This window comes from Amphiprion ocellaris, chromosome 3, assembly GCF_022539595.1.
Source record: "Amphiprion ocellaris isolate individual 3 ecotype Okinawa chromosome 3, ASM2253959v1, whole genome shotgun sequence".
In the NCBI taxonomy this organism is placed as follows: Eukaryota; Metazoa; Chordata; class Actinopteri; family Pomacentridae; genus Amphiprion; species Amphiprion ocellaris.
In genome coordinates, this window is record NC_072768.1 from 21,639,436 (window position 1) to 21,893,713 (window position 254,278).

A 254,278-nucleotide genomic window follows, 5' to 3' on the forward strand; every position below is an offset into this window, starting at 1 on the left:
CTAGATGACTGAGCCAGAGCATCTCCAAAACTGTAGCTCTTGTGGGGTGTTCCCGGTCTGCAGTGGTCAGTATCTATCAAAAGTGGTCCAAGGAAGGAACAGTGGTGAACCAGGGTGATGGGTGGCCAAGGCTCACTGATGCACATGGGGAGCGAAGGCTGCTGAAGAAGTTAATGCTGGTTCTGATAGAAAGGTGTCAGAATACACAGAGCATTGCAGAATAGTCAGGATGCCCATGATGACCCCTGTGCACTGCTGAAAGCACCAACAATGGGAACATGAGCATCATAAATGGACCACGGAGCAATGGAAGAAGGTGGCCTGGTCTGATGAATCATGTTGTCTTTTATATCCACTGGATGGCTGGGTGCGTGTGGGTGACTTACCTTGCGACCACATGGCACCAGGACGTACTATGGGAAGAATGCAAGCCGGCGGAGTCAGTGTGATGCTTTGGGTAATGTCCTGCTGGGAAACCTTGGGTCCTGCCATCCATGTGGATGTTACTTTGACACGTACCACCTACCTAAGCATTGTTGGAGACCATGTACACTATTTCAAGGAAACGTACTCCCTGATGGCTGTGGCCTCTTTCAGCCGTGTCACAAAGCAAAAATGGTTCAGGAATGGTGTGCGGAGCACAACAACCAGTTTGAGGTGTTGACTTGGCCTCCAACTTCCTCAGATCCTGATCCAATCCAGCATTTGTGGGATGTGCTGGACAAACAAGTAAAATCCATTGAGGCTCCACCTCACAACTTCTAGGACTTAAAGGATCTGCTGCTGACATCTTGGTGTCAGATATGACAGTACACTTTCAGAGGTCTAGTGAAGTCCATACCTCGACAGGTCAGGGCTGTTTTGGCAACAAAAGGGGAACCAACACACAATATTAGACAGGTGGTCATAATGTTATGACTGATTGGTGTAATATGAGCTTTTTTCTACAGTGGCTTTCTCTTTGATACTCTGCCATAAAGCTTTGACTTGCGAAGAACCCAGTAAATTACAATCACTGACATATATTTACTTCAGTCAGATGTTCTGTGCTGCACTTACAGTGTGATTTTGAGCAACAGTTGGCTGCATCTGTGTTGAATTAGGTGAATCATTAATTGACATCACTTTGATCACTTTGTAGAAATCCATGTTCGCTTTGACATGAAAAGTCTTTTGTTTTTGGTTAAAGAAAATTCTTGTCCAAAAAGTGAAATCAAATTGACCATGACTCAATGTGCTGAAAAGCTATAACAAGAAAAAACTTTTATGGCTTCAATACTGTTTTATAGACATTGTAAGCTAATTAAGATCAAGTTTTGAATACTTAACTTCCGTTTCTCTATTTTCTGCCTCTTTAAACTTGAGAGCTCATAACATTTTATCGGGATATATTGGAGTTATCACTACTTTAAATGCATTTAACAGATACAGTCACTGGTTGGTTGTGAAAATCCCCGGTGAGGTGACCAATAAAGTTTATTTTATCTGTTCTTAGACTGTCTGTTAGTAGTTACATGAAAATGCCACTTACACTGTAATGTATGCAGTTGTAGCCTATATTTGCTGCATTTTTACTCATCTAAATTTTAAATGGAAGAGTTTTATTTTGGGTATTGTTACACTGTTATGGCAGTTTTGACTTCACACAAGATCTAAATGCTTTCTCTCCTCTTGTTAGCCCGTCATTTACGTTAAACTGCTGTTCTCCCTTGTAACCAGGCTGCACAAGTGTATATAGTATAAAATATGAAGAAATTATTTTTTTTTGAAAAATTAGAATTAATAATAATATTAAATATCTGTTCTAATTTGACTGCTTCTCTGTTTCCCAGCATTCTTAGATCAGGTGCATCCTTCAGTATTTTTCCAATCTGTTTCCATTAAAATACAGTTACTGTACGGCCCTATGCTGTGGTGTATAGACATATGATTAAATACGAGTAATCCAGTCTCAACTGTGAGTGATGTTGCTCTTTCTTACACTAACTCCGCCCTCGACTGGTTGACTGAACGCCACGTACAGTTTTGGCTCAACGCACCTTAAGCCACGGGCTGAGGCTGATACGCTTTGAATGACAGCTGCGCTGTCCAATCGGCTCTCAACGCGACTGTTTTGTAAAGAAAGTGTACTTTCTCTATCCAATCAGAGCGGCCGGAGGCGGGACGTTGCCATGGTGAACACAGCCTTTTTTCCGGTAGGTTGTGGCCACAGGACTAGAGGCTTGTACTGGTGGTGAGACAGATGACAGCTGTAAACAAGCCCCGGTGAAGCTCAGGACCTTTGAGGAACAGTCAGCGGTGAAAGCTCGGTGAGGAATAAGAAGAGGAGCTCAAAGTAAGCGCCACTTTACTAGTAACTGCTATTTTACACAAACTGTAATTTAATAACGCAAATAACTAAATATAAAGCGGCTTGTTTTGTCACTTATGTGGGATAATGAATTAGCTTCCATCCTTAACACAAAATCCTCACGAAACCACCTGCTGTTTAAATCACACACTTGTCATTCTGTGTGTTCGTCATTCATTGTGAGTTACAGGTTCACAACCACTAAGTTCTTAAGGTTGAAGTGCTGCCCTGTCTTTATCCTCCAAACACGTGTGCTGCACACTGTTTTACTTGTGGTTGAGATGCTTGTAGGATTAAGACTGACTTGCTTAGCTTCTTTCCCATTTTGACTCCAGGTGAAGGTGCAGCATGTACCCTTTTCGCAATGCCTGATAAACTGAGGGTGTTGTCTTTTATATAGATAAAGCACCTGCTGGAGCTGCCTTGGCTCCACACACTGGATACTGGCACCATGATGCATACATTGTTCATGGAGGCAGAAAATTGTTATGTATCCTAGTTACTTACGTTTTTTGTCATGTCTCTGTTTCATATAGACACTACCCAACCAGATGGTGAGGAGGAAAGCTTTGGCCCGTTGTGGCCTGGTTCTACTCAGTTTGTGGCTTTGTATCCAATCAGTGCCTATCAGTGTGGAAAAGGCCAAAGAAAAGCCCAAAGAGGAGGACCTGGGGCCACCCCAGAGTGCTGTGAGTTACCTCAAAGTGCTATGAGACACTAACAAACACAGAGATATCACACTCAAATGTGGATCTTATAGCGAATTACACCAAATACCTCAGAGGCTTCCAAACAAGGAAATTACTTGGTCTTCCAGTAAATCAGGCAGGGCTTTCTCTTATGGAATGTTTACCTGCTTAACGGTAAATGGCTGAAAGTAGAGCAGTCTGGACACAGAAAATGTCATTAACTATAATTTTTTTGCATTCACAGATTAAGTATGGCTATTATATTGAATATATATTAGATAAATTATCAAATATATATTAAACCCAATATATGAAAAAATAACATATTGAATAAAATGTTGCTAAAAGTTTAATTTCTTGAAAATGCATATTTTTGCCTTTGTATCCAGACTTTAGGGACACTCTGTAGGACTTAGGGGGATTTATTTGTGTAAATGAAATCTAATATTTAGAATTCTGTTAATTTGTGTGTAATCATGTTTTGCTTTTTTAGTGCCACAGCTAACTGTCACTAAATCTGACACATTGGACCTTTAAGTCCAGTGCCAGTAGTTCATATTGTTCAGGATATATTTTATATGTGATATATTTTTCAGGATACTGGACTGCATTATGATCGCTACCTCAGGGAAGTCATTGAGTACCTTGAGAAAGATCCTCACTTTAAAGAAAAGCTCAAAAATGCTGATATGGATGACATCAAGGTACAGATTCCCTAAACAGCCAGTTATTTTGTAAGCTGTTTTTTCACTTGAGCGCTTTTAATTGAACTTTTTTTCTTGTTGTTGACTCTGCTCGCAGCAAGGTAAACTTTCCAAAGAGCTGGACTTTGTCCACCACAATTTTCGGACTAAGCTGGACGAGCTGAAGAGGGAGGAGATGAACAGGCTGCGGATGCTCATCAAAGCCAAACATGACATCCAGGAAGGGAATGGTGAGTTTCTTACTGATGTGTCGCTGACAAACCTGCACCTCTTGAAGTTGCACAAGTTCTGTAATACAAGTTAGCGGTTGGGTCATCATCGAATGTGGCATGCGGCTCTGCGACAGAGGAACATGATGTAAAACAACCTATACTTCAAATAACAGTGACTTCTGCTCACAAGGGGGAACTACTTAAGGAAACTTAGATGAAACAGATTAAGAGTACATCGCTATTAACACAAGTTAGTTTACAAAAGTTCAAGTTGAAGTCACAGCTCTACCTTTTAAAAACAGAAATACATTTTCACTTTTTAAATCTTATTTAGGTCTTGTCCAGACCAACTTTGATTTTAAGTTTAAATGACTTGGTGAAGCATGACTGTGTGAAACTCAGGATAAAGAGGAACCACTGAGTTAATTTAGTGAATAACACAATCACTCACTTTAAGTTTTTAGTGAGTACTATCAAAAATAACTGAAGAACTACTACAGAACTCTTATTCTAACTACTCTCTTTCTTGCAGGCTACACAGTGGACCACCAGGCCTTGCTGAAACAGTTTGAGCACCTTAACCACATGAACCCAGACACTTTTGAGGTGGAGGACCTGGACCGCCTTATCAAATCGGTACATACATGCACATGCACGTCTGTTTACTGACCAAGCTAGTATGCATTGTTTGTAGGGACTGTATGACTGTTATTGACATGTAACTGCATCATAGTCACACCTATAATCAGTATAAAACAGCTTGGGTTAAGTCATGGGTATAATTAATGTGGATGAGCCCATAGAGAATTACAGGCGTCAAACAATAAAATTTGCTTCTCAGGACTGCTCGCATGTCTACTCATTTAGCTAGCCTGGCCTTTTTTCGATTTTAGACTGTATAAGTTGGAGACATCTGCAGCCTTATGTCCATTACTGTAGAGGTTTGGGCTTGCCAGGGGTTAATTCATCAGTTTTGAGAGAGCCACATGTGTCCTATGAAGTTAGAGGAAATAAAGGGGAAGTCAGCTCAAATGGGGTTTGCATGTCTCTCTGTTTTTACAGTGAAGTGTACAATCAAGTACACATAATTCCTGACAGTATTTTGTGTAGCTTTGTTTTATGGTCATTTAATTACTATTCATGTCTTGGGATTGCTTGGGAACTAAAGTAATAAATGACTGTTTGCTTCATCTGTGATACCTCTGCGTGACGTTTAACTATCAACTGCCATCGACACAATCAAACACAGTGTACCAGAGGAGCACCTACAGGGCTATAGGATGAAGAATTACCTGCAAGTTCCGAGTCCAAAATAATAGTTTCAGATTGGGCAGATTTAGGTTTTGTCAGAGCTTTTGCATTTTAGCACAATTAAATATACACTCAGTTTATTGTGTAACACCTGTTCAGCTTCTTGTTAAAGCAAATATGTGATCAATTAATCATGTGGCAAAAGCTGAGTGCATTCTCCGCAATTTAAGCCAAGCATCAGAATAATGAAGAAATATCATTCAGCTAACTTTGAACCTGGCATGGTTTTTGGTGGCAGCGTAGCTGATTGGAGTATTTCAGAACTGCTGATCTACTTGAATTTTTACACAAAACCTCGTCAGAGAATAGTCAGGAAAAAGAAAACCCATCGGTTCTCTGGGTGAAAATGCCTTGTTGATGTCAGAGGTCAGAAAGGAATGACCAGACTGGTTTAAGCTGATACTCAGGCAACAGTAATTCAAATATCCTCTCATTACAACAAAGATATTCAGGAAATAATCTATGAAACCTTGAGGCAGATGGGCTACAGCAACAGAAGAACACACCAGGTGTCACTCCTGTCATCTAAGAACAGGAAACTGAGGTCACAGGGCGTAAACAACATGAAAGTATCCATCCTGCCTTGTAACAACAGTTTAGCTGGTGATGCTGGAGTAATGATGCATACCAGCTGAGCATCATTTAAACATCACAGGCTGCCTGAGTATTATTGACCATGTCTGTGGCTTTATGAGCAGTGTACCCATCTTCTAATGGCTGCTTTCAGCAGGATGACCTCCGACGCCACAAACCTTATATCTCATGCTTGTTCCTTAAACCCATCAATAAGTTCACTGTGTTCTAATGGCCTCTACAGTCACCTGAACTGAGTCCCATAGAGCACCTTTGGGATGTGGTAGAAGTACATCATGAAGGTGCAGCCAACAAATATGCATCAATTGTGTGCTGCTATTGTGTCAATGTGGACCTCTGAGGAATGTTTCCAACATATAGTTGAATCTCTGCCACAAAGAATTAAGGCAGTTCTGAAGGCAAAAAGGGTGTTCAACCTAGTACCAGCAAAGTGTCTTATAATATTCAATAAAAGAAGGTCCTAATCTACCATCACTGGTCAGACTGCATTTATGCTTCAGCCCTACAAATGCAAGTAGCAGGTTTAAGATTCTGTAACCACCAATGGGACAAATTCTTTGTTGAAATCCAAGATAAACTTTGTCGTGTTTACTCCAATTTACTGCTGAAGACATTACTGTGGCTCACAGGCAACATAGGGCAGATCAGAGGTACATTAGTACCAGCTCCCCTTAGACCTTTTAAGCATATCAGTGAAGCTGTATTTTGTGTAATTTGCGCTGAATGAGCCAAACACAAGATACATTATATTAACTGATCCACGACCTGCCTGAGACATAAAATGCTCGTTGAGTTTAATCCTCTATGGGACAAGACCACATATTGGACAGAATCAATGAGTTCCAGTCTGGTGGACAAATTAGTACAATCCAGATGTGAGTCCCCGTTCTTAACTTCTGCTTCTGTTCGTAGGCGACTAATGACCTGGAGAACTATGACAAAGACCGCCATGATGAGTTCAAGAGGTACGAGATGATGAAGGAGCATGAGAGGAGGGAACGCCTGAAGAAAATGAATGAGGAGGATCGCAAGAAGGAAGAGCAGCACTATGAGGAGATGAAGAAGAAACACGCCGACCATCCCAGAGTTAACCACCCTGTAAGACACCTGCTGGAATGAAGTTCATTAGAAATTCTAATAGAGACTGCAAGTCACTTAGTACAGTAGCATTAAGAAGAATTCTCAGTTATTATTATTCTCAGTTCTAAGTTATTATGACGTGGTGTAAGGTAAATTTATGACACTATATGGGAAACATGGTAGATTTTTATGAACAACAGCCTACTGAACAGAAATCATGACTGTGTGTGTGTGCAGGGCAGTGAGGACCAGCTGAAAGAGGTGTGGCAGGAGGCAGACGGTTTGGATCCAGAAGACTTTGATCCCAAAACCTTCTTCAAAATGCACGGTAGCCTCAGACCATATGTGTCTCTCAAGATCCAGGAACGACTGTAGAATTCAGGCATTTCCTCTGTTGTGTCTCTTAAATACATGACCAGATCTGAATCAGGCATTGAGATGCGAGTCTACATCTAAGCAGAAAAAAAGTCATAAAGGGATCTTTGTTGACTGTGGTATTTAACAAGTGTTCAAATGATCTGTGCTGCACATCACTTCCATATAACTAGACACATTGTGTGCATTGATCATGTATGGCCTCTTTGCAGACAGCAATGGAGACGGCTTCTTTGATGAGAGTGAGCTTGAAGCTCTTTTCACTAAAGAGGTATGTTTATTTGTTAGATTTTTTTTCCTACTCTGGTTGTGCATGTTTTGGGATAATGTCACTGTAAGCCCTCGAGGTCAAATTTGTGTGTTTCTTCAAGCTGGAGAAGGTGTACAACCCTGAAAACGAAGAGGATGACATGATTGAGATGGAGGAAGAGAGACTGCGAATGAGAGAGCATGTCATGAACGAGGTGAGCCATCATACGATAATAGAACAGAAATGTCATGTTTATTATCAATAAATCAGGCCCCACAATTTATGGAGGCATCCTTTGCCAAAAGAAGTGTTCTTTTTAACATTACAATATACTATATAAGATGAGATGAGATAAAACTTTACTAATCCCGACGAAAATTCCTGTGCCATGTATTGCTCCGAAAAACAAACGACATAACATAAGAAATGCAATGCCTAGAAAGTAGAAAGCAATAATACATAAGTTCAATACATAATTGAAATAAAATAAGTAAGCTAAAAAAAAGAGGCTAGAACAGAACAGGAAAAAATAATGCTGGCACTGATACTGAGTAATAACTAATATGACACATAAGTAATATCACACATGATAATGAAATAATGAGATGATATGTTGCACCTGAAAAATGAAATAAATGCACATATAATCAAGATATTGCAAATGAAGATGAAATGCTACACATGAAGCTGAAATATTACACCTAAGAAATGAAAATATGAAATATTGCACATGAAATAAATACCTACAAATGATACTGAAACTGATACTGAACAAACTGTTGAGAAGTAATATTACTAATGATATTGATATTATTGTTTAGATCGAAGCGTTTCTTGTTCTAGTTGTCATTCCTGCATAATGGGGAGTCGTTATGCAGTTTGGATATGTAATCCATTGTATGTTCATATCATTGCAAAAATGCAGCAGTAGTGCCTGAAATAAAATGTCTGAGTTTAAAAAAGACCTGAAGTTATGGTGCCCACCTCTGTCAATCATTTCATAAATAAATCAGAGCAAAAATAAATAGTCCTTTCAAGCAGTGTTGTGTCAGCTATCACATGAATCATTATTAATTAACTTGATGTTTTACAATATCATGTGATAAATTGTATACAGAATTGTGCAGAGATTGCCACTTGAATAATAAATGATTGTTTCCTCATTATTCAGTATGAACATGCACAATACACATTGGAAAAAAACTTGAATTGGAAAAATCTTTTTATTTACATGCATCATGCATTCACACACGGCATGCAAGCATTTAACTATCAGATGGAGCCCCATTAGGCCGTCAGCTACCCTCACATTAACTGGTGCCAGTTTGGTAGTGACTTGTACCATGATTTAGGAAGGAGAGGGAAATGTTAAAAGATGGTATTATATAGTTTAAAAGAAAATATTTTAAAGGGAGTGGGGTAGACTACATTTCTTATCGTCAAAACGTGTTTTTTGAATTAATGTTCTGTTTAATTGGTGGGTTCTTCATGTGCAATTTGTTTAATAAAAGCATTTGAAATACCCTGTTTAATTTCTTTATTCAGTGTGAATAGGCTGTTAAATTTTTCGGAGTCTATATTGGCAGTGTAGCCTGCAAAGCAAAAAGACAGGAATATGCTGCAATGTTTATCGTAAGTCATACACTGTCATCACAATACTGAACATTGTTATCGCACATTGCTGATTTTCCTCACATCGTGCAGACCTAGTAAGAAACAGAATCCAAGTTTTGAATGAAAAGTTGAGGGTTTCATTTGGGAGTATGTGTCGAGTCGACAATCGTAAAGATGTTAATTACAACTGTTTCCATGTGGTGGTTTTTAGGTGGACACCAATAAAGACAGACTTGTGTCACTGAGCGAGTTCATGGCGGCCACTAAGAAGGAGGAGTTCTATGAAAAAGATGAGTGGGAGGTAAGAGACAGAAATACTTTTGCTTTTCTGCCAAAGATTAGGTTCACCGGGATAAGATTTGTCTAAAGTTGCTTTTTTCCATTAATTACACTCTGTAACACCCTGACCTTCACACTACCTCGCACACCTGTGTTCCCTCCAGACTTTAGATCAGAATCCATTTTACACCGAGGAAGAGTTGAGAGAGTATGAACAGCAGCTTGTCAACGAGGAGAACGACATCAACAAGAAGTCAGCTGAGCTGGCAAAACAGAGGGAGGAACTTGAAAAAAAACAGGAAGAACTTAATGCTCAGAAGTTGGGGCTGAAGCAGGTGAATCACTTTTTTTAATGTTGAAATATAATCAGAAATTTCTTTTTTTTTTTTTTTTTTTTGAATAGCCTGCAGTCACTTGACCGGCACTATACGTTTATTTTGTTTATTTATTTGACTTTATTTTACCAGGTAAAAATGTGAGCCATAAATAAATAAAGGAATCCACACCATTTTCCACATTTTAGCTGATTGTTGATCATCTTTGGTGCAACACGTCATTGTCATGTTGGCATTTACTTCCTTCTAGCGGCACTTCTGAGCTGGTTTCTAGTTTTGTGATGTTCTAACATTTTCTGTCCATCTTTCTCTGCTCAGGCAATGGAAGAAATGGAAAGGGTGAAAGCTCAAAGCCCAAAAGCTGACATAAAACGTAAGTTTAACACTTCAGTGTCTAATTTAATTTAACCAAGGAAATTAACTTTTACTGTAAGCGTCTGTTAAAGGAATGAACATTTTAGTACTGCACTTTAAAATCAATGGGGGATTAACAAAAGAAAGCGAAAAAGAATGTGATAGTTAAAGAAACACATGCTTGATTTTGAAAGCAGCAGTTTGATGTAGTATGTCTTTCATTAGCCCCTCCCTGCCTCCTGAACCTTTTTAAGTGCGCCAAAATAACTGTGATTCTATCATCAATAATCCTTCTTTAATTATGACATTCTTTCTTTTTCACTTTCTTTTGTTAATCCCCCATCTTTCTTTTTAAACTTACTATATACAAATTTATTGAGCTAATTTAAACATTAGGGTTAAGATCCTACAAAAGTATATACTGTATTGTAAAAATTTACCCAACTGGTTAATACCCTTCAACATGTGCATGTGAACTTTAAACTTTGAAAATTTGCCTCCAGCGTCAGAAAATAGATTCTAAAATAGTTTGCATAGGATCAGCTGGACAAACTATGACAAATATATTGTTTTCCTTAAAGATGGAATCTGCAATTTAAGAGAAAGATGGTTGATATTTAGCTAGATTGCTAAGTTCCAGCTCAACAGGTTTGCAGATATTAGATAGTCCCTCATCTGATGATCTGTACCGGCCATAGGGAATTGTCAGGAAATGAATGGGTAAAGGAAGAAGCTTCTTCCTGCTGATTTAAATCCTAAACTTTACTTCCTCTGGAGCAGGTTAGCTGTGCAGCATCAGTTACCATGGGGATCTAGCAGGTTAAAAGAGAGCCACTTTTGTGATACAGAAAACTCAGACTTAAGGCTCAGCATACCTCGCTAACCTCTATTAATCTTGCTCAGCAGTACACACCACAGGGCTGTGTACGAACAACTAGCACAACATGAGCAGATACTCACTGAATTTGACAATAACTGCATTACATTAAAATCATATACTCTCGTAGATATATCCAAAAACACAGCAGAACAACCTCCAAACAGAGATAAGAAAAGTGTCCAAATTAACCTTTTATCAGTCCAGTAGAGGAACCAAACCAATACACTCCTCGTGTCTTCCATCTTCTTAATGATGATACAACTCATCACCTTGCGGACATGTGACTCTGTGTTGCAGAGCCAGGAGTTCATGTAGCCGAGGGTCAACCAGCACCACTTGTACCAGGAAACAGTCAACCACTGCCCCCTGCTCACCAGCAGCAGGATGTACCAGTGCCAGGACACTCTTAGCAGCCTCACCACTCTGCGAGCTGCGGGAGTGAGTGTGCGCGTGTTTTTGTGTTTTAATGATTCAAAATTTTTGTTATTGTTAGGGATTTTGCAAACACCTTTTGACAATGATAGATCTAAACATCAAGAGCACATTAAAAAGTGATTTTAGGCTTCAGAATTAGTCCCAGTACCAATGATGCTCTTCTTCTTACTGGCCAAATTGGCTGAATGAGCCAGACTTGAAATGTGGATTTGGTCCAGTTTTCTACATAGACAATCGACCCTTTTGTTTTTGTCATTTTGATCTTTCATCACAACAAGGACTCTGTTCTCTGTGGGGAGATCCTTGGGGTGAAATGGGGAGGGCTGCTGGCCTGATAACTGAATGTTTTGTTTTGTGCACACTGTACTTTATTGTCACTGGTACTGTCTCTTACAGGAAATACTTTGAAAATGTATTTATTTTTGTGGCAAAGAGAAAAAATTATTTCTGAAAAATGAATGTGAGAAGAGTAAGTTAGGATCAGAGATTACCCTGATTACATGAAGAATTTTTATACTCACATTAAATGTTGTGTTGTGTTTCCAAAACAGAATCAACAGATGAAGTTAGATATATATATTTAAATGTATAATTTTTTTTGTACAATTGTGCTTTGTTAGAGTAATAACTATGAATTCTAAAGTTGTTGTTTGTGTACAGTATGTGTGTCAGTGTTTGAAAGTGTCTGTGAATTTGTGTCATTTTCCACAATAGAGTACTTTTACTTCATTTCATCTCTACGCCACTGTAAACAACCACCAGTAGGTTGGATGTGGACTCAACTGTGTCATTGGCGATGGGAAACCAACGTTAATCTGCATAAATAAAATCAGAGTAAAAAAAAAGACTTTTTATATAAGATTAATATAAGAAATAATAATTGGAATATGGACACAGAGTAATTTTCTATCTCTTGCAAAAACAACAACGTCTCTGGACCCTGCTGTACCTGCTTGCTAGTCCAATTTTGTCCATGCCGCTTAAAAAGAAAACGTTAAATCTGTCCAACCAACATCTAATCTTACAAATTCATGATAATATTGTACAAAGTTTGAATGTCAACAATAAAATTGAATGAGCAAATGTAACATTTCTTTTTATCATATACGCTGACTCACTGATTGCATCTTGAAAACACACTCATATTCAAATCACCATGACAAACAAAAGTAAAACCACTGAAGGATCTGTTCAGAATTTTGACAAAAGTAACTCCCATAACATGATTGAAAAAAATTTTAAAACCAATGACGAGATGACAATAGTGTAAATGAACAACCTAATCAGTGTATGATTGACTTAAGCGCTCGATGAGGTAGCCGCCTCCGGTCACTGGTGGGTATTTGTTAGATCCGTCGCAGCAGGTGATCAGAGCCTCATCATCTGGTTGGACAAAGAAAGCCAGAGACTGACGGGTGCTGGAGTCTCCAACAGGAGGCAGCAGAACCCGGTGGAGCTGAGGAACAGACAACGCTGTAAACCACAGGCCACATTTGTTTGAGAATTAAGTTGTACGTGATGCTGTATTTGGGCCCATGGCATCACAAATATTGCCCTATAAAAGCTGATTTTAAACTTCTGGGGAAATACTTGAGCTGTTTTTCTTTGCGAATGACCAAGCTTGAACATCAGAAATAACTATTTCTACAAAAATCAGCAATGAATCAAATGTGTTATCACCGTTTAACAGACGCTTCACACATTGCTTGTCTCCAAGAAGGCTGAAGCCACATTAAAATCAATGAGTGTCCAACCTCTGTCCTGAGGCCTCTGTTTCTGGGAGTCAGTGAGGGTTTAGCAGGATGAGCTGTCTTCCAGTGTCTGAAATAGCTACCTTAATTTTTACTCATTTCATATAAGCCAGAACCAGTTTCTGAACAAATTTGAGACGAGAAATAATCAGTCCAGTTGCTGGATCTTAAGTCGTACTAGCTTTTGTATATTTGGAATTACTCCGCCTAGGAATGCGTCGGAGTTGTGCGATGATCAGCATACGTTTGTCCTTCTGTTAATCTGTGAATATGTCCATTTGCAGCATTACTCAAAAATGGACTAACGGATTTGGATGAAATTTTCAGGGAAGGTCAGAAATGACACAAGGACCAACTGATTAGATTCTGGCAGTGATGCAGCTCATAGTCTGGATCCACAGATTTGTTAAAGATTTCTGTATCATTGCGAGATAGCGGCACGGCGTCACTGTAACTTTGACAACAAGTGAATGCTACGTCAGCTGCCTGCTGATGATCACATGATTGCAATCCATACTACAAATCCACCACTTATCGGGACTTCTCCATCAGAAATTATACGACTGAGCAGCCTTTGCGGAGTATTGCGCTCTCTGAATGACTTTCTTGTTTTTTAGGGTGACAATTATCACTGTACTGGAAGAAGCTTCAGCGCTCAAATTCATCATCTGTAGTCTGAAATGACTGAAGAGTCATTCATAGATATTAATATACAAAAGATAGAAAAACATGGGCATTTGTTTCTGTGCATCAATACCAATTCTAATGACAAGTAGTTTTTACAGTAAACGTCCTCTGACCACCATGGGGACAGAAAATCTGCATGAGTGGGACCATGAGCGAGCATCTATGGAAGAGAGGTCTGAGGTGCTGCACTTGGACTCTCTTGAAATCAACTTAAACTTAGTCCCTCTTATTATTGCCTAGTTACAATCTAATTTATACAGTGTTTGTTCATATTGACTTCTTCCTTTATGATTTGTAGGTGCTTTATGGGCTAAAAATAAGAGTTGAGGGGACTCCTTAGAAGAAAATAACGTGACTGTTTAACTTAATACATTTTTGTCCTTCACATTTCAGATATTTTAATAACTTTGTCACACACACACACACACACACACAAAAAACAGACAAAAACTCCTTAGCTCACCACAGAGACGAACTGATCACTGGTCCAGCGCTGCATCAGGTCAGCGATGTTGATGAGGATGGCTCCGGGGATACAGGGAGCAGAGACGAATTCACCTGAACGTGCACGGACCTGAAGGTAGACAAGATATGTTCAGCAATTGACTTGAAACTACACAATGTGTTCAATGATTCAACTGAACAAACGGCCGACTGATGATTGAACAGCTGTGTCAGAGGTTTGCTGTAGTAGTCCAAAGGCAGCAGCTCGTAGATCATTGCAATAAACTATAAAACCGTATACGACACAAAAGGTCTGACGCATTTAATTCAAGAAAACGAGGCTAATACAAAACAACAAAAACACATCCTGAAGTAGTTGATAATTACTCCTAATAAGCTTCTTTTGAGGCCTGCGCTTCACAGTCAGACAGGGAGAAATATGAGGTATTACCTGCAGACCTTCAGAGCTCTGGAACAACAGAGTGATGCTGCCGTAGTCTGAATGCTCTCCACATCGGAGCTGACCTTCCTTTGCTTTCTCGCTCTTCACTGGTGGGTAGTAGAGGGACCGCAGAGTTGTGCCGTTCTCATCAGCTGCAGGAGACACATGAGCATTGCACAATTTGATTTGTGTATTTAGCCGCAAACAGATGTTTAATCCTATGTAGGAGGATTTTTGACTATGGCTGTCAGAACAGATAGGCACTGAAAGGCTTGAAGTTTCGCCCAGGCAAAAAAAATGTGTTTCCTGTTTACAATGTTTGATGAAAATGACAGAAATCATATGTTATTGCTGTCAAAGTCACCAGATCTCAACTCAGTTGAACATCTGTGGGAGGTTTTGGGCCAACAGGTGTGACAGAACTGTCCACCACGGTCATTAAAACACCAAATGAAGATTTATTTTTTTTTGTATGAAAGGTGGACATCATTCCAGTAGAGTTCAGAGAACTGAAGAATCAGGAGCTCTGAAGCTATTCTGGCAGCTTGTGGTGGCTCAGTACTTTACTAAGACACTTCATGTCTTGTGTTGCATCAGTATTTGACCTGTAGTTTTAGTGCTGCAGCCAAAGAGGAAGCACAGACTGGGGCCCCTGCACCCAGCATACAACCTGCTGCAGACACTGCAGCATTCGGCTCTGGAAGCTTCCACAAGACAAGACCGGTTGTGTCTTTGACCAGACGGCCTGATGGAAAAGACTTACTCATGTCATTGTTCAGCAGCAGAGATGAGCTAATTGAGGTGCATTTGATTGACAGTAAATTTTTCTGAAGTCAACAATTCAGAGTCAAAACTGCTGACATAACTAGCAGCCAGCAACAAAATAAACAGCCTGTTATAGTGGGAGGAGTGATTGTGCTGTTCGTACTTCCTATTAAACGGTGTGCACTCAGGAACACATTCGGGTCCAGATCCAGACTGTGGGCCATCACCCTCAGCACCCGCAGACTCAACTCTTTACAGCGCTGAAAGAAAGACATCTGGATCTCCTGGAAACCAGCTACAGCACCTGATGACGGCCATTTCTACAACAGAAAAGAAAAATATTGGAGCCTGACTAAAGCCAATAGCGATGTTAACATGTTACAGTTAAAAAACAACAATATATCTGCCAGTATTCCTTTTTAACAGACACCTGCAGTATACAGCATCTATAAAAAGTATCCCCCACCCCTTTATTATTATCATTATTATTTTGCTTGAATCACGGTCAATTTAATTGGGCTTTTTTTGAACAAGAATTAGACTCTTTCATGCCAAAGTGAAAACAGATTTTTACAAAATATGGGAATGAATTAAAAGCATAACACGTAAAAAAAGTGACTGCATAAAAAATAACCTCGTTGAAGTCAAAAATTCTCATCAAAATGGCAAAATTATATTACATTGTATACCTGTGACCATTTAAATTTATTAATAATAATAATAATAATAATAATAATAATAATAATAATAAATTTTATTTATAAAGCGCTTTTCCAAAAACTCAAAGACGCTGTACATAAAATACAATAAGATAAAACAAAACTGTTAATTAAAATCAGTAGATAGTAAAACAAGTTCAAGATAAAATACAGAATCACTTATTTTTATTTTTAAATTTAGTTGATATAATTCAGAACAGAGCTTTTGCTGGAAAAGTAATAGCTGTTGATTAAATTGTACTTTAACCTCCAACATGGACAATGAAGTGGAATCAATCTGAACTTTGTTCTGTGACTAAACAAACATAATCCATGTTGTTAAACTTTGTCCCTGAATCATTACTATGTCAGGATGAAGTGAAGAAGTGTTGAATGCCTCCTTTAGGTCTCCAGGTCTTTGCGGATTCAACCTGAAAAACAAATATCTGCATATAAAACCAGTAAAATCATGCAGATGAGGAGGATGTGTTCATTTCCTGAGTTATACCTCTCAGTTTCCATAGACACCCAGCCGTGGTTGATATTGCTGGAGAAGTTTTTCCTGCAGAAGGGCTGTTTCAATTCATCTGGCTGCAGGAAGAACTTCTTGGATATGTCCATAACACGGTCCACCTGTAATCCAAACATGATGGTGAAATTAGTTTACAATTTGGCACAGTTAAAATCTAAGATACAATGCAAAGTGACTGGTTTTCTGCTTTTTTAATGACGTAAAACTATTTTGGGCAAACTGAATGGTGTGTGAAACAAAAAAAAAAAACATGAAAAAACAAGAGAGCAAGAGATAGATTTCACTCTTTTTGTTGCACATAGACCAAATCAGAGTGGGTCCAGATTCAAAATTACTACATACAAACGATGTATGCCAGAGAGAATACACACACTGATTTGTGAAACATTTATTTATATGTGCAAAAATTTGAGATTTTACTGCTTTAATTGCATGCAGAGCACATTAGACCAGGTCCATGTCTAAACCCACTATGTTCAGAATGGCTGTACCAGGACTGGCTTATGGAAGAGAGGTTAAAGACTCTTTAAAACACTGTTTAATCTGTGACACCTTTACGCTCTTTCTAAAAATGCAAGATGTGGATATTTTATTACTTCCTTTGTTGCATGTAGATATATATATATATATATATATATATATATATATATATATATATATATATATATATATATATATATATATATATATATATATATATATATTACGAAGCAAGTTTGACATATCCAGGCTTTTTTTTGTGTAAGCTGGCTCGACAAAACCTAAAACCTCAGTGATAACAGGTATCATGAAGATGGTTATCATCATCTTTGTAAACTCAGACTTGCAGCTTCGGACTCTGACTGTGTTCACACAAAACGGGGACACATGTGACTCTTCTTCCACGCAAAATGAACCAGTCGTGTTCAGCTATTTAAGTCAGCAGGTTGTTTTAATCAAGGGAACAATGAGAAATATATAACTGTACAACAATAAAAAGCTCCTACTGCAAATGATGCAGGACAGGAATGCTGGTAGAAAACTGTTAAATGTGAGTAATGTATTTATTTTACAGATCAATACAGCTGATTATTTCTGACAGCTGCAACAAGTTATCAAACTTGAAACTTCATATGTTTAAACATGATATTGTATTGAAGTGCATTTAATCCCGTAATACAGCAAATCATTTGAATTTGTGCCTAAATCAAAGTGAAATTGACATTATTGATTGAGTATTCTCTGTAAAAGAATAATCAATGTTCTAACCTGTGTTCTATCAGCTGTAAACAGACTTCACATCAAATTCACATTCAAATCAGGACCAACCTTAAAACATTTATACGACTTCTACATCACCAACTAAATACATGTGGGGTTCCCATGGCAATGTGATGCATACAGTGAGTGGTACTGTAACTGCAAGCTTTTATTCAGTGGTTTTAGTAATATTTAGCTCAACAGGTTTACAGATAAAACATTTTTCCTCAGCTGAGAATCTGTATTGCTCATGAATAACAGTCAGGAAACGATTTGGTTAAAGGAAGCCGCTTGTTACAGCTGATTTAAATCTGAAACTTTGAACACTTCGAAACTTTGAACGGATCCAGATCAGGGTAGCTCCACAGCATCGGTTACCATGGAGATCCTAACCAGGTAAAAAGAGAATCACCTTCATGATACTAAAAATTTTAGGCTCAACATACCTGCTAACACTATTATTATTATTATTATTATTATTATTATTATTATTATTATTATTATTATTATTATTATTATTATTTTGCACAAATACAATAAAAACGTTGTCACGATTCAGAGAATGTGCTTTAAAGACTTTTCAGCCTCTCTGGTATAACCTGGTCCATATTTGACCAGTGCTTATGTAGTGGTTTTGCATGTAGACCCGGTCTAAAATGGTCTAAATCCGAACAGAAAGCTAAAAAAAAACGTATTCCACTTTGAGCCATTGCAGCAGTCTGACAGTACGAGTATCCTCACCTCCTCCTGAGTGATCCCCGAGTTCTTCAGATACACGAATCCAACTTGTGTGAAGGCTGTTTTCAGCTGGGCGCTCAGGTCCTGCAGCTGTTCGTCACTGACATGTTCCTCACTGAGCCCGTAGGCGCTGAAGTCCACCACCGGGATGTTCATCATCAGATCTCAGAGTAATGCGGGAGTTTGAAGAACTTTCTGCCTGTGCCAAACCTGTGACTGTTATTGCTGCTGCTTCCGCCTGTCAGTCATGTGACGCCGTCCAGCCAATAGGAAAGCAGCTCCTAATGAACCGCGCTGACACCGCAGTGAGTCTTCTCACCTTTGGATGCTGAGCGCAGGTGTGTTGTGAAGGGGGCAGTTGTCAGGAGTTTACCGTTTCAGCGAGTTGAGATCCACCGAAGTTAGTTTCTGTGTGGCAGAAGATGTTTGACTTGAAGAAAGACTGGAGCATCTCCTTTGCAGGATGCGGTTTCATGGGGATTTATTATCTAGGGGCCATCAGCTGTATCCTGGAACGGTTCCCTCGTTTCATAGAAGGCGCCTCTAAAATCTATGGATGTTCTGCAGGTGCTCTGATGGCTGCTATTCTAACTCTGGGAATCCCTTTAGGTGAGTGTTTAGTCTCCTCTCTACTGCCCAAAGATGTGCCATTTAAAAACTACACTGGTAATAAGCAAATGTGTTTGGTGGATTAACAATAACAACAGGACAAAAACAGCCAAATCTGGGGAAAGTTTCCATCTGACCCTGTCAAAATCAGTTGATTTTAATGTACAGTAACTTTAGTATATTTAATGAAGCCATGCAACATTTTTCAGGAGATAGCTAAATTACATTTTCAGGGGCTGAAAAACACATTTGAGCTGGTGTCACAATCTTAAGCCAAATTCTCATTTTTGCTCAGCCCGGTTTCTTCTATCACTAGCTTGGAGCATCAGTATCATGGGATATATCATAGTTTCAACAATAAAACTGCGGCACTTTAATGTCTATGCTGTTTGTTGTTTCGTGGTTGACTCTTGACCATCCTTATCATTTATCTCTCAGCAGCAGGTGATAACTTGTGTTTTCTTCCTGATCATTGCAGTGCCACAGCTGTACCATGCACTGTATACTTTAGAAACAAGTTTTTGCACAGATGATTATGGAGTCTGTAGCTACTTTGAAATGGCTCCAAGTGACTTTCCTGACTTATTCAAGACAATGATTGACTCTTTCTGATCTTTCTCCATATCCACAGACTATCCCAATGCACTGTTTGAGTCAACAGAGAGTGCATCAAATGGGACAAATTTAAATAGGCTTAGAGGAGTGACCAACTGTAGTCAATGCTAAACAGTCAGAAAAAGTTAAGAGGCCATGGGACTAAGAAAATTGGATGAGCCCAGCTCTCTACATCACCAACACTAATAATTCAAGTTGCTGTATGTATATTTTGATCTATCAGATTTAGTCAAGACCTATAATAATTCTATGAAAAGAACCACACTGCATGACTTTTTTTGCGACAAAGATGCATCTTTCAATAATTCCTTCCTCTTTTCAAGTCTTCTGTAAACTTTTGTTCATGGCTTTATCTCATGATGCTGATGCTCAAAGTTGGTTATAGAAAGAAAAAAACATCATGAACAAAATCTAGATTTTGGCTTTGGATTGTTACACCTGCAGTAGATTGAATGGATTTGGTTGCAGTGTTTACAGGACTCAAATGTTTTTTGTTTTTTTTTGTTTGTTTGTTTGTTTATGGCTGAAATTTTCATATATCTATCTTCTTTGGGTATGAAAAGGTAGCAAGAGTTACAAAGTGCAAAATTTCAGTCCTCCCCTATCAAGGGCTTGCAACTTGGAAATTATTCATAGTATGAAGTCAAAAATTTTGCATGGCTTTTCAATAAGTATACTAAAGACACTATTGAAATCTCTATATTTCCAAAACACAATTCAGTATAGCTCTATCACAACAAGCTGCACTGACCTGTGACCAATCTCCATTGCCAATGCCATTATCAGCACCAAGATAAATATCTCGAACATAACATTTTTAGAGAGAGAGAGAGTGAGAGAGAGAGAGAAAATAAGGTTGTAAAACCAAACCCTGACATTACTCAATTGAGCAATTTATAAGAGGTTGCTTATGTTTGTTTAGTGAGGTAGGAGGTTATCTCACTTAAGTCCTTAGATGACAGAATCACTGTCATATTATTTTAGTGTCTATCTGCAATCTTTTTCAAAGGACATTTTTAGAACAGAACCAATTCTTGTAGTTTTTACCACATATGTGACCTGTCATTGTAATAATATAGTTTAATATTTTCACCATGTACATACAGCGTCTAATTACTGTGTTCCTCTGTGCAGACAAATGCTGTTCTGATTTGATGTTCATGGCCAAAGAGGCCAGGAAGCACAGACTGGGGCCCCTGCACCCAGCATACAACCTGATGCAGATAGTACAGGACTCTCTGCTGGCAAACCTTCCAGAAGACGCCCACGTTCGAGCCTCTGGGAGACTCTGTGTGTCCCTGACGAGAGTCCCTGATGGGAAGAATCTAATTGTGTCAGAGTTCAGCAGCAGAAATGACCTCATCGAGGTATATTTTACAGTGCAGGGACCGGGGTGACATTTTCATCCAATGTGAACGCTAAACTCTGAAGTCGAGAGACAATTTAGATACATAATTTCCAACATTATAAGCAGCCAAAAGATAGTAGCAGATAAGATAGAGTCATCATTGTTTTGAGTCACTGTTGAGATTATGTTGAAATATTGTGAAATCTTATTAAACATAAAATCAAGTTGTGAAAAAATTCTTAAGAAACTCAGCCTCCGCACATTGCCAGAAGTGGAGGAGTAATTCTGCTATTCTTGCAAAAATCCACAACTCTGTGATTGTCAGCAGAGATGAGTTTGTATTACTGTAGCTAAGATGCTGTAATATCCTCCTTTTCCAGGCCCTTATATGCAGCTGCTTCGTCCCTTTGTACTGTGGGGTTATTCCACCCACCTACCGTGGAGTGGTAAGTAACCGGCAGGCCTCAGACACCAACACAGCAGCGCTGAAATAGTCAAGCCACAAGGTTTATAGTGAGCTTCACTCTGTGGCTCAACATTACAACTCATAATTTAACTCTTATTGTGATCAACAATTTACCTTAAAATGGCATCAAACTAAAGAGAAACATCAGCTGTGTTTTTGAACTATTTTTGCAAATTTATTTTAATATACACTACAGTTCAAAAGTTTGGGGTCACCCAGGCAATTTCATGTTTTCAATGAAAACTCCCACTTTTATTCATGTGTTAACATAATTGCACAAGGGTTTTCTAATCATCAATTAGCCTTTCAACACCATTAGCTAACACAATGTAGCATTAGAACACAGGAGTGATGGTTGCTAGAAATGTTCCTCTGTACCCCTATGTAGATATTCCATTAAAAATAAGCCGTTTCCAGCTAGAATAGTCATTTTCCACATTAACAATGTCTAGACTGTATTTCTGATACATTTAATGTTATCTTCATTGAAAAAAATGCTTTTCTTTCAAAAATAAAGACATTTCTAAGTGACCCCAAAATGTTGAACGGTTTATTACCTACAGCCTTAGTGTTATGACCACTTGTCTTCAATATGTTTCCTACTATCACTGTACACAACCTGAAGAGTCAAAAACAAGCATGGAGGTTTAAGTATGTATGCACATGCAAGGTCTGATTTGGTGGGATATTTTTTATTTCTATAAACGTATTGTAACTTTCAATTCCACTGACCAGAAAGTATTAATGTTATATTTACATCCACAAACCCTACAATACATACTTTTATAAAAAAATAATCACAAAATATTTAGTTTTAGAGCTCAGTCAGCAGCTCTGTGACTCAGTGACATTTAAACCAGATTGCATATCCAGATTTCTCAAACCTGTGTTCTTGTCCAGGTTTGTGAAACCAGGATATGATGGCCACATGTGCAAAAGATAACTGTAAGACTGTATACCCTGAAAATTGTTAAATCTTTGGTCCAACTGCTGTTCAATCTTTTGGATAGATTTCATTAATCTGAATTTCAGAGAACATACAGTACGCAGAGTAAGGTCCCAATGTATTAACTACTGATCAGCACCTTCCCTGTCCTCAGCGCTATGTGGATGGTGCTGCCAGTGACAACCTGCCTCGCTGCAATGAGAATAACACAGTCACGTTCTCTGCTTATGCCGGCGAGAGCGACATCTGTCCCCGAGGCAGCATACTGAACTTCCATGAGGTGCGCTTCAACAATGTGAGCATCCAGGTGAACTCTGAGAACGTGTACAGGGTGACCAGCACCTTCTTCCCACCAGCACCTGAGGTGAGACAGTTTGCATCTGACTGCAGGGCAAGACACTGTAATATTGTTATATTATAACACTTTGAAGTAAGAACCAGTAGGACTACATCAGTGTTTTTGCATGTTTTAGTATAAATTATGTCGTTTCCTAATGTATGAATGTATTTATCCTGCCTTTAAACTGCCATTTTCCATTCATTTGATTTGTTTTTCATAATCAGTTTGCGCATGCATGGCTCAGATTTATTTTCAGAGTAAGTGACTACATGCACTCATCAGCCACAACATTAAAACTTCAGACAGGTGAAGTCAGTAACATTGATCTTCTCACTCCAATCCATTGTTCTGGTGGGAAGCCTTGGGTCCTGACATTCATGTGGATGTTACTTTGACACATGCTATACATCTAAAGTTGTTCCATATTTATTGTCATATAATTTTTGCTTCTTTTTTTTAACCTTTTATTTGAAAAGGTATTGAGTCTGTGCCTGTCATATAAAATGTGCCATATAAATAAACTTGACTCGAGTAGTAGATTTGTCTGGTTCCACACTTCTTAGCATTGACAAGGAGATCACGGTCTAGTTGATGTTTGTGAGAGCTGAAAGAGAGACCTAAGAGTTGTACCGAAGAAATGAATATCTCTCTTCCATCATACCACTTTAAATAAACTGAGCGTTGCTATGACAGTTTTTTTTTGATGATTGACAAATATCCACATATGCAGGACACTTTTCTGTTTTCTTCTCCTTTCTTTTTTAGGTGAAAACATGTCTCAAAGTTTGTTGTTGCAGTTCAGTTTTAATCAGAACTTGACTCATTAATTTTGCTGTCCTTGTGAAAAAAACAACATATTTTTAACCCTAAAAAAAGTATTTACTGTGGTAGCGATCTACAGTAACCTGGACGTGCACTGTTGTGTAGATTGATTAGATGTAGCTTGAATTCTCAGTCAGCGCTCTTGGATTTTACAGGCAATGGCGGAAATCTGCAACAGCGGATATATGGATGCTCTTCGCTTCCTGAAAGAAAACAGTAAGAACATTATCTGTCTGTAAAAATTCACACAAGGTGGGGAAAAAGTATATTCAACTCATCCAACAAAAGGAGATTATGGATTTGAAACCTTCTCCAGAAAAGCTGCAGAAAACATAGTGGCTACTATCATGTATATAAATAATGCAGAGGTCCTTGTTTCTTATTATCTGGAGTTTATTGACCAATCACAGATCTGATCAGCAGAGACTGCCCCCTGAGAAGTTTGGAGACACAAACATCCAGACCCGCTTGTTGCGAGCTGGAGAAGGAACCAGCTGAAGGTGAAGCTGAAGAGTCCAATAAGGACAAACAACAGAGTGGAGGGAAACCGCTTCAAGAAGATCACTGGTGGTTGGATCCAAAGCTCATAGAGAACCTCCCCATTATCATTCAGAAGGGTAAAATATTCATTGAGAGGCAGAATATTATGGTTGAGATCAGCCAGGAACTAGTCGAGACTGAGTAGGACTACAGTTCATACTTAAAGAACAATAATCTACATGTGAGTTGGTACTATAAATTGAATGCAATAAAACTAAGTAATGTGTTTTTCTGTACTGTATTTTTGTCAGTGTTGTGTGAGGCCTGTAGGGAGACGCATCCTGCTGGTGGTCTGTTGTCACACATGACTGAGTATCTTCCAAAGAAAGTAACTTCTTACCTTCAGAACCCCCGAGCTCTGCCTGTTGAGTCGGCCCGCTCTCTAGCCCAGAGGTCTGTATTCATTATGTCACCACATCTGAAATGTTCTGCTTGTGTGGAGCCTCTCATTCTCCTGCGATCATCAATAACGCAAAAAATGGAGTACAAACTAATTTCATGGGTTAGCCAACAGCTTTAAGTCCTTTCAGATTTACAAATACTAGACAAATATGCTACAGGATTTTTTTGTACTATGAATAAAACTGAAAGATAATTTTGATTTGTGACTGAGCTTCCATTCTTGTCAAAATGTTAAGGTAAAATTTGTAAGAACATAAGGAGAAAATTGTGACTAATTTCCCTTTAAGGTGATCCAGATTTTATTTCAAAAAAGATCTGAGTCCTTTTTTTTTTTTTATCAATGTGCACTCATTTTCCAAGACTTTGATTGCTCCTTTCAGACTAGTGGGCTGGATTCCAGATGTACCAAAGGGCATGAGCTGGTTCTATGGCAGGGCTGGAGATGGAAACAAGGAGGCACTGAAGGACAACATGGACCAGAGCGACAGGTATGTAGTGTCCTCTCTCCAACTCTTTATAAATACGCAAGCTGAACCATGATCTCAGACATGATATGTTATCTCTAAGTATAGATGAGGCCAGCATAAATGTCCCCATTAGTTTTACAGATATCCTGTCATCAAAAGAAGAGTCAGACTAGTGGAAGTTTTTGTCTATTATAGATGGAAAATATAATAGATTTTTCCTTGGTATCATGACAATTAGTACAAGACATTGTGACAATCCATCCACTAGTTGCCAAGATATTTCATGCCGGACCAGAGTATCTGAAACACATACTGGCACTGCCTTAAAGCCAAACAGCACTATGACTTAAATATAATCATTAAAAACTGTGCTTTTTCCAGTGAGTCACCACTGTACAGGTCTAGAAGTTTGCCATTAGGTCTGAACCTGTGGAATGAAAGCAAAGAAGACACAAACGCTTTCCCACTGAGTCCGGATGCCACTCCCACCTCCAACAATACCTTTACCTGGAAGACACGCAGCACCTTGGACTTGCCTTTGACTCCACCTCCTACACCCACCACCAGCTCCGACTCTAAGTTGGATGAAGCCACTGTAAAGTCACCACCAAGCCCTGGCAGAGGCTGGGCTTTGGGCAGAGCTGTTAGGTGGCTGCGAAATATTGCATCTGAACCAACATCAGACCAAGAAACCGGATGAGTCAGTGTCCTTTCCTGGATTTAAGTCAGTCTATTTAAGCAAGCCTGACAATGTTTTTGCAAATTTAGTTATTTTATTCATAGTGCCTGACTCTGCAGGCTCAGTCTTTGTGTGTTTGGCTGTTGGTCTTGCTCATTTTGAAAGTGAAAAAAAATAAATTGCATTTATACTTACAAAGAATCTACATTTTGTTTTAAATGGCATGTATATGTGTGTATGTATATTACAGAGCATTAGGATGAGTGATGACTGTTCTTAGCTGACAGTGATGCTAAAAGGCAGCAGATGTTTTGTTCATGCCTTTATTGTCTTAGAATATAAACAATTACAATGGTTCCTCACGTGTTTGCTTGACCAGTAGCCTTGTAGCTCTTTTGCTGGCAGGCCAGAAGCTCAATGCAAGGGCCTTCTCAGCTGCATTAGAGTTAAAGCACCCTATGCTGGCAAAAGTCAAAAACAGGGTACATTTACACCTCTGCTACAAAGTACAATGTCCCAGGAATGTTGAATTACAACTGAAGTGTGTGGAAAGATATGAAAGCCTCCTTCAAGGAATTATTGCAAAGTTCTGGTGTGTTTAGTGTTTTTCTGGATGAGTAAAGAAATACTATTACAGTTCACTAGTGAGGCTCAGGTGCAAGGAAATGAGAAACGACTCAGGAGTGTAAAATACCAAGGCTTTTATTTATAATACGGAAATCAGAGAGCAAAAACTACAAATTCAGACAATGAACTACAAACAGAAGTGATCTATGGTCACAACTGACTGTGGAAGTCAGAAGGGAGCTGAGGCCCGCTAGCGGACTGGCAGGGAATTACACTGTGACGGAAAACACAAGCTAACCCATGGAAGGTAAACCCCAGGCAGGAAAGACTAACAAATAGATACGTTAACAAAGAGAACACGAGCTATACTGGGCTAAGTGTCAACTGGTGACATAATCCAGGAAATACATGAACTATACTACCAGAACATCCACTGGTGAAATAAACCAGGAAACAAGACGAACTATACAAACTAGTGATGGGTCCGGCAACACCGATGCGTCGGCGCATGTATCGAGCTCATAAAGGGAAACCCCGTATCGGTGCGCGTATCGGTTTCAGAAAGTCACGTGACCGATACAGCTGCTGTTTGGCCTGTCTCTGAGGCGCCAAACTGTGTTTATAAGGAAGCACGTCTGTCAACGGGATGCATCTCTGCCAAAAGCATCACAGATCTTTTGAAGCACAATTCTACACTTCAAGCCATTATGGACCCGGAAAGAAAAGGAAAGGTTTCCACTGTGTGGCACCGTTTTGATCTTATATCTGCAAATAAGGTATTTGTTTCATCCTGTTCCTCTCAGTTTCCACCTGATCTATCAGAACTGAAATCCTGAATGCCAAGATGTAAGAAAAACTTATTTTTTAGATTAAAAATTTATTTTAAAAAAATCCTCTCCTTGCATCAAAGACAAGTACATAAGCATCCTCACATTCACAACACTTTTACTTTGATTTTTACGTTATGACACACATTCACATTATTTATTGACTGTTTCTAGAAATATCAACGATATTTTAAACTTAAATTAAGATATGAAATTATACAATATAAAAACAATAATTATATTATTGTATATACATTATTTTATATATATATCATTATATATATATAAAAAAATATGTTATTGCATATACATTATTTTACATACATATACATTATATATATATATATATATATATATATATATATATATATATATATATATATATATATATAAAAATAAGAGAGAAGATCTATATACTTTCTGTCAAAATTTTGATGGATCTATTGTTCTCTGTGTGAACTAAAGAAATGAGGTCAGCATAAAATTAGCATAATTAGGGGTGACATCACCCTTAACTTTTTCCCACAGTCCCCCCACCCCACCTCCTCCTCATCCTCCTCCTCCTCCTCCTCCTCCTACTACTACTACTGCATGTGTTGTGTTACATAGTAGTGTGGTGTTAGTAGTGTTTTTGGACATTACTACTTACAAAACCTGCAAGGAATAGCAACAAGGAATATAGAGGAATATACACAGCTCAACATCACCCTTTACTTGTTCCCACCATCCTGCTACTGTTGCTACTACTACTGTGTCTGTACGAGTTGTTCTACCTGCATCTGTGTTGTGTTACATAGCAGTGTAGTGTTAGTAGTGTTTTTGGACAGTACTACTTACAAAACCAGCAAGAAACAGCAACAAGGAATATAGAGGAATATACCCAACGCTGCATCGGTATTAACCACTGAGTGCAAAAAAAGTTTGTGCGTGTCAGAGTTGAGTTTCACCGTTTCACAGCAGCAGCAGCAATGAAGCTACAAGCCGCTTTGCATGAGAATGAGACAGAGGTGGACTGTGAACAACACCCACATGCACAATGCGTGTGAGATCAACAAAAGGGATGGGGGCTGTGGCAGACCGCGACATGTATGTTTTTGGTATGTTCACAGGAAGTTAACAGGAGCAAAATCCCTCCTCACATGTCACTCCACTGTTTGCTGTGATTTTCAAAGATAAAGTAATATTTCATTTTATAAAAAATATTCTGTACAAACATGTTTTTTTTAAAACAGCCAGTAAAAACTATTCTGTACAAATATTTTTTTGAAAACAACAAACAGTAAAAGCTATTCTGCCCAAAACATTTATTTATTTATTTATTTTTTTTTAGAAAATAAGTAGTAAAACATTCTATAAAAACTATTCTACACAAAAAATTGTTTTTGAAAACAAGCAGTAAAAACTATTCTGCACAAAACATTTTATTATTTATTTATTTTTAGAAAACAAGTAGTAAAACATTTTATAAAACTATTCTACACAAATATTTTTTTGGAAAACAACAAACAGAAAAAAACATTCAAACAAAACATTTTCCTTTTTTTTTGAAAATAAATAGGACAACATTTTATAAAAACTATTCCACACAAATCATTTTTGAAAAACAACAAGCAGTTAAAAGTATACCACACAAAACATTTTTTGAAAACAACAAACAGAAAAAAACATTCAAACACTTTCTTTTTTGAAAATAAATAGTACAACATTTTATAAAAACTATTCCACACAAATCATTTTTGAAAAACAACAAGCAGTTAAAAGTATCCCACACAAAACATTTTTTGAAAACAAACAGAAAAAAACATTCAAACAAAATATTTTCTTTTTTGAAAATAAATAGTACAACATTTTATAAAAACTATTCTACACAAATCATTTTTGAAAAACAACAAGCAATTAAAAGTATCCCACACAAAACATTTTTTGAAAACAACAAACAGAAATAAACATTCAAACAAAACACCCTAACACCCTTTAATTTGTTTAAATAGTTTTAGTGTCAACACTGGCACTGTAGTATGTATTTCAGTCACTTCTGTGTTTGACTGGCAAAAGAAAAGAAGTTAAAAAAATAGAAGTTTTTTGCCACTCAGTCACTTCTGGAAGTGACACTTATTCAGAATATTCAAAACACAAAAGTGATTTACTTTACAGAAAGAAATTTTATAGCAAACAAAATAAAATTTTAAAAAATGTAACTGAATTGATTGCATTTCATCAATGGATACATGAACATACAATTAACTAAATTAATAGTTACTCATGTAGTGCTCTTTAGGCTCTGTGCTCCAGCACATTTATTGTGAAAGTAAAATGACAGAAACTTGTATCATTGGTGACAGATAGATGCTGTCACCTGTCTCAAACAAAAACCTACCCCTTCTTCTGATTGGCCAAACAATGGCCCTAGTAAACCCTGTCATAAAGCCTGTGAAATACTTAAGTACCTTTCCGGGACTGACTGGCGTCAATGTAACACTTAGCTGCCTTAGCTACCAATACCAACAACATGTTGCTATTGTTATTGTTTTTGAAATGTTTTGTAAATGTACTTTTGTACTTTCCCTATTGTAGCACGTTGAGATTCTGTATGTAAAGTGCATTATAAATTAAAGGCATTATTGTTATTATTATTATTATTATTATTATTATTATTATTATTATTATTATTATTATTATTATTATTATTATTACCAAGCATTTCTCACCACATTATGACAGGCTGCATGTGAGATCACATGACTTAGGATTTACGCTACTTCCTCATCATATCATGTACAGATGTTGCATTTTCCACAACTTAATTGATTGAGTGGTTTAATGATGATTGGTGAGAAGGAAAAAATGACGTGTGTCTGCGTCAACACAATAAGAAGGGTTCCGTTTTTAGTTTTCTGTACTTCACATATGTTGGCAACTTTTAAAAGTACAGTCCCCCTTAGTTTTCTCTAAACATGATGTCATAATGTTAGAGCTGAGATATTAGAGCATTTTTGGCTCATCTAGTGAGTTTGTGGAAAATGTTAAACGGGAATATTTGTGACTTAAGCACATATGTTCCCGTTTAAGTACTTTGTTTGCTAAGTTATTTAACTTATGCGCATGAAGTAATTTCATCTTTTTGCATTTAAATGTTTATTTCAAAGAGATGAACGGTTTGGCTTCCCTACAGCTGGGCTGACAATAAAGACAAGTAATGAGAGAAGGTGAATAGCTAAATTAAGCACAATCAAGCATGGAGTACAAACAGCTTCCTTCAGGAGCTGGAAAAGCTTTCACCATATTGAGAGCAAATCATTTTATTTATTTAATTTGCTTGCTGTATATTTTGGTGATTCAATATATGCACAATAACATTCATACCGGTAGAAATAGTTTTTTTTCCAAGTTATTTACAATTTTGATTGTGCCAAACTTAGCAAAATCTAATATCAAAAATAAATAAATAAATGGTGACTGTGTCTTCCAAATATTATATAGTATTAATTTAATCCTGCTTTATCAAAATGAGCATTTCTGATATCCATAATGTTTAGGATATGTTACACCTCATCTTTTTGGATTTCTCGCCATGAAACAGGAAGTGCTGTGTTAGTAGCCTGTACATGGTCCAATCTGCCTGAAACTTTACTCTCTCAGTTGCAGCGCCGCCTGGTGGATATGCGTGGGCCAGCCGGGACGCTCGGATGCGAGGACCCGTCCAATGCTGCTTGCAGCTTTTATTAGGGTCCGAGCACCGACTGGTGCGAAGACCCTATTGGAATGCAAGGAATTATTAGGGTCCGAGCACCGAATGGTGCGAAGACCCTATTGGAATGCAAGGAATTATTTATTATTATTATTATTATTATTATTATTATTATTATTATTATTATTATTATTATTATTATTATTATTATTATTATTATTATTCTTTTCCGGACTTTTGAATTGCCTTTTTGGCGGCCTTATCATACCCCAAAACGCATCAAACGTGGCATGCTCATCAGGCCTCGCGAAAAATTTGATATTTTATGGGAGTTGCGCATGTGTGTGGCAAAATGGCTCCATAGCGCCCCCTGGAAAATTGAAAATTTGGTCATTAGGCCAACTTGCACGATGTTTCATGTACAGCTACAAAATTTTGTATGCATATTCAGCACATCAGGAAACCCAAAAAAGTCAATCATGACCACGCCCTAACACCAACAGGAAGTCGGCCATCTTGAATTAGCTGTAAATTTTTCAAAATTAATAACTCATCGGGGATAAGTCCGACAGACGTCAAATTTGGCCAATATATGCAAACACGCGACCTGATGAAAAATTATCAAAATGTTCATTTCATTTCAAAGGGCGTGGCCATGGCGACTCCCAAAAAAATGGATCCTTCGCCATGAAACAGGAAGTGGTGTCTAACTCAGCTGTACATGGTCCAATCTGCCTGAAATTTGACATGTGTGATCAATGTCCAGCCCTGACAACATCCATGTGGTTATATACATTCACAGTCATAGCGCCACCTTGTGGTAGCAGGAAATTGACATTTTTCACACTTTGATGTACTATTCTTAGCACGTTGATCAGATTCACCTCAAATGTGGTAACATAAGCCTGAACACATTGATGATGATTCCCAAAGAAAATGGTGACTCGTCGTCAAGGGGCGTGTCTGTGGCATTGCGGCGAATTTCGATTTCTCGCCATAAAAATTGAATTATTAATATCTCAGCTGGAAATGATCCAATCCGGACCAAACTTGATGTGATGGACACCAGTCCGGTTCTGAACACATCCACATTCATAAATTTAGAAATACTCATAGCGCCACCTATTGGCAACAGGAAGAAATTGTCATTACATTTGCACGTGCCATTGCCTGATACTTTGTCATATGATTCTGAAAATTGGTCAGGTGAGTGACCACACATTGACGATGGCACAGTGTGAAGATTTTGACGATTCATAAAACGCTGTTGCCGTGGCAACGTATCGTTGCCGGAATAAACAAAGTACTTTTTGACAGGTTAAAAATGCTCAAATGCTCGCCAAAATTACCACACATATCTGGACCGGCAACCCATTTCAGATTTTAGGGAAACTGCACATGTGTTTGGCAAAATGGCTCCATAGCGCCACCTGGAAAATTTCAAACATTTACTACGGCCAGTACGTGTCACCTAGAATTATGAAACTTGGTAGGCATATGTAACTCGTCAAGACACACCAAAATGTAATTGACAGCCATGCCCAAAACCCAACAGGAAGTCGGCCATTTTGAATTATATGTCATACGTTTTGACGATTTTGGGTCATTTTTGTACATTTTCAAAAGCTATAAACTCACATAGGGTAACACCGAGAGAGCTGAAATTCGGCCAGGATGTAGTCCAGGCATGGGTGATCAAAAGTTATCAAAATGCTCACCTTAAGTCTGAGGGCGTGGCCATGGCGGCCTCGTGAATTTTGATGCTTCGCCATGAAACATCAACTGCTGTGTAACTGCCCTAAACATGCTCCAATCTGCCTCAAACTTTACAGGTGTGATCAGAGTCCAGTCCTGATCACATCCATAGGCCGACATAAACTCTCGGTCGCAGCGCCACCTGGTGGTTGGAAGGAAATGCTCTATAACTAGCCTGGACATGGTCCGATCTGCCTGAAATTTTACGTGTGATCAGAGTCTGACCCTGATCACATCCATAGGCCAATATACACTCTCGGTCGCAGCGCCACCTGGTGGATGGACAGGAAAAGCTCTAGAAGTAGCCTGAATATGCTCCAATCTGCCTGAAATTTTGCACGTGTGATCAGAGTCCAGCCCTCATCGCATCCATAGGCCGACATGCACTCTCGGTCGCAGCGCCACCTGGTGGATGTGCGTGGATTCGCCGACCAGCAAGGATGCGAGGACCCGTCCAACGCTGCTTGCAGCTTTAGTTTACTTTTTGATCGCAACAACTTGTCAAGATATGGAAATGATTTTAATTTGATATTCATTTCCACGTGTAGTAATCCTGACACCACAGCATACAAACTAAACAGGAACTATTAAGGAAGAAGTTTCGGTTATCTCCCTGCCTTGTAAATGGAGAAAATTTATTTTTAAAAAATGCATAAAAGTTTTCTTGGTGCATGAACTGAGGCTGCTGACTGACCTTATATTGCACAATGTTCAATGTCTTTAAATATTTTCACAGTAAGGATTCATCTGTCGATCTATCTATACCTGAAACCTGATCCTCTGTATATAGTCTTCTACATGTTTGTTGTTTTTTTTTTTTAAGAATAAAGTCATCTGTATATAATGCTATGGGCAATTTTTGCACCGTTTTTTTCTTATTTATTCTTGCACTGCCTTTATACTCTTATACTTTCTCCTTTCCTAAGGAAGAAGTTTCGGTTATTTCCCCAGTTATGTTTGAAATGTAACATTACTTCTTCAGCTCAGTGCATCAGTGATCATATTGGTTTAGTGGTTGGAAGTCAATAAAACATTAGCGTCAGTCAAATTGAATGCGTCAGTGGATGGAAGTGGTGGTTGCCTTGTGCTGCTCTTCACTTCACTGCAGCTCCATGGCTCCATCTGCTGGACGGACAGAAGTGCAGCAGCTGATGGCAGCTTCTTTGACCTCACGCTGCTGTCAGACCCACAGATTAGGGTTTATTTCAGATATATATAATAGAAAATAGTAATTAAAAAATAAGCTGATGTTGTATTTTTGCAGCAGTGAGTTTTACAGGGTTAAGAGCAACCAGTCAAAGGTTATTACTGAGGATTTTAAACAAAAACATTCAGGCAAACAGTTAACATCATAGGGTGCCTGACATGTTTGTTTTTTTTCCGGGTCGATACAGATTTTTTTTGTAATCAAGGAGATCAATAACCAAGATTTGGAATCACTACACATTTGCAGAAAAAATAAAGTTTTTGAACAGCACATAAAGTTAAGTTAAAATTAAAATAATCACGAGTTGCAGCCTTTGCTTATTTATGTTTTACATGCTGAAGTTGTCCTTCAGTGTTTCACTGATCAGATTGTGCTGTGGGCAGGACAAAGATCAGAGGGAGGCAGCTGCAGCAGACCCAAAGTAGTTTCACATTCATTTATCTGATCAGATTTCAGGGGGCTTTTTTTTTTTTTTTTTTTTTTAAGAAATGGGACCAATAATTGAAAACATGCTAAATATCAGATGGGATCATTGGTGTCACAGGACATCTGCAGACACAGGTCAAAGATTACAAGGAGTTTATTTAACGAATGAAACTAAAACCAACACAGAAAGGATAACTAAACCAAGGTGAAAACAAAAAGGGGAAACCAGACTAATTGTAGGAGAAAGGTTCTGGTTTCAAAGTCTGTGGTCTGGCAGAGAGCGGAAGAATGAAGAACCGGGCCTTCGTGGATTAAGGTGATTGAGAACAGGTGAATCAACCCCCACACCTGTGAGAGAGATGGATGGATGGATGGATGGATGGATAGATGGATGGATGGATGGATGGATGGATGGATGGATGGATGGATGGATAGATAGGTAGGGAGGTAGATGGACCATAGATAGATGGATGGATAGGTAGATCCTGCAGTGGGGAAATTTTCAGTGTGGCAGTAGCAGATAGGAAAAAAAGTTAAAAAAAAAAAAAAAAGCAGCACTCAGTGCACAGATATAAATAGATGCTTTCTCCTTAGAGAAGAAATAGAAATGCTTGTAAAAAAAAAAAAACCCTGTGAAATTGCACATATTGACTTATTTACATTTTATTGCAGTTACTTCATGGGTGATCTGAACTACTGGGAGCAGGCTTGATTGAACACAGTCTGACTGCTGCAGGAAGGAAGGACCTCCTTCAAACATCGTGGGTGAAGCAGTCTGTCCCTGAAGGAGCTGCCGGTGATGGTCCTGTTTCCTGCAGGGGGTGGGAGATGTCCTCCATGATAGACAACAGCTTTGTCATCATCCTCCTGTCTACCACCAGCCCAGGACAGAGCTTGCTTTCTTAACCAGTTTCTTTAGTCTCTTCCTGTCTGCAGCCGTGATGCTGCTGCTCCAGCAGACCAGTCCATACAGGATGGCTGATACCACCACACAACCATAAAAGGTCCTCAGAATTGCTCCCTGCACCCCGAAGGACCTCAGTTTCCTGAGCAGGTGAAGTCTGTTCTGACCTTTCTTACACCGTGCGTTGGTGTTCTATCTCTAGACATGTTTGAATGTCTTTATCAATAAATGCTCAAACATATGTTGAGTGTCAGCTCAGCTCTTTGTTCCATACATGTAAATGTTCCTATGTGATTGGTGTCTTGCAGTCAGAGTGTAAAGAATTGAAGCTGTCAGAGGCTTTCTGTGGTGAAGAGGCTGCAGGACATCAGCTGCTCCAACAGGTGAAGCCTTTGTTCTTTGGCTCCAACCAGAAGCAGCAATAAATCAGCATGAGCTGCAGCTTATCCACCTCATAGAGTGTATAATAAAGAAACCAAGAGGTTTTAGTTGATAGCTGTCGCTAGCAGTGTGTTGTTCAGGTTGTGAGGAGAAGTAAAAAGCTTACAGCACCTGGTATTCCCAGGTAGTCTCCCATCCAAATACTAACCAGGCCCAACCCTGCTTAGCTTTGCAGATCAGATGAGATCAGGTGTATTCAGTCTCAGAAACAAACCTCACATGATTCAGATCTCCACTCACACCTTTTATTTGTCGTTTGGTTGCGCCAGTACTAATTGATAGCATCATTTAAGCAAAGTTAGAGCAACATCTTGTAGGACAGGTGGTGTAGAGGTAAGTTTTTTGCCTCCCCGGTACCTTAGTACCTTTATTATCTTCACTTCCTTAATACTTTTGTGTACCATCATTTACGAAAACTAACAGCTACACCCAGTAGGAAGGATAGTGCAGTGGTAAGTTATCTGCCTCTCATCCAGGAGGTCCTTGGTTGGAATCCAGCTCAAGGCTCTTTTTACACTTTGGCTGCATGACAACCTCTTGCAACCATCATTACAACAAACTCCACCAGGGACCTTGTGTGACAGATAGCTCACACAGAGGGTGTGTGTCTGTCATGTGGATGGTCACGGTTCGAATCCCCGCTGGGAACCTTGTGGAAAGGTTGTGGTCTGTGGTGTGGAGTGTCACTGGACTGGACTTCAAGGAGGGATCCGGGAAAAAGGAAAACAAGGAGATTTACCCATAAGCAAGGCACGAAGGCACGAAGGCACGAAGGCACGAAGGCACGAAGGCACGAAGGCACGAAGGCACGAAGGCACGAAGGCACGAAGGCACGAAGGCACGAAGGCACGAAGGCACGAAGGCACGAAGGCACGAAGGCACGAAGGCACGAAGGCACGAAGGCACGAAGGCACGAAGGCACGAAGGCACGAAGGCACGAAGGCACGAAGGCACGAAGGCACGAAGGCACGAAGGCACGAAGGCACGAAGGCACGAAGGCACGAAGGCACGAAGGCACGAAGGCACGAAGGCACGAAGGCACGAAGGCACGAAGGCACGAAGGCACGAAGGCACGAAGGCACGAAGGCACGAAGGCACGAAGGCACGAAGGCACGAAGGCACGAAGGCACGAAGGCACGAAGGCACGAAGGCACGAAGGCACGAAGGCACGAAGGCACGAAGGCACGAAGGCACGAAGGCACGAAGGCAGATTTTTGGCAAATTTTGCCCAATGAAAAAAAGCTTGAGCAGGGTGGGGGATCAAACCTGCACTCTCCAGGTTCCAAACCACCACCACTACCTCTGGACTACCAGTCCTACATACCCAAATACAGGCTTTTCTTCTATTCGTCAAGGCGGTGACATCAACACTGAAAGAAAAAAAAACAATCCACAAAATCAAAAAAAGAAGATAATCTACCTACAACTTTTAAAGAACACGCTAAAAAACACAATACTAAAAAGTCACACTCTTCTCCTCATCACTCATTTTTACATTTTAACACAATTTCAAAGCCACACAAATCACATTCTTCATGTCAAATCACTTCTCTTCACTACAAATGGGAGAGAACAGCAAACAAATAAAATACAACTTATGGCTTAAATATCTTCAAAATCTCTTTGCTATTCCTCTACATTCAAATTCCTCAACACCACTCAACAATCACCTGCAGGATCTCTTACTTCTTTCTTAGCTCTGACAAAACATCTTCAAGACTCTGAGAAGACAACTCATTTTCAACACATTTGCTGCTTCGTCTAAGTGTCCACACACATCTCCAGTCATCCACAGGCCTCACCACTGATCAGCTGCACAAACTTACATGTTAAACTTCTCCAAAGATAAAATACAGGCCCTTCTGTCTGATCACAACTTTTACTGGTGGCTCATATTTCAAGTTCATTTCCTTGCAAAGTCTTTATTTTGGATTAAAGTGGGATCTGTGACCAGGCAGATCACTTGTTTATTCTTAGCATTTGGATTTCACTGACATTCCTGTCATGTAGAAAAATAGAAATATCTTTGCATTGATTCAGCTAAACTAACTGCAGACACTGAGAGGCGTAAAGTTCAACAAATGCTGTTTTTATTTACTTCACTGGTGACATCAGTAGATGCTTGCAGTGAAACCACCACTGCAAATATTTATGCATTTAAGTATTACAACTGAAAACTCCCTACAAACGTCCACTTCTAACACCACAAACATTGTCCAGAGGAAATGATATTAGCTGAACATAAAAACATGTAAAACAGCTCTGATGCTTTCATCCTGAGCTCCACTCAAACATTTCACTGTGCAGCAGCTCAGCAGTTTGTTTAAGAAAAGCATTTAGGTTCAATCTGTGAAGCCCAAAACCCACCAGCTTTGAAAAATGACACCATTTACCAGAGTCACAAACTGTAAAAACAGAAGGAATTGTTGGATTTTCTATGTGAATGTGTCGCCTCTCTAGTTAACTCACCCGGTTACGTCTCCATCCTGACGCTGCTCTGCTGGACCGGAGCTTCTGGACCAGCCGGGTGGACCTTCCTTCACAGATCTTCCCGGTGGGAGTGATTCTGAGTCGGCCTTGGTTGACTGCAAACTCCTTAAAATGGACACATGAGAGGAAATCGTGGACAAATCGATACAACAGCTTGTTCGGTTTGTCCTGTTCTTAAATGGGTAGAAAACTGCTGAGAGCTCTCAGTTCAATTCAATTTTCAATTCAATTTTATTTATATAGCGCCAATTACAGTCAAATTGTCTCGAGACGCTTTACAGAACCCATATGCCTGACCCCCAGAGCAAGCCAAAAGGCGACAGTGGCAAGGAAAACACCCTTTTAACAGGGAAAAAAACCTCGAGCAGAACCCGGCTCTAATGTGGGGGGAACCATCTGCCTGCTGGCCGGGCGGGTTGAGAGGGACAGAAGAGGTAGAAAGGTAGAGATAGAGGGGTAGAGGTAGAGATAGAGGGGTAGAGATAGAGAGGTGGGGGGGTGGGACACAAGGACCATAAAACACAGCCACACATCTGAAGCATCCAGCATCCAGCTCTGGGACCAGGGACACTCGGAGAAAGGACACAGAAAGAAACAGAGTGAATGTAATGCAATAATGGTATATGTAGTAAATACATAGGTAGTTAGAGAAGGGCTCAGTGCATCAAGAGAGGTTCCCCAGCAGTCTAGGCCTATAGCAGCATAACTAGGGGCAGAACTAAGGGACGTCAAGAGGGGAAGTCAGTTGTGCAAATGAAAACACAAGCATACCCCGTCAGGGTCCCCCAGTCAGCCCTAACTATAAGCTTTGTCGAAAAGGAAGGTTTTAAGCCTGGTCTTAAAAATAGAGAGGGTGTCCGCCTCCCGAACCCAAACTGGGAGCTGGTTCCACAGGAGAGGCGCCTGATAACTGAAGGCTCTGCCTCCCATTCTACTTTTAGAGATTCTAGGAACAACAAGTAAGCCTGCAGTCTGAGAGCGAAGAGTTCTGCTAGGATAATATGGTACTATCAGGTCTTTAAGATATGATGGAGATTGGTTGTTAAGAGCTTTATATGTCAGAAGAAGGATTTTGAATTCTATTCTAGATTTAACAGGAAGCCAATGAAGAGAATCCAATATAGGAGAAATATGATCTCTCTTGCTAACTCCCGTCAGTACTCTGGCTGCAGCATTTTGGATCAGCTGTAGATGTTTCAGAGAGCTATTGGGACAACCTGATAATAAGGAATTACAGTAGTCAAGCCTAGAAGTAACAAATGCATGGACTAGTTTTTCTGCATCACTCTGAGACAGGATGTTCCTGATTTTCACAATATTTCTCAGGTGGAAAAAGGAAGTCCTACAGATTTGTTTTATGTGCGAGTTAAAGGACATGTCCTGGTCAAAGATAACACCGAGGTTCCTCACAGTAGTACTGGAGGCCAATGTAATGCCATCCAGAGTAGCTATATGCTTTGAAAGCAATTCTCTAAGATGTTTGGGGCCAAATACAATGACTTCAGTCTTGTCTGAATTTAGTAGTAAGAAATTATAGGTCATCCAGGTCTTTATGTCCTTAAGACAATCTTGCAGTCTAGCTAGCTGATTAGTTTCATTTGGCTTCATAGATAAATACAATTGAGTGTCGTCAGCATAACAATGGAAATTAATACAGTGCTTCCTAATAATGTTGCCTAAGGGAAGCATGTATAATGTGAACAGTATTGGTCCTAAGACAGAACCCTGAGGAACTCCATGATTAACCCTAGTATGCTCAGAAGAGTCATTGTTGACATGCACAAACTGGAACCTGTCTGATAAGTAGGATTTAAACCAGTCCAGTGCTGTCCCTTTAATGCCAATAGAATGTTCTAGTCGCTGTAATAAAAGTTTGTGGTCGATTGTATCGAATGCTGCACTAAGGTCCAATAAAATAAGTATAGAGACCAGTCCATTATCTGACGCTATGAGAAGGTCATTAGTAACTTTCACCAGAGCTGTTTCTGTGCTATGATGCACTCTGAAGCCTGACTGAAACTCTTCAAACAAGCTATTCCTTTGTAAATGTTCACATAATTGATTTGCAACTGTTCTTTCCAGAATTTTGGAGAGAAATGGGAGGTTGGAAACTGGTCTATAGTTGGCTAAAACATCTGGATCTAGAGTGGGCTTTTTAAGTAAAGGTTTGATTACAGCAACCTTAAAAGCCTGTGGTACATAACCTGTTACTAGAGAGAGATTAATCAGATCTAACATTGAGGAATCAGCTCTGACAGAGTGTTGCTCTGACTCCATGTGTGACTGAGGCTGGAGTGAACAGAGCTGCTGCTGCTCAGATGCAGCTTCTTATTAGCACAACAACAGACGCTGCGTTCACTACGTCTGTGGGTGTGGAGCTGATAAAGAGGATCTTCACCACTGACCTGAGCTGCTGCCACACGGTGAGACGTCCAACAGAGTCACTGAGCAGCTGATGATGAAGAAGATGAAGGCTTCAGGAGGAGGTGGAGGAGGAGAAGCTGCAGGGCCACATGAGACACTGAAGAGACAAACCAGAAATGATTCACACACTAGACATGAAGAAAAGAAAACATCAGAGAGTGTAAAATACAAGAATGAGTCCTGAACATCACAGGCGTAACCCGTAGAGCTACATGACCACACATGTTCTGGTCTTGAAAACGTGTATTAATCCAATAGAAAGTCTAGGGGTAGGGTTAGGGTTGGAGAGGAAGGTCCTTACAGTTGTAATGAAAAAAATAGGGTAATTAATATTACACATAAATATTTTTAATGTTAATACTAAGCAGCCGAATATTCTGAGAAATTAATCCGTGGTTTTTCCTTCAGCCGTTGTAGATCTAGATAACCTAAAGGTACAGTGCAACCACAACGGCTGAAGGAAAAACCCCAACTTTATTCTAAGAATTTTTTGGCTAGTGTGACTTAATATTAAATTATGAAAAAATGTATAATTTTATATCCATGTTTTTGGTACATTGCTACTGTCAGGACCTTCCTCTGTAACCCGAACCCTACCCCTAGACTTTCTATTGGATTGATACACCTTTGCTGACAGCCAACATGTGTGATCATATAGCTCTGCGGGTTAAGCCACTGACGCATGTAGTTGGTCCTCAATGCTGAGGCCCTGGTTCGATTCCCGCTCGCAACCCTGTGCTATATTAGTTGTTCTCATTCTTATTTCTACCCCATTGTCTGGCTGTCTCTCACTACGCCTATCCATCAATTAACTGCAAAAGACTACAACACTTATTTACAAATTTCCTGTTTATTTATTAAATACAATTCTTTAATTTCTTACATCTTTTTTCCCCCCATACTTTATAAAAGTTTAATTGTCTTAACTTTTTCCCATTTATTTAATTGCTTCTTTTTTATGTATTTTCTTTCTTTAATCTTCTTCTTCTTTCTAGAATTTAACACCAACCTTCAATTTTGGGTCATTTTTAGACATTTTGAAAAGCTATCAACTCAAACAGGGTAACACCGACAGATATGAAATTCAGCCAGGATGTACTCCAGGCATGGGTGATCAAAAGTTATCAAAATGCTCCACAAAAGTCTGAGGGCGTGGCCATGGCAGGCTCCCAAACTTTGATGCTTCGACATGACACATCAACTGCTGTGTAACTGCCCTAAACATACTCTAATCTGCCTCAAACTTTACATGTATGATCAGAGTCCCGCCCTGATGACATTCACATGCTGAAATACAGCCACAGTCATAACGCCACCTGGTGGATAGAAGGAAAAGCTCTATAACTAGCCTGGACATGGTCCGATCTGCCTGAAATGTTATATGTGTCATCAGAGTGCGGACGTGATCACATCCATAGGCCAATATACACTCTCGGTCGCAGCGCCACCTGGTGGACGTGCGTGGATTCGACGACGAGCATGGATGCGAGGACCCGTCCAACGCTGCTTGCAGCTTTAATTATTATTATTATTATTATTATTATTATTATTATTATTATTATTATTATTATTATTATTATTATTATTAAAAAGAAGAAGAAGAAGAAGAAGAAATTAAATTAAATTTTAAAATTTATTTCATTAAATTTAAACTTAAATTTTGCCTGTAATGATTGTGAAGATCCAGCAGGTGTCAATATGGAGCAACACAGTACCGACACAGTATCAATACAGTTCGGGGAATGTGCCGCAACGCTTCAGAGGCCTCATCAACCCATCACTAACAAACCTATCGGACTATCGATACAACTAACAATACACAATTTAACAGTCTGGCTCCAGAGTGGAGGAACTTAGCTGAGAGGGGGTTGGTGAGGGGTCCGGAGTAGGAGAGGGAAGGTGGAGCTGACTGCAGCCTGCTTTTATGGTTTCAGAGTGGTGATTGGATCGTCTCCACCTGCTCTCGCCTATCAGGCTAATTGGTTGATGGGGCACACCTGCCGCTTCCAGCGCCACCTGCACACACCTGGGCTGGAACAGAGGAAGGGGTAGGGGCGAGCACTGCCACTATCTTGAGCCCGAGCCCGCGGGCATGACAAATACACACATTTTGCCCAACTGTAATTTTGTTCACTGGATTTATTAAGGTACAGCTCATCATTTACAGATATAACACATTTCTTTAATTGAAAATCTGAATCACTGTCAGGCGAGAATATCAAAAGAATGGTTGAAGAGTGACACTCCTTCCAGCCGATCTAAATCCCAAACTGTGAAGCTGAGCTGAGCAGCATCCTTCACCATCAGTTCTAGAGGTAAAGAACTGTGGTTCAAACTACACTGTAGCACTAGGATGGAATGTGCCAAAAACATTTCGACGATTGGGATTGTAACCTTATGAAGTGGACAAGTCACTCTTCATTAACTTGTGATTTCTTAAGTCTCAGACCATTCACCTTTTGCCGAATACAAAAATGTAAATGGATGATCTAGTGCTTTTCAATGGAGATTCTTTGACTTTGTTCAGGGAAATGACTCTTGCCTTGTCTCAATGGTAACTCTGTTTTTGAGTTATTTTTATCAGGATATCTGTCTGTAGGGTTCTTTTGCATTAGCTGGGCATACTAGTAACTGGATTACTTGAAATTTGCCTTCTGACCTTATTTCAAGATTGTTTGGCTATAATGACATATAATGTTTCCTCTGAAAGCATTTACTTCACTTTCACAGTCAGCTCTGGGATTTGAGCTTCAGTGACTAACTGTGACAGCATTGAATGGTGGTAAATGGTGATGGTGTGTTCATACCTGTTTAGTCACCTCATAGCAACATAAAATGTGTTAGACAGAAAAAGTTGCATTTAAAACTAAAGGCTCTCTTACTATTGTCTATATCATCAGGAAAACTATGTGGCAGAGAGAGAGAGAATAAGGTAGTAAAACCAAACCCTGACATCACTCTATTGAGCAATTTAATTTACTGGAGAACTGTTAAAGTGATATGCAGAAATTTCACATTAGACTAGGTTAGACCCACAACTGTTACTGTGAATGGGGTTTAGTGGAGCTTTTGCTTTATCATCTTTCCTCTCCTCCACTTCTTGCTCAGGGTGCACTGTATTTCTGGTCAAATGATCGATTCTTTATTAAATTCCTCTGTCTAAATATTAAAATCCTCTATCTGTAATTAAGTTGATTTTCTGTTCCTCAGTGGTGAAAGCTTGATGTATTGATCTTCTGATGGTTGCAGCTGCAACTTCACAAATTCTGTCTCACTGTATTATTTTGATTTGTTTTGATTCATTCCTCATCGTTAAAGCTTTATTTCATTTAACATTTTGGCTTCTCCCCTTCTGACAATCTATCTATCTATCTATCTATCTATCTATCTATCTATCTATCTATCTATCTATCTATCTATCTATCTATCTATCTATCTATCTATCTATCTATCTATCTATCTATCTATCTATCTATCTATCTATATATATATATATATGTTTATATGCATATATGTGTGTGTGTATATATATATATATATATATATATATATATATATATATATATATATATATATATATATATATATATATATATATATATATATATATATATATATATATATATATATATATGTATGTATATACCAGGCAAGGGTTTTCTAATCATCAATTAGCCTTTCTACATGATTAGCTAACACAATGTAGCATTAAAACACAGGAATGATGGTTGCTGGAAATGTTCCTGTGTTCTCCTATGTAGATATTCCATTAAAAATCTGCCGTGTCCAGCTAGAAAAGTCATTTACCACATTAACAATGTCTAGACTGTATCTCTGAGTCATTTAATGTTATCTTCATTGAAAAAAAAGTTTTTCTTTCAAAAATAAAGACATTTCTAAGTGACCCCAAACTTTAGAACAGTAGTGTATATGTAATTGTGCTTTCATGGCATGGCCTACTTTTAAAGTACTGACCCCACCTTTACACCTGTTCTGTGCTCAAATACACTTTTCCATTGTGCACAGACACACTGGAGTATTTTGGGTGGATCAGGTCAGGCCACTTCTCCCATTTACAGAGGAAGGTAAAAATAATAATAAAAAAATTGAAAAACTCCTAAGTGCACACAAAGGACAGACAGCACTGACCACTTTCAACATGAATGAAGGACTTTGGGAATTTTCCTGATAATAATTATAGGGCTCACTTTTTAAAGTATTTTCTAGAAAGACAAATAGAATATTTGTTTGCATAGAAGTGATCAATATTAAGCTGAGATAAGAATTATAGTTATGTAATGTTATACTGTTCGAACACAGCTTTAAATGACCCTGTTTACGCTTGCTTCCGAAAATACAAAGATCACCTTTTACATAATTAAGATTTCATTTTAAATTATTAAAGTTGTCATTTTCCAATCAACCTCCACTTGGTATCCTGTACAATGAAAACTTGTTTTTAGAAATTTATGCAAAGTTATTAGATATTATTGCCCAGTTCGACTTTATTTATTTAGCACCACTAAATAAGTCACCTGAGGCCATTTCACATAGTAAGATGACAATATTACGATATTATATCATGGAGAGAAACCCAGCGAAACGAAGAGAAACCTAGCAAAATGAAGACTGGCAAAAGTGAGAAGGAAAAACTCCCTTTGAAAGGGAGAAAACCTCCTGGAGAACCAGGTTCTGGGAAGGCGGCCACCTGTGGTACTGCTCAAAGCAAATTTTTGTTTGGGGACAGTAAATTACATCTTATCATACATCATTTCACTGACATCTTTTAAACCCCTTAAAGATCCTTGTGATACTCTTTCAGTTATCCTCATCAGTCTAAAAGATTTGAGACTTTTATTCAAGTACAAACAAAGCTGGACTTCTCATCGTCATAGTCTGACTCACCAAATCCTTTTCTAAATCTTACTCACCGCATCCATAGATTAGCTTCGTCCAACACAAACGTGATTGAGATTGAGGAGGAGGGCTGCTGGTTTCTTCTGAAATTAGGAGAAAAGACGGAGGATTGTCCCCTGGCTCGCTGTTGGTCAGACATCATGAAATTCATTGCTGATAGGGCCTTCAATAATCTTTTTAACATGTTAGTAAAAGAAACAGATTCATGGAGCATTTCTCCGTGTTCTGAATTTATAATGTTTTCTGAAAACTCTCCTGTAGAACTGAATGTACCGACGCATCAAAGATGTCAATGCATTGTGCCAGATGAGTGACCATAGCCTTTACAGATTTGCTGTGTGAGAGAAAAGAAAAGTGAGCAGTTCGTCTTCACTGAAACCCCTCCTCATCCCACACACTTGTTATCAGATGCTCTCTTTCATAATCACCCAAGAACTCATCACGGTTGCTCACGTTGTTGTCCTCAGGCCCATCTCGTCCTGTCCCTCCCCTGCTGCTGCCCACAGTTGGTAAAGTAATTTATGAAAACATGTATCATATGTCACACAGTTGACCTAACTGCGGTCAGTGTAGTCAGTCCAGCTTTGCTTTCTGTTTTGAAACGTGACATTTGAGCGTGGTAAGTTGCGCAATGCTGTATCAAGTCCAACTAAAGCACTGCCCCTTGTGCCTCTGAATGTTGCAAGGCTAAGTCAGGTTAATTCTTGCACCAGCTGAACTGTACGAGATGATCGAAGCGGTGAGAAGATTAGAGATGTTGTTCTGAGTTTTCAGCAATCTCAGAGTCAGTGGAAACCTCAAGGAAGATGTTTAATTGGGTCGAAGAGTGGAACATCTCTTTTGCAGGCTGTGGATTCAGGAGTATTTATTACGTGGGAGCCCTGAGCTGTATTCTCGAGCGCGTCCCACAACTGGTTCATGGCGCCTCTAAAATCTGTGGAGCGTCATCTGGATGTCTAGTGGCTGCAGCTGTGACTGTTGGGATTCCCATTGGTGAGTCACATTCAATGTACACTGCAGAGCTTTCTTAAATCTTTAAGAACTACATTTAATGAATATCTCTACTTCATGGGTCATTCCAGAATTGGAAGACATTTTACGTCCCACCTATCAAATTTCAAATAATCCATGTACAAAATACTAAAACATGCAGTTGTTCTGTAAATTTACTTGTTGTGAGACCAAATCTAAAAAACTAGGAGAAAAGAATGTTTGAAAATATTTTTGAAATACCAAATAAGTCTGGAGTTCCCCCTAAAATGCCATTTTTCCTCTTGTTCCACCCCCCTGATGACCAAATTGAATCTCAAATAAAAGAGTTAAAATTAACTTTAAATCTCCTTTTTTGGTGTTATTTTTTTTCATTGATGTCTCTTGTAATTGTGGGAACTTTTTTTTAATCAGCATAATATTTTGAATAAAAACTATTATAAAATAAAGATAAATTATCTTCTATTTTTCCTATTTTCACAGCATTGTCAGCCCTGATTGAATGTCTCACTCTACCTCATGCAACCCTGTTATGCATATTGTCAGGATAAGACAAATTCTTTTTACTGTTTTCCATCAGTCAGTTTGTCCTCTTGGTCAGCAGTAACAGCTAGCTAAATATCTAGCTTCTACTGATGAGAAAAAGCTAACATTAGCATGGATTAGCAACCCTGTTACTGTAATTATAGGATTAGTAAACAACAAATAAAACGTGGAATAAAAATGGTACCATTGATGTGTAAGCTGAGCCAATCAAGCCTTTGATAGTTTATTACCTATTATTGATGAATATGTAGCAGAAAATTGTAAGAGGAGGTGTATTTTTCCCAAAATTTTGAAGCCCAAATGTCCTCCAATTCTGGAATGACTCTCATGTGATATTTAGATTAGCATTTGTTTTTCTGACATGATGATCATCTAATGGGGGTTTTCTATTACATTAGTCTTGTGTGCAATAAAATGTGGTGTTTGCTCTATTATGTATTTCTACAATAAGCAAAGTCTGTCTCTACATACTGCAAATCAATACATAAGTTCTAGGAATTAAATATTAGTTTTAAAATGATTGAAAATAAATCCAATAGCAATGGTTGCACTGTGGTGATAATAGGTAAATCAAACTTTATAATGATAAGAACATAATAGATTCTGTTCGATTTATTGTACGCTATGTATGTCTGACATGTTTACTTGAAGTTTTTTCTGAAGCCATTCATTAATGTCAAGGATACGTTATCTCAAAATAAGTGCTGTAAACATTGCACTTGGAAGGTTCACTGACACACACAGGGTTCATGCAATAGTGAGAGCAAATTCTAAAGGTCATGTAGTGTTCAAAGGCAAGGGAAATGAATGGAAGTACAACACCTGCCAGGTGCTGTGTCTCTGCAGTACAAGAAAATCTATGACACCATCAGATATTTTGTTTATGTGAAAAAGGCATTCAGCAGCTCCAACAGGAGGGCTACATTGAGGAAAGGACAAACAACACATAAACCAGATAATAATAGTGTTAAATTTGATTCAAATTCAATCTATAACTAATTCATTTTTCTGCACACTAAATGTAGCTATAATTTATCACTTTCCCTAAAGATGGCTTTCTCTGCATTGTGCCCCTCAGACCAGCTTTGTGCCGACCTTATGACCACCGCAAAGGAGGCAAGAAAACACACCCTGGGAGTTTTCCACCCGACCTTTAGTCTGCTGCGGACAGCACGGGACTCCCTGCTGGAGAAGCTTCCAGAAGACGCCCACCTTCGGGCCTCTGGAAAGCTGTGTGTGTCCCTCACCCGACTGTCTGATGGGAAGAACGTTCTGGTGTCAGAGTTTGCCAGCAGAGAGGAGCTGATTCAGGTCGAACAGAGCAGCGATCTCATCACATACTCTGACAGTAATTCAATAAAATACCAGAAGCTGAGAATCTTTGTGCACCTTTGCAGGTTCTTATGTGTAGCTGCTTTTTTCCTGTTTACTGTGGTTTCATCCCACCTTCATACCGAGGAGTGGTGAGTGAAGTTGTTTTTTTATACTGCAAGCTTGCTGGGGGGTTTATTGGAGTTAAGACACGTAGGTCAGTGTTATTTGAGGTAATGGATATTTTTCTGGCTTTAAACACAGTCCATCCATCCATTTTCTATACACTGCTTAATCCTCATTAGGGTCCCTGAGGGGCTAGAGTCTATCCCAGCTGACTTAGGGTGAAGGCAGGGGACATCCTGGACAGGTCACCAGTCTATCACAGGGATACACATAGAGACAAACAATCACGTTCACATTCACACCTACAGACAATTTAGTTACCAATTAACCTGAGCATGTTTTTGGACTGTGGGAGTAACCAAAGAAAACCCACGCAAACCAGGGAGAACATGCAAACTCCATATATAATGATCTTAGGAAGGCTGGGACATAAACCATGGATCTTCTAGCTGCAAGATGGAACTGCTAACCACCAAGCCGCTGTGCAGCCCACTTTAAACACAGTGCTAATTAAAACTTTTGTTGTAATTTAAAAATAAAGGTCTGTGAATTTTTACTTAAGCTGTCATCAAACAGTCATAAAGAGACAAATGCAATATCCTACAGAGGAGCAGAACTACTACCTATTTCTCTAATCATATTTGCCTTAATCTACCAGGAAGCATTTCAGACAAAAGACATGATATTTCAATTTAGAGGTACAACCCAAGCTTGTCCCCACCTCTTAAAACTGTCATTTTTTCTCAATATTTTGTTTTTATACGCTGACACTTTTTACTCCCTCTTGAAGCCCTGCAGAAAATATTCTGGGCAATGTAGGAAACCAGTACCTGGAGTACAATATACAGGTAGAGGAGAAAGCCCATTGAAAATGTTACTGAATGTGCTGAGCTCTCCGTAGACACATGATCTTTGCAGTTTTAATCCATGTCCATTGTATAAATACTACAGATGCCCGTTACATAAAGACACTACATGCATTCACTGGGGTATTCACTTTGCCTTTTCTTTATGTCAAGATTGTGACTGTTTGAAATCTGTGCAGGCCTCTGAAGCTGTCAGCTATTCATTCATTCCTCTTTCCAATCAGCGCTACATGGATGGAGCCCTGAGCAACAACATGCCCCTGTTCGAGCAGCGAAACACCATCACTATGGCTCCATTCTCAGGGGAGAGCGACATCTGCCCCAGAGAGGGTACATTCAATTTGTTCGAGGTCCACTACGGCAACGTTAGCATTCAGGTTAACACTGGCAATGTGCATCGTGTCTGCACATCCTTCCTTCCTCCCACACTTGAGGTGGGTTCGGATTTCGTGGACTTTTAAGCAGTGGACTTTAAATATTAAACATGAAAAAAATTCCACTATTCTTCAGTTTTTCGTTTACTTGTTTTGGACAGAAGCTGGCTGAAATCTGCCACAACGGCTACATGGATGCTCTTTGTTTCCTGAGAGAAAGTGGTGAGCTCCTCCACCTTCATCCTCCTCAATGCTAAGTATTTAATCTTTCTGATTACAGCAAACAGTAACAACCAAAACATGTCAGACAACTGTTTGTTTTAGATCTTCTTCAAGCACAGTATAGTCCCCGCAGTGTGGGGGTGAAAGTGGGCAGAGTCAAACCACCTTGTTGTGAGCTGATGAACGAAGTGGTTCAAGCAGAAGAGAGGAGGAAGAAGACGATGCTGCTGAATGGACAAAACCATCATCAGGAAGATCACAGGTGGCTACACCACAAAGCCCTAGAAGACCTCCCTGTGGCCATTAAGAAAGGTAAGGCCTGCTCATTATCAGCCAGGCAGAGGTTTGAAGGTTAAAGAAAGTGTCCAATTTAACATTTTTATTTATTTGGAATCAACTTTGTTCTTGCAAGAGCATTTGTTTAAACACCCAGAGACAGGACAGAAAAAGCAAAGACAAATAATTAAAACCCTGTCAGGTGCTTTGCCAACAGGTGCACCCTCACAAAGTGTGTTTTAAGTTATAGAAGATATTTAAGACATAATGAGAAACAAAAAGAAATTGCAATTTATTGTGTTAAAGTAGTTCAGTGTCTGAAGCTCTGGAAGCAGCTGAGCTGCTGCTGTCCACGGCCTCCTCAGGAAGAAGACTCTCTCTGTGTCTGACAGCACAAAGTAAAACAGTTGAGCACACTGCAGGCAATACAAACATAAATGAGTGTGTGAGGCCATCACCTCTAATTTTATATCTGAGTGATCATTTTACATGGAACCACAGTCGAATTCACAACACTGCTGTTGTTTTTAACTTGCGAGCTTTTAAATAAGAATTTTAACAGTGGAAAACAGCAGCTATAGTCACTATTTCATACTCATTCGGTTGTCTGACTCCAGAAACTGAAAAATATATAAATCAGAATCGATAAAGGGAATTCAGCTGTATTAAGATGCTCTGCATGTGAGCACAGAGACAGGAGCGAAGAAAACAAAATGGAAAAACTGGCTACATTTTGGTTCAACTTAAGCACAAGTAACATAAAAACAAATAACCCACCCAGTCTTTGTCTATCAGTTTCAAGTTGGTCTTCCACCATCTCTGAATGTCCTTCAACTTTATAGTTTCCACAGAGCTCTGATATATATGATCAAACGTAATATTAACAACATTAGCCACACAATGCTTGATTACATTAAAGGGCTTCCATTAAATCTCCTGCAAAAAAAATCATCTCACCCTAAAATAACAGAATATCAAAACATTTTGAGATCATTTATTATTTCAGTTCAGGATTATTACTTTAAGTCTGGTTTAAGTTATTTTATACTTTTTTAAATTCTATTTTTCATTGTGTCTTGTAAGTGTATTAGATAAGGATGTAATGTAGCTCCTTGTGATGAATGAACAGTGTTGAATTATGTTGTGTGTGCATGTAATAGTGCTGTGTGAGCAATGCAGAAACAGTTATGATGGCAGCAGTTGGCAGTCACAGCGAACAGACCTTCTTCCTATAAAACTGCTATATTTCCTGCTGACCGTCCTCATCCTACCCATCAAGCTGATCCTCTTCTTCACCAAAAGGTAACGAGGTTTGATTGTGCGACTAGAATGGAAGGCATGATGCAGGTTATTTCATATCCAACTGCTTACAGTGCTGGGAAGTGAACTTGAACTAACAACTCGTTATGTTTTGTGTTTAAAATTAACAGCATGATTTTATCCAGCAGTGCACTGATTTGCAGGCAGTGCATCAGAGGAGATGACCCCAACAGGTGTGTGTAACCTGGAGTTTATTAAATGTGTAGTTTTAATGTCATTTATTGATTTGCTATACTTCACCATTTTTGGCAGCTTTAATCTGTTTTGTATAATCTGTACAATATCTTCAGATTATAATAAATAGAGAATAAATGGAAATCCATCCATCCATTATCTATACACCACCTTATCCTCATTAGGGTGAAGGTAGGGGACACCCTGGACAGGTCACCAGTCTATCACAGAGCTACACAGAGAGACAAACGATCACGCTCACATTCATACCAACATACACTTCAGAATCACCAATTAACCTGAGCATGTTTTTTATTTTTGGACTGTGGGAGGAAGCCGGAGTACTCGGAGAAAACCCACGCATGCACAAGGAGAACATGCAAACTCCATGCAGAAAGATCCCAGGAAGCCCGGGACGCAAACTGGGGATCTTCTAGCTGCAAGACGAAACTGCTAACCACCAAGCCACTGTGCGGCCATATAAATGGAAATGTTCCAGATATTTATTATCCCAGTGTGTTCATAGAATGTCCAAAGAAATTTGACAAGCAGAATTTTTTTTTTCAATTTTCACAGTAATTTAAATGGAGAAATAGAAAATTGGATCTCTTTGCAATGAGATTTCAGCTCTCACCAAAGATTTACAATAATACTCAGATCAGGACACATTGCTGGCCAGTTCTCTTCAACCATTCTTGTGTTCTTTTTAGTGGGTGTGTTGGATCTTTATTGTGTTAAAGAACCCATGACCTTCTTTGACTCAAACCTTTTCTTACACTCGGTGGCACATTCTGCTCTAAAATCCTTTGGTAATCCTGTGATGACGTAATTCACTCTCTATGGTTCAGACCTCCAGCAACAGAAGTAGAAAAACAAAACGATAGATCTTCCACCGTGCTGAACTGTTGGCAAAGTGTTCTTTTACTTAGAAGTTTCATTTAATTGTCTATACACAAATTGCTGGTGTGCATTACCACAGAACAGGCACCCATAGGGATTGTAGTTTGTTCCCTTTTGTCTTTTCACCAGTGGAGACCTCCTTGGTCTTCGGATATAAAGCCGTTATTGGTTTACTGTGCAGCAAGTGGGACATGTTGAGCCCATGACTAGACTGTTCCAGGTCAGCCGCCAGCTCTTTAGAGGCATTATTTCCACAGTTTTAAAACCTTCTGTAATAGAGGATTTCTGAGGTATGGAGGCTTCAAGAAATAGGCCACAACAGGCAGTTGGCTTATCTGCCACAACTGACTGTTTATTACTAAAATTCTGAAAATGGAAGAAAAGAGAAAGTCACACCAAAGTCAGGGAGTCAACCACTTACTGACGGAACACAGAAAGTATTCTACCTTTGGGGGAATATGATATAAACCAAAAATGCAGCACTAAAAAAAAATGTGCCACCCAGAACCATATCACCATTGAAACAGGGATACCAATGTCTAAGGAGATGGCCTCGCATCCTTAAATGCTCTTGTGCTTGGTAGCAACAGGTCCAATGAAAAAAAGCAGGAAATGACAAGTAGTTCTTTTGAAGCACTGAAGTCGTCATTCATTGGCTGATTCAGGCTGTGTGGGCACCAAGAGTGTCTCACAGGTGATTCTAATTACCAGTTTGCAGTACACAACAAAAGCGAGTACGCCTCTGTGCAATATCACTCGAGCGGCAAAACTTTCACAATTGCATCACCTGTTAACGACTGCATTATTTCTAAGTTGACAAGTAGAGTATTTCCTCTGCGAACAGTCAAAAACAAATACATTAGAAAGATTATATATAAAATGCAGGGTCAAAAGTTTAAACTCACTGCAAAAATATACCTGTGACACAAAATTGAGTACATTATTTTCAATTGGTTTAACTGCATGAACATAGTTAGAAACTGTGAACACCTCAACTTCCTCAATTTTAGACCATTGGGCTGTGTCTATGACGGTTACATCAATCTATGGAAACACAACTGCAGGTATAGAATAAATCAGTAATTAAAGTCACGGTGTTTCTGTGACAGCGTTTAGTTTATTTCATTGAATAAGAGCAAATATCTACTGTCCAGTTTAGAAGTTCTGCAGTTACTATAGGGTGACAGTTTAAAATCACTTAGCTTTTTAGTCGTAGTGCTCAGGGGTGCACTCACTTCTACTGTATGTATATTGTATATCAGATGAATCAAAAGTGATTATTTTTTTCAAGCTGATTTAAAAGGCATCAGTACCAGTGTTGTGACATTCCTTTGGATTTCGCAGTTTTCTTTCCTCCTGATTTATATACACAAAGTTTTACTAGATTTGTTTTTTCAGGGAATAATCTACACATTGTACACTACCGCTCTAAAGTTTGGACACAACTTCTCATGTAATGCTTTTTATTTATTTGTAATATTTTTGTACATTGTAGATTAATACTGAAGAAAAACAGTGTTTTGTTTACAACATATTTCCATGTGTACTCTTTTATAGTTTTGATGTCTTCAGTTTTAATCTATAATGTAGAAAATAATTAAATAAAAGCCACTGAATGAGAAGGTGTGTCTAAGCTTTTGACTGGTAGTGTATGTGCCAGTAACTGTGACGAGAAATGTAATTATTAGTCTATACATGTACAATGTCTTTTGAAAATGTCTGCTGTTGTTAAACAAGAGCTGAAGAAGTGATAACACCATTGCAAACCTGATATATGTGACGGTCCTTTTTTTGTTAGCTTTGTCTTATTGTACTGTTCAGGCAATCTCCAGAGCAGCACAGCAGCAGCAGCACCTCTGACTCAGACCTCAGCCACCAGACAGGAGGAGACAGAAACATACAGACTTCAAATTCAACTATCGTCCCCACTTCTAACAAAAATCTCCACAACCTGGGAGACAACCAGGACCTTCTCTCCCTTATCTCTACCAGCACAGTTTCACCTGCACTTGTGTGTGGAAAGGTGACGTTAAACACAGTTGTAAACAGACGGATGCACAACCAGAACACTGTTTCGAGTTGCAAATGAACAACTTTTTAGGTTACATTCATCAGCTCTGGCTAAATGGGTAGTTATTTATGAGGGAAAGGACTGTATGGACTTAATGAACTCACATGGGGTCAGCAAGTCTATTTGAAAACTAAAAGAGATGTTAACTAAAGCCCCGAGACTGGCTGAAGTCTCCCATTGTGTGCTAGATTTGAAAACAGAGATGGGAACAGGTGCAGATTTCTTAACTTCCAAGTGGCTAATGGAATATCCTTGTTGAACCCTTTGAAGTCTCCACCTCAGCATCTTGATTGCTTTATTCCAAACCCATTGTGGTGGTGTACAGAGGCAAAATTGGAACAACCAAAAAAAAATAAATAAATAAAAATAAATGGTGTCCAAATACCACATTGTACCTCTGGCAACTTTAGTGCATGTTGGATTCCACTTTCTTATTTTCAGTTTTTCAAGTTGTATATCTTGATAATAAAGTGCCACTTTTAGCCACATGCTGAATACAAATAAAGGTAAACCAATAATGTAGAAAAAGCACCATCAGGATATTTTAATTGACAAATGTTTCATAAAATTCCTTGTGATTGACATTTTCATTAACACAGAGCAGAATTCTAAAATCCCTAATTCAAAAAAGTGATAAAAGATTAAAATAAACTCATTTTGAGTTGTGTAACATTGTAATGAAAGGATTCAGAGGTTCATTCTGTCAGACCTCTGACACATCATGAGGAGTCTGGTTTCAACAAGTGATCAATTTGCATCTTGTTAGTTCATAGCACCATGGAAGTAAAACATTAATGCCAGCTCAGTCCTCACTGTAAACAGAGGCTCAGACAGGCTGCACAGATGAGGCAAGCCTATAAAATAACATCTGAAGGTTTATCTACTGTCACAACAGTAGCTGTAAAAGTTTACGTTTACTGCATCACAGTGCAGTACAGTACAGTACAGTACAAAGGAAAAACAAATGTTTAAATACATGACCTTCTCCAAAGACAGCCAAGCAACATTGTCAAGTCCCTGATTTCACATATTTAAAAAGACTGCCGTGAAGATGATCATACATGTTTACAAGACCACAAACGAAATAAAATGCGCAGAAAGAATATTCTGCAAAATTTCTAAAAGGTCCATCTATGTGTTTATATTCCGCTCAGACACTAGTAAAAAGGAAAAATCTAAAACCTGACAAAAAGAGGTAAAAGACTGACTTGGCTGAAGTCTGTATGTGTCAACACACAGACACCAAAGCCTTTTTCCTCATATGCTGCTGTCCTTTGGTCCACCACTTATGTCTGGAATCTGATCTGCAAACGACTGGGTCATCCACTGTCCGTCTGGTAGCTGTCCTTCTGATGTCTGTGACGTGGTCGCTTCCTGTGCTCCTTCTGAAGACGGAAGACACACAAACATAAGCGCTGTTATTGACTTGGTGACGTAACACTAACGCGTTGTTAGTGGGTATGCCAGTTCCAGGCAAGGACTCAGTATACTGCTCAAAATACTCTTCCTAATAAACCTTTAGTTAAACAGATGACTATATTAATGTAACAAATAAATATACACAATACTCCAAACAGCAAACTGGACAAGTTTTCTAGCTTAGGTACAAATCCAAATGTCTCAAATGATAAGCAAGGCCTTGGTGTTGATTTCAAAAACCTAAAATTAATTTAATAAAATGTAGAGTTACATATGATTACGTGCAGTATAGCAATTTGGATTTATATTGGTTGTGTTTGTAACCGCAGTCACCTTCACTTCTAATACTCAAGTAGAGTGAGTCTATTGACAGAAAAATAAACAGGAACTACATTGACTAAAAAAGGCCAAGTTCTGAGAGTATTTAAATACTAAATGCAGTCATTTAAATACATGGTTACTGGTTCTCGCTTCTCAAATTTGACAACCTGATGCTTTGTCAATTGCATATTAAAGAAAACTGAATATGTTGAGGTTTTCCATTGTTTATTGGATAAAACAAGTAATGTTTTATGAGTCTGTGAGGAGGGTCAGCACTTTCGCTTTGCAGCTAGAAGATCCCCGGTTCACGTCCTGGCATGGGCCTGGGATTTTTCTGCATGGAGTTTGGAGTTTGCATGTGTGAGTTTTCTCCTTAGAGGTTTTCCTCCCAGGTGAGGGGGTTAATTGATAATTCTAAAGTGTCCATAGGTGTGAATTGTGATTGGTTGTCTGTATGTGTAGCCTTATGATAGACTGGTGACCTGTCCAGGGTGTCCTTCACCCTAAGTAAGGTGGGATAGACTCCACAGATAATAGATGGAGTCTGTGGGGCCACTCCTCCACTCCTCTTCATCCAGGACAACATCTCCTCTCTTCTTCTCTGCATGGTGTATTTGTTGTAAAAATTTCTTTCTGCTGATTTATTTTTTTTAAAATCTGAAAATTAAATTTTGGATTTTTGATGTAAGTTACCGTACAACTGAACAACTGTAAGAAAATTATTTTCTTTGAAGATTATTAAAGTTCTTCTTTTATCCCTCATTTCTCTTTATCACTGGTTAGATATTAGTAGAAACATTTCTTTCGCTATTTGCAGAAAATTTACAAACAAAATTAATCGAACAATTGAAAATAATCGTCAATGTTGACGACAAGATTGTTAGTTTTAGTCTCAATTTACACAAAACGCCTGTATTTACTTCTTCCATCAGTCTGCTGAGATCTGAAGGAGTTTACACTTGAATAGTGCTTTTGACCTCCCATCAGAGTTTAGCAAGTTAGAAGATCTTGACTGCATTTCACTATGTCATTTCTCTATATAAAAGATGCAGAATACAGCCAGCTAGAAATTAGGGAATTCTAGTGCTGAGTACAAGAGGTCCACCTCTGCTGCAGTCTCGCTTACTCTCAGGTTCAACTGTATGGTTACCTGTGTTTTCGGCAGTTGAGAATGTACAGTGACCGTTTGTCTTGCCGTCAGCCTGGCCCTCTTCAGGTCCTCGTTCTGCATAGGCTCCACCATAGGCATCTTCATACCCTGGATCATACTGCTCCTCCTTTATCGCCATCCTCTTGGCATCCTCTGTTCACGTACAATGGAAAGAATACAGAAAATGCCGAACATGATGTGATCTGAATCCACAAACCAAACTAAAGGCTGGATATTAAATATCCAGATGTACTAAACTGCACAAGTTGTCGATAGTCATTCTATACTACTTTCAGTGGCTCTTAGCATTTTTAAATTTTTTATTTTTATTTTATGTATTTTTTTTTTTTTTTTTTAAACAAAAACGCATCTTGTCAGTCGTGGCTGTGCTTACCCTTGGCCAAATTAAGGTCAAATGAGTAGTTAACCTCCTGGATCTCAGTGCTTCTTTGGACACCCTTCAGCTGATCTCTGAGCTCCCTCAGTTTGATGTAGAAGTGGACTTTGTCCTGAGCACGTGGGAACTGGGCACAACGAGCGCTGGACGAAGGCATCAGATACAGAGCCTGTATAGAGGAAATCAAAGGGTTGGATCTACAGTTGTGTTTGACAGCTCTTAGATTTGTTTAAACTGGCAGAAATTTTCTACTATGATTTAGCTTTTTCTTAATCAAACATTTTAGATCTCATCCTTGCTCACTGCTTTCTCACTTTTTCATTATTAAAGACAGTATTGACACTGACCCATTAATTATAGGTAAAATCACAGGATTCCATTTTTTTAAATCAAATACTGAAAAGTCATTCTTAGGCATGATGAATATACGGCATTATTTCATCCCTAACTCTGAAACTGAGGGTTGGAGTTCTCACCACATCACAGTCAGGAATCTTGTGGGGCTGTAAACCAAATTCAAGAGTTTTGGGTTTTTTGCCAAACAGCTCTCTGCAGAACATTTCATAGATGCCTGAGACAAAAAAACAGAAAAATATCATCTTAAGTCAATTAAATAAACAGTTTTAACTTATTCCATTTTAGTAGAGGAGGACTTACATTTTCCATTAAACACTGCAATAAGGGGCTTGTACTTTTTCAACTTCTCCACGAGAATTTTGCCTCCTTCACGCAGCTCTTTGCTGGTGAGTGAAAACAATAGAAAAAATGGTTACAATACAGCACTTCAGCAAAAATCCTATCAAACAAATAAGTTCACTATCAGCCCTTCAGTCAGCTATTATAGTTTTTCTTCAAACATCAGCGCTCGTGTTGTTTTTTTCCCCCCAACACACCTTGAAAGGTCTTTGCTTCCTGGTGTTGCCCTGGCTACCATGTTGGTGAAGCCCATTTTGTACTTAGCAGGCAGGGTGCTGTCATGCATGTGGTTGAGTTGCTCCTCAGTAAATCCAGAGAGAAACAGGCACTTCCCTAAAAACAAAAGGCTATCTGGTCATTCATTTCTGTGGCTAACAAATTCAGAAGTATTGTTGTGAAGTAAATCGAGTCACAGCATCTTGATTATTACTCTTCATTTATGACCTGGAAGGACTGGGGTAAACATTAATTCTAGAAAATATACTGTATGTCTTTATACACTCACAAAAAAGTCCACACTCTGAACACTAAAAACTTGAGCAGGTCTTTAAAATGTAGCACAGGATCACATGCCCACACTCCCCACAAACATTTTTATGAATTTGTGAAAAAGAATAATTCAAAGTGCGGTCAGCTGCCAGGTTATTGAGTATGTCTGGTTGAAACTGATGCAGTGTAATACAACAATCTTGCAATAAATCCTATATTCATGAGGTTGTAATGCTCTGTTCAGGTTGCAATTTAACACACATATTCAACACAACTTCTTCCTCCAGAGTGATCAAATAATGAAATCAGCAGCTCTCTTTAAGAGTTTCAACAAAAACTGGGGAAAAAAAAAACTTTCACAAAGATTAGATTTATGGCAAGACACATGCAACAGAGTGTATTAAGTTTTGTTATGTGTACATTAGAAATTAGCAAATGCATCTATTTGTCATCCTCCAATCACTCTTGCAGCATTGTAAACATTTTTTTACCATTACACAACTCAGAATCAATCTTGTATCATAACTTACAAAAATGATTTCCAGGACCTGGGAACCATCGTCCAATGAAAGCTGCCATCAGGCCTGGATTAATACCAATCTAAAAGCAATCAGAAGACTTTTGTCAATTTTACGAAATCAAAATAATTCCCAATAACACAATGCTCCATGGCTCTATGGTTAATCAGCTGGCAAGGGAATCTTACAATGACATAGTCCAGGTTGTAGTCCAGCAGATCTGGCAGAGTCTTCTTCATGACCTCTTCCTCCGACATTCCTTTGAAACGGTCCACTTTCCTCTTTACCTTCTTGAAGGTCTCATCAATCTTTTCCTGTTTGCCATCAGCTGGAGGTTCAGTGGCCTTCTTAGGCTTTGGACCTGGTTTTGCTTTAGGTGCATTTGGGTCCTTAGGTGGCTTTGCTGCCTTGGGGACTTTTGGCGGTTTGGGTGCCTTTGGTTCCTTGGGCTGAGCTGGTCTGCCTCTCTTTTTGGCTGGGGCTAAAAGAAAATTTAGGAAAGATGATATCATTATAAGAAGATTTTTTTTGAACCTTCATCGAGAAGGCATCCCAATGAGTTTGCATTTAATTAAACTGCTATATTGATAGACTCTTTGTATATATTATATTGCATTATTATTACTCAGTCGAATTCCATTTTTGACTATCTCATATATCAAACTTCCATGTAAATAACATTAGTATTCAAAATAATTTTTTAAAAGCCAAATATATTGGACAGCCATTATAAAGTTACACAAGGCTTGTCTCCAAAAGCTTGCCTACTTGCAAGCATGCTAAAATCATCCAGTATGCCAACATTTTGATCAAGCCTTATTATTCAGGTATAGTTGTGATGACCTACTCTTAACACACTGAGTTAACACAAAGTCCTAAACACACAATGAAGTCATCACAGTACGTTTTGTCAGGTTGGCTGGTTCCTGCTGATCCATCATGGGTTCTGGATTCGCCATGTCTGCCTCTCCAGGCTGATTCTCTGGGTAGTGGAACTGATGGTTGCGGCTGAAGTTTGAGTATTGGGCCTGGAGAGCCTGAAACTGCTGGGCAGACTGAACCCTGTAGTGGAAGAATAACCAGCGTTTCACATAAACTAAGAGCTCTTTATATTTGTTTTTTAAGACAATTTTCTGTATTTGATTAGGTGGCAAGGCATTAGTTGGTTATAAATTAATAAATGCAACTGATTTACTTTCTCTTAAGCTTGTTAAGAAGCAACTAATTCTCCTATAAAGTAGCTTCAAGTATAACAATCCAAATACAAGGTTCCAGTTGTTGGTTTAAAGCATTTTAGAGAGATGTAAATGGACTTTATGTCACTCAGAGTAAACTACATATTAAAATCATCAGTAGTATTTAGCCTAGCACCAAACAACAGCATAAAAAACTACATATTTAAAACCAGCAACTTTTAAAAACTATTTCATCTAAGATTGAGCAACGCTAGAATGAGTTTCAGGTTTGTTGTCTAAGACTGCATTAGTTGTATCTATAGGAAATACGCCTGATAAACTTGCAATTGAGTGTATATTAGCTCTGAAAGTTTTGAGTCTGTACATCTAGGATTAAAAAATGAGATTATACAGCTGAAACAACATGGAAAAGTTACACTGTAAGTTCACGGTGGACAAATGGTGAGTGACTAGTTAGTGATCAGCGTAGTTGATCATCAGTCATGGTGTACATCCCAAATGGTATTATATGACAACAATGGAGGAAAAAAGAAGTCAAAAAGGCAACCGAGTGCACATGCTTTCATTTCATTTCATTATACTTTGCCATTCACAGGTTTGCTGATATAAAGTGACTCCTGTTTGGCCACATTGTGGTGAAGAGGGACACTCACCACTGATGAAGATACTCTGGGGAGACAACCGGCAGTGATCCATTCAGCTTTTCTTCCATCTTTTGGGTGGTTTGACTTTATTAAATAAATTCATATGCATGTTGAGGACACATAGCTAGGTAATGTACATATGATTTAGCATTTAAGAGCCCGACAGTGAATGAAACTGAATGCATGTGCCAGCGAATTATAGTCAAACTGTGGAGATGCAACAAAACATAAACCATAACATAAACAATACCAACAAAGGGTAACTTATATGGTAATGACACATTAATGAAACAGAGCTAAACTGCCTCTATTCTGATCTAATTTTATGAAAGCATTATAACAATAGATATTTTAACACCATTTTTCTGCGGCTACATACATACACCTGCTATCATGTTTCTCCCCTCTTTCACGGCTATGCTAACAAACAAGCTAACTCGAAGGCAAACAGTTGACATTTTGCTATTTCAAAACAGGTTTAGCATACCCTGCTAGCAGGTGAAGGTACACGTTTGAGGCTATTTTAGTTCAGACACAGGTGTCGCGTATGAACGGTACTGTTGACAGGTATTCAGGAACAGTGCCACAAGTGCAGCTAATGTTAGCCGACAGCTAGCTGCTGAGCTAACTTAGCATGGATGAATGGTTTCGGTTCCACTGAGATTTCTCCCAAAGAAACTGTACAAAATATACCGGATATTCTAAACTTAGACATACCTGTTATGGGCAGTGTTTGATTTTTTTTTCTTCTGTGAAGATAGCGGTTATTTTTCCATTTACCCCGCACTTCTATTCACAACATTTGAGGTGCTACACAGGCAACAAAGACATGACAACCCCACCGCTCAACTTTGACATCGGAAGATCTCAAGTCTTCGAAATAGGGGTGAATAAGAAAGCTATATTTGATCAAAGTCAAGAACAGTTACTCCAAGAAGCATGTTTGCGGTCATTGTATATTTATACCGTCTTACAAAATAAAATTGTAGGAAAATTATGTTTAAAATGTAGAAATGTGACATAATCGCAAATACAAAAGCGGCATACCCCCATTTTAGCAATGGTATGAGCTGCTTGGCTTTAAAACTCCATGAGATTGCTCTCTATTGGCTGGGATGTTCAGAGTGCAAAGTTTGCAGTTTGCTGTAATTATCCTTATTTAATTTAGCTACTATCCCTGCTATTTTATCCATTATGCCTCAAACAACTATAACTATTGCTACAAAAACATGAAAGATTAAAAACAAAATAATGGCAGCTCCACTTATTAGTTTCATTCTTTAAGCACACTACTGTGGCATCTTACACAGCTTCATGGGTCCAAGGGGAGAATGTAATTGATCTGTATTTCTTCTTTGATTATTAAATACATGTTACAAACAGGAGTTTGGTCAGAGTCATTCAATACAATCCAATAAGACATGTTTGGTTTTTGTGACATTGCTTTTTTAGCAGAAAATTAAGCATTTGAAAAGCGGTTTTAAAATGTGTTGTGCACCAAAAACACATTAGCATTAATCATTTCTGAATGCTTGTGTGTGTGTGTGTGTGTGTGTGTGTGTGTGTGTGTGTGTGTGTGTGTGTGTGTGTGTGTGTGTGTGTGTGTCACTGGTTATGCTGTATATTATGACTCAAGCAATGACAGAAGAAGAATACATCAGCTTTAGAAGAGATTTATTAACTCTGTACTTACAGATTAGAAATTCAGAGTACAATCATCTATTTATACAACATACAAATCATAAAATACCATTCTATCAAAATACAAAATAAGTCACTGGAAACACGTACCATACAAAAAAAAGGAATAAATATTGATAAAAAAAAATAACACCAAAAACATGCACAGGCTGAGTGACAAAGAACAAAACTGTTTTGGGGACTTTCTCTCTTGTGCGTCAAACTGCGTTGCCTCAGGAACAGCACGGCCCCTCTTCTGCTGTGGTGTCGTTTCTTATCCTCACTGATTTATCTTGCTACTACGTCAGCTGATATTTGGTATGTGTTGAGCAAACACCACCAGCTGCAGGGGTTCTACGCCATGTTGACGGCTGACTGGCCTTGGATGTCCATTTCTGCAAAATACCACAATATGGAAGGATTATGCCACTGACAGACTTATAGAAGCATTTCTAAGTTCAAAATCAACACTGGTATGGTTCAGCAAGTTATTTATTTCCAAGAAAAAAACTAAATATTTGTAAGACAATGGCAATGTTTTGTGTAGCATTATGGCATTTGTGACAACCAATTTTCAAAGCATGCCATATTTTTTGGGCTTCAGAAATCTATTTATATGTTACTTATGGCCACAGACTCATTTTCTGTCTGCACTATATACAAAATTCAAATCAGACTTCAAATTTTCTTCAAAGCCTCTCTCCAGCTTTTTACCTTATTAACATGTAGGGACGGTGGACTTTATTTAGCGGACTGTTCTATCTTTTATGTTGTATTTCATATTGTTTATAAGTTTTCTAACCTTTATACCTCACTGTGCCTTATTGCATTGTAGTGTCATGCCCTGCTGGATACCTCAATGTCTTTCAAGATTAATAAAGTATATTTTATTTGATTTGATGTCCGTACGGTGTTTGTCAGATGCATTATGCTTCTTCCATATGACTTAATATTCTCAATATTTCAATTTGCCACTGTGTAACAGAGTAGTTTTACAGTGATGCTGTGGCGAGTGGGGAGATAATTTACATACATCAGAAACACAGAACTGTCTCACTGTATCTGGTTCCAGCTAAATTTAATTAAGAACTACACAATTACTACAATACCTGAGTGCTACAGCTGACAGGCCTCTTTTTCTCTTCTCCTTAGTCCCTTTTAGTTGGAGAAGTTGCTGCTTTGCCTCACGTCATCATGCAGCCCACTATAACTGTCGTATTCTGGATCCACCTGCTCCTCTTTGATTGCAATCCTCTTTGCATCCTCTGCAGAAAAAAACAACAATGAGTTAGAGTTTCATCTAGACAAAACAACGTTTCAAAAAATCCCAATAAGCAGTCCTATTTCTGTGTTTGATTCAGCCACAACAGGAATAGCAACCTAACATCTGATGTTTCAGGTGTGCTGTGTAGCTGACGGAAATAGTGGTCGTTACCTTTAGCCAGCTGCAGGTCGAAAGAGTACTGTGTCTCCACCACCTCATGGCCGGGTGCCATGCCTTTCATCTGGTCTCGCAGTTCCTTCAGCTTGATGTAGAAATGTACTTTATCTTGAGCACGGGGAAACTGGGCACAGCGGGGGCTTGATGATGGCATTAAGTAGCACACCTACGAGAAAGGAAATAAGTTACTAGAAGTTCTGTAGTATTGTGGGGCATAATGCAAGAGACATCAAGTTTCTGTTTCCACATACCGTTTCAGTTTCTGGGATTTTGTAGGGCTGTAGACCAAACTCGAGGTTCTTGGCCTTCACACCAAAGGTTTCTTTGCAAAAGATTTCATAAATACCTGAAAAATTTACAAAAACAATAAAAACAAAACTACACGTTAATACATTGCGAAACTTAGCCAGTGACTTTAACAATAAGTCATCTCAACAACAGAAACTGACAAAATAAAGCACTTTCAGTGTTTGAATAATTTTACCTTTTCCATTAAAAGCTGCTATTAATGGCTTGTATTTCTGCAGCTTGTCAAGTAATTGACGCCCTCCTTCACGAATCTCCTTACTGGGACATAATAGATATTTAAGAAATCAAATGACAGCAGACAAATGTTTTTTAAAGGGACAGGGATCAGTCACTTTTACTTTTACGATCTACAACAGTGGGAGAGACAGCCACGGTACACATGTGGTGTATGTCATATGTGCTGAAATGTACATAAAAAGTGACCGATGAGTATAAAACTAAGCCAACTGATCAACATTGTGCCAGCATCAATCACAATCTAATCACTGACACTATCTCATGGCAAATGTCACTGTGTGCTTTCGTTCTCTTCAACAGATGAGCTGTCACATTCAGAGTCACAGTTTATAATGTGCAGTTAAATCAGGTTGAGTACTGAGCTCCATCACTGCTGTCGGGATGTTTTATCCCAGTCTTACAGCAAGACATTTGCATTAGCAGCTACATTACTGTGTGCACAGATGTGATCCCATAACTACATGTAGAACATTAATCATTAAAGTAGCTACCAAAACCATGTCGCATGTCGAATCTGCATGCCTATCTGTTAATATAACGGCATGTAGTTCAGACTTGTATCATGCTACAAGTGAATTGAAATGGTAACAGGTGTGATCTAGTAGGACTGCTATTGTGACTTTTTTTTGTTACGAGGGCGCTTATTCAGACATGAAGCCGACAAGCTCATTTTCCTTTTTATAAACTACATACACTTTATTGTGAGTTTTTTCTTACCTGGAGAGGTCCTTGCTGCCAGGTGTGGTCCTTTCTACCATGTTGGTGAAGCCGATGCTGTACTTCTCTGGCAGGCTCTGGTCGTGCATGTAGTTTAGCTGCTCATCAGTTAGACCAGACAAAAACAGACATTTCCCTGGATAGAAGAGAAGAGTTGAAAATTAAACTGGCCAAGTGCCTCTCAAGCAAAAAAAAGGAACAAAATACATTTTAAAACTGCTGTTTAGACAGGCTGTATGTCTTCCGTGCAAATAAAGAAAATATTTCCCCTGTTAAACAATGTGCTGTGCTGATAACAGAGTTCCTGAAGTTAGGACACAACCGGTGGCAGCATCAGTATCTGTAAAAGATGTTTTGAATAAAGAAATGTGTGTCTACTGCTGAGAAATAAAGTAAAAACTAATATTCCTGAGCAACCAGTGGAAAAACTTTCAACAACCTCTAATTCTGAAAACCAAAGAAGAATTCATCATTTTTCAATTGACTCTTTAAATGTTAAGAATTCCGACTACTGAGCCCCTAAAAAACATGAAAAGGTTTAACATTGTACAACAGTGTCATGTATTCTGTGCATTCTTTTATCTGTTTGTTCCATCAAATTGCTAAAGCTCCCATGACTTGTGCACAGAGTGAAACATTCAAACCCAAGACACCATTTTTATGGTTGCACTAATAAATCACACTGAAAGTTACAACCTTTAGCTGAATTACATCATCATGTTGGCATCTCTGGAACCTTTCGGATCTCTAAGAACAAATCTCAGCTGCTGCACAACAAGCGTCTGTAATGATGGACTCAACAGGGTAGAAGCAATTAAAAGTGAACATTGTCATGTATTCCCTGTAATGAAATTGAATTTCAACCTACAGAAATGGTTTCCTGGGTTTGGGTAATGGTGTCCTTTGAAGGCTGACAATAGTCCTGGGTTAATTCCAATCTGAGGAGAAACATGAAGGGGTTACCATGGCAGCAGACCTTAAAAACTGCAGTCATTTTTTGTGACTCAAACCTAAACCATAATAGGAAGCAAAAAAAAAACAACAACAAACCACTACATATACAAAAGAAGAAATACAGAAAATTCTTATTAGATACCCATAAATAACTCACTATCAAGATGTCAAGATTGTAGGTAATAACATCTGGCAGGGTTTTGGCCATGACTTCAGCCACCGACATGCCATTGAAGCGGTTGAGAGCCCTCTTGGCTTTTTTAGCAGCCTCAATCTCATCCTCCTCCTCCTGCGTCTCACCATCCTCCGCCTGCTGTTTAGGAGGGCGGCCTCTTTTCTTCTTCACCGGTGTCACAACTAGAACAGAGAGAAACAACTTCTTAAGGTATGACAGTAAATATAAGACAAACTGCAAGAGGAAGTCTTCGAATAGTTGACAAAACAGAAAAGTATCTAGTGAGTGTTACCAAGCAGCATGTGCAAACGTAAATGTAGCACACAAAGAGGTAACATATTTAAATACAGCAGTTATAATTAAAAATGTTTTGTGGGGGAATTTCCCCAATCAATAAAGTCTTCCATTACCTTGAGGTGGAGCAGCAGGCTGAAGCTGGTGCTGAATGCTCGCTTCCTGCTGCTGTATTGTATGTTGATGCTGAGAGTGGTGCAGGGTGGCACTATAATGCTGCTGCTGCTGCTGCTGCTGCTCCCTGACATTCTGCTGGTAGGTCTGCTCCTGGTAGTGATTTGAGGCTGGAGGGTAGCTCTGGTAAAAACTTTCCTGGTAAAGAGGTGGATCCCGATGGACAGATAGCTCCGTCATGACAGGCTCCTCTATGGGACCTTCTGTGTAACGGCCCACGTTGTGATATGGCAGCACATGTTGCGCCTCAGGGTGCTGCTGGCTGGACTGGTACCTTGAAAAGAGGATAAAGTAGAAGGTTAAATGAGAGATGTGCAAAAGAAGTAAACATAACACAACCCGGGCACAGCAAAAAGGGAAAAAAAAATAAAGCAAAATTATGTCTAGTGTTCAATGGGGCATATGAGAAAGTGGGTGAGGGAAACTTACACACAAGTACACAAGACACAATACTTAAAAACATACATGCGCTAATGTACACCAGTTTGTATGTTTGTATTGAAGTCAGGCTCCCAAATCATTTCCTCCTGCTGTGTGTTAGATTTTTTATTAGTCTTGTGCATATAACCTACAACGCTTCCTCTTACACCTGCAAATTGGTCTTTCAATGGATAGCTAACGCTGACCAGGACAGAATGAAGATATACAAGCAATTAATAGGACTGTGACTGTGCAAATGCAATGACACAATGTGAACACTTTATTTTACAACAACAGCTGCAAATTTTTCTGAGTAAAAGCTAGTGTGTGTGTGTGTGTGTATTTATAAATCTTGTAGCAAATAATGGTGTAATAACTGGTGGATATGTACTGACATGTCAAAACTCCCTTTTAAATCTGTCAAACCAGCTACATGGTAAAATATAATATGCCAATTCTGATTTAGGATATTAGTTCTACATTATCACCCTATGATTCATTGTATTTTGATAGGCTATTATTCTTCACAATTACCATTATGCATGCTACAAATCTAAATATTAAGTGTACAGATGTGTATGATGTTGTGCGTCAGATGATGTTTATTTTCCTCTATCATGCATGAAAATGAGGACGTCGAGGAGATAACATGAGAAGTTCCCAAAACCTCCCTCCACCTCCGACACCAACTCACCACTGCTGAAAATAATCCGTAGGAACCGTCAATGATGTAAACTGGTTTTCCTCCATCTTAACTGTTGACTTATTTGAATATATTAACATTCATTCTGATGCCAAAAGTATTAAGACACACTGGGAACACACAGCAAGCCGTGTGAATATTAGAGCACACACAGTACAGAGCTGGCACAAAGACGGATGGACGCTGCTACAGGAAGCCTGGGCTAACAGTAAGCTAACAACATTACTGACTTCTACAACGGCTTTGAAAACGCAACAGACCTCGAAACTAACGAAACGTCAGTGTTCGTGAACAAAGTAACATACCTGTCATACATTTTTTCTTTAGTTTTGAAATAGGAAAACGGGGGGCTGGGAAACCTCCCAAAACAAAGACCATTTAAACGCTTAGCTTTTCGTTTGGATCCGGTTCACTGAAGACTTACCGCCACCGTGTGGTCATGAGGTGTAACTGCCTATATCAGACTGCCCATTATTTTGAATGCTTGGCCACAAAACAAATACAAACACAGCCGTCATGTTATGTATACAATGGATAATAACTGAAATAAACAGTGTAGCAATTCAAACGCTGAACATGACGACAGGGGATCTTTATGGATGCCTCAACATGAGTTTATACCATAGAAGAAGTAGCAGCCAAAGATGGTGTAATTTTGGAGCATTCATCACTCCACAGTAAATTCAGAACCTATTCAAAATGTACATAAATAATGAAAATCTATATCTGAGCCCTATAGTCAACGAATATTATACTTACGGTGATCTATAGGGTTAAATTATACTTCCCCAGTGTACCTGCCTGAGCCATGTAGATCAATATACATTTAAAAGGCGTATTTTAACACCCAGTATGCAAAATTGCGAAAGTTAGATGCAGCCTACGTAACCAAACAGCGTCAGTGTTGTGGGAAAGGGAGATTTTTTTCTTAATTCAATTCAATTTCGAAAATTAAAAATAAATAAATTACCAGTACACGGGTGACAAATTCAAATACAAAGAATCTTAACTTTTGTGGGATTCATAAAATACAGGCAGAGTGAGACCTCTTACTGTTATGCCTATCTGTGTTACGTGGTGTTAGCTAAACAGCATGACCTGCCCGTTTCCCAATGACAGACTCTTCGTTCTACGGTGCTTTCCTGATTTGTCAGTGAAATAAACGAGGTAAGGTTTTACAGGTTTCCCTCTGGTTAGTTTATGTCCGGTTCTGTATGAACAGTTTCTGTGTTACAGACTTGCAAGTCTGCAGCTGCTACATCACAGCTAATCGTTGGCAGCAGTCCTCCTTCAGTGTGTTGTTCCTGTGCAGGTTGTTAGCATTAATATGACGGCATGTCTGTCATACATAGTGAGGTGAAAATGGTTTACTAGCCAAAAAGTGACAGTCTGCTAAAACTGATTATGCTTCATGGTAAAGTTGTGTTGTTATTACAGCTGATTTTATCTGTATCAGACAGTAAGAAAATGCAAATACACAGAGCTTCATATCTGCAGTTGTAAAAGTGTCTTTGTGGAACTTTAACATGTCATCATGTACCAATCAGTTGAGATGAGAACATCAGCAGTTTGTAATGTAATCAGACCTGACTCTTACGGTTACAGATATTAGTATAGTGTTGTTCCGATGGTTAGGTTGTACGTGTTGATTTGTCTAATATTCTTGTTTATATTTGATTATTGGACTGCAATTGTCGTGATTACATATAAAATAATCTCGAGAGAATCGATTGTTTTACAGCTATTTCAACTAATAAAAACCATTGGATTGGCCACAATCTATGGAATGCTGTTTTATTCAATGGTGAAAACAAAAATAAATACACAAAAAATTTGATAAATTAGGTCAAAATAAATAAATATAATATTTAAATACATAAGTCAAAATTTTAAAAAGCGCTTTTTAAAATTTTTATTTTACTTTTATTTACTTATTTTATTTACCAGGATATATGTCATAGCAATGTTTTTTTTCTGGATTATTTGTTAAATATTTAATAAAACATCATTCCCTGACAATTCAATGTAGACAGCAGATAAAATAATGCAGAGATAAGAATATATGTGGACACTGCAATTATTTAATAATACTACATGATTATCATATTGTTCAGTTATATGTCTTTGAATATGAGGAATTGACGATTTTAGGAGACAAAAACATGTTTTATTTAGTAAGTAAATAAGATGGGTCATTTTAGACTTGGCACCAAAATTTAAAAAGCAGGTCAAAAGATGATATTATCATTATTTAACAATTATTATTACCAGTAGATTTAAGGCTTATATTTCACATAGAGTTTTGATTTGTATATTTATCTTCTCCTCCAGGTTGAGTCAGATCTTACCAGTCTGTGAAGATGCCAGCCGGTGTGTCTTGGACTCGGTACGCCAGGTTCTTAGGAGCCAGTGTTCTGGCTATGTTTGCTGGAGCACAGGCTGTCCACATGTACTACCTGCCTGATCTGGTGAGGAACAAAACTGAGCTTTATGGGTTAACAACTTAAAGCTGTTCTGCAGCAATGGAGGTTGATCAAGCCTTGAAAGTCGGTGCTACCAAATCCTACAGGTGTCCCAACTTTTATTGATTACTTACAACCCCCTCTGTCTGCATTAAAGTAGTGCTGGAATACACCATGGCACAATACCCTCAAGAGTATTATTTGAACAGTATTGTACAGCAGAAAGTAGTATGTTGCTATAAAAATGGTGAGGAAAAGGCAATTAACAATAAAAGAGAGACAGACCATCATGACACTGAAAAATGAAGGTCTTTCCTACAGAGAAATTGCGAAGAAAGTCAAGGTGTCAGTGAGTCCAGTTTTCTTCACCATCAAAAGGTTCTCAGAAACTGGGGGAAACTCTGACAGGAAAAGGTCTGGAAGACCCAAAGCCACAACAGAATCAGAAGACAAGTTTCTGAGTCAGAAGCTTCAAGCACAGCTTAACAGTGGTTGTAGTAAGCAAGTCTCAGTTTCAACTGTGAAGAGAAGACTTGGAGTTGCAGGTTTGACAGGTCGAGTTGCAGCAAGAAAGCCATTGCTAAGATGTCAGAATGAGAAAAAGAGGCTTGCCTGGGCCATGAAACACCACCAATACACTACTGAAGACTGGAAGAAGGTATTATGGGCTGATGAATCAAAATTTGAAATCTTTGGTTCATCATGCAGGATTTTTGTACGCCATCATGTAGGAGAAAGGATGGTTCCTCAGTGTGTGACATCAACTGTCAAACATGGAGGAGGAAGCTTGATGGTCTGGGGCTGTTTTGCTGGATTCAGGGTCAGTGGCTTGTACAGAGTGAGCGGTAACCTGAACCAAAACGGCTTCCACAGCATTCTGCAGCGCCATGAAGTACCCTATGGTATGTTCCTAGTTGGTCAGTTTATGTCCTGGCTAACAACACAGTGACTGGTGGCTCATGGCCCAAATTTCTGGTTGAGATGAGTGGCTACACTTTGGAAGACCTGATGCCATGTGTTGAAGATCTCCACAAAATGTACCTTAATGCCACTCAGCACGCACAGCAGTCTGTCCGGGAGAAGTAGAAGGGCCCCAAGTACCATGAAGTTTCCAACATCCAAGCACCTGCTATATTGCTGCTGAACCGACTTCTGTTACCCTTGTCCATGTAGTTTTGTACTCTGTCAGTCTTTTTTTTTCTTTTTAAATGATGTGTGCCACAATTATTTTTTGATAATGCTGTTCATCCTACAGCAAGATAACGACCCAAAACATAAGTCCAAGCTATGCCAGAACTACCTTCGGAAAAAAGAACAAGATGAGAAGCTTGAAAACATGCAGTGTCCAGCACAGTTTCCAGACTTAAACCCCATGGAGCTGGTTTGGGATGAACTGGACAGAAGAGTGAAAGCAAAGCAACCTACAAGTGCCACACATTTATGGGAACTTCTGCAACAGAGTTGGAAAGAACTTTCCCAAGAATTATTAGATTTCCATTGTGGAAAGAATGCCATGAGTGTGTTCAGCTGTTATATCTGCCAAAGGTGGTACTTTGATGAGTCAAAAGTTTAGAACACATTTTGGTTTCTAAATAGATTTTTTTAAAACTTCATTTGTTTATTTGTTCTATGCTTTCATTTCAGAGTACAATGAAAAATTGACATGCATAATTTCCAGTACAAACCTGGAAAAATTGGGGTGTTCTCAAGCTTTTGATCAGTAGTGTACATATGTCTGACTGTGACTCCATAGTGCTGCTGTTATGTGTGTGTTTTTGTGTAGATTAAATTTTCAACTGCCATAGTGATTTTATTCAGGAATACAGTTTTTTCTTCCATTTCCCAATACGCCACTTGACAGCAGTGATGTACAGTGAGGTTCATGACTGGCGAGGCACTGACTTCATCACAATCAGATTTACAAACATATCAACCCTACAGAGTAGCTTATTCACCATTTGATTGGTCAAATAGTGACGCCGGCATGGTGTCACTGTAACTATGACAAATGAACGCTACGTCAGCTGCCGGCTGACGATCACGATTGCAATCCTACTACAAATCGACCACTGCAGACTTATTGTGACTTATCCGTTGGAAATCATACAATGACTGAGAAGCCTTGGTGGATTACTTACTGCACTTTCTGAGTGCTTTTCTTGTCAAAAGATAGGATGATTCTCTTTTTTTACTGAATATACGTTAGGGATTAATCCGTGAGTTGTTGTTTTTTTTTTTTTTTTAACAATGCTGTGTCAAAATCTTGTCGAAAAGAAAGACTTTTAGTCAAAAATATGTTGATATAATGTCATATTATCAATAATTGTCCAATCATGTGTTTAACATTGCTTTCTGTTTTTGTGTCTTTCAGAGTATACCAGAAATCCCACCAAAGCCTGGGGAGCTCAGGACCGAACTACAAGGCTACAGACTAAGAGAAGAAGCTGCTGCAGCCTTACAGCAAATTAAAACAAAGAATAATGTGGACTAATGTTCAATTATACTTCAATTACAGTGTGATGGACTCTAAGTAGAGCAATGTCCAGTTTTTGCCAACAGCTAAAGGCTGCAGTGTATCTGGGAATAGAGTCATTTCTGGGATGTCTGCAAATGATTCTTTTCTATATTGTGTTTCCTTCTAATGGAGCTAACAGGAGCAGAATAATTTGCTACATCACAGTTGGCTGTCCGAGATAAGGATGTTTTCTGGAGCTCATATGTTGTAAATGAAACTCTTCATTCTTTTTGTGTTTGCAGTTGTTGAACGAGTGATGAAATATGTAAATGAGCAGTGACTAAAGTCATTCATGAGTAGATGGCTTCCACTGAGCAGATAAAATGTATTTTAAATAAAAATATCAAACTACAATTTTCCTAGTACTTGGTGGTAAATGCCAGTAATTTAAGCAGGCAATAACACACATGGTACACAGAAGCACCATTTTAATGTCATCTATCATGTAAATATGGACAGTTTACATCTTCAGAAATGTGAAGGATTTTATGATTTTCTCTGTACTCATGTCATTGTAAATAAAATACGTTTGGGTCTTGCACTCTAGGACAGACAACAAGAGTCAGCAGTGGTGCAAAGCAAGTACCTGCTATTTACTCTAGTATTCTATTCGAACACAACTTTGAGGTAGTTGTACTGTATTTGAATATTTGAACTTACTGCTTTACACTTCAACTCCGCTACATTTCAGAGGGAAATACTGTATTTTGTATTCTACATTTATTCAGCAGCTTTTAAATGAAGCTGAAAAATGTACACTATGGAAAATATATTTTTAATGATATACAGCACATAGTTGAAGATAAAGTCTGTGGTTTTCAACATTTTTGACATCTGACATCTTACAAAAATCATCCAACCCTCATGTTTGTGTGCTGTTAACACCTCTACCAAGCGATTTTTCCCCTAAAACTTATCATATGATTTTATTTCAATTGAAGTTCAAATGATCAAATACTTTACCAGAAAGTCAAACCCAAGAGAAAATCTAAAAAAAAGTGCATTTATTTTTCTTCTTTCTTCTCCCAGTAATCGTGAGATGTCTCCTCAGATTTATCTCATGTCCCTATACATTAAAATGTCCATAAAGTAGCTCAAACCAGCTCCACCTGCAGCAGCAACACAGTAACATTCTGCCGACACACTGATGCTTCACTATGAATAATTTCATGTCTTGTATAATAACATATCGGTTAGCAGTTAATATTTTAAGTACATTTTGCTGCCTGTTCTTATGTTTAGGCAGGACTTGTACTTGTATTGGAGTATTACATTGCAACATCACATCTTTGTTGTCATCACCTTCGGCTCTGGAAGTGGTGTATGTTTTGTCTGGCATTTTATGGGCTATTCATTTTTAATGTTGATTGTGGGGAGGATGGTGCAGATGTGCAGCAGTATATAATGCACTGCCTGTCCAAAAAAAAAGTCACCACTTGGATTTAACTAAACAAATAGGTAAGAGGCTTCCAGTGGATAATTACTGCAGTGATGAATGTGTTTCAGCTAGCAACATCTTATTTAACCCTAGCTGATGCAGTGAGAAGCTTCTCATTTCTGAAACAACCGTGTCGGAAGGCATATCCTGTGGTCATGGAAAGGATGTTAATTTGTTTCAGAAGGATAAAATTATTGGCCTGCATCAAGCAAAGAAAACAACTAAGGGGATTGCTAAAACTACTAAAATCAGATCCAAAGAAATATTAGAGTGTGCGACTTTTTTTGGACGGGCAGTGTTTAAGTGAGAGACTTGACAAGTATGAACAGACGCCACAGCAACAGTCAAAGAGAGACAAGAAACGGGACCGAGAGGTGAATGATCTGCAACAGAGAGCCTCCGGCGGGTATCGATCCTGCGCCTCATCATGTACGTCCATCATGAAGCATCCAGACCGTTAGAGGCCGGTGTATCATAGCAACGAGTGGCAACAAAAGTTAACTGGAAAAGATGGCGACGAGAGAGCAACAAGCCGCTGATTACCTGGAGAAACACAAAATCAGGGAGCTCATGGAAAACCTGATCAGCATGCTCTTCTACTACAGACCCGGTTAGAGATTATTCGACTCCGTTGCAGACACAGCACCGTCTCAGCATGTGGTAAACAAAAAGTTGTAGCCATAGCTAGCAGGCTAGTTCAGATAACGTACACACGATGCTGTAAGCTCATGAAAAAGCCATAATACGATTTTTGGTTATCTGTTCATATCACCTCGATATTTACCTGATTCCGAATTGTTTTAGAATTGCATTTGTCTGACTCTCTTCCTATGTAACAAAAAAATAAATAAATAAAAATAAAAATTGGAAGAACTAAAAACAGCTAATCCAGTGTATTATAAACGCATTGTATTACACCCAGCTAAAACCTTTGTTATGCACAGTTCCTCAAGAAAACTTACCAATATAAAGGTTATGTTCAGTTTTGTTGAAACTAAACGCTTTCAGGGAGATGTTGAATTAACCTGAATAAATTAAATCAAAGTTCAAGTTAATCTACAGAACACGTTCTAAAACAACATCAGTTGACCAACGTGCAGAAAGCAGGATAAAATTTGCCAAATCAATAAAAATAAAATACTAAAAATAAATTAATAGAAAAACAAGACAAACAGGACAACTACTCAATTTATAAAATAAATACATGATACAGAAATATTAGGATCAGTAAGGGCAACCAAAATCCTTTGAAAACATGTACATCTTGACATTTTTCTTTAAAAATATCAATGGAAGAGGCACATTTGACTGATTATGACTCCACAGCATTTTTTTCACTTCATGAAGACAGGATTTCTTGCAGGACTATGTGTTGACTATTAGTTTTTGCTAAATCTACATCAATAAATTGTCTATTGAGTACACATTTCTAACTGTCAGGCATTAAGCAGAGGTCTGTAACTTATTGTGTAATTTGAAAAAGGTTGCAACAAGACTACCACATCTTTTAACTCTGCACAAATGTCATATTACTCTTTTGTTTTTCCTCTAATATTAAACATCTGTTTAGTGTTGCTGTATTTATCAGAATCCTAATTTTACCTCCCTAAACAATTCAATAATTTATTGCCAGAAACAGAATATGTAAGCACTATAATAACTATGTATTGTTATTATTGGTTGTTTTTTCAGAGAATCCCAGAGAATTTCTTATTGAGCAGCTGAAGTTGGTGAAGCTTTCTCAACAGACTGGTGTGACAGGTCCAAATCTGTTTGACGACTCTAACCTGGATGCAGTCTTAGGGATACTGGACCCTACTAATCAAAAATACATCACTTTTGCCCAATACAAGCAGGGTGAGTGCTGGACATTTTTGGGCACAGACACCAAAACTGAACACACTCTCAGTGTAATTAAATGCAATGTTTTTTGTTGTGACCGCACAATTTCAAATGTCCCTTGAAAAAAATCTACTATATTTTCATACTTTTATTTTCAAGTGTTTATTCAGTATTTCTGTAGAACTATTAAACGCAATATTCCATATGTAGGGGAGTATTTATTCGTTTATCACCTATAGTTACTTTTAACTGACCCAATTATCATGTCATACAGCCAAATGTAGCATCATCACAGGAATACTAGTTGGGGAATAATGACACAGGGGGCTAATACAGATACTCACAGAACTCTTTATCCCCACAGCTCTGATCACACTGGGCATAAAGGACATTAATGAATGTCCTGACGGTGTAAATGAAGACAGAATATCCTATGAGACATTCAAAACTGAAGCGTAAGCAAAGCTTTTAAAATCTAACAAGCATGTCAGACAATATTAACCAGTGATGTTCTGGAATTATTTTTTGTCTCATTTTGCAATTACAGGGTGCAAGGCCTGCAGAGATACTCATCAACATACGTACAACAATGAAACCAGTGTCGACTTCCACTCAGCTCCTGTGTTATGTTGTGTTGTGTTATCTTATGTAATTCTAAAAAAAAAAAAAAAAAAAAAAAACTGGGGCTGCCAAACTTCAAGAAATAACACAAAGTCAGATATTCTGTTTGCATCTTTGCATTCTTTGTCTAAAAGCTGATTTTCTATTTGCTTTGGTCATGCTGAAATTTTAAAAAAAGAAACATTTTTATATATAAAAATAATCCATTTTGACATTGCACCTGGTCAAGTTGTCAATGGAAAGTTGTAGTGGTTTCGGTTTGTGTATGTGCACCTAATTACCAATAAATGAAATCCAAAAAAAGCACATTTCTGTTTGTAATTAATAGTGTTTGCCATGCTCTCTAAATCATCGATGTCGATGTGTAAAATGATTTTTATATGTATTATTGTTCTAGTAGAAAGACATAATGAAAACAAGCCGTGCGCTTTACCTAGATGTGAACCCTTCAGTGTGTTTCTTTCCTTTTTGCAGCGTTGCTCTGTTGAACGCGCCCCAGCGGAAGGCGTGGTCAGGAAGTGACATGGCCGCATCCTTATACGGAGCTCCCTCGTCTTTCTCCGGTTACTTGTAGGTTAAATTAGTTTGTCTTTTTTCCTCGGGAAGTTTCTACTGTATTTACCGGGACAGCGCCCTGCGGAGCTCAGCATGGGCACCGTCCACGCCAGGGTAAGCAAAACTCCGGTGAACGTGTTAGCTGTGAGTTTGACCTCTCTGTGAGTTTAGTGACTGAGCGGCTGCTGTGCTGCATGAAAAGGCCCCACATTGGAACACTCAGCAACATACTACATCCAGCTATACCACCACAGACTGAAGCTAATTCTGCTAAAAGTGCTAGTTTCTTACACTTCACTGTTTTGGAGGCTGTGCCAGCAGTGTATGTGAGCCACTGACAACAGTGACAGATGCTAGTGGTGCCTCCACTCAGTGTTGTCTCACTGCTGCCAACAAACTGAAGCAGCTTGAGCTCGCTCTCTCCAAAGTTAATCATTACACCTTTTTTATTTATCTCGTACAGTTCTCTCGACAGTGTTTTGAAAATACTGAGGTCATGTGTGGAGCCTCACTCAGATAAGTCAAATATGTAACTGTAAATGAATGTTATAATAGTGTAAGTAATTAAAATTGAATGTAAAAGGAAACAAAAAGCTTTGAACTTTTCCTTGAAAGTCACGTACCTAGGTAAGTTTTTGTTTGTCACCAGCTGCTTTTATTCTTCATGCTTTTCATTAGTGTGTTTTTCTTTCACACATTTAATCATTTATATAGTCCCTATTTCCCCATACAACATTTCCCATTTTCCTGATATATGAGATGGACATTCTTTTTAAACATATATTTACCGCTTGTCGCATAAGTTACAAAAAAGGTTTTTATTATATATACATATATGTGTGTGTGTGTGTGTGTGTGTGTGTGTGTGTGTGTGTGTGTGTGTGTGTATATATATATAGATATGGACTGTCAGAAGGGGAGAAGCCCAAATATATATATTTGCATATAAAATGCAAATATCAATTATTTTCAGGTCCTGTTTCTTCATTGTAATAATGTGTTTCCCTTCTCTTTTTCATGAGTGTAAACTGGATATTTTTGGCTGTATCAGTTAATTGGTCAGTAGATCAATAGACAAGTAATTTGAAGGTGCCATCGTAGACTTTTGAAAACTGTGAAAGACTTGTTTTTTTTACACTAAGTGTTAAATACATGTTGTGTAATTAGAACTCCCCTTATCAATACCCATCATTTCAAGAAATATTTCCAAAGATGTGACTCTGTGTGTTCAGTTGTCTCTATAAGCTTCATCTTGTAGTCCCTTTTTGAACACTTATTCTAATTCCTTCAACTTTTGCTGTCAACACTGTGGGCTATTTGTGATTCTACTTGTTTTTCTGATATTTTGTGCTGCAGAGCCTGGACCCTCTGCCCATGCACGGGCCAGAGTTGGGAGTTCAGGCAGATGACATCGATGCTCCAGAAATTGAGCAGGAGCCAAAGCAAGAAGTTCTTGAAAACAAGGATGTAAGATTTATTTAGTTCCACACAGTAATTACAGAAGACTGATTAGAAGCACTTGAATTGACACATTGTTTGCACTTTGCCAGCATAGAAGTAAGAGATGTAAGAGATTCCTGACTTAATATCCATACAGTAGTTTAATATGAAATAGCCACCTTGAAAATATATACATGTGATGGCTGTAAATAAATGTTTTGACACAATGAAAAGCCAGCAAACAACAGGTTGAATGTATGTAAAATCATTTAATAGATGTAATGAGCTGCATCCTTCTGTCTGGCTGAGTGTAACTGAATGTGCACTGTCTTGCATGTTCATAATATTTCTTGTGCTGTCCGTCTCTTCTACTTTTCAGGTTGTGGTTCAACGAGTGCACATAGATGGGCTTGGAAGAACCAAGGAGGACCTGTTGACTTATGAAATTGCAGAAGTGTTCCGGGCAAAGAACTTGATTGATGTAGGTGCATATTAATACAGATATGTAAATCAATGCAGGTTCAATTTGTGCTTGTGACTGGCATCAACACATGGTTCAATTTGTTGCACAGGTGATGCGAAGGTCCCATGAAGCCCGACAGAAACTTCTGCGTCTTGGTATCTTCCGAAAAGTCGAAGTTGTTATTGACACCTCACGAGGTACTGTCAGGCTTTGTGCAGTTTTGAAAAATAACACACCTATGATTTATACATAGGCTGTTTCCACATTCTTGTGTTTTGTTTGCTGTGTGAGTTGGGTTTGGAGTTACTATCTGTAATGGAAAAAGTAAACAAACCTTTTGGCATTATCTGCAGCTGTTTTAACTTAGAATTCACAATCATGTGCTGTTCTTGCTCATACTTAATACGTCATTCAAATATTCAGTTTAGGTTAAACGGTGAACCTGAAGGCAAATAATATCAGCAAATGCTAACTTTAGTCAGGAGTTAGCAAACCTGGAGTCCAATCAGCGAAACAGGGTTGGAGGTGTAGATTAAAGCTTCTTTGAATCGTAACAATACTTTGACTTCACTATTAACAGGAGCATTGGCTTTTTTAAATTATTATTATTATTTTTTTTTTAAAAGGAGAGTATTTAGCCCTGTTGTTATTCTCCCTAGCCGTGGATGCTGCTAAAGACTTAAAGGAAATATGGGAGCTTTGTTTATGACCCTATCACTGAAGGAGCATAGTTTCCACAGCAGAACACGACAAAGGAAACTGTTACCATCCAGAAATACTCCCTTAACCACACTTCACAATAAAGGTAAAGTATGGTTTAGGAAGCTTCATAATTTGGGACTGCTTTGCTGAATTCCACAATGAGGGAAAATTGAATTCCCATGTTTGTCAAGGTTTCTTATGGAGTGACTGTCCACCATGTAAAGCTTAGTAGAAACTGGGTGATGCAGCAGGGTAATGACCCTAAACATGTAGGTAAATGCATTGTAAAATGACTTCAAACTAAGGATATTCAGTCAGATCCCAGACTTTAGCCTGATATAAATAGTGTAGTTCCCTCACAAGTGATTCACACCAGAGGCACTCGGAGTATAGCTGAGCTGAGGCAGTTCTCTCAGGAAGAGGGATCCAAACCTCTCCAGTTTACTCCTATCAAATGAGCTCAAACCAGTTATTTAATTCAAGGGTTCAATTACTTTTTCCACCAGCACGGTGACTGTGTAATGGGTCTGATTAACAAAGACACACAAGACTTTAAGTGGTTGTGTGTTATTAGCTTGATCACATTGTGTTTGCGCATGTGACATAGATGAGATTAAGATTTACTTTTATTACTACTTAACACAGAAACCTAGGTAGTTGTGAGGGATTCACTTGCTTTTTCTTACCATAAAGTAGATCTGACTGTTTTCTTACCTCTTTAGGTGAGGATGCGCTTCCTAATGGCCTTGATGTGACCTTTGAGGTCACTGAGCTGAGACGTATGACAGGCAGCTACAACACCATGGTTGGAAACAATGAAGGAAGCATGGTAAGTGTCAGCATCAATACACTGGTTTACCAATGTTGAAATTATCTATCTGTAAAGATAATTTCCATTTTCTTTAGTGTTTTGCATTTGATGTTTTTCTTTAGTTTGTTTACTGCTAAATGCAAAATGACTGGTAAAGAAGCTCTGATCAGCTCTTTGACTTTCTGTCATCTCAGGTATTGGGCTTGAAGTTACCCAATGTATTCGGTCGGGCAGAAAAACTGACATTCCAGTTTTCCTATGGTACTAAAGAGACATCCTACGGCCTGTCCTTCTTCAAACCCCAACCAGGACACTTTGAGCGCAAGTAAGATATGAACACCTTCATATAATAAATTCTTTTTTTTTTTTTTTTTTTTTTTTTATGTTTAATGAAATTGGTAAATGTAAGCATGCTGAGCTGGAAGAGGAACAGTGCAGAAAAACAACAACAATCATACAGTGGTAATTGCACCACACTTATGGCATGTCTGGGTGGTCCACATTTGTTATAAGTCGTCCTGGTATGCATGTGTCTCAGTTCCATCGGAGGGGACCTGTCAGATGTGTGGTCTTTATTTGCTATAATGTATACAGTCATTGTCCTGCCCTCATTAGTCTTGTGGTAAAGGTGAATGTTTGTGCAGTAACTATGAATGGGTTCATTTTGTAACTACATGCAAAAATTAGTTTTTTTTTCTTTTCTTGCCACTTTCAGTATCTCAGTCAATGTGTACAAAGTAACAGGTCAGTTTCCATGGAGTTCACTGAGGGAGACAGATAGAGGCGTCTCTGCAGAACTGAGTGTAAGTACTTTCTTTCTCTTGCCTCCTGGAACATTTCTGAAGTGAAATAACAAATTTAGGGCACAGTTATGACTTACAGCTGATTGCAGTTGCTATTCTGCCTTCATCTGTTAGTTTGTTTGTGCTGTTGTTTGACTTTGGCATTTTAACCAGTTATTGTGGACCTGACATTCTAAAACATCAAAGCTACACAGAGGTTGACCTGCAGCGTATTCTGTGAGATGAAATCACTGTCAGAAAGGGCTGTATGAGAGTGAGGTACAATGGTCAAAGGTAATCTAAATATAAGGCACACTTAAACTGATGTTTTTAGTTGGGCCTTTTTTAAAAGGCCAGAATCCATTTTGGAGGTGACCCTGTCCACACCAGTAGTTTACTTACCTTCCGTACTGGTCCTACTGTCTGCTTGTCCACACTGGGAGTGTATTGCCATCTGCTGTGGGTAATACACTGACTACTGTATGGATAAGTGCCTTATACTGCCCCGCTTTAAAGAAACCAATGTATCCCTTCAAGTTCTATTTTTCCATGAATGACAAAATGAGAAAAAAAGAACCTTTGCAGAAGCCATCAAAACCTTCTGTCAGGTACCATGAAGTCCAGTTCAGAGCTTGTGTTTAGTTCATAAGAGACAAATAGTTGGGACTTTGTTTGACCAGTTGTCCTGCACTAACATTTACTAATTTGTTGTGGTGGGATAATACTTTACTACTAGGAGCCTTTCACAAAGTCATTGTTCTTCCTGTGTTGTAAGGAGACAACACCTTACAACACAGTGTATGCTGTATACATGTTTACTGCATTAGACCTGTAATGAAACAAAAGTAACAAACTGGTGTCTCATTGCCATTTTTTTACCTGCAGTTCCCTGTGTGGAAGACCAGCCAAACCCTGAAGTGGGAAGGAGTGTGGAGAGAGCTGGGGTGTCTGGCTCGCACTGCCTCTTTTGCCGTCCGAGAGGAGAGCGGCCATTCCCTCAAGTCCTCACTTTCAGTATTAATCTTCTATTTTCTATTTTTGATTTAATATTTTATCAGGAGCTTTGAGATTTCTAATAAAGGAAACTAGAGACTACACTTCAGCATAGTGGGTGGTGGTATGCACTATAGTCATAAGCTACAACCTGCTATTATACAAAACAAGAAGTGCTTTAAAATTACTGCATAATTACTGTGCTTTCATTAAGTTTTCTGTCTGACAGATTTTGCACAGCAAATTCCAGTAAAATTATATGAAAGATAGCAATTGGGATTATCACGTGGAATGCTGTCGATGGACTGACACTAGAAGTAAACCAGTATGTAGCTGTAGTTGTGTGAATAATGTGCTTTGTATTTCAGCATGCTATGGTCATCGACACCAGAAACTCCTCCATCCTTCCCAGAAGAGGAGGCCTGCTGAAGATTCATCAGGTTCGTTGTTCACCGTGAAATTGGAGCTTTTTCAAATGCTCTATAACAACAATACGACTCATCTTGTACACAAGGTTCAAGTTATGTGTTTGTGTAGGAACTTGCTGGTTACACTGGTGGAGATGCCAGCTTCCTAAAGGAGGACTTCGAGATCCAGCTCAACAAGTCGCTCTTCTGGGACTCAGTGAGATTTTGCATTTTACATTTCAGTCATTTAGTAAACTGTCTCAACTAAAGACACAAGTTAACTTTAAGTAGTTTGACCACAAATACATGTTAGATGGCATACACATATTGATTAATTCAGAAATAAAAATGTAATTGCAGCCTTTTTCTGTTATAGTTTTAGATTGGTAATGTGCAATAAGTGTTTAGCAAAAAAGTCACGTTATATGCTAAGGCTATTGTGCAAATAGCCTGTTAGCAGAAATGATAACTAAACAACCACCAGAGTGATTTGTAGTATTCTTTTCTAAAGACATTATTGTTTTTGTGATTCTGTACATGCTTCAGCTTTACTAAACCCTTTGACTTCTCTCCTCCAGGTCCTTTCTGCTTCACTGTGGGGTGGTTTGCTTCTACCTATTGGTGAGAAGCCAACAAGTATAGCAGACAGGTACAGAAATAAAGTTCACCAGCACTATTACCAGTATTAACCACACCAGGGATGTTCAAAGTCTATGCTACAGGGCATCAGGCAAAATCAAAACCAGTTGAGCCTGTTATTTTTTTCTATTAATTTTATTTAGGTCTTCATTTGTATACATACTGGCAAATCAGAAATTTTAAAGTTTGTCAAACTAGTAGTAGTGAGAAGTTCTCTTTTGTGCCAATTGATGTTTTAAGTATAATTGGATTACAGTTACACTAAACACAAAAGGGATGATTCTTGGGAAGGTTTTGGTATCACTTTTCTATGAATTCTTTGTGGATTCACGGGTATTTATTTACAGTGGACAATATAATGTCATTAGAAAGGATGTGTCAGAGAAGGAGTGTGTTTTTTTTATGCAAATTGCAGCATTTGGGCACAACTATTGCTACTGATATTGCTGACCATGTTGGTGAGCAGGCCATAGCAGCAGTCCAAATTATAGTAACTACTTTCCAGTTGTTTCTTGGATAGAAGGATTCGCCTGTTTCTTTAGCCTAAAACGGTAACCCTTCGGTGTGCCTCATAGTTTGAAAACCTCTAAAATAGACCATGTGTAGTCATAAAACTAATTTAAATGTTTAAAATTGCTGAAGCCACAGAAACTAAAATCAGCATTGTTTGTTGTCCTCCTAGGTTCTATCTCGGTGGCCCCACCAGTATCAGGGGATTCAGTATGTACAGTATGGGCCCACAGAGTGAAGGTGAGACATTACTTTGGCTAAGCTGCTTAGTCACCAGCCTAAAGTTTGATAGTTAATTGAAAGGTTGTGTTGTGACATTACTGGCATGGCAGGTGACTATCTGGGAGGAGAGGCTTACTGGGCTGGAGGCCTCCACCTCTACACCCCTCTACCCTTCAGACCAGGCAGGGGAGGCTTTGGGGACCTCTTCAGAACACACTTCTTCCTCAACGCCGGAAACCTTTGTAACCTCAACTATGGTGAGCAGCTGGAAACAGAATGAGCACCAATTTATGTTTTATGAACCAAATCATGACTAAATTCTGTTGAGTAGGACTGGATTAATTGGAATTCTTATGTTACTGATAGCATGTTTGAGAAAAGCAGAGACCAAATTATAGCTGCAGACATATGCAGATGCCTTTGTTTTCTATCTGGCAGAATTCATATATATGCTTTTACTTAGGTGAGGGGCCAAATGCACACTTGAAGAAACTGGCAGAATGCATCCGTTGGTCATATGGACTGGGTATTGTACTGCGTTTGGGAAACATTGCCAGGCTGGAGCTCAATTACTGCATTCCCATGGGAGTCCAGAGTGGAGACAGGTAGTGCAAGTTTGATTATCTAGTGTTAGTTTGGATGAATGTGATTTTGATCAAGTAATTTTCTTTAAAGACATTTGAGTCATGTTTAGAACCAATCACATTCAGACTGACTGTAACGGTGGGTTTCAGTGCAGTGTAACTCATACCTCTGTTTACATGTGTGGAATATATTCAAGAGCTTTTCCAGCCAAATGTAGTAAATTAGAGAGCAGTGTGAGAAACTGGCTCTATTAAAGTAAGAAAGCAAATTGTTTGACTTTATCTCTCTCTTTGCTTTACTTTGATGCTGATATCAAAAATACTCTCTGCTTTCCTTGCAGGATATGTGATGGAGTCCAGTTTGGAGCAGGAATCAGATTCTTGTAAAACCGCATTTCTTTAATGCCAGATGCATTTTATTGTAAGGATAACTGGCTTGTACAGAATCATTGTTGCAACAAATTAGTTCAATAAAAATGTTTACACCAACCTTCTAATGTGAGTAGACCTTTTAATGTGCGTGTCTTGTTATTTTACTGTAAAAGTCTGACCATTTCCTAAAGTCAAACTTTTTTGTCATAAGTTTATATTATGGAGGTTCCATTTCATAGCAGGACATTTGCAGTGATTACATAAATGTGTGGTATGCATTACAGGATGTGATCTTTTTAATCAAAGTTATGACCAAGATACAGGAACGGGTAGCTTTTTAACAATAAAAACACATTTCATTGTACCGTAACTGTCTCTAGTTGGATAAACTACCATCATACATGGATGTGTGGAAATCATAAAAATACTACAGCTGTTGTGTCTATAGGTGAAGTTTTTCTCCACAAATACTCTGCAGCATCCTCTCCTGGGCAATTGTGAAACATGGTCACCCAGCTATACAAAATCTCTGAACATCAAATAATTGGTAACCTTCGCTGTTAAATAAGAAACCAAGGTGTATAACTGTTGTTTCTTAATTCTGATATTGCTATAGTTTTCAAGCAGCCTCAATGCAACAACAGCATAGTGAAATTCAGTAATGGTATTTGGTCTTTCTTTGCCACACCAAGATTTTCAGTGGCCCCATCTGGCTACCCCAATGAAAATTCCTGAAGGTGCCCCTGGCTACAAGAGTAGAAGTAAAGGAAGAACGGTCTTGTCAAAGTGACTTCTCCAAAGTACTAAAATAATGTTGTAAATGAGGAATCTCAGTTTGTGATTTTCAAAAAGGGGTTTTTCATTATAGGTTTTTAAAAGGAGATTGATGGGACATAATTCTAATTTTATACAACATGATAAAAGGCACAAAAAGTTATCAGGTCTTCATGCTTTCTGTGGCATCTGTAAATCTGAAACATTTTTGGAACACTGTCTCCATTACATTGGTCATCCACCAGAGGGCACTGTCAGGTTCATGCTTAATTTGTCAAATGTTAGAATGATCATTGTTATTTCATTACCCAATATAATTAATATTGTAGAGAGATCTTTATTAATCTCAAAGGAAATTCTTAAAAAATATTATCCTCTAAACCACGAGACACCAGGGATTCTTTTCAATAATATTTGTCTTTATGTTGTAAAAATGTTAAAAAAAAAAAAAAAAAAAAAATTTAACTGAATTAGACACACTTTTATAGTGTCTCTCTAAGTGTGTTGAATAAAAATAGAAGTGGAAGCTCACAGATTACCTGTCTCCATGGAAACTTTTTAAATGTTCAGTTGGTCATTTAGATCGTTTCTCCAGAAGCAATTTCATCTACAGCTGTTCAGTCTGACAGCATACAAACAATGTGTTAATAACCAAAAAAATCTAATCTATCTGAATATTATTAGTTAGTCTTCAGTGTGTTTAACTGTTCAATAGCTCTCTCGTGCTTCATGATGTCACACGATGAACAGTCACTCAGATTATTTAGAATTGAGGCAGAATAAGAGTCTTGAAGAAACATGGTTTGTATAATCAATACCTCATTAACCCCAAACTCTGATGGATTGTAATGACTGAATAATTCATGTGGACATCTGTTTGAATCATTAGGATGTTCACACAAAGACACTTGGATGCTGTATGATGTAGGGCTGGGAACAGGAAGAGTTCATTTCAGGAAATGAAAAAATATGACCATTTAAAAAAAACTTACCTTTTTTAATACTTCTCAGCCTCACCTGAAAACTTAACAGGGGAAAGATTATTATTGCATTATCTTTCAATATAGTCTCTTTTTACATGAGTCTGTATTTACTGTAAGAACAGTATTTAACCTATAGTTGGAGGAAAGTGCTTATTCTACTTAATCACACTTAGGTCTCTGGTTTAGTGAAGGTAAACTAATTTTTGGATTTATCAACTTCAAATTACATGTTGTCCTTTTAAACTCATATTCTACTTAAGGCGAAAGTATAAAAATTAGGTTATTAACCTGAAGTCTTGTCCTCCTTCAAAATTTAAATTTGCAGCAGTTAAATGTTGTCTTTGTAAAGTATTCAGACAGGGAATGAGCCTAAACAATGGTCTTAGGTTAGTTAACGTGTCAAAGTTTAGAAACAGCAAGGTCTTACAGTGTTACTCACTTCCAGACCGATAATCATTGTTTTGAACTCCATCCAGACTTTCACCGTCATGAAAATGTGAAAACTTTTTGCCTCGCTGCGGTGGTTCCAGGCAGCGGTCAGTTTTTACAGCTGCTTCTTTAGATCAGTCGTTGGTTCACAAGTCTCAGAAGATGAGTGGTTTAAACTGCGCATCATCTTTGCGCACACTCCAGCGTCACATGTTTCTGTGTGTTCACGCGGTTCGCCAAACGTGCGCATGCGCTGTATTCGTTGTTCCGTAGCATTTTAAGCATCACGCCACAGGGAACGTCGCGGGAAGACAGTCAGTTCATTCACGGGCTTCTCGAAATTACGTACTCCCGTCCCTTTTCCGCACAAAATATCTGTCGATAGCACGGCGTTGTTTCTTCTACAGTCGTTTGAGGCGGAGTAAAAGCGGCTCTAGAGGGGTTTTCTTGTGTGTTTTTATCAGCGGTCTTATCTGTGAGCGGCAGGCACTTGTACGCACGCTGATGGCGGTCACTATCGAGGATCTCTATCGAAACTACGGGATCCTTGCTGATGCTAAGGACAACCTCAGCCAGGTAAAGAGAAGCCAGCTAGTTCATATTTGAACAGCGTGTCAAGACAATGAAATACGCATTTTGTTGCTTTAGCACATTAGCTTATTTTACGTTCATTGTGTAGAAGTTTATTGGCCTACATAACATTGTATGTGCTAAGCTAACTGTAGCTAGCTGATGTAGGGACCGAGCTAATGTTAATAGCTTCTCCAGGGCGACCCTCACGTTAGGCGGTACTGAGTTGACACAGAAGGACGTTAGTAATTGTGTATTCAAGCTGGCCATTAATTCCTACATGTGCACCCCTTTTTCTTGAAACTAGAATTAGGGAGACTCAGCTTAGCATGCTTCGTTGATTCAAATTCACCGCGATACTACTCATTCGAGATGTATTCTTGCACGTCGATGGGAATTTTTGACGTCTCAGTTCGTTCAGTCTTAAGGAAAATCATTTACTTCATCTTTAATTTGAATTTTAGTTTGTAGCACAGAGCACATAAATAATGTTTTCATGTTTTAGCTACATGTACAAGAGAAGGTAAAGCAAGTTTCTAATTTAGGTGGTACCACGCTAACTAAAATTGACCCTACTAGGGTACACACTACTGTGTTTTGGCAAATAAGTTTACAATTTCTTTGACGGGTCCATGACTTCAGTGTCAGAAACTCGATACTGTGTGTGATATGTATCAGACATGTTGATCATTGTCCTTTAACATATAGTATATTATTAAAGGATACTTCTTTCCCAGTCCTCCAGTTAAAGTGGTAATAAATGGTCAAAGACAATGAACCACATCCCGAGATACCATACTTGTACCCTGTAGTAATGATTAAGCTGCAGATAACACTTCATTGTACCTACTAGTCTATAATATGCTCTTCTGTTGCCCATTTCACACTACAAGTTTATTATGCAGATTTTGTTAAATCAACTTATCTTCTCCTTATTTAAGCCGCTGACTTTCAGAACCTTACAGGACATCATACAGCTGTTTCACTGGCTGAGGAATACTCTCCAAAATTCATTATCTGACTTGGATTTATAAAATTAGCAGCACAGATCCAGACAGTGACCATTCTGCTCTCAAAGTGGATTGTTTCAGAACTAATAACAGCAAAAAATAAAAATTCAAGTAAGCATACATACATACGGGGTAGGGCTGCCCAGTGTACTGTGGGAACAATATCCTGAAGTAAAGAAAATCATCTTAAACACATGATTTTACAACATTTTGGCAGCTTAATGCAGAAAACCTTGCATTGCTCTCATTGTCCATTGTCAATCTGCATGAAAATTCTGTCTGATAGAACTTAATTTAGTCTGATTTAAGAGTTCTTGGAGACACCAAGGTTTTATTTTGTTGGGGTTTTTTGGGTTTTTTTTTTCTTTTGCATTTGTTTACATTACACTGATGCATTCATGCTCCACATATACACTGCAAAATAAGGAAAAAACACTGAAAAGGAAGATTTAATTGCACAACAACCGAATGTCAGTGGTATGGACGTGCTTCAGCTACATCAAGGATGACGTTGACAGTGAACGTCTTCACTGTCGACAGTGTTTTTCAATTGTTGCAACTATAACAAATTGATTTAACCATTTCAGTCGGCACACAAGGCTCAGTATGATGTGTGCAAATTAAGATGCAAGCCAAAGCAAACACGATCTTGGATCTTTTTGCCAGTGTTGCACTATATTGGAACAGTTTCACATGACTTTTTTTTTTGGCGTTAAGTGTTTTTTATTTTCAATGCCGATGCACTCCCTTCCAAAATCAGCCCAAGGATGATTAATTCTCTCTAAATAGATATTAAAGTCAAGTCATTGCCTGTTTTGATGTCATGTTGTAAGGTAGCTTGTTTATGAATGTGCTTTCATTTATTCTGCAGCACAAAGATGCCTACCAAGTAATCCTGGATGGTGTGAAGGGTGGTCCCAAGGAGAAGCGCCTGGCAGCACAGTTTATACCCAAGTTCTTCAGCAGCTTTCCAGAACTGGCTGATGCAGCTATAAATGCCCAACTTGATCTTTGTGAAGATGAGGATGTGTCTGTGAGTAGTAATTGACACAAATGTACATCGGTGCCTAATCACCATCAGTGTCAGAGTTTGTCTTTTTTAATTGATCCTGTAGTGTTAAAGGTACTGGCTCTTTGGGTTCGTTCCAAGATAGATATAGGATTTCTTTCCTTGACTGAAGACATTTTCAATGCCAATTTAATCTAGCATGACATTGCCCTTTCGCTTATGTGTCCTTGTTCAGATTCGACGTCAGGCCATCAAGGAGCTCCCACGGTTTGCAACTGGTGAAAACATCCTCAGAGTTGCCGATATTCTCACCCAGCTACTTCAGACAGGTACTGGATACTGAATTACACATGTATCCTTTGTAGGATCATGATGTCCAATCAGTAGTGATGATGTGTGTGAACATTTATTGAAATCTGCAATGTTGTTTGTCTGTCTCAGATGATACAGCAGAGTTCAACCAAGTGAATGCATCACTTATTTCTATCTTCAAAATGGATGCTAAGGGTAAGTGTTCCTCTGTTAAAGACAATTTCACTGGCCATGTGAAAAACGCAAAGCAGCGAGGCATTTTTTGTTGGTTTGCTTTTGAGTCACTGCTCACAGGAGATTCCTCTTTAGAGTGAATGAATGAAATTTCCTCTTTTAATGTATTATATTCTTTGTGGCACCAGATGTGCTTGTCACAGTCCTTTTAACCTCTGTCTTTTCTCATCCAGGTACTCTTGGAGGCCTCTTCTCTCAGATCCTGCAGGGAGAAGACATTGTGCGAGAAAGGGCCATCAAGTTTCTGTCAACCAAACTGAAGAGTCTGCCAGAGGACGTCATGACAAAGGAGGTGGAGGAGTACGTCTTTGCAGAGACGAAGAAGGTTTGCAGATAGTTTAAAATTGATTAGAAATCTTTGATATATTACCTTTGTGACATTCAGACTGACAGAAACTGATCACGCATCAGTGATCAAACAACATCACAGCATATGATGGATTGGAATCAGGGTATGTAAAAAATGCTAATTGTTTTGACAGTGGCTGGTAGTTCTGCTTTTGTTTTGTACATTAGAGAAGACTTAGAGTTGAGTTGTGAATTTGTGGTTATTTGATCTCTCTACCCTGTTTAACCGATTTGGTTTAAAAGCCATGAGTTTAGTTTTGATTTTGAAAAAAAAAAGAGAAAAAAGAAGTAAGCGTCTTTCATAGTGGGCTACTTTGAAACACAGCTGGCCTAGTGCTTACAGGGGTTTGAACTTGTGATGTAGTATTTGCTGAATGTTGACTTGTCTCTGTTAAAACGGATAAGAACTTATGTTGATGAAGATTGTCTTTTTCTTGCTCCTTCTTTAGGTGTTGGAGGATGTGACAGGAGAAGAGTTTGTGCTGTTGATGCGTATCGTGTCGGGCCTAAGGGTGCTGCAGACGGTAAATGGACGACAGCAGCTGGTGGAGCTGGTGGTTGAACAGGCTTTCCTGGAGCAGGCACTCAACCCAGCTGACCCAGACACTGTGGACCGCCTGCTACAGTGCACACGCCAAGCCCTACCACTGTTCTCTGTGAGTACAACTAAACGCATTTTATAGCCGAGAGGTTCACTAATGACAAAATATAGAAGTCTGTTATTAAGTTACATTTTGTTTTTAGCTTGTATCTTTCTTGCACCACTCACTAATTACTTCAGTGCATATTGGAGTGAAAACAGTTTTTAATAATGAGAACTGCACACTTGTGCTTTAAAGGAGAATTTCTAAGAACTGTTGCAAACCTTGTCACACCTGTAAATGTACAAAAATGTTGTCAAAAATAAACACTTTAAATTTGATGAAACACCAGAAAACTAATTGGATTTCTAAACAAATTAATACTCTGCATATTCCATAAAGTGAAGTACTTTGCATACAGTGTGTATATTTCTACATGTATTATTGATTTATTTATAAGTAATCAAATTTAGGCAGATATTTATATAGATGATAGATGGATAGATAGATACTTTATTAATCCCGAGGGAAATTCAAGTTTGTATTTAAAGTGTGACTTAATTATTGTTTTCTCTTGTCATGCAGAAAAATGTCCATTCCACACGTTTTGTAACCTACTTCTGCGAACACGTCCTGCCCAACCTCAGCACCCTCACAAGTCCTGTGGCTGAGCTGGACATTCAGTTGGAGGTGAGTTCTTTTTGCTGTAAATGACTGACTTGCAAATGTCGTTGTTTCTAAATTGAGCTTAAAATGTAAAATTGTGTCAATTGCTTTGTTTATATCAGCCTCCACCTACAGTTACCCTATGAAGTAGTCAAAGATTTCGATAGAAGTATTGATATGAACTTTATTGGCTTATAAACGCATTCTAACTTGTCATAAATTGATTATTTAGTGATTGTTTAGAGGTTCTACAAACTAAATGGGTGAATTTTCAGTCAAATTTCCAGTGTATGTAATTTGTGTTGTGTTTTACCACAACCCAAATGTTGTCCGTTTCCTTATGAACTCAAGCTGCCTCTTGGGAAGGTCACATACATAAAATGTTGTTACATGTGTGTTGGTTTACCATGAAAAACTTATACTAGTGCTCGTCCTTATTTCAAATTACAAGCCAATGTTGCCATTACGGAAAAAGACACACTTCCTGACCTGGATTCATTTCGGCTGAGTCAGCACTGAGAGGCTTGATGAATATGGCCGCCGGTGTGAGGTCGATATTCCTAACGTTTGACATTTGGTGAGCGCTTGTAGTAGTAAACAAAGTCAGCATGGCAGCCACCTGTCAGAGGTGTCAGCCAACTGCATGTTGTTAATGGGTCATTAGTCTGCGCCACGCACCACTCTTTCTCATTAGCAATGCACATTACACTGTGTGTGTGTGTGTGTGTGTGTGTGTGTGTGTGTGTTTGTGACTGTGTAGGTTCTGAAGCTGTTGGCTGAGATGAGTCCATTTTGTGGCGACATGGAGAAGCTGGAGGCCAACCTCAACATGCTGTTTACCAAGCTGCTGGTAAGAACAAGTTGTCCTATTGTAGTTAGGCAAAAAAAAATAAATAAATGGAGATTCACCTAAGTATCAAAAAGCTGTACTATTATTTATTTCAAAACATTAACTAATGGGTACAAGATGTACAGGTTGATATTAAAAATGAGAAGCAGTTCTCAACTAACTTATCTGGTAAAATAAAGGTAAAATAAAATGTCTCCTACATCACTGAAAATCTGTTGTCAGTATATGTGCAGCACAGACTCAGAGTTTCCACATCACACTTAAGTTTAAGTTGCATTTTGCCCCAGACTTGATTTAAAGAGCAGTTGTGACGTCACAGATTGTGGTTACTGGGACATACGTGACACTCACATTTAAGGGGAGATTTCAGCAAAGGACTTTGAGGATATCCGTCTGTTGTTAGACAGAAGTTGTATGTCAAACATACATCTAGGGCTGCAACTAACGATTATTTTAATAATCGATTAATCGGCTGATAATTTTTTCGATTAATCGATGAATCGGATAAAAAAAACAACAACACATTTTTAATTTCCGCCGCTTTATTCAGAAAGAGAAGATTTGGACTGACAGAGCAAATAATATCACTGTAGCGAAGCCTTCGTATTTAACCATCGACAGAGGCCTCATGTCAGTGAGCATCATGTTGAGGATACTCTCAGTCAGGACAGATGCTTGCTGTGGTGGACATGATGTCTTTGTCATCATGAAGCCTGTCATTGTTTGCTGTTGATGAAATGAGAAAGATAGTATAGTTTGAGTATGTATTATAGCACAATTTACAACAACTCAGTAATTATCTTGTTTTATTTGTAGTATTAGGTTAAGGCATATAAGTAGTCCAAAGAGCAAAGCACACACGCATATATATATATACATATATATATATATAGAGGGAGAGGGAGAGAGGGGAGAGAGAGGAGAGAGAGAAGAGAGAGAGAGAGAGAGAGAGAGAGAGAGAGAGAGAGAGAGAACAAGCACCATAAAAAATACTTTATTGTAGATGTAATAAGTTATTTTAGCCCGTTTGGTTTAAATGCAGTTCATCCTGCCTCACTCAAACACAGACCAGTGTCTTCACTCAGACTTTGTCAGAAAATTTGAACTTGAGGCTTAATCTTTAAATTATTATCGCCATTGTGGGCAAGTTACGTTTATTTATAAAGCATATTCAAACCCTGCTTAAGCTGATTAAAGTGAAATAAAAAGGTTCACAAGCAGACGCGCATACACACACGCACACACGTCCTATCACTGTCATTAATCAACTAACAAACAAACACTAGCATCGGGAGAGCTACCAGAGAGACTAACGTTACGTTTCCTCACTGTAAAACGGAACAAACGTAGGATAATGTAGTGACTTACCTGCTGTTGAGCTCCTTCATCCTCGTCGGTGACGTTGCGTTTCAGGTGCTGCATCATCATCGTGATGCTCCTGTTTCATCTCATATTACTTTTGTAAAGCTTGCATGTTACGCATGTTTTTTGTTTTGTGAAGCGTGAAATGCTGCCACACTTTTCAGGACTTAGGTCAAACTGTTTTCTCCGTGTCGGTCATGTTTCGTTGAATTTACTCTGAATTTACTTTCGCTTTGCCGCCACCTCGCTCTGTTCAACTCGGTCTACAGGTGGTTATTTAAAAACAAAACAAAACTTTATTTCCATCAGCCAGCATTGACAAAGCTCTGCAGGTGGAGTAGACGGCTCTGCGACATGGCGAGTGACGCGTGAATCGCGCGACACAACAAATCGATAATGAAATTCGTTGCCAACGCTTTTAATAATCGATTATTATCGATTTTATCGATTCGTTGTTGCAGCCCTACATACATCTTCTGTCATACATGGTAAATTCAAAATGTGGGTAATTCTACTGACACATGTCCCCAGTCTTATGTATAAGACTGTAACTGACAGTTGCCCAAATTGTTGTTGCTTATAAAAAAAACACTATTATTCTTTCTTTTTTCCTGATTTCTGATGTATTTTGCTCAATGTCTGTCCTTTCTGCATCTTAAAAAAAGCTGTGCATTGCTTAGGCAGTTTCAGTGCAAGCTCCACAATATTTGAAAACATGAATACCATGACCTATCAAAACTGCTATGCATTTCTTTATTCCAGTAAGCTCTAATGGTCCAAGCTGTTTGACACAAGCAGGGGTGACTGAAAGGTTCCAGTCATGATTTTTCTGTTTGTTTAGGAGTATATGCCGCTACCACCAGAAGAGGTGGAGAACGGTGAGAACTCTGCAAGTGAGGAACCCAAACTGCAGTTCAGCTATGTCGAGTGTCTCCTCTTCAGCTTTCACCAGCTGGGTAAGAAGCTGCCAGACTTCCTCCTCGACAAAGTGGATGCTGAGCGCCTTAAAGACTTCAAGATCAGGTGAGAGAATGACTCAAAGTCTTTTGAGTTCAATTAATAAAATTAGTCGACTTATGCCAAGGTGTGACTTTATCTACCTTTTAAAAAAATTGAGCATGTTCAGGTGTGCTTGATATACATCATCCAATCGGAATCCACAGAAGAAATCACCTTGGTCATTTGTTGTGCTCTTCACAGTAAAATTAATGTGCTTTGTGTGTGAACAGGTTACAGTATTTTGCCAGAGGTCTGCAAGTTTACATCAGACAGCTGCGAGTAGCACTGCAAGGAAAGACAGGAGACGCTCTAAAGACAGAAGAGGTAACAGCAGTCGGCCAGTGTTTGATTGCTCAGCTGAAAGTCAAAACTTTGCTGTTTATAAGTAATACAATATTCCAGATGTCAAAATTTTATGCTAAACTTTTCAAAGACTGACTTCTCTTTTGTACTCATTTAGAACAAGATCAAAGTGGTGGCCCTCAAGATCACCAACAACATCAACGTCCTTATCAAGGTAAGGTGTTTTTCATCAGTGGTGGAAGAAGTATTCAGACCCTGTACTTAAGTATTAGCACCAGTATAGCAATGTTTAAAAAAAAAAAAAAAAAAAAATGATCTTACAAGTGAAAGTCCTGCATGAACAACTGGCTTAGGAAAAAGTAGATAAATATTAGCAGCAAAATGTAATTAAAATATTTAAATATAAATACTTATTTGATCCCTCTGACTGATTTTTTTTAATATAAGGCATCTGTATGTCCGCAGGCTGTTACTGTTGTAGCTGCTGCAGGTTGAGCTAGTTTGAACTACTTTATATACAGTTTTAAATACAGGGACAGCAGATGAATCTGCTTGTTATGTGATGTAATGGGAGAGGAAAGAAGAAAAGCAAAAATTCTTACACACAAATCTGTTTTTCTCTAATCTTTGGTATTTGATGAGATATTGGATAATTTAAAAACGTTTATTGAAATGAAACCATGTAAAACATTTTGGGAGAAATCACTATTTGGATGTCACATAGACATCTGAAATTTAGACCTGCTGCAATTAGTCAGCATAATTGATGACAATATGCAGACATCAGTAGTTTGAAAAGAGTCTGAGAGCCCTTGTAAAAGTTTCCAAAGTCCCAGGGCTTCAAAAGAATGGAAGTACATCAGATTACTGCAGAACAAAGATGTTGTATGGATACTGTGCAGATTTTCATGCCATACCACTGCAGCACAGTGCAATGCATGAACAATTGAAAAGAAAAGGACAGACACTTTTTGGTGTGGAGGCACGTTACATCTATTTACTTCGCTTATTTGCTCACAATAAACTCCATTTTCATTCAGCCAATTTCTCAATAAAGCTGTTGTCATTTACATATTTTTCTGTTTCTGTTGTCAGACAACTAAATAATTGTCTAAAATAAATAAAAATTGTCTCATTAAGACTACATGTTCAACAAGCTGCTTCTGCTAGTTTGACTGTATTTTCGCAGAATTTGAAACTACCACGAAAATCTGAAGAATTACACAAAAAGAAAAGGAGTTGCTTTAGCTGCTCCGTGCTTCTAAAATATCCACAGCATCCACATTCAACTTTAATACATGGACTGAAATTTTCCTGCTATGTTCAATTTTTAACACAGTGGGAAATAGTTTTATATAACTATAAGTTAATGAAAACTTACATTTTTTTTAGAGTTGCACTACTGACTTAAAAAATAGGCCTCTTTGAAAATGTGAAGTGCTGATTTTGTTTTTTGGATTAAACTTAATTGGCTAAATTAATCAGTAAAGTAGTTCGTAACTGATGGGAAAATAATTGGTGCTGACAGAACTTGGTATGTCAAATCAAATGTAGCGGAGTAATATGTCTCTCTGAAACGTAGTTTAGTAGATGTGTACAGTAGCGTAACATGGAAATACTGAAGTCAACTAAATGTACCTCAGAACTGTGTTTAAGTTCAGCACTGAGTAAATGTACTCGGTCACTGATGGTCATAAACACAAGTGGCCAGAAAATCAAGAATGAATGATGCAACTAGATTATTATTAAACACTAACTTTCTTCAAATTTCCAGTTTTATTCCAAACTATTGAAAATTTGTATTTGCCTGGCTTAGTGAATCCAAAGAATATATTATGAACTGTGCTTTGTAGCTTGCTCTTTCTGTATATAAACAGACTTAGAATCTTTGTTTTCATTTCAGGATCTCTTCCACAACCCTCCATCTTACAAGAGCACAGTCACTCTGTCCTGGAAGCCCGTCCAGAAGACAGAAGCAGTAGCGTAAGTAGGATCACACTTGCTCTAACCGATGTTGCTTGTAGTCAGAAGTGATGGAGACACCTTTCATTTACTGTCAGAAGCCAAACGCTAGGCACCTGACTGCCCTTGTTGCTCTACCAGATCCTCATCTACTATTCTTTTGTTTATAGGCCCAAGCGTCCATCAAATGAGGACATGGGATCCGGTGGCAGCACAAAAAAACAGATCTCCCCTCAGCCCCGAAGGGATGCACGGCAGATCTACAATCCCCCCAGTGGCAAATACAGCGCCTCCATTGGCAATTTTAACTACGGTGAGTAGTACTTGGTGGACATTTTTTTTGTCCTGTTGTGTAGCATGTTTACATTTAGTGTATTTTGTAGTACACATAGAGTAAATTGTACTCATCCTTTATTTGGCTAATAATATTTTGGCTACATTTTTCTAAAACAAATGTAAATGCGATTTCTTATTGATATATTCCACTTAGTAGGCTTATAGGTGGCTTTGAGAAGTACGTGGTTTGCTGAGGACAGCAGCTGTAGTTAGTTTAGATTCACAGTTAACTGTCTGAACCCTAAATCCTGACAGCAAATTTGAAAACTTCCATCCATTATCTATACACCACTTATTCCTCATTGGGGCCTCTGAGGGGCTGGAGTCTATCACAGGGCTACATATAGAGACAATCACACTCACGTTCACACCTAGAGTTACCAATTAACCTCAGCGTATTTTTGGACTGTGGGAGCAAGCTGGAAAACCCGTAGAAAACCCACACATCCACAGGGAGAACATGCAGTCTCCATGCAGAAAGATCCCAGGAAGGCAGGGACGTGAACTAGGGATCTTCTAGCTGGAAGGTTAAAAGTGCTAACCGCCAAGCTACTGTGCAGCCAAGTTTGAAAACTTTTCTCTACAAAAACAAAAATGTTACTCCATTTATCAGAGCTAGATTGTGAAACTTTAAAAACGGAGACAATCATCAGATTTTCAGCTTTCTGAAGGTCCTTAAATTTATCATGTTTGACTTTCAGTTTTGCCTGGACAATCAGTCAAATCAAAGATTAAAATAATTTTTAGATCTGTAAGACTTCACTAACTCACCTAGTTTAGTGGACGTCCTTGTACTGTGGCTTTGGGTTCAACTCTAACCCATGGCATGTTTCCGTCTCCACTCCCCACCTTTCTTGTCTTTCTTGACCTGTCATTCAGTAAAGGCTGAAAAAGTCCATATATGTGTATGTTTTTTTTTTTTTTTTTTTAAAGATATTTATCATTTTACTTTATGCATCTAATTTAAATATTTGCTGAAAATAAACACGTGTAAAAAAAATAACAAAATTCATACATAATTTGAATCTATTGGTGACTCAACTGTTGACAGTCGCGTGACAAAACTTGAAGTTTTCCAGTGCTCTGCAGGCAGTTTACACTGAGGAGACAAGTTTGGAAACAAATTAGAACTGTACGTACTAAAATATCTATATGCGGTCTGTATGCAGTCACATTTTGTTTTCTTCCAGTACAGCTGTAGGCATTTGGAAAAATGTTTTACATGTTGATCCTGGGATTTTTTCAAATAAAATCAAATTTTTTATTTTTTTTAGTGACTTCATGATTTATGATGTTACTTTGAATGTATTTTTAGCCACAGTTGTAGTGTTTCCATAGAGGTATGGGGCTTTACATTACAGTGAAAAATTAGCCCTAACAGAATAAAAATGTAAAAAACCAAGAAACCTCTTGGGGTGTGAATGGTTCAGTGGCATGAAAGTTGGAGAGTAAGATTTGTTGTCTGGGCACCATGAATATCTGCATCAAGTTTCATGGCAATCATTGAACATGTAATGAGATATTTGAGTCTGGAACTAACGGGTAAAAAAAACGTCATTGCCAATCCCAGATCCATGCTCTAGCATGTCCTTTAACAGTATGTGTAAAGATGTACACAGTATGTTGGTTACCGGCTAACAAGAAGCTGCAGTGCAGAATTGTCAAATGTATGTTTGTGATCATTTGAAGACAGTGGCATTATTATACAGTTTGTCCACTAGAGAGCACTGCTTACCTTTAATTACTTCTCACCCCCTGCACTCTTTACCTGCTCAGTAATTTCTATAGCCTAATTTAAATCCAACGTGTGTTTGTTTTCGTCACTTTGTCACTCCAGAGCAGCGTGGCGGCTTCAGAGGCGGCCGAGGACGAGGCTTCGGAGCCAGAGGCAACAGGAGCCGAGGCCGGATCTACTGAGGCACACAGTACATATTGCTCATTGAACTGCATCACTTCAGGATCTTTTCCGTACTGAGACAGACTATTTGTCACATGCAATTTTTGTTTTTTTTTAATTGATCTCCACGCAATTCACATTAACTCAGACAACAAAACAAGATTTTTTTTTTTGCCGTGTTTTTGGAGGAGGAAGGCTGAAGGTTTGGTTTCCTGACTTCAGAATATCACAGGGTGGGCTCTGACTTTTCCACTTGCCATTTCAACATTTACTCCCTGTACTCCTCTCGGCCAAGGTGATAGTAAACCTAAATGTGTTTTTGTTTTATTTTTTCCCTCAAATTTTAAACTTTACTCTGTGTATTTTTGTGGAACAAAAGACTGCCAAGTTGTACCTGATAAATATTTTTGTCGGATTGTTGTAGAAAAAGATAAAGATCCTCTTGTTTTGCAACATGTTGATGATTGCATTTGTTTCTACTGTTTTATTTAATCTTTTTTTTTTTTAGAGCTTAATTTGAATTGGCTGACTATGCTACTTTGTATGAATCAATGATGCCGTTTCATTGGATTTTTATCATAAACTTGTATGGAAGTATGAAATTTTTGTCCTTTTTAGAATTTACTGGTTGTTAAATTGCAGACTTCGCTCTGAAAACAAGACGATACAACTTAACTCCACCCTACTGCTTCGGCTTCACTTTTGTTCCCTCAAGACTCAGATGTTCAAAACCTTTTCCAAACTTGCCATTCTCCCTCCCATTGTTCCTGCTTACCCCCCATTCACTCACTGCTCACCCACTCATTCATCCAATTTCTGGTTTCCACCCTCCTGTCTGTCCTTTTCCCGCTTGTATTTGTACTCTCCTATATCTGTACCAAAGCAGACTGAAGCGAAGGTAATTTTAGCCCACGATTTCTGGCATCCACATTTAGAATACACATACAAACGTGACTCCTCGGCTGTCTCCATGATTGCATTCGTCTCCCATCTCGTCAGTCCGGTAAGGATGTGTGTGTCTGTGTGTGTTCAGATGCAGGCTGCATGTGTGCCTGTATGTGGGTGCAGGTTGTGGGTGTGTCTGCTTTGAAGTTGAAAAGTAGCATCAGGCTCTCAATAATTGAAAGGCCTATAAATAGTTGCTGCCACGTTTAGAACACACTATATTTTACACACCCATTCAGTCATGTGCACACATCCTGCACAAATACACTGATGCTACACTTGTGACGACCTTCCATCTGCTACATTCATTCTACTTGAACCTAAAGTGAAGGGAATTCGAACCTCATAATAAACGGTGCTTCTTAAATTTATCCCAACACTAGGTTTTATGACTATTATTCTTCATTAAGTCTTGCTGCAGCACAGATTTGTGCAGTTTTAAATGTGAAACTAGCTGCCTTTTTCGAAGCCTAACTTTAGGAAAACCAGATTGCTTGTATCAACCATTTAGTGACTTTCCAATAGATCTGGATCATTAGATTTACTCATTTTGTGAGTGTAAGTTATTTTTTTGCTGTTTTGCTTGCCCTCGAGTGTTTGTGAGGATAGTTTGTGGTGTTCTGGGTCTAAATCCATACACATGAGTAAACAGATGTGTAAAATGTCGAAGATGTTGCATTTTTACCCAGCCAGCATAAACTTAATCCTCGCCCCCAAATCCAAGTCTAAACTAAACTCTGAGTCTTTGATTATAATAACACAAGCGTATATCCATACTTGTTTGCAATCTTAAAGTAACATGAGCTTTTGTCTTTACCACAACCTGAAAACTGGCCACGTTTAAATGCAAGTCTTAATACTAAAATGTATGCAGAATAGAAAAACATCCACATGCGCTCCTGATTCCTCTAAAGACACACACACACACACACACACACACACGCACCTCCACACGCACTGAGCTCTCAGTGGGTGCTACAGGTCTGCATGTGCAGACACGTGCGCTGGTGTGTGTAGGTGGATGCTTTAGGGGAGGAGGGGCGCTCAAACTCTCAATTTTCTGAATCGACTGTGGCAGCCTTTTGCGGTGAGGCAACTCTGAATGGTGTGAGCTGAACCTCCAAACCATTAGAAACAGTACATATTAATGAAAGACATCACATGCACGCATAAAGCCACCATCAACGTCTGACTGTGTCTGGAAGGCGAGCTGCCATCCTGTAAAGAATGAAAAATACACCATCATCAGCATGATATAAGGTAGCATAAGCTGCTGAAGCTCCATCTTCTCTGTGTGTGAAATTGGGCATGGACATGAAGACAAGCCACCGTTTGATCGACTGATGCTGTTCTTAATTGACATAAATGCGTAACAGAAAAGAAAAATCCATAATTTGAGTATTTCCTGTCATTTTAAAAAAATCCAACATCTTCAAACTATGAAAATCTGAATTATCTTATTTGGCATCTTTGATTTGTGCGCATTGTTGCCATTTAAGACACCGATGAGCACTAAAGCGCATTTAATGCAGAAAATAAACCTCAAGACAAAAGAAGCTTGTTCACAATCTCTCTTGTCTTGACAGAGTCTCCCCTCTAGAGGGCGATCCAGACCAGGGTTTTCCTCGCAGAGCAAGCAGATCTATTTTTAGCCCACACCGAACGAGTCACTTAAAGCTTTCATGATGTCTTTTTGTCTCTCTTTGTATTTCTGCTCAGGCTAAGGCGCATGGAGGAACGCTGCGACCCGAGATGAGAAGAGCTGAAAAAAATCATCCTAATTAGCCCCTCTCCTCGTGATGGCCCACCGTGAAATATTAGGATGTGTTGTGCTGAATCCGACTGAGGCTGCAGCGCATCTCAAATTAGTAGGCTGCAATATATGTTTAGGAGTCATAAAATATCCCGTGATACAATAGCCGGATCTGAGCGAGTTTATTTAGAATGTATCAGAAATATTACTTCTCCCCTTTTTGCTAATCTATCTATTTTTATCCTCGCTGAGCTCTAGTCTGATGTATTTTTGCACGGATACAGTACAGCTTTTGGCACAGGCATCATGATGCGTTTAAGGTCTAAGTTTGAATTCTCTTTTCAGGCCAGTAGGGGGCGCTATGCGACCAAGAGAAAGCCTTCCGTCATTGATCGTGACCAGGTATTTCCCAAACCAGCCTGCCAGCCAGTCAGCCAGCCAACAAACGCCTGGCACATGCTTCTGCGAGCGCGCACACACACACAAACGGCGGAGCTGAAAATAATCAAGTGGTGGAGGAGGAGTGGGCGGCAGCAGCGGGAGAAGAAGCGAAGACGACCCTCAGAGAGAAAGAGAGAAGGAAGGAGCGACTGTACGAGCCCATGTGAGAGTAGAAGTGAAGGTAAATCAATAGTCCTGAAGCACTTGGTGGAACTCGATGGGTTTCCTCACTTTATTAACAACCTTTGGGAGGAGATGTTGGTGGTGGTGATAAAAGACCTTCATCCAACAAACCTGAGGCACACTGATCATGAATGGCTACCTGTTTCCTATAACTTTGCCACAGTCAGTGGTCTGAGATGCCAGGTTTGGGGATCTTGTTACCAGTATTGTGGGGTATATGAGGTTGCTGTTGTGTTTGCTCGCTTGTGTTGCATTCAGTGCTGCTATTTTGGACTAACAACAAAATATTAGTTTCCTGGAAAGTAAGAAGTGACTTTGACTAACATTCAAAAGTCTGTATTGTTCCTAATACTAAAGGTGTGTAGGGCTGATTGCAGTCTTTTCCATCAGATTTCCAAATTCAGTGTCCAATTAAATTCAAACATCTCAGGTATATGTAGCTTTCTCGTACACAACATTTGAGTCCAGTTTTTTTTCTTTACAGAAAGTGAGGAGTGACTGCAGTGGTAGGTTGGGGTTAATGTAAATGTAGGCTGATGGAGCTGGTACTGAAGTTATCTTGGGGATAGATAGCAAGGGAAAGCTGCTCATTTGCAAATCAAACAATTCACATGTCTTCCTTTGTATCGAGAGAGATGAAGAATTGACCTTCTATAAGCCTCGAACCAAAACGTATATCACACCTAAACCAGAGTTCTCTGTACTGAGCAGCATCTAAGTGTCATATGAACTTCACTACTAACCACCCAGAGTGTGATCCATAAGCGGTTAACAGCTGAAATAGTCCAGTAAAACCAAATGCTACAATGACGATGTCTCACAGTTTTGGCACCAAGCAGCATTACCTTAACTTTTTGAGTGTGAGGGAAATTTTAACTCAGTTTCCAGCCTCTCTTCACCGTTTCCTGACCTCCTGAGTCAGTCAGGAGCTGTCCGCGGTGCTGAGCCGCTCTGTGCGCATGAATGGGAGCTGTCCTTAGTACTGAAAATCACCTTCAAACTGCATCTGAGCCAAGGTTCGCTTATAGAAACTTTTAGGCAAATAAAATCTGTCAGTCAAAGATGGATTTGACTGAACCCAAAGGGATCTATTTGGTTTTGGAGAACACAAAGCTGTCAAAGCTACAGACTCAGGTGTGAGTTAAATGGTGTCGTGGTACACATCTTGACAATATTTGATACGGTTCTCTCACATGTCAAACCTGCAGACCAGCAGTGCTTTGCTGAAGGACAGTTCAGCAGGGTGGCCTTTTACATTCAACAACCCAAACTTAACTCCCCCCCGTCGTCACCCTTCATTCTTGGAATCGTGACAGCCTTAACTGCAGCGTCCCTGAACTAATAAGTTGTCAGTGGCAGATAGCAGGACGGAATGTACGCGCAAAAATAAATCAGTTGTGAAAAGGGAACTTTTTCTTCCCCTTTATTAAAAAAAAGAAATAAAGAAACGGGGGAGGGAAAGCCGCACCGTCCGCCCCCTCATGTACAATGCTGGGAATAGTAACAGCACTGTGAGGCTGGGCTAAATATAGCAGCCAGTGAGTGTTAACATGTCAACTTCAGCAGGAGTGCAGGGAAGCGGCTGCTGCACGTGTGAACGCCGTGGATGCACACAGTTTGGCTATAAATACTAACCAGCCATTCTCTGTGCTGCCGTGTGGTAAATGCACACCAAGCACCGGCTGGTTTGTTTCAAAGGGGAAAAACGGGTTTAATTTTGCAGGTTGAGAGAGAGACCAAATATACAAAACAGCGATGCTCCGATTTCACCTTTATCAGCGACAGAGAACAATTTTAAAAAAGCCTTTTAATGAAAAGATGTTTAAAATATTTGAAGAGAAGGCAAGATTTGGTTTCTGGAAATCAAAATCGGCGATCTAACTGATTTCTTTGTTTGCTTTTTAGTCTCACACCGCCCATAAAGCGATTAAAAAAATAAAAAAAAAACCTACACTGATGATCAACCGCATCATCCGCCGTTTTCCCCTCATATATTCTCACAATCCCGTTGATGAAGGACGGGTTTGAAATTCAGCTTTTCTGAATCTCTCAGCGAGCGGATGGAGGTGGATGATAGATTTTAGGCGGGGGGAGGAGGGGAGCAGTTTATTTTTATCACGGCCGCCTTTCAGAAATAGAAGATAGTCTAAAAAAACATAACTCATGAGTTCTTCTCAATCGAAGACGCTTGTGCAGCAAAGCGTGTATTTATTTGTGATGGAAGGAGACTTTAAACACCCCCTAACCCCCCCCCAACACACACACACACACACACACACACACACACACACACCACACACACACACACACACACACACACACACACACACACACACACACACACACACACACACACACACACACACACACACACACCCTCCTCCAACTACGTTACGTAATCTAGCATGTGAATGTCAAGAGACAGAACGACTCGTGGAGAGAGAGGGAGTATTTGGTCTATGCATACAGCTCCCAAAACTCATACCCAGGGAACATTGTGTACTCTGTTGTCCCGTGAGACTTGGCATGCGGGCCCCCCCCCCCCCCCCCAAGATACACGCACGAGCACGCACACGCGCACAAGTTTGGTGATTCGAACTGTATGACAACAAATAAATAACATTTTACGAAAAACAAGAATAACAGCAGCAAATAGTGCACCATCTGAACAGGTGGCTTCCCGCATTCAACCTTCTTTTTTTCTTTTTTTTTTTTGTCCGTCCATTCACAGGCTCTGCGGGAAGAATTGTGTGAATGAGTGAGTGGGGAAAGGGATGAATGAATGAATGACTGCACGAAATGAGTGAATGAAGAACAGAAGTGGAAGAAGAACGCAAGGGGCGCACATCGCTTCTCTCAATGGCTTCTCTTTTCTCTTCTCTTTCTTTTTTTTTTCTTCCAGCGGAGGGAAGTACGGCTGCACGGCCAATAACCAGGGATGGAGAACAAACACATACAGTACACACACGCGTGATGCTGAGGATGGTCAGCCCGCGTGTGTGTGTGTGTGTGTGTGTGTGTGTGTGTGTGTGTGTGTGTGTGTGTGTGGTGTGTGTGTGTGTGTGTGTGTGTGTGTGTGTGTGTGTGTGTGTGTGTGTTTGCGTGTGTGTGTGTGTGCGCGCGCGCGCGCGCGCGTGTTGGGGGGTAGTTCTATAAATAGCACTACAGCTCTGCTTCCATTGACATCATTTAGGCAGGAGAGATGGAAAAATAAATAGGTGGACGGGAGGGGAGGAGGAGAGGGCGCAGGGTTCCTTAATCTGGGCTTGAAATTCAAACAAAACCTGGCCAGCCATCCCTCTGTACACACTCTCAACAAAAATGGTTAGTAAACATGGCGACGGTTCTTCTAGACTTTAAGACTGTCTTTTCCAGCTTGTCTTTGATTATTCGTATAGCTTTATAGTTATTTGCATATTTTACAAAATCAAATCTACAATGCATGGAAATGCGGCAGAAATTTCCAAGATCTGTCTGATTTACCTCTACTTACATTGGGATTTCTATATTTGACTTTTCGATTTTCTTCTTTTTTCATCACACAAAGTTGTTTGTTAAGCCAGAAAGTGAGGAAACATAGGAGCACTGTTTCAAAAAGCCCACAATAACGAGACACCACTACTATTTTTCCCTTCTCTGGGATTTCTTTAGTTGTAATGGTTTGGTACGTGAAAGCATCGCCCCGGCGATAGATTCCTAGAATCCCTCTATTTTCAGTGCTTGCCCTCATTCTCTGGGGCCCAATAGTAAACATCAGACCAAAACACCCACTGTTTCCTAGAAAGATGCAGCCTTCGAGTCAGAATAGAAAGCCACAAGGCAAATGGGAGGGGACATCAAACAAATTAAAAGGACCTGTGTGTGTATACAACAGACGCACTCCCACATACACACATAAGCAGAGATCCAAGTGGAAAAGGTGGGGGCCATCATACACCCAAGGCAAATGTTTTGTAAGGTATTATTGTTGAATTGACGTGCTTACAAAAAGGAGCAAGGCGGAGGGTTGAAGCTCAATAGACTGTGGGGGGGAGCGATATTTTCATTTTGTTATCAAGACTAACATTTCCTCTCAAACAGCCTGACTCGTGTGTTTATGTTATTATGGAGGAGGAGAGGAAAGCATGCTGTTTTTCCATGGTTGGAGTGTCTTAGTCACACCCAGGATCACTCTCTGCCTCTCTAACTCTGTCGTCAGCCTTGGCACTGACCCCTGAATGCTGCGTGACTTCCACTGGTGCTGATGACGTCTTCTATGATACATTTCTCCCCATGTGGTTCCCCCACCATGTCCTGTGATCACACATCTCCAGTCCCACACCCTGTACCTGCAACAGTGCTTGGTTACTTGCTAGTGTTCTGCTTTAAAAATGATTTCCTATGACTCCTTTATTAATTAAAAACTTTCCATTCACACAGATGCCAGAGGTCAGCTGCAGGGCGTTTCTTAAGGGCATTTCAACAAGCTTAGATGGCTGCTTGAGGCCTGGAATGACACCCTCTGACCCAATGTACCACCTTTAAAAAAAACAAACAACTAAATTATACAATAACCCAAGCCAAGTATTGGCTCATTAATGTATTTGAACAGAGAGATAATCTTTGTTCTCTTCTGTTGATCACAAATTCCACTTTCTCCGCCCAGACAGCATTTACACCCTTTTTATAGTATGTTTGGTGTAAAAACCTGAAAGGTGTAGCGCTAAATGGCTACTAGACGTGAGCATCCTACAACATTTGAAATGTGTGCTTCTCAGTTCAAGAGGATGAATCATAAGACCTAATTCAGTCCTAATGGTGAATTATTTTTGCCAGTCTCTCAGCTTGCCTCTCGCCCTCCCTCTCCGTATGTTATCATTCTCTCTCCTTCACTCTTTTCTTCTTTGTCTCTTCATTTATCACACGTACAGACACATTCTCTTCCTGCAGGCCTGGAAAAATAAGGCAACCGGGTGACTAAAGTAGGCTGGGCAACTTTTCAAAGGAGCTGTGGGTCTAAAAATTCATAAACAGGTGGACAGGTTCCAAATCAGTAGCCAGCATCTGCATGTAAGTGTATGTATGTGTGTTTTGTAGCCATGCATGCGTCATCGACAATGTGTGTCTTGGAGAACGGTGCAGGCAGTTACTTTCCGAAACAATAAGTCCATAGTTGTATTTAATTAAAGATGGAAATTACTGGTGTTGTTCATGCATTATGGATATGAAGATAACAGCCTATTGTTCTACCAAAGGTTGCTTTTCACCCTTGTTGAAATAGGTGTCACCAGACGGGAGACTATTAAGTATAAAATGCACACTGGATTTTCTGATGCTGATTAAGAATCTTTTTCTGCTTTCTGAACTCCACAGGTTGGTCGACATTCAGGACAGGACAGCATTTGTTAGAGCTCCACTGAGTGGTAAGTGCTGACAAACTCACATCCAGTGTTCAGAAAATTTCCTCCCAAATCACCTTTTACAGCAATATGTGTTTGTAAAATAACACCTCCACTCAAAGTTCAGACAGGGAATTCTTCTACTGTAAAACAATAATTTGCAAGCTCCTTCACACATTAATGTTCATGTATTTAAACCTCATTTGATATATTCAACCTGTTTCTGTGCTGAAATCCCCAATCAAAAGCTTCATATATGTAGTCTATGGGTATAATGTTGCATGTGATGTGCATCATTTCTGTAACACAGCACATAACCTGTTAATACTGAGTTCATTATCAGTCATAAAATTTTCCTTTCCTGCAGATGAGTCAGAGGCCTGACAAAATAACAGTTCAATCATTTTACAAAGGCCACTCTTCAGAGCTGTTTTCAAAAAGATACTTTACAAACAAGATAGACGAGTAAAAATGTGGACTATAATTAAAAATAAAATAGTAGAGAAACCAGTCAAATTTAAAGGATTTACAACTTGAAATGACATTTCAGCACCATGAACAGCTCCTGCAGGCAAACCCCAATACACAGAGATGGGAAATCCTAACCCACTTTATCCACAGAGAATGGCCCAGCCACTATTTTCTCAAACTAAAACTTCTTTAGGTGTTCAGTCACTAAGGAGCGGCATCTAAAGATAATTGTGCTTGATTTTGTGTTTACCCCAGTAATCCCCTTGCTGGTAGTGTTGCTAATATACTCCAGTCTTCTGTGACTCACAATTAACATTAATTTTTAACCAAAATCAGCCTTTTCAAATGGCATCAAAATGTTCTAAAGCAACAGCGATAACATATTTCAATCATTTACTTGGGACCAAGGCTGGGTTCTGTTATTGTCTATGTATGTGTGAAAATCAAAGGTCAGTCACAAGTCATTACAAGTTTGTCATAACCTGGAGGATATTTTTAGATTGGAAGAGCCAAAGAGGCAGAAACAGAAAGAGATAACTCTGTTTTTGCCTGTTTGACACAATTACTAAAGCTATTATTTTCATGGTTACCTTAATAAATGTGTGCTTTATTTATGCTCTCTCTCTCTCTCTCTCTCTCTCTCTCTCTCTCTCTCTCTTATTTTTGGCAACAATGACTAATACTCACATGTGGAATTCAGTTAGAATTTATGTTATTATTGTGCTGCTCCCTCTCCAGTGGGACTCCACATGGAGCACAAAGTGTTTAGGCCTCAGATATCGATGTGTCTGGTTCAGCTCTCCGCCCCAGTCCGCTTGGAAATGGTGGTGAATGGGGGTGAAAATCTCCGAATAAAACATGCTACCACATCTCATCCACATCTACCCACAAACCCCCGTCACCCCAAACACTCATAAGCCCCACCCCTCTCTTCTTGCCAGCTGAATTAATTTGATACTATTTTTGAAAGTCAGTGTTTCTAAGGGATACCTAATGATGCAATGACGTCAATGCAGGTCAATAGCACACTGCTAGAGAAGAGGACTGGAGAGAGAGAGAGAGACGGAGAGAGAGCCAAACACACAGAGAAAAGAGAGATGATTGCAGATCTCGTCGTCGAGACACCCAGAGCCCTTTCCAGTGTTGTGACATGAATGTTTCTCTGCTCCCGGACATTTCTCTTTTCGTGTGTGAATTCCAATAATAGCGTGGACTCTCAGTCGCGCTTCTCCTGCCCCATTCATGCTTTCCGTCTCTGTCTGGAAGTCATTCACGCGCACACACACACACACACACACACACACACACACACACACACACACACACACACACACACAGACAGTGAGGGGAAAAGAGAGAGAGAGAGAGAGTCTAAGCTGTGAGGTGAATCGTGCTGCGCGCCTCCCCAAATGCGTAAAGTCCCCCTGATTTGGCGGGCTCTTTCTGTCAGCAGCCTCACATTTGTAAATCTCCCCCCTCCTCTCCAGCCACCACCGCCACCTTTCCACTCCTAAACCCTTCACCCCTCCCAACACCACCCAACCAACCCACCTTCCTTTTGAGCCGGCTCCCTGAATCCTGAATGGCAACACCAAATATTTTACTCTCCGACAGAACAGAGAGACGACGCACATCGGACTGACCTGCTTTCTCCATCCTGACGCAGGCGGAGAGACTGTAGGCTGCCCTGCTTTGCTCTGTCTCTATCTGTCTCAGCCTGCACAAATCCTTTCTTTAAAAAGAGTTTTTAAAAAAGAGAAAAAAAAATCAAAATCAAAAAGGTAAGTGCCTTCTTTTGTAGCTGGCGCGCATCGTGACCCAGAAGCAGCTGTCGGGGAAGTTTGCGGTTAGACCATGCGTAGATATTCTGGGACTCGGGGCTCCGGTGATTAGCCTACCGGTTGATCTGAGGACGAAGTGTTCATCACTGTCATGAGCCGGAGAGTAGTGGTGGGGATCACCGTCCAGCGTCTCATTACACGCTGTTTCTAGTGAAATACATCTTTTTGACACAATGTAAAGTGTCGGTCATTCAGAGCTCGTGTCTGTGCGTTTTGGCTCACAGTTTTGCTCACAATCGTGATTGCCTCCTGTAGATTCTAACTGATGCTTTTGTGCTGCACAGACACATCCAGGGAGACTTTACTCACCAGGCATGCCGGTGTTTGTGCACCTGCTAACTTAGGGAAGAGCTCAGAATAGGCTGTAAACATAGCAGTGGAACTGTATTCTGGAAAGGTTTTGGTTGTATGCATACTAACAGAGGATGGGATTTTGGAGACGCTCAAAGAGAGCGGGCTTGCGGTAATGCGTAGGAGTGTTCACGTGTTGGGGATCCTCTGCTTGAGGCTGCCTGCGCTGCTGAGATGCCTAGTAACAACCAGGAGAGTGAAGGAAAGAGGGGAACTTTTGGCAAAATCTGTTCTCTTCTGACCCTGTTTCTTGTGTGTGTAATATCTGTAGCAAGATGTGTTATTTTACTGTTTTGGCTGCGCAGTTTCCCCTGTCCTGAGAGTGAGAGAGAGAGAGTTATAGGGCCTCACTCAATTTGTCACAAACAAAGCTGAGCTTAGTGCTGAGGCGACTTTAGTTCTCCACTTGTAAACAACTTTCCGCAGCAGACTTGCGTCAGTCCACGCGTGTTGTCAGTTACCTTCTTTTCCACGGCAGCAGTACAACTGCATTTTCAATCCTGCATGTTCTCAAAGTGCCTCTGAAGCAACACAACAGTCCATATCAGCTGCCTTTAATTCTGTTGTGTGAATGACTCTGGGTATGTGTGAGGAAAGTGACTACAGAGCTGCTCAGCATTAAACACCTCCTGGTCCAGCACCATGGACAGCAGCCAGCACATGTTCTCGAGTTCAACACACCTCACAGAGCTAAATCTGCCTGATGTTTGTTTCAACATACATATTCTAAAAATCAATGTTGAAGATGTAGAGTACTGTGCAGCAGTCACTAAAGTAAAACGAGGATGCTTTAAAAGACCATCACAAATTGTTTGTCAATTATTTTATTTAAAAAAAAAACGAAAAAAAAAACACTGTAAAAAGAAAAAGAACCAGATCTATATTTGGTCTTTTTAATACCTTTGCACAGATTTTTTTTTTCCAGGCTACCAATTTGGTCCAGGTAATTTTTTAGAACTTCTTGTTGTTCTGTGGATTTAGGCTCAGTGTTTTCTGTTTATTCATATAATCCCAGAATATGTTTAGGTCGGGGGTCTGTGGGGTTCACACCATCTGCTGCAAGACTCCTTGTTCCTTTTGTTGCTGAAAATCTTCTTTATGACCCTGGGTGTATACTTGGACATCCTGCAAAATGAGTTTGGGACCACAGGCCTCCTCGATGAAATCACTAGAAAGGTAAAAATTTAATCATCTCGAGAGTTTAAAACTATTGCACAGAACTGTAGGTGCTTTGTAAGGCAACACTGTGAGTGTGTGATCCCCGTGAGGTATTTATTCTGGCTTTAGTTTATTGCAGCGACAGATTCGGGTTTTTTGGTTTGTTATTTTTAAGAAGATACCTCCAGAGTTAGTTGTGTCAGTGAGAACTGCAGCTTGTTCTGTAGCTTCTCGTTGTGAAATGAAGTCGGACAAACGTTTCACACACACACAAAAAAAAGAAAAAGCAGAAGTCTGCTGTGGTTTGCAACTTGCTGGAGTCAGGAGTGCATCGGGGTGGGGGGGTGTTCTAAGCGGGTAGAAGCTGGAGGATCTCTGGCTGAGTCTGTCGACACCATGTGGTGATGTGGAGCCACTGCACTGAGGAACCTTGGCTGCATCTTCCATTGATACTGCTCCCTGTTTGATTGAATGATTGTGGACTACTGGGAACTATGTGTGTGTCCATGCGTGTTTGTGCATGCAGTGTAGCTGGTGACGGTGGTTTTGTGTAGAGCAGATGGCAGATTTTACTGTTGTGTCATAATTCTGCTTGATTTTTGAGCGGAAAAAAAGAGCCAGGCGTTAAGAAATTTTTAAGTACCCAGGCATAAAGCAGACGGTTTTGCTCATTTTTTCCTGATTATTCTGACTACTTGTTATCTGGGTGCAGAGGACACGCTGAATCTGCTCTCTCACTGTGTCCCTATACATGCACTCGCCAGCAGTCACGGACATACAGTTGGCCTACAGGCAGGGATAAAAATAGCACAAACCGATGTGACGGGCGCAGCCCTTTTCCCTTCTCAGACTTTTCTAGACTGCCACTCAGTGGATACTCACTACCTCCATTTCCAAACCACCGGTACCATCCACCTCAGCCCACCCCGTCCCATCGCGTAAAGTCTCGTGAATGCCCACGCGGCATGAGTGCAGATGGAAGACGTGGGGTGTGTGGAGAGGGTCTTACAGTATAAGGTGTTATAGATATCGAAGGAGGGTGAAGGTGGGGTGGGAGACAGAGCAATGCTGTGGAGGGAGGTTTATTTGTGCGCTTTTACATGGACAATTGTGCGCTCCCCGTGGGTCTATTCCGTGGGTGAGCGGGGTCTGGTGCGTGGGCACGACCGGTGAATATAGAAGACGGAGGAGGCAGCGGCTCAGCTCGCTGTGTTTTCCTCTCCCTCGGCTTAGAGATAGTGTTTTACCCGCCAAATGCACTGGATGCTGGGATATAAATTATCCAAGACCAAAACAGCACCAACACTTGGTGGGGGGATATATAGAGACAGGAGAGGGAGGGGGGAGGTTGGCTGGAAACCCAGATGCTCCAGCGTTAGAGGAGGGTTGTTACCAGGAGATAACCTGCTCCAAAGCTGCTGTTTTTCACGAGTCCACACCACACTGTCCACCTTTATGTTCTCCTGTTCTGTCACTCTTTTTTTTCCTTTCCACGGCGCATTTTCGCAGCGCCGATCACAGAGCGGCCGTCTTTAATCAGACTCTCCGGGCTGTAAAGTGAGAGAATCTAAACGTGACGTCAATGCCTAGTAACTGACGCAACCCTTCAACAAAAAAATGGCTTTTTATTTATTATTTTTCCTCTTCTCGTCAGCAAAGCCTAATTACTAAATTTTACAGTGCTCCGTCGACTAAGAGAAAAAAGAAAATCCCTCAGGGAGCGCCGGGTAGTCCGTGTTCATCAGTATTTGGACCTATTTAGCCTTCCTGAGTTTCAGCTGCTGAAGTGACTCTTGGACCAGAAGCTTCTGAAGAGGGCGACAAGACATCAAATATTGTCGATGATAATGGCAGCGTCGACGAGTTCCAGGTCTTAGTTGTTGAGGGAGAAAGTAGCGTGTTTTTAAGGCTGGAGGAGGACGTGGTGGTGCTGTTGAAGCCACATTGGGTTTAAAAAAAAAATCACTGCAATGATGCAACAGAGGGGAATCGGGGCTCTTGTGCAGAGTTGGAGAGGCAAAATTAATTTACATTACATGCACTTCACGTAACGATCCTAAGCGATGCCTTTTGTGAGTGTTTTTTTTCCCTTCCTCGTACTGTGGCCTAAAAATAGCATCATAGTTTTGATCGTACGCCAGAAATAGACAGACGGGTATCACTTGTATAAAAAAGGAGGCGATCCTGAGCAAACTTGGACGTGCCACTGTAAGCCTGCATAATAACAAATGGAGGACTTAATCTGTTGCATTTCTCCCAGACTCTTGTTGCGGCATTTTCACTAAAATCTCAACCTCTCTCTGTGTTTCTCTTTCTGCAGTTTAGAACAAGGACGTGCCTGCGCTACGGTGAGTGAGACATTTGCAAATACAATAACGTTTAATTCCGTGTACTTTTGTGTAGTCTGTGTGGTAGTGCATGCCGCCGAGTGCCTGTGCTGTTTCTCTTTTCCCAATTCTGCCTCCCTCCCTCTGTCTCATGCACGCAAAAACACTCGGCTCCCGGTCGTAAGCATGGATTTTATTGGCATGATCTACGAGCCATGTTTGACTGTAGAGCCGAAGCAACCCTTCCTGCAGAGTAGGAATCACCCCGTTTAGTAAATAAGCAAGTGCAAAAACTCCCTTTGTCTGTTGGCGCTGTTGAGTCTCTATCACATATTTATTTTTTTCCCTCCCATCTCTATGCTTAACCGCGAAAGCGAGGGGAACCCTTCTCTGATGAGCGCTAAAGGACGCCTTTCCCTCCCCCCGTTTTCTTTTTTTTAAGAGGAGTCGTTCTGACAGAAAAAGCGGCGGTGGAGGAGGACGAGGAGGAGAGGAGGGAGTGAAGTGAAGGAGCTGTTGCTGCAGCAGAGACTAGGCGCACCGCATGGGGAAACCCGGGAGCTGTCCAGCAGCAATGGTGCTGAAACCACACCAAGTGGCAGTAGTGGGCTGTTGCTGGTGTGTTTGCCTGCGCGCGCGTGTGTGTATGCGTGCGTGCGCGCGGGGCTGGTTGGTGTTGTTCCTGGCAGCCAAAAGCCTTATTTACTCCTGTTTGGAACCCAGCAGCATCTACACTGAGTGAATCCTCCTTCCCGAGGCGACAATGCTGAAGCACCCCCGCCTCCTTTAACTTGCCTTCGCCCACTGATGGAAGACATTTGGCACGGAGAGAAATGTTACAACAGAGCTTTTCCCGCCTGCATAGTTTGAACGGCCTCATCGGATATCATAGGCAGACAGACAGAGAGAGGGAGAGATGGGGGAAAATAGAGAGAGGGAGAAAAGAGGCAGTAGCCGGACCGACTTGGACGAGCTCTTTTTCTGCTCACATCAGCCCCGTCATGTCCAGCTTACGAAGGAAACAGTTTGATTTCTTTACCCATCCAACGCCGCCGTGGCGTTAAAACGATCAGAAGCTGCGCAGCCGCTTGCAAGTTTGCGACGAAGAAGTGGTAAAAGTAGTTGAGATGTTCTGTGTTTGAGTGCAGCAAGACGCGCCTGGCTTCACTGCTGTTATGTGTTTTCGGTTTAAGAGCTCTCCTCACAGTAACTTTGCATCCTAGCTGGAGGAGGGCGCACACGAGCCGAAAGGAGCGTCGCTATCACGGCCTCCACTCCGTGAAAGAGTTTGAAGGCATCACCCGTTTCAATTAAGGTATCAGTGTTGAATTAGCGACGCGGAACGGGGAGATGAAGAAGATGCTACAGGCGTCTGCACACTTCTGTAGCCCGACTGGGACACAAGAAGCGCCTCTCACTCCGATCCCACTCTGACTTTGGCCACATTTGCCGTTTTTTTGCATGCAGGCTACGAGGCTACCGTGCCACAGATGGATGGAAAAAAGAAAACAGCACACCAACCACCTGTCTTTGTCATGCAAAATCCCGTTCACCTGCGATACATCGCTCCACCTCTCCGAATACACACATACACACACAACCAAAAAAAAAACAACAACCCTGTAATACTCCGTCGGTCAAAACGTGCAAATACCGACTCGAGGGACCAGATCTTGCTCAATAATTCAATACCGAGCGTGTAATTTCGGTGGAAACAACACGGATTCCAGAGTCGTGACTGCTAAAGTGAGTAATGTGCGCGTTGGCTGCGTCAGGAGAGGCAGTCACTGTGCAGTGCAGACGGTGGGGGAGAATCGTGACTGACTGGGTTGCAAATGAAAAGACCACCCAATAAAAAAAAATAAAAAAAAAATTTTAGAGAATTTAAAAATACCCACACCGAGAGGGGGGTGTAATGGGGAGGGGGAGGTGGGGCATGGTGGGATGGAAAAGGTGGGTGTGGGGGGGTAAGGGTCTGGATCTGAGGTGGGCTTTTGCACTAACACCTAACTCCTATTCTATTCTATCCGAATACCCCCCCCCCCCCCCCTCACTCCTGAGCTTGTTTTTAGTGTGAGCCCTGCTGCTGCTTGCTGGCATGCTGGCAGCCAACTTGAATGCAGACGAGTTTCATCAGTGATAGTGGGGCGGTGTGGATGGAGAGAGAGAGAGAGAGAGAGAGAGAGAGAGAGAGAGAGAGAGAGAGAGAGAGAGAGAGGAGGGGGTTGGGGGTGAGGTGGGTGTGGGGGGAAGATATGTGTTGCTTCGGGATCCAACCTGATAGACACACACACAAAAAGGAAAAAAATATTTCAAAAAATAGGGTTGGGGGGGGGGGGGGGGCAGACAGGCAGGCAGACAGACAGAGAGAGAGTTAAAGGGTCCGAGATCCAGATCGTGACCCGGCCTCCACCTCGGTACAGTAAGTTGCAGGTCCAGGGGGGAGGAGGGGGGAGGCTGAGGGTTGTTTTGGGGGGAGGGGGGCGGGTGGAGTATTGCACCTGAAAGGTTATTGGGAAAAAAAATAAAGAAAAGAAACAAGGTAAGTTCTTTTTTTCCCCCAATTTGAATTCCTCCTCTTTTTTTGCTAAATTTACCAGCAGCCAAACTCATTAAAGACTGTTTGAACTCTGTGTGGTTTACGGTCGTGACGAACTCTTGACGCGTGCCAACGTGCTGCTGTTGTTTGTGTTAACTTTGTCAAGCTGCATTGTTTTTTTTTTCTTCATGTTATAAGCTTAAACTGTTGCAAATTGCATCGTAGCGGGATTGTTATTCTCTGTTTGGTTTCAGCCTTTCTATTATTTTTTAATATATATATATATATATTTTTTTTTTTTTTTTTTTTGAAGCGCTCTGAACGCCTGAACCATCTTTGCGCCGGGCTGAATGTGCAGCTCGGAGACCCCCGTGTGGTTTAGTGCAGTGGTACCCTCCGGTGAACTCTATAGGTGACCATGAGTCGCCTCAGACGCTTCCTGCTATGTTGTGATGCGATGTGGAGGTTCTGTGCAAAGCTTTCCCACACTTCGTCGACACCCAGTTGTTATTTGTTATTATTTATTTATTTGTCTATCGTGCTTGTTTGCGTTTCCCCTCATTTTATTCCATGCAGCTTGCATCTGGCTCGTAAAGGGGGCGTTATTTGCGATGAGGCGAGCGCGGCTCATCCCTGCTGCCGTATATCTCGCTTATTTCTCACAATCATGATAATTCGGTGTCATTTGTCACGATATAAATACATTTTGAAGCGACGGTCAGTTACGCAGCCTCGCTAGACGTCCCTGTAGAAAGGCAGAAAAAAACAGAAAATGTTGAGACACAATCGCATCAAATACTGATACCCCTGTATCAGTGCATATAGCCTAAGTATACACTCTCTGGTATAGATCACAATTTGGTTAGCCGTCTTTTTTTTTTCTTTCTTTTTTTTTTCAAAAAGGGGGGTCCCTATATGAGCGAGACACCGATTGGTTGATGACGAGGTTTGGTTTGCTCCAATAAGATCCCTCCCTGCTCTCTATTTATTGCCAGCAGTTTACAGCCTTGCTCCCTCCTCACCCAGAGCACTGGAGCGGCTGCAGAGAGCCAGCGCTTCACTATAGGGAGACACACCACGGACCAGGGAATATAACAGAGAGAGAAAGAGAGAGAGAGAGAGAGAGAGCACACTGACAACAAAATGCATCGATGCACAGCTCCCAGTGATCACACGGGCTGTGCACATCCGAACGTTTGGATAAAAAAAAGAAAGGAAAAAAAGCAAGGAGAGGAAAATATGAGGGAGAGACAGGATGAGGGAGAGAGAGAGGGAGAGAGAGGGGAGTAGAATGGTTGAGGGAGGAGAGACGAGAGGGGAGATAGAGGAGAATTTAAACTGGAGAAGGAGTGGGGAATCAGAGCGAAAGGACCTTGGACAGCTCTCAGTTGCAGCAGCAGCCTTGGCATCCGGAGACCCCCCTTCTTTCTCTTTCTGTCTTTTTCTCCATCTTCCATCCATCCTCTCCTCCTCCTAGTGTGTGTGTGTGTGTGTGTTTGTGTGTGTGTGTGTGTGTGTGTGTGTGTGTGTGTGTGTGGTGTTGGAGGGACACACTCGCCTCGGGTTGCCGAAGGCTGGAGATATAATCAACCGAGCCGGGATGGAAGATAAATTCACGGAAGCGAAAAGAGAGCAGACTAACGGAGTCTCCGTCGGACGGCAACAGCAGCAGCAGCAGCAGAAGATAATGTCCTTCACGAATCTTTTTGCGGTCTGGGCTTGCTGTTCATAACTATTAATCTGGGAAGCCCTTACCCCAAAAAGCATTTGCGGAGGGCGCAATCGCCGCGCCGAGACATCGACATCAGAAGACGGCTCCACTCGTGGAATTTTACAATCTTTAATTTTTTAAAGGACTTCTTTCCTTTTTCTGCTCAAAATTTCCTTTTGCTTTATTGATGTCCTTATTTACTCTTGTTATTTCCGTCATTGCCACAGCAGTGGCGTTTTTGTCATGGTTGCTTTTCAGCCCTACGTGTGTCATTTTTTCCCCCTCCAAGTCAACAGTTTTCTTCTTTGTTAGAAATTGTGGCGAAGCTCTGCAGACACGTCGCACCCAAGTTTTGCTCAAACTCTTGCGTGCCTCGGTGTCTACAAAAACAACAACAACAACAACAACAATATTATTTTGGCCTTTTCTGTCGAACAAACATGTCAATGGACCCCAAAACTTTGGGCCATGTAACATTAAGTCATGATTTCAGCCAAACAGCCCCCCTCCTACCCCCACCCCCCCACCCCCCACCCCACTCCTCCCTCTCCTTCCTCGCCTCACACCCCCCCGTCCCACACTGATCCAGTGACAGTGGGCCCCAGCAGAGCAGAGTGTAAACACGGGGAGACCCTTGCAAGTTTCACGTGGACGGTCGTGTGTGTGTGTGTGTGTGTGTGTGTGTGTGTGTGTGTGTGTGTGTGTGTGTGTGTGTGTGTGTGTGTGTGTGTGTGTGTGTGTGTGTGTGTGTGTGTGTGTGTGTGTGTGTGTGTGTGGGGAGAGTGGGGTGCCTCTGACTGGACGTCATTGAACCTCTAACCCCTTTCATAAAACCACTGTACAAAACATGCACGCAGGCGCGCACACACACCTGTAATCAAAGTGTTCCGATGGCCTAGTCGGGGTTCCCCGACAAGGCCATCGGAACATGGGGAGAGGAGCAGATTGGCAGATGGAGAGGATAAGGAACAGCTGCAATCCCTGCCTCATACACTGACCGTGTAGTTATTCTGTCTGTGTGTGTGTGTGTGTGTGTGTGGCCTCCGTGCGAACATAGTACGCAGCCTCCCCCTTTATCAAACACACTCTGTAAACGCACACGTGTCTCCCTCCCAGTTTTGTGAATAGTAGTTAATCCACCTCAAGCATCGCCCACCACTGTTCCCTGACAACGTTCCGCACTAAGAGCACACAGAGACACCGGCCACGACCGCGTTCTTCCAGCCTCACCCGCCAGACTAGAAACAAAAACCAGAGGGAAAGATCTTCCACCCTAAATTAGCGCAGCTTATCGACTCCATCATTACGCTCCCAAGTTGTGCAGCATAACAAAACTTCTGGCTTCCCGAAGCTACACGTGAATGCTGAGTGATGTGTGCACGCAAATTAATCATTGCGATGAAGATAAAAGCCAGAGATGAGCGTCACCTCTGTTAAAAGACAGAGTAAAAAGAACAGAACGAGATCCAACTCAGTTTAGCCTCGAGAAAAAGAAGCGCATGCAACTGTGCACACAGTTTCTTCTGTGCTGTCCCGTCACGGTTAAACTAAGTAATCCTAATTTATACCACAATATATCTGCAGCACAGGTCCACAGAGGAGCCCTCACCCTAAACAAGAGCAGGTCTTCTCATAAACGACACGTATTGAGAAATCTGAGTCTCCCTTTACGATGTAAGATGCAGGTTTGACGCCTGACAAAACAGGATTGGGGAAGGGAAAGAAAGTGTAAAATGACGTATTTGAAATTACACTTAAAGACTGGTGGTCACGTGTGTCTTTTGGTCATGACGCACAGTTGGCAGAAAAGTGAGCTAAGTTCAAACAAAAATCTTGCCGAGCTGCAAGCAAGATAACTCGCCTTGTTAAAAAGAAATGCTGTAATTTTCGAGAATGACATGTGACCCAGCCTCTGATCGCACATCTGGAGAGGCCCATTCAGAACGCTGCGCAGATTAGGCATTAACAGGAACGCCGCCCCCCCTCCTCCTGCCCTAAGTTCCTCTCTGGCGACCCTCACGCAGGTTATTCAAAGAGTCTGAAACGTAGCAGGGCTCCGTCGCAGCTTTTGAACTTTAAAAAGACAACGTAGAAACGCATCTGGAAACGGCAGCACCGACAGATGTGACGTTGTGCTCTTTAAGAGGAAACGGCGTGACCTCTGACCCGTGGACTCGCCGTGAGTTTTTCTGCGCCTTTAGTGGCTGTAATGAAAAAAAGCCACGGTCGTGTACGAGGTGCAGGATGCTGGTTCTCTGTTACTCTCTGAATGGGCCATGTGACCTGAAGTTAAACTTGCCCACGCTTCTCTTGTAAGTGCCATAATTATTGCATTTTCCTGTGCCTTTTTGTGCGTATTGGCGCGTAAAGACCGTGTTCTGAAATAGTTTAACCAGCGGCTACAGGTCATAAAGTTTCCCTTCTTTCCCCCAAAATTCTTGTTTAAATCCAACCTCTCTTCTCCCATCCATGTAGGCCGCAGACTGACTGTATAGACGTTTAAATCTCACCGTGCATGTCTTGTCTTTCTGTCTTGCAGGAGAGAACGATGACAACCAAAACAACGAGGGGTAAAAAAAAAAAAAGAAAAGAAAGAGGTGACTTGTGGCCGGAGTGGACGCTGCTGACGCCGCCGGAGCCTCCACCTGTGCGCCGGAGAGAAAAAGGTGACCCACGTTTTGGATGTTTTGCACCGAGGAGCGACTGAGAGACACCGACCTTCCTGCCTCCCTCCCTCTCCCCCCGTCCTCCCATGCTCTTCTTCATCCCGAGAACAGGTAATTGCACGGGCTGAGATGTGTTTGAGGATGACGCCAAACCCAAATCACCCTTTAAATTGCATTTTGCGTTATAGGCGCGTAATGACTGCTCGGTGCATGTGAGCAGGAGTTGCGTGTTGGTGCAGGGGTCGTGTGCTGCTGGGTTGCCTTCTCCTCCTCCTTTCTTGTATCTCAACTCATTGTGGGCCTTTACATTATCTATAAATACCGCGAACTGAGGAGTCGAATCTATTTAATTACTGTCTTAATCACATGGTTTTTGCGCAGTAGTCAAACGCGTTAAAAATGGCAAGTAGCAGCATGTAAATTTGCAGTATAAATATCTATAGGAGGGCACAGACTTGTACACGCTCTGTCACATCTGTTCTAATAATCATAGTCTTAGTTTGGTTGGCCTCGTGCTTTGCTGTCCTGTATCATCAGCATATGTTTTCCATGGATCACACACGTGTTATTATACTTTCTAATAATGAGGCAGAATCCCACACACAGGCCAGCAGCTTGTCATTCAGACTGATGTTACAGCAATCATTGTCATATCTAAAAATCAGTCGTCTGGTTGCAGGTTCACTGTTGTGTGCTCACTTTCAGTGTTGGTTGTCAGACTGTGGTCTTCAGTGTTTGTAAGTGATGGTTAGTGGCGTCTGAACAGGTGTGAGCGTCTTCTGTCCGGCTGAGCCACGCACTGTACCTGGTTTATGCTTCGTTTTTGGCACCAGGAGATCTAATACTCCTCAGCGTGAGTCATCAGATCGTACACAACTCAGGCAACATTTCTGTTAGAGGGACTTGCCCTTGTAATAACGCTGTAGTTACCAGGAGGCGTAAAATGGGGAACCCGCCCATTTCCTGGTCCAGTAATTCAGCCCTCCTCGGTTCTACACGTTCTGCTCAACACTGCAGTAATTACCAGGTTCTACAGCAATTCAGAGTGACATGAAGTTGAGTTTTATGGCAAATATGATCCCGTTGTTGTGTGATGATCATGTTCATCTGCTACCTGTAGATTGTAGCAGACATTACATGGCAGCTTTATTTGCGTCCCTGTTTAAAAATCCTGTGAAGGTGCGTTCAGGTGCTCCACGCCCCTGCTGTAAATACAAGTAGACGAGATCACAGTAGCTTTGCTCTGGGCTGAGAGCAGCAACAGAATAGATCTCGACGTTTGCACGCGTTTATGTGTGTGTATGGTGTGACTAAAAACACCACTACATAAACACAACTTTCTTGTTGTCCTATAAGAAAGTACTAAAGCTCTGCTTCTCAGACAGATTTGAATTTACCTGCTCTAAGTGTAAACTTGCAAACCAGTTTATCTGGGTAGTTGCACAGTATAAGATCATGGATAATGTTAGGGCTTTTAGTGGTGATGGTGGAGGTGGGAGTGGATGGAGTTAGGTGGTCCAATATGTTTTTTTAAAGGGTCAGTTCACTCAAATGACTGAAAATGTATTTTATCTGCTGCTATGTATAGATTTCTTGGTTTTATTTGTCCAAATTGTGAGATTTCCATCTGCAGTTTTTCCCCTCCACCCAGAAACATAGAGGTGAATGGAATAATTTATTACAATCTTTGACAAAACACGCAGTTCATTCAGCAGAAAATAGTTCTAATGAAAGCCACGGACACACAAAATGTATTTGTAGGAAGAAATGCTGCTGTTAAATTTCTAAATGCAGTGTTGCACTGCTGTGAGCATGGGACAACTCCATTCACCTCGAGTTTGTATTTGGCTGCTGGCAGAAATCTCACTGACAATCTCAAAAGCTGGACAAGTACATCAAAGTGATCTGTGTGGCTAGATGACCAGAGGGCTTTATGGAAGCATACGTTTCTTTGTTATTTAGATGAACTAACTCTTTACTAAAGTGAGTCTAGGACTGTCACAATACACCAGTATCACAGCCAAAAGAATTTCCAAGAACAATATTATTGCTGTATTTCTAGAAAAAAAATGGCATCTGTCAGATCCATCTTCAACTCTGTTCACTGAGTGTTTTTTCTTTTTGTTGGCAAATGAATTACCCTCAAAATACAAGTGTAGGAAGGCGGACAGACAGTGTGTAACCGTAACTGTACTGTATGTTGTTCCTTAGTTGAAGTGTCAACCAGATAGTTAGTGGAGCTGGATTATTTTCAATGTTATCACATGTGCTACTTTTTAAATATCACAATTATCATCAACATTGTGACACTGCTGATTGAATTCTCACCAATCATATGAATGGGAGAAGTTTGTTCCGCGAAACAAAAGTGTAATTTTCTTATCCCAACCGTAAAGTCCTTTGTAGGCTATTTGGTGTTTTGTTGAAAGTATTGTCTACAAGTTCAGTGTTGTGTACTGCTGGTGTGGCTGTTGACTGTGTCACTTCATCGTACGTCTTCAAATGTGTTGCTGACGTTGCTGCTTCCCTCTTGTGTGCTGAGCTTAGAATAGTATTTCAAACACCAAATCACCCCGATTAAGGAGTGGGTGCAAAATGGTGGGAATGAAAAATGTCCATGCAATAATATGAAGTGTATTCCACTGTTCAAGTTACTGATGTTACGGTGACACGGCAGCATCATTTGGCAGTTGTCAGGTTGCCACACAATGTGCCCCTTGTCAAAAAATAATTTAAAAAAAGACTTTGATCGGCTGTTTTAACTCGTACCTTTTACATGCATATAAACCAACTACAGGTCAAAATACACCAACACTCTGATTGAATAATATACCCATAATTTAATCATCGTGTCATGTGTTTTACCTCAAAGAGTAAAGGGAACATTTCAGTCCCCACCTGTGTAAGATAAGTCACAGCATGTTCCTAAATATCCACTGACAATCGTTTGTCTCTCATACGAGCTACCAGTACGAAGCTATATTTAGGGAGATGACGTCATGGTTAAAACTGAGACCAAGGGGCTTTGAAGACGTGCGTGCTACAAAAAGAAAGGAGTTATGATAAAGTCTGGATGCTTTTACCACAACATATACAGTATATGCTTAGCTGTAACTTGTTTGTCCCATGGACAGCAGCATCCGTTTGGTTTCAGTTGAGAAACAGCATAGTGTGGCTTTGCAGTCTCTGAAAATCACATATGGATACAGCAACAAATCATGGAGTTGATTTATTCACTAGATGTACCTTTCGGGGACTTATTAGAAATTGTGTTTTTTAAGTAATCTGAACTATGTCATCAGTACGCAGTCAGAAATATAAACACAAAGGCTATGCGTGGAACACTGCTAATCGATGTGTAGTGTGATTTCTATTCATTTTGTGTTTATTTTTGCAAGGGAACAACCCTTTGCCCCCTCTTTACCCAAAAGAAAGAAACTGTCCACTTCACACTTACTGAATATGTTTTATATTTACAAGCACACGATTGACAGCATATTTCCTCAGTCCACCTGAAATCTGCAACTGAAGTTGTACAAATGTCACGCTTGAGCATGAATATGTTTTGCTTCTTGCTTTGTATGAGTGTGTAATTTAAAGGATGATGCTGGTGAAATCCTATATTTTTCTTGTTAATATTTACTTAATGCCAACAAGCATAACCTGTGGAGCTTAAGCCTTACATATCTTAATCATGTGTGCTACTGGGCTCAACTATTGTTCAGAAAATGGGGGAAAAAAGAATAAATAAGCACGACAGTGAGCAACATCTTTGGATGGTTACTGTTGTAACCAAATAATACCGAATCTAGTGAAACAGATGTGTCTTAATTCACAGAGGAGAATAGTTCCCAACTACACAATTTTTTCCTGTTTGCAAATCAGTTTCCTCTTATTATTAAGCACAAAAACTACTTGTTTCAATTGGGTTAAATTTAGTTTAGTAGCACTTTGTTGAAGTTATGGAAAATTGGTGGTTTGGGTTAAACAACTACTTTGTTAAGGTTAAAGGACCTTGTGCATTACGGTTACAACAATAAGTAAAATTATATAAATCATAGGAATTAGAGTAAAGGTAGGGGACAATTGTGGTGTGCTTAAATGAAAAAAACCCACAGCAACTGTTTGTTGGATAAAGAAAATTTACATTTTTAAAGTCTGATGATTTGTCGATCCATCCACCCTGATCTCCTCCCTACTGTCAATGTCAATCTTGCATACACAGTGCTGCTGCCACAAATAGTGAAACTGGTGAAACAGGTGTTTCTTAATCCACAACTGAATATAGTCCCCAAATACACTTTTCTCCAGTTTGCAAATTAGCCCCCTTATATTAGACATAAAAACTATTTGGTTCAGTTTTGGTGAAGTACGTGGTTGTGGTTAAATTTAATACTTTGCTGCATAAATGAAACCTTAGTAGTTTGAGTTAATGGGTTATGCTGTCACAATGTTAAGGTTAGAGGACCTCCTTAATCATGGTTGCAATAATAAATGTGAACAAGGTTAGGGGACAACAGTGATCATACTCAAAAACAATGCAAAATGTTCGTTAGACACAGACAATGAGCACTGTTAAAATTTGATGCTTTGTTGACTCATCCATGCACCCCAGCCTCCTCCCTATCGATGCTTTTTCACTCCATGAAATAGTCAACTGACTTCTTGCTTCGCTCTAACCATTATTATTGCACCTGTAAGAGGTCCTCTATGGGGAATAGTTTCGTTTGACAGAGCTCTAAGAGAAGAACGAAGCATTGCTGTTGCAGTGGTGAGGGCTCAAAATGTATAATCCAAATGAAATAGCATTTGTTCCAAGTAAAAGCTGGTTATGTTTTTCAAACCACAATGAATGCAGTGAATACACTTTACTTCACCTGTTGTTCTTAGTTATTAAAATTTGCTTCTATTGGTTAAAAAATGAAATTAGGCACTTGTCACAAAGACAGAGCGATGGGGCACTTTGTGTGTGTGTGTGTGTGTGTGTGTGTGTGTGTGTGTGTGTGTGTCTTGCTTGAACAACATACAAATGTAATTCTACCATACAAAACCGCACTGTTGTATTCCCCACTAACTGAGTAAAGTGGGACATCTGTCACTAGAAGCCCTGGTAGTAACATCTTTAAGAAACTTCAGTGAACTATCGCTACTGTCAGTGGGAGACACCAGCTCCTCCCTCACTACATAATCTATTGGCATTTTTAATATAATTATCGTTATGTATAGAATAATCCTTACAATCAGAGCTACTATATTTAGCTAATAGCATCCAAATCAGTATTACACTTTATTAAAGCCTTCCTGAATCTATATTTTACACAACCATGCAACATAGAATGTGTATGTGGATAATATAAATTATGTTGAGTGTGTGGAGTCAAGTTAGCTGTTTACAAAATATGCAGCACATGCAGCTACATTTAATGTACAGTATGTTAAAATACGCAGGTTGTGAGATTCAATCACTGCAATTACTCTTCCCAATATTCCAGTTTTACAAACTTTTCGGGAAAATACTTCATACATTCGTAAAACTTAATTCTCGATGGGAGTAAAACTAATAGTCACTCTCCAAGAAATTACATACAGTCACTTTACAAAGTATTCACATTCCTTCATTTTTTAAAAACATTTTGTTGTGCTGCAGATTTTGGTTTAGATGGGGAAAAAAATGGCATTTTCACACAGACAATCTAAAAATATGTACATTTTTCACAAATGTATTTAATATCAAAAACTGAAAAAAAACATACGTGTGTGTGTGTGTGTGTGTGTGTGTATATATATATATATATGGCACATACTCCCCTTGCTCTGTCTCAAATTTTAGTCTGTTGCTTCTTATTTGTTTCAATGTTTCTCGACGCGCAACGACAACATGACTGAAGCCCACCTGTGTCAAACTGAATGGATTGGGCAGAGTTTAAAAAAGACTCACAGCTCTGTATATACAATTCCAAAATTCACTCTGCTCATAAGGGCAAAAAAAAATCCCCTTGGTTTACAAGATTTTTAGTTTGTTCTTTCATGTACTGCCGGTTTTAAATCCTCCAGCATTTCAATGGGATTCAAATCTTTGACTCGGTCATTCTATAACCCTCCATTTCTTTTTTTGTAATCATTCCTTGATGGATTTGCTGTGGGCTTAGGATCATTATCCTCTCAAAATTTTCAATTCTGGTTCAACATCAACTTTTAGACAGATGGCCTCACATCATCTTCAAGTACTCTTTGAAATGATGCAGAATTCAGAATTCACAGTTGAAGCAGTAACTGTAAAGTAGACAAGCAACTCCATACCATAAAATTTCCAGCACCATGCTTCACAATGAAGTTCTGATCCTGAAAGGACATTACTCCAACAGGCAATTTTTTTGCCTATATGTTCACTGGCAGACTGTAGCTTTGCTCTGAGTGTGTTTCTGGTGCACATCCCATGCAGGTCAAATTTCTGCAGCACTTTGACAGCTGAGGAGTTACCTAAAATTCCTGTGATGAATTTTTGGAGTTCTTGGTTGTTTTTGCATCAAGTAGTCTGCTCTTGGGCTAAATTTAAAGGGGCATCCAGTCTTGGACAAATTCAGCATTCACCATTGATGAGCACGATAGCCTGTTTGGTGTAAAAGCATTTAAAGGACTTCTAAATGCAAGGGAAAGGATTCTCCCATCTGAGACAAAAAATAAACAATTTGGGCAAACCTCAAAGCACCATGTCTGGAGAACATCAGACAGTGATAATCCTCATCACCTGCTAACACCATGCATATGGTGAAGCATGGTGGTGGCAGCATCATGCTATATAGGAGACACAAAGGTCTTTAAAGAACCTGCTCCAGAGTGCAGAGACCCAAGACTGGCATGACAGTCACCATTATAATGAGCTATAGTATACTGTTGAAACATCAGGACAAGTCTGTGACTTTTTTTTTCTTTGAGTGGTCCAGCCAAAGACCAGACTTAAACCAAACTTAGAGACATGACAACAGCATTTCGCAGACATGTCCCATCCAATCTGATGAAGCTTGAATAAAGCTAAATAAAGTGCTCAAACAGTAAAGGGATCCAAATATGTCATAAAGCGACTGTATATACAACTAAGTTGCACAAGCAAATACAATGCCAGTCAGATAACCCTTTTTATCAACCCAATAAGGAAATGTTTTCATCAACATATATAGCAAATCTCAAAAACTGAACGTACCAATAAAATGTTAACTTTTAATGTATTCCATTTTGTTTCCACAAAAATAATCAGTCATGCAAAACAATATCCATTATTAACAATTACAGCATTGTTGAAGGCTGTATAAAAAGGTTGTGTTAGGTATGCACAATGCATAGGGAAAGATTGTAGCATTGGCTTAATGCAGAACAACTCTGTGGTGACTTGAAGCACGAGACATGGTATATTTATTAACATTCACCTGAAACAAAAATGCTGCTTGAGAACGTGTTTCAGACAGCAGTTACATTAGCCATCACAATGTACACTCACTGGCCGCTTTATTAGGTACACCTTGCTAGTACAAGGTTGGACCCCATTTTGCCTTCATAACTGCCCACTAGGTGTTGGAAGAATTCTTGAGGGATTCAGGTCCATATTGAAATGATAGTATCACACAGTTTCTGCAGATTTGTTGGCTGCACATCCATGAGGCCAATCTCCCGTTCCACCACATCCCAAAAGTTCTACTGGATTGAGATCTGGTGACTATGGAGGCCACTGGAGTACAGTGAATTTATTGTCATGTTCAAGAAGCCAGTTTGAGATGATTTGAGCTTTGCGATATGGTGCATTATCCTGCTAGAAGTAGCCATCAGTAGATTGTACACTGTGATCATAAAGGGATGCACATGGTTAGCAACAATACTCAGGTAGGCTGTGGTGTTTAAATGCTGCTCACTTGGTACTAAAGGTCCCAAAGTGTGTCAAGAAAATACCCCCAGCATCATTACACCACCAGCCGCAGCCTGAACCATTGATACAAGGCAGGATGGATCCATGCTTTGACACCAAATTCTGACCATCTGACTGTTGCAGCTGAAATCAAGACTTATCAGACCAGGCAGCATTTTTCCAATCTTCTGTTGTCGATTTTTGGTGAGCCTGTGTGAATTGTAGCCTCAGTTGCCTGTTCTTAGCTGACAGGAGTGGCACCTGGTGTGGTCTTCTGCTGCTGTAGCTTATCTTCTTCAAGGTTCAAAATGTTGTGCATTCAGAGATGGTATTCTGCATTCCTTGGTTGTAATGAGGGGTTATTTGAGTTACTGTTGCCTTTCTATCATCTCGAACCAGTCTGCCCATTCTTCTTTGACCTCTCACATCAACATGGCATTTTGGTCTACACAACTACTGTTCACTGGATAGTTTCTCTTTTTCAGATTATTGTCTGTAAACCCTAGAGATGGTAGTAAAAATCCCAGTAGATCAGCAGTTTCTGAAATACTCAGACCAGCCCATGTGGCACCAACAACCGTGCCACTTTCAAAGTCACTTAAATCCTCTTTCTTCCCCATTCTGATGCTTGGTTTGTGCTTCAGTAAGTTGTCTTGACCACGTCTACATGCCTAAATACATTGAGTTGCTGACATGTGATTAGCTTTTAACAAGCAATTGAACAGTTGTACCTAATAAAGTGGCAGGTGAGCATAATTGGGAATACATTTTTGTAAGACAGAAACGTGATTTCTCAGAGACTGGGTTGGGAATTTTGCATCTAATCTCATACATTTACACTCTATTAACTTTCTTGCTATATGGTAGATCTATGTATTTTTACACTGTAGTTAAAATGGACATAGATCTGACACACATGTGCATTGTGCATCCAATGCTATACCTCTTGAGAATGCAGTCATGAACAAAAAGTTTACATGCACTTGTGAATACCATGTATATCCATGCAGCCTTCAGTTTCCAATGACTCCTATAACGCTGTAATCACTGAAACCCATGTGTGTTGTTGTAGGTCTTCAGGAAATGTGAAAAAAATCTGCTGGGTCAAAAATATAAATACAACAACTTCAATTATTAGTGTGTAGAAAGCTGCATCAATCAAATTTTCTTAGTAGCATGGCATCTTAACTTCTCATAGCTGATTACAATTGACTACAGCTGGTGACTCCTCTGAGCTGATTTAAATAGGGCTCATTTCATACACTAATTAGTCTCAGCGATAAACACTACAGTAGGAAAGTTTGAGAAGCTCAGCCAAGATCTTAAAAAGCAAATCATTGACTTGACAAGTCAGGAAAGTCAGTGGAAGCCAATTGTTTGTGTATATAGAGTGCATGGTACAATTGTGTCACTGGTATTATGAGGAAGAATTCAATTCAGTTCATTTTTATTTATATAGCGCAAATTCACAATATAAGTCATCTCATAGCGCTTAACATAGTAAGGTACAGACCTTACGAATTTTACACAGAGAACCCAACAATTCAGAGTTAACTTTGGATTCCCTATGAGCAAGCTGTTGCCAAACATAGGTTAGGAACCAAAAACAAAAAACCCTGCTTAAATAGAGAGGCCGACAAAAAAAAATCCTCAGATGGAACCAGGCTCGGAGAAGGCCGACATCTGCCCCAACTGGTTGGGGTGAGAGTGGGGATAAGGAGGTTGGGGATAGCAGGTGGAGAAGAGATAAACGATACAAACAGAACAATGAATATTTTGTAGGTTGGTAAGGCCAGGGGCTGCAGATCAGAGATGTGTAGATCCAGATCCAGAGACGTCCACAGAGAGAACAAACACAGGACACAGTGGCAAACACAGAGTTAGTGAGATGTAATAGTGATATACACTCCCTGTCCAAAAAAACGTAACCACTTGGATTTAACTAAGCAAACAGGTAAGAGCTTTCCATTGGATAGTTACTGCAGTGATGAATACGTTTCAGCAGCAACAACTTATTTAACACTAGCTGATGCAGCGAGGAGCTTCTCATTTCTTAAACAACCTTGTCGGAAGACATATCCTGTGGTCATGGAAAGGATACTAACCTGTCTCAGAAGGGTCAAATTATTGGCCTGCATCAAGCAAAGAAAACAACTAAGGGGATTTCTGAAACTATTAAAATTGTGTTAAGAACCATCCAATGCATTATTAAAACTTGGAAGGATAGTGGTGAACCATTATCTTCGAGGAACAAATGTGGTCGGAACAAACTCTTAGATGATCGTAGGAAATCAACATTAGAACTCACGGCTATGTTTAATAGTAAAAGTAAGAGAATTTCCACACACATAATGTGAAGAGAGCTCAAAGGATTGCAACTAAACAACTGTGTAGCTCTAAGAAAGCCACTGATCAACGAGGCTAATCAGAAAAAAAGGCTTCAGTTTGCCAGGTAGCATAAAGATTGAACTCTGGAGCAATGAAAGAAGGTCATGTGGTCTGATGAGTCCAGACTTACCCTGTTCTAAAGTGATGGGTAAGAGGAAAGGCAGATGAAGTGATGCACTCATCATGGTTAGTGCCTACAAGCCTGTGGGGTTTGGGTTATGATCTGGGGTTGGTCAGGTCCAGATTCAGCAACATTATGTTCCCAAAGAATGAAGTGAGCCAACGACCTGAATATACTGAATGACCAGGTCTTTCCATCAATGGAGTTTTTTTTTCCCTGATGGCATGGGCATATTCCGAGATGACGACGCCAGGATTTATGGGGCTCATATTGTGAATGAGTGGTTCAAGGAGCAAGAGGCATCATTTTCACACATGGATTGGCCTCCACAGAGTCAAGACCTCAGCCCCTTTGAGAATCTTTGGGATATTCTAGAGAAGACTTTGCGCAGCGGTCCGACTCTCCCATCATCAATACAAGATCTTGGCAGAAAATGAATGCATCTCTGGAAATGTTGTGTCATTGAAGAAGCTTATTGAAATGATGCCACGACGAACGTGTGCCATTCTCGGAGCTAAAGGTGGTCCAATGAAATATTAGAGTGTGCAACTTTTTTTGGATGGGCAGTGTATAAAAGTATGGAGGAAAGAGAGAAAACAGTAGAGGAGAGAAGCCCAGTGCATCATGGGAATCCCCCAGCAGTCTAAATCTATAGCAGCAGACTAAAGGACGGCTCAGGTGATCCCGAGCAGCTCTAACTTTAGGGTTTATCAAATAGGAATGTTTTGAGCTTAATCTTAAAAATAGAGAAGGTCTGCCTCCCAAACCCAAACTGGAAGCTGATTACCCAACAGAGAAGCTGATAACTGAAGGCTCTGTCTCCCATTCTGCTTCTGGAAGCTCTGGGAACCACAAGTAAGCCTACAGTCTGAGAGTGAAGGGCTCTATTCAGATGGTATTGTACAATAAGGTCTTTAAGATACAATGGAGGTTGGTCATTCGGAGTTTTGCACGTTGGAAGCAGGATTTTAAATTCTATCATGGATTTTACAGGGAGCCAATGAAGAGAAGCTAATTTGGGAGAAATATCTTCTTACTGGTTCCTGTCAGAACTCTGGCTGCAGCATTTTGTTTCAGCTGAAGGTTTTTAAGAGAATTATTGGGACATCCCGATAATAAGGAATTACAGTAGTCCAGCCTAGAAGTTATAAATGCACGGAGTAGTGTACCAGCATCGCTCTAGACAAGATGTTCCTGATTTTTACAGTATTACATAGATGAAAAAAGGCTGTCCTACAAACTTACTGAAGAAAACACAATCTATCACCATGCTTCTGAGAGACAACTGGTCATGATGGTCAAGAGTCAGACAAGAATCACCAAAAAGCAGGTTTGCAATGAATTAGAAGCTGCTGGAACACAGGCGTTGGTGTCCACAGTGTTTTAGATCAACATGAGCGGAGAAGTTGCCATGCAAGAAGGAAGACTTTCCTCTAGAAGCAGCACTTTAAGGCTGACCTGGAGTTTGCTACAGATAACATGGACAAAGAAAAGGCCTTCTGGAGGAAAGTTATGTGGTCAGATGAAGCAAAAGTTAGCCTATTTGACAACAATAAATAGAAATATGTTCTGAAGAGAAAAGGAGAGATCCTTGGGCTGCTTTTCTGCCAGTGGAACTGGTGCTTGGTGGAATAATGAAGAAGGAGGATTACCTCATCATTCTTAGAGAAAAACCTAAAATCTGTAGCCAGAAGGTTTGGTCGTGGACACAGTTGGGTGCTCCAACAAGACAATGAACCAAAACACACATCAGAAGTAGAAAAGTAATAGCTAAGTCAAGCTAGAATTAAATTTTGAGACTGGCCTTCCCAAAGTCCTGACCTAAACCCAATTAAGAACCTGTGGACTGTGATAAAAAAAACTATTCTGTCAAAAAGTCAACAAATTTAGTTTAATTGCATTGATCCTGTCAAGAGGAGTGGTCAAAGATACAATCAGAAGCTTGTGGACGGCTACCAATGGTGCAGAGTTGTGTTGAAAATGGCCTATTAGCATTACTGTATGTATATTTTAGGTCCAGCAGATTTTGTCATATTTCCAGTAGACCTGTAATAAATCTGTCAGCACCATGTTAAAATATGACAGATCTTCATTTGAACCAATTGCTTGTTGGAGTTGAAAGTTTTACTGCTCTTTATTGGAAAACTGATTTAAAAATGTTTAAAACAAACAAAAAGAAGACAACAAAATAATGTTTTTTAGCATCACATCAGCTCACGCTACTGTTTGTATTCTAGTTTCTGATGTGCATGTTGACAAAAATAGATTCATATGTCCAAGAGAACAGGGACAACTAAGTAATAAATAAGTTCTTCATGCGACTGATATTTCCCCATGAAACCAGAGATTGAATGCTTTGAACATTTGAGGAGGATGAGTTCTGCAGTGGAGGCTTTTAGTCACAGAGCTTGACATTTTTTCATGGGTCTGTCATCATCCAAACCTGGGACAAATGGAGAGTTTAGTCAGTTCCAGGAAGTACTTGATGAATTATTGTTATTTTTTTTCTTCTCAATCAAGTGTAACAACATAGTATGTTTGTTCTCCCAAACTTATACTTTAAAAAACCTCTGCCACGCAATCAGTCAATCAGTCAGACTTTATTTATATCAAACTTTTTATACATGCCCATTATTGTAAATTAAGGAAATAAAGGCAATAAAGATTCCATTAACCTTTACTGTTAACCGTTTAGCATTTTTGATGATGTTTCTGCGACTACAATATTGCTAGATTCCAAACCAAACTGTACACATTTACCAGTTTTGCTTGGCTGGCCTGAACTGTGTAATTAAGATTACACTTACTAGGTGAACTTCCTGGAGCATCCTGATAGTGTTTATTGTGCAGACCTCATAAGCACAAACTCCATCAGCAGAGAGTCGTCGGCTTGAATCCCAGCTGGACCAGGCCCTTGCTGCGTGTCACTTCTTTCCTGTTTTTCCCTGTATTTCCTCTCTCATGTCACCGTCCCTATCGAAAAAGAACAAAAATGCCAAAAAACTAAATTAGTCAATTCCTTCATGCAGCCTCACTTTTGATATTGTGATGCTTGTTCCAGAAAAGAGTTACCTGCCTGTAAACACATTCACTAGCTGATATCAGCATATCAGCACAGTCTCTAATGTTCACTAGAAGTAGAGTTGAGTCTAATTAAGTGCATTGTAATTGTTAATAAGTTTTGTTGTAAATCACACTATAACATATCAATAGATGTCATCCTTCACAGGACTAATATCATCTGTATGTTCTGTTATTTCGGGGCATTTGTCAGATCAGGATCAGTAAACAGAATGTGCACAGCAATGTTGTCAGGAGTAATCCCAACAATTTGGATTGTATCTAAGTTAGTTCTTTCATGAATACAGTTCAACCATTTTTTTTAGAGTGATGTACATTTGTATAATGTATAAAAAAAAAGATGCTATGAGCATCTTTAAGTGGTGTATAGTGTTCTACTGTCATGGGGCTGTCTCACGGAAAAACAGAAATAAATGAGGGGTTTTTTTGTAAATTGAGATGTTTTATCTATTTTAGCATATTGTTTATCTTCTCGTGATTGTTGAATATTTTTGTCTCCCTCACTGCAGTGTGTGTGTTTGTGTGTGTCATTGTGTTGAGCAGAGACTTTTGGAGGTTCTTGAGGTCCTGATGTCATGGTTTTGAGAACCGGATGGCACTCTCCCTCTCAGCATTTGAATGGGGAGGAGAAGGGGTGTGTGTGTGTGTGTGTGTGTGTGTGTGTGTGTGTGTGTGTGTGTGTGTGTGTGTGTGTGTGTGTGTGTGTGTGTGTGTGTGTGTGTGTGTGTGTGTGTGTGTGTGTGTGTGTGTGTGTGTGTGTCTCCACCACCACTCCTGGTCGTGACTCACAGCGCACAATGCTTTTCGCTCCTCTCTCGAGCCCTTTATTTATTTTTAGCTGAGCAACGTTTTATACGCCCGAGCTGTAGGCCTGCACACAAGATGAAACACACACACGCGCAGACACACATGTGATGCTCAACATACATCCGTTCCTCCACGCACTCTTATTTTTTGGATTCAGTTTTGTCATAGAGGTCAAACACCAAACACACTTTTTCCCCTGTCCTGCTCACCAAGTTCACATTTTTAAGACGCCACAGCGTGTATCTGTGTGTGTCTGCAGACTGTACGTAGTTTGTCATTGCATTGATGAACTGAACCCGGTGAGCTTTGCTGTTGATCAAAAAGTAAATTATTTTTGTATGTTACCAAAAACCGGGTTTTGGTTACACTGGATATTATTTGTTGATGAACACATTTTATTTCTGCAGTATTGCTTAAAAACACTTCGAAGTTGTTACAAGTGACCTGAAGACATATAGGCATAGTTTCCCTCACATTGATTAAGCCTTGTCCCGGATTAAACATTTTTAGGGTTAGGGATTTTTTTTTTCAAGAACTTCATTGAATTATTCTTTTAGTTTAGAAGTCATTTTCATCTACACTACCGTTCAAAAGTTTGGGCTCACTTAGAAATGTCCTTATTTTTGAAATATGAATAATAAGAATTTGTGTTTCAATGAAGATAACATTGAATTAATCAGAGATACAGTCTAGACATTGTTAATGTGGTCAATGACTATTCTAGCTGGAAACAGCTGATTTTTAATGGAATATCTACATAGGAGTACAGAGGAACATTTCCAGCAACCATCACTCCTGTGTTCTAATGCTACATTGTGTTAGCTAATGGTGTTGAAAGGCTAATTGATGATTAGAAAACCCTTGTGCAGTTATGTTAGCACATGAATAAAAGTGTGAGTTTTCATGGAAAACATGAAATTGTCTGGGTGACCCCAAACTTTTGAACGGTGGTGTACGTCTGAAAAACTGTCTGACAGTGCTTAGCTCAGTTTATCTTTTTTGATAAACAAACAGCCCAGGATAAATTTACTTAAATGAACACATAGCATGAATATAGAACAAAAGGCCAAAAACACACGTTTTATCAAACTGAAATCATGATTTGCAGCTTAAAAGACAGCTTGATGTCTCGCTTAAAATCTTGGCTACATTTGGTTAACAAATTCCACAACAATCTGCTTCTCAGTGAAAAAGTGACTATTCAGTTGCTGTTGGAGCAACAATGATGTGAGACTTATATACTTTGTCAAAATATTTTGGCCATTATTTAACCTGCAAATCACTGCTTCATAGGTTGTACACTAATTTCATGCTTTTGTCATCAACCAGCTTTTGTCATCAACCAGCTTTTGTCATCGCCTTGCCTTGATTTCAGTCATTACAGTCAAACATGTTTACGTTTTTTCAATGTGCCTTGATATAACGTAATATATGAATGCTGCACCAGTTCAGACACTACAAACCAGCAGGCTTAAATGATCATAACTGCAAAGCTTTACATTACAACAAATCCCTTTGTTACAACAAAAAAGATGGGTGGAGGATCAGAAGGAAAGTTTATAATCTTTTTAGGCTGGTCACTATTGCAAATACATTTAGGGCTTCTTTAAACAAGCCTACGTTAGTGAGATTTACTTTTCACTGGATCAGAAAACCTGCTTGAAAACATTTGCTTTCTGACCAGTTTTCTTCAGAACTCCTAACTTTAGTTTAAAGTGCAAAATATTCCCCACCAATACGAGGATCAATATAGAATCCTAAAGTAGCATGAAAAGAAAATATTCGTCAAGTGGCCTAAACTTGTACTTTTACCCTACTTGAGTAAATCTGCTTAGTTGTATTTCACTGGTAAACACTGTTAAAGCAGCTACGATGTCAGAAAGGTGATCAAGTAAAGTGCATCTGTTTATAGACCAAACTAATTCATGTTGCACATGGAAACAAGTCAGTCAAAAATAAATGAAAAGGTGATATGATTTCATGCATCTCATAGCAGGAGTCATTTTCTCAACAACAGCAGCTCACAGTAAAGTTGCTGAGAAGGTGGAGGTGTGCAGTCGGTCTTCTGCAATGCTTCATGTAGCTGCTCCTTCTTGTCACATTATTTGAAGACCCTTGAAGAGCTTTTTTTTTACTTATTAACATGTCCATGAGTGTTTTTTATATGCTGGAAGACAAATACTGATCAAAATAATCAGTCCATGCCATTGCTGAGTATTTCCACCTTAGAAATTAAGTGTACTGATGACAATCTAAAAACACAGATCAGACTTCCAGGGTGTCATGTACCAAACCAATGTGTGACTGACTTCATTCAGTATTACAACTTGCCATTGTGTAGCATAAAGCACTTTAACAGTGTTTGAGCAGAGTTGTAGGTGAGCTGGTGTGCTCGAGATCTGCAGATTATAGAGGAACCGACTGTGCATAATTATGTATAAACCATTATTTTCATGAAAGGGTTTATTTTTATGGAAAAAACTTCTACATATAAGCTTTGATACACAAATATGAGTTTTTAGGGGATTATTCAATGGCCAGAGCTTGACATTAAAACAGATCTACTGATGAAAAAAATACTGCATCTTGAACACCTTTATAATGAACAGTTGCAGTTAATGCAAATACAATGGAAACCATCTCTTGTTTTATCAGCCAAATGCTGCTGATGTGAAACTGCATCAGTAGCAGGTGATTTTTCTATTTTAATGCTAGTACATTGCCAGGGCTGCATAATGGCTCGGTGGGTAGCACTGTTGCCTTGCAGCTAGGAGATCCCTGGATCTTTCTGCATGAAGTTTGCATGTTTTCCCTGTGCATGCGCGGGTTTTTTCTGGGTACTCTGGCTTCCTCCCTCAGTCCACAAACATGCTGAGGTTAATTTGTGGATCTAAATTGTCTGTGGGTGTGAATGTGAGTTTGATTGTTTGTCTCTCTGTGTAGCCCTGTGATAGGCTGGCGATCTGTCCAGGGTGTCTCCTGCCTTCACTCTAAGTCAGCTGGGATAGACTCCAGCCCCCCGTGACCCTAATGAGGATTAAGCGATGTAGAGATAATAGATGGATAATATGCTGCCAGCTGACAGAAAAAAATGCTAACCACAAATAATACCAAAAAATATAGTTTAATTTGGTCAAATGTTTACATTAGAATACAAATACATCATCTCATTTGGTAGGTGCACTAGTGCAAACTGCAGCTATCATCTGGTGCATCTGTCTTTATCACCATCCTCTCTGCCTGACTTCCTAATTTCTTGCTGTTTTCTGTCCTTTTGCTATTTTTTCACTTTTTCTTCAGTTTTCGCCCATATCCCTTGTTTGTCTTCACTCTCCTTTTGCCTCTAAGTTTGTGTCTTACTCGTGACTCCCCTCCCTCCTCTCATCTGTCTCTCCCTCTCGCTCTGTCTTTATCCTCCTCTCTCATTCACTCCATCTCTCTCAGGGACCCGAGGTGAGGATTGACAGAGGGGAAATCCTGACTGACTGAAACCCGACTCATGAGTTCTCCTCTTCTTCTTCCATCTTTAGTTTCTGCTCTTCCATCCCTCTACCTTTAACACCTGCTCTTACTTTCGTTGTCTTCCTTCTCTCATTTCTCCTTCTCCCCGTTATCCTCCTTTGGTTTCATGCTGTCGGATTAAGATACATCCACACTTTCCTGCAGAATTTCTGTCTTAGATGCATGTGTTTGACTAAATGTGACTCACTAGCCACAATTTGTTTTTAATAAAGCATCTGCTTTGACCCCACATTACTGCAAGACGACACTATGATCCAAGGGACGTATCAAAACCAAATATTTTTGTCTTGTAACTGAAAACGTGTCACAAAAATACAAAGGGAATATGAGACACAAGGACAGGTGAAGAAATACTTTGCAGAGTTAACTTTATTTGCAGAGAAGAGTTTTGAAAACATGAAACCCTCATTCACTGCTCACTTATTAGGTACAACTGTAAAGTCTAATGAATCCTGCCATAACATTTACTTTTACAAAGATCAAATTGCTCAGTTCTGTCTGCCAGAAATGTATAGATTGAATTATATGTTTATTCTTGAAGTTGAATTTAAATTGTGATTGTTTAATAATAATTATATTAAAGGGCATTTGTCTTTTTATTGTCCTTTTAGTCTACTTGAATGGAAACATCTGAACATACAGTGGTGGAAAAAACTTTTTGGACACCCTTTAAATTTTACACAATCTCAAATATTATCATGAGATATTTGTGGAAAAATCTTTTTTGTGTTTCAGTAGGTGTGGCTGCATTAGACAGACGCAAACAAATACAAATTCTATTTTTTTATTTTTTTTGGTTTATTGTTTACAGGAAAAACTAACAAAACCACGTTCTTCACAGTTTCAATATGTCAGTTCTCAACATTCTCGGTTTCAAAGTCAACAAATAACAGAGAATGTGTTCAAAACTGAACAAAAAATAAAGAAACCATCAGATCATCAAATAAATTTTTAGTAGTCCTGCCCCTATAGCACACAGTAGAGCTGTAATCCTGGCTGGCATGTTCCTCACGAGCATTTCACACTATTGAGGGGTAATCTTGTCCCATTCTTCTTGAATTACTGCTTTTAATTCTTCTAAATTCTTGCTTGACAGTAGATTCTGTACATGTTGGAGATAATTCTTCTCCTGGTCTTTTGCGTACCCTCACATTAGTGGGAGGAAGATAAAGCTGAAAACTGGACTCATCTGACCACAGAATCTTCTTCCAGTTACTGGCTGTCCAGTTGTTGTGTGTTTGGGCCCACAATGCCGGGCTAACCTCTGTCTCTCACTGATCAGGGGCTTCTTGACAGCCTTGTAGAAAACCACCACAGGTACCCAGTTGGACTTTAGTAAGAGAAATTGCTGTTTGCTTCCTGATCTATACTTTTGTGCCTAAACAAAACCAAATAGAACTGACAAAATGTGCTCTATCTTGTGCTACTGTTAGATGTGCCCTCCTATTGGTTCTGGTCAGGGGTTTGGAGAAAGCAGCAGGTTCTTCAGGTTGGAGGACTTGTTGAGTTGAATTTTAGTTCCTCGCATCTGGGAGGTATTTTTCAATTTAAGTGAATATGCTGCAAGTTGTTTGTTTTGTGTTCTATTCTTGAGTGAGTAAAAACATCCTTTATGAAGCTTGAAATTAATCATAAAAACTTGATATTATTTTTGATTTAAAAATAATAGTTTGAACAGTCTTAGTCAGTTAATCAATCAGTAAATTAACTATTTATTGATTTTAATTAAATAATCAGCTCTTATTCTGAAAATTGAATAATCAGCTTTGCCATATTTTCAAGGAAAACACCTATCTCTTAAATGCAGCTGCTCACATTTGATCATTTTCTTTGTCATATATGATAGTAAAGTGAATGTATTCAAGTTTTGACTGTTATCTGACATTTTGTAAACTAAACGATTGATTACTTGAAAGAATAACTGACAACTGATTAGATAATAAAACCAGCAATATTTTGATTTCTTTCTCTATTTTTGTGCTACTGAAGTTGAGCTCGCTTCGCAGGGCAACTCTGTGTGCATCTCAGTTTGGTCACCAGGACAGATATATTCAGATTTAGCCAGTCAAAGTGTAGAGTTGAACAACCAACTGATCTAAACTTAAGGTTCTCTGTGTCCACACACTGTAAAGGATTCATGTTTTGACTGAGAAAAGACCATAATGACACAATGTCTGAAAGAACAAAACAAGCTGAACCTTACATTAATGTAAAATATGTAGATATATGAAATGTTTCACCACTTCCAACGCCACGATTGTCACTTCTTTGGATTCATAATGGAAATTCAATATTTTTTAAAGGTGATCAGCACTGAAGCAACTCTTTAAGAATCAACCACAGGAGTAGACACAAACATGAATCAGCTCTGACTCAGTGTGTGCTTAATGCATTTTAGAGAATTTTAGAAGTGATAATATTTCACAGTGAATGGGAAAGTTTACAGAATGATCTTTACATTTTAATATTTTGTTTATTTACACAGGTGATTTCAGTCCCGCTGCCCTGAACTGACAGCAACGCTCCGTGGTCTGTGGACCAGAGTCTGTTTCTGCCACGTCAAGTATGTATACAACAAGCAGGACAACTCTCTAGAACTTCTTGATTTTTTTATACTGTTTTTGGATGGTATTCTGGTGAACCTGCTAATTTTGATCAAGCTTCTTTGATACTGTCGGCAAGACAATAACATTTCTTCTTCCCTTACTGATTGGATTTCTCCATTTTAAAATAACTACACTGAACAAATTCGAGATTCTGGGAATTTTTGCCCCTTTGTAAAAGTTCCTTTTCCATTTAATTTAAACTTTCAATGGATATCATAGTGTTACTAGAAAGATGCGACCATGGGAGTCTCCTATCAGCAGGCCATGTCATGTCATGTTATCTTATGTTACGCCCACCATTTAAACTGTGCATTTCCATCAGTTGTGGTAACTACAATTATGCCGTCCCACAGTTCTACAAAGCTCAGCCTTTAATTCATGCACCATTCCTACTAAGGTGATTTTGAACATGCTGATTGGATGCTTTCTAACAGCTCCTTTGAACGTATAGCTCTCTAGATTTGACCTAATGTTTCTTGTCTTGTACCTTTGAGTTTTTACTTAACAAATACAATAGAGTTGTCCAGGGTTTCTGCTGACAGGACAATCAGAAGAGTTTCATGTGCAACAAAAAGCTCGAATGACGACTGACAAAATATCGTCTATACAGGAATGAAGTAGTTCAGTCAGCATTAACCAGACTCAGACAATCTGAAAGTATTTATAGAACATAAATGAGAATAACTGAGGAAGTGCTTGCTCAAGCTTTTGCTGTTTTTTTACTGTTGCCATGAACTGGCTGGCCAGTAAATTCAAATTAACAAGTATCCCTCCAAAAACAGCAAACATATCACAGCGCTAGTCATTTTTAAAAGTCATAAACAACTTATGTGCATGCTTGCCTTGTGTATTTTTTCTTGTGTCTGTCAGAATTAAAGTCAGAATTAATGCTTTGTTCTTAAAGAACTGCAAAGTCTTGCAGAAAAAAGGTTAGGGTGTATGTCACTGCAGACTGTGGTTCATTTTCTGCTTCAAGCTGTTTTTCTTTTACCCATGACTATGAATTTAGCTGAGGGTGCCTTGAGTTGAAATTTTAGCTAAATACAGATACGTGAAAAATTAAAGAAAAAAAGAACCCTTGACCCCAACTGTGAAATCTGGTGATTCTGTGATGCTTCCGTAGTATTTTGCTTCATGGTTTGGGTCCACTTGTTCCTTTTAGAGGAAAGAATCACTGCAAATTCATACAAAGTTGTCCTGACTGATCACCTTTATCCGATGATGGAACATTTCTATCCTGATGGGAGTTGGTCTTTCAGGGCCACATTGAATCCATCCATAGGACACAAGAGTCAGTGAATGATTTAGTAAAAATGATAAGAATCATATTCTGTGACCCTCACAGTCACCAGATTTTACACCAGTAGAACACCTGTGAGATATTTTAGACTGACATATTAGATCGTGCTTCATCATCCACCATCATAAAACACCAACTGAGGGAATATCTTTTGGAAGAACGCTGTTCATTCCTCCAGTAGAGTTCTAGAGACTTGGAGAATCGATGGTAAGATGCTCCGAGGCTGTTCTGATGGTCGCCCAACACCGCGTTAAGACTCTTAATACAGTACAGAGAATTTTTACTTATGTGCAAGTAGTTTTACAACAGTGTAGAAATCCTCTGTTTCAAGAGGAAGCTATACACTCAAAATTTTAACTAACTGCAAAAAAAAAAATCATTGTAAAAACTGGCCTACTAGAGAATAATGTATGATGTACAACTGAATTATATTTATTGAGACAATACGGTTGCATCTGGTAAAAGTAAGGAACATTTTAACAAATCTGATCTATATTAATACTTTTTTTAGTTAGCTTTCTATTGTGTTACTAAACTGAATCACAAAATAACTTGTACTCTCCAGCTGCCAGCTGGTAACTATAGAGTGGAGTAAAATACAATTACTTGAGTGAAGTACCTCAAAATTCACTGCAGTATTTGAGTTATTTGGTTGCTTTCCACCATTATATGCAACTATGAGATACTGTTTTGTACAGATGAATTATTTCATTTAGTTTGACCAGATATTCTGAAAACAGGAAAAAATCCCTGTTTCATTTAAAGCTTCTAATGTGCCTAGAAATCTGCAAACATCTTCAACTGCTTGTTTTCATAACTGCAGTTTTTCACTTTTCCACACAAGTGATCTGAGTAAAACCACATGATGTTTAGTTTATTAAATTTGTCAATCTTACTCAGTGTTTTGGTTGTCATAACAACCATCCGGCTGCTTCAGCTGCCTTATTGTTGTCACATACAGTATTTTTGAACCACTTCTTGCATGTTTATTCCACTTTAGATGCTCAGTTTTCATCATATACTTCTAAAATGAAAAGGCCGTGCATTTTGACAATTGTAAACAATGTACCACATTGTCAGTTGTCGATCACACACAGAGTCTGTAGTAGTTGGATTCCTTCTCTCTTCATATATGAAGTCGTCGACACACATGGTATGCTTCCATGTTTTATGTCACCAACTAGGCTTTACATTTCCAGTTGCTGCAACCAGTCCTCATGCAGACTCAATTTTAAGCATGTAGAGTTCATAGTTATTCTTTGTTTGTTATTATGTCTTCAGTGTTGTTATATAATTAAACATCTTCATGTGTCAGAATAGATTCTGTCTTCTTGGCTTGTTGAGGTGAAAAAATGTTGTCCATCTGTGGTCACCCAGCTTTATTTTACGACAGGGACTATTTAAAGGTGTCATTTTTTTTTTGTTTGTTTGATGCGTAATCTGGCACAAAAGTATATGTCAAATATTGATACACACCAGCAGGATCACTCATTGAACAGACTCCACTGTAATAGAACCCATTCTGACCGCAGCAGCATCCATCCGCTATGACCTTAATGATAGACAAGAAGTAAAATCATCACCTTTTTGAGAACACAGAGAAAAGCTGAAAATGCAAACGCTTCATAAAAGTAGAATTTAGGGCAGAACTCTGCGTTAGATTTCACAGGTGTACCTAAAAAAAAAGCAGGCAGCAAGTGTATAGCAGCTTTAAATATGGATTCAGATTTTTATTTTTCATTTTGTTTTTTCAGACAATAGTCAATACTTTACAGCTAAGTGTGAGAACACATTTACCTGTTGTTTTGCCAAGCTATGCACCAAAAGATGACGTTATGTGTTGAGGCGGGGGCACATTTCCGGACGGAAGTGTGGCGCTGTGTGTGTGTGTGTGTGTGTGTGTGTGTGTGTGTGTGTGTGTCTAGGTGTGTGTGTGTGATTTTGTGTTTGTTCTACTGGAGGGCAAACTGCCACGTCAGTTTGGATCAGAGGTTTCTGTCTTCTGCCAGGATGTCCTGTAGCAGACTCCACCTTCCTGGTTATGGCAGCATCTCTCCACACTTCTACCCCAAACATACAGTAAATAAGACTTTGAAATCTGTCTCTTGCACCTGCCATTTAACTTGTCACATCATGCACAAACACGCATGCTTTTTTGGAGAATGAGTCAAAAGAAAGCATGCGGCTCATGCCATAGGTGGTGAGGGGAAATGATTCAGGAGAGTGTGAAGGAGGGAGGTGAAGGTTGGGTAAGGGGCAGTTACTGTGTGGCCCCTGACGCAGCAAACACACGCACACAAGCACACACTTAGGTAGACAGAAAAACACACGCAGCAGTGCACGTCCGGACGTCAACAGCAAGCGAGGGTTCATAGACGTATCTGAGAACAGCATCACAGCAGCCTACAGTCCATTTAATTAACACACACTCATATAAATAGACATAATTTCACCCCCTTTCTTTTCTTTCTCCGACCCTACACACACACACACACACACACACCCACACACACACACGTGTCAGAGGGTTAAATCATTCCTTGGGATGTTTCCTGGCCATCAACAGGCTGCCTCACACCAGTGAACACACTCACATTCATTCACAAGTACGGTGTCTACAGCTAATAATAGTTTCTGTCTGTTGTGCCACTGTTGCTTCAAGGGTTCAACTGTTGATGAGACAAAGCAACTTTTAATTAGGTTGATACAGTTTACTTTAATTTAGTCACAACTTTGAAGTAAAACTATTTCAGTGTCAACTTATTTCAATTCAGGCGAAATGCTTTAAATCTTTTCCCTCTTCTTGTTTTTTACTTTTTGTACTTTTCCAGCTACAAGAGCCGTTCCTAAACAAGCCGAATCACATGTGATAACAAACTGTTCCTCACTTTGTCTTCGCAGTTAATGGACAACGGTAAACACACACACACACACACACACACACACACAGTCTCACACACGCATACATATGTCAGGAATACACAATTTCACAAGTAAATTCTCACTCGTACACTGACGCACTTGTGCTGACACTTACTGACTCACTCTCACACTTTATCTTCGGCTTGATCCGCCCGTATTGTTTGTCTCACCACACACACACACACACACGCACACACACACTCACATACACAAGACGTACCCTCGTCAAATACGATCTGCCATTTTCCTCTCAGCTTCCAGTTTTAACTTTAAATGTTAATTTACATGAGCACGGATACACACGAAGAAAAATTCTGGACAAAAAATCTTATTTCTGCGTCTCTATAAGCGAAGCAGAAAGTGATCATTTATCATTCATCATAAATATCTATTTTACTTAAATTTCCAAACAGCATGAATCACTAAGTCAACATTTCATTTTGCTATTTGTAAAAAAAAAAAAAGTTTTCTAGATCCAATTAAAATTTTCAACTTGTGATGATCCTTTTTTAAGTTTCTATAGAAATAAAATCTTGTGGGGTATTTTAAAAATGCAGTTTTCTTTACCAAATAGTATTATTCCACAAGAAGAATCAGCTCAGGTTTTATTTTATTTTTTTAAAATATTTTTTAGGAGCAGCATCACACGTGTTTTAGGTAAAACACTGAAAACAGAATGACAGCATAATACAGATGTATAACTTGAAATAAATATGGTGAAATAATGGCATGAGAATATAACTTAGAAAATGAAAATGTTTTTTATAAGATAAATGTTCTCTGTGTGTGAGAGATCACTCTCTCTTTCTCTCTCTCTCTCTCACACACACACACACACACACACACACACACACACACACACACACACCCTCCGTGATCTGGTCATAATATTTATTTTAAGCAACATAAAGCATTTGTAATTACATGTCTTTGTTTTTATAAAATGAACATTTTTATTAAACTTATCTTCTCCTATAGAGAATAAATGTCTAAAAGCACATGAACATGAAAGCACACAAATAAAAGAAAACACATAACCAGAGTACAGACCACAGACCAACTAAGATTGTGAATGAAGAGCATATTTTCTGTTGTTTTATTATTTAAACATTATACACACTCTGCTCTGTGAAAGTTTATCTAACATCTTCACTGTTACCTTCATCAGCTGTTTTACATCCACTTGACCAAGACTTCTGTGTTGTGCAGTGTGTCTGATGCATATAACATTTAGAATGTAAAGGAGCAGAACTGATCGTCTTCATCCAAACACCAATTAATCATTGATGTTAAAAGGCAGAACTATCTGCAGCCACCACAATACACACATCATTACACCCTCTTAATGCCCATTTCTCTGAATATTATAGGTTCCTAATCGAGTCTTCTTCTGACTTCAGTTTAGATTGAGATTAAACTGGATTATAATAGTTTAATAAATGTCTTAAACTGGACTGTTCACTGCCTTTTTAATTTTGTTTTATGTTTTCAGAGTTTATCAGATAAAAAACATAAAAGCAAAACAGAGAAGATCCCTGGATTACCTTTTTTTTTTGTAGTTTTAAATATTTAATTGTACTGAATATTTCCTTTTTGGTGTATGATGCAGTCATGTGCATCACATATGCAAAGATTTAGCATTTGGCTGAAAAGTCACGCTTAGAAACACAAGAGAAAACACAGCTTGTACCACCAATTTAAGGAGATTCACTTAAGAAATTATATTACAGCTAAATATTTTCTAAGGCTTTCATACTGTATTACCTTTGTGTTTATCACACAGTTTGGCAGTTGTGCAAAAAATGTGTCATTAAAAGTTTTAAAAGTACAATGTCTGTGTAAACACGATCAAAATTTACAGCTCTTAAACATTACTCCTAACTTCCCAAAATTCGAAACTTCAACAAATATCCAATATGCTTTTTAAGTATTTATTGCTTTATTATGGGTGAGAGTGATCACACCACTTGTAGGAGAGTAGCTCTCTCATAAATGTTGCATTGTGGGACAGATTTTTTTGCAGGAATGGGCCTAAGTGCAGAAATCATAGAGACAGATAATATATGTTTAAGTTTTAATGGCTACTCACTTGCTGCTGGTCAGTCGATATAAATAATTTTAGTTTTTTGTTATAAGTGCAACAGGAACACGACTATGAATTTTCAGTTTATTTGCTATTTCTATTTTAGAACTAACAACATTTAAAAGTCACCAGTTTTGTCTAAATTTAGGGAGAAAAGTTCACAGCTGAGCCACACAAATTTAAAAGACAAATCCATGTGAAAACTGCACTGAAAAAGTGAACGTCCGATTTGAAATCAGACCACAATTAATTTGATTCAGGCCTGAAAATCATGTGCAGTGTGTCTGTCAGAGTAAAACAATATGGTGATGCAAGGCCTCACTGATTATTGTAATACTAAACTTGCTTTTCAGTGTCAAGCTTCTTAGTAAAAGAGCTTTAAAAGAATGTACAACTGAGACGTATAGAAAGAAAGTTACTACAAACAGAAAAGTAAATGTAGATGAACAATACTCACCTAAGCAGAGAGAAAATAGTTACTTCTGAGAGAATTTAGTTACCTTTTAACACTTTTCTATGCATTTAACAGAAATGTACAAATAGAAAAGAACAAGTCTGACCAGCTGTGAGCACCGAAAGACAGACAAGTTCAGTGAGTTTAAGAAATTCATGATTCTTTCATTTTGACTGTTTAGTGCTTTATTTACTGTGTAAACTACTAAGGCTGTAACTCTGACTTGAATGAAGATTTACCATCAAACTGAAGACATTTTCACTTATTACTACACTTACATTATTTCAGATGAGGTGATATAAAAAGGGACACTTTTAAGCATACTTTAACATTCAGTTTGCTCAGGGGCACTGAAGTTCGCTGAAATGGTGACAGGTTTTTCTTGTGTGTCGTCCAGATAACTGAGACACACTTTATACATTTTCACTAATACACAGTTGAATTTTAATTACATTCATCCCAGTAGTTATATCAGAATATTTCCGCATCTTCTGAACCCCAACCTAGTAGTTTTTTTTTCATTAGTCTGAAAATTTACAAATGACATAATGAAAGTCAGTATTTTATTTTAGGACACACACACACACACACACACACACACACACACACACACACACACACACACACACACACACACACACACACGTATACAAAAATTTGTTTCACAAAAACTCTGGTTTAGCCGAGGTAATATTCTGCAGTGCACTTTACTGTACTTTTGAAAAGCATTCAAATATTTAGTGGAGCAGCATATATTATGATGAGTCTTGCTACAAACATTTAATAGAAATCCCAATAATTATAGGATGCCTTTTTTCCAGGAAAACCTGAAAAACAAGTTGTTTTTTGCTTAGTAACTGTGCGCTTTTTTTGGGTTTACGCAATCGGTTCTGAAACTGTTTCATAAGCGAAAAGGTCGACAAGGTTTCTCAACCCAATGAGGACTATGAAAACCAGCAACTGACATTAAAACACACCACAATCTGAAACTGGTTAAACTGAGTGTGTTGCTTCCCAAAATCAGATGTATAATTATGGAGAGTAAAATACATAAAAGTGAAATCATTTTCACCACGTTGTCTTCATTACAGTCAGGAGGACGTTGTAGGTTTGTTTGCGTCATATAATTTACAGTTACAGGAATAATAGCTTACAGATAATACCGTCTGACGCATATTTTTGTGTGTGTGTGTGTGTGTGTTTGTGTGTATGGGGGTTTACATAGATTTAATTTAAAAATTTTTAGGTGAAGATGTCTGAAAAAGCAGATTGTAAGTGGTAAAGTTCAAATTGAAACATGTACAAAGGCAATGAAAGTTTGTGGACTTTTTAATGACACATTCAAGGTCGTGTGTACATATTAGTTGGAACTAACATTTCCTTTTTTTGTGGCTGTGACTGCATTTAGTCAGTCAGTCCATTTGTACAGCTGCTGTGGTGTTTGTTGAAGATGTTCAGCAGCAATTTTAAATTAAACTTTAATTTGTAGAATGGACAGGAATCAGGAGCATGCAGACAAAAATGACGAATGTACAAATATTTTTAGAAATGATTCCATAATTACAACCTGCAGCCGTACGTTAGCTTCAGTCCACTCAGACATACAATTGTTTTTTCCTTCCTGTCTTCCTTTAGAGCAATCACAAACTTCTACAATTTTCAGAAGCAGCTGCATGTTCTTTACGTATGTGTAAGTTATTTTCTGACTACAGCGGCTGCCAGACCTCTTTTTTTCTCTAATTCCTGTTTTAAAAGGCTCCAGCTACATTGGTAAATCGTTTTAATGGACTGTTAAGGCACTTACAGACTTCTGGGTGTTTGTTCATGGTTGTGTGCAGATGTGGTCAGATATTTTCCCCGCTTTTACAGAGAGGACGACTTCAATCAACTTGCAAACAAAATTATTCGAATTTTGGACACACGTCACATCGTCAGGACACTCTTTAATTCGTGCGGAGTCAAAAGTGTACAACTGTAACAGTTTCACTTAATTCTTAACTGCATGAGAACAACTGAAGTTGCCCTTGTCTCATTAAGATTATCCCAAACTTAATTTCTCACAGCTTCATATGGTTCTTCCCAGACAAATTAATGTAATGTTCATACATTAATCCTGTTTTCATGATTTTCTTCTGATTTACAAATTTTAAACTCTAGAAGAAGCTTTTGAAATACTGACATGTTAGTGAAAAGGTACTTGATACACTTTAAAACCTTACAGACCGTCTCAGATTTGTTTCTTCAAACTCACCTGATTGTGAAAAACAATTCAATAACAGTGAATTGTGTTTGACAAGTAAAAATAACTAATTTAGTTTCTAGTTTTCTTTGATTCACTTTTAGTTGAAATTGAACAAATTTTACATGAATAGAGCCTATGAATTTTTTTTTTTAGTCCTTTTAGTTGGCATTGGGTCTTCACTCCTGAGCACAGCACCAGCAGCAACCTGCTCTATAACACTGGATAGATGTTGTCCAGGACCATCTCTTGTCCAGTTTTCTCTCTTATTTCATGTAAATGATCCACTTTTTCCAGTTCTTGAAAAACAAATTTAGCAGGTTGGTCAAGATTTTTATTTAACAATTATCCCAGACACACCTGCCTGAGGAACCGATTTGACACCAGTTTTATGTCGCAGCTTTTGTGCTCTTCGTGTTCTTCCTCCTTGATTTTCCATGAGGTGGTCTATCCTATAATGTCTTATTGGATTGTCCCAAATAGTCTTTAATGTAGACCATCTCCAGAAAACACAAGTATGGTTCACCTCAAAGATCCTTTCTGATTGGTTACTTGTTTGATCTTGAGTGTTATGAAGAACATGATTACGTTTGTCCATCCAGACTCTTGTTCATGCTTGTTTTGCTGGTAGTGCACTGTGCTGTGTACATTTTATACCATTTTTGATTGAAAGTTTCAGCTCTGATTCCCACTTGTTACTTCTGTATAATGTTGAGTTTGGCTCTCCCCAGGGGCTTGGTGCTTGGTAGATGCTGAGCTGACCTGAGGCCAGCCTCTATGATTTTAAAAATATCATTCATATCCATGTTGAGGCCAGCAGCAGAGTTTTAGGCATCAAGAAAAACAAACAAAAAAAGTTTTTCTGGCTCAATAATCTCATATTCTGACAGAACATTGTGATTACCTCTGTCCATTCTTTCAACGTTAGCTCAGACTTCCCTGTTTTAATTTCAGCTCAACATCTTTCCTGAGTCCTGATTGTGTGTTTCTAAAATATCTAAAGTATGTGTTGTTACTGAATTCATCACATGCCTTACAGTTCCAGAACCAAAACCTCTGAAAACTAAAATGTAAAAGTTCTGAACTTTCATCTCCGCCTCAGTTCATTCCATAATCTGAGATGCACCAAGAAGTTAGAGGTGGTACAAAGAAGAATCTGTGAGGACATTAACATCTGCACAGCTACATACAGCTGGAGGCCATCGGCTCTTTGTTTGACATGTGAAAGTTAAACTCACAGATCATGATGATGAGCCAAGAACAAGGAACGACACACACATCCTTACACTGCATTCATCAAAAATTAGTACAAAATAAGTCAAGTATAGAAAATAATATGCAAATAATCTTAAAAATAAATCCACATCTACAATCTTACAATTAGTCGAATTGAATTGAACACAAAAGTGACTCTTTTTCTTTCTTTTATATTTTTATTATGTATCTGCATGTTCTGCTCACACTAACTTCCTCCTGGTCGGATGGTCTCACTTCTCATGGACTCTTGTGTGTTTCTGATTGAGAGAGAAAGAAGTTTAAAACCTAGATACCACTGGCTCATACACAACTCTCATTTCACAGTGACATTGTGACTAAATAGAAAACAATTTTAATGGCCTTTTATTTGAAATTATTTTTGAGTGTCACAGAGAGAGAAAGAAGGAACCTGGATGTTGATATATTTAGAAACTTTTACACTTTCTATGTATGCATGTGGTTAAGAGCACTGTGTGTGTGTGTGTGTGTGTGTGTGTGTGTGTGTGTGTGTGTGTGTGTGTGTGTGTGTGTGTGTGTGTGTGTGTGTGTGTGTGTGTGTGTGTGTGTGTGTGTGTGTGTGTGTGTGTGTGTGTGTGTGTGTGTGTGTGTGTGTGTGTGTGTGTGTGTGTGTGTGTGTGTGTGTGTTTGTCCACCGTGCTCTTTCAAGCCAGTTAATTTAACATTTCTACGGTAATGGTGCTAGGTTAAGCAACTTTTTTCTTATGTACATTTTTATATACATATATTTAAGAGTGTTTCCAGTTCAACAGGGAGTCCTAACCTACTGAATGTAACCTGCTTTAGGCTCATTTGGTTGTAAGGATCTAGAATGTTAAAAAATAGTAGATTTTCAAAAAACTTTAATTTTAAGCTCTCAGCTGAATTTAAGTCTTAATTTCCCTGTCACACAGGAAGAGAATCAGAGTAAAACTTTTCACCTGCTATTTCAGAGCTGCATTTAAATGCTGCTACTTGTCTCAGTGTTTGTGGACTAAAGCTGCTGATTGCTCAAATTCATTACCTAGAAATGTGATTATTTAGAAGCCATGTATCAGGGCGTCTCCTCTGCATTTAGTCATTATGTCATCCTAAATCTCAGTACCATGAAGAGTAGCGCCCTGCACTAGTTATGATTTTAAACAGGCAGTCTATCAGAGGGGACGTTCTATTCTTTAAGCTCTTGAATAGTTTTACTTCACTGTGGAAATTTTGAAGATTTTAAGAGTGAAAAAAAAATGTTTTTTTTCTAAAATTTTGCAACTTCAAATTTTGGAAATAAAATCCTAACTTTTTTCTTCAGGAACATGGATAAAAATAACAAAATGAGGAGTAAAACTCTTCCAGTATTTGCTATTTTACACCTAATGCAACAAACAAGCAGTTTTGCTTGATTCTGAGCCTTTTCTGAAACCCTACAAACAAGCCGTATGTGACAGCTGCGACCTGCTCCATCAAATCAGACATCTCAAACACATCTAAAAGATAAACGCTACAAATACAGGTGCAATCAGTCCCTCTGCATTCTGACTTTACCTCCCAGGTGTTTGTTTAAACCTACATGCATGCAGCAGGTATCCTTTAAGATGCTGGTCAGCCATTTTGTTGTGGCCACTCAATGGGTTGGCAGTCAGACATGTGAAGGCTTCTGCTGAGGATTAATTGACTAATATAAAACCTCCTTCAGCATCATTAGTGCTGTCGTTTATCACATCTACGCGTGTGCGTTGCTCCCTGCCTGGTTGTCGGAGTGTTTTTAGGGGAAACTGGTTATGAAAGCCTTCCATAAGCAGAGCAGCCTCAGTGAAGCTTCCTCATGTCTGACAGAAAATGGCTGACTGTACAGCTGAAGGCACAGAGCTGCAGAGAGGCAGAGCAGCACTCCTGCATCTGTGCTGCTGAGAGAAGCTCCTGCTAAAGATGTCAAACCCTCCCTAATGAAAACTAATGGTATTGTAAAACAATGCATTTTATACCAGAGGGGAATTTAAATGAGAAATCTCATGTTATCACAGATTCTATAACTTTGTATTTGGGAAATCAAAGCTGTGTAGTCTTTTTATCTTGGGATAATATACTTATATATGTATTGTTAATTATATAACAAGCAGAATTAATGTGTTTTATGTTAAAATGCACAGAACAACAAATAACGGGTTTAGACAGATAGAGTGAATTAAATATAAATACCATCCAAAAACAGTGACAAACCCTGCATCTATTCTAACAGACAAAAAACATAAAACCAGACAGAATCAAACACACACATACATTAATTTAGGATCTTATTTTAGGACTGATATAAATCTCTATGATCACTCATGTTTTACATGACAGAGGAAAAATAGGGAACCGATCTACTGTATAGCACAAATGGACTTAAACTTTTATCAAAGAATGTTACAAGTTAATGCTTAAAAAAATCTGAATCAGGCGTAATTTACATGTAAGGAATTTGTTTTAGTGCAGATGTCGGAGCAATAAAACAAATTAAGACTGAAGAAGCCAACAAGAAAACACCGTAAAACAAGTGCACACAGTTATAGAGTATCATGAAGTATACAAACACACACAAGCATTCTATAGAGTAAAGTGCTAGTAATGTTGTGAGGTGAATGCAGTGTAATGAAAGGTTTGGATGAACAAAAAGTGCAAATTCATAGCGTGCAATAAAAATCTGTGGTAGTGATCACTGGCTGTAGTCTGTAAATGAAGCACAATGTAATATAATGCATCCTTGTTGACTGTGAGTGCACTTTTATAGTGTTTGACAGTCACACAAAACAAAAAACAGCAGACTGACTGTGTATGTCTCTTGGTGTGTGTGTGTGTGTGTGTGAGAGAGAGAGAGAGAGTGTGTGTGTGTACGTGTGTTTTCCTATGACATTATGTTAAATTTCATATCTGTGTGCATGTTTACAATGTTTCTTTCACATTCTGTATAAAATCATTCACGTTAATTTACATGTCTGTGTCTATTTCACCATAATGTCAGAGCAGATGCAGAATCAGTGTTGCCAAAAAGGGGAACTGTGAGCAGTGTGTCCTGTGAGCCGGAGGGTTAGAAAAAAATAAAGTTCCCACCCCAGCAAGGAGTCCCCTCCCTGTAACCTGCACCCACACACTCTGGTCTTCTGGTAATTACAGTCCCTAATCCATCCATCTGGAAACACACAAAAGCATTACATGGAGTTTTATTTATTTTAAATGTTATATATATTTTTAAAATTGTACATTTTTATGGCACCTTGGTGTCAACCGGGTCATTTGTGCCGTGGGTTAAGTGTGTGTGCATGTCACAAAAGTTTTCTGCTCCTGAATCTTTTTATGTGTGTGTGTTTTTGTAGGAGCAAAACGATGTTCACAGAAGAAAGAAAATGGAAACCACTGCAGCCAGCGAAGCAGAAGAAGGTAGAAAGGAACAATGAGGGCCCAGAAGGGAGGGAGGAGGCAGCTGGATGGGCAGCGAGTGAACTCAAAGCGGCCGACACCTTTGTTTCCATTAGCACCACCCAAAAACCATGAAAGTCAAGCCGGTTGGAGTGGGACACATCCATCCTCCACCCGCCTGCACTCAGAAGAGAGTCGTCTAACTCCAGGCTGGGAAGGTAAAAGGGTGTGACCTCTGATTGCTTAAGTATGAATGAGTTTTGTTCTTCTTTGATATGAAGTGTACCATCTCAACAGAAAACAGCAGATATTTATATTCACAAACATTCCATGCTTCACAAATTTTTTTCATGTTGAAATCAGCAAATGAAGGATTTATTTCAAGAACTTAATGTAGGTTTGGGTGTTACATGTGGCATTGTGTGTGTGTGTGTGTGTGCTCATCTGTGTGTGTCCAAGTTTCAGACTAACGTGATTCATAGCTGTGTGTTTGTGTTGGATTTAAACATGGATCTCAGTTTCTTTTCATTTTTTGACTGTGATGGTGAAACTTTGATCAGACAAGAAGGAACGTGAAATGTGGACGCGTTTACATTTTTTGTTATTTTTTAATGTTTTTTTATTATTTGTGTCTTCGTTCAGCTCATCTGCTCTTTATTTCAAGGACTTAAAGCATGTAAAAATTTGAAGCTACCTAAAGGCAAAAGTCTAAATTAATTTACTTTAAAATGTCCAAAAATGTTGAATTAGGTCTCACGTATTATATTACATTGATCTTTAGTTTCCCTACACAAACTCTGCATCCACTGCTGGGAAATCAGAACAGGTATAATTGAAAGACAGGTAGAAAGGTGGAGCACAGAAAAGAAAAAAGACTGGTCAGGTTCCAACAAGCACAGTACGGATTATTTCACTTGTTTAAATGAATCCTAACAATGATCCGACCAGCTTGTGTGGCTGAACGCAGTCGCGTTTTGCTCCAGCTGAGCTTAAAAACACACATTTCAAGCTGCCTGTCCGCCCCTGTCAGGATATTTAACATTTTGACCATTAGCTGCAACTTTAAAGCAGCAAAACAAGGGAGGGAGTCAGAATTAAACAGTACATGTAGATTAATTCCCAGTTCAGCTCTGGAGTAGCTGGGAGGAGCATTTTACCACACCCAAGTGATGTGACATTGTTTTTGGTCAATTCTGGATCAGTTTTTGAGTTTGTTGCTGGATGAAAACGTTTTGTCAGACCGTGATGTGGCAGGTGTGTAGAGTAGCAGAGGCTGCATCTAAGGCAAATCCAACAGCTCTCAGATAATCACAGGACCTTCACTGAAACTAAGATTGTAAAGGGGTTTCTTAAATATTAAATTTGGCATCTTTCATATATGGAGTTCTCGCCTCTCTTCTGAGGGCTTGTGACATAAAAAACAACAAGCAGACGTCTGATTTTAAAGATTAGAGAGCCTAAAAAAAAAAAAAAAACAGCACTAACGCAATCATTTTGAGTTTTTTTTTCAGACATAAGGTGCATAGATAAAGCACTAACATTCCCTAACACTAAAAACAGTAGCCAGCCTTTGTGTATTAATTATTTTCTTCTAAATTTGTAAAGATATCCTGAGAAGACATGATCTGGTAGGGTTTTTGAAAGCTTGTATTTATGGATTAAAGCTCCTGATTGCTTCCACACTCAGTTTCCAGTTTATTAGGTATAACTACCGAAAACCAGCACTCTAATCCTGCCTGAAAAATCCTTCATGAATCTGGGAAACTTCAATTTTTGTCAAATAAAATACTGATTCCAAAAAAATTCTTAAGCAAGGATGACGTTTGTGGTGCAGCAGAATAGAACCTGACGGGCCTTTCTGCTGTTTAGCTTCACATTGACTGATATAAATGTGGTGGACACAATAATAGAAACACCTGTCAGTATCATGCAACAAACTGCAGTCATAAGTTGACTGCACACGTCTCTAAAGTCGCTCTTTTAAGGAAACTGGTCACCTTCACAGTGGCAGGTTTTGTTGGGGGACTGTTGTATTCAGTTGCTTTAGCTTTTGTACCACATAAGCTGATTGCTGGGTGTTTATTGAATAACTTTAAATGTAATTATTTGTAATGGAAAAGAACTTCAAATATAAATTCTTTCTTTTCAATGTCCGTTTAGTCATTCAGAGCAATCGTAAGTCACAAAAACGTGCATTTAACACCAAGTGTGATAAACTAATTTCAATAGGTTGAGCTGCAGACTTTGCAAAGTGGCACTTTTAAAAACTGGTTTATTAACTAATGTCCAAATCTCTACCATATTTCATACTGATGACAGTAACAGGCCAGTGTTCATTCCCAGGTGAATGTCAGACATAATGGGACGTTATTTAAGGTTTTGTTGTTACTTTTGTCATTCCTCATACATCCACGTGTGCGGTCTAAAGTGTGTGTTTCATGAAGTCAACGGTTTTGAGGCCTGTGTTTGCTGACTGTGAGGTGAGGTGTCGACCACGGCAGGCGCCTCAGTGTTTGCGTCAGTTTGAAAATTCCACAGTGGGAGGAGGAGACGCAGCGAAATGACGCTGTGGGTTTCTAATAATGAAATACCAAACTGCAGATTGCAGGAAGAACGTCATACAATGTGCGATTTTAAAGACAAAAATAAAACTGCTAATACAAATGTGACAAATGACCGGTGTTTAAAGTTAACTGTTCTAAACTTCTCAGGACAACAATCTTTTTATTTGGAGTAGCTTATATGATGTGGTTTTGATTTGTAGTTTAACAGCTTTGTTTTGACAAGAGTGTGTGACCATGTGTGTGTGAGAGAGTGTGTGTGAGTGGGTCTGATTGTGTTTCTGAACATCTACATACATATGTTCCAAGTTAAAATTGTGCACAGTGTGTGTAAGGCTGATGTTGGTGTTATATGTGGGGTCTTTAGCATGAATGGTGGTAAATTTCAAGGCATACAGTGTAAAAGCTGAGTGAGCGTGAGTTACTGTCAGTGTGTGTGTGTGTGTGTGTGTGTGTGTGTGTGTGTGTGTGTGTGTGTGTGTGTGTGTGTGGGTCTGATTGTGTTTCTGAGCGCCTACTGATCGTCTAAATGACCAACTGGGCCAATGTGTGTACGTGTGTATGGCTGATTTCAGGTGTCTGTGAATGCCGGTGTGTGTGTGTGTGTGTGTGTGTGTGTGTGTGTGTGTGTGTGTGTGTGTGAGAGAGAGAGATGTCCAGTGTTTTTTAAGGGTTTCTAACATGAATTTTGATACATTTAAAGATATGATGAGTGACACATGCATCAACTCACACGTGGTCAGGAGAATATAATACACACACACACACACACACACACAGCTGAAAAGTGTGTGTGTGTGTGTGTGTGTGTGTGTGTGTGTGTGTGTGTGTGTGTGTGTGTGTGTGTGTGTGTGTGTGTGTGTATTATCCACAACAGATTAAGTTGAGAGAAACAAATATTTAAATATAAATATAGCTACTGATTCAGTTAAATTTTAATACGCTCTACTAATACAAAGAACTACAGTTTTATATTTTAGGAACCAGTGACTTCAGCTGTGTGTCACACTGTGTGGTGGTAATTTTAACATGCAAAACCGTCACACACACGACGCACAAATGTACACCGTGCTTTCCTCCTCTCTTGTTCGAAATCTAAGAGAAAGCTAATTTATGAAAACATTTTCCTGCGTGCTTTTTAATGTAGATTTAAGCAGACTGATCTCACAGCTTAAAATTCTGATTGTTATATTGTTCTTTTAAATAACAATTTAACAAAGCAGACGTGTAACTCATTTTATCTGTGATCATTTCTGGCATATTTGTAGTTTTTGCTTTATGGCTTTCAGGTATGCTTTATGATTTGCTGCTTTATATTAAAGATACACTGCAGGAGGAGGGCTGAGTGTTACATGCAGTGCTGTGAGCGTGTGAGTGTATAAGTGTGTGTGTGTGTGTGTGCGTGTGTTTGTGTGTATTAATGAGTGTGTGTGCTCGTCCGCACGTCCCCAAGTCTCAGACAAACACGATTCATAGTTGTATGTCTATGTTTGAGTTAGATATCAATGTGGATCTCTATTTCTTTTCATTTTTTGACTGCGATGGTAAAACTTTCAACAGATTCAACAGACGTGAAGAAGCATTAAATGTGGAAGTGTCTGGGGTTCTTTTTGATTCATTTATTTGTATTCATTGTTAGTGCTAGTGCAGGGGTCTGTGTGTTTCTCTCTTTGTGTGCGTGGGTGTGTGTGCTGGGCCTTGTGTCTCCAAATCAGTATAAGGCAGAGTGTGTGTTCAGTGTTCAGTGTGTGTGTGAGAGCATATGTCTGTTCTAAAAGGTCGTCTGTATGGTGACACAGTTGGTTTAAATGGTTTCTAATGAGATCTCTTTCATTTTCATTTTTCTTGCAGGATAAATATGTAAACACTTGTGACAGCAGCAGACACCATGGAAGGCAGCTCTCCACATGCAGCACAATCTCCTCAGCTGGAATTAAAACACACATAACAGGTAATTATATGTTATATGTTTCATGTCATATAAAAACAAACTGCAGCAAATTACATAAATTCTGTGCATTGTGACAAGATGCATTTGAACAAAAATCCTGCTCATAATGCTATTTTTTACAATAAATTACTGACAAACAGGAAAAGCAAACTGTAAAATATCAGGTGATTATAAAGTACAGCTGATTTGATGGCTTGTTTTTTAAAGTTGGAAACCTTATGAGCGACTGATCTTTTAAATTTCAACACACACGAGACAGAAGTTCATTTCTCTGCGTCCAGTTTGTTAAAATGCATTTAGAAGTTGGCAGAGGCTGTGTGAAAAAGGGAGCTTCTAACGTTTTACATGTCTGGAGATGCAATATTTTTAAAGAAAATAAAAATAAAAACCCTTAGATGAACTTAACCTGGAACGCCTGATATTTACAGTGATGTTTGTCTTTGTCAGCCATTTCCATACGACATAAAATATATATGAGGTCCAGATGTTAAACTTCTGTGTCTTTTTTGCTGAAAATAAAACGAGATTCCTGTGTGTATCCTCAGATCGCTGCTGCTGTGAGTCTGATGTCGCCGTCGGGTGAAGCAGAACTGCAGGTATGTAGCAAATCCAAACATGGGAAGCTTAATTGTAAAAGTTGGTTGTAATACTGTTGAGAATGTGCTCTGAGTCTGTGTCGGCCGGATATTTTTAAGGCTGTGAACATGACTCCACGGGCAGATATTTGCGAAAGGAAGTGTCACTTTTTAGAGTTGAGAAAGAGAAGTTGGAGTCCTCTGTAAGTCCGGGATACGTACGACCATCAGGGCAGACTTTGAAGAATTACGCGGTACTTTGCTCGTGTTAAGATATTGCCTATTGTTACTGGGATGTTTCCTTCTGAAAAGTTAGTATTCGGGCTGAAAGCAGCACGTTGTGTTGCAGACGTTAACCGGTGGATATCGTCAGCTGCGGCGGTGAAATGGGACAAGGAGCGACCGCTGTGGGGAGGATAGCTGTGCGTCAAGGACGTGTCAGGACTGTTCTGCTCGTTGCTCTCTGTCAGCTTTGTGTCTGATGCTCGGACAGCTGTGGAATAAGGGCAAGACAGAGGCCAGTTTATTGACTTATGTGACGCTTTATTCGTGTTAAAGGGGGTTTCTGTGTGTCGCTGTCCACTTCTGCTGTCCTGAAATGCGCATTTCAGCACCACGGAGGTGGACAGCAAAACACTGAGGGCTGAGAATTTAAAAAAGAAAATGAACTGTCCTCCAGACTCTGGACAAGTGTGTGTATGAACTGTGAGAGTGGCAACAAAACCTCACCTGATATTTAAATGATGTGTGGTGAGAAGGTGGTTGAAATCAGCAGTGACAGTGGAGGTATTTTATGGTTTTGTCATCGTCCGAAATTATCGACACAAAGGCAACATTTGTCCCGAACGCTGCACTTTGTCTGTGTGTGACTCCTTTTTTTTTTTTTTTTTTTTTTACACTGTATTTAAATTCTATTCATCTTTGCGTAACTTTAAAAAAACTGTCATCACTTTTTGTAAAATGCAAGAATAAAATTGGACTCAGGAGTGTGAAGGTATGGACAGAGAAAATAGCAGGAACACGGTGGGCGGAACAACTGATTTGTGGTGTCAAAGTGGACGGTGGGATTAGAGGGTGTGTGTGTGTGTGTGTGTGTGTGTGTGTGTGTGTGTGTGTGTGTGTGTGTGTGTGTGTGTGTGTGTGTGTGTGTGTGTGTGTGTGTGTGTGTGTGTGTGTGTGTGTGTGTGTGTGTGTGTAAGGAAAATGAGGTGAACATAAAGTGAGAGAAAGAGAGAGTTTGTGTGAGAAGAGAGCAGCTTTGTGTTGCAGGATTCAGGGGAGGTGGTGTGTGAGTGTGTGTGAGTGTGTGTTCAGGACCATCTATACTGGGAGTTGTGTATATGTTCAAAACCAAAACAAAAAAAAAGCTGTCGTTTTGTTCGTGATCAAATCACAAGCTGCAAAAAAATAAAAAATAGACAAACAAGAGTTTTAGCATTTTTTGCAGCTTGTACGTGGAGTTAAATATCCCCAAAAAATAATGCAGCATCATGCGTGTGTAGAGGAGATGGACGCTGATCATCTAACACGTTTGCGCACTTTGTTTGCGTGTTTAAAGTTTTGCGGCTTTCATCTACACGTGTATAGTTTTTCACAGGGAATTGTGCACGACTAAATCCTAATTTTCTCTTTTGTTTTCAGCTGTTGGGCTGCGAGGAAACGACCGAGACGTGAAGGTGGACTCTCAAAACGTCCGATGGGAGTGTGTGTGTGTGTGTGTGTGTGTGTGTGTGTGTGTGTGTGTGTGTGTGTGTGTGTGTGTGTGTGTGTGTGTGTGTGTGTGTGTGTGTGTGTGTGTGTGTGTGTGTGTGTGTGTATGTGTGTATGTGTCTAATTTGATGATATTATATCATATCTGTTAAAAAAAATTAGAAAATGTAAGCTACTTCTGTCTCTCCTAACACTGATGTAATGCTGCTGGCTGTTCTACATGTTCTATACTTGTTTTCATGTGAACGTTGTTTGTAAATTTCTGTTTTCAAAATCTGAGTCCATGTCAGAGTCTGTCAATATTTATTGAGCTGGCTGATGTTGGCTGTGCAGTGATGCCAGGCTACAAACAAGTGCTATAAAATAGATTATATATTATATTAGTAAACTGCATTTTACTCTACACTTTGTAACGTGACTCGGAGACAGCTGGTCGCTAATACATTTAATTTCATCCCTTTTAAAAGTGTTACACAACTTGCTGCTCCTTCTTCTCGGTGTCACGTTGACTTCGACCCTCCACTTCTGTCAAAGAATGCGAGCAGCTGCATGATGCATGTCAACATGTGGACACATTTTTATACTCTTGTCCCTCTGCTGAGTACATGACAGGCTTTGCTTCGTGCCACAGAGCCTCGGTTTGTCAGAATTTCATGTTTAGTTTGTGTGTGAGAGACAGACGGGGAGCATGGCGGCAGATGGGGTGTGCTGGAGACTAAAAATGCTGTTGCAAATAGCCTCTGTGGGTCGGAGAGGGGGAACAGAGAGCACATACTGCTGAGGAGAGAATCGTGACAGTCGGTTGTGGTGAAACATCCGACGAATGTGAGCAGGATTTCGTCGTTCGTGTGCATTTTAATGTGAAGTTTAATGAAATAAAGCGATGTAAATTCACATGCCTGTCTCAGTGTTTATGTAACACACGTATCACATCTCATCTCCCCCTGCTCAATGTTTTGGATAGGGAACTTACTACAATGGGGCAATCTCGCGAGAGTGGAAAGGGCGAGAAAGTGGAGCTGGGGATTGTAGTTTTTCCTCGCGGAGAGCTCACACTTGCATGCTACGGCGGAGGAGAGTGTACAAGAGTGTTCTGGCGCAACATGGGCAAATCTAAGAGGCAGGATGCTTCAGTGCACCTGTTTCTACATTTTTTCTGTGGTTATCAGCAGTATGATGCAGACAGAATACTTAAAATAGACGAGTGAGTCATGTCTACTTGGGAGCAGGCTGACCTCACAGACTGGCATCACTTTAGCCAATAGCCTGCCTCCAAATGCTCTCCACGGGGCGGGAGGACGCGCACATTTTTCACCAATGAGAGCATCCTTTCATTCATAAAGTGGTGTGGGCAGTTTTTTTCCAAGAGCGTGGGTTTGGAGGGTTTCATAATCCTGACTGAAACCGTCAAACCTGTTCTGGCGAGAGCCAATGACAGACTCCGGATGGGAGCTGCCGTAATGTTTGCCCAATCGCTCCTCATTCCGGTCTCCCTTTGACCCACCCTGCTTCATACAGAAAATCGAATGAATGGGGGAAGCTCTGGAGTTGATTGACATGCAAATGCGCCTACCGGCGGGGCGAATGTGCGGAGGGGCAGCTGCTGCAGCCAGCGAGGAGCGGCGGAGGGCGGTGCGGAGTAGGAGGTGGGCGGTGCGCTTTAAATCAGGCTAGACAAGTGTTGGGGGAGTGTGTGTGATGCTACAACCTCCTTATAAAGGGACTCTCTCTCACGTTGTGGCTTGGAAATTAGAGCACATTGCCTAAAATTGAGGTCTCCACATACACACTCTCACACACGCCGAGTCACCGAGAGCCGCTGCCATGAACTGGATGAACGTGGAGGAGATGATCCGCAGGGCCGAGACGCCTCTCTTCTGGGTCGGTGCGTTCACTGTGGCCTCCCTGGCGCTGTGGCTGCTCTACAGGCTCATCTCAGGCTTTAGGATCTGGGTCTGGGGAAATGGGCAGCTGCTCTCTCCGAAGCTGGGCAAATGGGCAGGTGAGTGGGGTCACATCAATTTTCACGCCACCTACAACACATCACGGTCACGAAGAGGGCAGCTCAGAAGTAGGCAGGTGGACTCGACGTGCAAACACCAGAATCAGGGTTATTGAGCTGAAACTTCACTTTGGCACAAAGAAAAGCTGCGTTCTGGTGCGGGTTTTTTTTTTTTTTTTTTTTTGTGGCTTATTTCAAGGGGAGGCTGGTGTTGCGTAACAGGCGCAGGTAAGCAGCTGATTGACTGACAAGATAATGGTCCTTATTAGCTCAATTGTGCTTTTTCTTCCTCCTCGCGTCAAACACGGCACCGTCTGCTGCCAGGGGCTCCAATCAGCGTTTTCACCCACATTTGGAGCGGTAGGGGGATGCCCCACATTGGTGAGCCAGGAGCCAAATTGCGCAGGCTATGCGCACTTTTCAGAGAGCTTGTTTTATGTGGGTGAGCTCTCAGCCAGAGCACTACTGAACCACATTAGCCCATCCGCATGATGTAGGACAAACCTATACGCTTAATTAAAACGTGACCTACATCTAGATAAATTTTCACTTATCCGTGTCACACTGGAGTGCTCTGTCCAGCATTCTCACACGTATGGTAATCATGTTCCTTACTTTGTATATACAAATATTCAGGCGGTATTTTGTCATTCTTTTGTTTGTGTCGTCGGTTTCTTTCAGTTCATTCCTTCCTCACATTACTTTGTCCCATTCCGTTTGCCCTACATATTGTTTGCTAAAACTAGGGTATCATTTCTAGGATTTGACTCTTTGATGTACTTTTTTGGCCAAATAGGAGAGATTTAGCAGTCAAACATGAGCGTATTTTGGTTTGGTAGAGACTAGTCTCCCAGGAATCGCCCTGCCATGGCTTGACCCACTTCTCTAGTCTCCTATGTGGAGAAGACTGCTGCGTCTGGAGCTTCTTGCTGCGCAATTTGCCAGGCGCTCTCCCTCGCGTCGGGATAGGTAGATATTCTCCCCCTTTCTGTCACCCCAAAACCAGGCGGATATTCTGAATGGCTGTTGTTGTTGCATTTTTTTAAACAACACAGCTGTTTATCTATACACCGTGACGCACTTCATCTCCAAATCGACGTTTTGTTGTGTGTTTTTTTTTTTTTTATTAAATGGATGTTTAATTGATGCCCTGTGCGCCATAAGAGGGAATGAAATGCATGACGCAAAGGTAGGGTGCCTTTAGGAATGACTAATGCACATTTTTTTAGTGATTCTGATGGAAGCTGCGGAGGAATACCGGTGCACACTGATGAGTCATGCGCTTGTTCATCGCTTCGTCATTCATTGGCCATATAGGAATTGTGATCACCACCTTCACTCCACCTTCACCACCAGCGTCTTGTCAGATATCGCACTAAGTCGGATCTAGATGATTATCTCCTGCATGCTTTAGAAACTAAAAGTGATTCCTATTTTTTATGTAATTTAACTCCAGCAGAGCCAGGTTTTGGTGCATCAAATGTAATCCCCAACACGCTCAGTGTAGAGGATGGTCTTAAAGGTGCGTTTGAGGGAACAATTCTTACTTAATTCAGCTAAAGGCTCATAAAATTAAACGAGTACTCAACTTTTCCACACCGTTGCATTTTGTTCTTGCTTTCTCTTTTCGTACGACGTGAACTTGCATGCCACTCCCTGAAACTAATTGCCTGCCACCAGTCTGACAAGTCTGACGTTTGTTTCCAATCACAGCGGTTGGAGATGGCAACAAGTGAACAGGTGTGTGAGGGAGCAGGGTGGGGGTGTAGCTGTGCGTTAGGGATGAGGTGTCCTTCTCGGCTGGTTGTACCAGATGCGCAGGTCTGGTCAGTTCAGGCAGTGGTGTGATGCCTTTTACGCAAGTGGTGAGACTCACTGTCCCCACCTTCCACCTAACGACAGACGCATGTTGCAACAAGGTATACTTACTCTAACATTTGAATAGCCTCGGAATTTCTTTATTTAAATATCCATGAAGCATGTGTCAAGCCCTGTTGACTTTTACTGTGCTCCAAAGAGCAATAGTTTTCTTCCACATCTGAATACATTTTGTTTTGTCTGGAGATGTCAGAGTTAACACACTTATGCATGGCAGTAAATACTTAGTGCCACATCCACTACAAACATTTGAAACTTGGGAAGTCATGCTACTTGCAGTTTTTAAGACTGTACATGAGGCGATATCTCTATTAGTCAACAGCCTTTTCACTTTAAATGCATAATGTAGACTTGTAGCAAGGGGCTGATTATGTGAGGAGATTTTAGTAGCTACAGTCAGAATTCTGTGGGGGGGAATGAACAAATTCTTAGATACATACTTTTCTAGAACAACCAGTAAAGTCTGAGGATTTGACTCATCCTTTAAACATGATTTTTTTGTTTTTTACAACACACATGGCAGCTATTTCAACTGTGGTATTTCCTGGTTAGATTGGTCTGAGCATGTGCAGGTAAAAAGCAGGAAAGAATGACTTCCCTTTTTCACCAAGTAGATTTGCAGTTGATATTCTTTGGCTTGAGGAAATTTGTCAGATTTTCATGTTATCACTGCAGTGTGTGTCTGTGCTGAAGCTCTGCAGCTCTCACATGCAGAGCAGAGCAGAGCAGGGATTTCTCTGGAGTTCCTCTGCCAATGACTGGTCTTTCCCTTTAGTGTTTGGGACTCCTAGTGGCAGAACAGGAGCTGTGCAGCATGAGTCAAGGCGGCTTCCCCAGCCCCTCTGCTGCACTGTGTCTCCACACACCTCCTGTCAGCCCAAACCATGTCTGCAGCTCAGTTTTTCTTTTTTTAAAATCTTGAGCAAAGGAATGGCAGTTGAATGCTTTCTAAACCTTTGATTTGATTCAATTTTTCCAGATTTTGAGAATAAACCAATGCAACAGAAGATGAGGATATTTTAGCAGTGCGCAATAATCTGGCTTTAAAAGGACATGCAATCTTAACATATATATATATATATATATATATATATATATATATAATTACTATAAAGCAGATTTATTTTTTAAATGATGCAGTATTCCATATTTATGCTCCCAGTGAGGCAGCTTTTCAATCTAATGTGTAGTAGTGCTCAGTTTTCTCTTCTCCTCTTCACTCCCTCCTCCAGTCTTAGCCCCCAGGATGCCATATTATATAAGGGAGTCAGTGTCTGTCCTGTTGCGTGTGTGTGAAACTCCATTATAGGGAAATAAATTAGACCAAAGGGAGCTTTTTGCAAGGGTGGGGGGGAGACAGTGATGTGACATGCGCCTTAGAAGTGCCCCCTCCCTCTTTGACATTAGAGTTTATTGAGAAAATGGTCCTATTATATAAGAAGGATGCAGCCATTCATCAGTACAGCACCAGAGTGATAAAGACTTGGGTCAGCACTTACGCAAGAATTTGGTTGAGTTTGATTTGTCTCCGGGAATAAACATTTGCTGCATGCATGTTTACCGACACAGGCTGTGGGTGAGTCAGAGTTGGAGGACGCTGCTAATTATAATGTGAGAATAATGTTCTGTGTTTTTTTTTTTTATGAATAGGCATTAGGCTTCATTCATGGTAAGGAAAATGCACACGTGAATGAAATTTATCCGTGTGTGTGTGTGCGTTTCAACTGAGGCAGGGTCTCCACTTCTTCATCCTTGTGAATGTGCTTCCCCCTAGTGCTTTGTGTGTGTGTGAGTGTGTGTGTGTGTGTGTGGGCGGAGAGAAAGAGAACACTGCTGTTCATGTGATGAACACGCTCTGTGACACGTGCTGCAGCCAGAGATGCTTGGTTAAAAAAGGAGAGAGGGAGAGAGAGAAAAAATCCTCTGCATCTCCATCATTTCCAGCCCTTCTCAATCCCTCCCCCTTCGCTCGCTTCGTCTCACCCAACTCCCCATCCAGCAAGTGTGTCTGTTTCTCTATATTTTGCTCTTCTACAGTACTGTTCCTCTGAGCATGTTGTTCTCTTCCTCACTTTAATTTTGCTCATCCTATCATCACTAACACCTTCTCACAGTGTGTCATGACAGAATCCCCCTCCATTAATTTTGTATTTCTTACATGTAGATATTTATTTCTGTCCAGTACTGAAAAGAGTGCATTAAGAGTAGAAGAACAGTTACTTCTCATTGGTGTTATTTTAATATAGCTTGTTTAAGCAAATGATAATTTTCATCATAAAATCAACTTTACTGAGCCCTCACTGGAGAAATTTGTTGAATATTTTCTTGATAATTTGCTTAGTATATTTATGAATTGAATAAGCAAAGTTTAGTTCACAACTCATAGTCAGAAGCCCAAATTAAGTAAGTGAAATGTCAAATATAAGATAAGAGGCAAATGTCCACAAGAAGCTAGGGCAAAGTCGTGTTTGTGATTACAGTCCATTACTACTAATCAACTAAGTGTTTGAACTTCAAAAATGCCATTTGCAGGCCATGTACTGAGGAAGAAGCTGAAGTTTCATTCAAAAAATAAAGGTAACATGAAGTGATTTGCATTAATTCCTTAGACAGAGCAGCACACAATTGACTGAAAAGTGTTTCAAGTTGAAGCCCCAGCACCTCTCAGAATGCTTTATATTTGCACGTCGAGTTGTTTGCACCAATACTTTAACCAAATTTTTAGCTTTACTCTGCTTGTAAGAATCAAGTTCAATAACGAGGAGGCTGCTCAGTCAGCTTATCTAAACACACTATACAGGACCGCCGGCATATTTGGAGTCGGTGGTTTATTGGCCTCTGCAAAGTGACACAATACACTGCACTCCAACATGCCAGAAAGGCAGTTTGTTCACTTGTGAGTATCTGTTGAAATGTATTTTAGCATTTTGAGTTTCAGTCTTTCTGGGATGAACTCAAGCAGAGGAATGTACTGTATGAAGTCATGTTCGGATATATTTTCATGACCCAACTAATAAAAAGTCCTGACATAACGAACACAGGGAGTGTAGGAGATGGAACTGTTACACAATGGATTCACATACTTTATGTATGGTTCAACTCTATAAAGCTGTAGGGAAACTCCACATCGTTTTTTTAAAAATCCAGCAGTATGAGTTGTATCACTAATACAGGGATGTAAATGATACAGCGTCGTGTACCATTGAGGTTTGAGTGCTTGCAGGTTGTCATGCCTACCACCAAAGACTCCAGCAGGTGATTTCACTGATTAACACCCCTTCAGCCAAAGGACGGACTAATAAAGTTAAATCACATGCTGTAGGCTTGGTTTGAGATGAAAACCTCCACCCAGTACAGTTTGTCCTTAACAACACATGGTCAAATAGCGAAGTTAGTTTGCTGCTCAAAAATCACCTTGTCTCAGAACAAGTAGCTGTGGTGAAAGAAATTGATTTTCAAACAAGGCATGTGACCAGAGGAGGGAGGGGGGACAGGACTATTTTTTGCTCTGTACCCAAATATAGATGCTGCTTCTATCTTGGGCAGCTCTGAAGTACATGTTCTCTTTTTCTCTCTCTGTCTTTCACCCTCCCTCACCTCATCTCTCCCTCTCCCCGGCCTGATCAAGTTTTATTTTTGTCGACTTTTATGCTAACCATGTGACTTGCCTCCCCTGCTAATTAAAGCAGCATGTGTGTGCGTTTGAATGTGGAAGGTGGGCGGATGGAGAATGGGGTGAGTGTTTTGGGTGAGGGATGAGGTGAGGTTGGGGGGGGGTCTGTCTTTGGATCTTCTGCTGCATCCCTCCCTCCATCTCTTTTTTTTCTCCCTCTGAGGTAGGAGGGGCTGCTCGTTGATAGGCGAGTTTGGGGTGCGACAGATTACATAACGGTACGTAACGAGAGTGGGGCATACAAGGACCGCAGTCTCTCCTCACTGAGAATCTTAATTGGGGGTTCGGTGGTGGTGGGGAGGGTTATAGGGAGTTTTTGCACTCATTTTAGTTTGGTCTCTCTGTCTTTGTGTAAGTTCATTCTTTCAAAAGAAAATAGAATAACTTAGCCTGTGGGTAACCATGCCAGTTTTCTCTATTGCTAAGAACTAGATCAACTTATTTGCACTAATCAGCACACCTTCATCTTGTGAGTTAATGATCAGTAACAGAGATATAAATTACCATATTCATGAAGATTTTCTTTTATCCTCTAACATAAGCTGCTCATCCTCACACTTGCACCATCATATACCGTCCATGTTATTCTAAGGTAAAGATTTTTCACAAGTACCAGCAGATAAGGTATTCGTAGTTGTTCTGCTCTTTTTCCACTGCTCACCAGTTTAGATCTTCTGGGGGGGGGGGGTTCTCAGCCTGCAGTGCTCATGCTGGCATCGGGGCTTTAGGTGGAGGGCTCAGGATGCAGCAGCAGCCTGGCCGTCGTGGTGATGATGGTGGGGGATCTTGTTGGTATTCAGGTGTTGCAGCAGGCAGGCAAGCAGGCAGCTCCCAGACGAGGCAGTGCAGGCGCTGCTATTTTTACTCCTCCTGCTGCTTTTTTTAGACCCTCGGAATAGTGAGCAGGCAGCGGCAGGGGCTGCTCCACTGCTGAGGAGGGAGGGGGGGAGGGAGGGAGGGAGACAGAAAAGGCTGGGGGATGTCAATACCTCTGGACGTGTTGTGCAGCACTAAGCACAGCAGAGCTGCTGTACAAACGCGCCCCCGTCAGGGCGCCTCAGAGCCAGCATAGTGGACCAGTTTTCTCAGAGATGCTGGAACGGGGGAAACTGGGTTCAGAGTGGCGTTGCTAGGAATGAATGAGAGGCAGCGGTGCACACATCCTCTCTGCCAGCACACACGCACGCACACACACACACACACAGGCATGCATGCATTCATGGATTCACACATTGCTTTTCAAAGCCCTCTCCCACATCATTTTTTTTTCATTGCACACAGCACTTTCATACGTGGTTGCCCCCATCCACACTCATTCACCCTTTGTTGTCTGTGTGTGAGCGTCAGTGCTGCTGTCACGCACGTGCTTGCTTGCGCAGATCCTCCTTTGTTACATTATATCTGTGTGTCACTGATGTAATGCATTGCTCACGTGAGGGGAATTATATCCTGCTGGGAGCACTGGGAGGTGTGTGTGTGTGTGTGTGTGTGTGTGTGTGTGTGTGTGTGTGTGTGTGTGTAGCACACACGCACGCACACACACACAGGCATGCATGCATTCATGGATTCACACATTGCTTTTCAAAGCCCTCTCCCACATCATTTTTTTTTCATTGCACACAGCACTTTCATACGTGGTTGCCCCCATCCACACTCATTCACCCTTTGTTGTCTGTGTGTGAGCGTCAGTGCTGCTGTCACGCACGTGCTTGCTTGCGCAGATCCTCCTTTGTTACATTATATCTGTGTGTCACTGATGTAATGCATTGCTCACGTGAGGGGAATTATATCCTGCTGGGAGCACTGGGAGGTGTGTGTGTGTGTGTGTGTGTGTGTGTGTGTGTGTGTGTGTGTGTGTGTGTGTGTGTGTGTGTGTGTGTGTGTGTGTGTGTGTGTGTGTGTGTGTGTGTGTGTGTGTGTGTGTGTGTGTGTGTGTGTGTGTGTGTGTGTGTGTGTGTGTGTGTGTGTGCTTGACAAATGAACAATGGGGTTTTTGGACATTCTGTTCTGCTCGTACTTAAACCCATATTTTTACAGGCTAGTCTGCTTAAAATTATTATTATTGTTATTATGCTTCTTGTAACTTTTGCATCCATGATAACTGAAAAGCAATGTCTTCAGAAATGTGTCCTCATCCTACTACACTAGCTCCCCATTACACACACATACTTCACTCTCACTCACTCCCTAGACATTTATTCATAAGAAAATGGTGCTATTATTTAATGGGTGGGAGGAGTGTAGTCATTCATAAGTACAGCAGCAGGATATGGGGTTGCTGAAAGGGGATATTAGGCCTCTGGAAGGGGGATTATTTGCCTAATGCACAGTGGAAAATCAGAGAATCCCTAAAGAAGTATAAGTGGTGATAAAATTATTTCTGAGTTCTGATTGTGCCAGTATTTCTTGTTTACCTTTATTCTTGACTTTTCTGTGAAGGGGAGGAATTATTGTTCAACTGAATCCAGCATATCTTGCCATTTACTTTTCCATACCTTACAACAAAATCCCCTATTACATATCAGCTCTACACTCTTCCTTAATTTTTTCTGTTGCTGGTGTCGTTACATTTGTTTGACATGCCAGCACTGCGACCGTGTCAAAAGAAAAAGGCCTTTTTAATATTGTGTTAACTCTACATATTGGATGAATTTCAAGATAAAGCAGAGTAGAACTGGAACCTGATTAGTTCTCAGCAACACTAACTCAAAGGTTGCAAAGTTGCTGAGTGGAAATTTTCCACTTGAAATGCACACTTTGAAAAATAAGACTGAAAAGCTGGAGGAACGACATTACTTTTGCATTCTTAAAATGCACGACATGTGTAAGTCGAGCACATGCGTCTGACACATAGCACACAGATGTTGTTCGAGTTCAAAAGGTGATTCTGTGCTTAAATTTTAAGTGCATAATATATTCTTGCACGCACTCCTCGTTCAGGTTAAAGTTCGAAAAGTGACACTGTATGTGCATTTTGGTGCGCTCCTGATACATTCCTACACACAGGTGCAGTTCTCTCTACCTGTAACTCAGTCATGCTAGCGAATGTGAAGCATCCCGGCTGTCTCTGTATGGGGGCACATAGTGCTGTCCCATGTGACAGGAATGTGGTCGGTGCACTGCAGCTTCTCCTTGTGTTGTATGTTGTTTTGTTCTAGCTCTTAGTTTCAGCTGTCATTGCTTGTCATTTTTTCTTTGAAGGAATCTAGGGTTTTAGTTGAACAGTCACAGAAGGTACCCTCATCAGCAAGGGCTTTTTCTCACTTCTTCATACAAGGTGTCTCAGAAAAGCCAATCTTGTAGCTATCTCCAGCAGCCTTTTTGATTTTCATGATCATGAAACAGTTCCATGCTCCACTCTTTGACACTGTGTTCATTATACTTCTTGAATGAAGCTCCAAACGTGCATGATGGTTGCCTGAAAGGAGGCCGATTTTACACTTCTTGACAAGCTGACATTTTTGGAAACATGAGGTTTCCACCTGTCGTCCATCACATGCATTTTTTCCAGTGTCATGGATTTGTGTTAAATATGAACTGCTCTTAAAACAAATAAACTTTATCCACTTCATCGTTTATATTGACAAGGACTGTCTTCCCACCCCAAGCCATTTTACTTTGCAGCGACTGTAGCCTCTCCCTGCTGCTGTTTGCCTCCACCTGCATCTGCAGCCAGGGCCTGATTTGGTACAGCCCGCCTCCATTGAGGCTTTTCTGCCACGGAGCATTTCATTCTTAACATGGGGGAGGTTTAAAAATAACCAGGGATTCTGCTCTCTTTTCACTTTTGACTTTGTGCTACTCGCTCTCACTCCTCTTCTCTCATTCACTCACTTGTTCTTCTCTCTCCCTCTCTCCTCCACCGCAATCTCTATTCTGTCTTTCTCCTTCACTCATTCGTTCTCTTGCTTCGCTCCAGTTCTATTTTTAGCCGCCCCTAGGATCTCTCATCACCCCCACCCTCCCTACCCCACTTCACCCTCCTCCTTTCTCTTGCTCCATGTTCGTCATCACTCCCTCCTCTCTGCATCCCCTCTCTCATCTTGTCTCTTTTTCCAGCTCTTTGCCAGAGAATGTCCTCTACCTCTATTAATCTTTCATCAAGCCTTGCTAATATATTCATGATTCACAACTGTGTGTATTCGTGAGTACCCCAATCCCCCCCTCACCACCACCACACCTTTTTTTTTGTTTGTTTGTCTTCTGTTTATTTCTGTACCTGCCTTCTGTCTTCCTTCCCTCCATCCTTTCTCCCCACCATCCTCCGTCAGTCAAGCATGGGCTGGGGTTGATGGGCAGTGAGGGTTTAAAAATAGCCCTGCTTGCTTGACAAGGTGAGGAGAACTCTGAACACAAGAAGAACATCAGCTCCTCTCTCTGCCTCCGTCTCCTCACACTTCAGCCTTTACCATCTTTTGTTGTGCTTCTAAGAAATCCTCTGCTTTTACCAAACTGTTCTGCACCTCGCTGATTTGCCAGCATTCTCCTTCCTCCACCTTTTCTCTAAACTAGACACACCTGATTTAACCTCGCCAGTCAGATTTTTCAGCATACTAAGCTGATGGGTGATTCTAGGCTGTGTTCATGTGCTGGAAATCCTATTGTTTTAGGAGCTGCTCCCAGTGAGGTATCAGTGGATGTTAAGGGCTTTGTGAATCCTATACTGGCTTCTTTCTTTCTTCTGCTTTAATCTGTACCATTTCATCTCCACCTCTTTACAATCTCTGTCCCCTCAGTTGCCTTTGTAGCTCGGTCTTGCTGATTTGTCTCCTATCTATACCGTCTTCGGTTGTATTATATGCATCTCTGCTCCAAAAATGAACTTTATGCTCACTTGTGCGTGTGCACTTGGAGCATCTCATCCAAAGGAAGTTTTATTAGACCGATGAAAAAGGCATCATTAAAGAGCTTAGTAGTTGAATAGTGTTGTGGGGTGTGTCTGCCAACTGGTTTGCTTTGACTGTACTGGTTTTTACCCTTAAAGGCCTTTGACTTAACTCCATGCTGGAACTTTAAGCAATATTGGTGATGGCTGCAAGTGGTTAAACCTGATGTCAGCATGTGCTGTAGGTTTCAGAACAAAGGTTGGGTTTGTGTGTGTTCATGTGTGACTGCTACAAGATGCAAAGATAACAGAAACACTACAGGTGACGTAGTGTCACAGTAATAAGTCAGTCTGCCGTGACTTGATGTAGCATGGCTGAAGGCTTTTAGCAGGGTTAGACCAAGTTTACCAGGGCTGAGAAGAAAATAGAACCATGATTCCAATCAGAGCAATTTTGTCAACTAATCCAGAATTTGTGTGATGGATTTTAAGAAGAGTCTTTATTAATTGAATGGAATTTGACTTGACCCCTGCCCTACTGTGAAGGTGTATCAAGAAAACCTACAATGCTTTTTTTCTTCTTTCTGTTTCTCTGCAGTTGTGACAGGAGCCACAGATGGAATCGGGAAATCCTATGCGGAGGAGGTGAGGCTCCTGGACCCTTATTTATTTCATTTCTTTCACGGAAAAGCTGTGACTCATGCACATACACACACCATGTTCACTCGTAGGCCACGGTAGGGGAGAGCTCTTACAGGCCTATTAATGTGAAAGAGAGTCCTCACACACGTATACACACACACTTCAACACAGGCTTACCAACTAGAGCTTGTACAGAGGTAACAAGCACACGTTGAATAGGGGCTACCCTGCCACGTGTTTGGCCCATACCAGTGTGGGCGAGCTGGCTGTACAGTATAGTCATGTAGGGCCTTTGACTCATGCTGTTGCTGTTGGTGCTACAGCAGGGCTAGCTGCTTGTCACGCAACAGCAGGCCAGGCCACGGCTTTGTCCGGTGAATGGATGAAGAGTTTTTAGGTATGTTTTCACATGGAAGAGCATCATTTCAAATAATTTCAGAAGCACAAGCAGATTTACTTACCGTACCCACAAGAAGTTCACATATCCAAGGCCCAGCCTGGATGAACCAGTGTTTAGTTTTTGTGTCATGTAGACACAATAGAGGTAGAAGCTGGTGAGAATGGAGCAAAAATGTGAGGAAATGCAATTTTCACAACAGATATGACTTGTCACTGTTAGAAATATGTATTCCAGTAAATCATGACAGTGAACCAGCATGCATAAAAACAAGTAGAATGAAACATCATTAATGCACATGTGCAACAAAATATGTAGTGAAAAAAGTCTAGTCTAGTTCTCCAGAACAAAGTCAGGAAAAAAGGCAGCAATAGCTTGACAAATCTGCTGCCTTCCTCAGCACTCTTTTATAAAGAACACATCATGTTATCATAATCGACAGAAACACAGTTACACTTGAGAGCAGGACCTCTGTATGTGTCATATGTCAAACCTGAGAAGCTGTTACTAACCGAGTTTTCCTTTCTAGCTGGCTCGTCGAGGATTTGCCATGATGCTGATCAGTCGCTCCCAGGACAAGCTGGATGACGTTGCAAAGTCGCTTGGTAAGTGTGCTTAGAAGTGTGTTTGTCTCCACAACATCATGGAAACCTGTTTGGGGTTTAGAGCACAGTGAGTGGGATGATGAGGATGTTTGTACGGGCAGGCAATGACGTGCAGCCTCCCAGTCTGTGGGCTACAGGGTCTCCCAGGCCTCGATAGAGGGGCATATATTCTGCGTAAGGAGTTGGCATGTAGGGAAAACAGAAGAAAATGAGTATACAGTTTGTCTCACTGCATACAAAGTTGTGGATCTACTAGCTCTCTTTTTCAAAAACACAGTGTATTTACTTTACGCTGTGTGTCATTCTGTGAATAGTTTCCTCCAAATCCCATTTTTCACGCTCTTGTGCATCCTGCTAAGTCAAGTCTTCATTCTGTTAGAATTCTGGTGAATTGGAAACATGCAGCCAACAAAGCAGGCTGTGTCTTTACTTCCTCACTGTTCGCATGAAGAAAGACAGATGAAATGTCTGGCCCGATGAAGTGGAAAATCATGGACCAACCTGTTTTGAGATATTTGTTACAAACAGACTCGGCTTTTCTTATTCAAGTCCACAAGTTATAAATGAGCGTCCATATGACAGGAAAAACTTTCGTCCTCTTCCATGCTATCCTGTCTCCAGATTTGTACAGAGACTGAATGGTGAATGTCCCCCCTCCCATTAATAGTGCCCTCTCCCCGACTCGCTCTCTTTCCATCTGCCTCTGACGTCTCCCACAGTGCAATTTCCCCAGTCGTGCTTCAAGTCCACAGAGGGGGCTGATGGGTAGTCACGAGCAGGGTGCAGCGTGCCAAAGTCTGGCACTCCTCCCTCACGATTAGTCTGACAAAACCACCCTCCTTAGCATGTAACTGGGCAACCCACCCTGTCCCACCTATAATTTTATTGCTGTACATGGTTCTCCTTATGTTTTGTAACAATCTCATTTTCACTCCCGTCGTACCTGCCGGCAACCCCAAATTTCTCCTCCAGTTTGGCAGCCTCACACTTAATATTTCTACTTTTTTGCCATCATGTCGCCAGCTGCTTTTTTCATTTTCTTGATCAATGATCTGAGCTGGATACAGATTTCAGGGAGGCTCCAACCCATAAGCCCCTTTTTTAATTTATTGTACTCACCCCCGCCTCACATCCCTCTCAGGTTTTTTTTTTATCTGCTCTGAAGTCTGACTGAACACACACTGACACAGTACTGGTCTTTGCCGAGGCACATCCCAGGAATTTTCCTCTTATAACTCCCTCGGCCACCTATCAGCTAAACGAGTCTTTGGACAATAAATTCTAATTGCAGCAGGCGCGTCAAACATGACGAGGTATTGGAGGGAGGAGAGGGAAGGAGGAGGGGGACAAGACCACTAGGCTGGTTTGTTGGTACACAGTGCCCTCTTCAGTTTGAGCCGGACACTGGCTGGTTTCATGCTTAATTCATTTGAATGGATTGAAGGTTTTGAAACGGGATTGCTCTGTTGTTGGGCCGTGTAATGAGCTTTTGCACAGTGTTGACTGATTTGTGACACATGGTATAAATGTGTGGTGTGAAGGCGTCACCCACTACGATGAATGATCTGAAACATGCCTTCCTCTTAGCTTTGATCTTGTTTTCAGGCCACGTCTATGATGTAACTTTGATTTCTAAAGTTTAAAACACCTTTTGCTCATCTCCATGCTTGGATGTCATTGTAACCTGGATACTTTTCTCATCCCTTCACAGAGGAGCAGTATAAAGTGGAGACCAGGACTATTGCCGTTGACTTTGGCAAGACAGACATCTATCCCAAGATCGAGGCAGGGCTGGCTGGTCTGGAGATCGGTGTTCTCGGTAAGAGCAACTTTTCTCTCTCCCGGTGACAGGAGAGTGTATAGATTCATCCCTCTGCTGTCTCCAGTGAAGACTTGCAGGTTACACATGTTGATTCTGCCTTGTCTTAAGTGTCGCAACAGTTGTATTGCATAGAGACAAAGAATAAAGATGTCTCCCAGAGAGTAAAGTTACATGACAAGACAAACCTTACCAATTCATCTACAAGCACTTGACACTCCCTGAATGTGTGCATTCAGGCAGCATAAGATACACTGTGTTGACAGCATGTGGTGAAATGTTCAGTCATGTCCTAACAATCCAACCGATAGATCAACACTCTCTTCTCATCAGCCACTTTTTTGAGGCTCTTTAATTTTAAACTTCTGCCTTGAGTTTGAGCTTCAGTGACATTTCAGAACACAACATTCTGACACCGATAAATTGAGTTATGTTATGTTTACAGGTGCAATAAAGTTACAGCTGTCAGTGAAACTTTTAGATATTGACACTTGAGTTCACAGGGTGCTTTTGAGCTGAACATTTAAGGAACTCCTTGTTCTTTTTTATGATACCGGTTGTGCTCTACTGGTTCCAAGGTGTGGCTGTGTCTAGTGTGGAGTGAATGCCTGTTTCTAGCTTGTTTGCGTTTGCTGCCACCTCATGGTGGATATTTAAGCTAGTTTAAGTTCTCCAGCTGCAGGTTATTTAATGAGAACAGTGGAATAATTGTAATTTTCCTCACCCTTGTGTCTTTTACCAGTTAACAATGTTGGTGTGTCTTACCCCTACCCTGAGTACTACCTCCACATTCCTGATCTGGACAATGTGAGTTTGTTTTTCAGAATATTTGCTCTTCATTTGCTGATAGATTCTCTGAGTTGCTGCTTGTTTACTATGACTTAATGACCATGAAATAACAAAAAAGCAAGTTAATAATAAAATGTTTAGTCTTATATTGCATCTAGTCTACAAATACTGTGCATGCTTTTATGTCTGAGGTTGTCTGCCTGCTCTGTACTGTATAATCTTTAACATGAGTATTAAGCCAACTGTGTGTTTTTTGTGTTTCAGTTTATCACAAATATGATCAATGTCAACATGACCTCAGTGTGCCAGGTAACTTTGCATCTTTCTGAAACGACTTTGCACACTTTATCTCTCTTCTACTTCACTCAGTCTGATCATGGCAAACTACGTCTTCATCTTACACCCCAAGTGCTTGTTTAAAGCTCATCCATGGCTCTCACTTTCTCCCCTTTGGTTGTTTTCCTCTTCTTTTTCTGTCTCCTCTTCTGCTGTTCCTACCATGGTACCTGCAGTGTCTCAGTTGTTCCCAAAGCAACGGTGGACTACACCAACGCTGTCTGTACTCGCCACCCACGCATCTCTCTCTCTCTGCTGGTCTCTGCCTGTCTCTCTCTCTCCCTCCCTCCTACTTTTTGTCTTTTTCTTTCAAATAAAATTCTCTCCTCTATTCCCCTTTCTCCTAGCTTTCCTCCCCGAGTTGTGTGATTGTTAACTGAGCTTGTGTTGTTGTTGTTTTTCTTTTAGATGACCCGTATTGTGCTGCCCAGAATGGCTGACAGGTGAGTTAAATGATGGGCTTCCATGTTTTGCGACATCACTGTAGTCAAATATGAGCATAGAGAATGAGGGATTTTGGCACAGAGCTAAACAGAATCTCAAAATTCAACAAAACTCTACTTGGTAGATGACACTTTATAAAGGTGACTCTTTAACTGGGAAGTAGGACAAGAAATCCTCACCAAGCCTTTTCCATCACTGCACCTCTCTTTCCCTCTCCTTCTTTGTTCACAATGCTGACAAGCTTTCAATTCACACAAAGTGCTCTTCCCACCCGATTGGTTGCTCTGTTCCCATGTGATTCCTGCTGGCCAATAGTGGTGCAGGCACATTTGGTGCCGTGTGAGGCTGGAGCGTCTCCACTACATCACTGCAGCAACAGGCTGCCATGGCAACGCACACTACCACACTGTTTGAGCGTGTGTGCAGTATCACTTTGTGTGTATTTGTCAGTGTGCTAAATGTGTATAGACACAGGGTTCCCACTGGCCTGGAAAATCATTGAAAGTTTGTGGATGTGATAGGGGAAAAAATAAGGACTTAGAAATACTTCTGAAAATACATTTATCCACTGTGGTGGGATCAGGTCTTGAGGAAAGCCTTGTTTTGAATTGTCTTACAGCAGCAGCATTGAAACTGAGGATTTCACCAGGCTTTTTTTTCTTCAAAATTCCAAGTTAAAATTGAGAGATTCTGATTTGTCATTTCACTGCTAAGTTTAAGCCCAGGAATGTCATGAACTCTCTAAACACTCGTGTGTCTATTGCAGCCTTGAGTGTCCTCTTTGCCTTACACACAGCAAAGGAAAGCTCTACATTTACCTTTCTGTGTCTTTTCCCCGCAGGTCTAAAGGCGTTATCCTCAACATCTCCTCTGCTAGCGGCATGTACCCTCTCCCTCTGCTGACGGTCTACTCTGCAACCAAGGTATGTGTGATGTTTGGGCTTCTGTAAGCAATAATTCTCCCTTGAAATCAAAGGTTTTAAATTTGTATTTGTCAGGATCTGCTACTTTCATCAAGCTAGCCCACCTTCTTTGGGCACAACATTTTGTAGACTATCCTGTTAAATTTGACCCTCTTTGTGTTCAGGCCTTTGTGGATTTCTTCTCTCGTGGCCTTCAGGAGGAGTACAGGCGCCAGGGTATCATCATCCAGGTGAGTTTGGGGCTTGTTTTGTGGAGTTAAGTCCCTCTACTCCATGCTGTGTAGTATTTTAAATTTTATTCAGTTACTCAGGATTTTTTTTTTTGAGCTGATATGAAACCAGTGATAACATTACAACACCGCAGTTCTAACTTCAAGAGACAGCAGCACAAACCACATAACTATAGCCTTGATCATTCTCCTTTGTATCAAGTTATTCCAATCCAAGTTGAAAAATTTCTATATTATAGAATTTTAAGGGTGTTTTCCTCAGATGGTGTATCACTGCCTTTGTCTCACCTCATGTTAGTAGACATGATCCACATTTGCTGTTTGTTCTTCTGATGCCTCCTTAACTCACTTTCCTATTCACTTCAAAACAAATGACCAAATCAGACATGTTGCTCTCAACCAGTCTTGCTTGAAGGGTGATGAAATTAAAGATCGGAAAACGCCTCAGATATGACATTGTTGCCTTTTAAGCAGTGGTATTTTTGAAAATATGTTGCTGCACATCAGACTGGTTTGTTCTGTTTTTAGCACCTCTGAAGTATTCACTCATGTGCCACCTCGTGGTTGGAGTGTGTACAGCAGTTTCAGTTGAACAGACCCACAGTGTATTTTTACTCCATAACCATCAGTAACTACAACAATTAACAGTAGAGAATTTCATGCAATTTAAGTCAAGTGTATGCTGCACTCAGTCCCACAGGAGGAAGCATGAATTGCCACCATTTAAAATGCTCAAACAACTTAATGTCCGTGCTGCAAATCTGGAATATTTATTTCAAAGGAGAAACTTGAACTTTACAGTAACCTGAGAAAAAAATTGTTATATTCAGACTTTGTTTCAACTCTTGTCCGGCCAGAATTTTTTGAATGGTAAATTTAAGCTTGTCTCAAATGTTTTTTTATCCGTCTTCCTGCAGAGCGTGCTGCCTTTCTTTGTGGCCACTAAAATGACTCGTATCAGGAAGCCTACCCTGGACAAACCCACCCCAGAGCGCTATGTGGCAGCTGAGGTCACCACTGTGGGTCTGCAGAGCCAGACAAATGGCTACTTCCCCCATGCTGTCATGGTAAGAAATGGAAACCTCAAAAAATTAAAATCTGTGCAGGGATACATCAATTGAACTTCAATGTTATTCTAAGTTATTAGGCTTCAGGCCAGAGATTGAAATACATTGCTCAGCATCTGACCTATTGGTGACTTTTGATGAAATCCATATTCAGTTACAATCCATCCAGGCTGATTTTGTTAACACAACTGATTTACACTACCGTTCAAAAGTTTGGGGTCACTTAGAAAGAAAAGCAGTTTTCTTCAATGAAGATAACATGAAATGAATCAGAAATACAGTCTAGACATTGTTAATGTGGTAAATGACTATTCTAGCTGGAATGGCTGATTTTTAATGGAATATCTACATAGGGGTACAGAGGAACATTTCCAGCAACCATCACTCCTGTGTTCTAATGCTACATTGTGTTAGCTAATGGTGTTGAAAGGCTAATTGATGATTAGAAAACCCTTGTGCAATTATGTTAGAACATGAATGAAAGTGTGAGTTTTCATGGAAAACATGAAATTGTCTGGGTGACCCCCAACTTTTGAACAGTAGTGTAAATGTGTGCATATCAATAATTCCATGTCACTGGAATGTGTTTCTTTAGGAAAGACAGTCAAACCATTATTGTCAGAGCACTCACTGTGCAGAATGTCCCTCTTAATATTTATTTTGGTAAACTGTCCTCAAATGTGAATAATTTTCAGCCTTGTTTGTCTTGGTGAGCATCTAGAAAGAACATAGTTGTTAAAGTGAAGGAGCAAGTGAATCTTTATGACTGTCCCTTAAAGAGAAGAAATAAAAGACACTGAACCAGAACCATGAACAGTCGAGTATAAACTTTTAGAAATGACGGTTGTTTTGTTTGTTTTTTTTTTTAAAGATGATCCCCTGAAAGCTTTCATTTAACTACAGTGTAAACATGAACCTTTCTGTTGTATTGTTTCTGTGATCACAGGGTTGGGTGACCACCAAACTGGTGCCGACCAACATCGTTATCTTCCTGGGAGCCAGAATGAACCGTCTTCAGCGTACTGGATACCTACAGAGGAGGAAGCTGCGGGAGCAGAGGAACGGAGCAAGTCTGAAGAGTGACTAGGAAGACAGCTGTTGAAGATGCAGGCAACCTCTCTGCTTTGTCCCAGTGCAGTGTTTCAGGAAGCTGGATTGTGTACATGTGATTGATGCTCCAGGGTTGCCTGAGATTTCACCTTTGTGCCTTCACTAAACATGCACATTAGCGCATGTGTGACTGTATTTAAAAGTGTGACTTTCTACTGTGTTATTTGTATGGAGAGAAATGGCCTAAGAAGGCCGAAGGTGAAACTATTATAAAATGCTGCTCTTGGCTAAGGACATTAATAGTTTTTTTTTTTGTTTTTTTTTTGTCAGCAACACTGATGGTGGAAATAATACAGCCAAAAAAGTGACCTGCTGTTATAAGCAGTGGAAAATGGTGGTGGGATCTTTTTTTAATATATAAATAGATAAATATGTATAATTATTTATTTTATATTTGTATGAACAGACGAGCCAAACACAGACCTTAAACATTAGTTTCTAACCTGGTCCTGTTTAAATCAAAGAGGATGTTTAAAAATGGCAATATCTGCTTTCTATCATGAAAGTTTACTTGGATCACTCAACTCATCATGCATTGGGTCTTTCTTCCTCTTTTTTCATTTATTGTGTGTGTCCAGTATGACATTTTGTGGTGGGTTGTTGTTGCACCAGTGTGTCACTTGTTCTAAGCCAAACTTTGTCGTGGTTTTAAAATGCCTTACTCCTTGCATTATTGCTGGAAGTGATCGGATGAACTGAAAGGGTACTTTGTGGTTTTACTTATTATGAAAAGATCTTATCATCTGGTGCTATGTCCCTATGAGCTACTCAGTCGCTCTATTTTCTGTCTCTTGTCACTATGTCAACCTTTCAGTTGTTTTTCTGATGTGTTTTGTGAATATTTCACAGGAATACAGAATAATCTCGAGTCATTAAGGTGCAGATATTCTTCAAGTCAAAGTTAAAACACAAATACTGGATGGTTTTACAAACTACCAGTGGTTCCACATTTACAGGTAGACTGGTTCACACAACCAAATATTTGCTGTAAACGGCTGAACTGCTCCTCTTTTCTAGTTAGTTCCCAAAAAATGCCTCATATGATGTAGTCCGATCTGTGCCTCAACTAAGTATTTTTTCAATGTTTTCCTTTCTAGAATCTTTTATATGCTTGGAAATTAAAAATTGACTTTCTACGTATAAAGTGTACTGTTTAAATTTATACCACTGATGGAAACTTATGTTTTCTACTGTTTGTTAATAAAAGTTTTGACAGATAATGCAGTGTTTAGCCTTTTGTTTGTGAATACATTTTGTTTTTATACGGACAGATAAAATTCAAATTTGAAGACTTGAGAAGGTTATTTCCTCAAAAGCAGAAACACAAAAAGGACCAGACAGTAGTTATAGCCAAAGTATTCAGATTCCAAGTAAATGTAACCCCCCCCCATAAATACATTAGTAAAAATACTGTTAATTAGTTACAAATTTGATTTCTTTTAATTATTCTTTTACATATTTGATTAATTTGAATTAAAAAAATTAAGTAAAAATGAATATGTGAAAGTCAGCAATAATCCGAAAAGTCCTCACTATGCAAAATGCTTCCTGTCAACCTGACTTTTTAATGTGGGTCAATGTGGAACCGATTCCAATCAGTATAATATTAATTGCTACCTATGATATTTAAAATATAAAGTGCAAGATTTCACCCTGAAATGTTGTGAAGACCATAACATAAATTTAAAGACTACATAGGGCACACAAACTTTAAAGCTGACCTTGAAAAATAAGTACTAAATTTCACTCGTGGAAATTCTCGAAAAAGTAAATTCACAATGAGCAAGTGTCCATCAGAGTTATTTATTGCAATAAACCATACTGAATCCATGGCTTCCTCACACGAGACACAAATACACAGTCACACTTGTCATCTACTCATCCCAGCAGAATGGGAAAGGGTGGGGGTCACTCTCTCATGATTTTAACCAGCTGTCCCTCTAAAAAATGATTTGTGTCAAAAGACAAGATAAAGCCCCCTGTGCACTCTAAGGCCTCAGACTCAAGCTGGGAGCTGAGAGTCAAACCATCGGACTACAGACCACATAGGAAAAATGCCAAATATACAAAAGAAAAACACACCTTGTGCACGCAGTTAAACCAGTCAAATTAAATTATTGAAAGGTACTTAAACTTGTCTATATCTGACGACTGAGGAAAACGATTGGGCGGAACTATAGTTTCACATCGCCATTCGAAGTAGGATTTGTTTTTCTGTAACACACGCACCATGGCCGTCGAAGCACTTTGGTTCTAGCTCATTTGAAGCTATCTCTTTCTTTCTTTGCTTTGTCGTTGCGTTTGAGCCGGAATTTAGGTAAGTATTTGAAATTTTGGGTTGAACATTAGTAATTTGGGTATTTGTTATTCATTTTGACATTTACAGCGAGTTTGTTAAAGTCATTTAGCTTCGCACAATGTAACTTGTAATAAGCAGCAGCTGCCTTCACTAAAGTTAGCAGCTAAACTTGCTAGTTTAGCAGTTCAGATAGCCGGACAGCGGGACAGTTTAACCATCACAAAAGACAGCAAAGGTACGGCGCTGCAACACAATATTAACACCACATAGCAGACTCAGACACCATTTAAAGTCAACATTAAGCATGTTGCACAGTTATTTAAATTTGGATTAGTGGCACTTCTTTTCAGTGATAACTCTACTGTTCTGTCGGGGGAGAGCGACACATCATTGCTGGAACATTGAAGGGGACACAGTCAGCAGAGGATTGTTTCATTAAACATAATTCAGTCAGGACACTTTGTCAGATTTAACCATTTATTTTGGGATGACATGCATTTGTGTTTGGCAGTGACTCTGATCGAGTGATGCTCTGGAAACAATCTGAGCAAGCGTGACACATACAGGTTCCTGAGATCGCAAACCCTCCAGCAGAGCCAAATATTCAAAACATTTAAATTAACACAGTGTGAACACAAAAACAAGGACACCAACTTAAATGGTCATCTTTATACAAAATCCATGCATGACTTGGTTTTAACGTACAATTATGAACCATCCATGTTCCAGTTCGCAGAAAATGTGAGAAATATTCATTCCCTTAATTCTTTCTCCCTCGATGGATTAGAAAGTGTGTCTCTGAATGAGAAGTTCAGGCTTGCAGCTTGATGAGATGACAAGAAAAGATGTGTACTGCTCCCAGCCGGCTGCTCGTCTTCTTCCACTGACTGAACAGAGTAGATGCAGAGGTGCTGCAGGCCTCTTTGTAAAATTGTTAGTTATGAAACCAAGCCTTTACAAAGGAGGAGGAGGAGGAGGGGGAGATTTGCAGATCCTTAGAGGCTGGTGTAGCAGCGATGTGTGGAGTGGGGAGAATGAATAAACACTACCTCAGTTATAAAGCACATTAAGTAGGTGGGCTGGACTTAAGTAGAAAACTGGACAGAAAAGCACAGTGTGACACCCTGACTAGGTGCCTGTATGACCCAAGCTCAATTTCTTGCATTTTGGTGAATGCTATGAATTAACTTGTTCCTTTTCTGCATCCATTTACAGCAGAAATATTTTTATGTAAAGGAAAACATAAAAATCAGGCACCAGGTCACAAATATAATGGAATATAATGCAAAAGACTCTCAGTAATTCTGTGTTGATTTCAAATACTTATTCTCTTGTAGATCAGCTTTTCTTATTTACTTATTATCCCTGATGAGACATCACATAAAGGAGTGATTTATTCTTCTGTCCTCTTTGGTGTCTTTTGTCGAGGACAATAACCTTTGTAAATGTGAAATTCATTCATTTCAAATAATTTCGTAATGTGACTTGAATAATGAATTTCAGCAAGATTTCAGTTCATCCAAAACTCTGTGCACGTTCAGAACCTGCCCCGTTTTCAAAATAATTTTACTTTCTTTCTTTCATGCTTTTGTTGTAAATATTGAGGAACACTTAACCCTCTTTTAAACCTTTTTCTGACACTGCAGCTGTGATGTGATGTCGGATAAACGGCAGCGTGCCAGAGTTCAGGGCTCCTGGGCCAAACAAGTGCCAAAACACTCAGGTGCAGCAGGTCCAAAAGGTAATTCAAGGTGTAAAATGCTAAATATGCCGCTACCTATGCATGCTTCTTGTTGAATTAGAGCATTGTTGATTAATTTACTCACTCAAAACCCTAGATGCTGAGATTTTTCTTTCGGGTGAAATACATCCACTCATATAAAACATTATACTGAGTTCTTCAAACTTGCCAGATAGCTAGAAAATGGCTTCTATATTTTTTTAACAGTTGCAGTGCCAAACAACCACCAACCTAAAGATGCTAACACAGCCTCTGGTTCTTGGGGATTTGGGTCCCAACAAACATCTAAGAATTTTGAGTTTCACCAGCCCTCCAAGGTACACTGTGAACATGAAAAAACTCACCACTGAATACTGGGCAAATTTGGCCTTACCAGTATGGTGAAAATGCATTTTAAGATCCTTACAATCTTATTTTGTCTTTTCCTAATTCTAGCCAATTAGAGAGGTTCCGCAGGAGAAGGTGATAGAGTAAGTTACACAGTTTTATCTTCACTGGACATCCTCAGGGATTTGTTTCCTGTAAAAAAGAAGAAGAAAGAACAGTTTCTATCTTTAATGACATGTTCTTTTGGCTTGCTACCTGGTTGTTTGCTGAGCACAAGTTGACTACTATATATGATTTTTCTCTGGACAGGAAAACAGGTGACTATGAGATCAGCCATGGACCATCAGGGGTGTCCAGGTGAGTACAGTTTAGTTAAGAGGAAATCTGTCAAATTGGGAAATGTAGATGGAAGAAAATATAATGAAATGGAAAAGTGGGTTATTATGTTGTTGATAATGCAAAACCAGTATGCTTAGTGAAGGTGGAATAAAGCTGTGATTTAATTTTACGCCCACTAGATGGCAGTGATCACATAGGCATTTTTTTCCCTCTGGCTTCATCATTCATGCCTTACTTTCATGGTTCACACCATGTCACATTAGAGTGAGACATGTTTTGATCGTTGTTATAAGCTGTGATGTACCCATAGCATGATAGACAACCAGAATGTTTTCATTTTGTTTTTCAGTCTGTAAATGTTACGTGTTAAAAATGACTAACAATACTAAAATACATCTGTCAAGTATGGGGGAAGTGCGAAGTGGATCAAGAGTAAGAGGAAAAGAAAACCCTTAATATTTGTTTTTTCTAAAATAACTGGAAAATGTTCAAGCTCAGACATGAATTGGGGATTTGATTGTTGCCCTAAACTACTAAACCACCAGGGTACCCCATTCCCATTTAACACAATGTTTAATGAGTTACATACCGTCCATACTGTGTACATCCATGTTACTTTCTGGGAACTTAATGTGTGTGTGTCTGTCTTGTCGTTTCAATCTTTCCAGACTGCGGCTGCTGTCTGGGTTTCTTCCCCCAGAAGAGGCTGACTGGATGTTCAGTAAGCTGCTAGCAGAGCTTCCCTGGTCCCAAAAGACCAACTACAGACAGGGTAGGCACCAGGAGTGTAAAAAATGAGCAGTGTGTAAAAGGTGAAATGTGAGCACATGCTGTATTGACTGGAGGGTAAAGAGGATTTCCCTGCTGCAGCTGGTGTACTGTTGGGTTCATGTTTGTTCCGCTTTCATGACAGTACAGTGATGAAGTTTTTGTTTTCACCATGCTTGAGATATTTGTGTAGTGTTTATAAAAATTATTCTTCTTTTCCTTTTGGCTTTTCCCTTCAGGGTCACCACAGCAAATCATCTGCTTCCATCTGACCCTATCCTCTGCATCCTCTTCTCTCACACCAACTAACTTCCTGTCCTCTTTCACTACATCCATAAACCTCCTCCTTGGTCTTCCTCTAGGCCTCCTGCCTGGCAGTTCAAAACTCAGCATCCTTCTGCCAATATAGTCACTATCCCTCCTCTGTACATGTCCCAACCATCTCAGTCTGACCCCTCTGACTTATCTCCAAAACATCTAACATGCGCTGTCCTGATCCTATCCATTCTGGTCACTCCCAAAGAGAACCTCAACATTTTAACTTCTGCTACCTCCAGCTCTGCCTCCTATCTTTTCCTCAGTGCCTATGTCTCTAAACCAGACAACATTGCTGGTCTCACCACCGTTTTGTACGGCTTTCCTTTCATTCTTGCTGATGCTCTTTTATCACACATCACACCTGACACTTTTCTCCATCTGTTCCAACCTGCTTGCACATGCTTTTTCACCTCTTTTCCACACTCTCCAATGCACTGGACTTTTGACCCAAAGCACTTAAAATCCTCCGCCTTCTTTATCTCTACTCCCTGTAACCTCGCTCTTCCACTTGGGTCCCCCCCATTCACACACAAGTATTCTGTAGTGTTTATAAAAATTAAAGGTACCTAAATAATGCAGAACTCTTTCAAGGCTGCAGATGTTTTTAAATTTGATATATTACAGAGTATATGTAGAGGTTTTCAGTATATGCCTGGATTTTAATAGGTAGTTGTTGTGTAACCATGCCAGATTTTATTCGCCACTTCGTATGGTGTACTTGAGAATTTTACAGAAGCAAAAAACAGCCATTTCTCATGCACAGTGGTAATTTGTGCATTGGCTTTAACAGTAGCCATTGTCAATTAAAAGCAAAGAAAACTCGCACATTGTACTCAGACCATATACAGCGAATGTGTTGAGATGAAGCCAGACTTTGTCACAGAATCAGTCTTTTCTCTCAGCTGGCTCTCATCCATCTTGTGTGCTATTCTGCGATAGCTCCGCAGCAGACAAACAGCATGATGAAGACAAGGGGCTGCGATTTCTGACCACAGAGGCAAGTTGTGTAATCCTTAGTCCATCCTTCCTCAGAGTTTGTCAACAAAGTCCATGTGACATTTGAGAAGAGTTGAGAAAGACGTGAAAAACAGACGTGAACTCTCCAACATGTCCCCTCCTCTACGTCATTTGTCCTGCCCTGTTTGAAAGCTCCCTTCTAATGCACTGACTCAGTTTTTCCACCCATTTGAACTCAGGACTGAGTTAAGGTTTTGTTAATCTTTTCCCCCGATAACATCTTTTTATGGGAAGAGTAAAGTTTTGTAGAGTTGGTAAATGAGTGCATATTTATAAATTCTAGCACCAGAGACCCTGAATATTTTGGTGCCATAAAAAGTAATGGCTGCCCTAGCAGTTTGTTTTGGTTTCACTGTGTTCCTGTATCAGACCGCTGGCCAAAAAAAACTAATGGCAGAGAATTGGTTCTTGGAAAAGCGCTCCTTGTTGGAGAAAGAGAGAGAGAGAGAGAGAGAAAGATACACCCAGACCCACCGAGAGGAACTGGATTTAGATGTTTGTTACCTTCTGTTAGAACAAGATTCCAGTGACAAAATATATGATTATTGTGGGCTCAGTCAATGTCTTTCAGACAGCAGTGTTGCTGCACCATGTCAGATTTTGTTGAGACTTTGCTTATTTGGTACGCAACACTAAGTACTGTAAAATGTTTTGGCAGAATTTTGAGATCTGTGGTTTTCAAACCTGGTATGTTTTGTAATTTCATCCTCAAAATAATAATTCTCACCATTTTATCTCCATACAGTCATTAAATCTGGTCAGGATACAGTTACATATTTAGAAGTTGTTTCCATCCTGTCCTGCCTTAAAATGGAGTAACTATAAGTCTACACCATTGCCTCTTTTAGAATGTGAGGATTAATATCTAAGACTGTGCTTCAATGTCCATGCTTCCATTATATGTAGTCCGCCAGAAAACGATTTAGCATATCCTTTTACATAGTATGTCAAATGTAATGTAGAAAAAATATCAGGATGTCCTACATCTGGTTGAATTTTTAATTGATTTTCTAGGCATTCATACCCACAATCCTCTGTGCTCGTTACATCACATACGTTGTAGCATCACATAAGAGTATAAACAAACCTGAGCTGCCGACAGCACACAAACAGATGGCAGAGCATTTCTCACTACAGGCTGCAGTGGTCAAAGTTTAAGGTGCATTATTATGATGCAGTAGTATGTCCCAGTTGTAGGCATGCTGCGTGAAGCAATATGTTCTTTGTGTGGGCAGCTTAAAATAAAAATAAAAGGTATGCAATTTGGCACACGGCCTAAGTCTCGCTGCTGTCTCAGCTCACCACAGTCCACCTGTAGCAGCTTGAGCACACCACACCGGCTCACCAAGGACTCTGCTCAATCAGTGTAAAACCACTCTCTGCTATATAATGGCAAGTTGTGTTACTGAAGTAATTCAGGTGTACATGTTCCAACTGGAACCGCTTCTAAATAAGAATAATGATACAGAAAGTGCAAGCTCACAGGATTGGTTCTTTAGGTTTGTGACATGTGAAACCCTGGAAGTCTGAATCCGTGCTTTTTAGATTGACATCAGTACCCTGCAGTTTCAAGATGTGAATACTTAGACATGACAGTGGCTGTTGATTTCACCCATGATGTTTCCAACATATAACAAACACCATATGGAAATATTAACAAGGTAAAAACATAGGATTTTCACCATAGAGGGTCTTTAAGTTATGGTATAAAGTAATTTTAGTAAAATTTTTCAACAATGTTCAAACCTAATAGGTCCATAGTAGTAATGTTCTCCTTGTGTGTACAAACAAGATAATTCAGGAAAATGTAGTCTTGATTTTGTCTTATGCGTGTATGTGTGTGGGTGTTTTGGTCCAGGTGAAGCCTACGAGGAGCCCAGGCTGACCTGCTGGTATGGAGAGCTGCCATATACGTACGCTCACTCCACCATGGCAGCCAACACACAGGTCAGATAACTGCAAGGAGACTCAAAGAAACATGTTGCCGCACAGCATCTTTCACACATTTATTTTACACCAGTGTCTGTTTCTTATTTTTCATTTCTAAAGTTCTTGTGGTGCTTTTGTGGTGACATATTTGCTTTGGCTATCTCATATTTTTTAACATTTCATCCCTCTTTGGCCTTTTTCCTTATTCTATTTTTTTCTTCTAATATTTGTCCCTTACCTTATTTACTAAATTCCCTTTTTTTTTTAAAATTTGTCCTCATAGTGGCATCCTTTACTGCTAACCCTTCGCCTGGCAGTGGAGCAGGCGAGCGGCTGCAGCTTCAACTCCCTGCTGTGTAACTTGTATCGCGATGGCCATGACAGCATCGGCTGGCACAGCGACGATGAAGCCTCCCTGGGTTCTAAACCCGTCATTGCTTCCCTCAGTCTGGGTGACACCAGAGTGTTCAGCCTTCGCAAGCAGCCTCCACCGGTGAGATGATGGTGGAATATGAAAACTAATTACCTCACTCAAGTAGTACATGTCTGGTACTGTGTACTTTTAAAATACATTTTACTTCTGAATACTTGTGCTGCTCTCATACTTTATAGTTGGAAAAGCTCTGTTTGCTGTGTAAATTAAAGACTCAAGCTTTATGTTTTTCTTATTTTGGCTTTAAAGGGGTCTCAGACAGTATTTGAATTGGTCCTCTAAATTCTGTTAAGTTACCCTGGTAGTAGGAGTTGGCTCGCAGTCAAGTCGACTATCTCCTGCTTCTGCTGCACACTGCATAAGAAAAACAAAACTACTGTATAATATTTAAGAGAAGGATGAATGTTGTGGAGTGCAGAACAGCAGCCAAGGCGAGTTAGTGAAAACTGGACACAGATGGAAGGTTTCAAAAACTTGTATTTAGTCTCCACAGAGTATTTAGAGGGCCATGTTTAATAGCTGTATATCATTTGAAGTGTGAAAGTATACACTGCTTAGGAGGCAGGCTTCATTAGCTGTGATGTGGACAGCAGCGATTTGGTTACAGAAATGGCCTTCAGCTTAGTTTTGGGTTCTTGTTTCTTACTGTTTGTGCATTAAAATGTGTTTTGTAATGTTAGAGTGCATTGTTCAGGGCTGTGCGTATGTGTTAGAGATTTATACATTGTGTGTGTGTGTTAGGAGGATAATGGTGACTACACATACGTGGAACGGATTCGGGTTCCTCTGACTCACGGGACACTTCTGCTGATGGAAGGTGCCACGCAGGACGATTGGCAGGTAGGCAAACGCAACACAAATGGCCATGCAAGGAAAATGGGCATTCATTAAAATATCAGCTGCTGGACAGATCAGAATCTGGTAGAAAGAAATATATTTGTTTTCATTTGTCTGGCTTTTGATTGCTCTTCCTGTGTATTTGCAAACATCTTCCTTAAGTGTTGGTTTACAAAACACTTTCCAGAATTTACCTGTCAGTCAAACGGCTTGAACAATACTGTTCCATGTTTGATCTTACCGCTACTGCTTGCACTAACTTCTTCTGTTTTTACCAAACAAACTTGCATATCAATAACATACCACCCTGTACATCACTCGATTTGCCCCTAAAACACACCTTACACCAGATGCTTAGAAATAAATTTGAAGGCTTTAATCAGCAAATATATAAGTTGTATATTACTACTGTAGGGTTCATTTAGCTCACCTGTTTTTATGGACTCAGTTACACTGCGCTGCTACACCAACTTATCTACTATTATGTCACAGATACGGCAAAAATAATGGATATACTTCAGTGATAACAAATGCTAAAACTGACAACTTACTTTGAGCATTTATAATAAGTAGTCATAGATTAAAAGCCTCCTTTGCCTCCCTTCACCTGTGTGTGTCTGTGGAAGTCTTAGTGGTTTGGACTAAACACACATGAGAGGATCGACCTGCATTCAGGTTCCTCCCCTGACCAACAGGCAACCAGGATGGATAGAGCAGCCTGGGGAGAAAAAACAGAGCTTCAGCATAATGAGAATCATTTATTTTACAATCAGAGACAGAAGCTTGATTTGAAAGAGTAGAAACTGTATTTAATAGAATGTGAATGTGTAGCTGGTTTCTGTTAAAAGTAATTGGGTCACACTCAGCAGTGAGAATATGTTATATTACAATGATTTGAATTTCATTATGACTAAATCTCAGCTGAGCAGATGAAAGCTTTGCTTATGTATAAAATAGGTCATAATATTTAGGTCTGCCTTATTTAACTTTGTATAGAAGAAAAAACAATCAAGGATTCATAGCAAAACAGTTGCTCAGGAGATGACATGAATATTGTGAACTCTTAAAAAAGAAGAAAAGAACATTCAAATAAATCTAACAAATATGTGTTTTAATACCAAAAAGTAAATGATGTTACAACCTTTTATTTTTAACTATACATACATACATAGTCATTCTACCACATTAACAATGTCTAGGTTGTATTTCTAATTTAATGTTATCTTCAATTTAAAAAAAAAAAATGCTTTTCTTTCAAAAATAAGGACATTTCTAAGTGACCCCAAACTTTTGATCAGAAGTGTATTTTTTTTAACTAATCTGTTCTCTACCACACTGCAAGTTGGCATTGAGAAGAGTAGAAAAAGCACTGTTATTTCTAAGAATGTATTAAAACAATATTTCTGGGCATTTGTAGAATGCAAGAACAATAGTAGAAATCCATGTTCATCTGAAGAGAAGGAAAAGGTGCTGCTGTGTAAAAATGTAACTAAAGAAGTAATTGTTCTTATCCTTATTTTTGTGGCAAGTATGTGACAAAGTTAAATTAGTGTCCTGCATTCGAAGAAAGGGCAGGTGTTCAATGATGAAACATCACTGATAAAAAATAGCTGTGGCCCACAAATGGAACCAGGTGGAACTCCATGTAGTGTTCTCAAAGCAATAGGTATCATTAAAGAGTGACATGTCGACTCAACCTTACCATGTGTGCTCTTAATTTTTGACCACTAGTGTTACAAAATCCATATAAATGTTTTACTCTTATTGCAAAGAATATGACTATATGAAGTCTCTTACTGGAACTGTTGTCCACCCTCACTTCCCACAATTTTCACCCACTAAAAAGTCCGTGAACAGAGTGAGACATAAACAAAGTGATGGGGGAATAAAGTCAGTGAGATCTACAGACAGTTAAGGAGGTTGGAGCTTAAAAGAAAAAAAGGATAAGGTCACAGGTGTTTTATGGCGACACCTCTTAGAGTATCTCAGTAAAGGTTTCATTGCTCCTTTAAAGACCTTGCCAGAGAAAGAAGATCACTCCAGCTATTAATCCTCACTCTGTCACTGCAGTCAAAGTCGGCCTAACAAAACCATCTGGCTCAGGCAGAGAGGTTTGGAAGTGAGTGCTAAATATTTAACTAAACTCCTGCTAAAGTGCCTCATTTATTTGAAAATGGATATGTGGTTATGTCTGCCTTTTCCGGGCTCTTTCTTTTGACACTGTTGTGAAAAAACAAACCTTTCACCTCTTTTTCAGATATGGAAGAAGAAGGAGTGTGTCTGTGTTTTTGAGGGCACAAGATGCACAAATAAATTCAGTCAGTCTTTTCCTTAGGCAAAAGGTCTAGACATAAATTAGCAGAACTTGGTTGGGACACATTTTATGTCTGTGCAGTCTCTCAAAATATTTCGCACTGCTTTTTCAGAGGTGATTAAAAATGACTTTTGCCCCCATTTGTCACATGGTAGGAAAATAGTGTTTGTTGCTTGTTGCCACATTTTTTGTTTGCAGTGTAGAGGTCAGCTGCAAAACAAAAATACCCTTGTGGTTGAGAAACTCCTGAATTTATAGGAGTTTACTGTACTGGTAAATGTATTTATACTTTAGTGAACTAACTGCGCAATCCTGCTCTACTAAAAACAGACCAGCTCTCTCCATCACCATCCTCTCCTTCAGTGCTCGCCAGTCGGTAAAAGCCAATCCCACATTTACTCTTGTTTTGGAACAAGCTTTGTCCGCTTGGTGTTTTGGCATTTTGGAAGCTGCTTAATGTCTTGCACCCTGTTGCTGTCTTTTAAACTCCTGACATCACCTGCACTTTGTTGTTGGCTGGGAGGCTGCACACCCACCTCACAAAGCTTGCAGCCCAGAAAATTCCTGAACACGGCAAAATACGAAGAAAACACAGACAGGATCTCTCAAGATGAATACACCGCCACAAACATGTCATGGGTCATAAGTGAGGACTGAAAGGGGTTACTTTTGTATCAGTCTATAAATATGTTAATTTGTCTTTTTAGGTATGTCCTGTATACTATCCGTTTAATTTTCTCAAGCGTTTTACAATCCCGAAAGACTTTTGGAAATGCTGCTGACTCTGTTTCAGTACTGTGGGGTTGTGTTGTAGTCTGGACAAACACAAACTGACACTTCTGGAAACTATTACCTAGACACCCATGTTTGCTTTCTGATAGGGCCTTAACCGTCAAGAGTCAGATCCCGATTTGCCTGGAAAGTGATCGTTTTCTGAAACAGCAGACATCAGCCTTCACTACCAAGGTTAATTCAATATGGAGAATGTGTTGTTCTGTCTATGGTAGCAACTGATTTTCAGCAACTCAGCATCGAGCCTGTATGCACAGTGTAGATCAATGTTCATATGATTTGTATATGTCAAACGCATTACTGCCAAACCATTCATATAGACAGAGTTTGTTTTCAAGCAGTTTTAAAATGAAAATGTATTTCAGTTTTTCTCAATTGATAAGTCACTCTTCCTGAAAAATAGCACACATTTCCCAACACACTATACACTATTTTTTTATTTGAACACAGTTCACAAAGCACTGCACACTTGTTTCAAAAGCGCACTTTATTGTCAAAATCTGAACTTTGTTTTCAAAATTAAGACACGAAGCAAAACTGGGACACTTCACTACTAAATGCAAAACACTCTTCTCTCACTGTTTTCACATGAAGTGTAAAAAAATGACAGTCCTCAAAAATGACAATTTAAACACAAATGCATCCTATAAATGAATCAGAGGGGCCACTGCAGTGCTTGACTGTACATTATAAAATAAAAATAATGTTAGACAAAAAATACAGCACTGTATTGTACACAGTACAGTATGCAAATATTTACACCACGTCTGCATCAATTCTTTCAGCCTGGTCAGGCCACAGGACCTCATCAACATCACAAGCTATGTTTTCTCCAGAAAGAAAGACCTAGTGTGTTTGATTCAACCCTGACATGCATCAACAGAAACATCATCACATGCCAAGACCACTGATTGCAAGAGATTTTCCCAAAGTATGGCTGCCGCTCATATACCTTCCACCTCCATGTAGAGAAGAATTCTTCTATAGGATTCAGAAAGAGAGAATATGGTGGCTGAAAAACCACAATAACTTGAGGGTTCACATTGAACTATTCCCAAATCAATAGTCCTCTATGAAAACTAACATTGTCCCAGATGTATTCATGTGTATCATCAGAATCCAACTGAAAAACTCTCTGGAACAAACGCACACCAAACACAGAAAAAGTCAGTCATGTACACTTTCTGTAATTTTTCTAGCACTTGTGAACCAGAATTATACATTAGATTTTTTTCAGTATTCTCAGAACATTTCTGACTGCTTGTACTGTTCCAGTATAGACATGTCACTGAAGTGACAAACAGCATTTACATACCATGTAAAGTAAACCACAATAAACCTGAAACCATTTACTTTATGCACCATCCTTACCATCTGCTGACCTTAACAACAGATTGCATTCTGAACAGCTAATGCTGTTTCTCAGCAGGTTTTATAGTGTGCAGTTCATTGGCTAAAATGTTTTCAGTTTTGACCTGTTGTGTCGTAATTGTGACAGCAGTGTTGGAACAGTGTCCCAATTCTGCTTCCTAGTGTTTACTTTTTGAAAAATGTGTGCTATGAGTGAAAAGTTGTGTTCAAATGAGCAAAAAACATGTTCAGTCTTTTGCAAAAAGAGTGCAAGAGTTTTGGAAACTGTGTGCAAACCATGAATAGTGTTTTGACAGCAGAGTCCTGTTTTTGAGAAATGTGTGCAGTCAGTTGGTGGCTGTGTGCAGTGAATGGAGTTTAGTGTCTTATCAATTGAGAAAAACTGTAATGTGGATGTAGCATAAGCACGTACCTCCTACCATCATAAAGATTATTTTAGAAAAAACACCAGTGAATATATATTTGACTTATAACTGTAAAATGTATCGTTGATCAGTCCTTCTGTCCTCAACAGCATCAAGTGGCTAAAGAGTACCATGACAGGGGCCCACGCATCAACTTGACTTTCAGAACTATCTACCCAGAACCAGAGGGCCACAGGCCGGGAACCAAGATACGATTCACATCCAAGCAACCGTAAATTCCCCTCAGTCAGGTACCTAAGGCTAAGAAAACTGTGTCCAGTTCTTCTGCATTTCAGACTTACAGTGCTAGAAGTGAGATGGATGAGAGAAAAACAAGACAAACTAATCAGTGATGGACATAATTTCATTAAAAAAAACAAAAAACACAGACAAGCTAGACAGAGTGAACATCATTATCCTTCTTATTGAGCCTTGTACCCAATTTCAGCTGTGTGAAAAAAGTCTAGTAATCACATCAGTGAGTCACACACTACAATATGAATAACATCATAATGCTGTAATCATGAGCAGCCGTGATTCTCGAATGTCAGTGTTTTCAACAAAACTGAGCAAAAACAATGGTCCTGTCATTGGGTTTAAGTCATGATACATCAAAACCCTACATGTTATGTTGTATTTATTTATTTGTTCGTGACTGATAGTTGTTTATACTCACACATTTTGAAAAAAGTGTTCGGTCAGTTTCTTAGTGACTAAAGTCTCAGGATAAATGTAATCGTGGTTGGGGAATGTTTGTAAGAAATGCCTTTTTTTCTTCACCTTCCAGCATATACCTTCGGATATCAAAACGCATGTCCTTATTCTGAATATTGCCCTGGTGAGTTACTTAAATTTATTTGATTTGATTGGAATTTTATAGCAAACTTTCATGGGACCTACAGTTGTTATAGGTTGTTTATCAGTCATTTGGTCTAAGAAGTACACTACAGTTCAAAAGTTTGGGGTCACTCAGAAATGTCCTTATTTTTGAAAGAAAATAATTTTTTTGAACTGAGATAACATTAAATTAATCAAAAATACAGTCTAGACATTGTTAATGTGGTTAATGGCTGATTTTTAATGGAATATCTTCATAGGGTTACAGAGGAACATTTCCAGCAACCATCACCAACTGTGTTGTAATGCTACATTGTGTTAGCTAATGGTGTTGAAAGACTAATTGATGATTAAAAAAACCTTTGTGCAATTATGTTAGCACATAAATAAAAGTGAGTTTTCATGGAAAACATGAAATTGGGTGACCCCAAACTTTTGAACGGTGCTGTACATGTGTGCATATCAATAATTCCATGTCACTGGAATGTGTCAGACAGTCAAACATTTATTGTCAGAGTACTCAGTGTGCAGAATGTCCCTCTTGATATTTATTTTGGTAAATTGTCCTCAAATGTGAATAATTTTCAGCCTTGTTTATCTTGGCGAGCATCTAGAAAGAACATAGTTATTAAAGTGAAGGAACAAGTGAATCTCTATGACTGTCCCTTAAAGAGATAGTTGTTTTTACAATGTAAATGAAAGACAATGAACCAGCACATTGTCAGTATCAACCCTTCAAAATAAATCACTTAAAATACTTATTTGATTAAATAATTTCTGATTCTGCCACAGTTACAAAAATAACTGTTTTTTGTTTCATCTGAAAAAATGTTGTTACTTAATATTAGGTTAAATGTTTGAAACCTGAACTTTTGAATTACACCTTGTATTACACCCACTTTGACATATGAGTCCTTCAAGTGTTGTCGCCACTGATGCCACAGCCTGAGCACCAGTTGTAAAACCTGTCAGTACTTTTCTTTGGTAAATAAAGAAATGGAGACAATTTTTTTGTGACAAATTTCTCTCAACCATGTTCATGTTTGGTTCATTTGGTTTCTTATATCTCTGTAACATGTCTACAGCATAATTCAGAAAATCAACTTGAATATTTTCACTTTCTCTGTCATAAAACCATTGCGATGAAACTGGTGGATTATATCTACCTTGACGACATGCATGTTGTCACATTCATATGCTCATCTTTCTGATAAGTTACAGATATCTTGATGTATAATTCCATTATTCCTAATAAGGTATATATAATTCAAGAATATAAAGTTTAAAAACAGATCACAAAATGAAAACAATATGAGGAGACCATGCAAATGAAACAGACATCTGAAATGCACCACACAGCACAAGTTGATGTGACTAAGGTTCTCATAGCGATGTGTTAACCGTGACATACAGCGGTGACGGTCACAGAAAAATTCCACAGCCATGAACAGTGTGAGTTCGGAGTTTGAGACTGGGGAGCTTTAATAACCTCAAATAAAGACTGCTAAATTCAAAAGGCAGCTCGTAAATGGAAATATGCTGTTGAGGATTACACTTTAAAGCTGGAGAAGGAAGAAATCAAGTAAACAAAAGGTCAGAGGTTGAAAACATCCAGCCCTCCTCCTGCAGCTCTTACCTCTCCACTCTCAGTTCTCAGATGCTGCAAATATTAATGCCTATCCAGCTTTATCAAGCTATTAGCAGAGTCATCTAGCAAAGAAGCCCACACTACGGAGTTACAAACTGAAAATACTAAGTGTCCTATAGATTCTAAGGTAAATCTGAACATGCCTCAGGTAGGGAGGTGTTCTACGATGGTTTTGTTCAGAAATACATTATTGTAATAGAACAACAGTCATCACACCAATTAACATATAAGCTGATTATATGAGCTTTTTTAAATTGTGAAAACCACTCAGGGTTCTCTTCAAGCATTATATTAATGGCAAAAATCTTGACATATTCTTATGTCATCAAAGTGCCATATTGTTCCCCTTTTCAGCCAATTGATCAAAGTGTCATATGTCCCCCTGGTGTGTCTTTCAGCTCAAAATACCACAAAAACGATACACTTGACCATGGATATATAACTGCTGGTTTTGGGGCTTTTCTAAGCAGACTGTTTGATCTGAAAACTGCTGAGCTGCTGCTGTTCCTGCCTACTAAAAACATGCCGTCTGTGACTGACAACTCAACATTGTGAGCCGGACGACTATTGATTACACATAAGTCAAACTGCTGTAAAACTAGGACGACAACTAGCTGTAGGGTAATTGTGGAATGCCAGACATCAACGACTTCATATCTTAACAGCTTTTATTTTACATCTCCAAGTCTATAATAACCACAAAACACAATAGAAATGGATTGTCCCTACATGGGACTTTTGAGGGGCGTAAAGATTACTTTAACCACCCACATGATTTGAGACTCTGGTTATTTTGTAACACTAAGGATATTTAAAATTTTTGGTTGCTATGATTCTGTAATTAAAAAATATTACAATATTGTATTCTGTGTTCCAAAACAAAAGACCTGTTTATTAAGCATTTTACTACATGCCTTATTAAATACATAACATGGAACTGGCAGTGCTTTGCTTGACTGGTGAAAAGTCTTTTCAAGACAGGCAGTTTCAAACATAATACCAAGATGTAATTAGATGTTTGTCATGTAAATATACTGAAACCGGAGCATGTTGTTTGCAAAATACAGGAAATGGAAAAAAGATTGTTCCAGGATCTCTTCGAGTCTAGAAATTATGTAACCGTTGTTGTAATTATACACAAAAGATGTTTTGGAGCTGTTTAATGGAAAGTTCTTAATCAGTTTATACTGTGGCTGTATTAAAGTCATGTGCTGCACTGCAGTCACAAAGTATTAGATCAGTTTTTTTGTCAAGTTGGCTCAAATTCATTACATGGGATTTATGAGTATAATGAAACAGTCGGATTAACATGCTGACTCTCACCTCAAAGATTATCTGAGGCTGTTCACATTCAGTGAACTCAGTCGTTTATGTCAATAGTCCCCAATTTCTGAACAATGTAAGCTTGCAAATAAACTGGAACACACATTTGATCAGCTGTAAAATACACTGGTTCTCTGTCTCTTGGTGATTCCTGGTGACGCATTATATGTTGATATATTTAGATATTAAGTCACTGGTCATGTAACCGCAACTGACTGGTACAAGTCCACTCATACCAGCTGTTCTCTATGTAGTTTATTATTAGTTGTCTGTTTGGTATGGATTGCTCCAATCCAAGTGTTTATCATAGCAACATGACCCCTTGATAAATGCATAGAGACATGTTATTTGACAGTCACAGGCTGCTGGGGAAATAGAAAGATTGTACAGATATTGAAGCTTCATGTAACAGCTGTCTCTGAGAGGGGAAAAGCTGGTAAGAACAAGCTGTCCTTCAGTTCCAATAAGGCATGTACGAAGGAGGCTCTAACAGCCAAGACTGGTGCACTCTTACTTTACAAGAACTCAGAAAGGTGGAAAATCATGCTGAGTAAAAACTGAAGGTAATTACATGATTACATAATCATCTTGCTACACTCAAAGTGGAGTAATGTATTAGTATATGTCAGTCAGCAGGACTGATGAAACCTCAGATGACTTGTAAAATATCTTCATCTCTTCAGCTAGAATTTAGTGAACAGGTAGATTTTGATGTACCAATGTGGCCAAAAAAAAGGTATTCATGTTTTTCTGAAAATTTAATTGTATTATTTTTAATCTTTTTTTTTTTTTAATTCACGTTTTCAACATTTAAAAACCTAATATATGTATATTGATTCCTCCACAGACATTAAGCTGAAATGGACACTGAAAGTCAGTCTGTCGTGGAGAGCTGTTGGTAATATTGTGAATTATTGCAGAGTGACTTTTTTTTTTTTTCTTTTTTACCTTCTCTGGCTAAGATGGAAAACAATGACATCGGTTGTCACCTTCCCTACGGTGGTGGTTCAGAACTGTATTCGTCCACTCTGCAAGCTCAATAAGGATTCAACTGATTTTTTTTTTTTTTTTTTTTTTTTGCACAAAGCAGTATTACTTGACAAGAAGACATAATTACTCTTGCAGTGAGCGCTATAGAGTTGGACCAGGATCAGACACGTACAGTATTTACTAACTTAAAATAGATTTACTGTTAAGTTACTCTGCATTAAAGCCACCAAGTAGACTGTTCAAACTAAACACTACTTGACCATGGCAAGACACTGTAAACTCACTGCAGCACTTTCTGTACTCAATTTTCCATGTACCTTTCCATCAGTTACTGTAACCATGACAACTTCCTTGGCTCCCTTTTCTAGCTTTTGTTTTACCTTGGTGCACTGATGATTTTAAGTATTACATAAAAACCATGATCTTAAAATAGACTGCTAGAATCACAAACCCAATATCGTCTTCTTTACCTCTTGAATTTTTCTGCTGGGTAGTATAGCAGATTTTTGTGTATATTCAGGTGAATTTACTGACTTGTACTATTTAACAGATTCTGCAGATACCCCTACTCCAGTCTGTGTGTGTGTGTGAATGGAGTGGGTTAATGACGAGAACCCACACTGAATGCAACTAGTTGTGCAATAGGCCAGAGGCCTTTTGTTGCAGCAGTGCAGGTGAAGAGTTTGCCATGTTGTGCTCGACTCTTCCTGGCTGTTTGATGCTTGGCCTCCAGTGGCACAGATTGGGACACTTTGTACAAGACGGGAACATCACACTGTTGAACGCTGAATTGATTTGGGCTGAACATTTGATTTAATTCTGTGACATTATCTTAATGTTCCATACAACAGAACCAGTACATTTCCTGGAGCAAATAATGTATCTGCTCACTTGCTGGTTGTTCTGGTCGCTACTAAGATTTAATAGCCAGCTGAGTAAAACTATGGTTTATTGTCCATGAATACACATCAATCTGAAGGATTTAGTGCACTTCTTTTATTATACTTGCAAATTATTTAATATCAAAGACATATAAAGCTGCATTAACTAATATTTTTATTTGAAGTGTTAGTTCATGTTCGATGTGTTTCAAATTAAGTTACGGGTGCAGAATGCTGCAAAATGCACACAAACCTTAGCATGACTATTGATGAAAAAAAAATTAATTTCTCATGTAACTAATCTACTAATTCTCACTACACAATCTCAGTTAGACATATTAAATATAATCTTCCTTCTTCCTGGATCGGCAGGACTTTCCCAGCTCTGATTGTTGTTACCGTTTTCCAGGCTGCCTGGAAAGGGACCTGGAATGTGACACTATAGCTAACCAACAAGCTGCCAGGCATTCCTGTGTTACCCACTGCTTGCTTGTTCCAAATCCCGACACCTGTTGTGCAGAGCTGGAAACTTTTGGGTTTACGGGAGCTGCACCAAAGCGTCGGGTTCTGCTAACTCCTTTTATCTCTCTATTTAGCCACTGGAGCCGCTATCTGGATCACAGTCAATTAGACCTCAGTCCAGCTACTTTCCTGTCCGTGGTGCTTATTGTGGCCTCTTGAATTCCAACAAGCAGCCTCACATGAGCAGACAATGAGTAAATCTCTGAGCCCTGTTAGATTAAAAAGCTCTGAATAGATTGTGTGGCATATTATAAAGTCGTGATCTATAAGCTCTCTATAATTAATCCACCGGGGAATTTAGAACCATGTATACTAAGTACAGATGCGGCAGTGTTATGTAATGGTATAATTAACAGACTTGCATAATAAATCTAAGGTAGGCAATGTGTCTCATAGAGCCACTAAATGCTGCAGGGTAAAGCAGAAATTACATACATTAAAGGTCACACCCTACGAGTCTATCGAGGCTGTCCTAATAAAAGTAAGTTTCAAAGTTTGTTTTAGTTTGTTTTGATGCTAACAGAGTGATGAGGCCACACGGAACAACTTAAGAAGAGAAACAATGTGCAAATACAGGAGGATGTTTCTCCCAGAATGTCCATAACTGTACTTTGAGCATCAACCATGGCTCAGCTGTCGTGTTTGTAAAAAAAACTGAACAGTAGATTCTGGTTGAATAACTCAGCAAACTCCTTCTTAAAAAAAAAAACAGCTAGACGCACTGCCATTAAGTCAAACAGCAGCATCAGTTTAGAAGAGAGCCGCCTCCAAGCTGCTGTGTGTGCAGGCAGGATGTTTGCAGGTCAGACACATCTTAGTCCTGCAGTCCAGGTCAATGGTGATACATTCTGGGAAGCCTAAACAGACGTGCATACACATACACATGTATTTGTTTTGTCATTGTGTGTGTGTGTGTCTTGGCATAGTCGTAAGTGCAGTGTGAAGTCATGCTGGGAAGCTGCTCTGGGAACGAGGTGACCGATTCACTTCACCCCCCCAGCTCCTCTTTCCTCCCCACTCCTAGGCTTCATGCATTTAGTTAGCTGTCCTTTGCCTCCTCCTTCACCTGTGACCCTGTTTATCTTGTGGCTCTACTTCATTTCTGTCTTCTTCCACCTTGTCTCTTTCTTCCCACTTGGCAAGTTGTCTTGCTGGTCACATCATATTGAAACTGCCTCATCGTAGTCAACCTCTGATGGAGTTGAATAAGTTTGTGTCTTCCTCAATACAGTACCATGATAAATTGTTTGCCCCTTCTCGAATTCTTACTTTTTTGAATATTTCCCCCACTTGAATGTTTAAGACCATCAAACTAATTTGCATATCAGACAAAGATAACCAAAATAAACACAAAATGCAGTTTTTAAATGGTGATTTAATGTTTTAAGGGAATAAAGTTGCCCAAACCTACCTGGCCCTGTGTGAAAAAATATTTGCCCCCCTTGTCAAATCATGAATTAACTGTGACGAATCACATTTTTTGGAAAGCGAGTTCAATTTCACTAATTACACCCAAGCCTGATTACCTCCAGACCTGTTCAATCAAGAAATCACTTAAATAGAACTTGTCTGCCAAAATGAAATCAGCCAAGAGATCTCAAAAAGCTGCAACAAAATGTAGCGATCCAAAGAAATTTAAGAATGGATGAGAAATAAAGTAATCTATCAACCTGGAAAGGGTTACAAAGCCATATCTAAAGCTTTAGGACTCCAGCGAACCATGGTGAGAGCCATTATCCACAGATGGAGAAAACAAGGAACAGGTTGACCACTCCTTCCCAGGAGTGGCTGGCCTACCAAAATTACCCCAAGAGCACAGCAACGACTCACCCAGGACAACATCTTAAGGCCTGCAGGCCTCCCTTACCTCAGTGTTCATGACTCAACAATAAGGAAGAGACTGGGCAAAAATGGCAACCATGGCAAAGTTCCAAGGCAAAAACCACTGATGACCAAAAAGAACATAAAGGCCCGTCTTACTTTTGCAAACAAACATCTGAATGGTCCCCAAGACTTTTTGGAGAATATCCTTTTGACTGACAAGACGAAAGATGAACTTTTTGGAAGGTGTGTGCCTCATTACATCTGGCGTAAAAGTAACACAGCATTTCAGAAAAAGAACATCATACTTACAGTCAAACATGGTGGTGGCAGTGTGCTGGTCTGGGGCTGCTTTGCTGCTTCAGGACCTGGACGACTGGCTGTTGGAACCATGAATTCTGCTCTCTACCAGAAAGTCCTGAAGGAGAATGTTCGACCGTCAGTTCGTCACCCCTAGTCAAAGTCTGAACTTGAATCCGATTGAAACGCTGTGGCATGACCTTAAAAAGGCCTTTCATGCTCGAAAACCCTCCAGTGTTGCTGAATTAAAACAATTCTGCAAAGAAGAGTTGGCCAAAATATCTCCACAGAGATGTGAAAGACACATTGCCAATTATAGAAACTTGATTTCAGTTGTTGCTGCTGAGGATGGTCCAACCAGTTTTTAGGTTTAGGGGGCAATTACTTTTTCACACAGAGCAAGGTAACTTTGAATAGTTTTTTTTTCTTAATAAATGAAATAATCATTTAAAAACTGCATTTTGTGTTTGCTTGGGTTATCTTTGTCTGGTATTTACATTTGTTTGATGATCTTTAACATTAAAGTGGGGAAAATGTGCAAAAAAAAGAATTTGAGAAGGGGCAAATACTTTTTCGTGGCACTGTAAATGTGTTTGTAAGAAGTTGGCTGCGAGACTTGAGATGCATCACAGTCTTTCCTAATACTTAGATGGCTTGTGAGGACTTGCATGGAGTCACTTGAAATAAAAGATTTTAAACTCCATGTAGTGATTATATGAGGACAAGTACATCATCTTCCTTTCTTCCGTCCATCTTTCTTTTCCCATTTTAATCTTCGCCTTTTTGAAATTTGAAGTAAGCATGTTTTTTTTGGCCTGTAAAAAATAGCCATTGGTTTTTTTTTTTTTAATCGCACACCTCTTCTTTGCTTATTTCATAAATAAGATATGCTTTTTGACATAACACAGTAGTGGAAAACACAATTTCAATATGAAAGCTATGAGATAGATATTCAGTGTATGCATTTAGAATCCAGGTTTATACATATGCACCAGTAAATGTCCACATCCATACTTTCCTACGCATACAAACTTTTACATGGTGTGGTGTGTAATCATCAAGGTGAGGACCAAAAAGTGCATGTTACTGCTGTTGTGTCCAAGTGTATTTGTAATGCTGGCACCGATGCATAATGCTGCTTATAATTCCCTAAGTAGTTGTTCCTGTGTTAAGGAGGTGACTGTATTTAGATTTAAAGTTTTTCTTTGATTAAAACACTTCCTTTAGGTCATCCTGGTGCAGTAGTTCAGTGAATGAAGTTACAGGTTCTGGAATACACGACAAGGGTTAATTTAAACTTGTGTTTGACATTTGTTGCTTCTCTCACATGATGCACACTTGAGAGAGCAGTCAGAAGGACACAGTACTTAAAAAAAATAAGCTTCAGAATATTCCTTAAATATACTGCCTTTCCCCATTTTTGGTTAAAAGCAGCAAATCATTTCATGTGTCAGTCCTTCATATTTGTATTTCAATGGCTTGCGCTAAATTTGGATTCTTGGAAAACATGACCTTAGCTGGTCTTAAGGCTTCTCTCCTACTGTTTTCAGTATCCGCCTCCTGCCCTGTCAAGCCACGTCTTTCCTGTGTGAGTTTTAGCAGCTGGCGCTAATCTCATGTTAATAGACACGTCATTACAGGCTTCTTGAGAACATAACTACTTGTAATGCATTACCAACGTGGTAACCCTTCACAGGCTGATCCTAAGAAATGCATGGTAATTGCGCTGTGAGTGCTGCTGTGAATTTTAAGAGACAGTCCTGTAACCAGAAGGTCACAGATGTGGATCCATTGACAGGGTCATCTGTGTTATAAAGACACCTCTTCGCTCTAGTTAGAGCTTCACTCCAGGAGCTCTACCAGCTTGAGAACAAAGCAGACTGGTTTTGTTGGAGTGCCTGACAAAGCCATGGTAAACCAAGAGTCAAGCCTGAGTTCTTTGAGTGTTTGATGGAAACTTCACCCTTTGACCACCTTGTGCCCCTTTAACCTGTACTGTGGTTTGGATTACGATACACTGTCTGTCCACATTGTCCATATTGCAAGTGAAATAAGATGGATAGCGCAACTCCAAGTCCAAACACCTGCAGTTCACTTCAGTAATAATGAATACTCCTCATTAAACAGAGATTTGTAATATTGTATAATATGGCTGGCAAAAGCTCGGAGTGCAATGACTTCATCTAGTAAACTTAATAAATATGGCCTCAGACACATCTATTGTAGATTCTTCCAGATTTAAAATTACAAACAATAGGCAACTCCAAAAAATATTACTTTCTGTCTGTGATTCTTAGAACATAATTTATCACATGGCCATGCAGCATAAACAGACACAGTCTTCCTAGATGGGAATACTCTCAGTTTCCAAGTCCCAGTCTATAAATAACCTTGTTGCCCCTGTGGTGTCTTACTGACTCAGTCTTAAGAGAGGGAGGGTAGAGGAACCAGGCCAATCACAGAAAATAGCTGTTTATTGATATATTAGCATGACCTCCGCTGCTGCCTTATATATATGTTTATAAACAGAACTAAAGCTGTCTAGCTTATAAAACTACACCAGCAAGAGCGGTGCAATCATCCATTTACTGAAGTGATGTTGTTGTATAATTGTTTAATTATTCTAACCATAGTTACTGTATTTACTGGAAACAGAATGTTTGGGGCCTGTGGCATTTAGCCACAAGCTAATGCTAATGAAGATGGCAAATTAACACCATTACCAGGCACATTATAGTGCTGTTGACAAATTGTTCTCTTTGCATAGTGGTACCTGTATTTGCTGACATGTTTCATTGATGTGGAAAACTAATTCTTAGAGAAATACTTAAATTCATTTTTATTATGTTTTTAGTATTTACAAACGCAGTTAATTCACATCTGTATCAACTGCTGTGTAGTGAACTGTTTTGATTTGCTCTGCCAGTCACAGACACATAGAGAGTCTTCTTCCTGAAAAGGCATAGACAGCAGTGGCTCAGCTGCATTTAAAGCTGCAGACACTAAAAGAGCCTGTTTTGATCAGGACTAAAACCTTCAGTGAAAAGAAGCATCCATATTTTGAACTGAAAAATTTAAAGATACATTCTGGGGACATGAGATTGTCATTCATTAACTAAAAAGGGGCACAATGTGGGACCTTTAAAGGCTGCATTACATTCAGTTTTATGAAATTCACATATTCACGTTATAAATCAGCTAAGTGATCAATGTTGCCGTTCCAAATTTTTTCAGTCTGCACCTGTCATCTTATGAATGGAGCATGTAATTTTATATACCACACAAACAGAGAGATATCACTTCAGTTTAAATATATGTTATTTTTTTGCTCTGGGTCAGAGTGAATCAAAAGTAAAAATTAAATAAACCACACAATAAAACACTGCTGTGTACACAAAGAGTGTAGTTTTGTGAGAAGCCAGTGTTAAGAAATAAATTTTTTCCTGCGTACTTTTCAAAGAAATAGCATCCCATTCATAACATTACATTAATTTGAATTGATACCAGTCTCAAATCTGCGTGTTAATTAAGCAGTTGGTGTCAGGATGGTTAACTTGGCTTAGCATAAAGACTAGAGACGGGTTGAAATAGCTAACCTAACTCTATTCAAAGTTTGTTTTTTTAAATGTGCCTATCTGCATACAGTAAATAAAACTGCTTTATATACGCAGTATTTGCTCAGCATAATCTGAAGACTGCTGTATTTCTTGACATTTTTTTGTCCGTTCTGTACTCTAGCACTTGGACAGATACAGTTAGATGCACTTGCACAAACTGGCTTTGGTCTCTGGCATGATGATGCCAAATCTAATGACTTTAACTGTGACAACTACACTTTGCACTATGCACACTAGGTTTTATTTAAAGAAATAGTTTCAGTACACAATGTCACCATAATGTTGTTGTGTTGTGAATATGCTAACTCATTGTTCTTTGTGTGGAAGTGAAGATGTGCAGGACCTGAACTGTGTGACTTAACAACTTTGGTTCCCCTCCTTTCTGCAGTCCTCTGACATTTAGGTTGCTATGGTAACAGGGGCGTCCCATCGCAGTGGGTCCAGGGTGATTTGCCTGTCCGGGAATGTGGCCTGCGGTGTGCACGTCACCTTCTGACCCCTTGGACCTGAATAATGAGTTTTCCTCACATGTCTTTCTCTCTTTCTTGTTTTTTTCTCGTACTTTTTCCTTCCCTACAAGCTCGGTAGAAGTAGTTACATGGATGAGCATACATAACATGCCAGTATACACGTGCATCAATTTGTTTACATGTGTTTTGTATTCCATTTTGCCTAAAATACTATACATTTGAAAATATGTTACTGAGACGATAAGTCTTTCAGTATATCTTTTTTTTATATTTATATAAAAGATTTCCAAATATGAAAAAATAGATATATCAGATAAACAGATTCACGTCCTTCCTGATCATGTCTACGTGCCTGAAAGTACCCAAGATCTCCAAACACATTTGCATGCAAGAGAACCAGGAACTTTCAGACACACTGAAGGGCACTACAAAATATATTACATAATATATTAAACAGATGAATCTCTGTAACATTTCTACTACCAACATAGGCAGCAAGTTAATGCAAGATATTATGTTTGATATCGACTACACAGATTTCCATTATTTCATCACTGGTCTACACATTCTGGCATCCACACAAAGCCTATTAACTGCAAAATCCAAAATTACACAAATCTCCAAATCCAGTGTAAGATCGTTTTTTGTTTTTTTTGTCAGTGTGTTGACAATATATTTTCAAAAATAACTATCCTAAGGTTGAACGACTGTGTGTAACACTCAGGTAGATACAGTGTGTGTTTATGTATTTGTGGGCTCTAGTTAATTGTGTGTGTGGCCAGTTGTTGTATTACTAAAGGCCTCTCCACAGTGGCAGCTGGTGCAGGTACTGTTGTAGAGAGGATCAAGCTGAACTCTGGAGTTCTTGGTTCCTCAAAATGGACTGTAACATTATTTTTGAATAGGCTGTAATATTAAGAACTGTTGTGTGTCTCCATGACCACATGGCCGCATTTAGAGTGTAACTGATTGAATGCTCCAGGTTTACCAAATTGTAATCAAGTGTGGCAAAAAGACAGAACATACTGCAGAGGGATACTAAGAGTAGTAGTGGGTTAGTGAGGAATGTTTATCCATGCTAGAGTTTGTTGTTAAAGCATCAATGCTTGCTTGTAACCTGTTCGATCACCACTGTAGCTTGTCCTGCACAGCTAACCTGCACTAGAGGAGATTCTGTTCAGGGTTTGGGCTCTAAAACTAAGCACCACCCATTTACCAACATGCCATCAATCTATTTTATGCAAAAAAGAGTCAAAAGATGCATCAAATGCCCCCTTTTATGTGAGTGTGCACGATTATCAAAGAATGGTTAATGGTAATGATGGATATGAGACCCATTATTTCTGACTGAGATTTTAGGTTTTGTCAAACCAACTAACAAACAGAATGTGCTTATGTTCAGTTTGCTTCATAGTACAGCCATGTGGACCGTTTAACTAAACCTTTACAGTTGTGTACCAACTGCGGTTAAAAAAAAAAATACCACTAAATTTGAATTTAGACAGATGTCTGTGAAAATGTCCTCCTGTTTGCATTTTGAACCATTTCTCCTGCTTTCTGCCTCTTTCAATTCTCCTCCCCTCCTATTTCAACACAGGCTCCTTGTTAGCAGTGTACACAGATAAACACATCTTTTGTCAGTCTGTCTCCTGTGGCCTCTGAGGCATAACTCATGGCAAGGAATGTAGGGTGGTTTGACCTTAGATATATCACAGGTAATTTTGAATTGTTTATACAGTACAAGACATTCAAAGAGTGCAAACTGAGCTAAACAAGCCTAAGAGACGCCGTGCTAGCTGCTATGTGAGGCTGTACTTACAGTGGAGAAACGGCCTCGATACCATCAACATGCTAACATGCTCAGTAGTTGTTTAACATTGAACAGAAAGTACAACTGAATCTGAAGGAAATGCCATTAGTATTGCAGAATAAATTCAATAAATAAGTAAATGGTTCAGTTAAATCAGGGGATCGCCAAAGTCAGCTGGATTTGTCCTCTGGGGAACATTAATGACTGTTAAAAGTTTCATGGGAATCCATCGAGTAGCTGTTGAGACATTTCAATCAGAGAAAAATAGTCCAGTGACAGATCATTGCACAAATAATTGTTTTCTGCTCTGGTCTCCCTTTTTTTTAAAGTGTGTGTAGCCTCTGAAATTGAATGTTGCTTCATATATTCAACTGAATATATATGAATACAGAAATAAATATAACTTATGAAATCTGTTTTATGGGCTGCACAGTGGCGTAGTGGTTAGCACTTTCGCCTTGCAGCAAGAAGGTCCCTGGTTCGCGTCCCGGCTTTCCCGGGATCTTTCTGCATGGAGTTTGCATGTTCTCCCTGTGCATGCGTGGGTTTTCTCCAGGTACTCCGGCTTCCTCCCACAGTCCAAAAATATGCTGAGGTTAATTGATTATTCTAAATTGCCCGTAGGTGTGAATGTGTGAGTGCTTGTTTGTCTTTGTATGTGGCCCTGCGACAGACTGGCGACCTGTCTAGGGTGTCCCCTGCCTTCGCCCGAGTCAGCTGGGATAGGCTCCAGCACCCCCCGCGACCCTAGTGAGGATTAAGCAGTGTATAGATAATGGATGGATGGAAATCTGTTTTATCCTCCTCTTAGCATATATCTCTACTGATGTGACATCTATGCATCTTATTCCGTCAATGCCTAAACCTAAACGGTACATTTAGCCTTGTAACTCTACCCTCCACATACCCATCACATACATACATAGACAACAATGAAATGCAATCCACTGAAAGTTGAGCCACGTTTTATAACCAGGACTGTGATATTTATATTCACATTCCATCACAGATAACATCTGATTTAGATTTTTTTTTTTTTGTTAATAAGCATCTTTTTTAAAAAAAAGACATTACTGTAGATAAAGTTTTCATCAGTATACAACATACTTGGCAAATCAACTGTCTTGTTGATAAGAGTCTACTGCCGTCTGTTTCAGGTGTGTGTTTGAGAGTGGTGTGTGTCCAGGCTGGTGCAGGTAATCAAGAGGAGGATTGTAGAGGATTATTTCTCAGCTGCCTCTGTCCTTGCTCCCTGCTGGAAGTATTCTCCCCGAAATGCCATCAGCTGTTGGACTCATTATACAGGACAGAACAGAGAGCGACAGAACCCATGATGACCTGTGTAACAGTGTTTGTTTAATGTCTAAAAAGAGGATGCATCATGACGAAGCTGTGGTATGATATATCATGGCTTTTATTATCACTAAGATCTGGCTGTAAATGCAGAGCCCACTAATTATCCCAGTTGTATTGACTAGACCACCGTGCACCCTCCCATGTGGATATAGAGAAGATGACAGGCTGCAACATGTGCAATGTCCAACCAACAAGACTGGTATATTGTAAAGAAGTATTTTCAACCTTTTACATTACTCATTTTGTTAGATTTTTTTTCCCTTTAAAAATCTGACTTACATGACTCCTGTGTCAAAAAAAGACAAGATTATGCAGAAAATTATAACCGAATTTTCTGACTTTTCTATGAAAACAAACTTAAACCAACAGAATAATTTAAAGTATTCTGAAATAATAGGAAAAAATGTAAATGTTTCCATTTTTAAAGCAATGATAGCAATAGGAGATCAGGTAAATTTCCAATCTGGACTGTATTTTTAAAGAAAGTTGCTTTGCTCTAATCCCTGCTTAAACTGATTTACAGATGAGTGCAGGGCAGAGATTTTTTTTTCTGAATCTTGTTTTTGCCAGGCTGTGTCCTTGTGCGCAGCACATGCAGCCTTGTCGCTGTCTTTCAGGGAAACAAGTCATCCCCAAGGACACACACACGCAGCTCTTGACCTACTAGCTAAACGCTCAGCACATAGCCATTCCCTGCAAGCATGCTGTAAAAAAATGTATGCTAAATACATGAGTGATGACACAAAATGAAAATCAGGCATGCCACATACACTACCAGTCAAAAGTTTGGACACACCTTCTCAATCAATGCTTTTTAATTTAATTATTTTCTACATTGTAGATTAATACTGAAAACATCAAAACTGTTAAAGGATACATATGGAATTGTGTTGTAAACAAAAAAAAGCGTTAATCTTCAGTATTAATCTGCGATGTAGAAAATAATACAAATAAATTAAAAGCATTGAATGAGACGGTGTGTCCAAACTTGTAAATGGTAGTGTATGTGTATGCAGCATAGACACCCCCACATCACACATACTCATCCCCTGTAGCACACTCATAAGTAAGTGTTAGCTGTCATGTGATGTGTTGACTGGCACCTGCTGGCTTGATCATGGTTGACCTTAGATCTACTCAAAATAGATTTGAGAGGGTTGCAAGTTCACATCCACGACTTATAATCCTGCTGTGTGTGTTTGTGTTTGCTAGGATGTGTGTGTGTGTGTGTGTGTGTGTGTGTGAAGAAACAGGATGACCTGGTGTCCGTCTAACTCTCCTGGGGTATCATCACAGGAATGCATGACGAAACAGGAGAGCTGTTTTAAGCTGCAACGTCACTCCTGAAAATCTGCGACCCGAGTGAAGGAAATCCCATGAGGTCAACCTTCGAAATGCAAAATAGTTGTCACCCCAGTGCGACTGAAGGCACGATGCATGGAGTGGATTCCACTATTGGTGACAGTACAAGTTAATATTAGTAAGTATGGATGATACTCAGGTTTGCCCATGAGTTTCTGCTGTTTGTGTACATGTTGCCTTGCCAGCTGTGATGCGATTTGTAGTTATGTGTCACTGAGTTACCTATCATCCTGTTTTCTTTAATGTGCACATAGAATACTTCATTTTATTGTGATTTGCGTATGTTTCATGATTATTATTCTAATCCTGTACCATTTTTAATATCTACAACTCTTTCATCAGCAGCGGAAAGTTGTTTACATAAAACCCATCATAGTTTACAGCATCCCCAAGGACACAGCACAAGAAATAACCAGAATGAACAAAATAGTAATCATAATAGACACATGAAATGTACCATAATATATCTTTTAGTAGAAAATATGTATTATTGCATGTTTTGATGGTAGCATTGTGTGTTTTTGTTAATTTGTCTGTCTCGTTTGAGGCAGTGGTAGCGCTCTGGCAGTGAACTCTCCTATCACCATGCATCAGTCCTTGATTTTGTCCAATGACTTACTGTACACGACAGCAGTAGTTGTGACCATAGCAACCATCTCTGTAGAGAGACAGCATAGTGAATAAACATAAATTAGCCTTCAAATAATAATAAAAGATAATTGAGGTGCGTTGTTTTAGCTCTTTTTTTTTCTCTTTGCTTTCTGTCTCACTGCTTTCCAGACAATTTTAGTGAAACTGACACTAGACTATTTCCATAGATGATAACATTAAAAATCCCTGATCCTGCCTTTTCCTTTTCTTTTCTCATGTGAGTGTTCTAATGGTCAGAAATAGGTTCAGGGGGGTGTTTTGGTATTTGATGCCAGAAGTGAGAAAATATAACTCCAAACAAATCTGAAAACATCTGATCAATGTATATGTGGAGGAAAAAACTCAGCTGCAGCGAGAATGTAACAGAAGCAGCCAATCTACACTAACCCCAGTGTGCCTCCGTCAGCAGTGACACTGATAAATTTAGTCATTACACTCACAGTTAAAATGACGTGACATGTTGACTGGGATGATGCTGGTATCGCTGATGCGTCTGTGGTGTTTTTGTTTCTGTTAACTTGCCTACTGTGACTTTGACTACTTATACGTATATAAGCTTCCTGTGTGACCCTCTGGGATTTTCAGATGATGGAATAATCACCCAACTTTAAAATCAGGCACAAATGCATGCATTGAGGTACATCTATCTTTTTGCTCTGAGCACAATACTCCAAAACAACTGACAATATTTTATCATTATATTTACTGTGGGTTTTATATAATTTATCAGGACTAACTAAACCCAAAAAATATAATGTGTGTGCATGCATTCTTGTGTGTGTGTGTGTTTCAACTTCTGAATAAGATAATAATATGCTGCATTTGTGCACATCTTACTGCACATTTGCCTGTTTTTATTAAATAGTTTGATTAGGTGCTTAATCAAACTAGTAAAATTATTTAATAAAGATCTAATCAAACCAGGTAGTGCCACAAATCAATCAGCCACAGTGAAAGTGATTTATAATTAAAACAACAAATGTTACCAGAATGCCTCTCCCTCGCAGACTCTGCTTGTGTATGTGTGTTTGGTGTGTGGTGTTTTTCTTTTATTCATTAGGGCTTTGCTGTCAGAAATCATCATAACATTAAAGACGTAAAGATCACGTATTAATGTAATCATTAGATGCAGAATATACTACATTGAGACAGACTGCCACATCATTGCAGCCTGAAGGGTTTGTCGTTGTAATGTGGGGTAAATGTGATGGATTCCAAGTATCTCATGGGTGCTGTCAATGCTGTCTGGTACTGTCTGGGATGCCAGTAAACTCTGAAAGCTTGTACATTTAAAAAAAAAAAAAAAAAAGGTAAATGCTTTACTTCAGCCTGGTGTGTTTACCATTAATGTGGCTATTGTAACTCCAACTTTCATGCTAACTTTGCTCTTTTCACCATTTTTGCAGAGATTCAGGGGAATAAATTGTGGCACAAAACAGCTCGTGAACAGTGTTTTAAAGGGCCAGTTAGCCTGAGCACGCTGCAGCTTTCCAAACAAAGTCAGTTTTTACATGAATCATTTTAAATGTTTGTTTCTAATTCCAACCAAAGCTAAACACAGAAATCACTTGGAAGAAATGACCAAGACTGACCAAACAGAAAGCTTAGCCTTCTAAGTAAAAGCTAATACAGCAAAGTGGTTGTTGCAAATGGCTATTTTCTGTGTTTACCTTCCGTCTGACTGAAACAAACTTTTAAAATGTCTAAATAAACACCGTTCACAAACTGTTTGTGTGACTCCTCATTTCCTGAAATCTCTACAGAGGAGGTGACAAGCGTGAAGTTGCCATGATCCATAGAGCCACAATCACCACATTAACAGGCAATTCATAAAGTTGAAATTAACCAGAGTTCTCTTTAAATGTTATGCTGGAAGTATGTGTTATTACTTTGCCAAGGAATGGCAGAGTTATGTGATGATCGACATACGTTTGTCCGTCTGTTTGTCTGTTCGGATTTGGATGAAATTTTCAGGGAAGGTCAGAAATGACACAAGGACCAGGTGACTAGATTCTGATAGTGACGCGGCTTACAGTCTGGATCCACGGATTTGTTAAAGATTTCTGTATCATTGCAAGATAGCGGCACGGCATCCCTGTAACTATGACAACAAGTGAACGCTACGTCAGCTGCCTGCTGACGATCACATGATTGCGATCCTATTTCAAATCAACAACTGTGGACTTATCAGGACGTATCCATTGGAAATGATACAAGCAACAACTGATTAAACTGTGGGGGTGTTTCCAAGTCCCATCAATTCCTGCCGTCTGCTACATATTTAGGCCCTGCGATTTGGTATCCTTACATAACATACATATTCATAACACATGTCTGTGCTCAGTGCAAGGTCATTTTGTTTGTGGGTAGCTCTATATTAAATGGCTACATTCTATGTCGCCGTGATTACTACAACCAATTTTTTTCAAGATTTCAGCCATCTAAAATGATACGACTGAGCAGCCTTGGCGGAGTACTGCACTTTCTGAGTGCTTTTCTTGTTTTTATTTTGTGCCATTCAGAAATCCAGACCTTCTACTACATTTGACATGGTGGCATATGATGCCAAAGGAAGACAGAGTTTTACTTAAATAGTCTTTGCTTACATGAATTATGCTAATTAAATAGCTGCACTTGATGATCTTAACGGATGTCTGTCAGCAAACATGATCTGCTCTACATCTGGACCGTCTGTTGCAAATTCTCCTGTGTGTATCTAGGTTTCCTCTGGGTGATCCAGTTTCTTCCCAGTAAAGTCATGCAATCCTGGTGGATTTGTCTGCTGGTTGTTATACATTTAGCCTGTTACTGATATGTGTGTGCAAGTATTGCCATGAGGTAAGAGATTAGATTGTTGTACCAACACAGGGACTGTTATAACTTTCATTATTTGTCTCTCCTGCAGTCGTGTTTACATATATACTATGAACACTGGAAGCATCATTGCCAGCCAGACACACTTGTCAGGGTGGGTTTAGGCAAAAAGGCGCCAGGACTCTCTGTATGCACATGTTTAATTTGAGTGAACAGTGAGTCATCTATGTGCAAAGTGTTTCTACTTGGCCAAAGTTAAGCAAGTTGAGGAACCAGCTGGTGAAATATTAGAAGCTGGCTTTATTGGCCAGGTATGTGTACGCCTACAAGGAATCTGGTTTCTTGTGGCTCTCAGAGTATTTACACCTAGTGCCATTTCAGGAGATACAAGGAGCTAAAAACAAGAACAAAAATCACATCAGCTAAATAAACGTGCTTAAAACTTGTCATCACAGCCATTTGTCTGGTTCTTTTCTCTCCTTAATGTCTCTAAATCTGTCTCAACTGTTTTTCTTTCCCTTTTTCTCAGCATGTGTCTCCCCTACTACAAATCCATCAAAGCCAACTCACCAGCGTACACCCAGATAGTCTCGTCTCATGTTTATTTTGAGGAGCTGACTGCTATAGACGCCGGAACCATGACTGAGAGGGAAGGAGGGGAGTGGGAGGAACCTGGCAAATACCCGGAGTAGGGAGAGAGAGAGAGAGAGACTGAGTGGGTAGTGAGCTGCTATAAAAGAGAATCCTGGAGCTGTTTGTGGCATTAGCTTCAGCGGACTGAGATTCACACACACAAAACGAGAAACAGCAGGAACCAGCAGCTGAAATCGAGGGCTGAAGAGCAAAAGCTGACCAGAGCAGAGTTTGAAAACACTTATCTCTTCAAGACTGGTAGTTGTCAGTGAGCCTGGACTTGGAGGTTTGTGGAGTGTTTGTTTGGCCTGACCTTTGGATGGACTCTTGCTTTGTTTCTTCTGAGACAGAGATTTCTCATCAAAAAGGACAAATCACCAGACAGAGCAAGACAGGACAAGTCTGAGACTGTCTCTGAGCAGTAAAATACTACTTTTTCAGCTCTTTTCACGCCTGCTGTTAAATTAGATTTTAAATTTCATTTCACTGGGCTCCTGTTCCACCATGGCTGCAGTGCGTCAGATGGTTATGGAGGCCTCTGGCTTCCACGTCCTGCCGGCTCACCTTATGGCCTCAGCTATGGAGGAGTTTCCCCAGCAGCTGCCTGTCCCCAAGTGCCCTGCAAGAGGCAAGAGCCGCTCCCGCCGACCTCGTGAGGCTCGCTTCAAAACACAGCCTGTCACCTTCGCTGAGATAGCAGAGGTAGAAGAAGAAGGCTCGTCACCCCTGGAGGAGGAGAGGGCACGTCGCTCCTTCTTGCAGTCCCTGGAGAACCTGCGGCGGAGCACTCAGACCCTCCACTGCCCACCGGCTGCCCATCACAGCTGCACCCCGACACCCACACAAGCCAGCCTGGACTCCAGTGACTCCGACTCCACCCAGTGAGGACTGGGACAAGCCATACTCCTGGAACCCTTGTTCCTTGTTTTTCCTTGACGCCGCTTCAAAAGGAGGCCAACTGAACTGTACCAAACTGGCCTGTCTGCCAGCCTGCCTGTGTGTGTGAGCTGCTGCTCTCATACTGAAGTCTGCTTTTAATATATACTAACATGTCAACATACAGTATAGCTCTTGAAGATGCACTTCAGACATATCTGTAAAGGTCTCTACCACAGGCTGGTTATACTGCTGTACAGATATAATGAGTGTAAAGGTAGCAGATGACACAGTATTGAACACACCTCTCTTCAAATGTATTCCTTTTCTACTGTAGATGTCTGAGAAAAAACTTGAAAGATGAAAAATAGACGATATTTTTCCATTTTTAAGTTGTATAGGTCTTTTTGTTTCTATCCAAATTTTTCTACTTTTGCAGTCGTCATAGCAAGGACTGCCTAATAATGTTAGTATTGTGACTTACGACACTGTAAATGCTTTGACTAAGAAAAGTACTGAGCATCCAAAGTGACTTGAACGTCATTGAAGCAGTACCATTACAAAGCTTTGTCAAGAGTTTGAGCTCTTTTTTCCCAGCTTCAGTCAATCAATGAAATCTCTGCTCTTGCTTCAGCTCTTGAGCAAAACTTTGCCTTTTAAAGTCTTTATTTATTCTCTCATTTTGTTCATAACCAAGTGGAGGTGTAGTTGTGATATTTTATGGCTCTTTCTGACTTTTAAAGTCACCTCGACTTTCAAAAAAAAATGATAACCTTTATACTTTGTATTTGTTTTGCTTTATATGTATATGATACAATGTTTGTCATATGTACTTTAATAAATATTTTCATGTATTTGGAGTCATTTTCTGATTTCCTTTCTGTCTAGGAAGTGCAGTCGTAAAACCAAAATACTATACTTTACAGGATAATGAGTGTGCATTATTTATTGATGAAAGGGGACATTTTTGTCATTAACTTTGCTAATGCTTTGCTTCAACCTTTCTGCAACAACTGTAAAAAAGAAGAAAAAGGAACTAATAGAGGCAAACAATGACAAGAGGTGCAAGGATCAGTAAGCCTCAGTGTCAAGATGATGAGTTTGAAGAAGTGGTATTGAATCATAAAGGTGATGTGTGACAGAAACATTATGGGTGACAACCTAAAATCCATCAGAAAGACTTGTGATGACTACAAGAGGAGCTGGAAGTGTGAAACAGCCTGAAGCAACTGCCCATCTACAGTGTTATTGTTAAAATAAGCTCATGTCTGACCCATATGTAAACACTCAGGACTTGACTTGTGTCTGCTGCATGCCTGCTTGGCTGGTGATGCACTTTCTGTAATGTCAGGTTTTCATCAGCGAACTCAGCCACAACAACATGAGAAAAGCGCTCTCAGGAGCCTCACTGAGAGCCACTGCAGCATCCCTCCTGTTGCTAATAACCCTCCTGTCCTAATCCAATTGGTGACAAGTAAAGTGTGTTGCTTAACTTTCATGTGAGCGAACGTGCAGCGTGCTGTGTCGGAGACAATGCTGCAGGCATTTTAGTTGAGAACCTGACTGTGTTGCATGTGGCCTGACTAAAAATAGGCTCTGATTAAGTAAATCTGCTAGATGAGAGAGACATTCTCACCAGAGGTTTTTGGCTTAGGTTTTGGATTGTGATGCGTGTGTGGTGAGAAGATGTAATCTCAGAGTGACATAGATTAAAAATCAGCACCAGTGAGACAGAGATGGGTCACTGTTACTGTTAAAGAACATGCTGTAGGTAGTTTTAACATTTTTCTTATCGTCCAAAAATAATCTCATGAAAAGGCTTAAAGACTTTCCATGCCCTTAGTGCCATTCATTTACATTCTTGCAATGTGCAAAAGTATATTTATGCACCAAGACAACATGTTTTGGATTGACTTAAAATAGGGTTCAGTTTCAGGATTATTTTCTAATAAAGGTCAACCAGTGCAAAGGTTTGGCACATTCAGATGTTTTTAATAGTTTTGGATGACAAAATAAAAGTCTGTGTCAGAGGGATTATTTCAGTGCAGGTTTGGGTGTTTTGATGCTACTGGTAGACAACAGGAAAGATGCAGAATATTGGCAGCCTTTTCTTCAACTATTTAAACATACCCACACTTCTCATATCTTTTGCAAAAAATAACCACTCTCTCATCTTTGCGTATATGTCAGAGAAATGACAAGCAAAGTAAACTATCATGAACTTACAAGCCGTGACAGCCCTTCTGCTGTATCTAGAATGAAAGCAAACTTCCAGTCATCCAGCCAATGGAGACGATGGACAAAGACTAGCTGGTAGCATATAAAAGGTCCCCATCCCTGACACAAACACACGCATTAGTCATTGTTTTTCTTGTGCTCATAAAGCTGTCACACTTTACCACAGCCACAGCACAATTACTGCGTGGAAACATAACTCTGGACACATCTGCTTTACTGAAATTTTGTGACAAGACTATGTGATCACTTTGAAAAGAGAGACAGGGAGAGATAAGAGACTCATATTTGTCATCATGTACTGGGGTGACAGATTGATTCAGTTTGTGCCTCCACTTTCTGCCCTCTTTCTTCAGCAGCCTAGTTTTTATCTTGCAGAGGAGATATGGGAGTGTGCAAGAGAATCACTCAAACATCATCTTTCCTCATCAGATCTTATGTATGAGGACACTTCACTTCATACCTAATTAGTTTCACTGCCTGACTGCGAGACAGGTGCTTAGTTTTTCATTGAAAATATATTATTATAAGGACTGACTGTAACCCAGATTTGGCCCTGGATGACTGATTTTTATAATTATGAAGGTTTTGACAAATAACTGTGCACCAATGATACTCTTTTTTGCCTCAAGATGAAAAGTTTAAAAAAGAGTGCCTGAACAACAAAAGTATTCCACCTTGGTCTGGAGACTGCACTTCAATCCATCAAGGGTTAAATCCTCAATCCTTTCAAGACTGGGAGTAGGGACAAGACCTGACTAAACCCTTAAAGCAGTTAGTTTAATCTTAGAGTCAACAAGAAACGAGCAAAGAGGAGTTCAAAGAGAGATCATGTACCCTGTGATGTGCATAGTGTCCTTGTGAAGAAACCTGGCAGCAGGCACAACAGCATCAAAGGGCAATCATTTGATAAATAGCAAATGTAGCACATGGAACAAACTGTACAGAAGCTATAGCTGGTCACCTAACAAGCAGTGTAACCTCTAATTATGAAACGAGTGCGATGTCAAGATGTTTGAAAAGCAACATGACTGCCTTAAGTGGCCCTCTGTAATAACAAAGGTGCCTCCTGTTGTACACCTTGATTCATCCAAACACACGTAAACATGTTTTTATTATACTATATTTGGGATCAATCCCTGAAGACTGTAAAGCACCGGTGGGAAGTCAAGTCCACACAGATGAGAACTGATAGGAGGAACTTTATGTGAGATAAAAGACTAAAGTATGTTTTTTGTGTAATTATTAACCATTGTTCTACTCCTAAAGTAAAATACCGGCCAGGTACTTAAAAAAGTATAATTTTTTTTTAATTTCCATTTTTTTTTGTTTTCAGAATTGTCATTATTATCTGTGCAAACACTGTATATGTACAATACAGTAGAGGACACCAGTGAAGAGAGTTGGTGTATAATTGGTAAATAAAAAGGACAGGCACTTATGTACAGTCTCTTTCAAAGTAAGGTCCTAAAATTATTCAGAGTGATTAGGAAGTCCAGATTTATGAGAAATTGTAACCCATTTCATTTACTTCTGACTCTATTAAATCTGATTTGCTGAGCTCACGTCACAGGAGAAATCAGTCAGTATTTAAAATGTAAGTGGAGAGTTTTCTAACTAAACAGCAGACTGCTATGATGAATTCTTACCAACACATTGTTTAACGATATAACAGTGCTACGAAATGAATCATTAGAGCTTGAACTGGGCCTTGAGATAGAAACAATGATGCACGTAAGAAATGTGAATGTAGCCTGAAAACATAAACAAATGATATACTGGTCTTGCATAAGCAGCTTATCTGCACTTTCAAAGCTTATATGCACTATCGTTCAAAAGTTTGGGGTCACTGAGACAATTTCATGTTTTCCATGAAAACTCACACTTTTATTCATGTGCTAACATAATTGCACAAGGGTTTTCTAATCATCAGTCAGCCTTTCAAAACAACTGGCTAACACATGTAGCATTAGAACACAGGAGTGATGGTTGCTGGAAATGTTCCTCTGTACCTCTATGTAGATATTCCATTAAAAATCAGCCGTTTCCAGTTGGAATAGTCATTTACCACATTAACAATGTCTAGACTGTATTTCTGATTCATTTAATGTTATCTTAATTGAAAAAAAAATGCTTTTCTTTAAAAAAAAATAAGGACATTTCTAAGTGACCCCAAACTTTTGAACAGTAGTGTATTTGATGAAATACGTCTGTTTTATTCTCTTTTTATTATGGGTCCAACATATTTTTTTTTTTTGAGATCTTTCTTAATTAAGTGCAGATTCAATTAATTTGGAAAGCTCTCTCCAGAGGACACATTATTACAAAATGTCAGCAAAACAAGCACAAAATGCTCTCAAAACAAGCTGGCTGTTGTCCCGTTTGTAACACAAACAGAAGCCAGGAGACTCATCTACGGACAGAGAAAGGTTTGTTTTTAGGATCACTAAGCTCAGAAAGGGTCCACAAGATCAGACTGAGTGAAGACTGTCCCACTTCAATGACGTAAATAATAAATATGTAATTTGCATCTTGGCAAGGCTACCCTCGTGATGTGCACTCACCGAGTGGTCTGCATAAATAATATCTGGTACAATATTTGCACTGAAACAAGAGTCCTTTCTGCCACGTTGAAAACATCTGCTCAGTGATTCCACCCACAACCTGGAGAACATTATGGTAAGCAACCTGTTCATTGCATTGTCTGTTTGTACTGTTTCCTTCCTGGTTTGCCCTATTTGCATTTTTATGAACCTATTGACATTTATAGCAGTAGTTGTACAATGGGCATATGCCTGATTTGGGTTCAATGAGAAATGCTGCAAACTCCAAAATTAGTTGCTTCATATTTTGAGTATTCTAATATTTAAAAATAAAATGAGACCAAAAGTATATCTTTGAAAAAATGGCTGGATTAAAAATTGAGAAATAACTTAAGTAGCCTACAAAGACTGATTTTGTGTTTGGAAAATTAGCTTTGAATAAGCTGTGGTTCCTTTCACTGATGGACTTCATTTTATGTGGGGAATCCATGTTTGTATTTAGGACCTTTGTGCCAGGTCAAATGCATTACACTTTTCATAAAATATAGACCCCTGGGTCAAAAATTGTATTTACTACCTGAATGTTCACATGAATGTATTGAAAAGTTAGAACCTGGTAAATTCGCAACCTTGATATGCCATGAATGCTGCATCTGCTGGGCTTCAGTTGGCTAAATGTTCATGTAACAGCAACTATGACATTAGTATTGTTCAGTCATGAAGAGATGTCCTGCACTGAAGTGGTAAACTTATTTAAAAGTCAGGGTTTTGGAGTTCTTCCTCTGGGAAGAATGAATGCTGACACTAAATATCATGCTGATCATTTCCACAGTCGTTCAGATAATATATCATTCTGCATTGTTGAACCAGCCAACAACCAGGGAGGCAGACAGCATGAACACTGTTGTCTTTACCATCACATTGGTAAGACTATGAAAAAGAAAAGAAAGCAGAGTCCAGAATATTCAGACGTGTCTTTCATCTGTCTCTCTCTCTGTTTCAAAGCTTTATTTCTAAGCTCTTCATCTCCCCCTGGTGCTATAAAAAAGAGGTGATTATGGATGCAAAACAGACGGTGACCTATATACTGTATCTCTTCTCCCAGTGTTCTTTCCTTAAGTCATTCTTATTCTGGTGTACCCTCCAGCTCCTGCGGGGAGGAGGAAAGAGATGCCACACTTAAACTGTCCATTATCTGAAGAACAGATAAGCTGGATACATTTATTTCAAGATGGTGATGCCAGTTCAAGGATTTTAGTTGTAGCTGTTTCTAAGTTTTAATGAAGATGACGATAGTAATGTAAATATATGCAATGTATGTATACACATTTCAGTCATAATGTTGCAATCACTGAGAGATGAAGTCAGTGATCTTAAGTAACGTTGCAATGTCGTGCTGTGAAACTTTGGATCCTTTATTCATCTGGATGTTACTGTGACGTGTACCACCTACCTAAACATTGTTCAGGACCAAGTATACTTCAGCAATGGCTTGAGGAAGATGACAAAAAGCCCAAGGTGTTGACGGACCTTCAAAATCCCCAGATCCCAGTCCAGTCGAGCATCCACTGGAGGCAGTCAATCCACTGAAGCCCCACTCCACAACCCACAGGAGCCCAAGGATCCACTGCCAACGTCCTGCTGCCTCCACAGGAAACCTCCAGAAGTCCTGTGTCCATGTCGAATGATTCAGAGCCCTTCGGTCGGCATGAATGGGACCTACAGAAAATGACAACATAGTGTTTGATCGGTGTATGTGCTCATTGACTATGCAATGTTGCAACTTAATTTATCAGCAAATCTAAAAACAACACATAAAAAAACTATGTAAATATTCATCAATAAATTTAATCCTTTAATCTTGCAAAGTGTTTTATTATGTACACTCACATATGTCAATATAGTCTCAAAATATCAGTCTAAGTATGTGTAGTGGACACAGTGCACTCTACTTTGTTTGAAACTTAAGCGAAGTTCCAGACATCTAGATCAAAGCCAGATCTTGCTGTGAATGCGAGTTTTACCATTTTAGGCAGTGAGATGCAAAGGGTTGAGAATGCCAACCTCCATTTCTCACTGCTTTACTTGGCACAACACAGTAAGTAAATAATGACCAGATCAAACTGTCAGAGTCCTTTGCCCATTTTTGAATTTGTCTTTTCACTTTACACATACACAGAGCAGGAGGCTGAAATCAAGTAATACGCCTATATATCAAATTTATCAAACTTTTCAACAATGTCAGATGTCATTGAAATGTAGGCAACGTCTAATTCAAGATCTGTTTACCTTGTTCTCCTCCCACTCACGTATCTGTGTCCAGTGTTTGCGTGGTTGTCTGCCAAGTGTCTTTTTCGAAGTCTACATTTTCAGACTAACATTTAAGGTACAGTCTCAATAGTGAGAGCTTGTGGTTTACTATTTTTGTTAGTACACTTGTGGAATATGTGTTTATTTCTTTTGATTGTTCATGTCACTCTTTTTTTTAATAATTATTTTTCACATAACAAGAGATATCTGAACAATTAACCCTGAGAGAAATGACGGGAACTTGAAAGAATTGCTTTGTGATTATTTTTAATTACTTCTGCAAAGTAGAAAAGAATAAAGAGGTATGGCATTTTGTTGAGTTCCTAGATACTGAATTTTACTGGCTTTACAGAGCAGTTCACTTTCACAAAATCACTACATTGTTAATTATGCCACACACGCATTTCTTTGATCTTGATGCACTAAGGATGACGAGCAGCTGTAAATAAACAATTCTTTACTGCTGCCTCTTCTTGTGTCAGGTGGTCATGTTTCAAGAAATGTGGGTCCTTCCGAGTTTGATTGATGGAACATCTGTCCAATGAAAAAATGACATAAGACCCAACAGCGTATCACCGGATTCAGACCAATGAAGTTGGCGTTGTTGCAGGCTGTAGCCAATCAGAGTGAATGGGCGGGATCTAGTTCAAGGAGCGCGAACGGTTAAGGTTCGACTGCTAGAAGAAAATGGCGAATATTGAGTTGCGGTGTGCGAGTAACTTTAGATTGACACTTTAGGCATTCTTAAAAAATGCCTTATTAAGTTCGAAGAGCTTCCTTTATTCCGTTGGTGCTGGGTTATTCCACACACAGTTGAGCGATAAGCTAATGTCGCGCTAGCTCATGCTAATTTGTAACATACGTTAGCTTTACCATAGTTAGCCATCAGGATGGAAACATGAAGTTAGCTAACGTCAACTGTAAATGGCGTCTCTGTGCCCGCACACAGTGAACAATGAATTGGATTAGATTTAGTGACAGCGGGCTGGAATACATTTGATCAAGACTGGCCTGTTTTCGTGGCATGTGGTTGAGAAAGGGCTTTGGAGCCACTCACTTTTTTTGGAAGTTTTGCAGTTACCGGTATGGCTGTACACAACTTGGTTTTTGTTATCGATGTGGATTATGGAGATCACGACTCAGTCAGTCAACTGGATGTGAAGAACCACTTCGTGAAACGGGGAATTTTACACATTCTGTTGCATTTCGGCTACAAATATGGATTTGAGAAAGTACGGTGGGGTTATAAATTTTTTGAATCCAAGACTGGTCGGAATGCCAGCCTCGTATCGAAGGTATCAGACTTCAAGGAGCTTCGGCACAAAACATTTGAAGACTTTGAGCTAGAGTTTGAAGCGAAGTTTGACGTGAAGGATAAAGGGTGCTCTTCTCAACAGAAGCAACAATCCAATCATTGTGCTTCAGTGCAAAATGCGCTTAAAGAAACCCTGCTGGACTTTCAGTGGGACAGACCAGACATCACTTCTCCCACTAAACTGTCCCTGCGACCCAGGAAGGCTGGTCGTGCTGGAAAGCCCAGTGTCTCACATGAAGTTGACATTTCAAGCAATGGGAGGAATGTGGTGTTCGTTGTCTCACAGTGTCCACTTTCTAAGATACAGCTTGTAAACTATCTATCCTTCGGAGACAATGCCCTGCCAGTAGATGTGACAGAGTACATTCTATCCAAGGGTCTTTGTGATATGCTGCTTCAGCGACAAGTTGTCCTCCACTGGATTGACAGTCAATCACATATCCAGGTGAGCACAGCACGCTGTACAGTATTATTTAAGAGAATACCACCAAGCCACCTACAAAAATCCAGAGCTGACAGTAATCAATTATCAAAATCAATACTTTATAAGCAAACTGTTTTAGGAATACTGGTACGACTAACAGATATTTACACTGTTTTAGTTGGCAATTCGTCATTAACAACAAAATCTTTATCATTTATTATATTGTAATTGAGCAGCTCGTCACAGTCACTGCTTATTTTACATGGCTAATGTTGTCACAGAAGTTTTGAAAACAATTTGAGACCAGAAAAACCTATACAATTTGGAATTACATTTTTATTGTGACAAGAATAGAACATTTTGAATGTTTTTCTGATGTACTTGGTCCATGGTTGAAAAAGTACTGCCTATATAGCAGAAAAAATATATTTTTTATATGATTTTTTAAACATCTACACAATTAAGACATTAACACAAACTTTGTTCTGAGTCTTATAAACATGTAACAAGTTAGTGGGAATTTTAGGTAAACGCCTGCCAAAATCCCCACTACACTAATGTGAGCTACTGCAACTGTTTGTACTATTGTAGGTTATGGGGTGTGAGGACCACTTTGGCTCTGACAAGCTGTCTGAGGCTCTAGCTCAGGTGGGTGGCAGAGTGATCCCTGTGGTTGCACTGTTGAACCTTTGCTGCAACCACAAGCCAGACTCAGGATTGATGAGAGAGGCCTTTGCATTCGAGTCCAGCATTGGATACCTGCTGTCTTCTGAGAGGCTCTACCGTCGGGCTTTTCCTGTCAAAGCTGGAGTTCTGCGATGGGAGCAAGGTTGGTAGCCAGAGATAATGTATTTAACAAATGCAAACTGAACTCCGATCAGATCTGATAGGTGAACACTCTGCATCAACTGAGCTAGTCAGAGTCAGCTTACCATCCTAAGTCATGACTGTTCTCTCAACTGTGATAGTAAGTGGCAAGGGTCCATAAAAAAAAAATTAAACACGAACCTAATATATCAGGGGAAGTGATATGAGATGACAGGAAAATAAAATTAGGTACATTAAACATAACATAAACATAAGGCTATTCATTTGTGTTGTGTTATTTTTTACCAAACCAGGGGATGTGACACACACATGTGATATCATGGTGGAGCCAGTGTCCCGCAGACAGAGGCTTCTTCCAGAGCCTGTTGAAGTGTGTCTGAAAGGAGTGCTGCAGGACTGGGATGCTTCATCGCTGACACAGACTTCCACAGAGTCATGGGTGCTTCAGTGCTCCAGTAGCACTGATCAGGCAGCTGCTGCCCTCCAGCATCTCTTGGTGGAACTGTCTGCTTATGCTGTGCACATGGTGAGACCAACACAGCGGTTCTGTTGTACTTTACAGAGGGACTCTTATGTATGCATATGCATATTGTGTTTCAGTTATACAGAACAGTACAGACTCTGTTGCAGTGTTAACCATAAAGTGTTTTTTTGCAGGGAGAGGAAACAACATGTGCTGGTGATGTACTTCCTATGTCAAGAAACATTGTCTTTTGCTGTGCCTTTGACAAGCTTGAATATGTAAAGCTTTTCTGATACCATCATCAACACATCAACAGTATTTGTCAAGGTTTTGCATCAATCCCCCCCAGAGCAAATTTTTCTTCAATAGATATGTTTGCACTGACTTTCATTAGTGAAAAATTCATCGCAGAAAAGCCAGAGATAAACTTTACATTGAAGTCATTGAAACAAACTGAAGGGCATATGGTACAGCGAGAAATTGTTGGTAACACATGATCCCACTAAATTTCTTCATGGATCGGAAGAGTTAAATTGATCCTTAATGGCATTTTAGTTCATGTGTAGTTATGGAACTGAAACTTTAAACAATGTAGGGATCTAGGGGTTGTGACTAGGTTATATAGTATATTGCCAGGGAGGTAGAGGGTCAGCTGCATATAAACCAGCCTTCAGAAAGCTGCATCAGAACAAACATGACATACTTGTTTTAAAATCTCTGATAATTTATTGTCTTCAATATGCATTTAGTGATTCAATTCTGATACTTTTTCCATCTCTTGTTTGTCCCCCCCAGGTTGCTGAGGTAAATGTCAATGGACTGATGTGCCCGGCTGTCCTCTCCCCGTTGTCTCACTCTACAGCTCTGCTGACCATTCTCCAGCCTATTATCACTCAGCCAGACCAGATCCTGACCACTGAAAACATTTCCCTCACCGCAGCTGAAACTTCTGCTGATCTGCCAGATGTAGTGAGCAGCGTCCTTGCAGTAGTGTATGACATCATGAAGGAGGATGCTGCTAGCAGCAATGGTAGGGACTGGTTTCAGTGTATAAGTTGGCTGATAAGTAACAAGACGTTTCAGGTCAGATATGCCAAACTAGGTTTATGGTAATTTAGAAACATTGTCACCATTATATACTATTTCCACCAGAGAGAATTGCTTGATATTTTAGATGTAAAATCTGTTGCTTAGAAAATTGATTGATACAGAATCAGGACATATTCAGACTCTTTTCCACATTTTTTATTGTAGATTTAATTGTAAAAGGTCACAATTGGCTATTTTTGCCAATCAGCACTCAGTAATACATAACTCCATAATTACTAATTTTGCAGTTTTCTTAATAAAGAAACTCAATACTTTCATCTACGTAGGGTATTCAGACTTTTAATTTAGTACCCATTCATTAGTCATTACAGTTTTCATTCTTAAGTCTCTGCAATCTTTACACACCAGAATTTGGGAAGTTTGTCCCATTCTTCTTGGCAGATCCCTTCAAGTCCCATCAGACTGGATCTGTATGTCTGAACTGCCATCTTTAAATGCTGACAAAGAAACTCCAAGCAAGTTATTGTGTGCCTACTACTCAGAGTGGCTTCTGTTTGACCACTGTGCCATAAATACTTGACTGATAGAGTACTGCTAAGATGGTCACCCTTTCCATAGATTTTCCCATGTCTCCAGCGTGCGATTGTGCCATCAATCTGCTTCCTGGTCCTCCTCTGCCTCTCTTGTCTTGAGAAAAGCCACTGAGAAGTATAATCACTGACTCCCTTGCTTTGAGTATTGTCTAGCCCTCGTCATCTCTTCTTGGCTCAGATGACACCCTCCACCCTTGTATTGACTTCCTTGTTTTGTACAACATCCCTATTAAGAACAAATGTTGCCAGTTTCAGGAACTAAAAGATTCTGAGAGATTACCAAAACTGGATTTACGAAACTCCTGCCACTGGGTCAGAATCAGAGTGGAAAACTGCCTTTTTCTTGTAATGCCCTTTGGTCCTACCAACACCACAGCTGTTTTTTGAACAATGTTCTCAGAAATTTCCTTTTTTGCTTTGTTTTTGTGTACCCAGACAACATTCTTATCCTCTCCCGCACTCCAGTGAACACATCATTCAAATCCAGCATGTTCTGTAAAGGCTTTTGTAAAACAGAATGTTTGTGAAAACAGAGAATTGTGAGTTCCTTGTCAACTTTGTCAGCTTCCTGGACCTCTTGAGCTATGTTAGACTGACTGGTGGGTTCTTGGTCACCTCCCTGACCGTTCATTCTTAGTTACTCATGCTGGACAAAAAGACAACTCTAAAAAACTTACCATTTGCTGATTATTCATTGTCAGTTCTTTATACTTGTATAGTGACATCAATATCAGCTTCCAAAGTCCTGTATTAATTCGGTTATAGTAAGAATTTTGCAACATTTTCTGCCCGAAATAGTTCTGTCAAATATGCATGTAAACATAAGGTGCTAGTTTGATTGGTAGTTTTAAATACAATGTTCAGTGGTCCACAGTCTTTTTTCATTTCTAATGGAAGATGTTCACATTTATTATTCTTGATCTGTGACTACAGTATTAAAATTAAAAATAATAAACGTAGTGATATGCATCTGATAATAGCAATGCTGTTTTATTTTCAGTTTGTGCATAATTCGAATGTTCACCATTTGTTTGTATTTATTTATTCCTCAGGCACAGTAGAGGATCATCCAGTTCCTGAGTGGGCTCTGCAGGAAATCAGCCAAAGCCAACTGACAAGTAGCACGTTAGGGAGTTGGTTCCCCCAGTCAGACCAGTCAGGAGTGACCTCTCATTTAATGGAATCAATGGGGTACATGAATTTATATGTCACCATTTCTCTATTGCTATTAATAGTACTTTTTGTATGTAAAACTTCCATGTTATTTAGTAATGAAGTTGCTGTGTTATTTTTGTAACACAAAGTAATAAACAGCATATGAAAACCTGTGGTTCTCCTGACACTGTTGAACAGGTTGCTGTATGCAGTGCCAGAGCAGAGAGACGAGGAGGAGGTATCTGTCCTGCAGCAGGAACTTATCAGTGGTCTGGCTGGACTGTACCAAACTTCACAGGACTCAGACAACAAGAGGGACAAGAAACGTAAACGAACTGCATCTTAATTTTTACATGCATTATTTGCTTTCTCAGAAAATCATGAAGATAGTCAAATTTCAGACATTTGAAGTCACAAACACCCTTTTCGTCATTAATTTTCACAGTTTTTTCTCCTACATTGTCAAAATGTTAGTGACACTACTGTTTGGTTTTTTTTTTCTTTTGTATCATTGCCTTTCTTTATCTGTAGGTGGCGCCCAGCGTACACCAGTGAAACAGAAGATGAAGACCATGAGTCGCTCCTTGCAGATGCTGAATGTGGCACGACTGAATGTCAAAGCCCAAAAGAACCAGGCAGAGGCTGAGCATCTGGGGACTGAGGGAAGGGGGCCAGACAGACTAGCGAAGAGACGATCAAGTGACAGAAACAAATCTGGAGGAGCGAGCACCATTAGTGAGTGCCCTTGCTAATACTTACAATACACCCGCTCAAATATTCATGTGTTGAATGAAATAATCAAAGCAAAACATAAACATCTATATTTCCCCAAATGTCTGTCGAACTATTCTTTTATATGCTAAGAAATCAACTGGAGTATCTTTTCTCTTTGCCCAGGTTTCACTAGTGACGCAGAGCTGCTGTCCCATCTGAAGTCCAGTTATGAAAAGACTGTGGCAGAGAGAGACTCATCTCTCCTGACAAGTGTTCAGAAACTTTTGTTTGCCATAAAATCCTTTCTTGCAGCAGAATCAGACTGGGAGGTGAGACACGTGCTAGCTTTCAAATGCATTTCGATATTCTGCCTGATGATATCAATCATTACAGCAGACTGATGATTATATATGTCTTCTTTTTAGGTAAAGGCCTCCCTGTTTGTTCAACAGCACCTCCTCAAGACCAGCAAATCAATCAGACAGCTCTATGGAATGTCTGCTGATGTTGATAGCAAAGTTAGAGAGTGAGTGTTTTCTAACACATCTTTACTTTTACTTTGTTTTTAGAGTGGAAAAAAAGCTGTTTCCTTTGTCGTTGATAGTAATAAAGTTATTTTGTTATAAAATCAAGTCAGTATTATTTATGTGGCACTAACACAGGCTGTCTAATCTAGATGCCAGCTGCAGGTGGTGTTGAGATTGGAGTTGTGCAAACTTTTCTCCTCGGAACAAACTGACTCACTCAATGTTGATCAGATAGTGGAGGAGGTAAGATGCTCATTACTCTTTTGTCCTATGTGCAGTGTAATCTTTTTTGTTAAATGTGAACAAGTAGAAGGCTAACTGTGACCACAGGGTGTGTAGTTCTCTTTACAAACCAGCCCTTCCGTTCACTCTTGGGAACAACAATTTTTGGCCAGTTGCTGTCGTTTGAATGACACAGTAGAAGGGCTCAAATGTGGCAAATATCTCAATAGAATCATGCCAAGTTTAATTTATTACCTGCGTCTGGTTATCATAAAATAAGATTTTTAATTAAGTTGAAAACCATTTAATCTACTTTTGTAATCAGCCATTTCAAACAAATTAAAGTGCATATCCTGAACTGATCAACAAGTAAATCCCATCCTCCTATGTTCCTCAGATGGCTGAAATGCTGAGGATAATCTCCTTAACAAAAGATCCAGTTTGCCTTGCAAGGTTCCTCCAAGATGAGGTTCTTCCAGGGTAAGTCTGTATGGCTGCAGCAAGGGGATTTTTTTTTGTTGTTACATCAAGCGATTACAACAGTCAAGAATGAAAAAGTGTACTTTCTGTCATAATTTTCTTTTTCAGAAGCAAATGAGTAATAATTAATGACTTGTAAGGCTCAATACTAAGAAAACAAGAATTGACATATATGCAGTGGCATATATGGTTCCTCACCTGCACACTTTTGTTTAAATGCTCTCCCATATATCTAAATTTTAAAAAACAACTAATGCCAAGTGCAGTACCGTAATTCACACTAAAGTTCTAAGAGTCTAACAGTAGCTTTTCTGCATCACGTCAGGTTCCTGACTGCCGTCCCCAGAGTGCTTGCAGATATCTACCACAGTCTGGGCACCCAGCTCCCTGAGGCCTTAGTGGCTGCTCTGCCCGATGACTTCTTCAGTGACGAGTCAGTTGTGAAGGACAGCATTTCACCCTCAGCCTCTTCACCTCCCACTTCCACACTCAGCCTGGTTTCAGATGGCAAAGATTGCCTGCATGGCCTGCGAAATCGCTCAGCCAACAAGAGAAGGTATTGAGGCGCTGTGCTCTGGCTGAAAAGACAGTGTTTGATTGTGGAAAGTCAAGAAGGGCCTGTAATTTAAACAATAAATCTCAGATACTACAATAAAGAGGCAGACATTTTAAAGAAGATGAGGAAGTCTCTGGAATGGAATCCTAGTAATTGAGTGTTCAGAAGCTATTTTCCGTTTACTCCATGGCACATATTGTATGTTATGTATGTTGGTATTCACGTTTATTTTTTCCCTTAGGAGTGGAATGCTGACTCGTCATCGCAGTATGAGTGAAGCATCACAGAGTCTTCGCCAAATTGAAATGCCCAGAAAGACTACAAGAGCTGTAAGATAATCACTCCTGTCGTCTCTGTTGAATTACTATGAAGCCTTGATCAACATTAATAATCCCTTTGATTGTTGGGTTGAATCCTGATTAGAGTCATCCAAAGACGTGAACATTTTTAAATGTGCTGCTTTGCCTGTATGAAGACCACTACTGATCTAAGACGCCTACCTCAGATTTAAGTCCTTGTTTATTTAAGATGTCTAATCCAGATACCCGTTTATTGTGTTTTCATTAGTCCAAATCAAAGGTCTCTGTTGCTCTGGAGAAACCTGCTGCAGAACCACAACCTCACAAACAAGAAACACAAGGTTTGTTCTATATAAATGTCATAACTGAACTTGTATGATTTTGACTGGGGCAGTAAATGCATTTTGTAGTTGGCTCCTTTCCTTGTACAAGAACAGTGACCAGATATCTGGAATTAATTTTACTGAACTTGTTGCCAATTCCTCCTCTGAAAACTCAGACTACTTCTATTTAAACAGATAGAATAATTCATTCCTCTGCTGTCCATTAAATTGTTCAGTAGGTTGCATCACTTGTACTTGCCAAATGGGGCTTAAATACCACTACTTTGAACCTCTGAAGAGCACAAGGGACCGGGAATGACTAAGCTCAAGTGGATCCCAATCTCTGTTTTTTCTCAAAAACAATCTCTTTAGTACTCTTTAATAACATTAACACCACTGAACACCTTAAAAATAGTACTAATAAAAAAGAATGCATTGAAATCCTGACATTACAGTCCTAAAAACATACCATGTACTCATCCACAGAGGTGACGAAGGTGAGACGAAACCTGTTCAACCAAGAGATGGTGTCCCCTTCAAAGAAAGCCAAGTTGCCAAGGAGCCAGTCTGTGTCTGCTGTAGAAGGACTGAAACGCAAGCGATTTCACGAATCTGAAGGTAAAAGAATTCTACATTAATTCAAACAAGTATTGTAGTAATATTTAATCTACAGGAGATGCAAGAATTTTGCTAAGCAACTTAGTATTAGGGGTTTTCTTGCCAGACAGACGGTAACAAAAAAGACATTTTAATTGCATAGATTTGTTGAAATATCTAACAGGATATTATGCCATTTCAGAGAAGCACAAGCTTCTTACAAAGAAAGTGTGTGAGACGCCTGCGCACAAGCAAGTGTCCAGTCGACTCCTACATCGGCAGAAAATGGGAAGGTATGTTTTGTTTTTCATTATTTTTATTTTACCTTACTGACTTTTGTTCAGGGACAGTTTCTCAATTTGGACAATAATTTAATGTTGACAAAATCATCATCAAATTCACAATGTTTACTGCTATTTTGACACTCTTTGCAGGAGATCTACCGTGGCTGAGGAGTGCATTGTGGAAGAATCACCAGTAAAACCTGCAGACGGTATCTTAGTTTTTTGTTTCTCCACATATAGTTTTAAAATGAATGTACAATACATCATCTGTATCTGTCTGTATGTATGTACACAATAAAATAGGTGATTTTGAAATGTAGAAACAAGTCGGATAGAAACATTCCAGGAGTCTGGAGGTTCTTTGTTATGGAAATAAATATCTTCATTCTCAAATTGAATTTAACACAAATTAAAAATTATTTGCCTTGAAATAAAATAACTTAACTTAGTCTTGCATACAGCAATTGACTTTATTACAGATATTTTATTTAGAAATGGAATAGAATTGCAACAATATTTTTGAGCTTTTGACATTTGTTTGATGCATATTTTTTTGTTTTGTTTTGTTTTTCCCAATAAGAGTGCAGTTTTACAGAATTCAAGCACTACCTACAACTTTTTTTTTTTTTTTGTCCTTTGGTTTTCTGTTAGACCTAAGAAGGAGTCCAAGGATAAAGAAGTTTGCTAGAAGACACTCGAACACCTTCTACTCAAGTTCTCAACCTCGCTCACGCAACCTGGACAGAGCTCTCTCTGTTTCCCAACTTCCTCTCAGTGATGGAAAAATCAGTGGGGTCAGTGTAAAAAGAGTTCGATCTCCTATGCGGCTTCTTTTCGGGGCTGCTGAGTCACCCAGTCGTCATTGTGACCAGCCTGGTACAACCAGGGCCACCAGGTCACGGCTGTCTACAGACTCTAGTGTCTTTGAGGTAAGTTCTCCATCTTACAATTGAATTCACAAAAATTTCACATGCGTTAGTGGCTGTACCTAAACACTATAATGTTTGCAGATCAGTGCCAAATGGGAATTGACATATACATCACTGTCAAAACACAATTTACCTACATGTGTCAAATTTAGTGTTTTGATTTTACTTTTTTTTATTTTTGTACAATTGCTGGTTCAGCAAACACTGCATGCATTTACTCACTTACTATCTCATCATACACACATTGTGCACTAAGAATTAAATGACTACTCAAGACAAAATTGTATGAATTGTTTATGCTATGTAAGTGTAAATGCTAACATTGTGCTCGATGTCAAATGCGATCAATTGTTTTTGTCTTTTAGAGCCCAAACAAAACGCCGACAAAGTCACCCAGCAAACGAGGGAGGACTATGAGCATGACACCCAGGACCCCTCAGACCCCAGAAACTTTCAAAACCACACCCTCATCCAGGATGTATGTGTCCTCTGTTGCAGAGAGTCCAGTAGCAGGCAGCTCTGGGTCACTTGGTATGGCTCTGAGGGGCAGTCCCTTCAGATCTCCAGCCAGAAAACCTCTTGTTGTAAAAACGCCTACTAAGCAAAGCCCTATGAGGAGTCCTCTGAAGGGTATTCTCAGGACCCCAGTCAAGGCTTTGGTTGAATGCAACTCCTCTGCTGGAATACATCTGCTCAGCAGCCCAATTTCCAGGACTCCCAAGAAGAGTGTCACATGGTCTCCCTCTCCTCAAAAATGTAGAGTGTTGGAGAGCAGTGCTACCTTTAAAGTACCAGAATCCCCTTCTGTGGCATCATGCAGTTCTCTGCGAACACCCAACAAGTTCAGGAGTCCTGTCAAAAGCACAAACACTAAAAGAGACATTTTCAAGACCGTAGAAAAGACTTGTCATGTAAGCCTCATGAGGATATCTGAACATGAAGATAGTGTCATCTTGACTCAAGAAGAAAATCGCAGGGCTTTTAAAAACAATCACAAACAGATTAGCACACCTGAAAGAGGTGACACCGTAAATCTTCTGGAAATGCCTCTTCCACAATCCACACCACCTCCAGCCAACCACGTCTCACCTCACCCAAACACTAAAACTCAAAATATGACCCCTAGTCCTACTCATCAAATGACTACTCGCTCTGGACGAACTCCAGGGAAAAATTCAAACACTGCATCCCCATGTGAGCCAGAATTTACATCACAAGGAGGCGATTCGCTTTCAGAAGGGTCAGATGCCTCTGTAAGGTCACCAGCAAAGTTCCTTGTAAGAAAAAGATCTAGCCTAGGGGGCAGAACCACAAGAAGGAACTTAAGATCCCAGTCTAGTGAGGATATTTCCTCTAATCTAAACACAGAATCTGCTGAGAACTGTGACCTTGTGAAAAATAATATGCAGTCAGATAAAAAAGAAGAGATGCAGGCTGAAACCTCTCAGGCCTCTGAAACGGACTCCAGCTCCCATACAGATTCACAGCAGTTTGAGTCTTCTCATGGGAAGTTAGCCACCACAGATGAGGACAGTATAGACATTGTTGATGCGGCAGTTGTGAAGACGCAGTTTAGTGGAGGCCTCAAGATGAACATAAGCTTTTCAAGGAAGCCTTCACTGTCTAGTGAACACTTTTTGTCAAACACAGTCTCTCCTAAAATACGTGTGCCTTCCCAAGACACACCTGGCCGGAGCTATGGCTTCCGGCAGACCCCTGACCGCCAACAGAGGGAGGCTGCTGCTCGTTTAGGGTACGGAAATGATTCCCCTCGATTTTCAACCCCTAGAGGCCCAGCAAGACGTAGCCGAAAAAAGGGCGCAGGTACTCCAGATCCCCTGACATATCAAGTAGAAATGGAAATGCAAACGTCAGGACTTCCCAAACTCAAAATCAAACGCACAGATTCCATGAATGCGGAGGACTTTGTCACAGATGGAGGTCCTCAGTCAGGAACTCGGAGCCCTGTAGTTGGTGTGAAACCTCAGCTGGAAAGCCCTCTGCCATTGTTCTCTAGACATAGAGATCCTGGATGCGTTTCACCATCTCTCTGTGCTCACGTCACTCCAGCGAAGAGCACACCTGGGAAAGGTGGAGGTGTTCAGACTTACATCTGCCAGTCCTACACACCTACACGACATCCTACAGGAACAGTATCTCCAGTGGCAATCACAGAAATCATTCCCCTAACTCCTTCACCTCAGAGTTTAGGGAAAGTCACCCCAGATAACCTCAACAGCTGGCCCCGCAGGAAGAGAGCTCAGATTGGAGTGTTTGGAGGCAGAGATCGTGGCGTAAAGGGGGAGCCTCTGTTGGAGGAGTTGCTGGAGGAAGCAGAGCTCGGAGTTAGCAGATTGCAGGACGTTGAGGACGCTGATGAGCCTTCAAACAACAAAGTTGAAATGTTAGCTCTGACTTCCAAACAATCAGCTCCAGTTGGAGCAGGTTCATCTCCTCTTTCTCCACTGGAGGATTTGTTGTGGATGGAAAAGCTGACTCATGACTGCACTGCTCCTCAGACCGCTGAAGAAGAAATCATCTGGGCTTCTGAAAACGGAGATGGCAAGTCAGGTAAGTTGTGCATTACACATTCAGTAAGATGACACTTTATCAGTGTTTCAAAATTGGACATCTAGGTTTAACTTATTTATATTTTTTTGGGTTTAGTATCAAGTGAAATGGAGTACAAACAGACAGTAAGTGATTTTAAGGAATTCACTCGTTTGTTTTCTGCATTTTGGCAGTAGCAACTCCTCCCAGCTCGAAGGTGAGAAAGCCGGTGACTGCAAGTGGTATTTTGGCCCTCACTCAATCTCCATTACTGTTCAAGGGCAAAACAGGTTCTGCAAGTAAGAGAACACCAAACTTTAAAGGTAAGAGACATGCACCGTTTTAAAGGTGTGCTTTTATTTGCACCAGTAAATTATTGGCACTCTGACATGTTTACCTTCATATCTATAATACCAAATGCAGAATATCTATATCTTGTTAAATGACATCTTATTAGCGTCACCATGTGCCATTTAGAGCTACAGCTAAATCCCTGCCATTGGTCTCTAAAATCATAAGCGGTGTCTTCTCAGGATAGTAGAGGCTGTTTCAGGACTCTGGTAATGCTCATGGTTTTGGAATAAGATGCTGAACAATCATAATTGCAAAGATATTGCCATGTTGTTGAAGCATCTGCAGAGTTTTGGCCATGTAGTGTAGTTTCTGCCTGTCACCATAACCCAGTGGGTCAGAGCTCTTTTCAATGGCCTAAAAGCCAAAAATAAAAATACTGCCAGATAGTGGGCATTCTTCTTACTGCAAGTTAACCTCTGATCTATTTTATTTCCTGAATGTTTTAGATGAAGCTGCAACAGGGAAGAGGATGGAGGTCGAGGGAGTGGACCTCTCTCCCCTCAGCCAACCACTTAAACGCTCAAACACAGGGAAGACCTACAGCAGGAAGAGGCTGCTGCACTGAACCACAAAACCGTCTGGCAAGCAAAGCCAAAAGATGATCTATTCTGTGTTCGACTATGAGCCTTTTGATGGCATATCTGAAAGATGTTTTTCAAGCACTGCTTGAAAGGTTCTGAATATGAACAAATGTCCCATTCAGTCTACTCAGGCAGTACTTCTGACAGTGACATGTTCAGCTGGTACCAGTGGCTTTTGTTTCAAAGATTTCAGGTTATAGGCTGATTAAAACGTGAGTGGACAAGCTGTGCAGTTTTGTCAGAATGTTTGACCTGGCCTTTGCAGTTCCAGTTAATCATTTGAAAAGCACCATGTTTCCTGTTTGGATTTTTCTGAGGCTAAAACTTTGAAAAAACATGAAATTAAATGCCCTCTTTTTCCAGAATATAATCTATTTTACAATCAAGGCAAAGCTATAAATGGTTGAATACTTTTCATGTGTATTTATTAGCTTGTTTTTGTCATAAATGTGTTTTTAAGTAAAAGGAAATTCTTAATGATTGATTGAAATTGTAAATATGTGATATGTTGCCAAAGTCTTGTAAATAAATGTGTTCTTAATTGTTTGAATGTCATTAAAAAGGTTTTTCATCCCGTTCTCACCCTTTGTGAATCCAAAGCAGGGTGAGTAAACCCGTGCAGTAACTCAAACATTCTTGTACAGACTTTCTTGTCTTTGAGTGTGACTTTCACGATAAAAGTCTTTTGTCAGCTGCCAGCAAGTAAAAGTGCAGCTGATCCTTTAGCTCTGAAATCAAAGGTCAGTGCTCTAAAACCATAAAACTCTTGATGTGTGTTCAGTAGGTGAGGCACTAGTGTTACATCATCTATCATCTGATCAGGAATTTGATATTTGTTTCATCCCATCAGCATGTTTTAGAAGGTATTTTTATCTTTCAAAAAAAATCTCATTGTTCCTGTCTATGAAGGGACTGGCTTAGCATTTAGCATCAGTTGGCTGCTGGACAGTCGGATAAGACGACACACCTCTGAGGTGTGCTGTTTGTACACTAAGCTAGATAACCAGACAGAGAGCAAGTACTCTACAGCTTGATCCTGAAATGAGTACCTTATTCTGGCACATTCAGTGCTAATAAAAGTGTTCATCCCAGTGGATTTGATACATCGCTGCTTTAGAACTTGGACCTTTTATTCACAGAAGAGTATTTGGCACGTGAGGAATAAGTCATGTCAGAATTCACTTTAACGTCTTTGGTTTTACAGCCTGGCTCAGTCACACCGTCTTTTAGCCAACAGGGCTAATATTAATTAGTACCCCATCTGCTTTTCTAACTGTGCCAAGTCAAAATATCTCCTATGAGAAAATGTAATCACAACAGATATAATCAGGCTTTCTTTACAATCTCAAATCTCTGAAACTGTACATAATAATCTTTCTCTGGCCCTCTTCAGGTCTGTCCTTTGCTAGTAATTACAGCTTAATCTCAGTAGCTGTGTGTGCTTCAGCTTTGCAGAACTGGACACTGAAATATTTCCTTTTCTTCATACAAAACTGCACAAGTTCTTTGATGTTGCATGGGAGACCATGAATAAACAGCAGCTTTCAGATCCTGCCACAAATGATGGATTGTTTGGAGGTGTGTGCTCAGACTTGGCTTCTCCACAGCGTTAACACTTTGGTACTCTGCGTCAGTGCATTCAGATTGATCTCAGCTTCCAGCAGCCTTTCAGGGCCTCCACCCCGACACACACCTAATGAAGCTGCTACCACCAGCTTCATGATGTGAATGACAGAGTCACCGGCCTCATGATGGACTCTGGCATAGTCACAAAATGACACACTGTTGCTTTTAATAAATTTGTATTGTATTTGCATTTGAATACATGAGGAGAAATGTGTTTTACTGCGTTGATGTTTTTAAAAAATCCCAACTGTGTTCATTTAGTTTCCATGTTACAAAACATTAGTTAATCCAATCCACATGAGGTGAAAATGTTTTATAGCCACTAAAGTTAGTCCTGCAGGTACCTTTTGTGTTAAATACAACCTATGTGTTGTAAACTAATTCCCTTTCCTGCAAGAAAGCAATGTGAACTTTGATCTGAGTACTGTATGCCAGCTATTTCATCTATAATCCACAGATTACTGAATTATCTTCCTTAAGGAGCTCAGGCCTGGGATATAAAACAGTATGGCCTCTGTCTGATAACAAGTGACTGTAAACTGAACAGTCTGCACAGAAGTGTTTGGCTTTATTTGAGTTACTGTTAGGCACAGCTTAATTGCTGCCATTATTTTTGTTATTTCAGCAGATATGAGATCAATTTACTTACTGTCAGCTGCAAAATAGTTTTTACCAACCTATTAGGCAAATGCAAATTTAAAATCAGTGTCAAACATGTGGCAAGGAGTAATTAAAAAATCCTACTTTTTACTAGAGTCTGCGTGGAGATCAAAGTTAACCTACTTTGCGTTACCTTTAGTGATAAGCGATGTATAACCGAACAAAGCAAAGTCACTGGCCTTAATTTTCCTTTATCAGCCATGACATCATCATGAGGAAGTTTCAGCAGTTTTTATGGTTTTTATGAATAACTGGATTAACTTTGTGATCTGAATACAGAAGCAACGCTTACTTGCGTTCTTATATGTGTAATTGTGAAAAATGTGACTGCACAGCGTGTTTTTGGGTTGTGTGGTAACCCAGCTGCTGGGTATGATTCAGTGCTGCAGCCCTGTTCACTGGAGTCTTTTAGTATTCACTACTGTCAAGGTAGCCAAAATAAGCACCGTGACTTCCTGCACACAGAGCAAGTCACCTTCAGTGGTCAGTCTTTGGAGAGTTTGTAGTGTTGAAGTGGAAATGGTTTGAAAAGAAAAAGCATTAATTAAATATAATGTGAATGCCTGCTCCTTTAGACATGATTAGATGTATCTAGATACACGATCATAATTTTACCACTGTTCTTTGGGTATTTGTTAAGATTAAAGCTGGGATCAAACTGTACAAGACAAATATACTATACAAAGAGGAGCATTATTCTCTGTCTTTTGCCCGTTGATTGAAATCAAATGTTGCATCATGCTGTTAAAAAAGTCAATAATATTAATAATGCAAATAATTAACAATAAAAAGAATAGTATCTAAGAAGAAGAAAAAGAAGGAGGATCTTCATAGCTTTTCAGATAGTTAATCTGACACTACTCACCTAAATGATGATCATTTGTTTCAAGGTTGGGATTAATTTTACTTGCTGCTGCAGATGTGCGTCTCGGTCCGTGTACGGATCTGGTAATTGGATTTTCCGTTCTGAAACGGGTATTGAAAAACAAAAAAACGAGTAGTTATTTGATTTTCGTTTTAAAATACAAAAATTAAAAATGAAATACAAGGCGTTTTTCCTTTTCATGATAAAATGCTTTGATTTTCGTTTTATATTTAGAATAACAGGAAAGTAAAATCAGTAAGAGACAGTAACGTTTTTTGAGACCGGAAGTGGTCATCAGCAAGTGTGGAGACAGAGTACGGTGCATAGACTGTATATAATTTTTTTTTCGTTAGTTTTCATGGTCAAAATGAGAGATCAGGTGGCCGATCTTAAAATAAATCAATATTGAATTTTTTATAGAGCGTTAAAGTTTTGCGAAGCCAGGGGGCGGGGCTACTTGATTGACAGTCCGGTCTGGAATGATTGACAGGTCCTATGGAGGAGGCAGCAGAGACTCTGTTCTCCTCGTTTGGATTAATTCTGACATAATAACTGTTGGTTTATTTATCGGTGCAGCAGCAGAACGTTTTCCACAGACAGTTTTCCTGCCCGTTGGCTTGTTTTAACCAGTTTTCTGTCTTCGGCTGATTCTACCAGCAGACACTGAAAGGACTCTAATAGTTCAGTAAGTAAATGTTTATTTTCGTATCGGTGCCGCTTTTAATGCACTTTATATGCAGCTTTAGTGTCAGATATAATGTGTGCCATGCACTCCAGATGTTGGTGGAGTTTGTTTCAGTGTGTGTTGACCAGAGAAGAAAGTTAGCATAGTAAATATTAGCTGTAATGATGCTAACCGAGCTAGCTGCTCAGTCTTAGCCTGATTAAAGCTAACGTAGCATTAAGCTAATGTGTCGAGTTTCATGTAAACAGTTGAAGTTTGTTGTGTTCCTGTAATGTGGTTCATTAAGTTCATAAAACTGTGGCTGGTTGACATTAATGTAACGTTCAGGAAACTTAAATGTGATTAAAACAGTAACGTTAATGTTCTAGTTGTCAGTAATCAGCTTTAATTTGACACTAAAACAGACTCTGATAATTTTAAATGACATCAGTTTCATTAATTTGTTGAAAATTGCCTCATTTGTTGTTGTGATGTTGCTGCTGATTCATTAAAGCCAGATGATCCGTGTTGAAGATACATTTAGTTCTAGTATCAGAAGTACAAGAAGGAAAATGGAAGTTTAGTTCTGCTACGTCAAAGATTTCAGGACTAAAATAATTAAATGAGTCTTTATGCCTCAAACTTTATTTTACAATAAAGAAATAATGAAATAATCACAGATAATAAAAATATAAATAGCAGAGGAAACCTGAGAGAATAATTTCCTGAAAAGTCTGTGAAGGAAAAGCAGCTTTTTTATCCTGAAAGATCAGAATCAGCTCTAACATCTGCATCTGACAGCATCAAGTCAACCAGAAAGAAAAGAAAAAAGAAAATGACTTCTTTCTGATCACATCTGTTCCGCTGCTCACAATCTGCTGCTGCTCACATTCTTCACATTTATAGTCCACTTTTAAAAGTTCAGCAGACAGGTGCTCTGCTTTGGAGTGTGATGATGTCGTTGGTGATGTGGAGAGTGAAGTTTCCGTTTCACCCACAGCGTGCTTTAGGGCGCCGGGGTCGGACTCGATGTTTGAAATACTGACCGACAGCTCAGATTTAACTGTCTGTAGTTCCGTTTTGATGGGTGTTAAACTTTCACTCAAAGCCGCCAGGAGCTGGGTCTTTAAAATAACCACCGTCTCATTACAGAGTGAAAGTAGCAGTTCCTGCTTAAGGTCAGAGATTGCAGCATCTGAGGGCCTCTTCAAAAGAAGACGTAGTTGATGAAGGCATTCTGGAGCAGGACCAGAAAGACCATGACCAAGAAGCCTTGAGATCTTAGACAGCATCTCCCTCAGGTGGGTGTCAACGGTGTTCACAGTCAGGTCTGTGGTAATCCCGTCAAAAAAACAAAACAGAAAAAAAATCTAGATTATAAATCAACATGTAACCAAAGCACTCTGTGTATAATGCCATAGTATAGGATGTAGTTCAGAAAATGTCAAAGTATTGTATACTTTTCAAGAATAACATAGTATGGCCTGTAGTTCATAGTATAGCTTGGCAAAAAAAAAAAAAGATTATTATGTGGTTCAAAAAGTGCAAAATGATAGGATGTTGCCTAAAATTGTCATGTATGATATGTGGTTCAAAAAATGTCATAGTGCAGTATATTGTCAAAATAGTATGTTATTCAAGAAAACATCAGAGTATAATATGTCATCTAAAAAATGCCATAGATAATATTTCATTGCACAAGTAAAAGTATAGTAATTTTTAAAACTGTTCAAATTCTTAAAATATGTTGCTAAAAAACGACAAAAAAACTAAAACTAAAAAAGTCATAGTAATATGTCAATTTAAAAAGCCTATAGTGTAGCGTGTCGCCCAACAAACATCATAGTATAGCATGTCGCTCTAAAAACGTCATAGTATAGCATGTCGCTCTAAAAATGTCATTGTATAGCATATCTCTTTAAAGTTGTCATAGTATAGCATGTCGTCCAAAAAACGTCATACTATAGCATGTCGCTCTAAAAACGTCATAGTATAGCATGTCGCTCTAAAATGTCATTGTATAGCATGTCGCTCTAAAATGTCATTGCATAGCATGTCGCTCTAAAAATGTCATTGTATAGCATATCTCTTTAAAATTGTCATAGTATAGCATGTCGTCCAAAAAACGTCAAAATATAGCCTTTGGTCTAAAAACGTCATAGTATAGCATGTCGCTCTAAAAATGTCATAGTATAACCTTTGGTTCAACAAACATCATAGTTTAGCATGTCACCCAAAAAATGTCAGAGTATAGCATGTCGCTCTGAAAACGTCATAGTATAGCCTTTGGTCCACAAAACGTTATTTTGTCCCGGCTGTCTGAAGTAGGTGAGGAGCAACACCAAAACAGTCCAAATGCTGGTTTCCAGAGGGTTAGACGAGTATTTATTTGAAAGAGTAAGTTTACAACAACACAGCATGTGAGGGGGTTAAAAGCAAATGGGTGTTAGTAAAATAAAAATAAATAAACAGAACTAAAAGTGAACTTCATGTTGACATTGATGGGCATTCCAACGAGGAACAAAGTAAAAGATAATCAATATGAAAAAAACTTTTCCTGTTCACCTCTTAAAACCCCAAAACACACTGCAGTAGCATCCTAAACTAAAACTACCAATGGGTTCCCTGTTTTCCTTTCTGAACAATTCAAAGGTCCCTCTCTATCTCCCCACACATCCACCAACCACTGGAACACATCTCCAAAGTTCTGCCGGGCCAGCTCAGCTTCCCCTCAGAAGAAGTGCTGCCACCTGCCAGATGAAGGAGCCTTTTGAGAGGCAGCTGGCATCGTGATTGGACTGTACTTTGGTCTGTTCCAATCCAGCTTCAGCTCCAGAGACGGCAGGCGGGACGAGTCAACGGAGGCCGGGTGGACGAAGGCATGCAGCTGAGTACAATCCAGAAAACAACAGAGGAGGAGTGCAGCGGCCCAGGGCCAGAACAACCAGAGTATGTCTCTTAGAAAACATCATAGTATAGCCTTTGGTATGAAAAAACGCCATCATATACATCATATATTGTACAAATAACAAGTCAAAGGAAAGAGACATACATTGTAGAATTGTAGTAATTGTGGGCTGACTGATTTACTGATTATCAGTATTTTATTTTTTACTGATTTACGGTAATAAATACATTTAAAAATGGCGCTACTTTGGCTCTGAACCTTTATCTACCTGTGGTCGCTCTGTCTTCTGGAGTGATTTGATTGGTTATACGTCACGAAAAAAACTCCTTTAACTTAACATCTGTAAACAAAACAAAAACATATCAGCAAAGTTTTCTGTTAAAGTTTGTGTTCTTGTAAGATTAACTCCAAGATTTTAAATACTTTTGTTTACTGCAAATGAATATCTACTCCAAATGTTTCACTAATAATCATTATCAGCCTTAAAAACCCACAAAACACCCCTCTATACTCAACCACACTTAGTACAGTCCGGTTCCCCCTTCTATAAAGCTGCTTGGAATCATCCACTTCCTGTTTGTCAAAGTGGCCTTCTACCTGGACAGGTTTTGTTGGAGCTCATGCAACAAACATTTTGGGTAACTGCACTTTAATATGGATGGATGACACTGAATTAGAGTCTGTTTTAATGAGACTGAGTTAAGATGTGTAGCTCTGTCATTAAATAGTAAATTATTTCTCTGAATTCACAGAGAAAAGTCTGAAATGTTTGCTAGGTTAGCGTCCCACATGTTCTTTGGCTCAGCTAAAGCTAACTCTCTCTAACTTCTGGATCTCTTGAGTTGCTTGTTGTTAAAATATCTTGCTGTAGGTGCTGAAGCTCAGAAAGTTTGAGATGTTTGTTCAAAATAAGCTCATTCTCAAGTCTTATCTGAACTGTCTTCTTTTGTTTGAACTTTCCCTAAACTGACAGAGCAGCACATCCAGACTCGGTCTCATTTATGTAGAGATTAAACTTCAGTGTCATTCATTGATGTAAAAGTGCAGTTTTTCAAATGTTTGTTGCACATGCTCCCGACCAAACCAGTCCAGGTGGAAGACGATGTGAAGAGAAAGCTCCAGAGGATGAATATCACACATTTACGTTGGAAATAAAAGTCCTTTAATTTGACATTGTCATGCAAAAGTTGGATTTCCCTTTAATGATGTTCAAATCTTTGAGTGTTTTGTTGATGTTGGTTTCTAAATGTTTTTTGACACTCGGCCCCAAAGATTAAAACCTTTTATGGCTCACAAGCTGCAACAATTCACACATTATCAACTATCTTTCTGACTAAACTAAGATAAAAAGTGAAAAAGTGCCTGATTCCTGCATCATGAATGTAAATCTTTTTGGTTTTTATGTCAGTAAACTGAATATATTTGGGTTTGACATTTTATAAACCAAAACAAGAAATGAATTACTGGAGAAAACAATCAACAGATTAATGGACAAAGAAAATGTGTTTTCCAACATATATGGCTGAATTACTCCAACATTACAAGATAAATACAATTTGAATTCAATTTTATTTATATAACGCCAATTACAGGTCAAATTGTCTCAAGACACTTTATTTTTCTATTTTTTGTCATATTTAAAATATGACAAAGTAAGAAATTTAAACCTCTTGACTAATCCGATTTATTATTTGGTTTTTGAGAGACTAATCGACAACTAAAATAACTTTCTCCACTAAAACTAATAAACATGAGGTCAAATAGAAGGAACAGTTTTCAATACTGCAGTCCCACGATGACAAGAATAAAGTTTGTCAACAAAAACTAAATCTGCTGGTTGATTCCATTAAAGTCCTAATAAATGATAATAAAGTGTGATACTAAAGGTTTGTGGTGCTAAAAATGTCAAAGTAAAGATCTCAAGCTGAACATCTGGATGGAGGTTGATAAAAGTTGACCTTCTTTCATTTCTCTGGAGCCGACTCCATGGATTTTATGGATGGTGGTTAAAGACCTGCTCTTCTAGTGGTCTTCCTTCTAGTCGCTGTAAAAAGTCACTCCATCCTTGCTGACTTCAACACCTCTTCATGACAAGTTGTTCTGCCTCTGATCTCGTGGAAACTCCAGAAACTCGGGAAAACCCATGGAGACTCGAAGAACTCGTGGAGACTCGAAGAACTCGTCGGGCGGGGGAAGGTGTGGTGGGAGGTGGGGGAGTAGAGGGGGGAGGCCGCCACCCACCTCCCCGCCTACTCTCCGCCCTGACTCCACCCAGACTCCGCCTTGGCTCTGCCCATGTGGTCACTTCACGAACTACGATGCCAAAGGGACGACGAATTTATTTCTTTTCATCTGATCTGTAGCTCAGTGAGTTAAGGATTTGCCTGTAGAGCTGCAGGTCGCTGGTTCAAGACCAGACCCTTCTTAAATTTTATCAAAATTCTGACAAAGACAAAGAAAGAAAAGGCCGATGGTGGGTCTTGAACCTGCGACCTTCCAGTTGGTAGTCTGTCTTCTTATCCCCTGAGCTACTTGCTCAGATACTAATGCTTCTTTTTTTTGCGCATTTATCATCTATTTTTTGCCATTTTCGAGTTTTTTTTTAACTTGAGTCTTGACTCGACCGTTTTTTTCAGGAGGTTGGACTTCAGCCTTTGTGCTGGAGGGTTGAACCCTCAGTTCCAAGACTTTCCAAGCCTCCAGACCTCCCGAGTCCTCAGGACCTGAGCTTTCACACAGTCTGAGGGCTGAAATTTTCTAAGTCCCACAGTAGTTCTCTGTTAGATTGAACTTTCAGACAGTCCAAGGACTGATATCTTCTAAGTTCCTGAGTAGTTCTATGTTAGTTTGAACCTTTCCACAGTCTGAGGTTTGAAATCTTAAAAGTTCTTGAGTAGTTCTCTGTTAGTTTGAACCTTCAGACAGTCTGAGGACTGAAATTTTAAAAGTTTCTCAGTACTTCTCTGTTAGTTTGAACTTTCTGGTTAACAGAAGCCTTAAAACTTGTGACCATGAGTCTTGATTTCACATTTAGACCATCCATCTGAGTTCTTCTCAGACCTTCACCTGCGGGTTTTTTAGAAATCCTCAACAAACTTTGATTCTCTTCACTGAACAGTAAAGTTTGTGGAGATCAGAAGGTAACATTAGTTTGATAAATGCCTTCAACTACTAGTAGTCTTTATCTGGAAAGCAGTTTTCTGAAATGAGTTTGCTCTTTTCTCACCTTTTATTCTTTTCTAATGTCTGATTTGATTTCCAAATGTTTTGTCTTTTTAATGTTTGTTTTTTCAAATGTTTTATCAGCTTGTTTTGAGTTTTTTCCTTTCCCAATATTTAGTGTTTCGATTAAATCTTTAAGGTTTTTCTTTTTAAATGTTTTACCACCTTTTAATGTTTAATTTTCTTTTTGAATGCTTCATTGTATTTTCTGTTTAATTCCTATTTGAAGTTTTATTGTCTTTAAGATGTAATTTTCTAATTAAGCATTTAAGTTTTTAATTAAATATTTTGTCTTTTTAAAGGTTTAATAATCTAATTAAATGTTTTGCATTTTTTAAGATGTTTAATATTCTTCTTGTTGAATTGTATTTTGTAAATGTTTAATTATCGAAAATATTTTATCTGTAATTTTTAATATTTGTATTTTAAAAATTTTGTTTAATTTCATAATGACATGTATTGTATCTTGTTGAATTATCTCATGCAATATTTTGTCTGTTTAATATAATTTAATTGTATTTAATGTTTAACACTATTAAACAGACAAAATATTGCATGAGATAATTCAACAAGATACATGTCATGAAATTAAACAAAATTTTTAAAATACAAATATTAAAAATTACAGATATATTTTTGATAATTAAACATTTAAAAAATACAATTAAACAAGAAGAATATTAAACATTTTAAAAAATGCAAAACATTTAATTAGATTTTTAAACCTTTAAAAAGACAAAACATTTAATTAAATAATTAAATGCTTAATTAGAAAATTACATCTTAAATTTCTTAAATCTTTTTAATAATAAAACTTTTTAAAAGTTTTATTGTATTAAATTTTTTTCCTTTAATTGCTTTTTGTTATGTAGTTTATTTCTTTAATCTTCTTTTTCTGTCAAGATTTTAACCCCAACCTTAAAAACGAAATAAACCCTTAAATCACAATGAAAATACTTCTGTTGTCACAATCATGAGTTAGTCAATTATTCAGTTTATCAATTCAACTTTATTTGTTTAGCACCTTTTACACAGATGACAAAACTAAACAAGCAAAGAGAAAAAAAACTACGCTAAAACTATGATTGAAACTCAAAAACATTTTTAAAAAAAAAAATTAAAAAAAAATTTAACATGGTAATATAATATGTTGTGTCCAGGGGATGGAGGGAGTTTATTGAAGTCTTCTTGGGCTCACATGGGAAATCATTTAAAATATAAACTTGATATTCAGTCTAAGGAAACTGCAGAGCGACAGAAGAACCAACAATATCTCCTGTTTTCTCCTTTAATGAGTCGACTCTTCTTGTGCTTTCAGACCAAAGAACTACAGACTCTTCACAACCTGCTCAAACTCTTGGTACAGGACCTCACTACACGGGTCAAGTAGGTTTCCGTCTCATTTCTACTCTGAAGCTCACCTTCTCCTGCTCAAACTGCTGATAAATGTTTCTGCTGCTCTAAAGTCTGGTCTCCAGAACTTCCTAAAAACTCTCAAAGTCTCTTCTGCTGCAGGTTGCTTTATAGAACTGTTACAGAAAACCTCACTAAACCACATGGAGGGGCCTCAAGATAGTCGTCCAAATGAAACCATACAAAAACCAAACTAGCACAACCCAAATGCTAAAGTCTCCTACAGCCTACCAGAGAACCTCTGAGAACAGAGAATCAGGACAGGAACTCTTACCTTCTGGACAACCAACATTGGTTCACAAACAAGAATACAGAATGTGTCTAACCAAAAACCTCTAAAGACTCACTACAGCCAAGATAAAGACACAACTCAGCTGCACCAAACCCACTAATCACTGCACACATTAGCACCAGGTGCTAACTGTGGCTAAAGAACCACATTTACCAAGACAACTATCCAGTACAAAACCCTAAAACACACCAAGAAACACATTAAAGACGATTTTACTGCTGGAAGCTGCAAGCCAACGCCTAAACAACAAACTAAAGCAACGGAGCCAAACCCAGTTCATGGTGTAGAGAAACAGAGGAAATGTTTGTCTGGAGCTAAAGCAGGAAGACACTGAGCTGCTCAGGTGTTCCTGATAACACCAAGCAGCCACCTGGACAGCCAATAGGAACACAGCTTACTG

At 39.5% G+C, this 254,278-nt stretch overlaps 14 protein-coding genes and 3 long non-coding RNA genes across 40 annotated transcripts; 13 read left to right on the forward strand and 4 right to left on the reverse strand.

Moving 5' to 3' along the window:
- The first annotated feature begins 2,199 nt into the window (after positions 1 to 2,199).
- Positions 2,200 to 12,550, forward strand: LOC111580509 (nucleobindin-2-like). The gene is made up of 13 exons (XM_023288274.3): positions 2,200 to 2,335; positions 2,887 to 3,039; positions 3,636 to 3,743; positions 3,841 to 3,973; positions 4,488 to 4,591; positions 6,773 to 6,958; positions 7,178 to 7,268; positions 7,528 to 7,586; positions 7,687 to 7,779; positions 9,391 to 9,480; positions 9,623 to 9,793; positions 10,112 to 10,166; positions 11,325 to 12,550. The coding sequence occupies exons 2-13, from the start codon at positions 2,902 to 2,904 to the stop codon at positions 11,435 to 11,437; spliced, it is 1,341 nt and encodes a 446-aa protein (XP_023144042.1). The 5' UTR covers positions 2,200 to 2,335; positions 2,887 to 2,901; the 3' UTR covers positions 11,438 to 12,550.
- si:dkey-10o6.2 (uncharacterized protein LOC100124608 homolog) lies at positions 7,791 to 18,999 on the reverse strand. Its single transcript, XM_023288275.3, has 7 exons — positions 18,762 to 18,999; positions 16,758 to 16,882; positions 16,614 to 16,680; positions 15,715 to 15,871; positions 14,796 to 14,938; positions 14,364 to 14,474; positions 7,791 to 12,918 (listed from the first exon to the last, which is right to left on the reverse strand). The coding sequence occupies exons 1-7, from the start codon at positions 18,915 to 18,917 to the stop codon at positions 12,742 to 12,744; spliced, it is 936 nt and encodes a 311-aa protein (XP_023144043.2). The 5' UTR covers positions 18,918 to 18,999; the 3' UTR covers positions 7,791 to 12,741.
- Positions 19,000 to 19,070: 71 nt separating this feature from the next.
- On the forward strand, positions 19,071 to 26,354 carry LOC111580511 (patatin-like phospholipase domain-containing protein 2). The gene is made up of 9 exons (XM_023288276.3): positions 19,071 to 19,367; positions 21,117 to 21,349; positions 21,711 to 21,776; positions 22,897 to 23,106; positions 24,060 to 24,120; positions 24,315 to 24,521; positions 24,696 to 24,837; positions 25,227 to 25,334; positions 25,695 to 26,354. Exons 1-9 carry the CDS (start codon positions 19,181 to 19,183, stop codon positions 26,011 to 26,013), a joined length of 1,533 nt encoding a protein of 510 aa, XP_023144044.2. The 5' UTR covers positions 19,071 to 19,180; the 3' UTR covers positions 26,014 to 26,354.
- A 10,690-nt stretch (positions 26,355 to 37,044) lies between these two features.
- LOC129348274 (uncharacterized) lies at positions 37,045 to 41,043 on the reverse strand. Its single transcript, XR_008600776.1, has 3 exons — positions 40,703 to 41,043; positions 38,277 to 38,402; positions 37,045 to 37,177 (listed from the first exon to the last, which is right to left on the reverse strand). It is a non-coding gene; the product is annotated as an uncharacterized LOC129348274 (long non-coding RNA).
- A 5,182-nt stretch (positions 41,044 to 46,225) lies between these two features.
- Positions 46,226 to 62,979, forward strand: LOC111567876 (patatin-like phospholipase domain-containing protein 2). 9 transcript variants are annotated; one of them, XM_035947671.2, is made up of 9 exons: positions 46,226 to 46,631; positions 48,253 to 48,485; positions 48,572 to 48,637; positions 49,702 to 49,911; positions 50,016 to 50,073; positions 50,176 to 50,385; positions 51,510 to 51,651; positions 51,780 to 51,842; positions 54,565 to 55,938. In XM_035947671.2, the coding sequence occupies exons 1-9, from the start codon at positions 46,445 to 46,447 to the stop codon at positions 54,830 to 54,832; spliced, it is 1,437 nt and encodes a 478-aa protein (XP_035803564.2). In that variant the 5' UTR covers positions 46,226 to 46,444; the 3' UTR covers positions 54,833 to 55,938. The 9 variants fall into 9 exon arrangements, with proteins under 9 accessions (XP_035803564.2, XP_035803563.2, XP_035803565.2 ...); XM_035947670.2 differs by having other exon boundaries at positions 46,230 to 46,631; positions 50,013 to 50,073; XM_055009224.1 differs by lacking the exon at positions 54,565 to 55,938 and adding an exon at positions 52,176 to 54,514 and having other exon boundaries at positions 46,231 to 46,631; positions 50,013 to 50,073.
- On the reverse strand, positions 55,333 to 62,498 carry tdg.1 (thymine DNA glycosylase, tandem duplicate 1). Of its 2 annotated transcripts, XM_023269240.3 has the most exons (11): positions 62,362 to 62,498; positions 61,654 to 61,728; positions 60,709 to 60,866; positions 59,993 to 60,285; positions 59,817 to 59,886; positions 58,995 to 59,130; positions 58,759 to 58,841; positions 58,578 to 58,672; positions 58,099 to 58,270; positions 57,705 to 57,857; positions 55,333 to 56,199 (listed from the first exon to the last, which is right to left on the reverse strand). In XM_023269240.3, exons 2-11 carry the CDS (start codon positions 61,710 to 61,712, stop codon positions 56,072 to 56,074), a joined length of 1,347 nt encoding a protein of 448 aa, XP_023125008.1. In that variant the 5' UTR covers positions 61,713 to 61,728; positions 62,362 to 62,498; the 3' UTR covers positions 55,333 to 56,071. The 2 variants fall into 2 exon arrangements, with proteins under 2 accessions (XP_023125008.1, XP_023125010.1); XM_023269242.3 differs by lacking the exon at positions 61,654 to 61,728.
- A 322-nt stretch (positions 62,980 to 63,301) lies between the features above and the next one.
- On the reverse strand, positions 63,302 to 69,191 carry tdg.2 (thymine DNA glycosylase, tandem duplicate 2). Of its 2 annotated transcripts, none has more exons than XM_035947665.2 (10): positions 69,054 to 69,191; positions 67,568 to 67,899; positions 67,140 to 67,339; positions 66,897 to 66,966; positions 66,029 to 66,164; positions 65,250 to 65,332; positions 65,017 to 65,111; positions 64,760 to 64,931; positions 64,434 to 64,589; positions 63,302 to 63,719 (listed from the first exon to the last, which is right to left on the reverse strand). In XM_035947665.2, the coding sequence occupies exons 1-9, from the start codon at positions 69,062 to 69,064 to the stop codon at positions 64,483 to 64,485; spliced, it is 1,206 nt and encodes a 401-aa protein (XP_035803558.1). In that variant the 5' UTR covers positions 69,065 to 69,191; the 3' UTR covers positions 63,302 to 63,719; positions 64,434 to 64,482. The 2 variants fall into 2 exon arrangements, with proteins under 2 accessions (XP_035803558.1, XP_023125015.1); XM_023269247.3 differs by lacking the exon at positions 69,054 to 69,191 and adding an exon at positions 68,740 to 68,878.
- Positions 68,819 to 74,079, forward strand: LOC111567885 (ubiquinol-cytochrome-c reductase complex assembly factor 6). 2 transcript variants are annotated; one of them, XM_035947666.2, is made up of 3 exons: positions 68,819 to 68,956; positions 71,080 to 71,216; positions 73,582 to 74,079. In XM_035947666.2, exons 2-3 carry the CDS (start codon positions 71,109 to 71,111, stop codon positions 73,699 to 73,701), a joined length of 228 nt encoding a protein of 75 aa, XP_035803559.1. In that variant the 5' UTR covers positions 68,819 to 68,956; positions 71,080 to 71,108; the 3' UTR covers positions 73,702 to 74,079. The 2 variants fall into 2 exon arrangements, with proteins under 2 accessions (XP_035803559.1, XP_023125019.1); XM_023269251.3 differs by lacking the exon at positions 68,819 to 68,956 and adding an exon at positions 69,772 to 69,915.
- A 1,472-nt stretch (positions 74,080 to 75,551) lies between these two features.
- Positions 75,552 to 77,718, forward strand: si:dkey-42p14.3 (EF-hand calcium-binding domain-containing protein 10). The gene is made up of 4 exons (XM_023269254.3): positions 75,552 to 75,773; positions 76,856 to 77,020; positions 77,370 to 77,460; positions 77,553 to 77,718. Exons 1-4 carry the CDS (start codon positions 75,674 to 75,676, stop codon positions 77,596 to 77,598), a joined length of 402 nt encoding a protein of 133 aa, XP_023125022.2. The 5' UTR covers positions 75,552 to 75,673; the 3' UTR covers positions 77,599 to 77,718.
- Positions 77,719 to 78,133: 415 nt separating this feature from the next.
- Positions 78,134 to 86,224, forward strand: samm50 (SAMM50 sorting and assembly machinery component). Of its 2 annotated transcripts, none has more exons than XM_023269246.3 (15): positions 78,134 to 78,295; positions 79,538 to 79,648; positions 80,001 to 80,102; positions 80,194 to 80,281; positions 81,509 to 81,615; positions 81,792 to 81,922; positions 82,313 to 82,400; positions 83,265 to 83,393; positions 83,741 to 83,812; positions 83,910 to 83,996; positions 84,358 to 84,428; positions 85,101 to 85,168; positions 85,261 to 85,407; positions 85,614 to 85,755; positions 86,076 to 86,224. In XM_023269246.3, exons 1-15 carry the CDS (start codon positions 78,275 to 78,277, stop codon positions 86,119 to 86,121), a joined length of 1,410 nt encoding a protein of 469 aa, XP_023125014.1. In that variant the 5' UTR covers positions 78,134 to 78,274; the 3' UTR covers positions 86,122 to 86,224. The 2 variants fall into 2 exon arrangements, with proteins under 2 accessions (XP_023125014.1, XP_054865287.1); XM_055009312.1 differs by having other exon boundaries at positions 85,101 to 85,167; positions 85,251 to 85,407.
- Positions 86,225 to 88,550: 2,326 nt separating this feature from the next.
- On the forward strand, positions 88,551 to 101,411 carry api5 (apoptosis inhibitor 5). Its single transcript, XM_023269237.3, has 14 exons — positions 88,551 to 88,868; positions 90,744 to 90,905; positions 91,117 to 91,210; positions 91,323 to 91,388; positions 91,601 to 91,752; positions 92,225 to 92,431; positions 92,942 to 93,046; positions 93,783 to 93,872; positions 96,076 to 96,257; positions 96,464 to 96,557; positions 96,694 to 96,750; positions 98,440 to 98,519; positions 98,669 to 98,811; positions 100,672 to 101,411. The coding sequence occupies exons 1-14, from the start codon at positions 88,797 to 88,799 to the stop codon at positions 100,749 to 100,751; spliced, it is 1,584 nt and encodes a 527-aa protein (XP_023125005.1). The 5' UTR covers positions 88,551 to 88,796; the 3' UTR covers positions 100,752 to 101,411.
- A 2,002-nt stretch (positions 101,412 to 103,413) lies between these two features.
- LOC111567884 (uncharacterized) lies at positions 103,414 to 164,250 on the forward strand. 9 transcript variants are annotated; one of them, XR_008601217.1, is made up of 12 exons: positions 103,414 to 103,544; positions 103,775 to 104,051; positions 109,406 to 109,455; positions 115,573 to 115,600; positions 122,369 to 122,606; positions 142,797 to 142,874; positions 147,049 to 147,131; positions 156,170 to 156,306; positions 156,517 to 156,777; positions 160,972 to 161,071; positions 161,617 to 161,667; positions 163,288 to 164,250. It is a non-coding gene; the product is annotated as an uncharacterized LOC111567884 (long non-coding RNA). The 9 variants fall into 9 exon arrangements; XR_008601216.1 differs by lacking the exons at positions 103,414 to 103,544; positions 103,775 to 104,051; positions 109,406 to 109,455 and adding an exon at positions 111,249 to 111,683 and having other exon boundaries at positions 156,165 to 156,306; XR_008601215.1 differs by lacking the exons at positions 103,414 to 103,544; positions 103,775 to 104,051; positions 109,406 to 109,455 and adding an exon at positions 111,252 to 111,683.
- An 800-nt stretch (positions 164,251 to 165,050) lies between these two features.
- Positions 165,051 to 185,316, forward strand: hsd17b12a (hydroxysteroid (17-beta) dehydrogenase 12a). Its single transcript, XM_023269238.3, has 11 exons — positions 165,051 to 165,358; positions 176,333 to 176,379; positions 177,303 to 177,378; positions 179,090 to 179,197; positions 179,940 to 180,004; positions 180,251 to 180,295; positions 180,731 to 180,765; positions 181,608 to 181,689; positions 181,854 to 181,919; positions 182,837 to 182,986; positions 183,933 to 185,316. Exons 1-11 carry the CDS (start codon positions 165,181 to 165,183, stop codon positions 184,071 to 184,073), a joined length of 993 nt encoding a protein of 330 aa, XP_023125006.1. The 5' UTR covers positions 165,051 to 165,180; the 3' UTR covers positions 184,074 to 185,316.
- A 943-nt stretch (positions 185,317 to 186,259) lies between these two features.
- Positions 186,260 to 200,843, forward strand: alkbh3 (alkB homolog 3, alpha-ketoglutarate dependent dioxygenase). 3 transcript variants are annotated; one of them, XM_035947668.2, is made up of 11 exons: positions 186,260 to 186,413; positions 188,042 to 188,136; positions 188,344 to 188,453; positions 188,572 to 188,606; positions 188,773 to 188,820; positions 189,471 to 189,574; positions 192,764 to 192,852; positions 193,118 to 193,327; positions 194,009 to 194,107; positions 199,096 to 199,236; positions 199,773 to 200,843. In XM_035947668.2, exons 2-10 carry the CDS (start codon positions 188,052 to 188,054, stop codon positions 199,219 to 199,221), a joined length of 906 nt encoding a protein of 301 aa, XP_035803561.1. In that variant the 5' UTR covers positions 186,260 to 186,413; positions 188,042 to 188,051; the 3' UTR covers positions 199,222 to 199,236; positions 199,773 to 200,843. The 3 variants fall into 3 exon arrangements, with proteins under 3 accessions (XP_035803561.1, XP_023125018.1, XP_035803562.1); XM_023269250.3 differs by having other exon boundaries at positions 199,096 to 200,843; XM_035947669.2 differs by lacking the exons at positions 199,096 to 199,236; positions 199,773 to 200,843 and adding an exon at positions 197,300 to 197,359.
- A 19,297-nt stretch (positions 200,844 to 220,140) lies between these two features.
- Positions 220,141 to 221,750, forward strand: c3h11orf96 (chromosome 3 C11orf96 homolog). Its single transcript, XM_023269244.3, has one exon. The coding sequence runs from the start codon at positions 220,525 to 220,527 to the stop codon at positions 220,903 to 220,905; it is 381 nt and encodes a 126-aa protein (XP_023125012.1). The 5' UTR covers positions 220,141 to 220,524; the 3' UTR covers positions 220,906 to 221,750.
- Positions 221,751 to 228,652: 6,902 nt separating this feature from the next.
- Positions 228,653 to 242,774, forward strand: ticrr (TopBP1-interacting, checkpoint, and replication regulator). 2 transcript variants are annotated; one of them, XM_023269252.3, is made up of 21 exons: positions 228,653 to 229,744; positions 230,315 to 230,552; positions 230,845 to 231,077; positions 231,810 to 232,044; positions 233,710 to 233,848; positions 234,011 to 234,138; positions 234,344 to 234,547; positions 234,710 to 234,855; positions 234,952 to 235,052; positions 235,203 to 235,296; positions 235,673 to 235,755; positions 236,081 to 236,311; positions 236,553 to 236,640; positions 236,879 to 236,951; positions 237,420 to 237,551; positions 237,733 to 237,823; positions 237,965 to 238,023; positions 238,466 to 238,743; positions 239,109 to 241,314; positions 241,488 to 241,616; positions 242,094 to 242,774. In XM_023269252.3, exons 1-21 carry the CDS (start codon positions 229,070 to 229,072, stop codon positions 242,210 to 242,212), a joined length of 5,682 nt encoding a protein of 1,893 aa, XP_023125020.2. In that variant the 5' UTR covers positions 228,653 to 229,069; the 3' UTR covers positions 242,213 to 242,774. The 2 variants fall into 2 exon arrangements, with proteins under 2 accessions (XP_023125020.2, XP_023125021.2); XM_023269253.3 differs by having other exon boundaries at positions 241,491 to 241,616.
- A 3,876-nt stretch (positions 242,775 to 246,650) lies between these two features.
- Positions 246,651 to 249,191, forward strand: LOC129348604 (uncharacterized). Its single transcript, XR_008601207.1, has 2 exons — positions 246,651 to 247,344; positions 248,696 to 249,191. It is a non-coding gene; the product is annotated as an uncharacterized LOC129348604 (long non-coding RNA).
- Positions 249,192 to 254,278: the final 5,087 nt, after the last annotated feature.

Bases quoted from the DNA above. Each gene is read 5' to 3' on its own strand.
- LOC111580509 (XM_023288274.3), top strand. From the start codon at position 2,902: ATGGTGAGGAGGAAAGCTTTGGCCCGTTGTGGCCTGGTTCTACTCAGT. The intron at 4,592-6,772 runs GTACATACATGC...TTCTGTTCGTAG, and splicing joins TGGACCGCCTTATCAAATCG to GCGACTAATGACCTGGAGAA. The intron at 9,481-9,622 runs GTAAGAGACAGA...TGTTCCCTCCAG, and splicing joins ATGAAAAAGATGAGTGGGAG to ACTTTAGATCAGAATCCATT.
- si:dkey-10o6.2 (XM_023288275.3), bottom strand. From the start codon at position 18,917: ATGATGAACATCCCGGTGGTGGACTTCAGCGCCTACGGGCTCAGTGAG. The intron at 15,872-16,613 runs GTAATGATTCAG...TTTCTGTTGTAG, and splicing joins CTTCACTTCATCCTGACATA to AAATGGCCGTCATCAGGTGC. The intron at 14,475-14,795 runs GTAATACCTCAT...GTCTACCTTCAG, and splicing joins AGAGCTCTGAAGGTCTGCAG to GTCCGTGCACGTTCAGGTGA.
- LOC111580511 (XM_023288276.3), top strand. From the start codon at position 19,181: ATGTTTGACTTGAAGAAAGACTGGAGCATCTCCTTTGCAGGATGCGGT. The intron at 24,121-24,314 runs GTAAGAACATTA...GACCAATCACAG, and splicing joins TCGCTTCCTGAAAGAAAACA to ATCTGATCAGCAGAGACTGC. The intron at 25,335-25,694 runs GTATGTAGTGTC...TGCTTTTTCCAG, and splicing joins AACATGGACCAGAGCGACAG to TGAGTCACCACTGTACAGGT.
- LOC111567876 (XM_035947670.2), top strand. From the start codon at position 46,445: ATGTTTAATTGGGTCGAAGAGTGGAACATCTCTTTTGCAGGCTGTGGA. The intron at 48,638-49,701 runs GTGAGTGAAGTT...CTTTCCAATCAG, and splicing joins CACCTTCATACCGAGGAGTG to CGCTACATGGATGGAGCCCT. The intron at 50,386-51,509 runs GTAAGGCCTGCT...TGCATGTAATAG, and splicing joins CCCTGTGGCCATTAAGAAAG to TGCTGTGTGAGCAATGCAGA.
- tdg.1 (XM_023269240.3), bottom strand. From the start codon at position 61,712: ATGGAAGAAAAGCTGAATGGATCACTGCCGGTTGTCTCCCCAGAGTAT. The intron at 58,842-58,994 runs GTGTGTTGGGGG...TTCACTCACCAG, and splicing joins GGAAGCAAAGACCTTTCAAG to CAAAGAGCTGCGTGAAGGAG. The intron at 57,858-58,098 runs GTAAGCACAGCC...GTACGTGAACAG, and splicing joins TGACCTTAATTTGGCCAAGG to AGGATGCCAAGAGGATGGCG.
- tdg.2 (XM_023269247.3), bottom strand. From the start codon at position 68,828: ATGTTAATATATTCAAATAAGTCAACAGTTAAGATGGAGGAAAACCAG. The intron at 65,333-66,028 runs GTAAGAAAAAAC...ATTATGTCCCAG, and splicing joins GGCAGCAAGGACCTCTCCAG to TAAGGAGATTCGTGAAGGAG. The intron at 65,112-65,249 runs GTAAAATTATTC...TAAATTTTTCAG, and splicing joins AGCAGCTTTTAATGGAAAAG to GTATTTATGAAATCTTTTGC.
- LOC111567885 (XM_035947666.2), top strand. From the start codon at position 71,109: ATGCCAGCCGGTGTGTCTTGGACTCGGTACGCCAGGTTCTTAGGAGCC. The intron at 71,217-73,581 runs GTGAGGAACAAA...TGTGTCTTTCAG, and splicing joins TGTACTACCTGCCTGATCTG to AGTATACCAGAAATCCCACC.
- si:dkey-42p14.3 (XM_023269254.3), top strand. From the start codon at position 75,674: ATGGCGACGAGAGAGCAACAAGCCGCTGATTACCTGGAGAAACACAAA. The intron at 75,774-76,855 runs GTTAGAGATTAT...TTGTTTTTTCAG, and splicing joins GCTCTTCTACTACAGACCCG to AGAATCCCAGAGAATTTCTT. The intron at 77,021-77,369 runs GTGAGTGCTGGA...TTATCCCCACAG, and splicing joins TTTTGCCCAATACAAGCAGG to CTCTGATCACACTGGGCATA.
- samm50 (XM_055009312.1), top strand. From the start codon at position 78,275: ATGGGCACCGTCCACGCCAGG. The intron at 81,616-81,791 runs GTAAGTGTCAGC...CTGTCATCTCAG, and splicing joins GAAACAATGAAGGAAGCATG to GTATTGGGCTTGAAGTTACC. The intron at 83,997-84,357 runs GTGAGATTTTGC...TCTCTCCTCCAG, and splicing joins AGTCGCTCTTCTGGGACTCA to GTCCTTTCTGCTTCACTGTG.
- api5 (XM_023269237.3), top strand. From the start codon at position 88,797: ATGGCGGTCACTATCGAGGATCTCTATCGAAACTACGGGATCCTTGCT. The intron at 92,432-92,941 runs GTGAGTACAACT...CTTGTCATGCAG, and splicing joins AAGCCCTACCACTGTTCTCT to AAAAATGTCCATTCCACACG. The intron at 98,520-98,668 runs GTAAGTAGGATC...TTTTGTTTATAG, and splicing joins CAGAAGACAGAAGCAGTAGC to GCCCAAGCGTCCATCAAATG.
- hsd17b12a (XM_023269238.3), top strand. From the start codon at position 165,181: ATGAACTGGATGAACGTGGAGGAGATGATCCGCAGGGCCGAGACGCCT. The intron at 179,198-179,939 runs GTAAGAGCAACT...GTCTTTTACCAG, and splicing joins TCTGGAGATCGGTGTTCTCG to TTAACAATGTTGGTGTGTCT. The intron at 180,766-181,607 runs GTGAGTTAAATG...TTTTCCCCGCAG, and splicing joins CTGCCCAGAATGGCTGACAG to GTCTAAAGGCGTTATCCTCA.
- alkbh3 (XM_023269250.3), top strand. From the start codon at position 188,052: ATGTCGGATAAACGGCAGCGTGCCAGAGTTCAGGGCTCCTGGGCCAAA. The intron at 188,137-188,343 runs GTAATTCAAGGT...TTTTTTTAACAG, and splicing joins AGGTGCAGCAGGTCCAAAAG to TTGCAGTGCCAAACAACCAC. The intron at 194,108-199,095 runs GTAGGCAAACGC...TGTCCTCAACAG, and splicing joins CCACGCAGGACGATTGGCAG to CATCAAGTGGCTAAAGAGTA.
- c3h11orf96 (XM_023269244.3), top strand. From the start codon at position 220,525: ATGGCTGCAGTGCGTCAGATGGTTATGGAGGCCTCTGGCTTCCACGTC.
- ticrr (XM_023269252.3), top strand. From the start codon at position 229,070: ATGGCTGTACACAACTTGGTTTTTGTTATCGATGTGGATTATGGAGAT. The intron at 234,139-234,343 runs GTAAACGAACTG...CTTTATCTGTAG, and splicing joins CAACAAGAGGGACAAGAAAC to GTGGCGCCCAGCGTACACCA. The intron at 238,024-238,465 runs GTATCTTAGTTT...GTTTTCTGTTAG, and splicing joins ACCAGTAAAACCTGCAGACG to ACCTAAGAAGGAGTCCAAGG.